General features: G+C 42.4%; 2 protein-coding genes across 3 annotated transcripts; one reads left to right on the top strand and one right to left on the bottom strand.

The window, feature by feature from the left end:
• Nucleotides 1-78,225: 78,225 nt before the first annotated feature.
• On the bottom strand, nucleotides 78,226-278,525 carry GABRB3 (gamma-aminobutyric acid type A receptor subunit beta3; the record flags this gene model as incomplete). Of its 2 annotated transcripts, XM_082495459.1 has the most annotated exons (10): nucleotides 78,226-78,576; nucleotides 93,848-94,092; nucleotides 97,511-97,663; nucleotides 104,071-104,208; nucleotides 105,320-105,402; nucleotides 110,955-111,175; nucleotides 194,172-194,239; nucleotides 194,448-194,539; nucleotides 201,824-201,871; nucleotides 278,425-278,525. In XM_082495459.1, the coding sequence occupies 10 exons, from the start codon at nucleotides 278,523-278,525 to the stop codon at nucleotides 78,226-78,228; spliced, it is 1,500 nt and encodes a 499-aa protein (XP_082351585.1). The 2 variants fall into 2 exon arrangements, with proteins under 2 accessions (XP_082351585.1, XP_082351586.1); XM_082495460.1 differs by lacking the exons at nucleotides 201,824-201,871; nucleotides 278,425-278,525 and adding an exon at nucleotides 194,709-194,788.
• On the top strand, nucleotides 230,376-285,675 carry GABRA5 (gamma-aminobutyric acid type A receptor subunit alpha5; the record flags this gene model as incomplete). Its single annotated transcript, XM_082495477.1, has 9 exons — nucleotides 230,376-230,461; nucleotides 238,739-238,860; nucleotides 240,701-240,768; nucleotides 240,882-241,102; nucleotides 258,740-258,822; nucleotides 276,825-276,968; nucleotides 282,671-282,823; nucleotides 284,218-284,429; nucleotides 285,373-285,675. The coding sequence occupies 9 exons, from the start codon at nucleotides 230,376-230,378 to the stop codon at nucleotides 285,673-285,675; spliced, it is 1,392 nt and encodes a 463-aa protein (XP_082351603.1).
• Nucleotides 285,676-288,358: the final 2,683 nt, after the last annotated feature.

Genomic DNA, 288,358 nt, shown 5'->3' with positions numbered 1-288,358 from the left:
TGGTTACTAAATAATGAAAAATCAGGTACCTTCAGGAAATGCGCCACTTCCTTTATGAATGGGTTTTCATACATGCTGTAACATTAAGTTTTCTAAAAAGAAGGCATGCTGGAAAATAAAGGCATACAGTGAAAATTTTAATTGCATTTAGGTAGTGCCCCAGTCCTAGGTGGATGGCCGGACTAGTCCTGCTGTTGGCACAAACATAAGCTAACATCTTTGCAGGATCCTAGAGAAGCAAGCGTTGTGCTTGCCTTACAAAGTGTATCCCAATATTGTGTTTCAGATTTGACTCTCAGCTTCTTTGCAAATCTATATTTCCTACTTCAGTTACATCAGTGTATTTAAGAGGAGTGGCAGGCTGACCGAGCAACAACTTCCCAGTGTTTGTTGAACCTTAGCTTTTTTCCTTCCTCTTCCCCACACCCTTCTGTAAGGACTGCATAGTCTTCATCAGGAAAGGGAACTTTCATATCAAATCTGTCTTAATGTCTTTATCATAAAAAGAATCTGTACTGTGTTTCATAAGATATATATGAAAATTATGGAAAATCTTATATGTGTTGGGCTCACGAGTCATTACTATACACAAGTATATATACATAGTACCATTGTGCCACTTCAAAATGATGTTGTTCGAGTTGGAAAATGCTCTTGTAAATAGAAAGTCAATTTTAGACAGTTTTTAAAGTAAGCTAGGTTTCAAACTAACAATTAATCCATAAAATGTATCCTAGAGATACAGCAGAAATGTTCTCTTACTATGATAGGGGCCTCTTGGCAGTACAGTACAGCAGTTAGCTGGAAAAAGAGCTCTGCTTCATTTTATTCAACCAAGGGAACTGCAGCAGAACCTCATTTAAGTATCAGGATCAGCCAGAAACCAAGTGCGCTTGATGTTCTTTCCATTCCCATGAACAAAGGCTCAAGCAGCAGCACTGAGATGCAATCAGTCCCAGAAGACCTTCTTCACCTCCACTCAAAACAAAAGCCGCACTTGGAATTTCATCAGCGGGATCAGTTTTCTTTTCCTGGTGTTTGGTTGTAAGAGAGCAAGAAGACGGGTGACTTGTTTATGTATTTGTGATTTTAAGTTTATTTAAATATAAGAATCACACTTGAATAAATAGAATCACTTTCCTCCATCATTAATCATGGTGGAGGAAATGTGTCATTAATCATTATGGAGCTACATACAATATGCTGTTCTCTTATTTAAAAAGTAACAGAGCTGAATTCTCACGTACAATAAGACAGGGACGCAAAGTGGCCTAATACACACGATATGTGTAAGTTCAAAGGATCCAGCGACACATTTTTCTCTACAACTAGAGAAATGTTAAATTTCCAGTATTAAACTAAAGTATTTTTTTTAATTTAAAGTTAAATTTAAATTTCTTTCTCTGCTGGGAAGTAAGAGATTCTTCCCCTGCGCAAAGGAACAATAATCCCTCTTTTGAATTAGCAAAATAGGAAAAAGGGATAATCAATGGGATAACAGCATTTTGGTTTAAAGATTTGGACCTTTTTTTTAAATTACTGGACTGTCTATCTAGAAAGAAGTTCAGCTTATTTGTACACAGATGACGCATATTTACCTCCCTTTTTCTTGTGATGCCATATGGCTCCCTTACGAATACTGACTGCTGACACAGTCTGAGGGACTCAAAAATGGAACAGATGACTACAGGAAAATAGAAGGTATTTGTAACTAATTCTTGAGCTTCTGGTGGTGTTGTGCCACCGTAACATTCCCTCCACCCTCCTCCACCACCTAAAAAAGAATATATCTGAACAGGAACTGTAAGGGAGACAAGTTTACTCTGTTTACAACAGAGCTGCTATATGAAGAGAATACTGTAGAAATAAATTGCTACTGAGAGTGACTCTTGAAGTGCAAAAGGCTAAAAATATGATTTCGTCAAATGGTATACTTTGCATTTCTAGGGTTTGAACCTTTAAAGTTCACTCATAAACATTACTTTTCACAAATGTCATGGGGGCCTGCCAACAATTCTTATTTCTAGACACAGTGAGTGGCTGATGAATTCTGTTGGTAATTGTTATCTTGGATAAGGAAGGCAAGCAGACACATGTAAGAGTAAAAGCACAATCCAGTAGCACTAACCAACCAAGTAAGTAAAAAAGGCAGTTCTCTTGATTAGCAAGAATTGTGTAAAGATATTAAAATCAGCTTGGTCTTTAAACTGGAGCTCTTGGAAAGTGGCGGGAAGAGACAACAACAGGTCGTCACACAGAACTGGTCTTGGAAAGCTCCTAACTGCTCCTGTCCTGCAGGAACAATTAACCCAGGCAATGCAGGGGTAAAGTCACAGGGTAAACTCTAAGCAAGGATATAGGGGCACAACATCCTCTGGGATGCAGCAGAAAGATGCTTTACTCACAGCTTATATGAGAATCATCAGAGAATTGATTTACAGATGTAAAAGGCTTGGTTTTCCCTCATTGGTGGCGGGCTACTTGTCTGCACTTACAATATATGGTGTACGAAATGTTCCCTCAGAATTAATTTTCTAAAACCAGACCATTACTGAATGAGTAAGTTCATGTGGGCAGTTCCAAGGGGACAAGGATTTTGCCACCTCCCCAGAAAGATGCTTGAAATGCAAAGAGTTTCTCATGCTAGATCCTACGGCATTTGTGGACCTTGCCCCTGTTGTAGGCAGATGCAAACTCTTCCAGAGAGTTGCACTGGAAAAGACAGCGTCAGGTAGACGTAGTAGAGCCTGAGGACAGAAAAAAGACAAACTGGAGGAGAGATGGTGGGCAGAACTACCAGTGACACATTGAAATCAATAGCATTGTAAAGGGAAAACACGCATCCAGCCCAGCTTTTAATAGTCCAAAACTACAGATACTCTTACTATCAAGAATAAAGTGTTGTAGGAGAATGATTGTAGCTATAAAAACCTACAATAGGCTTACTACAGTATTTTTGGCTGCTAGTGAATAAAACTATAATAGATTTATCAGGCAAATAAGGAGACCCAAGAAAAGAGCTTTAAAAGATGACCGAGTTCAGTAACAAACACCTGAAAGAGTAACAAACACCCAAAAAATATTCACACTTGACATTGAGACAGCATTATGTAAGTGCTCTTGTTTCCACTGTGGGAAATTAATGCTTGAATTATGCTTGAATTTATTATATTCTATATAGATGCTATTTATAGGGTTTTGCCTCTTTTACTGAGTAGGACTGTGTTCTGGCATGCCCCAAAACATGCAGGGTGTCAGTTCAGTGCTTTCTGGCTTTTTTCCTCCCCTCTTTAGAAAGACTGAGCTTTAAAGTGTATTGTAAGACTTATCATTTTTCCTTGGGTTTGTAAAAATGATGAGATTTTCTTTTCTTTCTCTCCTGAGAGTTTTAAAGTATAGCTTATTTGTATGGTTGTTGCTACTTTTATTTGTGCCATTTCTTTGGTTTGCCCAGAATAATAAATAGGAACCTTTTAAAATAAATATTCATACAGATACAGAATAAATGTATGGCAGCTCTTGCCTCCTTCTCATGGCAAAAAGTCTCCCAAGCCTCTTCTTGGTGGGCTGTCCATCTCTCTTCCCGTTCCCAGTTGGGCTTCGGCCCAACTGTCTCCATCTGCAGTCTCCATCATCCTGGTACCACAGCTCCCCATCTCTGGGGCAGCAGCACTCCATTTTCCTTGCGCTACTGAAGCCTAGAGGTGGATTTGGGAGAGGGACATCAATTGTTTCCCATTCTCCGCCTTTGCCAAAACCTGCAGGGCAGCAGCTAGATGTCTGTTCTTACTGCAAGGATCAGCTTATGATGTTCCCTTCATGATGAACAAAATAAGATTTAAGCCAACAGTGATCTTACAGCTTCAGAACATGTTCAAAGGTGGAAGTCAGAGCGAACTATTACAAGGGAGAGACCGTAAAAGAGAAGCAATGAAACAAAAAGATACCCATTCTGCAGGAGGGTCAGACTGTATGGAGGAGCAGGGAAGGATTCAGATGACATTAGAAAGCCAATTACTGGATCCAGCCTCTGAAACAAGCTGTGTAACTTTAATCAGATGGATCAAGACTGGAAATGGAAGGACATCATGCAGTTAAAAAAAAAAAAAAAGAAAAAATCTATTAAAAAAAAGACTCTAGGAAAAAAATGTATGGTGAAGCAGAATTATAATAGAATTGAGTCACAAAAGACTGAAAATGAAAAGAGCTTCTTTAAAAAGATGTCTTACTTGTTTTTTCCAAGAGGATGACCACAGAGATGATAGAAATGAACTGTACTTAAAAGAACTTCTATACCCACATGGAATATTTTGAAAAATAATTTAGAGGTCTTTGATGTGCTTTATCTTAGAATTTAAAGATTATAAAGTGTGCAGTTTCATAGTAGTAGTGTATTCTTACAGAGTTCAACTCACGGATTACTGCTTATACTCGCCTAAAAGGTTGGTAACCTGAATAGCTGTGAAGTCCTCCTCCCCAATTTCAATGCAATGCATTCACTTGTTTACCTATTACCCCACATGCTCTTCTTCACTTCCAGCAGCAGACTTGCAAGTTGTCTCTATCCCTGGTGTTGCTCCACGATGGAGGTACCAAAGCTGCTTCAGAAGGAGCTGGTGTGCCTACATCATCCATACGCACAGTGCCAGTCAGACACTGGCTGGAAGCAGTGTATTGATGCTGATAGACACTGTCCTGCTTCATTAATTAATCCAGCTTCTCAGCTGGATCAATTCTGCTTTGCAGTAGTGCTGTGGGCTTGGATTCTGAAGCCCACTTGCTTGAGGGGTTGCAAGGTGCCATGCCTACTCATACCAGCAGGCACAGGCGTCTCCCACTCCTCTGAACACTGGTGTCTTCACTTCAGGATGTAAGCATTGGGGAAGAGCCTGAGGTCATCTAACCCAAACAAACAAAATTAATCTGACCAGATTTGAGACATCTAAACTTTAGATGTCTGTTTTGGAATAAGTAACTCTTTCTTATAAGTGGAAAGAAAAAGACACGTGGAGAAAGTGTTCCATCTGGTCTACTTCAGCCACTAAGTATGAGATGAACTGTACTGTGGAGGAGGCCAGCTTCTCTATAGTGACCATAAAAGAAGCACAGGGCAAGCAGGTCAGATGTAGATCAACCTTCAGATGCTTGAATTAGGACAGATGACTCTTCACAACAGCCTATTTCCACAGTCAATGGGGAAAAAAACAGGAACGTTAGAAGGCAATTCACCCCACATCTTAGAAAGGGGGATTTTTTCCTAAATGGAAAAAAAAATGGAGTCCCTAACAGGGACTCCAAACCAGGTCTGAAATGGATGCATACACTTTAGATATAGCTAAAATTAGGTGAAATGACTCCTAGGGAAGGTGGGTACATTCTTTTGTCCCTCTATGCCTTTTATAGTGGGGATCTAAGATTTTTCGTTGGGTTTTTCTCAGGACTTCTGCTATAAAACTTGTGTGTTCAAATTAACAGTTTTATACTTTCTGACCAACATGCGAACTTTACTAAATATGAAGTGATTGTTACTTACTGCAGACGCCTACATGGTTATAAGCATAACGGCATACCATTACTTTCCCTCCTTACTTCATGTCTTCTTATTCACCCACACTTTTAAATGTAATTCTGAAATACTGTGAGCAGTATAACCATAAGTTTCATCATAAATATTGTCTGTGTAAGAAAAGACACTGGAGAGCTCTAACGCTGAAAGATGGAAGGCAATAGTGGGCGGAGATTTACACCCATGTCTCTAATGCAATATGATGGGATAGAAATCCAGCATCATTTTGGAGCTGGGTACTCAGAGGATTGATGAACCAGGAAAGATGCAGCCCTTTCATCTACTGCACCTTGAATTCTTTCTAACCAAATAACAAATTGCCCGAAAGAATGTTGACAAACTGGAGGGGTTTCAGAGAAAAAGGGCTAGAAAGGGTGCGAAGGAGTTAAGTGCAGTGTGGTGAAATGACGGGCAAGACAACAGTGGCAATATAAGGAAGAAAGGAGTTGTAAGCTGTATGATAGATCCATCTGGTCTAGCATTAAGTGTCCTATCAAGCGTGTTTTTCCCTGGGGCATCCCACTCCCGAAAATTAGCATGAACAGGCAATAAAAAGAAATCAACACTCTTTTATAAGTAAGGACAACCCCAATCCCTATCTGGGCTACAAGCTGCTGCTCTGTTGTCTCCTGTCTAATGTGATTTCTTCCTGTCAATGAGGCAGCTGTTTTTATGGCTTTCTTGTTTACTCCAGTGGAATGACTGGGCTTTCTGCCAGGTTTGTCTCTGTACCTATAAGACACACACATCAGCAGCTGGCTAACTCCTTGCTTGCTAGAAAATAAGTGGCACCTCTCCACCTTTTAACATCAGTATGGTTAAAATAATACTCTTGCCCATAGGGCACAAACACAGTCTGTACTATGACGGGCAGGGTGAAGATTTTAGGTGTTTCTTGGAGGCAGACTAAGATGCCAGATTTTCCTCCAGCGAAGACCAGAAGCGTTGAATAACTTGAGGATAAATTGCAAAATGTAGTGAACTGAGGTCAATGCAATGTGTACTGATGGTCTAATCTGAAACCCTTGTTTTTATGGATGGACTAATACAACCAATATTAATTTTGTATTTTTCAGCCTTTTTTTTTCTAGAGTTGAAGAAGCTGGAGTGTCCTCCAGACTTAAAACCTGGGATTGACGACAATTGGGTTGGGTTGGTAAGTGCTAAAAGAAGAGAAGAAAAAAAAGCTCCTCTAACTAAAAGTCAAGTTTCTAAGGACAATCTCTTGCATGTTGCTGCAGAACATAAATATTTCCCCCAAAGGACCAGTACAAAATACTGGAAGGAAGCCAGAAACACAGGCTGCAAATATTTACAAAAATGGATATGCATTTTAGCAATCTGAAGCCATTGACCTTTTTCTCAATACAGGAAACTAAGTGCTATATGAGCATTTGAGACTTAAGTGTCTTGGAAGACATGCCTTGACTTAAATATGATTATTGCTGTAAAGAATTACCGAAGTCATTATAATGCACTAATTTATATAAATGTCACATGTCGCATGGTTTATGGCAAGCTGTGAAACAATGTCACATCAAACATATGACCACAGAATCATTTAAAAAGTATTGCTAATGCAGAACTGATAAACTGCACTGGTAAGAACAAGAAAAAACTTGTTATAGAATGGGCTATCACAGAAACATACGCACATAGTTGCTGATGAATGTAAAGGACCAAGAGAATAGATGCCTGGGATAGGATTATGCTTGCTTAACTTTGGTGGCTAATTTTGAGCTCTCTTAGTTCCTCCTAGTGCTGACAGAGATCTAGTAAACATAAGCAATGGTATATAAAGGATGGTTTACATGGTGACTCTTTTAGACTGCAGTGAGTTGCTCTCTAGACTGCGTTGACTGGTATTGACTGGACAGCTATTGACTAGAGTGGAGCCAAGCCAGTTTCTCATATGTAGGCATTCACGTTGTAGCTAACCAGGTTAAGATGAGATGAATTCAGTCCCTAATTTGAGGCATCTTCTACCTTAGTGTTGAATGAATGCAAAAAAAAGAAAGGGAAAGGCAAAGGCTGATATTGTTAAATTATGAAAATAGGCTGAGAGAATCAAAATATGAAAAAACCCACTTGAAATTAACTATGCTGGTGGAAAATAAATATTACTCTCCATTTGACACCTGTCTGGAGTGCCAACTCCATTTTACCCATCAAGGTTATTTCAATGGAGATGTGATTATATGACTCGCTTAGCCATCAATTTTTTATACAATTTTATATTTATATAATGTACACAATTACATTTTCTATAATTATAATTAGATGCTTTTCTATTTCTTTTTTGTCATTGGCTGTGTTTTATTAAAATTGAAGTAGTACCACAACTTCATAAATCTCAGGAATTGTTCTTCGCTTTGATTTGCTTTTTTTGTATCCCAATGCATTAAAACCTTATGCCTTTTTTTGTAGCTATTCAGAAAGGAAAAAGAATCTTTGATGACTTAATAAAATTAAATCAATCATAATTATACCATTAGGCTGCAGAGTACATGAGTATTATGAAGGTAACTTATCTTCTAAAGATAACGTTTGCTTGGTATGGTTAGAGCTTTCAAAAACCAAATTCAGACCTCCTTAGGTGGCTGGTTGATGACCAAAATTTTTTCTGTGAATTCTAAGGATGGTTAAGGTTAAAAAACTGTTTCTTTTGCAAAAAAAAACCCTCTCTTTTCCAAAAAAGAAAAAAAAAAAAGAAGAAATACATGAAAATATCTTATAATCTGGTCAGTAATTTTGAGGGAACACCTTTTTCTTTGGAAGATATTATGAGGAAGAGTACTGGCAGTGAGTCTGCTCTGTGGGGTTTGTACACAAGGGGTACTCGTATATGCACACACTGACCAGGGTGTTATTTTGCTGATGGAAAGCCCAGCTTAACTGGTTCAAACCCACTTTTTTCATTCCCCAGGAAAGCATGTCAGTCAGAAGCCTTGACAATGAAAAAGAGGTGAGGAGTATTCCCTCTGCCATCCTGGTCAAGCTGCATCTCTGGCAGCAATCAAATTAAGAACTGTCCCTACTATGTAAAATGAAGATGGCTCAACAGTGAGGTGGTGAGGGCTGATCTCTGACAGGAGCTTCACTGGCATTTGACCACCTAAATCCTTTCCATGTTTTTGCCACTGGGGTCAAAAACAAGAAAAAGAAATATCCAGTTCCTGCATGAAGGCTCAGAAAAGAGTTGGCCCTACTCCCAGCTACAATCAAATATACAGACGTGCTCTCATCAATAGTTGAGTATTTTTGACAGCAAGGCTGGGTACTATTGGTACCACAGCTACCACCTTCCAGCTCAGTCTGTAACAAAATCAATAAGATAGTTTTGTTTGAGAAAAGGGGTTTGAACTTTGTGAGACTGAGAGGTCACTGAACCCATGCACATCATTTCCCGAGTCATCTCACCAATCTAGGTTCAGTGTTAGAGAAAAGATCACGTATTTTTGAAAATTATGTTATAGAACTGTATTTCATTTTTGTGCAATCCTCACTGCTGTCAGAGTGAATTGCATGTGTATATCAAACTCGGTACAAGGGATGACTTCAGATGAGGCCAGGTCTGTCTTGTAAAGACCTTGGCACCCATCACCATCACAAGCGGTGTATACACCAGCAAATAATGTGATCCAAAAGGAAACGATTTGTTCAGTGAGATAGGTGGCACGAAGGACCTGATGTCCAGACAATATGTAAGGGTTTTTTAACACTGACTCTAGCCTCAGCTCATGGACTCAGTGACCATTACCAGCTGAAAAGCATTTGGTACATTCTGGGAAGACCTCTCCCAGTTTAGTTCATCTTAAAGGGATCTGCAGCACTCAAGGTACTGTGAGACTGGTCCGTGAAGCACGGTGAGAGGGACATCCAGATCAGCTTCAAACGGGCACTCCTACCTGAAATAAAATCCTAATATAGATATACCCACAGAAGAAGAGTGTTACACCAAGAGGAAACCTGGCCAGCAAACACCTCAGATTCCACAGATGTCAGAGAGGTTAGGTGGGACTTTATAGGCCACAGTTTTAAGGTCAGACATCTACATGGTGTCAGAGTCCATTTTAGGTACCTCAGTACTTCAGCAGAGCAAGGACTCAGCACCTCTGGGGCCTTTTTCCTCAAGTGTAAGGATTTTTCTGTCCAAAGGAAACTGTGAAGATGAGAAAAAAGACCGTGAAGTACTTCAGACCCTATGGTGATGAAAAATAAAGTTAGGCAATCTTTTATAACAGTACAGAAAATGCCTCATTAATAATTTTTAAAAGGCTGTTCAATAAAATGTTCCAGTGGTAATAAACTAGGAAAAAAAGAATGGAAATAAAAGCAGTACAGAAGGAAGAAGAGGAAGGTTCGCAGCGCTGCAGAGCTCAGGGAAGAGCTGTGATCTCCATCAGCAGTGCTGGCAGCACAAGGGAGGAGCTCTGGGCAGTGCAGGCAGGTGAGACCATGTTATTGCTTTGCTTTGACCGCTGTACTCTCGGTAGCCCTGAAAGTCCCACATATACATGTAATAAGATATAAGATAATTCCCCACTGAGACAGACGCGAGGCCATAGTGCAGGAAACTGTTTACTTAGACGTTGCAAGAATGTGTTTTCTTTTGAAAGACTGAAAAAAGTCAGTAAAGTCTAATTTGTGGAAAATAAATTTCAAATTCGCCTTCATCCAAATGGCTGATTAATCTTATACAGAAGTACACCATCTGGCCTTAGCTAACCATTACAACAGTTTAAGCAGCTTAGATAGGAGCTAGTGACCAAGACTCATACCTAGACATTATTTTACAGGTTCTGTGAATAATGAGACATTTAAGAAAGTTTCCTTGCAGCTGATATGTCAACAACAAGTAAGACTTAATTCCTTGAGTTCTCGAAGTTACGTTCACAGTTCTTATAAGTCAAAAACTTAATTCTGCTGGAGTTACTTTCACTGAGATATTTTTAAAAGCAATGTGCCCTTCACTCAGAGATTAAAGCAGACAACCTCTCTGTTAATTTAAATTTACAATACTCATTTGCTAGGCTATCACTTGTTTTCATTTTTCTAGACAAGCAGCTACTGTTCACCAGCCCGTGCACTTGAACTGCAGATTGTATCTGCATGAAACTCATAATTCAAACCACAACAGCATGCAAGAGCCCATTTGGAAAATGATGCCCATCAGGAAGAGATTCATTTCTCTGCATGAATTTTTGGCAACACTCTATTCTTCATAATTTGTACTGCAACTGCTCTCATTTACTGGCAGTACAGGTGTACCTGTGTGTGTTCATTTTTAACTGTAGGTGATTAAGAAAAAAAAAAATTCCCTCAATGATAAGTCATCTATTCTATCTTTGTCAGATTTCCTAGTGCTTGACTTACAGCTTTTTCAGTCTGAGTCAGCTTGACTATGGTATTAATGAGAAAACCAAGCATCATCAACCCTAGATCTTGAAAAGATCATCAGACTGTCATTTGGATGAGGAATGGGTGCTATGATCTACAACTGGATGTGACCAAACCAAGTACCGAATCTTCACAGCACATAATCTATATGAAATAAATGCAAAACCACATACATTTTGCAAGAGTGGGACTTCATTATCCAAAAACTTGTCAGTCCTCCTGGTCTCCTTAAACAGGGTTATTTAAAGATTTTGTGCAGGCTGATTTAGTCACACTTCTTCAGTGCTTTTACTCAGAGGTTCCATATTTAAAAATAATTAACACGTCTGAGAAAGAACTTTTCCTTGTGTTTTACTCAAAAAAAAGAAAAAAAAAAGGAATATGGAACTAAATAAATACTCTTTAAAATTGATTCCTAGTAATTTATTAAAATGGTGTCATGGAGGATCAAAAAGTCAAATTCAACAGGCACACCAACACGTGGGTAATTATCAAGTTATTCACAAGCACTGAGGTTAGGGTGCCCCACTGTTGTGTGTACTTCTAGAGGCTCCAGCAAAGACAGTCTCAGGATGATGAGATGCAGGATGAAAATGCAGGCCACTACCTTCTCTGAAGGTCTTCTAACCGAAATGTAGCAAGTATTTGGACTTCTTTTGATCCAGTTATTGTAAGTGCTTCCAGTGAGGCAGCAAATATCTGTCCGTGTATCCTCATTGCAGAAATGTAGAACCCTTGAGACCTACCAATATGATAAAAAGTGATCATAACTGGGCGTGTACTCGCAAATGTGAATTGGCACCTAAAGTAAATGCTGCACAGCTACATTGACTCGTTATAGTCACCTGAGGAAAAAAAAAAAGTCATATCTTGAAAATAGAATATGTTCCTACCCATCCCTGCTACTTGCTGCTGAAAGTCTTTGTTCACTTATTTCTTTTCTTTCTTTAAAAGGATAGATGATCCAGGTAAGTGCAATTACGCAAGAGAAGGAAGGAAACCAGTACAAAGAAACACAACCTTCAGAGAAATGCAGCACAGGGGCAGAGTAGGGGAAAGATAATTCAGACCTGCATCCAAGACAAGCTTTTTCAAGCTTATTTGGATACTTCATTTAAACCAGATGCTTCATTGAAAGATGTAAATTTTGCATGTTCTCTTTCCATCTCATAAATTTTGTTTTCCTCATGATAGAAAGGAAATGGTAATCTTAAATTACTTTGATGGAAAGAATGCACCGGAATGCACTTTAAAACAGTGATTTTCTAATACCTTACAAGCATGGTAACAGGTTATGTGAGGGAAGATTTGAGGGAAGCATGGGGAAATCCATCTGGATACATGTGGCCTGATGACACCCTGTTAATTGCCTTTGAAGCATAATGGCATGCTAGTGCAGCCACACTGCGTTTGAGACCTGAGCCGGGACCTCTGTGCAGCACTGCGCTATGAATACTCCTTTCCTGGAGAGGTTCAAGAACTTATGAGAAGATGTAGCACCATAGATTTGATATAGCTTTCCGCATGGCCGGAGTTTGATTCTCGATGGAGCTTTGAACATGTTTAGACAACCTGACAGGAACAGAGTGTGAAATTTAGTTACCTACCCGCCGTATCGTGCCTGGCCTCCAGCAGGCCATTTTAGACACCCTGATGTAGCTGTGACATGTGCAGGATTGGCAGATCTAACACAGGAGATGCTTTGCGTCTGGAGCGGCAGCTGGAGATCAAGGGAGTTATCCCATGGCACCTAAGCGGCATTAAAGACCTACGACTGGGCCCTGGAATCCTTCCCAAAGTGTCAGCATGCTTCAGAGCAGTGAGTTGCTTTGAAATATATCTAAGAACTAGCAGGAGAATTGGAGAAATAAAAGCACTATTAGTGTACACTTTTTATCTTGCAATTTTGTACTTCTGTCATTATCATAATTCTGGGAAATGACAACTTTTAAGAACATGTTGTTTTGTCCTTTCAAACTTGTCTTCTTAACTAAAAGACAGGTTTTATTTTAAAATATTGGGGAACGGAAAAACAGCATTAATAAGGACTGTCTTACATTGATTTGTGTTTTCTTTTGCCACCCCTCCCTCATTAATCTTGTACTATTCACTTAATAGTTACAAATAATCTGTGAAAGATTTGAGAAATGTCATTGTATATTTTGGCCTGCAGCCCAGTGGACAGGACATGCTTGAGCAAGCCACTGAACTTGGGTTTTCCACTTCATAATTAATTGCTTGAACTACTTGACTACGGTAAAAATGGGATCTGTAGCCCCTGCCACTGAAAGCAGGATGTCTTGCCTCGTTCTTTAGAAAACTGCTGGTAGCAGAAGCCTGCTTTTAGGAAGAAATTTGGGCTCTGGACTCTACATGAAGAGAGCTTAATAAGCCTTACCTAGGGTCCAAAACGTGAAGTTTTGGGAAACATTTGTGCTTGAAGTCTTTCCATTTGCGTTCCAGTCTCTGGTACCCAGCTCCTCCCACGTACTCAGGCGGGAACGCTCACAGACAGCGCCGTCTGATAACAGGAGCCTGAGCAGTGAAGCTAATGTGCAGTTGTACCTCCCTTTCATATACTTTTCATCTTTACTGGTCTGGCTCCAAATCCTCAGCAAGGGTCAGCCTTGTTCCCATTAAAATGAGTGAAAGTTTTCCCACTGAAATCAATATAATGAGAATCAGAGTCATTCTCATTAAGTACAATTCCCATAGATTTAAGAGGCCATCATTTTATACTGACTGCTTATCAGTCAGTATAAGAAATGGACCTCATTATGGAAAAAAACAGCATTGAGCTTTGCATTTTCAAAGCATGGTTTAAATATGAACTGATTAACTTCAAAGTTTTCACCTGATGCAGTGACAAATCATGATGACAAACACGCTCGCGCTAGTTATGAGTCTCACTAACCCAGTTGCCTTGCAGTTAAGTCTATAAAAAGTTTTAAAAGGACCAAAGTTCTACAGGCATGGTTTATAAGGGAACATGAATCATCTATACAAAGAAAAATAATGAAAGGATTTTACCCAGAAAGGTATTTGCTTTTATGTACCTTGATGTTAAAGCACCAGTAAGTTTATATGCTGCTACGAGAAATGAAGGGAATAGGATGGTTTCTGAGGACATAAAAGAAGTTTTTCTTATTCTCCTACAGCTGCCAGAAATTTTGTGACTGATATTTTGTAAGATAAAAAACAAAGAAGGAATCTACAGTTATCTCCAGATTTTACATTTTTTTCTATTTGATTTTTAAATAATATTTAAAGCCTAAAATGTCTTGTCCACTGCTTTTAAGGTTAAATCTTCAGAAATTTTTTTGTGCATGTCCCCAAAACGTCACCTTCTTTCACGTGGAATGAGCATCCTTGGTCATTCCTTGCTTTTCTCAATGGTTTGGAAGATGAATTAGCAAGAATTAACTTCAGTGAGTTAAGAAAACCAAACTGTAAAAACTAAGAACAGACACTTTTGAAACCAAACCAAACCAAAACACCACCATAAAAAAATGATCCAAGATTATCATTACCTCTTTTCCTAAACTAAATTAAAGCTGGTCACCTATGTGGGAAGATTCCTGATGGCTGGAAAAAGTCAACTGTCACAGTCATTTGCAAGAAGAACATCATCTCAGCCTCACCTCGGTTCCTGGGAAGGTGGTGGAGCAAATCCTCCTGGAAGCCATTTCCAAGCACATGGAAGGCAAGAAGGTGACCCAGAGAACCGTGTCTGACCAAACTGTTTGCCTTCTGAGCCATGGACAATACAAAAGCAGTAGATATCATTTATGTTGACCATGGCAAGGTGTTTGATGTAGTAATTTTACAGCCAAATTGGTGAGACATCATTTGAATCAATGGACTATAAGATATATGGAAGACTGGACCACCGAGCTCAAAGGACTGTGATCAGCAGTAAAAAATCCAACTGATCACTAGCCAACTGATGATCCAACTGATCACTAGTGGTGTCTTTCAGGAACCAGCACTTGCCCAATGCCCTTTTAAGTCTTCATTTGAGATCTGCCCAGTGGGACAGCATGCCCTCCAAGCGTGTTTTTGGACAACACTAAATTGGGTGGAGTGATTGGTACACTGGAGGACAGGGCTGCTATTCGCAGGCACTTTGACATGCTGGAGATATGGGCTGATAGGAAGCTCATAAAGATGCTGAACATTGAGTTTAGCAAAGGAAAATGCAAAGTCTTGCACCTGGAGGTGAATAGTCCCATGCATCAGTATAGGTTTGGAGCAACTGGTCTGAAGGAAGTTTTACAAAAAAGGACTTGAGGGTCATGTTGGGCAAGAAGTTGACCAAAAGTCAGCAGTGTGCAGAGATCATAGAATCATAGAATATCTCGAGTTGGAAGGGAACCATAAAGATCATCGAATCCAACTCCCTGATCTTCGCAGGACTATATAAAACTAAACTATATGAATAAGAGTATTATCCAGATGCTCCTTGACTTCTGACAGGCTTGGTGATGTGACTGCTTACCTGGGAAGCCTGTTTCAGTGACTGACAACCCTCTCAGTGAAGAACCTTTTCCTAATGTCCAATCTGAACTCCCCCAGACCCAGCTTCATATAACTTCCACAAGTCCTACCACTGGTCATCAGTGATAGGAGATCAGCACCTCCTTCTCAGCTGCCGCTCTTGAGGAAGGTGTAGACTGCAACGAGGTCACCCCCTCTTCAAGCTGAACAAACCAAGTGATCTCAGCCACACCTCATAAGTTTTGCCCTCGAGACCTTTCACCATCTTGGTTACCCTTCTCTGGACACCGTCTAATAGTTTGATGTCTTTCTTACATTGAGGAGCCCAAAACTGCACACAGTACTCAAGGTTGGGGCTGCACCAGTTCAGTGTAGAGTGGCACAATCACCTCCCTCGATCAGGTAGCTATGCTGTGCCTGCTAGGTATGCTAGATGAAGGCTAACCACATACTGGGTTGTGTTAACAATACAATTAGCCATCAGGTTGAGGCACCTCTCTTCAGCACTGTAAGACCACATCTGGAGAACTTTGTGCAGTTTGGGGCTCTCCTGTGCAAGAAAGACTTTGGCATACAGGGAAAAATGCGGTGGAGGCCACCGAGATGGTCAGAGGCTGGAGCACCCAACAAATGAGAAGAGGAAGAAACTGTTTTGGGGGGAACTTATTACTGTTTTTACTGACCTACTACAGGGGAAAATTTTAAAGGGAAAGGTAGCTAAAATTTGAAAGAGGTTTTCTACAGAGGTTGTTGAATTTCCACCCCTGGTGACAAACTGCAGCTGGACACAACCCTCAGCAGTATGGTCTGACTGGACCTGCTTTGAGTGGGGTATTAGACTAGATGATCACCAAGTGTTCCCTCCAACATAAATTATTCTGGAATTCTGTGGTGCTATGAAAACTGGTTACAGTGCTTCTGGGCTTCTAACATTATTTTTTTTTCACTTTGCTTTATCTCATTTTCTCTGTGTACATTAATTTTTGCACCTCCGTAAGAACAAATGGGTTTGCCAAGGTGCAGTTTGCAGTTTTAGGCCTCTCTCACCCCACATTATAAAGACCCAAATAAGCTGCAAATGGCAAATGGACCTAACAAAAAAAGGCTTACATATAGCGAGATAAGGTAAATAAGAAGAAATGCAGGTATTATCACAGTGACAAGTTTTGAATGGCACTCACGAAGGCAGGCTGAAAAAACAGAGAGTGTGTTCTTATTCCCTAGAAAAGGAATGATAATTTTGTATTGAAGAGCTGGACAATCTAAAAAAATAAGGTCTCCTTTAATTTTACATTTCAGTATGGCTTAAAAAAAAAGCTACAAAGAAAATCTGGAGCTTTTTTTGTTCCTTAAATTATAGCTTGTAAAGACATTAGCATTAATATCTTAATCTTTCTTAATGATCATTGTCTTCTTAATATTCCTTTGCATAATACACCATCAAAATTGAAATTCAAGAGTAAATTTTTAGCTGTGAACCATTTTCCTACTGAATGTCATGATCTTCAGTCTGCATACACACCATTTTCCTGCTTCTTTCTCTCTTACAGATGTGTAGGTGAACTATAGTAATTCTTACTTCGCAAATAGTGATGTTTTTCTAGTTGCAAAACCTTTTTTTCTCCACTCAGGCTTCCCAAGAAAAGCTGACAACTATTTGTAAATTAATAAAATTTGACTTTGTTCTACAAGGAGCTTCAGATATTTTAGAGCCTGGAGGTGCCACTAGGCTTGCTCTTTCTTGGAGAGAAGGCTGTTATAGCCCACCCCTTTGTCCCCCAGTTGAACACAACAGTCTGTATTTAACTAAACTATTACATCCAAACAGAAAGGACTTGATCTGCTAGTGTGAAAGAGTCCACCATTTCATTGGGTAATTTCATCTCACAATTAAAAGTTTGCACCTGACCTTGTTTATATGTATCTGATATCAGCTTTCAGCTACTAGTACTTATTACTCTCTATTAGATTAAGGAATCTTCGCATATATAACATTTTTCTTCCTGGGGTGGGTCTTAAATATTGCAATCAAGTCACTTTTTGATCTCCTTTATGACACATTTTTTGTCATATGCCGTATTACTGTGCATTTCTTTTTTTCAAATCTCTCCCTAACAGCCTTTTGCTTCAATCTCTTGAAGCATTTTTTGCTCAGCCTTCTCCAGTTCCTCATTGTACTTGACACCAGAAATAGATATTTTGTTTGGTGTTAGTCACATTAGATCTTGAGAAGACTGCTTCCGTATTCTTGTTCATTTCTTCTACTGATATGAAGGCCAAATCAATCCTTCACTCACAACATTACACAATGATATTGCCTGCACTCTCCCCAAAGTCTTCCAAGAATACTTTCTACAGTACCATCTCCCTTTCCCTATATTGATTTATCTTCTTTCTTCCTAAACACACACTCTCAGGCAGTATTCACCTGACCAAAGGTATTGTCCTGATCAAATCTGTATTTACAATGTAGGTGCCCACACCTGAACTACTTTGTGCAAGATAAAGGTACAGACATTTCTCAGGCCCTGCCACTCTTATCCTGAGGAAGGTATTTGAAGTAGGTCAGGTGAAATCATGCCTTAAACGATGTGGTGTCTATGTTGATGATGAAGGCAGCTGAGGTGTCTAGCTCTGATGTAGACAGTTAGCGGGCATCTAAAATGAGGTAAGCTTGCTTGCTTGCACCCATCTCACTAAGGAACCATCTTATGCTATATTACTTCTCTCCCTTCTCGTGCTTAAATATGTATATAATATATATAATAAATATATATAAAATGTTACCCATTTCCTCAACAGTCTACAGCAGCCACAAAATGTGTTGGCAGTGATGTTATACTTGCTATTATACTTGAAGCGTGAAAATTTGAGTATGTGATGTTCAGCAGTAATGTCTGAAGGATCACTGAGTAGCTGGGACTGCCCTCTGTTCCCACCAAATGTCATCAGGTCCTGGCCACAGGAACCAGGTAGCCACCAATCCCTAGTGCAGTAGTGAATTTACCTTTACCCTTCACAAGAAGGTCTGGAAGAGTTACCTTATGTTGTGTGCAATATGTTTTGGACATGAAATGTAATCCTTGTCTTCTAGAAAGTGATATGAACTACTGGCTATATACAATTGTCAGCATCCATCTCCAAATTGAAGTTTCCAATGAAGTCCATGTGATTTCTTTCCCCTCGTTACAAAGGAATGTTCAATCTCATCTCTGATTTATAAACCATCCTTGCTGTGCTCCAGTACACTCAAACTATGAAACAAGAGCCTAGCAATTTACAATCTCCCCATCCCTATTTAGGCAACAAAAGTAACTGGCTCTGTTTTTGAAGGTGGTGACACTTCAAATGTTTAACCTAGTGATTGGTATAAGACACACATCTAAAGGACAGAGATAAAGAAATCTATGGTAGTAAATTTGGTGCTAGGATAACAGACTGCATCTTTCACGGTAAAGCCACCGACAGTTCTGTAACTTATTTGTGTGATATCAAAGGACGGTAGTGGATGGATTAGTCTGAGCATTGCTTACATTCTTCTGGTGTTCAAATCGACCTTGCTCACCTCTAGAGCACCACTGAGACTTTCTTTTTATCTGTTAAATCCTCTGTTCCTTCCTTCCACCATGGCGGTAATTTATGTGAGCCGCAGTGGGTTGACATTGTAGGTTGGAGTCATCTCACCTAACTTTTTAAAGTCTGTGGTGTTGATGTCCACAGTTTTCCCTGGCTCGGTTTAGAGTCACTGGAGATTGGTTCCTCTGACTTATTTTGAACATCCATGTTAAGATGAATTAAATCACACATAGAAAAGCCTGCTTCTCTCTGCTGATGATAAACCCAGGACATGAAAATTTACAGTACAAATCTGGACTTCTGGTCAGGTGAGTCCCATACGGCATGTCTGACTGTAACTGGAGCTGGCTGAAAGGTCAGTCCCCTGCCCTTGGTGGTAATGGGGACAACAGGAAGAAAAACACAGAAGAGGCCGCTTTGCTTTGAAATACTAACTAAAGACAGCAGTGAGTCAAAACAAACCAGTACAAATGCATTCTCCATGGGAAATGAAAACTATTGTAAGTCATAGCAAAAGTCCTCTCAACTACTGAAACCGAAGGTTGTTCAGTTTTCAGATTCAATTTAGAGTTAACATTTTCAGCTACAAGTTTTGATTCAGGTAAAAGTCTGGGCTCATTTTCTGTTCAGAATAAAAAAGTTTTCAACTGATTTGTTTAAATGTTAACATTTAGAATCCAAATGTTCTAACTATGCAAAATGACTTTTATGTATTTACAAAAAAAGTTTCTGAAAAATGAAACTGAAAAAGTGCACAAGGCAAAAACGCAGCTAAAACAGGCTATTCAAGCGTGAATTACTCACTTTACTTCTAGGCAAAAAACATTTGTAAAACAATAGATATCACCGTGAAAAAAAGCACATTGGCAGCATTTACTATTGCACGGTCATTGAAACTTCAAACATTTGTATTGCTCAGGAGGGAAAGATGTTATGCCATCAGGCACAACTGTGGCCCATGATTCCCATGGCAAATGGCCTGGACAACAACAGCAGGTAAGACATAAATGTGACAGTAAATGATGCACGTGTGCACACGTGTGTGTGTGGGTCTAACACCTTAACTGCATGGAGGGCATCGTGCTAAAGAGGAAAATGACTGTCTGTTGGATTAAATGATAACCAGGGTGATGCACAGACACTTTTGAGACAGAGAAGTCAGCTTGAAAATCATAGAATCATAGAATGGTTTAGGTTGGAAGGGACCTTGAAGATCATCGAGTTCCAACCCCCCTGCCATAGGCAGGGACACCTCCCACTACACCAGGTTGCCCAAGGCCACATCCAGCCTGGCCTTGAACTCCTCCAGGGATGGGGCCTCAACAACCTCTCTGGGCAACCTGTTCCAGTGCCTCACCACCCTCAAAGTGAAAAACTTCTTCCTAATGTTCAATCTGAACCTGCCCTCTTCTAGTTTAAAGCCATTCCCCCTCATTCTATCACTACATGCCCTTGTAAAAAGTCCTTCCCCAGCTCTCCTGTAGGCCCCCTTTAGGTACTGGAAGGCTCCTTTAAGGTCTCCCCGGAGCCTTCTCTTCTCCAGGCTGAACAGCCCCAACTCTCTCACCTTCTCCTCATAGGAGAGGTGTTCTAGCCCTTGGATCATCCTCGTGGCTCTCCTCTGGACACGCTCCAGCAAGTATGAGTATAAGAGAATAATAAAATACTTGTATCAGAGGAGAGAGTGCTTGGGGTGGAAACAGAGCATTGGTGAAAGCATTGGTGGCCCTGCGGCTCCACAGCCTCTGCCCAGGATGCAGGGATGCAGGCAGCACCCAGAGGAGGTGCAGTGCAGAGGGACCCACACGTCAGGGTGTGCCTGTGGACCCGCGGGGGCTTCCTCAGCATCACGGAGGTCTGTGGGGTGTTGGGAGCAGCAGCCGCAGCAGCCGCATCTCTCATATGTGTACGTGTGTGAGGTCAGAACTTCCTGGGATCAGCTACAGAAGGGCATTTAGAAATTTGTAGGTGCTTATTAACATTTTGTAACTGTCTAGTTTTGTGGTTTATCTGTTACATTACCAATATTGATTCTGCATATATGGTTCACAGATTGTGAGTCAATGGTCTGTCATTAATAAATCAATAAACTCTTTCAATTCTGATCTAATTAAAACCATGTGAACTGAGCAGTTTTTCCCTGTGGCATCAGAAAGGTCTGTGACTAAACATTTCAGTCTATACTACCATCCCACAGTGTCTTTGTGTGCTGTTTCAAAATAGCGCTCTTAGCTCCACAGTAAATGAAGTCTTTTTATTTAAAAAAAAAAAAAAAAGACACTTTAGATATGCAAACTCGTCAGCCCTGCAGTAGACACTGTCCACAGAGGGACACAGTGGGCTGTAGCTCCAGGAAGTGCAAACAAGCAGGGGCATATTTACGAACGATTGGAGGAGGTTGCTCTAGTCTAACTTTCAGCCTTGTGCTTCTCTATTGGTTTGCCAGGGAGTCACCAGTACAACCCAGCATTCCCCAGATTCCCAAGGGCTCTAGGAAGTATTTCTCCCCAGACACACTTGGTGACACCTTTAATGAGTCCTTCCACCGAGCCTGGACTGCTACCACAGAGCCTTTAGGGTTGCACAAACCGTGGCCTTGTCATCAAAATTATCTGCATAAGCAACCGAAAGTGGCTGACAGCAGCTTTATGGTACATGAGAAGTGCCTGGTTTGGAGGATGCATGTGTATTTGGGATGGGGAGGACCCAGGCACGGAGCATTTCTGGTGCCTCTGTACAGCTGCAGCATCCTCCTGGGTTGAATCAATTACAAGCAATCTCTCTTACTTTTGGTAAAGCACCATTAACAGCCACTGCTTTAACATTATACTTATATTTTTTTATATTATTTCCTTTCTTCATTTCTTTTGTGACTGTAATTGATTTTGAAAGAAAAACATCATGTCAGCAGAACTCACCTTGCCCTCCAGGTAACTCTATAATGGATGTAAGCACACAGGCAGCAGCTAGTCCTGCACCTCACAGCTACATTAACAGGTAACAGACTTCTGGGAAATAGTTACACGATCACTAATGAAAAAAAAATATGCGGAAATACAGGAAAATTACATCAGAGAAGCAACTCGGTCTTTTATAGCTCTGTAATTTACAGAGGGAAAGCCTTGTGTCTTGTCTGGCATTATTCTGGCAGATCTACCCCCCAAGACTATGCAGGAGCTGTTTAAAGAGATTTGCTTTGAGGCAGCCAGTGCAACGGTCTCGCTCGATGACCCTCGTCTCCAAGTGCAGCCCTGACAGAAAACTCCAAACTTTCATAGCGGCGCAGCTGGTGCAGAGTCCCTGCATACACAGTACCTATCAATCAAGCAGCGTAATTAGTAACTGACCCCTGCATCTAGTCGACCAAATATAAGCAGTTGCGTGCTTCTCTGTTCGGATGGTGCTTCTTCATTTTTCTGCCACAAAAGTTTTCATGAAAGTGCTTTTTCGTGAAAGTTTCCTTTCATGCATATAGCTACGCTGTGCCCACCCTCCCCAGTCCTGGGGACTCCCAGGTTCATTTCAAGCACGCTAGATTTCATTATAACACAATGGCAACTACGTTATCTAGGTTTGATTGGTATCATCCAGAGTAAAAATTTATGGGTTTGACTCTGTTCCCAGTGGGAAGAGGAGGCTGCCAGGTCTGGGCAGTACATAGCCTGTACAAGCACAGCAAACCAGCTTCTGTTCAGGTGAAAACCAGCAAATTCAGCTGATACCAGTGGTGCAAACTGATCTGACCAGAAGTACCCTAATATCGGTGTCCAATTTGTAGCAATATTTGCTTTTGTGGCTGCCCGGATTTTCTGTTACAAGTAAATTTTGCAGATGATGAAATCCTGACTTTCAAATCGGAGAGAAGAGAATGACTTTGGGGAAGCTGGTGGAGCTACGTATCTTCACCACGGAGAGCAGGAGAGGGGCGAGGACATGTAAAGTGGAGCGCTGGTGCAAACTGGGGCCCAGCTGCAGCTGGTTTGTGCGTAGCGGGTATCCAAGAGGTGCAGTGTTTAGTATTCAGGTGCTATGTTTCTAAGATGCCAGGCTCATCAGGGGAGATTAAGATGTCAAAAACTGACAACCTAGACAATTAAAAGCTTCCAGCACTGGAGCCCGTGAGGTAAGAGAGAGGTGCAGATAGGGGGAGAAAAGGGAGGAGGAAGATTTAATGATTCCTTCAGGGAAATTAATTTCCATCATCACCTTTTGTATTTTTGCCAATTTCCAGTTGACAAATGCATGCACAGAAAAGCAGGAATTTTAATAGGTGTTTATGACAACGTTCTTTTGAATGAAGTTAATCATATTAACCTCTTGTGGGCCCCCAGTAAATCAATAGCCCTTTGTAAATCTGTAAGGTAAAATAGCTGTGTCTGGAGTGGGAGAAAGAGCGTAATGCCTAATACGCCTGAGGGGAGTCACAGCACTGCCTCGATTATCACAGCGGTTGTCCAACAAATGCTTGCGGAAGGTTTCCCCTCGAGACACATTTGCAAGTTCCTTAAAATGGGGGCTGAGTGCCTACTACAGGTCTTGTGAAATTGAAGTCTGTGCTAATTTTCCTTACTCCCATGAAGCGCCCCCGTGGTCTGACCTGTATTCCAGTGCTGACTTAAATGGAGGCAAGATATTACCAAGATACTTCCTCACAGATTCATAGTGAAAGCTTTTTTCTCTTTATTAGCATGTAGGTTTCTTTTTTTTTTTTCCCCAAACATATGTGGTTTTACTTGTCTAATGTCAGGTTGGTGCTGTGCTCATTTGCCAAACAATTTAATCTGGGGTGTGCTGTTTGATTTGAGGTTGCTTTTCCAATGTCCTCAGAGGTCTGCAGATCCTCTCTGGATGTCTCGTTGACCTCCCAAAAGAGCAGGCTCAACACCATGGTGCAGTTTTCCACAGCATCTTCCTCTCAGCCTCTGTTTGCAGCCTTTCCACTCTGTTCAAAGCACCCGAATGCACCCAGGACCATCTACTTGCACCACGGCAGCCCTCCAGTTGGCTGCTGAGGGCAGCACCGAGGACACAGACCACCTGGGTCTCAGCCTCAGTGCCCCTGAAGAGATACACGTTTTCTGCATAGCTGATGGGCTTCAGCGGATGTGAAGAGCATGTTCCGTCCTATACACCAAGTTGAGGATAAGGCTCTTTTCCTGGGGTGTGAGTTCAGGAGAAAGGAAGATTTGTGCTGGGGAGGCTGAAGACTATCAGCTGAGCTGAAGTTGTTCTCCTGGTTCCGCTTCGTCCTGGTGAATTATTTAACCTTGTGGGCTAATGAAAAATTCATTGCTTTGCTTTGATGTAACTAACAGTAGGGTCTGACTCCTACTTTACACTGACATTGCCAAATTCAAAAGCTGATAGTTTTTTGCACTTAATTTCAGCCCTGCTTTTCTCCACTTCTCATGATTAAGAAAAGAGAAATAATAGAACAAGGTTAAAATACTCATCCAACAATAGTTACATTTCTCTGACAAATTCTGCCATGAAGTAGCTACTGAAATTATCTTTAAATGCAGTGATACCCATTGCAAATATTATGTAGGAAAAAAAGCCCCTTACTGGGGGACTGGAAAAAGATTGTATCCTTTTTAGCTATGTACTTATTTTAAAACCACTACCTCCCAAAAAGCCAAAGTCCATTTTCTGAGACAGGGAATTCTCAAACAGAAGAGAAAAGTAATTAAGGCTTAGGGATTCTACACTGGAAATTAGTAACTTCTCATTAACAGTGCCTAGTGAACCTGCGTGAATCACATTCCTTAGACTACATCCGTAGTGTTATTATTGACACTGTTTCCTGGTCCAGGTTAGGGTCACCTGGCTGGGTGACAGGACAACATCAGGCACATGTACGCCCACTTGCCTCATGATGTTGGTTCGTACAGGGAGGAAAGCCTCGTGTGGAGGCTGAGCAGGTGCAATGGGGTGCTCCAGGAGATCCCTGGGTGGTGGAATCAGCAGGACAGAATCACAGAGTGTTGGAGTGAGCATCAGTAAAGCCAGATACAGTTTTGATGCTAGCCACTACACTTAGAAAATGAGAATTGCTGCTAGAAAGAGCTTACAACCTGGAAGATGAGATGTATCAGCAGGGTGGTGGGATTTGAAGTAGCGTAAAAGTTTATTTGTTGGATATTTATGGAAGAATTCTACAGATGTGGTAAGCCAAATGGTGGCAGGTGGCAGGACAAGCAAGGATTTCATTGAATCACTGCAGTTGAGGGTAAATGATATTCCTAAAGCAAATATTTATAAAATAAAAAAGGAAATTATTAAAAAGAATAGGTTTAAATTCATAATCCCCCTACACACGTAAACTTTGTTGAATGGAGCAGAACATAACTACATACTGTCAACAGTTAAATCCTAGCCATGGAAGAAGTAGGTGACTGCATTTTTAAGTATGGACTCCTTCCCCAAAATGTGAGTGGATTAGCTGATTTAAGAACAAGTATTACCCTTTCATTCAAGTCACAAGCCTGCGAGGGATCTGTGCGCACTTGACTGATGTAGTGTCACTTCCACGTAACTTGCGTGCTTTGACTTTCACTGGCTCTGCTGACGTACAGATGGAAAGTAAGAGCTTGCAAAGTGTCAGACAGTGAGGGAAAGGACATTAGAAGGGAAGATCGAAGTGGAAATGTTGGTGGGTGGCTTACTAGCTTGCTTATAGGACTGCCTCAGCCCTGTAGGAATCTTCATAGCAGTTGTGGAGAAAACAATGGGAGAAAAATTTCAAGTGGCCTGAACGCTCTGCTACTAAGAAAAGAAAAAAGGAAAAAAAAAAAATTAGGGATACAAAATGAGCGGCCAGCTTCTCAGTATCAGCCTGCCAACCTCGACATATAGCGCACATTGCACTGCCTTGGCTGCCTCAGACCACATACCATGCGGAGAAGCAAGGCCACTGGCCAGTGGCACACACATTGTATTTGCCACAAGTTTTGACTTTTTGTCATGGTGTATCTGCAGTTTTTCAAAGAGATCATTTTATAAGAGTTCATTCACTGGACACGTTCATGCAAGAACATGTTTTGCTAATATGTCCCCCTTCCTAAAAGCGTTTCAGTGTCTAAGTAAGGTTTCAGGAGTTCTTCTACACACCTTGTGTGGTCACTGAAGGTGAGCCAGGGAACAGCTGAAGTGGATGAGACTGAACCACCTGCCGGCCTCCTCCCTCCTGGCAGCGTCCCATCATTCCGCTGGAGAAAGTCTTGGCTTAGCCTGTCCTACCCAGGTGAATTCTGAATTCCCACTTTTCTGTGGCGCAACCTTAACAAACAAACTGGATATGGCAGTGGGATCTCAAATCAGATCTTTCCCAAACGGACGTTTTTCTCCAGCCTGGTAGGCTGGGTAAGGTGCTGTACAGCCATTGCACTGCTGAGCTCTGTGTCCAGCATTAAATATGCCCGGTGAAGGAGCTGTTTCTCTCAACACATTGTTTGTGTTTCCCGTCTCAAGGGCCATGTACCTAAGTCACGTGTATATAATTGTATTGCAGCTCTTACTGTGGCACGTAAATCCCTTTTTTAGGGTCAGACCTTAGAAGTGTAAGTGTGAGTGACTTACAAAGGTACTTACAATCTCAATAGCCTATTGAAAGTTTTAAACCAAGACTTAGGAGCCTAAGTTGTTTAGAAGCCCTTGAAAATGTTACCATCAAATGTTTCTGTTGAAGTCAACACAAGTTGTCAAACTGACACAGGTCGAAAATCAGACCAGAAACACAAGCATTCAGTGGATTCTCATTTTATACTGTCTCCCTTGGACTATTTTACATTTTACTTCTCTAAGAAGAAAAATAGCAAAGACATCTTACTTGCGGCAGTTGTTAAACAAGTATAATTTTTTCTTTTTTTTTTTTTTCACACGGCAGTGGCACTCTCTAGATCTTTTTCTGTTCATCAGCTTCTCACAGCTGTACCTGAATGTTGAGTGTGAAGTCAGGCAGTTAAGGTCTCCTCACTTATAGGCAAGTTGATATTGCCAGGCTCAGAAAAAAAATAAAGTTTTCACTGCAAAGAAATATCTTTAGTACAACATCGCTTCACTGTGTCAGCAGTTGCACTTGAAGCGTCAGAGTTAATTTTAACGGGCATCAGGTGCCCTTTAAATTTCCATTTAGAAAAGAAAAGAAAAGAAAACAACAGCAAGAATTCATAGTCAGCCCCCAGAGGGAGTGAAGGAAATCCACAGACCTGGGCTGGCAGTCTGAACCTCTTACATTGCGTCTTGCTGGCCAACCACACTGACTGAACGTTTTTGTCTCCTGAGGAAGAAAGCCTTCTTCACAGCTTCTCTTCAAACGTGCACCCACTGCACCCCTCTCTCCAGACTGGAGCTGTGTGTGTGCAGTTGTCCGTTCCTCCACAGCTCCCAGAAAATGAGGCTTTTTTTCATGATCAGGGACCAGGAGGCAGTAACTGGAAGGAATGCAAAAACCTTTATAAGAAACTGGATTTCCTAAACCCCACATTTCCAAACCTGGCATGCAGTAAAGGCTGTGTGGCCAGAAATGGCTCTGCTGTCAGGTTAAAGCATGCAGATTTTGCTCAGTGTTTTGCATTAATGAACAGGGATTAATTTTACTGAAGAAAGCATTAGTGGTATTTAGAGATCTCGTGGGAGCAGTCATGTACTGTTCTTGGCAGAATTCCTTCGTCATCTAGTTAATAACTTTAGTTTCCTACACTGTTGACCCAGAGATATCTTTGAGGGGAGATGGATGATGAAATTAATTTTTCTTCTAATCTTTGATTCAACACGACAATGACTTACTTGGACTGATACACATATTATAAGATCTGTTTCAAGGGAAGAGGCCACAGGAAAAGATGGAATATCTTTCAGTTGCAAAGCTTTTCTTTATGTGTTCATGGTGAAACAAATCTCTCATTGTGGTAAGTGGTTCCTGCAGGGTCTTACTCAAAACTGGATGTTAACTTCAGGGCCGAGTTTCATCAATAAACTACTTTGTCAAAGAAGTAAATCATGATTAATCCTCATAAGTAGATTTCAGTAGTTTTCTGGAGTTAATACAACCTAGTGTAAGGAACTTCATGAAGTTACATGACAATAGGACTGTTGTCTTCTATGTGAAGTCCCTATTTTGAGATTACGAGGTGCTGAGTTTGAAACTGATGTGAATTCTCCTCGGTCTGAAGCAGAAACAAAAGCAATAGCCACTGGACACAAATTTTTGTTGTGTTCTAAATCTGCAAAATGTCCTTTGGGTGGTAAAAAAGCATTAAGAACTAGGATCGTTTTGCTTCTCTATGTATACCAAAAAATCCGTACACATCTGAAATACTAAGCAGGGCGTTGTGCACAAACACAATAGTAGCAGTCCCATCTGTTCCCAGAGCTTATGCTGAAAATTCATGTGAACTGAAGTGAATGAGTGCAGAGATCCAGATGACTCTGAGCGTGCCTTTGCTGTGTTGGAAGAAGTCACTGAATGCAGAAACCTCTACTTTGGATAGACAGACAGTGTTGGCCTGTCAGACGCACTCATCCAATAAATTTGTCATAAGGAAAAGCTATAAAGGCTCTTCTTGGGGAATTCTTGACCAATTATTATTTTTTATTTTGAAATACTGAATGATATTTGTACCCTTTTTCTTTGCAATATGGAGGAGAACTGAAAGGCTGCTATAAAGTGCGTCCACTAAGTTATAATTTAACAGTTTTCTGATTAGCTTTTGAAGACTCTGCCCTAAAAATATATATTCTGGATCATAGAACTTGTAATGCAGAAAAAAACTGACAGGTTGGAAGTAACATAAATAACCAATAGGATTTTAATAACCCTCCGACATCCTCTCTGCTTAGCATTAAGGTTCGATTACTTTCCATTCAATGCTGATTTGGATCCGTAAGTCAACACTTAAGTGAGCCACCTAAACATTCAGAATCAATTCTTCCCAAATACACAAATCTTTCCAAAGCTAAAATGAAAAAAAAATTACAAAAATTTCCATGATTTCTGAAAGAAGAATGATTAAAAGTCTTTTATTAAGATTGGATTAATAAATTTATTAATCTTTGTAAACTTAAAGAAATGCCTAAAAAAATTAAGTTCCTTTCCAAAAAGATTGTAATAAGTTGCATCAATGTACTTTTAAAATTTTATTTCAGAAGTAAACTTTTTATTTTACTTCACAGCTGTTTTCTCCTGTACTCCTCAACACAATGTTTGCTGTCTGGAAATATTAATATGAATTTTTTTGTTTTATATTACTAGGCCTTTTCAGTGCACTTTCTTACAGATAAGATGAGAACAGAATAAACAATTCATGTCAATTAAAACTAGAGATAAGGATATGCAGAAAAGATAAAACGAGTAGCTGATAATTTCTTAAAACATGTCGCATTTTTGTTTACAAATCATTGGCCAACATATCCTCAAACAGACACAGGGTATTCTTAAAGCTGTCAGAATACTCAGTGTAAGTAAACATTGGTACAGGTGTATATATGATTTATGTCATGTTTCATTTAAATACCATTCAATTCCTTTTAGTTTTTGTAACTGTTGCAGGTTTTTTGAAAGCAAAAAAATGATTAGTGATTGAGAACACAATTTGTTGGATGAACTCTGTATTGACTATAACAGTTTACAATCTAAAAAGGTTTTGGGAACCAAACTGGGACCTGGTGAATATTCAGTAGACGAAGGGCTAAGTGAATGAAGTTAGGCAGCTGCATTTGTGAAAATGTTAAAACTACTTATTTTCATATATAGGATCAGCTCTTACAACAAAACTGGAGTGTAGGAGGCAGCTTGTGAAAAGGAGAAGTATTTCAGGCATAGGGAAAAAATGTGTGCAAATACAGATGCTTTACGCGGTCTCATTCACATGACTGAGCAACCCCTGTCGACGGCAGCTGGTTTCATCCCAGAATTGGCCATTACCCTCAGGCAAGGGCCTGAGCACACCACCATTTTCTGCTGGAGCACCTCTGGGCACATGCTTATCCCCACGACAGCTGGTCTTTCGAGGGAACAACTTTGGTAGTTCCTTTGTTCGTTTTATAACAGTATAGAACATTTGGCCAACACAAAAATCTGCACCACAGCAAAGCAGAGTAAAGGTCTGCTTACCCGTTGTGCCACCTCCACTTCGGGCAGTGTAAAATGCTTGAAATGGAAATAAAACGTGATTCTTTTTCTGTAACTTAGGCCCAGCTTGCAGCGAGAAGCAGTTTAGGGAGGAGATATGCTGCAAGAGCTCCCAAAGTACAATCCATTAGTCAGTCTTTATGCAAGCTTTTCCATAGCTCATAGCATGTCAGCAGAGAAAAAAGAAACCAGAAAGGGGGCAAATTACACTGCTGATCCTTTTTGCAGATGTCATACATTTTCCATAAAGCCCTTTCACTTCCAGTATTTCCTAGAAACTCCTGTTAACTAGAGCAACATTCAGTACTTTTGTTCTTTTGTATGCTGCTCTTCATTTTGCTGAGCAACTCTCACCTTTTCTCAGTGTTTGCATCCTGCTTAAGAGGATGCAGGGCACCTTTGGCCATGGTTTCAAAAGCAATTTGGAAAAGCCTTAGGATATCCACTGAACTGAGCAGGACAGTAGCAACTGTTATGTTTGGTTTATTTCTAATGGAGTACGTTTCATCATATATTTCTATCAAAAAGAGGACAATCATGGCAACAGAGCCTACTTAAGTCTGTTCTGAGTTCGTTTTACAACAGAGACATGGCTGAAAATATTTTTTAAAATTAAGATGAGCCAGAGCATTTAGTTACGTTCAGAACCTTGCTCCAAGAATAAACAGCAACTGGGGAGAAACAGCTTCTGCTCCTGAGACTGTGACAAGGAAACAAATGTTCACTGCAAGAAGTCAGGCCATCGAAATGCACTTTCTGTTTTCTCGCTCTCTTCCTTTCAGTCACGCAGAATTTTGTGACGTCACCTAAATAATGCTACCAACATCAAAGCAAACAAAGGCAATTTCCTTATCTGATAATTGCGGCCTTTCTCATTCCCCTGCTGTGTACGCTTCTTAAATAACCAGTGTCATTGACATCAGCAACTACCAGTACATGTTGTCTCATTTGCACACCACATGAAACAGAGCTGGTAAGAAATGTTCCCAATAACTAGGAGGCTATTCATCATCAATTAACAACATACTTTAGTGGATTTCTTAGCAACATCGTTTACTTTAAGCATACGCCCCTAAGGGTTGTTTTCTGTGTTGTTAGACAAACAGCAAATGAGGGCAGCTATTGATCCCTACCCTGTTGGGTGCTCAATTACAACATACAAGAATAACTATGTCAAAATGACATTTGGACTCAAATTGCTTATAGTGCTAGATGTTTCCATTAAGAATTAAATGTCCCCGCCATTCCCCCAGTGGGATTCACATCTAAAAGTATGATTTAATGAAGGGATTTCAATCAAAAATTGCCAAAAAGTCAGTAAATCTCCGGGCTCAAGGTTATAGAAACATAGTAAAGCTCTAATACTTGCTGGAGAAGAGAGTGGAGACCCAAGTGCTCCCCAAAGCTAGATGAAAGCATTTAGTCAGAGTATTTTTAGGGAAAATACAGACACAAGACCTTGAAAAGCTTTCAAAAGGCCATCCAATTCTAAAAAAAAATCCCTTCTGGAGTATACATAGTTCTAGGACATAACTGTTTGCATGATGACAAAGCTTCTCCTGATGTTTCACATTCTTTTGCATCTAGTATTTGCATTTCATCTGTTTCTTATTCAACCACATGGGCATCCACATTCCCTTATTTTTTTTTGCAGGTATTTCTTATATGTTTGAAGAATATAGGACATGATGAGATGCATCCGCAGATCCTAAGGGAACTGTTGTTAAGTTGCTAAGCCACTATCCATCATATTTGAGAAGTCATGGCAGTCCAGTGAAGTTCCCACTGACTGGAAAACGGGAAACATAATGCCCATTTTTAAAAAGGGAAAAAAAGAAGATGTGAGGAATTACAGGCTAGTCAGTCTCACCTCTGTGCCCAGCAAAATCATGGAGGAGATCCTCCTGGAAACTATGCTAATGCACATGGAAAATAAGGAGGTGATTGATGACAGCCAACATGGCTTCACCAAGGGCTAATCATGCCTGACAAATTTGGTGGCCTTCTATGGCAATGTTACAACATTGGTGGATAAGGGAAGAGCAACTGACATCATCTACCCGGACATGCAGAAACATTTGACACTGTCCTGCATGACATCCTCATCTCAAAATTGGAGAGACATGGATTTGATGGATGGACCATTTGGTGGATAAGGAAGAGGTTGCATGGCTGCACTCAAAGAGTTGTGGTCAATGGCTTGATGCCCAAGTGGAGACCTATAATGAGTGGCGTTATTCAGGGGTGAGTACTGGGACTGGTGCTGTTTAACATCTTTGTTTGCAATATGGACAGTGGGATTGAATGCACCCTCAGCTAGTTTGCTGATGACACCAACCTACGTGGCGCGGTTGGCATGCTGGAGGGAAGGGATGCCATCCAGAGGCACCTGGACAGGCTTCAGAGGTGATCCCATGCAAACCTCATGAAGTTCAACAAGGCCAAGTGCAAGGTCCTGCACCTGGGTCAGGAAAATCCCATGCACAAATACAGGCTGGGCAGAGAATGGATTGAGAGCAGCCCTGAGGAGAGGGACTTGGGGGTGTTGGTTGATGAGAAATTCAACATGAGCCAGCAATGTGCACTCACAGCCCAGAAGGCCAGCTGCATCCTGGGCTGCATCAAAAGCAGCATGGCCAGCAGGTCAAGGGAGGTGATTCTGTCCCTCTACTCCACTCTCGTGAAACTCCACCTGGAATACTGCGTCCAGCTCTGGAGCCCCCAACATAGGAAAGACATGGACCTCTGGGAAAGAGTCCGGAGGAGACTGATGAAAGTGCTGGAGCAACTCTAATATGAGGACAGGCTGAGAGAGTTGGGCTTGTTCAGTCTGTAGAAGGGAAGGCTCCAGGGAGACCTTATAAGAGCCTTCGAGCACCTAAAGGGGGCCTACAGGAGAGCTGGGGAAGGATTCTTTATCAGGGAGTGTAGTGAAAAGACAAGGGGTAACAGTTTTAAACTGAAAAAGGGTAGATTTAGATTAGATATTAGGAAGAAATTCTTTACTGTGAGGGTGGTGAGACACTGAAACAGATTGCCCAGAGAGATTGTGGATGCCCCATCCCTGGAAGTGTTCAAGGCCAGGCTGGATGGGGCTTTGAATAACCGGCTCTAGTGGGACGTGTCCCTGCCCATGGTGGGGAGGTGGAATGAGATGATCTTTAAGGTCCCTTCCAACCCAAACCATTCTAGGAATGGTTTTCTGAACTTAAAAAAAGGCATTCTCACAATCTTTCCTCATGCAGCAATCTAATCACTTTCATTTCTCTACTGAGTATTTTCCCTCCCCTTCATATTTCTTGAAGATGTTGGCCTAATACCTTACTGAGCCTTGACTAGAGTGAAAGCTTTGACTCACTACTGTACCTTAGAGTCAAAAACTCCTGTTAGTGTAATGACTGGGGCTCTGTGTGCACGAGCAGGCTCCGTAACCTCTTCCCCCTCCTCAGGGTCTGGTGGCACGTGCTCAGGCCAGCTCTGCTATGGCTTGGATGAGTAACCTGGGCCCACACTTCTGGGGATGAGCTGAGTCAGAAAGAACTGGGAGAAGTTTCACCAAGGGCTCTCCTTTCCTTGGAGCTGCATTTGATCTCATGCGCTCTCTCCTTGTCCTTGCCTGCACTATTGCTATAGGTATTGCTACACCTGGACATGTACCTTATTGACTCTGACCTAAAGACTTGACTTCCCATCTGGACCTCAGTCCTGCCCTGACATCGTGGCCATGCCAAGCAGTCACATGGCTCTGGGTTTACCCCAGTCGCCATCCCTGGACTTGCTCCCTTGCTGGGATCTATGGGACAGTCCATGGTTGGTAAAGGCACAGCCCTGTCGGCCCCATGGCCACCCTGGGTGCCCTGCCCTTGTTGGGGCAGCTGGCCCTTGCTGTACCCTGGAAGCCGCTCAGGTCCTTATTAACCCACAGGCCCCTTTTAAACACCATCAGTACCTATATATAGATACATACATCCCCTATGTTGTGTGATGTAGTTGGCTGTTCCAGGTGCAATGCTTTACCCACTATTGAACTGTCTAAATTCAAGGTGATCTTTAAGGCCCCTCCCAACTCTAACCATTCTACGATTCTGTGATTCTATATGCTAGCTGATGTTTCTTCCCAGTCTTTAGGACCACTGTAACAGAAGGGAATTAAACAGATTTTCAGAATGTTATTTTAAGGGAAAGTTGTTATCAGCTGTCCAGGCAAGAAATAGTCTTCAGTTAAATACTCATTTTAGCTAGTTCATGTTATTTGTTATATGCTTAATCAGAGTGTGTTACTCATCTCTGACCAGTGATGCTTGCTGTATCTGTCTTGTTTTCTGGGCTCATTCACAGGTGTCAGCAATGTTAAGTCTCATTTCCAATAATTCTTAAAATAGCAGTAGTTGTTTGGGCACTATTTTTGTTAAGTTTCAACTGTCCTTTTGCATGATCACTAAAAGGTAACCATCAAATGGGCAATAAAAATAAGCCCTAATTAGTTTTATGTAAGTTCAAAAACAAGAATCATGAATCCAGTAGGTCTTTTTTTCTTTGAATAGTTATCAGTTTTCTACTTTCTTCTTCTTTCTGAGATCCTAGAACAAGCAGGGGGGTTGGAACTAGATGATCTTTAAGGTCCCTTCCAACTCTAACCAGTCCAGGATTCTATGATTCTATGTCTCTTCCTTCCCTCTACCATAGCCAGAAAAAACCAACAATATAGGTGTCAAAGTCACAGCAAACAGTTTGAGGGACAGAACTGTTCAGGAACCTGATTTCACTGATCATGCATGTGTATCTACCCCATATGTATCCTTCAAAGAGGTTTATGGGTAGACCAGATTGGAAATGCAAAATGAGATCAGTCAGAAAAAAATCTTATGTGGCACTTTCCTCATTGGATAGAATGATAGAATCATAGAATTTTCTAGGTTGGAAGGGACCTTTAAGAACACGAAGAATCTTCTGCTATACTTCTGTGTAGCTAGATCCCACCACTCTTTTAAAGAAATAAGGGCCAAAATAGGAAGAAAGGAAGAAATTACAGTTTGAAGAGGTTTTTTATTCAGAACAAATATAGGATAATGTTTTGAAGGGGCAGACAAACACGATTTACTGTGCCAGCTTCACTTCCCTCATTGACTTGACACACTAGTAAATTCTGAAAATATGTGAACTTTTCATACCATTTATGTTAATGGGATAAATAGCCACCAATTATGCTCAAGCAAATAGTTTTATTCCTTTGACAGCTACTGCATTTTATTTACTCTTGCAGATCTTGAAGATGCAATGAACAATCACAGCCCAGAAGGCCAACTGCATCCTGGGCTGCATCAGAAGAAGCGTGGCCAGTAGGTCGAGGGGGGTGATTCTGCCCCTCTACTCTGCTCTCGTGAAACTCCACTTGGAATACTGCGTCCAGCTCTGGAGTCCCCAATGTAAGAAGGACATGGACCTGTTGGAGCGTGTCCAGAGAAGGGCCACAAGGATGATCCGAGGACTGCAGCATCTCTCCTGTGAGGAGAGGCTGAAAGAGTTTTGGGGCTGTTCAGCTTGGAGAAGAAAAGGCTCCAGGGAAACCTTATTGCAGCTTTTCCATACCTAAAGGGGGCCTACAGGAGAGCTGGGGAAGGACTTTTTACTCGGGCATGTAGTGATAGAATGAGGGGGAATGGCTTTAAACTGGAACAGGGCAGGTTTAGATTAAACATTAGGAAGAAATTTTTCACTTTGAGGGTGGTAAGGCACTGGAACAGGTTTCCCAGAGAAGTTGTTGAGGCCCCATCCCTGGAGGTGTTCAAGGCCAGGTTGGATGTGGCCTTGGGCAACCTGGTCTAGTGGGAGGTGTCCCTGCCTATGGCAGGGGGGTTGGAACTCAATGATCTTCAAGGTTGTTTCCAACTCTAACCATTCTATGATTCTATGATCTGTGATATCATCCCCAGACTGGTACTCAGTAAAGGACCAAGCCAGAAACTCAGTGACAGTTGAGAAACTGAGGACATTTTGTGTGGTAATTGATATTCTCTCCGGTCTATTAATGCAGATCTGACCAGTTTAGCCTTCGTTTCAGTCATTTTTCTTCAGATTGTTGAGAACATATTCAATAGAAACTTTAACTTTGTTCCAGTAAGAGCACTTGGCAGGAAAGGTTTGAAAGTGTGCTCTCACGGGGAACCATGTTATGAATTTATGTGCTTACTTTTCATTTCCTTAAGGACATACCTTTTTGTTCACAAGAATTTTTTGAGAGTTAATAACTGCTGTCCTCCTTCAAGATGAAGAACTCTATGGAAGCACTAAATACTAAGTGTTTCTGATTTTTGCAAACTGTAGTAATCTTATCAAGATTTGAGTAGCCATTTGGGAAAAAGAAAAAAAGGTTTGAGTGTTACTATGGACTGCAGAAATGCCTGTTTGAGTTTTAGTGAAGGTAAACCATTCCACTAAAACAAATAGTTTAAAAGACTCTTTAAAAAAGTTAAGCATTTTAACACCACATAGAAAAGTTATCAGAATATTCTTAAAAAATTGTAGGTTTCTTGTGGCTTAAAATACAAGATGAATCATTGTGTTTTGGCAAAGATTGCACAGTGGAATTGCCCCTTTTTCAGTGGATGCATGTCGGCATTATTTCGAGTGACTCACATGATGTTAGCCAGCATCAGTACATGAAATATTTCACTCCTCAGTTTATTTGATAGTCATTGCTTCAGTCCCTTCCCAATGGCGTTCTCTTTTTTAATCCAGTCCCCCAGTTCTGTTTTTCTGCCAGTTGAGAACGATTATGGAACTTGCCAGAGTTTTTTTTTTTTTTCTTTCCAATTAATGTGAAGAGTCGTGATTTACCCAATTCTGTCACTGTCACCAGGCAATGAAGGGGAAAAAAAGGTAAAAAAATGCACAATTGTTGCATTTTGCTTATGTTCTTTACTCTCTTCTTACAACTCAGCAAATTGTATTTTAACCAAAAAATCTTCTGTAAAACAAAAAGAAAGGTTCTTCTGAACAATATCTTCTACACATTGTCTTTCATGAACCTTCCTCAAGTTATGAACGATATTTTCTATTTATGAAGAGATGGAGTTATCCATCTCCCCACAAGTTCAGTTTACAAAATGGTTCTATTTCCGAAGGAGAGAAAGAAAAAAGCTTTCAACAGTTTGAAGAAAACTGATCATGTTTTTTGAGTTATGAATCATTTCAGAAAGTCATGAGCTTTTGAAATTCTGATTTCTAGCTTTCATTTTGAATTTGTATTGCTTCCAAAGTGAATCTATTTTTCCCATTAATTTAATAATCCAGAAGTCCCTGTATTCTATGCATTTAAAGTTTTAGAGGCTGTAGAGCATAACCCCAAGATACAGAAGTCAGCGTAGCTCTAGGAATGTAATTCAAGCTCTATTGATTTATAGCTATTGAGGATATGCTGGTGAATGAGATAGAAAAAGGAAATATACTCTTTGAAAGACAGAAAATTCCTATTAAGAAACCAGTTGAAGTTGGTACTTATCAACAAAGTCCTTTTCTATTGCATTAATAGATAACAAGTATTTAAAATAGAAAGGAAAACACCACCTGAGGTTATTAGAACCCTTGTCTTACCCTCAAGCTGCCATACATATTTTAAAATATTTTTTAAATGATCCTTTGTGCCATATGCCTGATTAGTATGTTTGTGCCTGATTAGAAACATCTTAAAGGGTTTATTTTCAGAAAGCTAATCTTATAGCTTGTGCCCCCATCATCAAAAAAAAATCAAAAGATGTTCTCAGGGCATCCCTAGATTCAAAATCTGCCTTCAGAAAATCTTGGCCATTCACCTTAAATTACGGACATAGTCATCAAGAAATAGGAGTCTGTTGGCTCTGTTCTCCTGTCATCTTCACCCATCTTGTGCCCCTGAGCTTAAGTATTACAAGGTCACGGGAACAGAATTTGACAGTCTCCCTCTTTGCCACCAAATCTGAAGGGATTTCCTAAGTCCTTTAGACCTTCAGCCTCAGTGGAGAATACACCCCACCAGCTAACTGGGAGAGCCCACGTTCAACGCTGCCTTGCTCGATTCACAGAAGTATTCACAGAAGTTGCTGTATCTGATGAATACGTGTGAGAAAGGAGATTAGCAGTAAAAGTCTGTAAATAAGTGGGGACTCTTCCTCAAGGCCAATCTCCTGCTCCAGGAAACCTCATGAAGGTAGAGAAGGAATGAAAAATGTGTCAATACAAAGGCCTAATAGAGCACATGAAGAGAAAGCATAAGGCATTTCACATATTAAAGATGTTTGAAGAAAGAGAAGTACCAAGGAAGGCAGCACTGAGCCTCCTCTCAGATAAATACATATTTGTTTCATAAGCTGTCCTCGAGACAGGTGAAGAGGTGAAGAGAACGCGACAGAGTGTCCTGGTGATGGGAAAAAAAGAAAGCTCATCTCAGTTGGTGTAAACTGAATTGGGATTGAAGCAGTTTAATTTATGGCGTGTATTTAACTGGTAATCAGTGAGCTATGCATTCAGGATCAATATCAGCACCATAACAAATACAAGCTGTGCTTTATGACCATCAATGCGGTCTGTCATGCACCAGGACAGGTAGAAGAGTGTATGTTGCTGTGCTCATGCCCTGAAATGCAACACCTGTTTGCGAACAGGGAAAACCTCGGGATGCCCTGAAATAAGATCTTGCTCACCAGTATTGTGCTTTGACTTCTTTCCACATGCTGTTCTCTGCTGGGTTTCTCCCGGCTGCCTCACGTGTTTTTCTCAGAAACAAGGAAACAGCATCTGAAAGCTTCTTAGAATGTGGAAGCAGAAGAGACAGCGGTGACAGAGTATGGGGGTGGAGAATGGTTCCCTAAAAGCAGGTGTCCAGCGGCTATTGAAATGTTCAAAGTTATCTGGCTGCCACTGCAGAGTGCCATGTATCTCTTCTAGGACAGATAATCTAGGAAGGCATTGTGTCATATTTGACAGTCCATAAGGATTTCTTTCCCAAATGTCACTGGATTCCTTATGGTTAGGTGACAGCACCAAACCCAATTCAGCACAGGCAGTGGAGTTTGGAGACTCATTCAGCTTGCCCTGAAGTCAATGCTTACACTTAGTGAGTTTGGGCAGAGAACTCCCAGTAACACTAAAGTGAAGAGAATGGGTTTACTCTGGTTTGAAATAACATAAGACAAAAAGTCAAAATAATATAAGACCTAAGATACAGTTAAGTGCCTTATGGTCTTAGAAACATAGCAATATAATTTCATTTGGGATTCAAATTACTCTGGGGAAGAAGGACAAATTAGTAAAACCTATTCAGTAATACTGTAAGTATTGTAGCTTCAAGGGTCCTTTCATTCCCTTCCACACTGTAAAGTAAGGGTTCCCATTTGCTGGTGTTCCCAATATCTAGTCTTAAGAAGGAATTGCTCCTTACCCTGATTTGATAACCCTATTTCATATTAGGATATTTGATTTAAGTGGGCCGAATCCTCAATGATGTAAACTGGCTGAGTTACTGAAAAAGTTAGTGTACCCCAACTTTGGCTGCTAAAGAGCTAAGCTGGACACCTGTAATACCTTTAAAGTTGGTTCAAAGAAAAAAGTGCCTCCAGAAATGACTCATCTTATCTTAAAAAAGTTGTCCAAGACAGATCAAGTGAACCATCTCTGGAGGTGCCCATTTTTCTCTAATAACTGTAAAAGAATCTTGCTGTGACTAGCTCAAGCTTAGCCATCTAACTTTGACCTCTAGGGTAGATGGTCTCTCTGACTTTGTGGCCTCTAATGGTGTCAATGAGGCCATGGTGGGGAAATCAGGTTGCGCAGGAAAAAGAAGTGCCAGGTTTGGATCCCTCGTCTTGGTTATCAGAATCATGAAGAATACCACAGGCCCACAGCCTTTGTTTTGTTGGAGATATTTCTGTTTTGAAAGTTTCAGGTGTTACGCAAAAGTTCCCTTCTAACACTCCAGATTTGCAGCATTGTGAAAGGGGAGGCAATCACTGCTCAGGTTTCGGCGTGGTTTGTTTCTTAGTCCCAGATGGCACACACACCTTATCCACAAGAGAGTATTTATTCTCAGCCTCTTGCTTTGCTACTCCTGAAGAAAAGTAGCTCTTACGCTTCTTTAGCTCTGGGGATTTAGCTCCGCTGTTCCAGCCTTTAAGCAGGCCAGAGAGCAGATCATTCTCAAAAGTAGCATTTCTTAGTTCCCTACTCCCACAAGGTACAGAAGGCTTATTTGACACTTCAGTTTTTCAGTAGAAAAACTGCAAAAGCAGTGGGGAGCTGACTCTACCCTGCGAGCAGTAGACCAGGGAAGTATAGCAGTAGAGACAACTGTGTGGAAAGCCAAGCAGGTGTAAGCAGCTTTTACTTTCCTCAGTTACAATCTGTATTGGTTTTGTCTGTATGAGGTATTCGCATTCCCAGTCTGCTTTGTTTACGAAAACAAACAAGGTTTATAGTAAATAAAAAGCAAGCCGTAGCTTTTTCAGTGAAATGTCTAAATCAATGAAGCATACTAGAAGAAAATACGTCACAGGGTTTGGGCACAATTCCACAGGTTATTATTGCTTTGAAATGACGTAAAAACAGAGACCATCACTGAAGTGACAAAGTCTCGTTCAGTGAGAATCCCATGCCAAATTACAGAGACTCAGCAGAGAGACTGCTGCCACAAAATATTGATTTAACAGTAAATCCACAACTTAGTACCTAGAGGAGCGGGGGTTTTCAAAACAAACATTTGCAGATTCACCTGTCAGGTTTCATTCAGCCTTCAGCTCAGCTGTGCACCCACTGGAAGGAAATCCCTGTGGGACCGAAGAGGCAGGGTGGGGTTGAAGAGGACCTACACATATATCAGGATCTCCAAATCTGCCTTCCCTTTGCAGAGGGTTCTGCTGCTCTGGGAACCCTCCACAGCTGTGCAGAAGGGGCTAGATCCTCTTTGCAACAGCTGCCCCCTCTGGAGAGCACGCAGAGGGAGCAAACACTGCAAGGGTGGACAAAAGGTGAGCATCTGTATCCCCCAGTGAAAGACAGACGCTCTACTACAGAGGGCAGAGTGTAAGGGAAACAAGGAAGACGTGGCTATTTTGTTAGGACTTTCTGTGTTTTGGAGGTGGTGTGATATTAAACAGACCTTCGATTTGTTTAAATTACACCTGCAAGAGTACCCTGGAACTGCTCTTATGGGTATCAAAAGGGAGCTTAGACCTGAGGCAGTTTATATACACATTAGGAAGAAATGCTTAGAGAGTCGTCTCAACAAGGATATATGTATTTTATAACGACACTAAAATATGATTTAAGCTATCCACAAAAGACTTCGAATCAAATGTGGCTCTGCGAGTGACAGCTTGGAAGCTAATTTTTACATTTCCATCTCTTGATTGTTAGGAAGTTAGTGTTAAATGGTAACATTTATAGAGGAGGGCCATGAAGATGATCAGAGGGCTGGAGCACCTCTCCTATGAAGACAGGCTGAGAGAGTTGGACTTGTTCAGCCTGGAGAAGACAAGGCCCTGGGAAGACCTTATAGCGGCCTTCCAGCACCTAAAGGGGGCCTACAAGAAAGATGGGGAGGGACCCTTTATCAGGGAGCGTAGTGAAAGGATGAAGGGTAACAGTTTTAAACTGAAAGAGGATAGATTTAGATTAGATATTAGGAAGAAATTCTTTATTGTGAGGGTGGTGAGACACTGGAACAGAGAGGTTGTGGATGCCCCATCCCTGGAAGTGTTCAAGGCCAGGCTGGATGGGGCTTTGAATAACCTGCTCTAGTGGGAGGTGTCCCTGTCTATGGCGGGGAGGTGGAATGAGATGATCTTTAAGGTCCCTTCCAACCTAAACCATTCTATGATTCTGTGATACTGCAGTCTCCTTCCAGAGCAAGCAAGGCACTGAAGCCATATCTTTACAATCTCTGTGTGGATCTGGGTGAATGGTACCTGTAGGAGCGTGATCTGAGGTCCAACCCAGTGAGCAAGCTTGTGTAGCACATGGGTTGCTCATGTCTCAGAATAAACTGAGTCATTGGCTAGGTACTAAAGGAGGATCAGGACACGCAGAGTCAAACCTAAGAAGAAAGATTATGTATATCTGCAGATCTTCCTTCCAGTAACATATCTCGTGAGTGCGATGTGTGTCAAGACTTCCATCTCTCTGAGGAGCAGGGACAAAAGACGGTAAATAATCCTGTTACCTCTTGCTTGTCAATATTAACTACTGAGGAGGGGATTTGGTCAAATGGCCTTCAATTCTTAACAGTTTGCTGTTGGTGGTGATTGTCCCAGTAACCACCAGTAACAGTGTCACAGAAAGAGACTTTGTCACAGCTCGTTGCTCCTGTCCGTGGATTGATGGATCTTCCCAGCCATGTATTTCTATCTGCTCCTTAGATCATATTCTGGATGTTACGGCTGTCTGCTATTCAGATATTTGTATGCCCAGGCTCCCCTTGTTTTCTTCTCCTTGATGTCTGCTCCCTCTCCTTTCCTACTTACTGACACATTCCCCCAGTCCAGCACTGGCCAGAAAGTCTGCTCCCCACAGCAGAATTTCCTTGGGTGAGCAAGCTGAGACCAGTAATCTGCAGTGACTCTAACCTATGCTGAATTGCTTCTTGCTCTAACTACCCTTCTTCTACCTCCCTTCGTACTACCACAATAGTGCTAGTATGAACTCCATCAGAGGTGCTTACCCTGCTTTCCAAATTCCTTTCGTTTCCATAGTTGTCCTGTTTGCAGTATTTCTGCACAGGGAAGTAAAATCTACCCTTTGCCACACATTAAGATAATTAGATGTCACAGCCTTTTTCTTTGTGAATAAGCTCTAATAGACAATGTCCACATCCTGATAATATCCAAGACACAAAGACATTAAAAAAGAATATGCATATATTTTAACAAAACCCTATCTTTCTTCTGCTGTTGTCTGTTCCACAACACCTGGAATAAACGCCTTTACAGCTTATCTGCTAGTGCCTAGCCAGCCTCTTCCTCTGTGGAAGGTGCCAAGTGACTGCATGTAGCTACCACGTTGTTTGAAGATTCGGGCTTGTATCTGGCAGCTCCAGTCATCAGGTTAAGCTTATTAGAGTCAAAACCAACCTGTGGATCCAAACCTCTGTCCACCATGACAATGCTTCTCTGCCTCATAGTAGGCCACCCCTACTATCCTGCCAGCTCGTCATTCAGCCATAGTGTTTCTATGTTCTAGCTTTTCACATTCTGGCCATGGTTCAATATTGTTTATTTCTTCTGCAAAACCTCCTTTACACACTGTGACTGTCATCGAGGCTTTCGCTATCTTACATCTTTATTACTACAAAACTGTTTTCATCTGCTTTGGCAAATCCCACTCTTTGCATATCCACTCAGACTGCTGCTGCAAAGTGCTGTTCTATGAGTCATTAATTTTGATCATATTACTTTTGTGTTGGAAGATTTTCACTGGCTTTTTTTCTTTCCTATTTTATCAGAAACTGGCCACTTGTAATCTCTTTCAAGGATCTTAATATCTTTGCCTTTCCTTTTCAGCTCTGTTCAGCAAAAGACTTACAACTCTTTTCAGCCCATGGCATCATCCGCGTTTTCCGCCAAGTCCTCTGTAAACCTTTGCAAAGTTACATCAAGATTGACCATCTGTCCCTCCTTTACAGTCTCTTTCTCTGTGAAGATAGCAAAGACCTTGACAACATCTAGCCTCCTGATGCGCTGGAATCAATACTCCCAGTGTTTTGGCAGCACAGCTCTTTCATTTACCTGTTACATTAGCTGGTTTTCTGCATGGAGTGCGCAGACTGTCTGGGGAAAGGATTAGGTGTTTTCTTCTGTGCTTGTATTTCCCAGTCTTGGTAAACTTAGTCCTCTTCCACAACTGGTCTTCCTAACCACTGCGGATTACTGCCAGACGGCTGTGTGGCTTTTTTTAAAGCAACATATAGATATGCTGACACAAGGCCAAATGAGAATACAACTATATTGGTATACTTGCTGGAATGGTATCAGCAATGCTGACATAAGTACTTGGGACAGCTTAAATTGAAGCTTTTATTACAGTTAAATAGACAAAGCTGCAAAATGTCCTTATTTAGAAAACCGGTAGGTCTTTCTGACTCATTTCACTGTCAGACACTGTAATGGTGGAGACGAGAAGGACATTGAGGTGTTGGAGAGTGCCCAGAGAAGGGCTACAAAGCTGGTGAGGGGTCTGGAGGACAAGTCTTATGAGGAACGACTGAGGGAACTGGGGTTGTTTAGCCTGGAGAAGAGGAGGCTGAGGGGAGATCTTATCACCCTCTACAAATACCTGAAAGGAGGTTGTAGAGAAGTGGGGGCTGACCTCCCTGGTGACAAGTGATAGGATGAGAGGAAATGGGTTCAAGTTATGTCAGGGGAGGTTTACACTGGATATTAGGAAACATTTTTTCACTGAAAGGGTTATTAAACATTGGAATAGGCTGCCCAGGGAGGCGGTGGATTTGCCATCCCTGGAGGTGTTTAAAAAAAGGGTAGATGTGGTACTTGGGGACATGGTTTAGAAGTGGTTTTATCAGGGTAGGTTAATGGTTGGACTTGATGATCTTAAAGGTCCCTTCCAACCTCAGCAATTGTATGATTCAGTGAGAACATACTGCTGTGAGGGGCATTAATATTATGACAATGAGGGCTAGAAAATACATACGTAGATATTTAGTATACAAGATTATACAGGCAATACAGATGCCAAATCACCCAGCAGGACTAAGAACATTTTTCAGGGGGACAACAAGACCCTCAATGACAACATCACCATTCATCTGGGTCAGTTGCCATATCTGTGAAATCTTCCTCAGGCTTCCCCAGCACATGCATGGATTGGTGTCTTCAGAGAATTATGTTTATTGCAAAGAAACCTAATATTTAGAGATATGATCTTGTCTTCTATTATATTTTAATATTATTCAGGCTTCTAATAGCTCTTCATGAATTCCCTTGCCCGTTGGACTTTTTTCCAAAGAAGCATTCCCAACACTCATTCCTTAAAGCAATGTTACAGGTGCTCGTGGCTTCTTTGCCATGATAATGAAATGCTAAGGCATTTTTTCTCGCAGTTGCAGTTGGTTTAGGCTACCAGGATCTAATTAAGTGTGTTCGATCACACGCCCATCCCTTAAGTTTAATAAAATGGAATAACCCAATCAGTCAGACCAGTTTAAAGAGCTGGACTAAGAGTTGTAACTGGCATGTAAGCAACAGGAGATATAACATTTTGATCTCTTCTAAATGCCCTAGTTGAAAAGATTGAAGACTTTATGTATCTGAAAATAAATCCCTTCTCCAGATGTCAGTCTAGGGAACTGAACTGATGCAGCAATAAGATTTAGGAAGAACTCAGGTGAGGCTGAACTTGTGAGTCTTTATTTTCACAGGGAGAGGTCCTACCACACATCCCGGCATAGAAATATAGTTGGGGCAATACCCTCTCTAGATTATATAAAGTAATAAAGAAGCTAAGGCCCTAATTGAGCAACTCCTCTGTTCTGCCTAGCACATGTTCAAGTTATAGGCCTCTGTCTTCTCATGTCACGTCCTAATTAGTTACATGTCAAGATATGATATACAGCAGTGGTTAAGGAAGCTGAGAATTAGAGACTGTCATTGGAAATGATTGGTAAAATCTACTGCAGACGTTACTCCTGCCAGCGTAATGGGGGAAAATGATGGGAGCAAAATTCTATTTACAGCAGCAGCTCCAAGCCCTCTAATTACTCCAGCTCTAATAGTGACATGTTTGCTATGAAACTTGGCTAAATCACTGGAGAAAGAATTAAGCCTACAGAGGTGTATCTGGAGCTTAGTTAGACACTAGAATACCATTTTTTCACCATATGCATATGACCTGAGGCAGACTGATCCTGGATCCCAAGCCTTTAGATCAACATATGTTTGGAGAATAGCATCTTTTTTCTTTTTTTCAGCCTAAGTAAGTATTTAGATTTCCTTTCCATGGACAGTTTACAAGAACTTGGGCACAAGGGTTGATGTAGGCCAAGTCACACCTGCAGTGAATCCAGGACATTGCTAAAATGCAAACCTTCATGCAAGAATTCAGGATTTCTCCTGGCCCTGTAGTGTAGCCATCCCTCTGAATGGAGAGTCACAGGCAGAGTGTATCTGCTTGGTCTATCATCTGGGTCAGAGGAGCCATCTCATTCTTGACTGTGGTCTATGAGTGCAAGTGACCCTGTACATCTAGGTTGGGTTCAGTCTTGAACCAGGCTCAGACCAACATACTTAATTCCCTCTTCTTACTAAAAAATAGGAAAAGCATGCCTCTGAATCTAAGAGGGGTGGATGATGTGATAAAAACACATCACTTTCAACATCAGTTTCAGAGAAGCACTTAATCAGATAGGGCTAAGTAGATTGCAAAATCAAGCAATATAAAGGTAGCAGATGCTTTGATTCTAAATAGAAGTATTTGATAGTTAAATAGTGAATGGCAACTGTCCATCCTTCTTTAATGGAGGTAAAAAAGGTTGTTTGACAGCACTACATCATTTGATGCCTTTTCAAAATGCTGTCGTGTAAATGCCGCTTGCATTACAGTCATTCACAAGAAATGTCACTTCAGCCAAGCAAGCTTATGGCTGAGACTCTGTCATTTCCCATCCAGTTTGCACAGTGAATCAGGCACTGTGATAAAGGGGAGCAGAAGGCAGACAAGTGAGGTAAGTGGGGAGACGACATGCTGAGAAAGCTTGGCAAGACAATTTTCTCTCAGCTTTAACCAAACTGACAAATGCTAAGAGAATGCCATTTACATGTAAACCGTGATCAGCTTGCAAATAAAGTTCGGTGATTCACAAGCTGCCTCTGTCCTTCTGAAACAATATTTGTAAGGCTGTAAAATATTGCATTTCCAATATAGTGACATTTAGAATACAGTAACGTGGGGAGCTGTTTGTGTTGAAAAATGCCTGCAATTTGCTCTAGCCCAAGGACACTCAGAAATGGTTTTGTCACCACAGTTGCATCCCTATTTGATGCTGTGACCCCCCCATTCATCTCCTCTTACTCTGTCCACAGCCCTTCCAATGGAACTGGAGCTCCCAGAAATTGCTGCACCATTTTCTGTGAGCCAGAAGTTCTGCTGAATGGGACAGGGATCTGTAGGCACCAGCAAGAAGACTTCAGCCCTGTCTTTGCAGCTACTAATAGCTAGATTGAGCCCGGTTCTGGCCTTATTGGTGAGCCCCACACATAAGAGGGATTAGAGACTGTTCGCAGCTATTCAAAAGTAGTGAGAATTGAATGAAATAAAATGCTGGCTGAGGTCTTTTCCACCCCTCGGTAGCTTAACTGGAGTCTCTGTAAGATATCCGAGAGAAGAGTGTGTGGACAAGTTTAGCTTGTAAGACTCACCAAGCCAGCAGATTGGTTCATCGCTTAGGCTGCCTTCAGTGTCAGGAATTTACTACCCACGTGGGTTGAGCAGACTTTCTGAGGTCATGTCAATCACATGCTACCCAGTCAAGCTTACAGACTTCCCCTGGTTATGTAGGACATTGCTACACTGGTCCTTGCAATACTCTAATTCTATAAATAAACTCTGGCTAGTGAGTGGACTTTGGGGGCAAATCAAGATCCTGCCATTAGTTTTCGCAAGAACAGAAAATAAAATATATGTGACACTAAATCCCTTCTCCCACCCCACCCCTGCCTAGTTGTAACCATCACCCTAAATGCATCGATGTCTACGTGCAGATGGCTGAATCAGACTGTAGGACTGCATCAAGGGGAACAGTGATGTGGGAGCAAAGGCACCAAAAGCCGGGATAACAATGTTCTCGTCCCTGTTTGAATCATCTCTTACATTAATAATTTGGGGGAGGGCAGCATCTGACTTCCAAAAAACTCAAAAGAAAAAGTTAAAACTAGCAAGTTAATTGTGGTTTTTCTTCTAACTAGTAAAAGCTGCTGCAAGAAGTTGTGAGTGGTGAATTAGATGCTGGCTTTGCCATGAGCATTCTCTGGGGAACCCGTACAGTAGCAGCCAAATACATTTTATTCATTACCTGAGCAGAATTTATCCCAAGTGTGAACATGATGGTATTTCACTGAATGCAGCCAGCTTCACTGATCAGAAAATGAGAGCTCGCAGTGCTTAGGAAATAGCCTATGAGAATGAAAATTATGTAGATGCTAATGATGTAGAGATAATAAGGAACATTTGGTTTTTGTAAGGACTGCATATTCTATTTATCACAGTGACTTTTAGCTTGTCCTCTTAGAGGAAAGAAACTTGTTTCACAAGTGGCTTTCATTCCAAAAAGTTTGGTTTATATTTCTGCAGTAACTTTTCCCAACTCAATCTAGCAGTATCTACAAGCTTAATTCAATGAACTCTCCTGACTGTGATATTGCCAGGGTGGATTCAGCCTGTTTGGAACACACCTAACGCAGTCTGACCTTCAAGACATATACATTATTACACAACATCTATCCAAATTAGCAACTCATCCAGAAAAATTTTTTGTGATAAAATCATGCCATTTTAACAAATGCCATTCTCTTAAGCCAACCAACACTAAGTATGGGGTTTATGGCCATGTGGTATAGTTGAATTCTACCTGAAATATTTTAAGAGTAGGCAAAACATATATTTTTATTTCCCAGAGGAAGAGGGTGATTTCATCTGCTTTTGTATTCTCTTTAAATTACCCTTAGTTTATCGTAAACCATGTGTGTCTTTGTTGTGGTTTGGGCTGAACTGGCCACTGAATGAACAACAGACACTCTCTTTAATATCTCTCCCAAGGGAGAGAAGAACGAGGGAGTGATACTTATGGATTGAAAAATAAGCTAAAACTACTTTAATGAAATAATGGTAAAATAATAAGAAGAAAATATAATGATATTAATAAGAAAATAATGAAATACATACAAAATCGTATCAAGTTCCCAGGATGATGATCAGGTCACTGGCAGGCACTGGGAAAGTCCCAGACTGGACTCAGTGGTGGAAGGGAACTCGATTTCAGTTTTTGATTCAGGAATGCATGGATGGGGATCGAAGGCAGACAAACAGACAGGGTCCTCTTTGGACACCGGTCTTTGAAGAAAGACAGCTGACCCTTTGATCCCTCAGCTTTTATACTGAGCATGAGGCAGATGGGATGGAACACCCTGTTGGTCAGTTTGGGGTCACCTGTCCTGTCCGCTCTTCCCCAGAGGTGCAACCCCTCTATGCTTTTCCGCTTCTGAACCTCCAATGGGGCAAATAACAAAGTTAGCTGGTCTTCGGTGTTATAGCAGTAAGTATAAGCAGGAGCCTCTCTCCTTGGTATTCACTGTGCACACCAGACCTTATCTGCTAGAAGCCGACACTGTCTGAAAAATATGCTGTTAATTTCATAGAGTGCAGTTAGTTAGAATAGATTTAACTGGAAAATAAAATTACTGAAAAGAAAATTGGTTCTATTTTACCTCAAACCAGGACAATCCTCAAGCCACGATCCAGCAAAGCTGGTTAATAAACACATTTTGAAAATTTTCCTGGAAGTAGATGACAAAACTATTTCAGCCGTGGGCCATGGGCAAAACAAGTTATGTCAAGAACATCAGGTATTGGATTTAGTTGTACTATTCAGTACGAACAGCACAATTAATCCAGCATGATTATAAAGAAATTTACCACTTATCATCATATGTCTGTAACACTACATCTTCATTGGAACTGCTTCCTGCCCCCACAAAAGAGAAGCATCAATGCTATCTGATGTTTGGACTTCCCTTAACAAAGAGAAACTATCTCATCACTGCAGAAAGAGAGAGAAATTTAACTGGTTAGCCACAGAAATCTGCCTTTGCCCCAGTGTACTGTCTGGACTCCATTTACCACTGCACATCTCAAATTTATTAAGATGTGAGTTGATTGACAAATTTTATTGAGAAACAGAGAGAGACTCGGAACTGTTTTATCAACACAGTGCTCCAGTTTTCCTCCAGGATAACAGGCATGGAGAAGATGAATGTCTGTAAGTAAATCAGTAAGTAAAATCCTGCCTTCTTGTAGGTGACTGAAATGCTGTCACATGATGAAAACCATGTCTCAAAATAAAACTAAAAGCACATTTCATAACCCAGAAACCTATTTCCTTGGGTGGTGCATGGGGAGGGGTCTTCATACTTTGTGTAGGAAGGGTCTTGTTCTGGTGTTGAGTGGAAGGATGATAATGTAAGTTATCAGTGAAAGCAGCTGTTCAGTGCTGGCTTGGGTGTATTTCCACAACGCCTGCTTCCACAGCACCTCTGTGCCCAGCTGTCACGTTTCAGATACTGATTTCTGTGTGGGGAAACCTTGGAGCAGATCACTGCAAAGTCAGGAAAACCGAGTTTCTACTTCCTGCTAAGAGAGGGAAAAAGGGGGCGGGGGGGGGAATGTCTGGACAAAACGGTATCAGCCATCTATCAACAATAGCGCAAGTAGGTCCCTGAGACACACAAGCAGAGTTGGTCCGACCAGTGAGACCACAGGGGGCCAGATATCAGAAAACCACCAGGCTTACTTTGTGACCATAAATACTGCGCATTATCTCACAGCCAGGAGACTCATGAAAAGGACTCTAGGCAAATAAAGTGACCATGCGGCACATCACACTGGCCTGGGAAGATAGCACTCGTCAGTGGAACTAAGGCACAATTGACTTACAAATTAGCCTTCTGGTCCTCAGCCCAACTGAGGCAAAACAAGCTCCTACTTGCACCATAAAATAAAGAGACTGTTTCTGTGCTCTGTAAAGCCATAAATACCATGCTTTGTTTACTCCTGTTTCTCTGTTCTCCCAAACTTCTCAAACACACTTATTTTTATTAAAGTTTCAAATTTATACTCACCAGAGAGTAAGAAAAGCCACAAGAAATCTAGGCTTGTGGAGCTTCTGATAAGTTGTGTGATACTTTCTACAGAAGTGTAGGGGGTTGAGGTAGAATTAAATGTATATATAATAACCTCACAGTTCTTCAGCTATAGGTCTTCTATAAAAGCTCAGGCAACAACAATTAATCATGTACAAACAGATATACAAGACCTTTTTTGGGGAAATAGATATAGAAAACACCTTTGCCTACCTCAGCTCTTTCCTGCAGTCACACATTTATCATAGTACCAATTTGCACGAGTTATAAATAAATCCAAATGTGCAGTGCTTCAGGATGTTCTGATCCTCCAAGTTCAACCTCTTCAAATGTGGTAATAGTTTTAACATGGCCTGAAATAGTCACAAAGACTGTACAGTACACCATGGTATTTCAGTTGTGCTGCAAGCATTTTAAGCACAACCATACTGGAAAAATAAATAGTGGGAAGACTGAACACATCCCTAAACACTTGAAGATTACTTTGATCCCAAAAGCAGCTGGAAAAATTAATGACAGAAAAGTCCTTAAGGTCTGTTACACACACAGGCACCACTTCTTGCTCAGGATGCTCCCACATCTCAGGTTGTCGAAGCTGGGAGACTCTTCTTGGGAGATACCCATCAGCATGTCCTGTTATTCTGCTCTTGACTACCTGTGGAGCAAACATCCTGGGCTTGTTGGACTTCAGTCTGAGCCATGATGGTTCCTAATCCTTCTATATTTATGCTGTGTCTCTGTTGCCAGTGTCTTTGTTGATGCTTGTGAGCAAACCAGTTCCAGTCCCCATGCCATCTCCTCCTCAGGACAGCATGTGCTGCTGTAGGTGGCCATCTATTCTGCACTCCAATTCAGTGGTTTTCTAGGCCAAAACTTTGTCCTCTCCTTCAGTGTCTGCCTAAGTTCCCCCAGCATAAACACAACGCCACAACGGCCACTCGCATTTGCTTTGTTTGGGCAATGTAGTGAGCAGCAAGACAGCACAACTTTTGGCAGATGGCTGGCCAAGCAATTACCATTACAGCCTAAGTGGGCAGCTGCGAGGCTCCGAGGTCTCCCAACCCTGTGTCCTTCGCATAAAATACGTACCCTGCCCCACTGCTTTACGTGCTTACTGAGTGGCTTCAAAGCACAGTTCCGTACTTGGCACGCATACGCACTCGTCAGTTTGTCTCCTGACCACGTACCTCATATGAACATCCCTGCCATATTAGGAGCTGTTCTGGCTTGTAGCGACACTGTGATTGAAACTGGGGGATATCAGGACACCTTCAGTGATGATGTGCGTGCCTGAACTACCGCATACTCTGGCTTCGTTCTACCTTTTTGGTCCTTTTCTCCACCTGTCTGTCCCTGTCAGCCTTCTGTCAGTACAGCCACCTTCATCCTTATCATAGCATGCCATGTTTGGCAGCAATTCATCTGATATAATTCATACAAAATTTTAACAAACCCCTCTCCCTTGCTGCAAGGTGCTTAATAAGTATTTTGATACTAATTCATCACATCAAAGCTGTATTTCTTGAGGGAGGAATTCTTTACCACTGATATTTTTGGTGGGGGGAAAGTTTGCTGGGCTTGAGGTCAGCAGGTCTTTCTTTTTGGACAAGTGTCAGGATCTCTTTGGCTCTGGAAACCCCTCTAAATCTCTCCCCCCTAATTTCTCAGTTAATATTTTGACCCCTTCAGTTACATTTATGGTATACTTATGGGGTCTCAGGCATAGACTAAACTGCAAACCCCTCCCTCCTTCTCCCATGCTCAATGACTAGAACTGCTTGAAGGTTAACTAGTCCCCCAGCAGACCTGCCCATGGGTAATTGCTTGGGTTACCTTCCCCTAAACTTGGCTCTCTTGCTGCCTCTCGGGTTTTTTGTGCCTTCCTGGCTTTTCGGCTTTCCTACAAACAGCATGTTAAAAGCAATGGCAGAAAGTGCACTGAATGCAACTGGACCAAAGGGTCACCTGTCATCTCCTTACCTCTTGTGGTTCCCCACAGGTCAGTGCTCCCAGGCAGCAACAGCAGCTATGAATTCAATACTTAATATTTCATGTTTCAAAAACAATTATGAGCAGTTGACGAGTAAATTCTTTATGTTCAATTCTACTTTATAAGCTGCAGCAAAACCTCTCCCAGGAGCTCAGTTGAGACTTGATGTTAGATCATGGTATATAAGCATTTCTGGCAGGAAGGAGAAACCTATGAAGATATTAAATGTTCAAGGTGCTCCTGCTTTGTGATTACTAATTAAACAATGTGTATCCTCAGTGGACACACAGTTGCAGGCAGCATTTTTGGCAGTTGTCCTAGTGGTGTCTAATTGCCACCTGTCACATCAACAAGTCATGTACTATGCCCTGTGTTCCCTATTGAGAAAGCTTGATTCAGTGAGTTAGAACAAACATGCCAAAGGACATGTTTTTCATTGGGTCACAAGAGGCTTTGTTGCTGTCGCTTTAGGCATTTTGGGGGAGACGGGATAAGAATCTTGCATTACCCAAGAGAACTAGGTGTTTTGCCAAAGGAGGAGAGTAAGGGTAAGAAAATTTATCTTAATGCCAAATACACAGAGAATTCTTTTGGTCATGGGTATGTGACCATGCAAACATGCATACAGAGATGAGGGATTAAATTAAATTAGCATTTTCTGAATCTTTTTGTTTAACTATTAGCTCATTCCCCAACCCTGTTTTGACTTGCACAGACTGGTTGCCTTCAAAATAAGTTTGCTGTAAGGGGACTATAAACCTCCCATTTGATTATGGCACCAGGAGTCAGTCTTTGTCCAGCTATTATCTAGTTTTACAGACATGGCCAGAGTGAGCTGGGCTTTGAGGCTAATTGCTCCACATTTCTGCCAGTAACAAGCTTGGGGGGCTCAAGCTGGTGGAGAGGGCAGAGAAGGAATGGAGGAAGTTGTAGAGACAAAAGCACTGAGAAACAGCACTTCACATTGCACTTATGAGAGCATCTGGCTCTTTGCAGACTATAATGTTACTAGTGAATTGGAACAGGTCATGGAATGAACTTGCCAGCCACAGTGAGAAATGTCAGAAAAGTGTGCTTCATTCCAATGTGGGGAACGGAGCGACCAGGAGACTTTTCACCTTTCACAGAAGTCAGATAGGATGAGAATAAAGTCTCTTTCATGGTAAACACTCCAGAGATTTGGGGAAAAAAAAAAAAAAGAAAGATAAATCTGTTTTCAGATTTCCAAATGTTTCTAAACCGCAGAGGAAACCATGGTTGAACCGGGAGCATAACTGAGCGGATGAGAGGTAAGGATCACAGTTCCCTGATGAAAAAAACACAGGGGGTGAAAACTTGCTTGAAAGGAGCTCTGCAGTGCAAACTGCTGTGTTTAGCATGTCAGTGGTCCTGTGAGCCCTCAGAGAGGCACATCCACAGACTCTGCTGCACCTCCACCTGCTTGTGAAGCTTCATGGTAGCAATGACCATCAGAAGAGTCTGTCCCAGGCGGTCGGCTTCTGCCAGACCTGCCACAGAAACTTCTGTGGCTCTCCATGTGTTCCAGAAACCACACAGATTTATGAAAGATTTTGTTCAGTCCTGACATACTGTGAGGAAACCAGGAGTTAGTATAGATCTATAAACATGCTCAGAGGGAGCAATTACTTCTGGCATGTGAATGATAGGATCAATACGTACACATTTGGAATAGCCTTTGCCCCGCCTGCTCAGTGCATAAGGGAGATTATTTTTGGCAGTGCAAGTTGCCTGCCAAGGTAGATTTTTCTACCTTTGCTAAAGTTACTTTACCCTGGGAAAGGCCAGGGGAGAGACATCTGGTGGAAGAGTACAGATGGAGAGCAAGCTTGCTGCTAAAAGAGAGAAAAAGTTTAGACCAAGCTTGCAAATCCAAAAGCTAGGTTAATTAAAATATTTCATCCTGTCATTCTGATGTTCATGGAAGCAAACCGAAATACTTAATAGTGCCCTTCAGGGTCAGACCGTGCTTTGCTTCACTTCACTTCTAGCTGCCTCTCCCAGCCATTGTTAAGTGCAAGCCTCCAGCTCACAGGGACATCAAGCTTATTAATCAGATTTCAGACGAGACCACGTTATATTGGTCTGGGTCCCAGGATCATCAGGTGTTTTCTGCTGAGGACTGACTCTGATATTTTGTGCATTTCTGGGCATTCGGTGGAAACCCATCCTCTACAAGTATACCAAGTGAGGTACATCAGAAACTGTAAAAGATTAGCTGTATTTCATATTAACAGACAGCATTTTGGGCTAACGTACAAGTGTACTGAATGGTGTAGCATGGAAGAGGAAAGTCTTGAAACAAACTCTTCCGATGTCCACGGGTTACCAGCAGGGAGGCTGCAATATGGAGTTGCATTAGAGTTCTGCTGAGTCTATAGAATTTGAGCATTAATTTCCTCAAAGTCCTTAGAAATCTTAAATTGAATCTCCCTGAAAAGTCATACATCAAACTGACAGAAGTTGAAGACTATGTTTGTTGTGATTCAAACATGAAATCATTACCATGGTCTCAATGACAACAGAAGAGAGCAGAAAAGACGCAAAAAAGAGAAGACTGATTCCCCCTCAAAAACAAACAAACAAACAAAAACCCCCAAAACAAAAGGAAGATCTATCATGTTTGAGGAGAAGGCAAATATTTGAGAGAAAGACAAAAATAATTCCCAAACCACTGTACGTCATAGCCACAGTGACACACTCAAGAGCTCAGGTTGCTCCCTTATGTCTTCCTCCTCAGGTTGTCCAAACAGTTCTGCCATTTCCACACTACCATGGGATGGCTCCTCCTTGGGCCAGAGAGTGCTAGCAGGAGGTGGCATCCCCCAGTATATTTGCTCAGATTTAACATGACCTCCATGCCACTCCTGGTCTGATATTGTTGGTAACAAGGGCAGCATAGCTGGATACTCTTAAATAAGTGATAGCACTGGGCAGTGGGACATAGCCACATTGGTGAGCTGAGGTGGGAATAAAAGCCAGTGTTGCATCATTCCCAATAAAGAACCTCTAGGCAAAATCACTTGAAATGGATATATGCCAGTCAAGGTTTATTTCTCCAGGTTAAGGAGGAGATTATGTTTTTTGTGGAACAATCTGAGAGAGTACGCAGGAAAAATTGCTGACCTCCAACTGGCACAGGTTAAAGAGGTTAAAAACCCAAGGATAGATACCATCTCAAAAGGATAGATATCATTTCCTTTGCTGCCTCTCTCTATTCAGCCTCAGGACTCTTGTCTCACTCATGGAGGTTGACTGTAACCAGATTAGTCCTGAACACATACTCTGTCTGCCCTGAAATTCAAAAACTGTCTGTCCTTATGTCTGAAAGACATTTCTTGCATGTTTCCAAGTTTTTGAGGCAAGCAAAGGAAGCTAGACCCTTTCCTGGCCGCTATCTCTCCCTGGCTCATCAGTTATCACCAAGAGCCGTGATCCCATGGCTCAGGTCTTCTCTGAGCCCCTCATTTACCCGCTTCTTTGCCTTCTCCTACTTCAAATTCCTGTTCTCCTGTGAGTCCCTCTCAACCACCAACAATGACAGAGCAGTACTTCAACAAGTGTACACCACAAGGGCACCAGAACAGATTTTTTTCAAGAAAGAAATGGGAATTTCAAAAACCTTTTCAGTTTGGTCCACAGCTCCTTCTGAAATGACACAAAGTTATTTCCTATTGTTGTCTTCCTAATTTTTTCTTCATTCATCCCTCTCATAAATTAAACGGGAAATGCATTTCTTCTTTAGAAAGTAAATGATAAACAAGCAACAGAACAAGGAGTTATAGCTTCATTTTTTTAAGACTTCATGTGTTCCAAAGGAACGAGAGCCCAGCTCTGCATCACCTGGGCGATTAACTGCTGGAGGCAGAGTAGGCTCCTCTCAGGCTTTGCAAACACCACTAGAAACAAAAAATCAAATGTGAGCCCTTCCTCACATCATACTGAGTCCTCTGCAGTTACCGTATCTCTTCTCTTCTTCTTAAAGCATTTCTTTTCTTCTTCTTCAGACGACTGATTAGACAGTCTCCAAAACTCAGGCCAAGGGTCAGGTGAGGTGTGGGGGAAGGTCGTGTGGTCCTGCCTGCAGGATGATGTAGGTCCTGTAGTCCTGTCTCCTGTGATGGAGGGAGAATTTATTTTCCAAATCACAAAATTCTTCAGCGTGATCTGTTTTACTGAGTATTAGTGTAATACTCAGTATTTTACTGAGTATTAGTGACTTTCAGAGACCTTCAGCAATGTATAGTATTCAATGCTGCCAACCCTCATGAGTTAATCACGTTATTTGTGAGTTGGTTTTCTGAGGAAAAATTATACACCCTGTTTTTGCTACCCTTTCTCCTGCAGAAAGCAGAAGCCTTAGAGCCTTCCGGATGCATATATAAACTCAGTTAAAGTCAGCTGGGGGTATTAAGGAAGCTGATGAGGAAGCTGAGGTCTGAAGCCTGGGAGTGGTCCCCAGAGCTGGGAGGAAGGTCTGGGGCAGAGAAGACCAATGGTCTGGAGCAGGAGACGGTATGTCTCAGGGTGAGGAGGTGGGAAGAGGGATGGGTAGCTCACAGAAATGGAGCATGATTCAGCGATGTGGTTGCTGAATGGACTGTGGCTGCTGTAGGGACAGGGAAGAGGAGGTGGAGATGAAGAGGTTGGTGAGGAGAAAGGAGTCATGAGGTAAAAAAATGTTGATAGTTTGAGGTTTGGGCCTGACATATGGAAGGATATGGAGAATTATACTCCAAAACTCTGAGCTGTGAACATATGTTTGTGTAATGCAACCACAGTGTGTGCTGTACTGGGCCTGGTCGAGGTACCTGCAGGAGAGACACGGCACCCTTGCTGCTGTCAGGGCCTGAGCCAACCCCAGGCAAAACAACTAAAAGTGCTGATTCTGTGGATTACCCCAACCCGTGTTGATAGGGTGGTACCTAAAGAAGCCTTGTATTTCTCTTCTGTTTGTGGGGTTTTTTTTAGAAAACTATGAAGACTTTATGCAAAACTATTGTAGAAAAAAAAATCAAAATCATGCTGTTTGCAGACTTAATGATCTCAAAGGTAAGCAGTGTCAGAAGCAGATGCAAATCAGTCTTTGATGATATATATACTAAATGTTGCCAGTGTCATATGGAAAAGTAGTGTCTGAACATGTAAAGACTCTCTTATAAGGCATACGTAGTAGCGGAGAGGTGCTACATTCAAATTACACAAGCAAATTTTGAGTTTTCCCAGCTCATGAGTGCTTTTTTTGGCAATGATAGTAGTGTTATTTTAGCTTCACGACTTCCATGTAAGCCAGCGCTGAAGTTAACAAGAGGCAGTATACACTGAGCTGCATAATGACATTTATTTTTACTGTAAGATCTTGGAGCATTAATGCCCTTGAAACAGTGTATAGATTTTGCTTTAACTGGGTGTTTATTGCTCAGTCTTTCATATGTTTGAATTTAGCCTCTACAAAGTCTATATAAACAGTTTGTGTGTTTATATACGTAAGCTTACGTAGATAGGTATAACGAAACATTGTTCCATCAGCCTCCTCAAGTGAACTACAAATGGCACCCTACTTACTGGTTTATATAGGTTATACATGAATGGCATATGTGTACCTATGCTAAAAACATGGCTACACAGAGAAAGGGCATAGAAGATTTTCTCAAATACTGCTTTTGCCTTCTGCTGTTTGTATTAGTCCATACCAGCAATGCATGAATATGCTAACATGTTTTGGGGTTTTTTTTTTGTGGCTATGTAGCTCATCTATCTATTTCCACAGCATTTTGACTTCTAGGAACCCTAATTCGTGTTCCATTAGGCACGGTGCGAGCTTCACTTCAGACAAATATAGCAAACTTCCAGTATGCATCATTAATGACTGCATAGCACACAAAATCATTCTCCATGAAGAAAAGACAGATGGCTTCTTTACGTTTTTAATATTGCACACAGTCAAATCTTGCACTTGCTTTTATTCAATAAAATCTTTTGTCTCTTCTGCAGTAAGATGTATTCTAGCCTTTATGGCCTCACAACTTATTAGATAAATAATTACTGAATTTCCATCTATCACTGAAGCCACAGATATGCTATAGATACAGATGGGACTGGAGCGTGTTTATGAAACTGATAGATCATCTTTAATCAGTGGGTTCCTGAAGTGACCTTCAGAGATATAAATAGGTACCTGAGTCTGAAGAAACCCTGTTTTCTTTTTTCTATGAAGAAAACAGAGTAGGTAAGGTATGTCCAGAGGGCAAATAAGAGGAGGAGAGTCACAAAAGTACTCTAAATTCTTCTTTGAGAGGAAGTCTATACCTGCAGATTAGGTACAGTGCCCAGGAAAGCAATGTGAGCACCTAAATAAGGTTAGAGTCCCAGCAAATACCAGTTGAATCTTGGTCTCTTCCGTCCTCTCCTCCAAGGAGAGTAGGAAGTATCAGAGTAGAGACTACCTCGGCGACTACTTTGGTTATAAAAAGTCTTCAGCCCCAAGGGGATCCTGGGCATGTCCTGCCAGCTGTGGTGACTCAGGATCACCCAAGCACACACTCAGCCTCTGTCTTGATCTCAGAGGCATTACATTACCTGCTGATTCTGTGAAATAATTGGAAATCCATTTTTTAAAGGATTGTTGGAAATGTGTTTACAGGGAGCTTCTTGTACCTGAAGGTGAGGCAGAGTTGGGCCATTTTCTGGCTGTTTTCCCACTGTGTGCCAAGCACTGGGACGATGTGAGAAAGGTGAGGTGGTCGTCCCTCCAGCTAGAAGCGTCTCTCCAGCTCTAAGCTATTTACCTAAGTTCCTCTGTGAGTTGATGAAGGCAGAGAAGTGATCCCTTCCCCCCTGCCTCAGACACCGGGACAGTCTCTCCTGGAGGTGCTTGTCACTTCCTCATGATGCTATAGGGTCACAAGTGACCGCCTCCACAGCACATCTACATTTTAGACCTACACCTTTTGGGACTTGATTCGCTTTTGTTTGGGCCTTCCACCTACTGCAGGTATCATACAGGACGAGGTTTGCTTTCTCACAATAGCTTTGTAGAAAAAAATCTGCCTGTCTGGTGAGAGGCAGGACATGTGAACCGAAACTGAGAGGGGCACATTATGTTTCTCAAATCTTGGGTGACCTGTGGCAGTCAAGTAGCCATTCTCCAGACTGTTGAAGGGCAAACCAAAAAAACTTTCCCTCCTGCCAATAAGAGCAATAGCAAGAAAATAAAGGGTGGCGATCATTGGTACCCTAAGAGAGCAAGGAGAAATTGAAGCAAATCGCTGCCCCACTCCACAGAGAGCAGAAGACCTTCATTAGGGAAGTCCCATGCAACCTCTCATTTGGGCACTGGTTTTGCTGTGGAACAACGTTATTTATTCCAGAGGGAAAAATGACTGAAAGCACAAATGTTCTGCATTGATATTTGCTTCATGAATACCCAACCTCAGCCCTAACCAGTGTCTAGAGTCTCCTTGGACATCACTGAGAATGAGGGCATCAAATGCTTGATCTGACTGCTCTCATCCCAAACCAGAATCATTGCTTTCTTTTATAGCAGTGTAACAAAGGTGTAAACCAATGGGCAATTTTTAAAATATTGGAAAAGCGCACAAGGAATTCACACTGCTATTTTTGCAGTGGATTCATTTTTTTTCCTCTGATTTTTTTTAATCCAGATGAAGAGGAAGCTCAGGCCATCTGTACTTTCAGGATAACCTGGACAACAGCTGTTTCTCTTACAACAGTGATGAACATTTTGTTCTCCTCTGTGATTTGTCATCTGTTTTTGTTTGCTGTTTTTATTTTTTATTACTATATTCTTGCTCCACTAGGTCTAATTTTTCTCTTAGTGGTACGGGTGTAAATCAACAGCGAGTCCAATGAAGTCAGTGCTGCTGTGCTGACATGGAGACAGCACTTTCTCAGAGAAGTCTTTGGGCATTGCTTCCTAACGTTGTCACCCACTCTTCTGTAACTGTGCATGAGCAGTGGAAGTTAGTGATTTTCTGAACCAGCAATTTTAATATCTAGTTACAAAATGTAGCCATATGGTCATTTGTCTCTTGGTCCTAAGGGTCTGTATATCTTTGCATGCATCCTCTCCAGTGCCACCACAGATGAAGAGCACTTTGGGGACAGAAAACAACAATAGCAACAACACTCACTTCAGCTGGGTGGGAGCAGATTCGTGCCATTCCCATGGTATTGTTGGGATTTTCCACTTATTGCAGGGTTTATAATTTTCAAGTTATGTAAGATGAGCATGTGAGTGAAAGGGAAAGAGGCATACACAAAAGGGCAACTCTGTGCAATGCTTTTATAAAAAATACATTAACTGGAAATGGCAAAAAATGTCATTTTGCCTCGATGGTATCAAATGTCTTCTCCATCTTCCCCTTGAATTTGGGATTCCAAAGTTTATCCCAATGTGGAGCAGTGACCACCATTTTAAGCAACATCTGTCTCTTTCTGTAAAAAAACTGTTTTCCATTATCCATTCAGTCAATTCAGTCAACCTGTACTTGGGTTGGAAGTCCACTCCCAAATCATTCTCCAGTACAGCCAGGCAGCATCTATCTCCTGACACTGTGTAGATAGGCATGATGACTGCCTGTGACCATGAGGACTACATATATCCACCTTTCTCTTCATGGCACATACCATCTTCCTCATCTTCTTCTTTCAAAATTGATTTCTCTCTAATTATAGGTTGGAGTAGCTCTGGGTGCCAGCAGGTTAAGGCAGGAGATTTGTGACCCTCCTGCTTAAATTTGAATAGTTTGGGCTGTTTATCAAATTGAAGATGAATGTGCCTAAAGAACTTAAAATTCAGGAAGGGAGATTAATCATAGGTTGCTTTCTGTATCGTGCTTCTCAAGTAATGCTGTGTGCACCTATGATGATCTTTATTTGCCTTTCAATCACAAACAAAAGCTCACTACTGTGCTGTTCCTATTCCTCACATCTGCTTAGAAAAAATATCTCTGGACGATGCCTGATGGCTCTTCTCAGATACATAATTGAAGAAAAGAGAACCTCTGAGGGAAAAAAGCACTTAACCATGTTTAACTTCTTGAATTAGATGCACAGGAGCCTTTGACCCTAAGGATGATCTCAAGATATATCCCAAACAATATAAATATTCAGGAAGGCTTTTGAAAGTGGTGTTTTTCTATTCTCCAGCCTTCTTGAATTTCCCTCCTAGCTCAGACTAGTCTGTGTCACATTTCATGCAACTTGTAATCTCCAAGGGGGAAAAAAAGCACTTAACTATGCTGTCAGGCTCTTACTTCAGGCTCTCGACAATCTTCTGCTTCCTCTGAACACTGGTGCATATGTATGAGACTTATAGATATTGTCTGACTAAACAAATCAAACGACCAGCTATCTCATGGGAACTCCTGAGGTGGCTTTACTCTCCTACTTTTCAAAATGTCAGGATGTCTTTTAAATAAGATTGAAAGTCTGCTAGAAATGCTATCCAAGGTGTAGAAGCTTGAAAACAATCAAATGAACGTAGGTAAACAAGTTTGATAACTTTCCCCTAATCAGATATATTTTAGTAGTAAGAAATGTTTATATACACATTTCTGAAATAATATGCATACAAATACATTTTAATATTGCGTATATAGTAAGTATGTACAGGTATAGTATAGCAATGTATTTTAATGGCATACATATTGTTTTCCTATTGCTATGTAAGTCTAATTTCTAGGGACCCTAAGAAATCTGGGAACTCTAAAGGAAGGATGTATGTGTGACCAAGAATATATTAGATCCATTCTGAATAGCTCTTGAAAAAAATACCAGAAAGTTACTGTGTCTGAAAATATTGTTAATCCACTCCTGAAGTCAAACATAATTTGGTGGATGTTCCACGGACAAGCAGAGTATCTGGGAAAATGATCCACAGAAGAACAGGCTGTCTGAAAAAGTATACCTTGATGGATGGTCAAAGAATGGATGGGATATCAAATTTATGAAAACAGGAACCATCTCTGGGAAAACCAATTAACCTTGTATATGGATCACATAAGTAATCACACGAAGAATCATCAAAGTTGACCATAAGTGATATCTTAGGTTGTGTGTGTCAGACTCCATCGCACATGGCTGAGTTGTGCAGACGCTGCTTCTCTTCAGAGTTGGGTGTGCAGAATTGTTCATTCTGATATCCCCTACCATAACACCAGGTATGTCACTATTAGTTTAGTAATATCAAAAGGAAATATGTTTCTATTGCTGGTGTTTGCTCTGATACCCCACCCTTGGGGTGTGTCTGCAATTTGGATGCAACAGAGGGATTTCTTCTGCATTACTTTCACAGTTCTTTCAGACCCTATGGAACCAACACAGGCCTGCAGAAATATAAAGGATTAGTCTAGACCTATTTTTCTTCCCTTCTTTTTTCACTTTCTTTTCTTCCATGCTGAGTTTTCTAGCCATCACTGGGACATAGCTCACGGTTCGTGAGTAAAGCTCGAACAGCCTAACAAATGGCGTGAGAACAAGCTCTTGATGCAGTACTCTTGTACTCGACATCTCTGTGCTGGCAAGTGCTTACAGTTCCCCTTGGGTATCTCTAATTATAATGTATGGTTCATTAAAAATGACAACAGAGTTCATTGAGCCTGCATTCTTGTGATTAATTGCAATGTTCTCCTAATCAGTTGTTGTTATTTATACCTCTGCCTTTATGCAACTGATTATACTGTACATTTGCACCATTCAGATAGTAACAGAAGGGACAAGAAGGGCATGTTTACATGATGCGATGGAGCATGGTGTAGATATGTCTGAACCAGCGGTGACCCAAGCTGTGTGCTGGCACAGCACAGAGCTGTACAGCGCTAGACAGACTCGTCTGGGTCTCCGACTCAGAGCCACAGGGAATCCACACCAAGCTTATAAGCTCTGCCTCTCAGAAGGGTTTGTTAGACTCTACGAAGGACTGTAGAGTCACGGTTTTTCTGCTTTCAGTTCCAGAGCTCATGCTGTCTCCAGTTGGTGAAAAATCACGGGCAGCTCGGTGCAGGTATTTCTCAGGAGCTCCCTTTGGGTGTTCCTGCCTGTATGTGTGTGTATATATCAGATATCAGATTTCAGCAACCAGAAGCTAAATCCTTCTTTAAGCTTCCTAAAAATATCTTTAAAATAGCCTAGATCCACTGACTAAGCACTGCTGCGTATTAAAGAACCCACTGAACAAAACCTTAAAAAATATCTCTGAAAATCAGCTCCCGTCTATCAGGAGGAACAGAAATTTTGAGGGTGCCAAACTCCATGTTAAGTTGCCGCTAACAAGGCTGTACTTTGATCCACCTTGAGTTTATATTTGTGTGCAAATGACTTCTGATTGTTCTTTAATGATCTCAGCTAAGGTAGTAAGCAATTTTGGGAGCCTGTTATTGGATATCCCAACCTGATACAGATACCAGTAATGTGATTTCTGGAGAAACAGCTATCTGAAAATAAGTTAATCCCTCTCGTGTACACTGAATAAGCACACAAAAATTGTGCCAGTGATGCGCTAACTCGTCTGTCAGAGTATTTTCAAGGAGAACCTGCAAACTTCCTGTCTTGTTACAGATCTTTCTTATGTCTCCCTCTTCTTTTAGTTTTCTGCTTGCTACACATCTGCTCTGCAATTCTCCTGTTCCTCAGTTCCAGGCTTTTAGTTGCAATCTAATGCTATTTGCACAGCATTATCGCCTGGAGGCCTAAGTCAACTTTGGCAAGCCTCCTACTGGCATGTTATGTTAATAACTGATTGGCTTTGTTCTCAGCCAGAGCAATTTGTTCCAACAACTGGGATTCATCCCACTTTTTTAGTGAGTACACAGCTACACTCTAGCACAAACATTAAAGGCCAAGATCTTTAAAAATAGGAAGGGAGGGACCACCAGCATCGCTGCATCCAGTCCAACAGCTGCAGGCAGCCATGGAGTAGCTTTCTCGTCCAAACTGCACACCCATTCCCGACCCCACCGTCACAGAGCCTTTCCCAGCTCCTGAAGGCAAGTTTACATTTTGAGACTTCTGACTGAAGTTTTTGAGCATCAGCTTCAAATACTTAGACGTTTCAGCTAGGCAGTTGTTAAAACTTTGGCCCATTCTATGCTGCAGGAAAAATCACGTGGATAAGGACCCACAACTTACTGCATTAATTCATATACAGCAATGGGAATTAAGGTTGCAGAGACCATGCTCATCTGTAATGTATTTGCTCTTCAATTTGTACAAAGTATGTCCCTAATATTACAAGCATTTCTATTTGTCAATGGATGTATCTCCATAGTTTAAGCCAGGTATTTTAACTGCCTGGGAAGTTTTCAAAAAAATATCCCGACAAACAAAAAATGCTACTCGCGAGCAATGAAAAATAGTACGTGAAAATTACTTTGTCATCACATACAATTTGCATTTTTAAAATGTGTCTGTGAAATTTTACAGTCATTTGCATTTCAAGTCAGCAATTAGATTAAAAAAGCCCACAACTGCAGCTGTGACAAGTACTCTGTTATTTGAAAAACCGTAAACAATCCTCTTGTCCTCCAGTAACAGCTCTGATGAGAATGAATTTTAGCGTAGCACTCAACTTTTGCCTCTTCAAGGTTGCTTTCATCCTTGATATAGTATATCTGGAAAACTTAAAAGAATTGGAGTCCAAACAAGATATGTAGTTAATAATACAAATTGCTCTCAGTGTTGCACTTGACCCTTTACAGAGCATCTTTTCAGGCACCAGTAGGATCATCTGTAGAGGAGTCCCAGAGCCACAGGGAGGCTTTTCCTGGCACACAGGGTGAGATGATGACCCACCATCTCCATCACCCTTCAGATGAAGGGTAGATGAAGGTCTCCAGGGATGGACATCCGTCAGCTCCCCTGGAGCTAGGAGCATGTGCCCTGGTAGGAAGGGGAGCTGAGGCCAGACGCTTTTTTCTCCATCTTCCCCACGTGTCTTGTTGACAAAGACAGAGACTCTGAGGTTTTGTTTGGCAAAAAGAGATATTTTTGTATTATTCTATTTTAGCAGGACTGCAAATAAATATCACCTCTTTCCCCCCGCCTCCTCAGCCCTCAGTACCAAAACCGGCACCTTCCTTTACAGAGGTGCCTCCAGCTTGTCCTGCGTATTGGTGCATACAAACCCAGGTGCAGCAGTCAGTCCATGACACCTGTGGGGAGTAACAAATATTCAGCATAAAGAGGACTGACACTGACAATTTAATTTTTCAACTGTTGCTCATGGATCTGGTCTCTGTATTAGATGACCTTTCTCCTTAGCTTTGTCTTCAGCTTCTTTCTGTCCCATCAAACAAATCATCTCCCCACTTCACGCTAGAACCAGCAGGTCACAACTGGCTGTGGGATGACAACTTGCCTTGCGGATTGAATGGGATCTGATTTTTGGCAGGTACATTTTGGCAATCAGGAGTCTGTGCGGCCCTGCAAGTGGAATACCAAAAAAAAATAAAAGGAAGGGGCAGGCAGTTTTAGTCATTTTAGAAAATGTCAGCTAGTATTCAGTGATGGGTCTAAAAACACATTTCTGCACCAGTGACAAAGCTCCTTTGGCTTTCTGAAACACGCCTGCTCTGGTGGGCCGCCGGTGCAGGGCACGATCCATGCCGGGCAGCCAGAGTCACCAACAATTTGTTATAAGCGCAGTGCACCGCTCTGCTCCGTGCTTGGTTGTTGCCGTTGCTGCCATTTTTCCCTGGGTGGTTATTGAGAACACCATTTGTGAGCAGTTTCTGAGCTGAGCTGGTGAGAGTAGGTGCTGTGGTCCACCACAGCCTCGCCCCAAGCACCTTGCTTCTCGCGTGGACGGTGGCTTCAGTTTCAAACCCTGAGAAAGTTCAGTGTTCAAAATGTCTTCACGCCAGTGTTAGTGCTCACACCGTTAACAGGGCTGTGTTAGGCCTGAGCCCCAGCACCCCGCGCAGGAAACACAGCACCTTGGAAAATACCCATCAGCTGTTGACGTCTGGATTTCTCCACGCTTCAAAACCTCTTCTTGCCTTATTTGTCAGCAGAGCCAGGTGAAAGATACAGACAACTTGGGGCTCTATTATTTATCAGTGAGATGGAATGCAAGCTTTCCCTTCACATTTAATTCATAGAATCATAGAATTGCTGAGGTTGGAAGGGACCTATAAGATCATCAAGTCCAACCATTAACCTACCCTGACAAAAAACACTTCTAAACCATGTCCCTAAGTACCACATCTACCCTTTTTTTAAACACCTCCAGGGATGGCGAATACACCCCCTCCCTGGGCAGCCTATTCCGATGTTTAATAACCATTTCAGTGAAAAAATGTTTCCTAATATCCAATCTAAACCTCCCCTGACATAACTTAAACCCATTTCCTGTTGTCCTATCACTTGTCACCAGGGAGAAGAGGTCAGCCCCCACCTCTCTACAATCTCCTTTCAGGTACTTGTAGAGGGTGATAAGATCTCCCCTCAGCCTCCTCTTCTCCAGGCTAAACAACCCCCGTTCCCTCAGTCGTTCCTCATAAGGTTTGTCCTCCAGACCCCTCATCAGCTTTGTAGCCCTTCTCTGGACATGCTCCAACACCTCAATGTCCTTCTTGTAGTGAGGGGCCCAAAACTGAACACAGTACTCGAGGTGCGGCCTCACCAGTGCCGAGTACATGGGGGTGATCACTTCCCTAGTCCTGCTCACCACACCATTCCTGACACAGGCCAGGATGCTGTTGGCCTTGGCCAATTCGGGGCTTCTCCATCCCTGTAACGTGTGTTAACATGAAGTCCTTTGCTTACATCAGAAGGCAAGTGGGTGGCACAGGGAGGAGAGAATTAGAGACACAAAAAAGATTGAAAATAAATCATGAGCAAAGGGCTGGGCAAGGGAAGAGGCTGACAATGGTTATGAGGAGAGTGTGTCCAAACAACACAAGAGAGGATGTGAACCAGAGGAATAAAGACAGTAGGAACAGTATATAATATTTTTATCATTTATGGTCCACAAAAAGGATTTTTTTTAATTTTTTTTTTTCTGCAAGAGGTGAGAGAAGTACCTAGATGGCGGTCAGGGGAGCACGATGTGACTAAAAATAGCTGAACTTGTTTTAGCTCAGCGAAGGGAAGGTTGAGAAAGATGTGATTTCTCTCTAGAAATATATCAAAAGAGTAAATGCCAGATGGGGAAGGGCTATTTGAGCTAAAGCGTGATTTTGGACAAAGAAAAAAAGGAGGGAAAAAAATCATCCATAAATACATTCAGCCCAGAGAGCTTTCCAACCATCTGAGAGGCAAGAGGCTGCAGCATCCTCTCGGCTGGAGCCACCGGCACAATCTCTGGGACTTAAAGGTAGAACCTGACCACTGCACAACAAGGAGTGAGTGACAGGGCTGCCTGGCTTTGACAAGGCAGGGTGCTCCCAATGGTCAGGTCTTGCTCTCAAAAAAGCCGATGAAAATGGAAACGAGCGCAGGATTTGCTGTCTGGCAGCCTTTTTGTCAGCTAGCAGCTATCAACAGGACTGAGAGCACCGAAAATTTCCACATCTGGCTATCAGACCCTCATCCAGTCAGTCCCCTGAAGCTCTTACCTTCATGTTTTACAATCACTTTGCAATGGAAAAAGACATATAACCATGAAGACGGTGCTTCAGCGGTTATCAACAGCTTTTCTTATTACAGCTGAAGCTACTAAATATGCCTTTCAAGATCATTTGACATCCCAGCCAGCACTGAACTCCAAATGGCCAACCTAAATTTTAAACAGAAATTCCCCCCAAATTGCTATGTTATCGGCAGCACGACAGTAGCTGCCCTTGCCTTCCTACCTTTGAGGTTCTTATCCTTCGCAGTTGTTGGGATTTCTCCATCCTCATTTAAACCTGTAGTAACTCACCCTCAGGCTGCTGGGCTGGTGTCAGTGGCCAGGAAGCAGCACAAAAATCAGGTCCTTCTTCTTGCTTTTGTACATTTGTCAGCAGTTTCTGGTCAAAAGTGTGTCATAGCTTTGGCTACAGTAACCTGGTTCTACACAGTCCGCTCTTACGTAAGGTCTCCTTTTCAACAAAGCATGTGATCTGTCTATATTATTATTAAAGAACAATAAAACTATTAGTATTATGATATCAGCATTTGTATTAATAAAAAAGTAATGAGAATACCTGTCTGTTGCAGTAGGACATCAGCCTGCCTCTGGAGGTGGGGAGAGCCACCTGACCTGCCAGATGTTCTCCGCTTCCATTTTTTTGGGGTGGTTTGGAGGTTTTTAATTTGGTTTGGCATTTTGCTGCTAAGGGACAAGTCTGGGTTTTGGGGACATCCATGGACAAATGAAAATGCAGTCCAGTTATTTGTCACCTTACCAGTTGCAATGTACTCGATTAAACTAAAATCGCACACATTTCTATACCCTGAGACCATTGCAATTTCAGGTTTCAGTCCTCTACTGTATTTTGGTCTTTCCCACAGATGCTTGAAGTTCTGGCATTTTTTTGTGTCTTGAATTTTATGTAACCAATTAAGATGTAAATTTTCCATCAGTCTGGCTAATATTAACTTCAGGTGGTACACAATCCTGTTGAAACCTCCGAGAGTTTTCTGTCGACTATAACGGGCTTTGGATCAGGACTCTTAATAGCAGTCATTTGTTTGAATCTATTCTAGTTTAATGAGTGATTAGCAGATGTTTTTTCCACTCTTTACCTAACAGTTGATAAACCAGAATCCATGAGGAGCTGTGTACTAAATAATGGTATGATTTTACAACCCTCAAATTGCTTTAGAAAATAGATTTATAAATCATGCACATAAAAGTAAAGGATATTGACAAATTCTCTGCTATAAAAGAGGAGGCTTGCTGTGCTTTATGTGAGTCTCTCAACAATAAAGTGTTACCTACCATGGGACACTGGGAAAAACTATCAGATCTTTATATAACTTGGTGTCTTGGGTACCTCTCCTTGCTGTTCTCTTTTATTCGAAGTAATTTACATGTCTTTGGTACTCCAGCTCAAATTCCTGCATCTTTTAGGACCAGATTCTTGATTAAACAATGTTTGAATAACTCACGCAGGAAAAGATTTGTGAAATGAAATAAGCCTTTGGGTTTCCAATTACTTGTTATTATTTTTTAAGTCACCTTCCAATCCAAGTAACATTTGTAACACTGAACGATACCAACTATCAGGATTTGTCCTACTCGACCTTTCGTGATATTTAGGCATCTGGCTTTCCAGCTCAAGTAATCAAGTTAATAATTAAACCTACATCTTTGTGAATGTCAAAACTGTCATCTGCATTCAGAATGTAACAGGTCTGCAAGAAATGATGAGCAAGAGAAATTTAATATCAGTGAGGTCATTAAGAAATCATTCTAGCATTGTCTTCACCAAAATCTGCCTTGTCAAAGCAAATGAGATACATGGAAGTATGCTACAGGAACTGCCCATATAGAATACCTAATCAGTGTCATTGTAAACTAAGCATACTTTGCAAATGTAATTATTGACAGTATTTTAGATAATGCCTAAGCAGTAACAGCAGGTTATGGGTATCCTTTAGATTGTTTCACTATCAATACTTTGCACTATGTGTAGTTTTATCTGCTTCCAGCTTAGAGTAAGGCAAAGTCAGGAGTGTTAAATTCACAAAAAAAACCTGTCTTGAAATTGTTCCTGTTTGCAGATGAACTCATGTCACAGTTTTCCAGTCCCAGTTAGCTTCCTAGCAGCCAACATGGTCCTAATTTTCCAGCCAAAGTTGTAAGCCCACACTTTGCTCTCACTGATACCAAAGGGGAGGCGAGTGGGACAAAGCATTGACCATGATATAGACCATTCTACTCGCATCGTAGAATGTCTTCTGTCATCTGCAACTGAAACAGTTTAGTCCAAAACATTATAGATCTCGGCACGTGTAGGAATTATTTCCATTTCTCTGGCCTTATTTCTCTCTTGTGCTCCCTGCGATGTGCAACCTTCAAGCATGGCAACTCCGGTTGCAGAGCGCCATACAGCAGCGCTGCTGTGCCCACGGTTCCCTCTGTTGTCACTCTCAAGTTTCTCTGGAGGCTGGTTTTGCAGCTAGTCGAAGAATTAAAACTAAAAATGCAGGCTTGGAACTCCAGATGTGGGCTTTAAATAGCCCTCAGGATGATAGTATGCATTTCTGTCGGTTATAAATAGGGTCTACAATGACTGAGGGACTAACTGGGTGCCTCAGATAAATGTCCCATGTGAGATGGAATGAATTCAGCCCATGTGTCCTCTGCAGCAGTAGAGGAATTAAGAAAGCTCTGAAGAGCAAATCAGTATGTCCAGTGTGCAATATTCCAGGAGCAGCGATAGGAAATACAGAGTTTAGGGAGAATCCGTGCCTTGAAGGCAGTCACAGACATCTGCTTGCACCCAAGGCTTTTTCAGGACAGGAGGGTCCCCTCCATCTAAGATGCAGCTAGATGTAGTGCTTTCGTCAGCTCTTTACATCAGGGGCAGCTGCCCAGAGCTCTTGCCCGAAGGGTGCTCTGGGTCACGTCCTGGGACTGTTCTCGGCTGAGCTGGGAATTTCCATCAAAACTCTCCGGCTGCTCAGCCAAGAAGAAAGACCTTTGAAAGCGAGAGGAGCACAAGTGCCTGACTCCAGCCTTGCTCTCGGGCTGCCTGCACTGGGAGATTTACTGCCTGCTGGTTCCTGCTCCCGCAATCGTTTGCGCCTTTCACATTAAATATCCCTGGAAGAAAAAAAAAGACAGAAAGACTTCGTCGCTAGCATTTTTAAATACCTTTGCATCTACCTACATTACTGGTGTTTTGGACTGCAAACTCTTAAGAGTAGCCCTAGGCAGTATGAATTTTGTATCAAATTACTTCTGTCCCTGTGGATTAACAGTATAACCTGCAGCAAAATTTGAGCCTGGGTGTACAGAGAGAGGTTCTTAATTGCCTGACAGCCTGCAAATTCCCCTTTTTCTAGCAATTTTCGAGGGATGACAAAATGGGGTCTCTCGTGGCAGTGCTGGCATTTTAGATGGAGGAAGTGTGAAGCAGCAGTTAGTTGTTACACTAATATAGCGTCTGATGTGTGAGACACTTTTTAACAAGCAGAATATCTAATGGTACAGCCAAGCGAGTTATCGCTTGGTAGCACACATCTGCAGGCTCGAGCTCCGGCTAACCTGTCGGAGGGTGGTTAAAGTGGTGGTGCAGGGGTAATGTAAACCCTGACCTGTGACGGGGATGAAGGATGGCGGAAATGCCCAGGGGAGTACTGCTGAATGGGTTTAAAGTCTTTAGAAAGCTCCCCATGCTCTGTCCCAGACTCCCAAGTACATCCGTATAAAAAGCATCAGCACCTGGAGACAAGTGTGCTGACTCCTGAGGGCTAGAGCGTAAACTGAAATATATTTAAACACAGTATTGGAACGAATAACCTACAGATTACCGTGATGTATCATAGCCCCGAGTACACACGCTGTTTGCCGACGTGCCTCCTGCCAGCTAGGATAATAGCTACTTTATCTCCAGGTTTTTGCAGCAGGAGCAATAACATCTGAAAGAAGCCAACCGCTGGTGGTAAACTGGGGGATAATTCAGAGTTTAGCCTGAGGCTCCCTCTGGAGTCAAAGGAGAGAGATCGGTGCCTCCAAAGAGGGATTCAGAGGAGGGACCTGAGTGGCTTTGGGGACCCCCGTGGAGGGCAGACCCAGGGAGATGCTCTCCCCGTGCCTTGCTGAGGTAAGCCAGCGCAGGGGCAAACTTGGCGTGAGAGGCCACTTTCTGGGCTGTCACTTGTTTCCAGGGGAGAACAAAACCTGCTCGTCTAAATTAGGCTGCAATGCAGGGACAAAGGCACACTGCATAGCACATTGCAAAGGTACGGGACACTGTCCAAATAAATATTGTGCTTGCTTAAGCACTACCTACAGTTCAGTTAATTAGGCGATAATTTAAACTCTGGTTGTTTTGGGGGACAGTGGTTGTTCTTTTTGCACTATTACATACATACCCCTTTCATTTTCAAGTATGACAGGTGATGCTGTATGTTGGGTAAGCTGCCAAAGGGTTTGATTTTCAGAAGGTGCATGTGCGAGTCCCCGAGTCAGGCCCTCACAAGCTATGAGAAGCACATAAATTAAACACCCGCAACCTGAAATAATTTTAGAAAAGCTCACACCCTGTATTTGGAGGAGTTTGAAGGCCCTTATGAGAGAGTCTGGTTTTGTTCAAAAAAAGTTCAGGGCAGCCTTGCGATCCCCACTGCTTTTAGTTTAGTTTTCTGCTGTCTGCCATACGTCTGTTAGCAGGCTGTGTTTGCTGCTGTGACGGTCATGACTATAAAAACCAACATCTATGGAAATAGTCTTGACGATACTCAAAGGACCATATTTATTTGGGGAAAACAGCCAATAATTTGTAACAGAACCTGAACTCCTTTAATATAATGAGTAGTACTTAAGCAATTAATTGGTAATGTTTATCCATACATCAGCTCCAAAATACTCAAGATAGATACATCTCTTACCACATATTCCCAATCACAAAACTAAGCGTGGTACATCATTAATTTTTTCTACTTTACAATGCTTGCTGCACTGGAATAAATAGATAATATATGTTACTTATGATCTGGGAAGTGTGGCTAAAAGTGAGCAGAAATGGGCCAAAATCAGAGGGAGCCTTTTTGTTGATTTCAAAGGTCCTGCAATCACATCTATGGTGCTGAATATTTTATCTGCTCCTAAAAGTCATGACATATATCATTAGCTACTATGAGATTTAAGAAAGCATGTGACTGTCATGGTTTAACCCCAGCCAGCAGCTAGAACCACCCAGCCACTTGCTCACTCCCCCCATTTGCGATCAGGGAGAGAATCAGAAGACTAAAAGTGAGGAGAAACTCGTGGGTTGAGATAAAGACAGTTTAAGAGGTAGAGCAAAAGCCACACACGCAAGCAAAGCAAAGCAAGGAATTCATTCCCTGCTTCCCATGGGCAGGCAGGTGCTCAGCCATCTCCAGGAAAGCAGGGCTCCATCATGCCTAATGGTTACTTGGGAAGACAAATGCCATCACTCCGAACGTCCCCACCTTCCTCCTTCTTCCCCCCGCTTTATATACCGAGCATGACATCACATGGTATGGAATATCCCTCTGGTCAGTTGGGGTCAGCTGTCCCAACTGTGTCTCCTCCCAACGTATTGTGCCCCCCGAGCCTGCTCGCTGCGGGGCGGAACGAGGAGCAGAAAAGGCCTTGGCTGCGTAGCAACAACTAAAACCACCAGTGCGCCATCAAAGCTATTTCTCATCCCAAATCCAAAACATAGCCCTACACCAGCTACCAGCAAGTACCCCTTTGCTATTTGTGTGTTGATAAGAATATGCTTTCGTGTGTTTTTTTTTTTCCTGTTAAATTGTGTAAGACTAACCATTACATTATATTTAACACGTAATTAAACATTAAAATTTAGCCAAGCATACAGTCATCATACTTCCCTCCATCCCCAGAAAAAAAGCAAGCAGTTCATCTTTAAATCCTTTTTAATAAATGAATATTCATTCATCAATATTTTCATAAAGCATCTCTTCATCATTCCATTTTACTATTCTTTGTTTTTTTTTTTTTTCACGGCTGAAGAATACCAAAAATACATAGATGTGCCTTAAGCAAAAAAGACTGGGTTTTAGTTTATCTTTACAATGGGATGAAATCAACTTAGAGTTAAACCACCATAATATTTCTACTGTTTACTGACCTTTTGGGCTATAACATAAGATAGTTCCAGTTTTCTTTTTTTTTTTTAATGCTTTTTACAACCAAATGATGTGTAAATGTTATTTATAGTAGTGTTGAGTTAGAAAGGAGTAATTAGCTATGAAATACATTACTCTGGTGCAATTTGGTTGAAACTACCATTTTTAGTCTTAAAGCCATCTATGGTTAAAAATCATACACTGCAGCTCGCATAAAGGGATAAGAGCCAGAAAATGGGAGGTCAAGGCAAACACTGTTCTTAACACGTGGTTGTGTGTATGTATGTAAGAAGTGGTGCTGGGGCCGGAGGAAGGGAATTGGCAAAAAAAGGCACAAAAATGTGTGTTAAAGACGAAGTGTTAACCTTAAGTGAGAATTTCCTGGCTTTTTTCAAGTCAAACCAAGACTGGGATTTGTTCAAAGTTCAAGCTGCTTGTGCCCCACGGAACTCAACTAGACTGACGAACATGAAATCTCGGGAAAAAGCCGAAACGTGCAACTGCCCACTTTTTGCGATGAGAGGCAACGTGGGGAGTACGGTTTCATGAAAGAGGCTGCGGTAACACGCTGCCCGCCAGTTGTGCAAAGGGTAAGAGAGGGACAGTCCTCAGAGACTCGGTTCTTTTGCGCATGCAGGGTCCCCAAAATCCACATTGCTTCGTTGCTCTGGCCAGACAGTAATTTTCCCTCTGCTTGAAGATCCTGGCTGAAGCCACAGGAGGACCGATTTCTGCGGGACTTGGAGTACACATTTCTATCATCACAACTAAAAAGTCTCTTGTTGTTAAGGATCCCTGCCTGACCGCACGACTTCTAGGAGCTGGGGCTTGAAGAAAAGAGAGAACTGTCACTAAATCATGAGGGTGGGACCACTATCTCCTTGAATCCCTTTTTGCAGGGTAGCTGTTTAGGGCACTTCCTGAAAGACTTGCTCAAAGATAATTTCATTAGGGTAATTTTTCAAAAGCAAAGCCTACCATTTTTAAGTTTTATTAAAATTGTATTTTTTTGTTTGCTTGTTTAATTATATTTTGATATTAGGAAAAAACCTGGGAGGCCTTTTCAACAATTCTACTAAGCATGAACTTTGGGAGGGTGTTAATTGTTTAGTTACTTTGATTATAATGATGACAATGTGCTCTCTAATCTCTTCACAGTTGGAAGAGATGTTAGAGAACTCATAAGACACTGCAGTGTACCAATGGGAGCTAATACTGAGGAGCTTTTCAAAACCAACTTTTTCCGCTCCAGCTACAGGGATTCCTTTGAGGATCTTCCCACTCTACAGTCGTCTGCAGGCACGGTGCTTAAAAGCTGCAGTTACAGCCGCTTTGCACCACTGCCAAGGATGCAGCAGGACTGCGGTGCCCATCCTGCGCACGCCAGCAGCCGGGGATACGGCGAACGCCACCAGCCGGGGATCGCATTGCAGCTTTGCCGCAAGGCAACTGCGCCGAGCCCATTCCGGTTCAAGGAGCAGCCCCCGGGGACAGGATGACGACACAGACCGTGCAACCCAGGTTCGCCTATGCTGAATTTCAGCCCAGAGCAATGTTTCACAGTTCAGTTGCAAATAGGCAGGGGTGGGAACAGTAACGGACCGCACACGGCAGCAACACAAGTATCATTGCTCTACTCACAGATAAGTCAAGTACTAGCGAGAACACGGGTCATTACAGAGCCAAGGCAGCCTTTTCAGCTTCATCCCTTTTTGGTGGTTTTTGGTAGATGCGTATCCACACATTTTTCTCCCATAGACACCTCTAACTAGCATCCAAAGCTCTCTATCTGCCAAAAATCCCCATCGATGTCCCGAGGAACTCTACATGCAGAGAACTGGCAGGGCCACGCCTCAATTATTTTTTTTTAGATCTATTTATGCTACTGTATCTGTTGTTATTTGTGAATGTACATGATAGAAACACTGTTTACAAAAAATATATCTTCTTTTCTTTAGAAAGGTTTAGTTCTGATAAATAACAAATTAAGTTTACAGATCTGAAACTGGCATACCTTGACGACTACAATCTACTAGACTGAAAAAAGTTGGAATCTCGGTGGGGGAATGAATACCAAAGTGGTCACATTTGCATAAAGGATATGTTTGAACATAGTTGATGCCGAAACAAAACATACTGTTCGCTGTCTCTTGTGATATGTGACGGCAGCACACTAGCTTGGTAAGTGTATGTGTATATATTTTAAGTATATAAATAAAATATGAAAATGCTCCATTACTGAACCAAAGTATCGGAAGTGCTCTATTTGCTCAATTCTAGAGAATAAAAAGTTGCAACATCACAGAAACAAAAATATGACATAGCATGCGGTCACGATAGCAAGCACAGGGAAGAAAAATATTGAGAAAATATACTTATATGCATATTATGCAAATATATTTTACATTAACATACAATGTTATAAGAATGTTAAATAATGTGAATGCATGTTTAAAAAAGGCTACAGCTAGGTGGTTTCATGTCAAAGTAGCAAATAACCTGAGACATCTTCTATGCTTTCACTGGAATAACAATCTTTACATCTACAGCAGATGTAGAACACATTGACAGTAGTTGAATTCTCAGCTAAATTATACTAAAAATGTGCTGTTCTCTTTCAAAATGACATGGCAGCTGGAACCAGTCCAAGGGAAGGAAAATATGCTGTACATTTACAGTACTTACAAAAGATTCGTTTCACTGTTGATGGACACTTAAAATGCTTGTTTGAAATATTACGAACATGTATATGTCTCCAAAGCCCTAGAGCAACACCCCCATGATCAGTTTGCTTACTGCAGAAGAGAAAGCAAGAGATCATTAAAAACGATGCCCATTCAGGACTGGGAAAAAACGTATTATGACATATACAAACCCAAGAAATTTTAGGAAAGAAAAAGAAATTTGGCTTGATGAAATTGTACTTGATGGATCTGCAATATAAACGCCTTATTTTAAACTTACCGGTGTATCTCTACCACTTCTTGATTAGTGTGTATGGCAGCATTTACAAACAATGTTACTAAATACTGACTTTATACACGATTACAGCTGTTTGAAAATTTCTATGACAATCAAAGTTTTGTAGTGAGAATATACAACACTTACTTTTGCAAGGCTTGCTGTTTTGACGACACCTGCCTTTCAATTTAAAAAGTTCCTCTGAAGTGCATTCTATGTTAAAGTGTCCATAACCTCAGAACGAATGGGTACATGTGTGTGTGCATACATACGCTTTTGCTTTGCAGTGTGTGCTTTTATATACACACAATTCTTTGCTATACGTATTCACACATACATGAGTATGGTCTACATAGTAAAAGTTCATATATATATATATTTATTTATAAATATATATATAAACTCTGCAGGCAAGTAGTACTTCACTTGTTATAATTGAAGTCCTTTAAAAAAGTTCAGTCACTCAGTTAACATAGTACAGCCAGTAAATTAAGTTGAAAAGAGAAAATGTGAATGGAAACACCATTCTTGACCATCTGTCGATGGCATTCACATCTGTTAGATCGGGGATTTTTATTTTCAGTTGCGAAGACCTCCTTCGTAAATGGCCCCTCTTGCTGTGGGAGCCTGTTCTTTCTGACGACCGCCTTCCAAAGCTTTCGCGATGTGAGCTTTGTTTTCTGTACTGGATTCCTGAGTTGTCAAAGGATATCGTTGAATTTCTGGCATCCGTAACGCTGGTGGTGACCTCGTTGCTTGCCACCTCGTTGTGAATTTCAAGTGATGTTAGCAGAATGTTTCCATGGGTGTCCACCTAGGGGGCAAAAATAGAAATATAAATTGTTTCAAAAGACTTGACATCTATCAGCAGATCGTGGGTGTATTTAAACTCCAAACCCACACATATTTTAAGAAAGCATGTATTCATTTAAAGCATGTGATAATCTCAGAAAAAAATGGCAATACTCAGCTGCTTAAAATTAGACAAGTATTTAAATACTTTTACAAACAGGGTTATCGTCATACTACCAACATCCAGTACAAAACCGTATTTGGCAAAACCAATCAATTTCCTCTCCTTCTAAACCAGCCACGTTCTAAAGAATGGTGTAGTTCAGTGAAATCTCTATGTGGCTGGTGGTGGGGGCGGAGGGTAAGGGATGGGTTCTCTCTTTCCTACCTACATGTGAAGTTTGCTAAAACCACAATAATAACTCCGACCTGCTGACTCTGCATTTTGGAATCATGGAGCTTATTTACAACCTCTCTCTTAAACTCTTCCTTCCGAAGTCATTTGCACAGTTTGGCAATCATGGCAATGCTTAAGTGCAGGGCTTTTCCACTTGGATAGGTGATCTTAAAAAGCACTGAACTTGGACACGGAAGAAAGCTGCTGAACTGAGGAAACAGGCGGCGCTTTTCCCTTCCACCTCCATATCCAAGAGGCGGTGAGCACAGTGTTGAGCACAGGTGAGCAACGCAATGCCATTTTCAGTAAATAAGTGGACATTAATAGTCCTTAAATTCTGGTCCAGACTCTCTAGTCCCCCTGAGTACCAATAGAGGAGGACCAGCACAGACTTGGATATGGCTCCTTCAATCCAGAAAAACTTCCAGTTCCCATGAGTGGCGTGGATGGGTAGTCCCAAACGATGCTGTCTTGGTCAGTATTTGGTAGCTTCAGTGGTGCACCACATTCCCCTGTACCCCGTGCCCTGTATGCTGGAGGAGAGGCAGAGAAGACAGCTGACGCAGTGATCAGCTCCAATTTTCCTGCCTGCTTTTGGGAAAGGAAAATAATGTCCACATGTAAAATAAATGCTCTGTACTGGGTATTTTCAACCAGTTAACACATGTTTGACTGTTCAAGTGAACTCGGTTCCCCATGTTGGAAATAGATAGGGAATCATGGCATACAGGATAATTTCCATGTTTAGATACACCATTTATTCATCCACAATTAATCCTGCAATTAATACATTTTTCTAACCTGCCACATGATCTAGTTGTATTAACTGTGCAGCAGTTGAACATCTCATCTTAGAAGCATCTGTTTAAAAGTGGTTGAGAAAACGCACTATTGTCATGGCCTTTTGAAGTTTGTACAGTCATCTGATACCACGTCCTTTGCAAAGTTTGTGTGATGCGTTAAAAGTATGCGTAGCTACGTGTCTGTCCATATGCATTTAGGTTTTTTCAATCCTGTTAAAATTCTGTAAAATGGATATTTCTTTCATCAATTATTGATGCTACAGCTTATCTTTTCTCAGTGAAAACAATTATGATAGTATATCAGTAACGCTTTGCCAAGCTTCTTGCAAATGGAAAAAGAATATAAAATGACATACAGGCAAGTAGAAAAAAAAATCCTAAAATATCCAACAAATCCTGCTGTTGTAGGCAACACTACGTTAGGCCGATGAGTGCCTATAAATAAAAATAAACAACGTGAACCAAAATCATGGGGTGGAGAATCCTCAGTGGTGATTAAGAAGAATTTATTTTCCCCATGGCAGAAACCCATTGGGTACAAATGTACAAACTTGAGGTTTGTAGAAATGAGTTCATGCTGTTGAGCAGTATCTGTAACCGGGGAATACACACAGCCATAAAATACAACCATGGATACCATCACTACTTATGGTGGTCTCTGAAAAGAACTGATTCCATTTTCTCTGGTTTTATTTCACAAAGAGTACAAATTATGATCAGGATTTGTCACAGCATTGTGTAAAATACCTCCGCAATCCACACTTTCCTTATGAAGCTTTAAATTTCTCATCCAGGCCTCCACAGCATCACATGTCATCTCCTTTCCTGTTTCCTCCCAGGCTTTGAGAAATGTCCTTCAGCTTACTAAAAATTCTGCAGCTGAGACCATTTTGCTGGGCTCCACCCTGACAGCACTGCCTTCCCCTTGGAGGTCTCTACTCCCTTTCCTTCCACCACCACAGATGTTAACTGCTCCTCCCCTGAGGGCTTCCTGATCTCTCCAGATTCTGCCTTCCATCTACATATATAGAGACATTAGCCTGTCCGCAAGCACTTTGTCCTTCTACACCAAGCCTGGATTTTTGTAAGTGAGGTGTCAGCTGACAGCTTGTATTCTGGAGGGTACATCTATATGTTCAGGCTTCTCCTGCCCAAGGAAACTTCTAATTTGGTTCCACTTATTTCATCACACAGCATAGCTGGCTTCACCTTATCTGCCAACCTTACATGCCACCCTAACATAGCTTCTGCCTCCGATCCACCGGTGATGCACTTTTCACTTTTCACTGCTTGTCACTGCATCTATAAATCGAACCAGAAAGGTGGCCAAGAAAGTCGCAACATTTGTGTAAATGCTTTGTCTGAACATACCATTATGTCCTATGAGGTTGTACAACAGCATTTATTTTCGAAAAATGTCAAATGAAACATATTTGGAAACATACTTTTGAAATGCATCTCTTTGTTAACAGGGCAACAGACTTGCATGCCAAATAGAAGGAAGGAGCAGATGGAGAGAAGTGGTCTGCAGAAACTGAAATTAGGCTTCTAGTCCAGAGATATTCTTAAGATCTCTTCCCAAAAATTGTATTGATTTCTTCAGAGGTTTTGGATAAACCACCTAAGCTCTCAACAGTTAGAGCAATATCTGCTAATGCTTTCTGACAATCTTAAAGTGATGTTGTGAAGTATGAATACTTAATGCAGGCAACAAGTTAAAAAGTATTTGCACATAAGCATGACTTCTGAATGATTTAAGCAATGATTTAAATGACTTTGACAAATGTACACAAGCTCTTTCAATGAATAGAGAAGCAAACCAATAACGGCAGGATATTGTGTGCAACTTGACTCACGTTTGCCTGAATGTACAGGTAAGGCAAAATCCTCCATGAGTGAATATGAGCACAGACCGGTGGCTGCAGGGAAACTTACTCCAGGTACAGATACAGATTTAGAAACATAGCTTCACATCATGGCTGCACATGATGAACAAGCCCAATGTCTTTGATAAAACCTTAGTTTACTTGCCTTATAATTTCACCATTTGGCTCAGAAATGTCACAGTCTGTGCACTGGAAGTTGTCCCCAAAATGTAAACACTGGGCTTTGCTCTTGAACCTTGTTATAAATTAGGGAGATGGCATTGTGTATTCAGCCAAGTTCCCCTCACCCCTTACCATCATGCTTTAACTTAAAATTTTCCCTTTTCTCCCTGTGCCTCCGTGACTCTTGTAGTCCATTCTCTGCCTGACCACAGCTCCACCTGAAGCCATTCATTCCTGTTTGCCTGCTGTGGTCTCCGCTACCGGTGCTCCCCGACACAAGCCAGGTCTGGTTGTTTCCATGGAGTGTTTCCCAGTGAGCTCATCAAAACAGACGGAAACAGCTGAGTACCAAATCATTAATTAATTTACTGCCGAATCAGCATGGATCCAAATATGCAAAACTGATGCTCATATTTCAGAATAAATTTTAGTCAAATCCCACCTGTCCCCCCTCTAAACAGCTACAGCTCCTGCACCGGGGTCAAGTGATTGAATCTCACATGAATCCATTTGGAGCCCGAGAAGCACGAAATGCTGAGACATTTTATATGCGGAAAAACAGGTTCACTTTTGAAGTTTCACCATTTCTGAAGTATACATGTTACAGTACAAAGAAAAAATCCAAAGACTCTAGCAGACTAACGTCCTCACACAAAAATGACCATAACTTACCTAACTGAAGCCAGAAAGAGCAGAATTAAGATAAGGCTCACTAAGAACCTCTGATCCTTGCTCTTGGAGGAACACCACGTCTCTAATAGGCTCAACTTGGATTGTAGATATGAAACTTCAACACCCTTTTAGACCTGGAAAGTCCTGAATCTACTTCTTAATTCTAGACGAGATACTGGTTCATTGGGATATTGTCTTACATTTTTAAAGAAATGCAAGCCAAGAGCTGCTATTGAATACCTTTCTCCAATCAAGATTCTTGGAAAACTTCAGCTTTAAAGCCAGTTTGGAAACTCTTTACTAGGGTTGGGAAACTACCATAAGGCTTGATTTACTGTTAGGTAGTGTCTGAATTATTTCAGGTTCATTTACTTCTCTGTTTAATATTCCATAAATTTTAAGGAGTACTTTACAATGAAATCTCTTTTTCCTCTTAAGTCTTTCACTCTACTACACAAAAAGAAAGAAAGGAAGCATTTTGCTCAAACCCCATAGGCAAGTTTAGGAGTTCATTAGTCCCAAATTTTTAAATACCATGTAAACACTTTCCATCATATGAAGCAATATAAATGCAAATAGCGGGTTTAAATAACAGCATGAAAAGCTGTCTCTGTAGTTAGTCTTGTATTATTTTACATCAAAATTACTATTTGAGTACATTATCCCACAAAATAGATCTCCCCTTAAAATTATAATAAAATGGTAATTATTTTTGGTGGAAATTGTAATCTAGACTCCAGCTACCTGATTCTCACCTGATATGCCCTGGTGCGAGCATCCATGGTTATGCAAGGGGCAACTATTTGGTAGCAGTTTTCATCTTCTTTACTTACATATAAATGGCTTTCCAATATGTAGAACAGTAAACGATTAGGCCCTAAGTGTTATCTGTGCTTAAAGCAAAATTCATTGACTGCATTATGCCTTGGATATTTTTAAAATAATTTAAAACTGCGAGTAGAATAAAAATGATACTGTTGAGTGTTCTCCTTGTGTCAAAAAGTTGATACTTCTCATACTAACATTGTACTATGCTTATATTAATTAATAAGCACAAAAAAATGAGAGACAATTGTGTCATACCAGCCTAGTAGGTGAACCCAGTCAGCAGAACTCGGAAGGTAGAAAGATCTTGAAAAAAAGGAAAGTATGAAGACTAAAAAAAAATTAGGAAGCTGTATCTTAGTATTACTGTCCACCAAGTAAGAATGGAGTTTAACAATTAACCTTGGTGTATTTGAACTGAGGAAGAAAAGGAAACCAATGTATGGTCCTCCCTTTCCTTGCATTTTACATTGTCTGTGGATTCTTACACTCTCTGGGATGTACTACAGACATGTACAATACTTATTACCATCTCTGGATTTGGACCATTCATACTTGTTTGTGCAAAGTGGCTGTAGAAAAAAATTTGTACGTGCACGAGTCTCCCAGTGCATACTGAATGCCTCCGTCATAAGCACTACAGGACCAGAGTTCTTCCCACAGGAACTGTCCTTGTCACCCTTGACAGATATTTTTCAAAACCTGGCACCTACTCATCACACTCATGTTTCAGAAATATCCCACTGTTCACAACAGCACTGAAAAAAGTATCCAGGAAAGATGAAGATACACAGGAGAACACTGGCAGCTTTGCTATTCTCCTATTTCCCAATTTAAACTGAGTGATAATTCTGCCACAGCAGCCAAGATACTCATTCTCAGAATAAAATCCCACTTGTGTGAAGGGTTGCTACAATTAACAATTCTTTAAAAGCGCTGAGTAGATGTAAGTGGCCTGAGCCTCTATTCTCAGCAATGCCTGGTGGGAAGCTGCCGCCTTGGCCGACAGCGCGGGTTTGAGCCAGGAATCTCCAGAGCTAAAAAAACACGCAGGAACTGCCTGACAAGAAGGGCCTTTTTATAAAGGGTTATGCATTATTTTTGTTCAAAGGAAGCTCTTCCCACATGTCTGACAGCCACGGGGGGTTGAAGCTTGAATAAGTTTGTGTGATAGTTACCCTCCTGATTGATACCCTGGGGCTGAACTTTTGGTCCCACCAAACTGGAAACATAAATTGCCACAGCTTGAACTAAGAAGCAATATTTTTAGCAGGGGACTGTAACAAATCATGACCTCTGTGGATTGGCCCAGAAGGAGCAATGTCCAAAACACATGCCCACCAGCTGATTATGCCAGTAGCCTCTATCACAAGAGTGAACAACAAGTGAGAACAGGGTCGCCTTAGAGCTCTCTCATGCTGATTTAGTTGTAAATTAAGCTGTATCTGAGCCTTATTTAAAAGAAACAATTTATGTAGCAAAACTGCAAGTGCACAGAGAGCTACAAATGAAGCCTGAATCTGCCAACACAAACAGGAGAAACAGAACTGATCCATAACAATGGGGATCAATTTTCAGAGGAAAACATTTTTACAGGCCACCTATTCTTTTCTGACAGTTTTTCCACAAAAAAGGACTTTAATTTAGGCACCGATACCACAGGCAGAAGAAATATTTTATGAAAAATCAAGATTCCCTTCTTCCTTTATCCTAGAGCTTGTCCTTATATAAGAATCAGTGCGACAAGGTTTTCAAGAGAAAGGTCTCAATCTGAAAGTAGTACTTGTACGAATATTGGTTTACACAAAAAAGGAGCATCCTATGTTCGTCTTCAGTAACTATGGTTTACTGGGAAAAGGCTGGAAAGGTTCAGTGCGGAATACTATTTACAGTGCATTATCTGAAATAAAATATGATGCGAAAGCGGTCAAAAGAAGAGACGGCGAAGTGTGAAATTTTCTTTGTAGTCAGCTGCTGAGCCGCAGATGAGTCATTTGTAAAGGCTCGCTCAGGTTTCATCTCATCACCAGCTCTGAATCTTCTGAAACCATTTCAAGAGATTCAGTTTAGTCAGCCGTGCCTCGGTCACCATGCCACCTTCAGCAGTTGCTACACAGGAGAATACATGGCAGAGTTTTCCTCTCCCCACTGCTCTTCTTTGTCACCCCCACAACATGAGGACACCGGCTGTGCCGTTTCCATGCTGCCAGGGCTCTTCTTTCCCTTACGCCTGGAGCTATAGGGCTCGTTGGCTTTAACACACAGGCAGAGCCGGACAGAAAGCCGTAACGGGAGCAATGAAGCCAACAGGCAGCTCAGCGGCAGCAGCTGGTGGAGCCCTCCTCAACACAGCAAGCCTCAGTGGTAGCGTATCAGGAATAAGTCAGAGACAAGTGCCTAAAAGCTTGGCATTGGAGAGGCACGTCCGTAGCAGCAGCATCAACGTGGAGACGGCTGTGCCAGTTTTGGCTTTTCAAACCCGTCCCCTCCGATGCGGGACAAGGCAAATGCAAACGCATTAGGAAGCAGAGTTACTGAGCATGAACAGTGGCTGCTTTGCAAAGCAATTATCAAATGAAACACAAACATGCGCACATCGGTGGATTTTGTGGCCTAGAACATTTTTGTTATGAAAACTCTCCGACTCTACAATCCGGGAAGACTAGGAAAGCATGAAAAGCCCTTTTGCTTCTATAAGAAAGAGGGGTGTTTCTAACCAAGCCTGCTAGCTTGCACTCCAGACTTCAGTCCTCTGATGCGTAACAAATGAACTATAATACCAGTATCCATGCTGGTTCTGCTGGTTTCCACGGGCTAAAACGCTCCTGAGTGAAAATAAAGCAGCATTTTCCCTCATCCTTCTCTTGCTCCCTTTGCCTCAGAGGAAGACACTGGCTCAGCTGCGCTCCCAGTCTCAGGTACCATACGAGCAACGCTGGAACTCGGGGTCTGAACGCCAGCCAGTATGTTCTGCTGCCTCTGCTCGGTAAGTGCTGCCTCCCAACACAAACAAGCGATTTCCACAGCGCCGCAGCCCCTTCTGACTCAGGCTGGACCTGATACAGCACAGAGCTGTTCTGTCACTACACCCACAAGTTACAGCACCTGACGTGGGCAATAAATGGATTAATGTTTATTTATTTATTTGGTTTCATTTGGGTTTTGTTTTGGGTTTGTTTTTTTTTTTTCTAGTGCTCTGAGCTAGGACTCTAAATCAATGACAGCGAGCTGGTGAGTACGGTTCCTACACAAACAAATTCAATTACTAAAACAAAACAGCGACACACATCAACCCAAAATGGTACTCTTAGAGACAAACTTGTTGTGGTTTGAGCAAAACTAAAAATAATGCCTTCCTCCAGTTTTATATTTGAACCCTTTTCAATCTTCTTTCCAGCATGGTGTATATTTTGATAGTCATCAAATAGTGGCAATAGTTGCAAGGGGGGCTGCCTGTTTTTAGGCACTCTCTGTGCCTTTAAAAATTTTGCTTAGCCTCAAATCATGTGAGATTTGAGATATTTCCCAGGATTAGAAACCTTCCCTTTCTGAATGGAAATACACTCCATAGAAGCCTGAAGCCTCACCAAAATGACAAAAAGAATAATTTCACTGAACTCACACAAGGTAGTCTTCATCCATGGCTCTGAGCCTCCCTTAAAGTGAAATATGCCCTCCAGTTTTTGAGCCTCTCCCAAGACATCCAACCCCTAAGACCCAACTCTAAAGCAAGAAGGGGGCAAATGACAAGCAGACATAATTTCCATCAGATTAATGATCTTCAGCAGCTACCAAAGGAGAGGTTGGAAGTTAATGCCTCTTTACTTCCCATGAAGAGGTCAGAGCCAAGGTTGCAGAGTTTTCAGGTACTGTCTTCCACAGCAAGTATGTTAAAAACTCTGGCATGACCATCTGTCCTGCTTTATCCATAGAATCATAGAATAGTTTGGGTTGGAACAGACCTTTAAAGGTGATCTAGTCCACCTCCTCCTGCAACAAGCAGGGACATCTTCAACCAGATCAGGTTGCTCAGAGCCCTGTCCAACCTGGCCTTGAATGTTGCCAGAGATGGGGCATCTACCACCTCTCTGGGCAACCTGTTCCAGTGTTTCACCACCCTCATTGTAAAACATATCTTCCTTATATCTAGTCCTAAATTTACCCTATTTTAGTTTAAAACCATTAATCCTTCTCCTATCGCAACAGGCCCTGCTAAAAAGTTTGTCCTCATTAATGACCTGGATGAGGGGACAGAGTGTATCCTCAGCGAGTTTGCTGATGATACCAAACTGGGTGGGCTGGTTGACACCCCAGAGGGCTGTGCTGCCATCCAGTGTGACCTGGACAGGCTGGAGAGCTGGGCAGAGAAGAACCTAATGAGGTTCAACAAAACCAAGTGCAAGGTCCTGCACCTGGGGAGGAAGAATGCTAGGCACCAGTATAGGTTAGGGGCGGACCTGCTGGGAAGTAGCTTGGAGGAGAAGGATCTGGGGGTTGTGGTAGACAGTAAATTATCCATGGCCCAGCAATGTGCCCTTGTCGCCAAAAAGGCCAATGGAATCCTGGGCTGCATAGGGAAGAGTGTGGCCAGTAGGTCGAGGGAGGTCATTCTCCCCCTCTACTCGGCACTGGTGAGGCCACAACTGGAATACTGTGTCCAGTTTTGGGCTCCCCAGTTCAAGAGTGACAGTGAACTGCTGGAACGAGTCCAGCGAAGGGCAACTAAGATGATTAAGGGCTTGGAGCACCTCCCTTATGAGGAAAGGCTGAGAGAGCTGGGACTCTTTAGCCTGGAGAAGAGAAGGCTGAGGGGAGACCTTATTATGGCGTACAAGTATCTAAAGGGTGGGTTGAAGGAGGATGGAGCCAGGCTCTTTTCATTGGTTCCAAGTGACAGGACGAGGGGCAATGGGCACAAGTTAGAACACAGGAAGTTCTGTTCAAATATACGGAAACAGTTCTTTACGGTGAGGGTGACAGAGCACTGGAACAGGCTGCCCAGGGAGGTTGTGGAGTCCCCTTCCCTGGAGATTTTCAAGACCCGCCTGGATGCAGTCCTGAGTAATGTGCTCTAGGCAATCCTGCTTTAGCAGGGGAGTTGGACTAGATGATCTCTAGAGGTCCCTTCCAACTCTGATAATTCTGTGATTCTGTGATTTTTCTTATAAGCCCCCTTCAGGTACCAAAAGGCTGCAATAAGGTCTCCCTGGAGCCTTCTCTTCTCCAGGCTGAACAAGCCCAACTCTCTCAACCTGTCCTCATGGGAGAGGTGCTCCAGCCCTCTGATCATCTTTGTGTCCCTCCTCTGGACTCGCTCCAAGAGGTCCACGTCTTTGCTGTGCTGAGGGCTCCAGAGCTGGACACAGTACTTCAGGTGGGGTCTCACCAGAGCAGAGTAGAGGGGCAGAATCACCTCCCTTGACCTACTGGCCATGCTTCTTTTGATGCAGCCCAGGATATGGTTGGCCTTCTGGGCTGTGAGCACACATTGCCAGCTCATGTTCAGCTTTTCATCCACCAGCACCCCAAGTCCTTCTTGGCAGGGCTGCTCTCAATCTCTTCATCCTCCAGCCAGTATTCATTCTGGGGGTTGCCCTGACCCAGGTAGAGGACCCTGCACTTGGCCTTGTTGAACTTCATGAGGCTGGCATGGGCCCACCTCTCCAGCCTGTCCATATCCCTCTGGATGGCATCCTGTCCCTCAGGTGTGTCAACTGTACTACTCAGCTTGGTGCTGTTTGCAAACTTGCTGAGGGTGCACTTGATCCCACTGTCTATGTCATTGATGAAGATATCGAACAGTACTGGTCCAAATTTGGACCCCTGAAGGACACCACTTGTCACCAGTCTCCATCTGGACATTGAGCCGTTGACCACTACCCTCTGGATGCGACCATCCAACCAATTCCTCCTCCACTGAACAGTGCACCCATCAAATCCATCTTTCTCCAATTTAGAGAGAAGGATGTTGTGGAGGATTGTGTCAAAGGCCTTACAGAAGTCCAGATAGACTACAACCATTCTTCCCTTGTCCACTGATGTAGCCACTCTGTCATAGAAGGCCCCTAGGTTAGTCAGGCAAGACTTGCCCTTGGTGAAGCCACGCTGGCTGTCTTGAATCAGCTCCCTGTCCTCCATGTGCCTTAGCATAGCTTCTAGGAGGATCTGTTCCATGATCTTCCCAGGCACAGAAGTAAGGGTGACAGGTTGGTAGTTCCTAGGGTCCTCCTTTCTACCCTTTTTAAAAATGGGTGCATTGTTTCCTTTTTTCCAGTCACTAGGGTCTTCCCCTGACTGACATCGCTTTTCAAATATCATGGAGAGTGGCTTGGCAACTACATCAGCCCATTCCCTCAGGACTCTGGGATGCATCTTGTCAGGTCCCATAGAATTCTGTGTGTTCTGGTTCCTCAGGTGGTCACAAACCTGATCTTCTCTTACAGTGGAAGGGACTTTGTTCCCCCAGTTCCTGCCTTGCGGCCCATCCACTCGAGAGGTGTGGGGAGAGGGGTTGCCAGTGAAGTCTGAGGCAAAAAAAGTCATTGATTACCTCAGCCTTCTCCTTGTCCATTTTTACCAATTTGCCAGTCTTGCTCATGCAGGGAGCACGCTTTCATTGACCTTCCTTTTCTGGCTGACATACCTGTAGAAGCCCTTTGTATTATTCTTTGCGTCCCTTGCCAAGTTCAGCTCCAGCCACACCTTGGCCTTCCCGACCCCATCCCTACACAGCTGGGCAGCGTCCCTATACTCTTCCCAGTACACCTGTCCCTGCTTCCACTGCCTGTGCATTTCCTTCTTGCCATTTAGGTTGACCAGCAGGTCTCGACTCAGCCATGCTGATCTCTTGCCTTCCTTTCCTGATTTCTTACTCCTGGGGATGGAGAGCTCTTGCGCTCTAAGGAAAGTGTCCTTAAAGATCTGCCAGCTCTGTTCTGCTCCCTTGTTCCTGAGGGCAGTGTCCCAGGGACACTGTCCCTTGAACAGCTGCTATTTTGCTTTCCTAAATTCAGGGTTCTGACTTTTCTCTTCACCTGACCCATATCCCTCAGGACTGTGAACTCCACCAGCGCATGATGACTGCAGCCCCGGCTGCCTCCAATCTTGACATCACCAATTAGCTCACTTTCACTGGTGACCAACAGGTCCAGTATCGCATCCCCTCTGTTAGAGCTGTCTATTGTCTGCCTTAAGAAGTTATTCTCAATGCATCACAGGAGTCTCCTGGATTGCCTACAGCTCGCCATGCTACTTTTGCAGCAGATGTTGGGGTGGTTGAAGTCCCCCAGCAGGACGAGACCCTGCAAGTGCGATGCGTCCTGTAGCTGGAGTAAGAAGGCTTTGCCAGTAGGCTCCCCTTGATCAGGCAGCCTGTAGTAGACACCAACCACAAGGTTCCCTTTGTTGCCTCGGTCTCTTATTCTTATCCATAGGCTTTCAACCTGCTCATGGCTGTTCTTCAGACAGCTCTTCACACTCTATCCGTTTCTTGATGTAGAGGCCAACGCCTCCGCCCTTCCTTCCTCGCCTGTCCCTTCTGAACAGCCTGCAGCCATTGACAGCCACACTCCAGTCATGGGATTCATCCCAACAAGTTTCAGTAATGGCAACTAGGTGGTAGCTTTCTAGCAGTACAGTGGCTTCCGGCTCCTCCTGTTTGTTTTTCTTGCTGCACGCATTGGTGTAGAGGCACTCCAGCTGGGCTGTCAGCTGTGTCACCTTCTTAGAGGAACAGCCCTTAGTTCCTTTGAGGTATCACAGTATCACAGTATGCTAGGGATTGGAAGGGACCTCAAAAGATCATCTAGTCCAATCCCCCTGTCGGAGCAGGAACACCTAGATGAGGTTGCACAGGAAGGAGTCCAGGCGAGCTTTGAATGTCTCCAGAGAAGGAGACTCCACAACCTCCCTGGGCAGCCTGTTCCAGTGCTCTGTCACCCTCACTGAGAAGAAGTTTATTCTCAAATTTAAGTGGAACCTCTTGTGTTCCAGCTTGAATCCATTACCCCTTGTCCTATCATTGGTTGCTACTGAGAAGAGCCTGGCTCCATCCTCATGACATTCCCCCTTTATATATTTATAAACGCTAATAAGATCACCCCTCAGTCTCCTCTTCTCCAATTTCACTGGTGTTTCCCTCTTGGCTCCTATTACCTCAGAAGCCCCTCGCTCATCTCCGTAAGACTTCAAGTGTGCTGCAGTGTAGCCAGCACGTTTCAGAGCTACAGGCTGAGGGCCCTCACTAGCACCCTGCCCCTCTAACCTCGGTGTGTCATCCCACAGCTTGTCATGGGCAAGCCTGGTGTCATCCCTCTTCCCCTTCAAGCCTAGTTTAAAGTTCTGTCAATGAGCCCTGCTTGCTTGTGAGCAAAGACCCTCTTGCCCCTTTCAGAAAGGTGAATCCCATCTGACGGCAGCAAGCCTGGATGTTGCTACATCCATGGATGTCTGTAAAGTATGGTACACAGTGGGCATGATCCAGAACAACGGAAACCATTTTCCTGTTTCTGGGCTGTCATGTCTGGAAGCCCTAGTAAATTTTGTCCAAAGTAGGTCTAATAGATGGATTTTCCCTGAGCTGCTCATCCTGAAAGCAGAGACCTCTCACCTACCCTGAGCAATCCCCTCTGCTTTGCATTTGCCACTGTTTCTCAAATCAGAAACTCAGATTCAACATCCTAAATCAACCAAATCTGCATTTTCTGTCTATGCTTTGTTTCAAAGGAAGATTTCTGATCGGCTCTACCTAATGTCCCTGTCTTTCCTTGTATGCTGGCACCGCTTCTCTGAAGGCACTGAATCCAGTGACTGCAACAAAGCTCTGTTGACTTCACCAGCTGAGGCCTGGAGACAAAATGTTTTCCACACAGAATGGGACCATACCTCATTATTTATCCTGTGTAATTTGAACAGCAAACACTCACAGTCAGTATGAGCATATGCGTTCCTACAAAGCGTGCAGAGTTCCCTTTTACAGCTGGGACTTACAGCTGGGACTCCAAGGGACAAAGTAACACACTCTTCTTTCAGCTCTGGTGTGCTGAATTTGTATCGTAATTTCATTCATGCATGGTCAATATTAAACCAGCAGAAAAGTCAGAACAGTCCACAATATTTGCTTAGGATGGTCCAGAAAGAAAAGGAAAGGTTGTAAGTCAGAAGTGAGAAAAAGAAGATTGATGTACTGTATGATCAGATATGGGATATAAAAGTTACATGATGAAGACCTCTCATTTTCATTAGTTAAGGTACATATGCTTCTTTTGACAATACAGACCAATTGATCTCAAGATAGAAGAACAGGCAGGCATGGGGTGCTATTGGGCCCATTAACAAGGCTTGTGCTGAATTATGTAAATCATTTAAATGGATGAGATTCACCAGATGGTTTCCTTTGGGAGAACATCTGCATTACCTGCTTGCAGCTAAAATCTTCTCCATTACTTTCAGTTGTGGTACTCTTTTTTTTTCCCATCTGCTTTTTTTATTATTATAACTATTTATTTTTCCAGGAAAGGGGATTAATTCTTCCTGCTAACTAAGTCCTAAGCAGCACTGCCAACTGTGATGAGAATTTGGTTTCATAACATAGTGGACAAAAATGAGTTTACTGGTTCAAAAATTATTTCACAGATATGAGTCTTGATAATTAGGTGTGCATTACATTTACTATAGTGGGAATCATCATTAGGATCAAAAAATACAGTTTGATATTACTTTTATGATGCTGGTATTCAATAAACAGGTACTAGTTTTGCCACCATGAACTCTTCTAATTATAGCTGATACAAAACCAGTCTTACTCAACAGAACAGAATGAAAAAGCCTCACTGGGACCATTTTAGACAAAAAAGATGTTCTATTCAGACTGACATGGCTTGGTGACATCATATAGTGTTGAATACCTTGAATTTTTCTTCCAAAGGGGAAAAAAAAAGGGTATTCATTGGATGAAGTAATATTCCAGGCAAGGAAACAGGCTGGAGTGTAATCAGCACGCACCATGCCAATATTGTGCTTCAGAAACCAATCTTAAAGTTTCTCTTGGAATCGTAATTTTCTGCTGGTGTTAAACAGCAGCAGATGACGATGCCACACATGGCAGTTCAGTTATGCTGGCCAATTAATTAGCATGGCAGAACTAACCCTTATCTGTTCTCTCCCATTCTAAACGTGTCTGCTCTACGTGAAGTGAGAAAAAGTAAGCCCAGATCCCAGATTCCCTTACATAGTACTTAAACAAAATAAAAAATAAATTATATTTGATTTAGACAAATAAATGCCTTTGTAGATCTCGGCCTTTATTTTCTAGCTAGCTGCACTTCTATTGTTTTCTTCTTCTTACAGTTACTTGTCATACAGATCATACTCACTTCCATTTCTGCATATATATTCTTCTGTGTAGGTTCTTGAATAAAAAATGCCAAAGTTTGTCCACAAAAAGGAGATGTTGGTGATGTTTTCATGCAAGCTTTTTTTGTTTGTTTCATACAGTTAGATTTTGTAATAAAAGAAAAGAGAAACTATATATAGATTAAAGAATCCTACCCGGTTGCCTTCAAACTTTGAGCGATCGTTGTTTGACTTTGCTGTTTTTTCTGCAAGTTTCTTCTGCCTTTGAGGGCCTTTTCCAAAGAAAATGTAGTTGACAAAGGCGTATTCAAGTAAGGCCAAGAAGACAAACACAAAGCAGCCCATAAGATACATGTCAATGGCTTTAACATATGGAATTTTAGGCAAAGTCTCTCGCAGATGAGTGTTGATTGTTGTCATAGTCAGCACAGTTGTAATTCCTACACAAAGAAAAAAAAGAGAGCACATATCTTACAACTCTAAGCAGATCATGCTTCAATTTTGTTTTCATTTTTTGGCAAATCTGCCTCGTCAGTGTGAAGAAGCTTAAAAATTTGTGTAAGATCTCTCTCAGGTGACATCACTGCAAAAGAAAGTAAAAGTAATGCTTCACGCATTGTTATTCTGATACAATACTTCCTTCATATGATCGGGGGAACAGCTAACAAGGGGGCCCGGCACCGCTGCCATGAGTTAACGTAGCTTCATGGAAGCCAGTGCAGCTGTACTGAAGATCTCCTCCACAAAGACCAAACCGATGTGCGACAGAAAGGCAAATAGTCTGCCAAGCATTAAAAATTGTGCTCTTCCAGCACGGTGCTACTCAGCACATCGCAGAGAACTTTTTAAAATGTAACAAAAGTAATTGGGGGTCTGGGTAGATAAAACTGTATGCACATAATAAGGCAGAGCATTCACATTGAAGCTGAAAGATTCCTCTCATGCAGTTTTAAATTTCTAAGACTTAAGCAGTTGGTTGAAGTTAGTCCTGTAGGCCCCTGCTGTAGTGAGTGGAGAGACAGGGACCTTTCTAGACCAGTTCATCCCGTCTGTTTTAGACACCTATTTCAGGAAAGGACAGTACAGAAGAGGGATTTGAGATGACTAGTTTAGAGCAATAGTCTAATTTCAACATAGAAAGAAGTGAAGTGAGCAGCGAGAGGCAGACAGGTATGTGCATTTGTGGAAAGAAAAGCCAAGGAGGGAGAGCAGCATTTTTATTGTGATCGACCGGACACTAATAAAGTATCTAGAAAATCTATAAGGTATGTCAAACCTTCATTTATTTACCTAAGGATGGACGTAGCACCTGAAAATATATTACAGAGCACTGTTTTGAAAAGCTGGTAAGAAAAGCAAATTTATTGTCAGTCTGCTTGAATTCACAATAAACTGCAGGGTCTGTATCTCTGCTGGAAATTTTATGGGAATCGCAAATCACAGGTGGCTGAAAACACAGATTTGTGGAATAAGTCTACGTTGGTAAAAGAGGCAAGCCATTCTAATAGGTCCCCTCCATTACTATTTTCTCTGATTCCATAATTATACCATCAGTTTGTAAGTAGTCACTAAAATGCAGGCAGAAAAAAATAAAGAACAAAAGAAAATTGCTGCCATATTATAAAGCACAGCTTCTTTTACCTGAAGAGACAGAAATAAAGACAACATAACTCAAAATCAAGCTGTCGCTGTAAAGTGTCACTCCAGGGAACTGTAGTAGCAGCCTATGAGGTTCTGTAACAGATATTTTGTATATTTAGTAGGTCAGCATCATGCAGTTTTCAGTGCTTTTCCTCTAAACTGTGAAACAAGTGTGTGTCAGATGTTTCATGGCTTGAAATACAGCAGACACACAGCACAAGCTTATTTAAAAATTTTATTGGGTATAATTCACCCAGCTCTGCTGTAAAATAAGGAGTATAGCTGATAACATTATTTTTACCTAGAGAAACTTTGACAAAGTCTCTTGAAAACCTCCATGCGAGTACAAGGAACGGGGGTGAGAAGGGTGGAGGACTGCAGCAAACACTATCATATGTTTGCAGCCCAAGGGATTTCACTTGTCTGAATTAGCTTCTTTCCTTGTAGGATTACCTGCTGCTGCTTCCCATAAGGGATTCAAAGAATCACCTAAAATCCAATTGTTTCATGTATCAGACACGCCACAGATTCCTTTTAACACATCTCACTAGCATCCCACAGATGCTTACCAAAACATAGGTCCACATGGGACTTAGAAGCCTGCCCAGTGAAGGTTATGATGCCCACATTTTTGATGCCCGTTCCCAAGCTGTAATCTAGATTCCAGAGATAAGACCTTAAACACCACATGGGGAGAGTTTGGTGGCTCTCTTGGTGATCCAGAAGATTAAACACACTGAATAGAAAAGTGGCTATCACTAACCAAAAGGAAATACATCCTCTGGGAGATCCTGACACCCTGCAGGCAAAGGCCCTTCTGAAGATCAATAGTTTATTTTAAAGCACAGCTGGAGGAGAAGCAGCTGACACTCACCTATCATATAAAAATAGGATAATCTTGTGACTACAGCCCTTTCCAAGAGTGAGAACTCTTGAGATTATTTTTCTACTCACTCAAAGGACTAAATTTAGGAACTTCTAGGACTAACTAGCAAAACCTCAGTTTTGAACAGAATGATGGTTTTGAATACTTGTCTTGAGATCAGCCCTTATCAGCCTCTACCTGCAGTGTCCATAGCACGTAGTGTCTGGAATGAGCTGGCCTTTGCTCCGTGCCTGGCTTTGTCTGTTGAGGGAACTACTTGTTTCAGTACAGGCTGGACCACAGACAGCACGTGCACTGAGGGATCAGGGACAGAAGCAAAATATGGAAGTGAAGGTTCTTTCAGAGAACACAGCCTTTCTGCAGGGGTAGAGTAAAAGCTTGTCTCCATGTCCCTCAGGACCGCACAGGGAATTCTTTCTCTAACAAATACCTAAGCCAGCAGGCCTTATCCTCCTCTGCACTGCGCGTTTCAGAGCCAGTTACATATGTCCAAAAAAAGCCATATTGCCTTTAAACTTTGATACCATTCACATCAGCTTTAGACTCATAAGAGGTATGTGCTGTTGGGAAGCACGGGGTTGAAGACAGGATTTGGGATGAGATGAGAGGCAGCAGCAGTCATAAAGATTTATGGATCCATTTAATTCTCCTTGTCTATAGCTATCCCTGAGTATGCTGCTAAATAGATGAAATATTTCCTGCGAGATATTTTGAAGCTACCTTAATTATCTAAAGGATACTTTGATCTGAAAAGGCCTTGGACAAGGATCACCAACCTGTGCCAAATCCATGTTTTTTCTGCCATGAAGTAAATGGCGCTTTAAGCTGTCATAAAAATGCCCTTGGCATACCATGCGTTCCGAGGGTTAGGCGGGATGTCGTGGTCTGTAGCTGATGTGCCCCTGTGCTCTGGACTAGCACATGGTTCTTGAGGTCTGTTCCTGCCATTGTCAGTTAAGGCAGCCAGGACCTCAGGTGGAGGCTTGGAGCCACACTTGTCTTCCCACAATGAGCTGGACTAAAAGCCCACGCTCAAGCCCTTGGAGTATGATTCTGGAGCTGGTCCCCTCGCTGAAGCTACTGACAACAACATTAACTTTGATGAGAACAAGGCTAGGACCCGTATGAGCAGCTCATGTCAGAGTTAGTGGCAGCTACATTCTCGCATGCAGGGGAGAACTCATCACTTTTGAGGCAATACTGGATGACATGATTTTGACGTAAATGATTTTGGAATATCAAAACATTGACATCACGTTGCAGTCTTTAACAATCTCCGAAGGCTACATTCGGTCTGACAATTTAATGTCCCACTCGTTCTCAGCACATACCAAGGGCAACTCTTGCTGCTGATGCATCATAATTGATCCAGAATGACACCCATGATAAAATGGTAATCAGTATGGAGGGCATGTAGGTTTGAAGAATAAAGTATCCAATATTTCTCTTCAACCTGAAGCTCAGTGAGAGTCTTGGATAGGCACCTGAGGAAAGGGAGGGGAAAACAGTGTTAATTTATACTGAAGAAAAGACACTTGCAGATACCTGTCTTCAGTTTCCGTAGAAACTAAAGCATGCACTTTTCATGGGGTAGTATGACATCTGCAGAACAGTAGGGAAAACGCCTTCACTATATTACTGGTTGGTATTAAAAGAAACCTTGCAGTGAATATAGTGATATCCAAGCAATTTGTATTTTGGAAGAAAAGAGAGAGTAACTTATTCTAGATTATTGAACAGATGGGTGAGCACCAGTCAGTTTTTAAAAACAGATGCTTAGGTCTCCATGTGAAATGCTTATCCAAATACACAGTTTTATGTATAGTATTTATATTGCGAGAATTAGTAACCTGCATAGTTTTATATTTACGTGGAAGAGTTGTTCATGAGATGGCACTTCTTAATTATATCTGAACTATGAGAAACATGCTACCTGTGGTGTCAAAAATAAATTGTAATGAATCCCAGTGAGGAAAAGCCTTCAGAACAGATTCAAAGACCTCTAACATCAATTTCAGCTAGACAGAATTTTTCTTCCAAAAATACTGCAGGCAAAAAAAAGTAATGTGTCACATATGTCAGTAATGTTCAGTAATGAAATCCTGAACTGAGAAACAGTATAAGAGAGCGAACTTTAGACATTTATCTTGAATGCTTCACCTGTGGCCTACATCCATTACCTCATCACCACCTCCATCTAATGAGATAAGGTAACTACTGAAACTAGTGGGACCTGGCCTTAAAGGTGGACTCTCCAGCCAGATTGTCTCAAGGCCAAAGATGTCAACAGAAAGTTGTTTCAAGCACCAGGTTCTTTGCCCTGAACCTGGAACCCTAAGAACCATACCTAGGGCCAAGGCTGTCAGTGCTGGCTGTCTTCCTGGTCTAGAGTTCAAGTTGGACTGTAACAGAGAGATTCAGTTGTGAATCTGAAGGTGCACTTTTCCTTTTGAGATGTCCTATGATATCTCAGACACCAGCACGCAGCTGGTGGATATGACAAAGCCCTACTCTTTTCAGTCAGCAGCTGGAGACTAAGGCAGCTGCCCTATGCCATCTCAAATAGCAGTTGATTAAGCAACTCATTTTAACTGCATACACATGAGCTAGGTGTCTAAGCTCCAATTACATTCACAGGAGAGTCAGTTCATCTAGTCAGTCTCATAAATGAAACCTAGAGAGCAATGCATCTCCTAAAAGAGTCTCCTATTAGTGGACTGAATTTGTCTCCAGACTCCACAGGCTGTATTGACTAGATTCCCATCAACCAAGACACTTAGTTCATATGTAGACACTGAAATTCTATCCACCTTAAATCAGAGCAAGATGAATCCCAGCCTTGCAAGTCTCAGGGCAGGTTTTGAGGGTCTGTAGCTCCTGGGCAATCTAAACAAAAGTTTTCCTGGCATCACGGCTACTTACTGGAGTTGACACATTGTTCAGTTTCATAGAGATAAACAGAACGTTGTCCTGTTTTGTGGTGATTTTCCAAGCTCAAATTTTATTGGGACGTCTGGATCTCAGGAAATTTCAGAATAATTTGGTCTTTGTATAGTTCATGTTGAAATTGAAACATGAACTGGTAGCCCTGTTTATTCATTCTATGCAACCAGATTTCTCCTTTAGCTAGCTCTCCCAGAGACTACAAAAGTTTGTATTACTTTCACCTGTATTGCTTTTATGCCTTCACAGATGTTCTATTGGCCCTGCCTGCCACCCGCTATAATATCTCACCTCCAGCAAACAGACCACAGGAATCTGGGGGAAAAAAAGAGTTAAAAGAAGGAGCATTCCTTATTTCCCCTATTTATTTTCTCCTCTTTGTCTCAATGGCTAAAGCTCAGTGAAAAGGATGGGTCCTAACCTGCATGGAACAAAGATTGTAAGTCCAGATGTTTATTTATCTAAGAACAAACCATCTTGTGTAATTTATTTAATAAAAATGGATTTCTTAGTGAGCTCAACAATTACATTGTTACTTGGCTGATTATGCTTGGATAATGATTTGTCAATTAAAGCTCAGTACATTTGGAGATTAATTACCAGGAAATTCTAGTTGTTAACATTCCATCAAAATTTGTTTTTGCCTGAAGAACAGCGTTGCTGTTCAGGGACCAGATTTGTTACCCCGTCCATCTCATGTAACATGTTGACGTCTGAGGGCTAATTTAAATAGTACAGGAGTAACAGAATTTGGCTTGAAGTATTTAAATCTAACAGTATTGAGAATTCGGGTATGAAAACAAATACTTAATCAATAACTGAGCTCAAAATATTCCTCTCATATATTTCGGCACTTGGTAAAAAGTAATTACTTGTTTCTGTTTCAATTTCATTAAAAGCTAGCAAGCTGAAACATCTAGCTCCAAGGCTCAATTAGTCTCTTGCTGTTTTATCCAAGTATGAACCAAGATAAAAGAGCTGGTCAGTTACAGAATTCTTATTTTAATCTGTTCTTCTGGGAAGAGTTCTTTGGCTAATTGGAAATGTACTTTACAGACTGATCTTTCAGAATACAGCAAATAATTAATTTTCAGATCTTTTAAGACTACCCTCCTCTTACCAAGAGGTTGCTAATCTGGATCTGACTGCTGTGCATCTTGAAGATTTTAGGTGGTGTTTTACATATCCCCATTCACAGAATCACAGAATCACAGAATGGTCAGGGTTGGAAGGGACCTCTGGAGATCATCTAGTCCACCCCCCCTGCCAGGGCAGGGTCACCTACAGCAGGTTGCACAGGATGGCATCCAGGCGGGTTTTGAGTGTCTCCAGAGTGGGAGACTCCACAACCTCTCTGGGCAGCCTGTTCCAGTGCTCTGCCACCCTCAAAGTAAAGAAGTTCCTCCTCATGTTAAGATGGAACTTTCTTTATTCAAGTTTGTGCTCGTTACCTTTTGTCCTATTACTGAGCACCACTGAAAAAAGACTGTTCCCATCCCCCTGGCACCCTCCCTTTAAGTATTTATAAGCATAATAAGATCCCCCCTCAATCTTCTTTTTTCTAGACTAAAAAGATCCAAGTCCCTCAGTCTTTCCTCACAAGAAAGATGTTCTAATTCCCTAATCGTCTTTGTAGCCCTTTGCTGGACCCTCTCCAGCAGTTCCCTGTCCTTCTTGAACTGGGGAGCCCAGATGTGGCCTCACCAGTGCAGAGCAGAGGGGAAGGATGACCTCCCTTGACCTATTTCTGTTCAGTTTCTCAGCCTTTCTGCATAACAAACGTTTAGGAGGCAGATTCAGCTCACAGGTCTAGGCACTAAATTTCAGGTGTTTGCATGCAGGTATTTACACATGGATGGCGCATAAGCTCTCATTGTAAACCACGGAGATCTAGACATACAGCCAGCTGATTCTAAGGATGTGATTTAATTGCCTGTATAGAGGTGTCTAATGCCATTTGAGATGCATTAAGCCACTGAAGAATGAACTTAATACTAGTTAAGTAATTAATACTGAAGCATTAGTTTGGAATATAGGACACAAGGCTGTAAGATTCTGGAACAGCAGCCTAACCGCTAAGCAGTTACCAACAGCTACAGCACGTCAAGAGGCATAAGATACCTATGTTTAGGCAACTGAATAGTGTCCTAAGAGCTATTAATTTGAGAGAATAGAGGTGTTCAAGAGCTGAATAGCTCCATTGATAGCACTGATTTGATATCATTTGCCTATGGATTTAACTTAGTTACTGACACATAGGCATCCAATGCATTTTAGATGTCTTATGGTAGCCTGTATGGCCTTCAGTTGGTGTTAGAAGGACAGTCAAACCCAATTTTTCTTCTTCAAAGCAATTTAAATACTCCTTTCTCTTCAGCATGGATGAAGAGGACAACCTATTCCCTATGCCTTTGCAGATGCCTTCTAGACACTTGAAGACTTTATTTACCACCAAGTGTTCTCTTTTTTTAAACTACATGATCATATCTGGCTCTCTGTCAACCTCATGTATTCCATCTTCTAGACTTCCTACTTGCTGATTTTCCCTAGACCCTCTTCTGTTGCTCCACAGCTGTCTTGAAGAGTGCTACCCATGACCACAAATACGCAGCTCAGGCCTTAGCAATGCAAGTCAGACTCCTTGTAGGTTGTAGGGTTTGGGATTTTTTTCCCCAAAAGATGCTATTGGCTCCTGTTCAGTCTGAGACCAATAGTAAGCCCTAGATTTCTACACACAGAAATCTGGCCTAACCTGGTATTCCCTCTCCTGAACTTGGACAGGAATAATTAGTTGTACTAGTTCTACTCACTTTTATACTTTTTTCCAGACCCATTTTGCTAATTTGGCAAGATAATTTTTAACTCCAATGCTATACATCAACATGCATGCAGTTCCTCCAGTATTCCTGCAGCCCTGCACAACTTTATGTCACTATCTGTGGGGTTTTTCTCATGCTTACTGTTGCTTCTCAGTAGTAACTATGGGAACAGATTTTTCCGTTTGCATAAGTTACACAAGATTATACAGCACTGTTCCTCATGGACGATAGGAGAAATAACTACTCCAAAAGCTCTTTACGGCAAGACTCTGAAGTCTTCTTTTAGTTTTCTGCAATCAAAGCACACTAGTACTGAAATCTCTGAAATGTTCACTGAGATACTGTGCTCAAAGAACTAATTTTTTCCCTTGAGACTTCAATAACCTAAAAGCCAAAAAAAAAAGCATGCCTGACTTATTTTCCACAAAAATATAGAAACCGATCCTAATTACTAGAACCATAAAAAAGTAGAGTCTTGAAAGAAATTTGAAAGGAGTGTGCTGACTTTATCCATCAGATTCACTGGCATGCTTCAGATTTACAATTAAACATGTGGTTTTGAGAAACAAATGTGACATTTCCCCTGCATGGAAATACTTGCCACAAATTTTCATAATTAATCAAGCATTTTCATAATGTTCTGGACCAAAATAATAGTAAATGCAATATCATGTCTTTATCAGTGACAAAAATTATATGCTTCAGAAAATGGTATAAGAAACACGGAGTAATCTGTTCTCTGTGACTGTCTCATCCTACTCCCTAATGTCAAGCTGTCTTACAACCCTGAAGCGTGAGACTTTTTTACTCCTTCCACAAGTTATTTTGGAAAGAACTGTTATAAATCTGAATATTTGGTCAGTCATATAAATGTCTTTTAGTTTTCATTCTCTCTCATATTTGTCTCACAGCTCTTTGGATTTCTCTTTTTCCTGAATTTAACAAATCTCTCTCATCTCTAAATTATTAAATCATGTCTTTACTTAAATACTTCCTATGGAGCTAAAAGGTGGCTTTGGACTGTCATAAAAACTTCCCAAATAAGTTCTCTGTATTCTCTTTGTTGCTCAAAGAGCCATTCCACAAAAGTATATCCAGTCTTGTGGAGGAGCAGGTAAGCCTTTGCTGCCAAAGGTAACACTGGCTGCAGAACGGAGGGATATAGGATTAGAGTATTGATTTCTCTTTAAAACACCCTTCCGTTCACAACGATAAACAAGAACAGCAGCAGTTGGCAAACCCCCTCATATTAATTTCAATCCCAGCAATATTTACATTTTGTTCTGAAATACAACTTGTGTTTCTGTGTACTTTGAAACAGATGCTGTGTCCAAAGAGTGGGTGAAGTGATGCTTACAAACATAATAGAGCTGTGCTTCATTTGTTCTAGTGTGCTGGGACAGATGGAACAGCACACTCCTGTGGTCTGAAGAGTACTGAAAATCTGGAGGTTCCAAATAGTGGCCCCACACTTACTGATGGCTTTCTGTATTGCTTTGGTCTTTCCATACATGACATTTTCCTATGCTGGTGTCTAACATTAAATATGTAAATCAACATTGTGCTTTGTCACCCAAAGGCATCCAATGCTGTGAGTTACCAGTCCCTTTTATTACATCTTCAAGGAAACAAGGAGAAAACCCAGGGATTTAATTTTAGCATCGTAACAATGATGATAAAAGCATTGGCTATGTATAGAGTATTATATACCCATCAGTGCAAATCAAGATATAAAAGGCATTACATTTACTATACAACAACAAAACAAACACACACTGAAAAGTTGTAGGGAGGTGTTCATAAAAATGGTGGGGTTTTGACCTAGGATGCCAAAACATACTTATGTATGATCAGGAACCCTGTAGGCTACATTTAAACTGATGATTCAGAGGTGAATGACTTCATATTTATTTAGATCATAGATATTTAGGCGCCTGGTTAAGTATTACACACAAGAAAAACAAACAAAAAATGCTATTTCATGGGCTTCTACCTTCAGGCTTTATCAAGTCATTTCTTTAGCCAAACACACAACACAGTGCTAAGACTACATATGATTAAGATTAACAAACCAGTAATTGTTGTACACAAGGAAATTAAACAATAAATGGGCAAATGACAATACTTGCCTGTGGCAAAGACAACATTCTTTGACACCAGTCTATATTCCACGATGGAGAACTGAGGAAGCTCAATCCTCTCCACGCCAGTGACTGCATTATCTCCACCTCTCCAGTAGAACTCTATGTCATCAGTTGTGTAGCCATCTGCAGGGAAAGAAGGAGAGTAAATCAGAAATAACAGCAGACTCAAATGTAGCTTCAAACACACTAGACACAGTTTGTCATTTGAGACAAGGAAAAGAATCAGAACTGCTGGAGTGGTGGAGTGGTGTATGGTATTTTGTTCTGTATGCCTGTGGGAAGGTCTCCCAAAGAACCATTACAGTCTACACTGGAATTTGAGGCAAAACACTCTGTTTTCCTTTTTTTTCTTTTTTTTTGGTATCACTCTCCTAAAATTCACATAAGGACTAATGGCCCCAATGAGACAGAAAATGCTACCCAATAATCTGCAAAATTGCAGCTTAGCATGATTTAAGACATCATACGCATTTAACACTGAAACCAAGTGTATATTTATGCTGATAATCAGCAGGAAGGAAAAGGTGGATTATTCAATGAATGCAGACAAGCAGATCTTTTCCACTCACACTAAAAAGAGCGAATCGCACCATTTCCATTAGCTTCTCTAGTGGAGGACTAGTGGAGGACTACAGACTATACACTACTATTTTCTGTATCTGGCCCACAATCTCCAGCCAGCAGCAGAAATGGAGCAGGAACTCTTGCAGTGCAAATATACACCTGAATATTGCAATCCTAGGTCATGACTAGGTAGCAGAGAGAATCTGGTTCCACGTGGAACAGAATTTCAAATCATAAATGGGGCTGATCTGAAAGCGGAGGAGGGGACCTACGGCAAGACCATCCACGCATAATACAGCACACTGAAAGAAAATGATATCACAGTGTTTGCCCTCTTGAAAATGAATCTGATTAAAATATGAACATTCATTCTCTTGTGTTGAAGATAAGCATCCAGTTACTGCCTCTGCCAAGTCAGGTTGGAGCAATAAATGGCTTCATTCTGTCCTAAACCTGTTTTTCTAGGATGTATCCATCCATCTAGAAATGGATGACCCCTTCTATTTTTTTAAAAAACTCAAATCAACAAACAAAGAAAAAATCCAAAGGGTGGTAATTGCATGATTCACATAGTGTTTATAGATACCACTGTAAATATTACACAGTTCTATAAAAGGAAAACTGCCCGGCATTTGAACTAGGTTTTACATGCATTTACTTATGTACATACAGCTTTCTATTTCCAGAGTACAGTTCTGCTCATCTAATGGGTATCTTCTCAAGTCCATCATACAAGCTGCAGTGGTTGTGATTCTGAAATACAAACACCAAACAGAATTACTGTACAGCAAGTAATCCAGGTTCTGTTGTTGTTGTTGTTTATTTTTCAAAGTGAGGGCTCTCATTGTTTTACACGGAGCAGCAGTTTAATACAACAGCAGTTACACTGACTGCAATGGAACAACTCACTGTGACTTACCCTTATGCAACCAGTCCCTTTGGAGTTCAATGAACCTATCTGCATATGCAAATACTACATAAAAATTTGCTGAGATTAAATACTATGACTTTATATCAGAAAATGTGAAGCGAAAAAAGTCTGCTACAAACGTCAAAATGATCAGAGCTGTGTGAATAACCGATTTCTTGATTCTGTGGCAGCTCTAGAAAAAACTGAAATGTTGAAAAAATGTCTTAAGTCCAGCAAAACGCTTTGTTTCAAAGTTGAGTATACTTCTCGAGTTTTCAAATTTAAGGATTTTGTAATGAAGCACCATATTGAATTTTAACGTTTATACCCAAATAACAATATATTTTTGCTTTTTTATTTCTAATGCAGCAATTTAGCACACTAATGATGAATTTGCAAAACACGTCAGTAATGATGAATCTGCATTTTTCATCCAGCTCTTGTATATCAGGAGCGTCAACAGCACACATGTACAATCAAAACAATGGTACTAACAGCTTCACACAGCATTTGCACTTTATTTTTAAATTAATTTATTTATCTATTTGTACTAACTTTCAGACAGATATAACCATAGGCTGGCAATTAATTTTCAGTGTATTTCAGTGTTTTGCTGAATCATAGCCTTCACCAAGAGTATGTACATTATTATGTATCATTTCTTTATAATGGAGTCATATAAATTTCACATTTAAATTGTCTTCTGGGCCTGACTAGGTCTGCTCCTTAATGATCCTTTTCTGATACAAACAAGACATGGACCTTGTACACATTTAATTCCTAAACGAGTAATATTCTGGTGATATCTTGTGCTTATAATACAAGAGGGGAAATGCCTTAAATGGACCTCTAAAAGCTGGAACCCTCAGTGTTAAGGTTTTGTCCATGTGTTTTCTCAGTTTTGAAGCTTTCTCTTTAATCCCTTAACCTTCAGAAATGACAGTCTTCTAATGTGGTAAACTAGTCTAAAATTCAGGGTGCAATTTCAAGAGGAGAAAAGTAGTTAGGTGCCTTTCTTCAACTCTTTCACACTAAAGAAAAACCTGGTGTTATTATGAATACCTTGTCCAATTCTCCCAGAAAAGGAAGGAAAAATGCTTATCCTTAGCATATAGGTTATTTCAGACACATAACTTCACATAATATCCAAAGGAAGGAATTAAGCCTGTTATAGCTATCTCATAGAACAACAGAAGCCATCTTTCTCTTACTGAGAAAGTGCTTTTGCAAGAAAATATTATAAATTCTTTGCAAAGGGAGAGACAGCTGTATGAACACAAAGGCAATGGATGTGCCAGGAGAGGAAAAAGCTTAAGGATCTGTTACTCAGCATATGTTCTCACTTGGGCTCCTACCAGTAGCCAGTGAGGAAGGCACACACCTGATCTTTGTCCTTCCCAGATATATCTACAGCATGATCATGCCTTTGGCACTGCTGTCCACTCCGTGTGTCCTCTGAATACCCTGATGTTAATCCCACAAGCTTTCAGAGAGATCAAGTATTGTATCACAGGAGGATACTTCAGGTCAACCCTCCTCCAGCTGTCTGCTGGGAGATGCTCTGGTTCCTCTGTTAGCACATGTCCCAGCGGACTGGAATAGTTTACAAATAACAATTCCTCAGCTGCTCTGCACTTTAGGGGGATGTTTTCTTTGCGCTGAATGTCTACAAGTGCCCTTCTTGACTTTCAAGCAAGGTGCTAGTCACATGGCTATTACTTATATCCATGAATGCATCCTCAATATTACGGCTACTAGCTGCTCTAGCTTAGCATATAAAGTTAGTAATAGCCTAGGGTCTTAGAGGAGAAAACTGAGTCTTAAATCTGTGATCATTGATGAACAAGGTCTTAGCAGTGATCAGCTTTAGAAAGCCATACTGATTGTGCAATCAAATGATCTTGTTCCTGAATCAATTGATAACTGTGCTCCAAGTAAAACAAGCGGGCACACTGAGGCGTTGCTGCTACGAGGTTTCTATCCCGTGCTTTAGTCCGTTCCCCGACACTGATCTACAGCTCATTTAAGATCCTGCAGCAGAATCCTCAGGAGCTAAGCTGATACAAGAGGGAGTGTGGTACCAGCATCTTAACTATTATGTTGTATAACTAGCTTTAAATGCCAGCCATACAGAAAACATACTTTTACAAATGATTAATTTGGCAGAATTATTAAAAAATATGCAGCTGGCAAACTTGCATTCAACTTACTAATTCCCTTATGACTTTTTAAGGAATGTATTTTTATTTTGGCCTGTTCACATACTGTAGGGGTTCTGCGTCACAAGTTCCAACACCAGAAACTGCATATTCTTGCTCAAGAAACTTTTTACACTGCAGCAAAACGCATGCTTTTAATTTCATAAATATCCACTAGAAAAGAAGATACAGCTAGATATAGATAGAAACAGATTTACCGCATCTACTAAAAGTTGAGTGCTCAGAGGTCCCTCCTGAATGAACATTCAAGCAACCAAATTTAACTTGCACAAATGCTCACCGAAAGCAAATTTTAATTGCTCAGGCTTGTGCACACTCCCAAGAAGAGCAGGTTTATTTTTTATGGGATGGGATGCTGCCTGACACAGCAGGACAACAAGGTTTCAAGAATTCATCATCACAGCAGTGACAGAGAAACAATTACGAGCCAGACAAAGATAAAGCGGTAAACTGTTATACATACATTTTGGGTGAAAGCAATACACAAAGGAAATATTTTTAATTGTTTAAAACTCCCTACTCCAGTTGTCTGTCCTCTGGGTACAGCTTCTCTTACCTTTCTCTGCTACTTTATTACCAGGCTGATTGTCTTTGGTTATTTTGATATATTGTATAGGAATCCCACCTGTGATGTGGGGATGCAGCCGGGAGGTGCTGCATAAACAACTGACAGGAGGTGATCTTCTGTCCCCCGTAAGTTTGCAATGTAAGTCAGTCTAAGCAATATAAATACTTCTCATATGACTAGGTCACAGTCCTGATGGCTAACTTGATCCTCTTCTCATCTTGATACAGAAATACACTCATCCAGAAAAGAACAGAAATAAGTGTGGTAGCCTTGTCTGACTGATCACAACTAACCTTTTTACCTTGCAAACATCCATCGTGTTTTATATTTGCGTGATAAATATGTGAGTCTGTTCAGACACGACCAATCTGTTCCTTCACTCTATTTAGTTATAACGTTTACCGTTGTACTGCCTGAGAACAAGAGATCTAAATACGGCAACACAAGTAGCCGGAAAGATTCTACTTTTGATCCCCAATCTATAATGTCATTATTTCTTTTTTGGTCTATTATGAAAAAAAAGCTGTTGTATGATCATATGTGTTGTATGTTATTCTGAACAAGGTAGGACAAAGTCAGTATCGTGCCCAAAGAAAAAAATTCCCAAGCAATGTGCTGAGCTTCAAAAAGCTCCTGCCCCATTTGCTCACCCTCACAGACTTCTGCGGCAGTAGCAAACTGCTTTCTCTGAAGTAGCGAGGCACCCTGGATAACTGAAGGTCAAGTCTTTCAAAACTATGATAAATTCTGCATTGCTCAGAAGAGAACACAGAGCCAGTGTGGCCTCGGGATCACTTCCGTTATAAATTTTTGAGGAACTACTTTGCTCCATGGTTATTCTATAATCAGTTGCAACCCTCCAAAATTTCCCCTATTATTCTCAGCGACCCTATGTTTCGTGGCACATAAAATGCCGGGTTCTGGTCTCAGCCCACAGGATGAATCATGGCCTCTAGGCTGCGGCTTGAGGCCAACACCATTGGGATGCTCTGAAGCCACAACACAAGAAGTTTGGCTAGTGGTAGAGCAACACAAAGCTCAAGTTTTAAATCAACAGGGCTAAGGCTCAGATAATTTCTTCCTTCTGATCACAATGTCCTGTATTTTGCCAAGATTTAACTTCACACCATGGCTATCTGAATGTGGATATTGTGTGCTTTCAGAAGAAAGGGAATGGAAATAAGTTTGCCACACATGAGCCACTGGTGAAATCCCTGCCGAGCAAATACTATCAAGTGATAAGCAATCTGCTTGTGGACGCTTATGGTTTGCAGAAGAGGAGGCTAACTTATTCAAATACACTATTTTATGACAGATAATCCTCACCTGAATGACTCCAAATGTTTTTAGTGTGGCAGAAAGACTTCTATACATTATTACGATCACAAGATTTCTAATCTACATCACTTTTTAATTACATTGCTTGTGGGGATGGTTCTTGAGATACCATAAAGGACACAAAAATATCTTGCATAATTTTTTGATATTTAACTACTTGTGGAAAGAATCCTAAACCTGCAGTGTTCCGTATTTGGTCAAAAGCATGCAAGATGAAAGCTTCTTTTTGCTAAAAACAGTTAAGTATAGAGACAACATTTCCTGAACATCCTAAACTTCTTTCAGCTTTCATAATAGACTGAGTTTGTTTTCATTTTTTCTAGAAAGATTCATCCAATTATAGTCCAAGAGCCAAGTCAGGTAAAAAGTTCAACTGTTGATAAAAACCAAAAGCAGGTAAACTAGTCACATAATCCATCTCAACCACTTTTCAGATCTCATTCATTTTTATACTAGGGACTTCTAATCCTGTACTATGTGTGTGCTGCAATCTTGAGTATTATCTATGCGTAAAAATACAATGGTGGATGATGATGGAAATGGAACTTTCACTGGCAAAGACTTGTTTTGCTGGTAGAGTTTAAACCACTGGAGCAAGTGGAATAACCTGTCAAAAGAAAGCAACTTTTTGATACTGCCGAGTCTTCCATTAAGATGTTTGTTAGTGTAATTATGTTTATAAGGGAAGGATTTTTCAGCATTTCTAACCCTAAAAGCTATGACAGAAAACAACGAAAACATAGGTCAAGCCTAAAATACGCAGAAAGTAGGATAACGTAAGGTCACTTTGTACCTCTGGTTTGAAATGTAACACATCGCAGTGCTCATCCCTGTTTGAAGAAATCACTGCAGGTACCCATAGTCACGGTCTTGCCTGTGGCTGACTCCACTCAGCCAGGGCTGCTTGTAGCTTTTTCTTTATAGACTACAGACACATCAAGAGACAACATAAGCACCCACGTTCAATCTTACTGCCTGTATTCTGGACAAAATTTTCAGGTTTACAATTAATGTTTGCCTTTCTGCTTCCTATAGCCACCGGGCTTTCCAGATATGGTGACTCTACAGAAACAGATAAAACCTGACTGAAGGCGCTTCTGGCAAAATTAAGAAACATCGAGTGTGTCATTTGTTTTCTACAGGCATCTTTTGGAGTTACAGGAAAGGTTACATAATACACTACCCAATGTTTGTAATAACCTTGTACCGGAAAGCAAATATCAACAATACATAACAACAGTGATTAAATCTTCATCATGGAAGTACAGACCTGAGGCCGTAAAGCACCGTTCCATCTGGATGAAGGCGAATCATTCGATTCTTCACGGTAACGCCATGCACAAATGATTTCTTGTCATTTAAGAAGTAAGTGTCAGGCACCCAGAGTTGATCCGCCACTCTATTATCAAGCGTGAGGTTGAGAGGTATGCCAGCATAAGCCAGCCTCTTATCTCTCCAGTACTGTTGAAAATACATAGTCAAAGTGTAATCCTGGCGAGGAAAAAAAGAGAAGCACAACAGTCAATCATACTTGGTGTAACTAGCTTATTTTACTGTTGGTTTAATTTTAATTTGAAATATTCATATCACTTCTTAAATAATTCTACTAATTCAAGTATCACTCTAGCCTAAGGCAGTATTTCAAATCTTAAGAAATTCAGCTATTATTGGTACGTTTTGTCCTGCTCCTCCATTTCTTTCATTTAGTCGCCCTGACAACTACCCAAAATTACGATGTTTGTGGAATGATAAACGAAGTAATAGGTAAACACTGCCATCTTCCCCGTTTTTAAAACTGATAGATGACTGGAAAAACATTCACTGTATTTTGAAGTAGTATGCAAACTTGTATCTGAAAAATAAGCTGCAAAGATGTTGTCTATACGTGCGCCTTTGTGTGAGACTGCACCTTTCAGTGACATAAAGATTTTCTCATCAACAGGCTACATCGGTACTTAGTAGAACAGTAAATTGCAGTAAAATCCTACTAATGTCAATGTTTGGTTTTCATACCTTTGTCGGTTAAGGTTCATGGTGTCTGCTAAGAGCTGTGATCACTAACATAGCCGTGGATACAGAAGCCTAATACACCCATTTAAAAATTCTTTATTTCATTTCAGGATTTTCTAATTTTACTTGGTCATGTTGTAATAAGGCTATATTGAAACACTGAAAGTCTTAAACAATAGGCCTCATTCACTAGCTTCATGGTATTATTAAAAAAAAAAAGCGGGAACATTTTCAAGTTAAGTAACAACAACATTGAAAAAAAAAATCACACCTAATATCAAAAATTCCTGTTGGGAAAGAAAAACTTTTGTCTTTTCTTTCCGTCATAACTTTCAAAGTGTGGAAGGACATTTTCGTTTTTAGAAAGCCTGTTTTTATGCATGAGATGAAAAAGGTGAACATCTGAAAATAATACTTTCTTATAGATGGAAATTAATATTTACAATTAAAAAAAACACTGGGTTTAGGTCTGATAACATTGCCGTATTTAACAATGAAAAAAATGAGGCAGTAAGTACAGGCCATTAAAACTCTGATTTTCAAATTACAGAAGTGCTGTAAACAATAAAACTCTTCATGAAACTCTTCACAAACCACTGAGAAATTTATGTGATCTCCAAACACATTTAAATATTTAGCAGCAGGTGTGCAAGCCACAGGATACCTATATTTGCATCTGTTTCTACAAGCTGGTGATGCAAAACCCCTCAGGCTTGCTGCTTGTTTGGGAAAAGGATGCTCAGGCTTTCTAAGTACAGCTGTTGGGAACGGTCCATTCTTGTAATGGGTTTCGTGTGGAGACAACCCAGTTTCAGGCACTGATCTTGCCCTGCTTCCCTCCTGCCCTACAGCCTTTCCTTGAAATCAAATGAAACTTGAGCACGCCCCTCACACTCAGAGCCTTCGCATTTTTTATTCAGTGATTCATCCTCTTTAATGAGGGAGCTGCTATAGCTTTAAGAAATCAATTTTAATTGCTTAGAAAAATAAATCATTATAGATATTAATGACAAGCTGTTCCCATTGTAGCAAACCAATAGGAGACCTTTGAAAACAAAAGTGCCCGGTGATGGGAGAAAGGAGCCCGTGTGGAACTGCCTGGAAGGAAGCTCATTCTTCAAAACTCAAATCCAACACGACTGCTCAGGAGAATGTGCTCCAACCTTTTTGTCAGAAGCTTTCTTCGGTGGGACTAATCGTCCCTGCTCATCGCTGAATGAGCTACCGGCTACACTGGGTGCAGGTGCCTTGCTTCCATTAGCATGTCAAGAAGACCAAAGCTCTCCTCATATTCTCTGCAACCAATTTTTTGGCACTGATGCATTAGAATTAATATCCTCTGCCAGCTCCGTTTCACCTTAATTAAAGCTTGTTTCTATTAATGTCTAAAATTTGTTATGTGTTTGGCTTCTATAACGGTTTGCACATCAGTGTCAAGAAACTGGGGATTATAAAAGCTGTGGGACACATTAGCAGTACACCAAAAGCTCACTATGAACAAATGCACAATATATGTGCAAAATAATACAAAACAGAAATAAAGAGATGGGGTGGCACTGCACAGCATTGAAAGAAGTGAACCAGCCAGCCCTAAAATATGAGAGAAGCAGTACATTGGAGCAGAAGAGAGCTTTAGGCTAGCCTCCTTTTTCCTTTGGCTTGAGATAAAATACATGTTAACAGCTAATGAACAGAGTAATTAACTAGCTAAGTAAAACATATGTAACAACACATGCAGTAATAGTCAGTCATTTTACTTGTTTATTTAGCTATGGCAGGGAACAACAGAGAAAAAAGTTTACAAATTGCATACAGAAACAGCGACATCCAGCAAACCTCAAGAACCTTCAGCGTCTCGACTGAAAGACAAACTTCCAAAATACATCCTCTAAGGTACAAATTTCATTAGTGCTTTCTCAATTAATCTTTACTTCTTATTTCATCTTAACCTTAAATAAAAAACACCTCTCTATACATCTGCTAATGTATATGACTATACTTGCATGTATTGAAAGCAATGATACCGCGAAAAGTTATTTAGAAAAGAAATACACTATTGCATGCGAAATTATCAGCTCATTCCCAGTTCTTTGCCTGGTATCTACTAAGGGAAATGCTCAAGCAGCATCTTCTGCAATGGCAAGATACTATCCAGAGGCACTGACGGATCTCCCCAACCCCCCCCTCTGCACTTGGAACAACAGGCATGGCAGAAATAGAGAGCCCACGAAAGCACGTGTGCTACCACACACCTTGAAGGAGCACTGTACAGTTGCGCTCCGTCAGCCTGACCTGCTCTGAAGACGACAGGATAGAAAGAATGAATATGAACCATGCTGGTTCACCATCACACTTTTTCCGATCACTTCAAAGCAAAAAGCAGCAGCAAGCCCATATTAGAACTGCACGGAAACTACTTGGTTGCGCAAGGAACGATAGAGTGAGCAGGAAAGGCCAGAATCCTTAACACCCATAAGGATATCAGCTCTCATTCTTTGATTATCTAATTTACTAGGCTTCGTACCCACAAAGGAAGTTTTCCCCTTTTCTACACTCCAGAGGAAAATGCAAAAGTGGTTTGAGTGTGGACTGGAAAAATGGACTAGGCATTTGTCAGGTAAAATGAGAAAATGGACTTTTACCCCTAGGTAAGCAGCCTACAAAGTTTATTAAGGGCTACCTTCCTCCAGGGGAGCTTATGGTGACTAGCTCTGATGTAGAGGTCAAAAGTGTAGATGTCTAAAGCTAGAAGAGATTAATCCCACGACTGGTACTGTATTAGGGTGCTATTATATGTCAAAGATGACACAGAGTTGCCAGTTTTAGGAAATTCTAACTGCTGCACAGAGCAGTGGACAATTTTCTCAGCAGCAAAGACCTCCATAAATCATATTTTTTTCCTACACAATACCATGACATAGCCAAGGTCCCCCTTCCCCCTCTTCAGTTCCTCACAGTAATAGATGCTTCAGGTTGAGAATGGCAATAAAATCACTCAAAGCCCTGACAGAAGGACAAACACAGTGCTTCTGAAGCACAGGAGAAATGTCCTCAAAATGGGAAAAGCTTGGCTGCAGAAGCAACACGAGCTTTCTTTTGTGTATTCAAAGACCATGGAACATCCTAAAGCGTAAAGAATGCTGACAAGCATCCTTAACTTTCTAGCACTGCCACAGTGCCACTAATGTAAGGAAAGGCACAAAGTAAGGTGTGCTGGTGTTTTTTCAAGTTTTCCCTGGGCGAAAAAAAAAAAAGAAAAGAAAAAACTCAAACAGTAGATAATACTTGGGCAGGAATTTAGATAGAATGGTATAGAGGCCTCTATTGCAACTTAAACAGAGCATAATATATCTATATGTGTGTATTAGCTGTGATTTCAAAGCATCTGAAGCAAGAATTATAGACTTACAAATATTATAAGATGTTAACCATATACAAAGACATTTTTAAGCATTTTCTACATGACATTTCTCTCTTCACAAACCGAACATACCATGTAGGAAGCACAACTATGACTTAACTACAAAGCCACTTCACACAGGCAGAATGTATTATAGTCTGCTACTCTACAGTACCTAATATACTGACTATAGGACTAATGAACGACAAATACTAATATGCTGTAATACTAAAAGCAAACGATAATTTGTTTTCTATTACAGGGTTTGTTATCTTTAGCTTTTCTCTCCTGCACTCAATAAAAGGGAAAGAAAAATTTAAAAATATTGTTTACTCATCAAAATAAAATTAACAGCATTATAACAGCAATAATGCTCTAAAATTGACTATCGCTGTTTACAGTCTTGGTGTGTTATGTATCAAGGATGCTAAAGTTTTCCATTAGCTGTAAAAACGTTGTGTTTCTTCAAAATGACTACTAGATAGAACACTATAATTAATAATTATGATGGAACACTGTTAATATGGTAGTTAATAAAAAGAAATTATTCATGCAAAACAAATATATTGAAAATTACTTTAACTATTGGAAAAAGTTATACAAAAAAGAACTATTCTGCTGTTTGAGCAGACAGCCTTGTATCTACTTGAAATTTAGATTCCTCTCTTAGATTTGCCTTTGAATCTAAATTCACATCCTGGTTTTCTTGACCAACAGACAAATGTGATTATTACCATTGGCTTTTGGATTATTTATTTTGATGAGTTAATAAAGTAAATACTCATTCAGTGGGTAAACAGATGTGTTGAAAATCCATGCCTTAGTCTCCTTATAACTTCAAGGTTCGTTCCCTCACCTTCCACATAATTTCAAAAATTAGATATGGCTGCTGTAGTGTACGGAGCTATTTCTGAAGCGTTGATGATTGAGTTACATTCTTCCCAATCAACCCAAAGTGAGTTGCAAAGCCAAACTCATGAACCGTATGCTTTGACAACATAGCTGTAAATCTGTCCCCCTGATATACACAGAAGAGACCTGAGAAATAGATTCATGCATACATTAATTCACATAGTTAAACATGAATATAATAAAGACATATTCAGAAAATCAGAATATGTCTTAGGAAGGTATGTCTGACTTAGGAAGTCAGAATTTACCAGCAATACTAGTCAGTTGTGTGAGATGATGATCACTTAAACATTTTTCTCAGCATTCAAAATTTTCTAAAAGCTTCAGCAACCTTCATATTGAATAAAAGTTTATTAAAGATTTATTAAAGAAAAAATTACATTACATTTTACTTGTTGATATTTTGATTTGCCCAATGTCTAAACTACACATTGGTTATTTAATTGGAGAAAATCACCAAACTCCAGTCTTCTGCAAAGTCTTTTATAAGAAAACTCCCTGATTAGAACTTCTCTGGTGTTAGATGTAGTTCATGAGCAGCCTGAGGAAAGGGGATTTTACATGCATACAGACACACACACATCCACCCTACCCCACCAAAGCACCTTCCTCTAACATTTCTTGGTCTACCTGCTGTTATAATCAAGATTCATCTCTCCTATAAGATCCTGATCCAGGCTTCTCTCTTGCACCACTCAAAAACCCTGTAATAATGACCGGTTGAAAACATGGCACATATTGTCCCAAGCATGTGGCTCAAATATTCTTCTGTTAAGAAAATGCAACACTAAAGCAGCTCAATTACACTGATTTCACTGTGACTCTCCATATATCCATGTTGTCTTGGTATCCTTTGTACAAAACTACCATGATTTTTCTCCTCTTCTATTGAAACACACAAGAACATTGTTATAATAAGGAAATATTTAGCCTCCAAGAAACCATTTGATGCTATAAAATAAAGTTTTCCAAATACACGTATGATTGCATGGGTCTTTCCTGCCCTCTCATACCCTTTGGCACAAGAGTTTCCGTCTCCACCACAACCACAGTGCCTTCTCCAAAGAGCCTGTTCCCCACCAAGAATCTTCGAGAGCTCTGAAGAGGGTTGCCATACCAACCAGCGCTTGGCTTTCCGCAGGCAAAGGGAGCACGGTTGACATAGCAACCGGCCAAAGGAGCTTCTCCCCAGCTTTTCGGGGACAGGTGGTGGTCACTGCAACAGAAGAGAAGCTTCTCAACGGGAATGAAAGGAGCAGCCGGGCACCCTCAGTGGGCACTGCACCACACCACCTTCCTGCCATGGCCATGAGAGCTTACTCTTCAAAAGGTGGGTATTGGCTTTTCTCTGTACGTGTTCCTCTGCCCACAACAAACTGATGGGGATGCCTTCCCACTGTTGGGGTGTTCTCTCATTTGAACGTCAGAGGACACCACCTGCCAAGGAAGCAAATGCTTGGGCTGAGCTGTGGTAGGCAAATAAGGAGAGAGACACAAGAAAGTTCCTGCAAACACTTCAGTTCAGGGACATAAGGCAGGACAGTAAGAAGTTAGCCAGGGCTATTTAATCCCTGACAGACAGGGGTAGGGGGAGAATACTTAAATATTCCTTCTCTGATTCAGAGTACCACAGGTATTACACCACCACAGGCTTCTCAGTAATCAGGAGTTTCTATTCCCAAAGGATTTATCAAAGAACAACTTACGTACACCTTTACACACCAACGGTATCATACTCTCTGATCTGGTAGCAGAAAGCTAGCCAGAAGTACGGTCTTTCACTACACCCCTGAAGATCTGTCCAAAGATTACGTGGCAAATTGCAATCAAAATCCACTTGATGATGGACAGATACAACATAAAATTCAACATCTGATGGAGCCCTTCAAAAAAAGAGGAATAGAAATAGATATGTCAAATGTTTAGATGCTATACTTGAAAACTCAAAAGAGATGAAGTCAGGGAAAAAACCACCAAATATCCTTAAGGAAAAAAAAAAAAAGACTTATCAGAAAGAAAAATAATCCTAGGTTCAGTAAGGCATAGAACTTGCTTCATGAAGCACAAATTTATTTATTTTAGAGCTGACAGGACCTCAAGAAAACAGGTACATTTAATTGCACTAATTGAAACCCTGCTAACAACCTACAGGGAAGAAAAAAATCAACCTTTATCAGCTGTCAGCTGGTTCCCACGATTGAGGCAGCTGACCTTAGAGAGATGGGAACTGACAACTAATGGATTATGCCTCCTACACAGTAGCGGGATGTGCCACAAGTAAGTTGGAAAAACGAGCTAGTGCCCTAAAATCTTAAAGCTATGGTCTGCTTTATTTTCAATAATGATATATGAACAGAGACTAAAAATTTGGGATCTACCAGGTACCCATTTTGGAGAATGAAGGATTTCTCACACTTCTACTTTGTTCTTTTTGTAAATACACTTATATCTCTGTTTAGCATTGCTTGAATTATCAATAAAAATCTCAAAGGAAAAACAAAACTCAAAGAAAACCCTGTAAGTTGATATTATTTGTCATATTTGTTCAGGTCTTCCTATTTCTAAGACTATTGTATACACAATTTTTTTAGTGTTTGCAAGGTGCTCCAGGACAGCAGGGGTGGAGGTAGTTAAGAGCCTCCATAGCTGGGCATACACAGATGTGTTTTACACACTGTGATCATAAATATACGGTTCTGTGCCCCTCTTATGTGCTACGATTAAACATGAAAACCCTCCAAAACCATTTTCAGTAAACCCATATATCAGACTGAAAAATCTACAGTCATTTTGTCACCGTAGAATTGTAAAAAAACCTTTCTAAAGGCACTCCAGAACCCGTATGATATTTGTTTAATCACTCCAGAGTTAACAAATGAAACAAAACCATATTTAGAAACAGAGAGCTAATGGAAACATGCCCCTGAATGAAAACTGAAATACATATCTGTTCACAACCACATTTTTTGGTTAAAAAAATGAGCATTTACTCCACTGTGGGAAGAACTTTTTAAATTTTCTCACCTCCAAACCTATTCATTCTCTGACTCTGGGAGCCAGCCAGTCTCACTGGCAGTAGAGCAGCAAGGCTAACGCCCAAATTTCTACTCGCTGTCTGTGACTATCTGAACCACCAGATACTCTTAGAGGAAATCCCATTCAAGACAGACACCACGAACAAAATGCCCTTTTAGAAAAAAAGTGAGAACAGACTGGCCATCACATGCTTTCAAAACACAACTTAAAATACGATCCGTCTGTTTTGCAATATCGTGGCACACGCCATTTGGGTGTGCCAGGTCTAGAGACCCCCAGACCTTGTTGGTCCTGTCAGTCCCCTGGGGCTCCCCCTATCCTGCCCTGGGCCCAGGACCCCATGTCAGTTCCCTCGGGCTCCCCACACACTGCCCAGGGCCCAGGACCCCATGTCAGCCCCCCGGGGCGATCAGCCCCTGCCCAAGCGACGCCACAGCCCTGCCCTGCCCAGCCATGGGCCCCCTGAGCCAGGCCCACCCACGGGCCCACGTCCCAGCCTTGGCCCATCCCCCGGGAGGTGCCCCATGCCCGGGGCTGGGGATTCCCCAGTGACCCCCGGCTGCCCTGTGCCTGTCTGGGTGTGGGACAGGCCCTAGTTGCCCTCCATGGGTAGCCCCCACCACCATGGACACCATGACAGGGTGTCCACAGCAACTGTGGCTCTTTATTTGTAAACGAGCAGTTCACTGGGACCAGGATATTATGTTCATTTTTGAGGAAGGAAATGCACTAGAAGAGATTTCTCTGCAGTGGCAGAGAGTGGGAAAGGTGATCAGTGAGCTGCCCTGCACAGCCTATTCCCTTCCCTCCCAGACACGTTACGTATACTGCTAGCTTCCCCCACTTCGCCCTCTCACTCTTATCAGTAACACTAAACCCAACTTTTCATCTTGCAGTCACAAAACTGGGATGCCTGCTAAGTCAAAAGGAAAACAATGCATTTGCTAAAAACTCATTACTGCGTGTAGGATAAACTCATCACGTGCCACAGCTACGTTCATAAAACTTGGTAAAGTGCAAAATAAATAAATGGGTAAAAAAAAGCCAAACGCTGCATCCAAGAGGAAATATTACAAGCATATGTGATATTCAACCCCCACACAAACCTCTCGCCGTACAGAGATGTGCAAAAGAATTGGAAAAGAGCATGCCACTGTCAGTGCCATTTAAAAAATTAGACTGTGAGTGATTTTAAAGGGAAATGTCTTGCTGAGGGAGCGTCTCCCCTCCTGCACGTGATCCGAACACCCTACAAATATCTGCTAATAGCTTTTGGAACCAGGGAATCAAAATGTGCCACTGCATAAAGAAAAATGAGGAGGGTTTTAAACTGTAACACTGCCTGATCCCTGAAGCTGCGAACAGGATGGTCTAAACAACTGACATGAAACATGTATTTAGTCACAAATCTTCAAAACCTCCAGTTTCAGTAGATGGACTTTTTGAAGTGGAGTTCTCTGATGACAGCAGGCACTCCCAGGGGCTTGTACCTACTTAGGATACTTAGAGCAAAACTGATCCTGTAGTGGATAACGTGTTGGTTACTTTCCCCCTTGTTCAAATCTCATGAAGTTCAACAAGGCCAAGCGCAAGGTCCTGCACCTGGGTCGAGACAATCCCATGCACAAATACAGGCTGGGCAGAGAATGGACTGAGACCAGCCCTGAGGAGAAGGACTTGAGGGTGTTGGTTGATGAGAAGCTCAACAGGAGCCAGCAATGTGTGTTCACAGCCCAGAAAGCCAGCTGTATTCTGAGCTGCATTAAAAGCAGTCTGGCTAGCAGGTCGAGGGAGGTGATTCTGCCCCTCTACTCCATTCTCATGAGACCCCACCTGGAATACTGCATCCAGCTCTGGGGTCCCCAACATAAGAAGGACATGGACCTGTTGGAGTGAGTCCAGAGGAGGGCCATGAAGATGATCAGAGGGCTGGAGCACCTCTCCTGTGAAGACAGGCTGAGAGAGTTGGGCTTGTTCAGCCTGGAGAAGAGAAGGCCCCGGGAAGACCTTACAGCAGCCTTCCAGCACCTAAAGGGGGTCTACAAGAAAGATGGGGAGGGACCCTTTATCAGGGAGTGTAGTGAAAGGACAAGGGGTAACAGTTCTAAACTGAAATAGGATAGATTTAGATTAGATATTAGGAAGAAATTCTTTACTGTGAGGGCGGTGAGGCACTGGAACAGGTTGCCCAGAGAGGTTGTGGATGCCCCATCCCTGGAAGTGTTCAAGGCCAGGCTGGACGTGCCCTTAGGCAACCTGGTCTAGCAGGAGGTGTCCCTGTCTATGGCAGGGAGGCTGGAACTAGATGATCTTTAAGGTCCCTTCCAACACAAACCATTCTGTGATTTATGGTTCTATGATCTACGTACAGTAACAACACTTTCCCCAAGGCTAGTGTAGGCTATTTTCCAAAATCAACACACATGTGCAATACAAGATACCTGCAAAGACGAAAAACTGTGAATGTATTCTGCTGTATGTTTGCTTCAAGTAATTGAATGTAGAAAGGGCTACTTATGTATTGCAACATTCCTCCTAGTCTGGTACCAATTGGAAGGACAGAAGGCAAATATTTTTATTACCTTGGAAATTTGGTGAAAACAATGAGAACTTAAAACTCAGTTTATATACCTCCCTTACACAAAGTGTTTTTCCCTCACTAGACAGTTAGTCTGCTGTATGTAATGCTTGTCCTGCAGTAGAATTACCCGTATAAATCTGTGCTAGGTGGACACACTGATATCAAAGGCACTCCATGAATTCATAAGTAAAGACAGACCAGTTATTTAGAGAACCAGAGTCTTCCCTACCACAGGTACAGCCTATAACCACTGCTCAATTACTTACCTAATTCATCTGCTATTGTCAAATACCTCAGAAGCAGAAAAGTGCATTTAAGAGGCAAGAAATCATTTTCCCCATGAGGCCTGTGGGTGAACAAAATGTGGCTGACTAAAGGAGCATGAGCAAGCTACATTATATACCATTGTTTCAGCCAGAGATTAGTATTCTGCAGAGCACCTCAGTTAGGATAATCAGATGGCCTCCTCAAATACAAAAATTATATCATTGATCATCTACCTCTGCTCTTGCTCCAGCAGTGCTTTTTCATGTTGGCTGGAGAAACAGTCTTTCAGACAACAGCATAGGGATGAAGGGTTTAGATTTGTCAGGAACTGGAAAAACTTTGTACAAAGTCTGCACAGCAAAAATAGGCTTCAGGTAGAACTGCTGGGACTAAAAACCAGGAATGTTACCAGAGAAGGGGATTGAATTAAAGACTATAGGAAAGCCAACAGGTGCAGAAGAAAATCTGGCTTGGGGAATGAATCACAGAGGGGTGAAATCATAAAAGCTTTATATCCTTGAGCAAAAGATTAGACAGAATTGATACAACTCATTTAGGACCCAAATTAAGCTCATTCTGCACCCAAAAGTACCATTTAAAGATAGCGTAGAAAAATAGGCAACCAGATCAAATGCATAGATGCTACTATTGAAATGCTAGAAGTTTTAAAATAAGATGAAGGAACTAGGATACCTAGTTTTAAGTGAGAATATTGACCTAACAGGAGCATCAGGGACGCAATGGAAGGAAATCAGTCAGTGGAAACCTGTAACACAAAGCAAACTACATAGGCAAGAAAAGAAGGATGCAGTTTACACTACAGAAAGCTTTGCATCAGATAGTTAACTGTATTGAATATTACACATCATCTCTATGGATTAAGACGCCAGGCCTACATAAGTATTAGAAATAAGTTGTCACTGCCTAATCAGGATGACAATGGTGTCAGTGAGGTGCCAAGAGAGATTTAAGAGACAGCAAAAAAACAAATTAGTAATCAGAAACTTCAATCACCCCCACACAGACTGGGTAAATGCCAGGTTGTGATGCAAAGACTAAATGACACCACAAATGACTGATTCATGGAGGAGCTTTTGGTGAAAGCTGAAACAAGGCAAGACACTCTTGACTTGGTTTTTGAGCAATGTGCAAGTTGTGGGTCAAAATGCTGTGACGGAACAACTGCTCCATAACCCTGATGGAATTGGCAAATCATCTTTTAAAACCGAGAAAAGTCTAAAATGACATAAAAACAGTACTTAATTTACAAAAAGTAAACTGTATAAAAATGAGGCAGCTAGTTTCCAAGTTGGAGAAGAGATTGTTTCTAGTCATCACAATATGAACTTCTGTATATCAAAAATAACTGTTGAGTAACAAACATACAAAACCCAGAATGTTTAAAATTTCAGGTAAATAATTAGAACTAAAAAGATGTACTTCAAAAATAAGGAGTCACATCTGAAGGCGCAGAAATAACTAAGAAGATAAACATAGAAAAGCAAGCCAAAAACACATAAGCAGTAATTTGCCGAAAACATAAACACTTACTATAAATCATCAAATGGTCTTAAAGAAAGCCTTGTAGAACAGGGAAGTATTTCCTCCCATGGATTAATGACCAGGTAAAAAATAAGAAACAAACAACAGAGCCCAGCAGTCAGATTTCACAACAGCGGGAGTACACTTGCAGACATGAACAGGGATCTGTGCAGGACTCCATTCTGGTCATCACCCTCATAAACAGCATAGACAGAGGACGCACATTAAGGTCCTTATATTTGCTACATTTCCCAGAATAATAAAAATTAAAGATGGGAGTGTGAGGAATGCAGAAGGACAGCAGCATTCTGAACGCCTGAGTGCTAAAACAGATAAAATGCAATGCTGGTGCACAGTAATACATATAGGGAAAAAACAATCCTACCTATGGACCAAATGGTAGGTTCTGAGCTAACTATGACCACTCAAGAAAAAAAAGGTTGCGATATTAACCAGCAGTTTTATGAAGAGATCAGTTCAGTATTCTGTAAAGTCAAAAGAAGAAAACTGAATGTTAAGATAGCTTGGAAAAGAAATAGAAAAAAAAGAAAAATCATTGGACTGCACCATTCTAGTCTACTTACCTATTGAATGCTGCGTGCAGGTCTGGTCCCTGTCTCTAACAGGACAGAGCACAACAAGGTACCAGTAACGGCAGCAAGGGGAATGAAAGGCACAGAACGTCTCCCATATAAAGACAGACTAAACATGCAAGGACTTTTCTGCTCAGAAAAGAAGAAATTAAGAGCTATGTTGCAGATATCTCTAATAACGTTATGGAGGAGGCCAACAGCTATTCACAGCTCCTCACTTGTAAGAAACAGAGAGCAACAAAAGAAATTACCAGATGTCGGCCTCAAAACAAAGGAAAGGATACTCTGTTTTCATGTGTACTTGCATGGATGTGCGTGTTTCAACTGGGCAGTTCTTAGCCACTGCTTGACACCAAAAATATGCAGATGTCCCAGGAAGCCCCTGAGCAGTTTCATAGTTTGATACTGGGAGAATATTAAAGAAATAGCACAATTTAGTCTCATCCTACTTTTTTACTCTTCCTGAGCCTTCACCATTGCCCAGAGTTGGAAACAGTATACTGAGAAAGATGGACTTCTGGTCTAACTTCATAACGCCGTTCTCATGTCCCTGTTTTCTCAGAGTGTGCTATCAAGTAATTTAGGACTCTGTTGCATTGTTCATGAGCTGATGCGCTTGTCCTGTGGTGTTAATAAGCATTGCTGTCGGTCTGACAACTTATCATTCCAGGGGGAAAGGAAATAGAAGTTGTGACCTGGAACACTTAGACAATTCATTTTTGATTCAACTGCATAAGAAGATAATTTTCTACATGAGATTTTTGCAAATAGCATAAATATGCCAATGTAGAATATTTAACTGCCTGTCAAAGTTCAGGATTTATTACAGAATCGCTTCTTTAATGATGTTGAGTGATAGTTATGTTCACTTTAATTTGTCTAGCATCTGCTCCTGGCAAATGTAAGCAGATGCGTCTAATTATTACCTTTCGATACTTATATATATGCATAGCATGAATAAGAACATGAAAAAATTAAATTTTTGTGAAGTAGAGGTAAATTCCTTTGAAGCAAACGACATGGCAATGAATCAGATAGCTAAAATATCTATTTTATAGTTGGGAAGTTAGCAAATAAACACAAGAGATACATTATTCCAAGTGAAAACATTGTTTGAAGACGACAGCTATATTTAGTCTATGTGAAATTTAAATTAGTTTGGTGCTCAAAGTCAGAACTGTGTTCTTTCCAATTTTTGTTAATTGATAGAGGTAATATTCTTGACCTTATTTTCCAACTGCAACGCCATTCACATTTTACTTAAGTGTTCTTTACATGTTGAAAGAGTTTTAAATTGGTTAAAACCTCAGTTAAAGTGTGCATTTACCCTTTTAACACAACACAACAATTACATCCATTTCTGGTCTACGTCAGGAGGCACAAGTTTAACTATAAATCCCTTGCAAGAGCGATCCTCCACTCAGTTACGCCGGTCCCCTCGAATTGGGACCTCCAATCCCACAGCCCCTCGTGCAGCCTCTCCACCGCTCTCACCTACGTCAGCAGCCCTGGATTTCGGGTCAGGCGTTGACAGCGCAGCTCTTGGACTCACTGCTGTGCCCAGGGACAAATTGCTACCACCCAGCGGGCTACCACCATGCAAGCCCACAGGCAGGCACCACCGCTCGCCTGACATGCAGGGTCTGCTGCACAAGGGAGTAGCTGTTGGCTTTACGGCCAGATTTCTGACCGATGGCTGTCTGTCCTGTCCCCGGCGAGGCCGCTGCTCTGCACGGCAGCACGCTGGAGAGTCTCTGGACTCTCTGGGGTTGTAAAATGTATTGCGCAAAGAGGGTGCGGCGGGTTTCTAGGGCAATTTGATCAGGAAAAACTGAACCCTTGACAACTCTTGCAAGAGCAGCAGCGTCTCAAACAAACCAAGAAGCCGCACCATTCGCACCAAGTGCAAAGTCGGTTAGGTTATCACCTCTCATACACCGAGCACAAATCGTGCCAGTAAAGAAGGAAACATTTGACTTTAAACATCTGACTACCTATTCAATCCACAGGCAAATTCTTTTAGCAGTTTAAATTTTAAGGATGTTTGTTTCACTATGAAATGATCTCATTTTATTCACAGAATCTAGACAAAATGGCTCTGCTCACAACCAAATATGGATTTTTTTTTTTTTTACACGGTACAAAAACAACCTGTAAATAGTTCAAATTTTGCTAGATGAGAAAGATGTATCTAAAACCATATTGCATGCCAATATAGATCAGTGGACAAGCTAAAAATAGTTATTCATCCTCCTCAGTGTGCTATAGTGAATTTTGATTCAGTTCCTATTCATGCAAACAGATACTTTCTCTACCCAATTAGCTAGTTCCTGTGACGACTGTAAGAATTTTGCATCTTTTTCTAATTAGAATTGCAATTATCAGCTACTAGCAGAAACAGAATTACCAAATCATTAATTATATAAAACAACAACAAAAAGTAGACCGTGTCTCAAAATCAGAATCAGTCTATAACCTAGTTTTACATTATCTCTTTCACACTTGTCTGGGTTCATCTTACAGAGAATTCATTCCTATATGACCAGCTTTTCTACATGGTCCCAAATCCAGCAGCTCGCTTTCAGAGTAGAAGCTGCTGAATACTGAGCCCATTAAAACATCTGATGCTATACTGGGAAAAAAGCTCTTAGAAATGGGGTGGTAATGATGGAAATGGATGCATTTGAAAGACATGATTGATCGGTTATCTTTTACAATTACCTGTAACAAATGCATTTACACTAATTAAAGAATTGACTTTCTTTGAATTCAGACCCTGTTCCCCAGTGGAGCGATTTATGCTTAGAAAAGGCCTTTGCTAGAATTACCGATGTAAATGTTATTATTAGAATAACATGACATCGTAGAAATATTCCAAATGGATTTATAAAGTGGGTCCGTGATAATACAATAACTAAATACAAATATAAAGGATTTGTCTTTCCTACCAGATATACAGACCATGCACATATTTGTATGTGCAGGCATGCAGGCTTTAAGTCCTCGTGCCATGCTACAGTACATGAGAGAAACATCCAGTGTCTTCATGTCACATTAACTCATATTTCCAGTAACACAGCTACCCCACCCAGGCTTTAAAAAGCTACTGGTTTATGGTTAATGTTACCATTTTAAAAAAGCAATTTGCTGATCATTCCAAGCCATCTGAAATATATGAAAAGTACCCCTTGGAGCTATTGTTTCAAAACCTTTACCTGAGGCTATGAATTATAGAAGGCTAATTTAATTAAAATTTATTTTAAAAATATCAGTAGGTAATATTGCTTTTTTGGAGCACAATAATTTATTTTTACATACTTTGTGTTTTCAGAATTGGTTGACCTTCCTTTGCGGGAAAACTCTTCAAATGACTACGAAATGTAATGTCATTTGAGTGTTTCCAGTAATGACAAATACAAATTATATTGAAGCCTGTAGGAAATTAGCCCCTGCCCTTCATAAGGCTAGACTGTCATATGTTTGGGATACACTGCCGTTACTCCTACTTAGTTAATGTCTCCTTTCAGTCAAAGGGGATGAAGCGGTTTGAAATTGGGGAACACCGAAGTGGAAAGTGATGCGCCTAGGGACCAAGAACGACGGCAGCGGTAGCTGATCAGTAGGTCGGAAGCGTGGAAGATGAAGCTGGGTATTCTGGGTGGTTGCAAGAGTGCTGTGAGTTTTCAGTGAAATGCAGGTGTGAAAGATGCTACTGTGACCCCAGCCTGCACCGAGCGGTGGAAGCAGGGGTGTCGCTGCACAAGTTACAATGTCACCTAAAATACACTGTGAAGTTCTGGACACGTTTCCTCAAAAACTTAAACTGGAAAAGATGTAGAGAAGAGCTAATAAAAGTCCGGTGGAAGACAGAACCTGTCTTCTAAATAAATCACTGGCTTGTTTACCTCAGTGACATGAAAAATGGAGTGACTCTCTCCCTGCACCACACACGCTGATTTCTTTCAAACTGAGTAACAGGAGGCGGAGGGAACGTGTGCGCCTACGTCTTAGCACAACACAGAGTCAGGATGCATCTGCATTGCTTACCTTGGTCCTAGGGAAGGAAACACTCCATGTTCAGGTGCAATCTAAGACAGTTTACAATTGATTGCCTCAAGAACCACCCAGCCACTGTTCATCATTTAGCATTAACCTTTCACAGAAAGTCCTAAAATAAACTCCAATTTATATGAAGAAGTAGGAACGGGTCTTTTTTTCTTTCAAAGGTGCCTAGGTGCTGGTGGGATGTAGGCTTCTAAATTACTTATGATCTTAAACTACTTACCGAAGCTCTCATCAAATAAATTGTTCCATGGGAATTAATCAGAATAAATTAATCAGAATTTTTCTAATTTATTAGAAAAAATATATCAATTATATTTAGAAGCATCAGTTGCCTACTTAATGTTGATCTGATTTGTCGGTCGCCATCATTGATTGTCATTAATGAAAGATTCAAAGTGTTTATTTCAGATGATTTATAGTGTTACAAACAGAAAATCTGAACTAAGCCTGGAGTTGTGGGACCTGTCCAAGCACACTTAGGGGTAAAGCCACAAAGGTATTTACGTATCTCAATCCTACTCAAGTGCGTACTTCACACTGCACACACACATCAGTGTGCATTTGGAAACCGAAACACGGACCTCCAGAGTGTGTGAAACCGTGTGCATGGGGTCTGACGATACTGGAGGGACAACAGTGACAAGCTGCACCTCTGCAGGGTGTGGAGATGCCTGATGCTACCTGCTGATGGGCTGCCTCACCAAAAAAACATGTAAAGGCCCAGGAGTATGGCAAAGGGAGACAAGAGCCCGCTTTGAGGGGGTAGTTTGAGTGGTGTGACGGGTCGGTAAACAGGAGTTGGAGACCTCTGCGCTTCTGTGTTCTGGACTTCGGAGTCTCCCAGGAGCAGACTGATACCCCAGTATCAGGACCCAAGTGTGACTGATGCACAGGGAAGACTGTTCAGGAAGGCTGATGAAGAAAGAAGACATAAAGCAGAGGTAAAGCTCTGCTTTGGCATCCCGACACTTGGCAAAACCAGGGTGTAAGTTACAGCCCAGGCATAAGCAGTTGCTGCTTTCGGGTTGTTTCTACATCATCGTGTCAGCATTATCACAGTTTTAAATAAGCTTATTCTTGCATTCAAGGATTATGTTCAATTTTGACTGAAAGGAAGAATTACAAGGAGAAGGTATTAATGAAAACCTGCAACAACAGTGATAACGTGCAGTTTACATGTAACTACAGTTACCATTGTACTTAGACAGGGTGAGAGCATATGCATAGCTTTAATGCACCAGACCTATGGCATGTCCATGCCTGGATAAACATTCTCCAGAGCAGAGCCATAGTAGAAGAGCTGCACATTTCAAAGTACTTCTGTTGTGTGATTCAGACTCTGGACGGAGCTCAGACAGACACTTTACAAATAATGGTCCAGATTTAGCTACAGTGATGCTATTAGAACTCTACAGGTTCTGATGGGGTTGTACTCCTGTAAAGGAGATGTACATTTCTCCCAGTAAACAATAAAATAATGATTCGTGTAGAATGCTATGATGCAAGACTAAATACAACGCAGAATTAAACATGTATGCTTCCCTCCTTTCAGGGCAAACACTGGCTTTTTCTGTTGGTTTCTGCCTGCTAGATAATGCTTTCTCCTTCTATAAACTGAGTTTGTGCTCAGGCAAATTCCTCATTTATTGATTTTTTTTAGTATTCCACCTACAGTCATCCATTATATGGTCTATGCCACTGGAGCTTTATCCTTTTTGCCATATTTTTGTTTCTGAGTATATCTGATTTGGTCTGTGCTTTTAAATGCATTCCTCCTTCCACAAAAATCATATTTCTTCTCTAAGTGTATTCCCCCATACTTGTTTCTGCCACTACGTGTTTTTTAGATTACACTTGTTGTTACAATATTATCAGACCAGAACAATAGATTCCTCCTTATTTCTCTGCTGTGGATTTACTCTGAATTCACACAGATGTAACAGTGCAGAAACTGAAATAGAACATTTTAAGGTGTGGGAATCAATCTTTTTTCCACAAGCCAGCACTTGTATTTATGTGAATGTGTTTTAATAAGTATTTCTCTTCCTTAAAAAAGTGCTGTGAAGAACAAGCAGTCATGCAATTCTGCAGGGCTGATCTTGGGAACTTTGCTGGTTGCTGTGTGTTGGCTCTTGCCGTACTTCTGTGCATCAATGGTGTTTATACCAGTTTAAACTTCCCTAATCTAAATCTCTCCAAACCCCGTAGGTAGTAACTGTAACTCCCTGCCTTGGAAAAAATACAGATCATTGAAGCCACCTAAAACCTAACAATTTTATCAATAAGCTCAGGTTTTTACATATGATATGAGCCACCCGGGCTGAAATTTACCAGGCCCATAAATGCAACAGACAGAGGGAAGAGGAAAGCTGAAAGACTTCCAAAGTTCAGCCAAAAGCATTCTGCATTTTATTCTAAGATTCACGTGCAGGGAAAAAAAGGTAACTTTGGATACTGGTCCCTCTCTTTCTGGCAGTTTCCACAAGCTGACATTGCTGTGTGTCTTAATGTTACATTACAGAATGAAAGGTATTCACAGGAGAGACACTTCATTCAGATCTAACTCCCTGGATAGTTAGACATACACCATTAAGGAAATGGCACTTAGTCATTTGGAGACTTTGCTTTGATTGATATAGATTTCAAATCAGTTCCTCAAAAGGACCTCACGATACCTGTTGAAAGTAATTAAAATATTGATGAGCAAGGACTGCATCACATTAGATTGCAACCAATCTGATGCAGTCATTGTATTTCCTTCGTCTCCCTCATAAACAATACATATCACAACTTTCCCAGGATGCTCAAGCTTCCTTCAGATGGATTGGCCAAACTATTTCTAAGCAATTTTTAATACTCCCTTCTAAAATTATTTTTTAGAAATTTCTATTCTGAATATTGCATCTTTAGTGATCATTTTATTCTTTTACTCTTTGCAGGCAGGAAAAAAAGTTGATACCCTTTACTCAAAACATGGTCTTTAAACACAATACTTAATAAAACATTCTGGAGTGTACACACTTTCCCTTCGCCGATGACTATAAATGTGAAGTTGTTACCAGAAAATTTTAATCAGAAAATCCTCAGCAATGTTGGTCCAGCAATGTTGTTCTTATTCTTTAAGTTTTTAACTTCCAGAGTTCTTTGCTGTTTTCTGTCTCAGAAGTGAAATGGAGCAGTCATAAAACCATACAACTTCAGCCCTAACATTTGTTTAAACACGCAATGCCGTTGTTAGCAGAGCCTCCACCCATAATGATGAAACCCCATTCATTTTGTGTAGCTATCACGTCACAAGAAGAAACAGCTGCACAGAAAACACCACAACTGAGCTTCACCTTTTTGTACGTGTACGATTTAGTTACAGCGTAGAAATAATTCATGCTGCAGAGATGGAAACAGTTTGGAAATACAAATACTCTGTTGCAATGAAGTCAGAGTGGCTTGAGGGGTTGTGCTCTCCCTCATTTGGCAGTAACAGAAGTAAATATTTTTATTATCTATTACCATCACACCATACAGTGTCACTAGCTGATACATTTAAAACCAGCATAAATAAAAGGAACACAGAACTACACCCATACGCAACAGAGATTGACACTAAAAATATTTATCTGTCATATGCCTTTACTGAAGCCAGGAGGAAAAAAAAACAAACCCTAATGCACTATTCTTAAGTCTGGCCAGCACTTCAGTCCAAAGGAGATGTCATATTTGCACAGGTATGGTTTTACCAAAAACCCAGACTTCCAACGAAAGAATGGAAACACTCACAGACCGGCACCTTACACATGATTCAGCTCAGCAAGAAAAGGTACGTATCATACCGGTATCTGAGGACAGTTTGAAAATGCAGATGCTGGAGATTTAGCTTCATTTCAAAGAGATACATGAAAGGAAGAAAGGAGCAGAGTAAAAATGCACCATCCACGAGAAGAACGCTGCATGTGCAGCCCTGGGAGAAAGCCAAGACCCACAGGGTGGAGGGGGGTAGGGGTTGGACAGAGTGCTTATGGCAATGACCAAGTTATTTCTGAACACGTGGGAGATTCCTCTTTATGCACAGTGTGACGAGGAAAACATGACTTTGCATATACTCTTGACTTTGTGTGCTTCCTTTGTAAATAAACACCACGACCGGACAGAATAACACCAAACTCATTCATTTCCCTTTCTCACCAAAAAGGTAACAAGACCCTGTACGTTATCAAACTGTGCAAATCTCAGCACAGTAATATCCACACATGCTGTTACAGTTTTAACTATTAATTAATTAATATTCACAAAACCAATTTCATTGTTTAGTATTTACAAAATTGATTCTGTCTGGAATACACATTATGAAGCATCGGGTGAATGGAAAAGCTGAAAGAGAAAGAAACATGCTCAAAGGCTGTTTATATACTAATGTATTTTAATATGCCGGAAATAATTTTTATAAAACCTTTATTTTGCACTTCAATTTTTGAAATTTAAGCCACTGTTGAAGTAGAAGTAATTGACACCCTGTGGATGCAGAACAAAGAAAGACAGTGTTACTTTATACTTACAATATAAAAAAGGGGTAAACAAATGAGTTCCCAATTGTCTGTCTATTGAACTCAAGGGCTGAATCAGCTCATTCCTAGAGCTGAGCTACTCTTTCAGTGTTTCCATTTCAGGAAAACATCAGCCCATAACTAACTAGAGCGTGTGGGTAAAATCCAAGTTTTGCTCATTTCTTACTCATACTGGATTTTATTATTATCTTTAGAAACGAAATGAATTTTAAAAAGTCTGCTTAGAGAGAGCAAGCCTCTTCTGCTTAATGGATTTGCTGGGGGTAGCAGGTGAAAACACCTCTTTCTTTCAGAATCAGTGACTGCCATTTCAGGCTGCAAAAAATAGAAAGCAGTAAAATGTCAGCTGACACAATGAATATCTGTAGCAAAGCAATGATACAACTTGGCTAAAGTTAGGGAGATGTATGTGATAGCTGAGGGCAGTAGAGCTGTCAGCCTCCTATGCAGATTTTATTGTATTTCTCGTAAAACACCCAGTAAAAGCAGTTTATATTGTGCACTACAGATACAATAGTTTTGCATGTTAGTGCTCACATTCCTATCAGCATTTTTACTTTGTCACTGACATAAACCTGCAGTATTAGCAGCTACAGAAGAAAGATATGCAACAGGATGTAATGACTTTGTTAACTGGTGTCTGCTTGTCTACTTGTTCATTAATCCAGCTCAATGAAAATATTAAAAAAAAAAACTTTTTCAAAAAGTAACATTATTTATATTAAAAAAATATAAATACATTAATCAAACTAGAGCGTCTACCAAATTTCCATGATGTCAGTTTTAGTGAAGAAGCAACCCAAAAGTCCATGAGCAGCCACTCTGATGCTTCTGAGGATATTTGACGTATGCAAGTGCACGTCGTTTGCATTCCCATAAGCATGAGATAAACACATTTCTTTCTTGCATCTGTCCTCTTTTGGTAGCTTTGGACTATTATGTGATCTCTGTCTACCAATATAATCTGGCTGGCACTAACTCAAAGAGTATGTTCCTGCCAAATAGTTTTCCCTATGACAAAAACGCTTCATATTTTCTCTTCTGTACTCCCACACATATTTGCATCCATCTTTGATAGCCTGTGGACTGTTGGGCCTCAGAAAACACTCAGAAAGTTTGTAGAAAAGAAACTATTTTAGCTGACGAAAAACAATTTCAGAACATTTTGATTGTCTTAGAAAACATTTCAATATTCACGCTGTCCTCAGCACTTGGTTTGCTGATGTTGCTCTCATTGGCAGTACATAAAGCCCGAGAGCTCACCAAAAAGAGGACAAGGATAAAAGAGTACCCAAATGTCAAATAACTTTGCTAAGCTGGGGTCACCAGTAAACGTCATGGTGAAACCAGTATACGTTTCCCCGGTACACCATGCTGATCTGACAATAGACGGTGAATAGTGAGACTCCTAGTAAACGATGTAAACCACTTACTACTGATGCCAGTATAAGCTCGTCATTTGACTTTCATAAAACAAATGATAACATGTATAAAAAGGATAGAAAAGCGGTAGCAATGATTACTAGGAGATTTTATTTCCTTTTTGACTCTTAATGAAGAGACAGCCCAACAAATTACAAATGATAATAAAGAGAAAATTATATCCAACAGACGAGGTTTACTTATAGTCTGTAAAAATTTAACATAATTTCAGCTAGATCTATAATCCTTGCATTGTTGCTTTTATGTTTGTGTACACATCACTTGAAAGAATATATACATAAAAACAAAATAGCTTTTTTCCTGAAATCTAAAAATTACTCACAGAAGCCTACTTGTTCTGAAATACAAATATTACAAATATGAGAAAGCCTGTTAAAGTCTAGGTATGTAAATATTGATTATGAGACAAATTAACTTAGGAAGCGGGTAAGTATTTTTTTTTCTTGTGTGAACAAAAGAAATGGTACTTATTTTACAATGATTTCTCAGGATTTTTCTTCAGCGGCTCTTTACAAAATAATTATAATCCACAATATAGTGTCTTTCAGTGTGTTACTTATAGCTCATTTAGTGCTCAAGGTTTTGTTTTTTCAGAGCTCTCAGAATCTGGCACCCAAACACCAGCTTGTGACCTTGCAATACAAGTAACCCAACTCACATCTTTCAAGAAAAAGAACATTTTCACTCTACTGGATATGTGACACAAGATGACTCATTAACCGAACGCCTGGCAACCAGATGAAAACATCATTTTCTGAACCTTCTAGTAGCTTGCCGAATACTTAATAATAATTCAAATTTTCCCACTTCAAACCAATGCTTTTTTTTGCTTTACACTTGCCTTTCTCCTCTCCCCTCTCCTTCTCCTCCCTTTCCCTAACCCCCCACCTTTTCCTTACTCCACCTCTACCCTTCCCTCTTTATTCTTTTCTTACCAAAAATAACAAAAAGTTCATAATTTGAGCCATTATGCAAGTGAAAGCAATGAAAAGAGACTCAAGTGGGTGTCGGATGACAACAGGAATGGTACCCCATGAGAAGCTCGCTGAGGATACTGTGCTGTATTTCAGTGCTGGTGTATCGCATTATTAATTCTCCAGCCCCGGAGCCCTCCCAAGCACAGACCTGCCATCACTTCTGAGCAGAAAAGTGTGACTGCGTATTTCCGTTACAACTTCCATATTCTTAACACTTGTGATCATTGAAAAACTCCTTCGCAGCCAATAATACCAAATATTGCTGGACATTAGAAGAGGCAAAAGCTTCCAAGGAAAGAAATACTACACGCGATAATAAACATCTGAAACGAAGGCAATCTTCTATTTTGTTGTATGGACAGTGACTCTATATACAGGCTATATGACAACCACACTTTCTTCTTCATGAATGACAGGAAAAAGAAAAAGAAAGCATCTATTACTTCTTCAGAGAGCAGAAGTCCTCAGGCCCAGGCTCATCCCGCTGAATTTTAAGCACCTACATGAGTGAGACGCATAACTGCCCCAGGCCAGTGGAGAAGGCAAGCTACTCCAGAGGGCCATTTAGGTCTTAGGAAGCTGAAGCCTCTGGACGTGCACTTCTCTTTCCATCGATTGCATATGAAACCTAGGACAAATGCACTCATACTTTAGGCACCTCATATGAAGCCCAGTTCAGCTTCCACAGACAAGTTACTCTACTTGGACTAATCAGGGCTGAAACGAAGCCACCTCTGAACTAAACACCTCAGAATCTGAATCAAATGTCTATTGCAAATGCAGTTTTGGTCTTGCTATTTCAATTTTCACCACGTAATTGCAAGCAACTCCTGGCTATTTCAGCCCCTCATTAAATTTCTAGGGCTGAAGAGTTGGTATTTGTTTATACTAGGTTTAGAAAAAGCTTTATATTTCACTGTCCTGCTGCCTACAAATGTTCTGTAAATAGGAAGGATCATCCATTGTCTACTTACCACTCAAGATAGTAAACAGATAACTAACCTGTTCTAGTACACCATATGCCTCTATGAAAATTTCACAACACATTTGCTTGTAGAAATAAAGCAAGAAATAGCACACCTACTTCAGCTGGAATTGGTTCCGGCAGTTACACTTGCCAGACAGACTCACATACTACTGGACAAGCATTGATGCGTTGCGGTCATCTTACAAATGCACTCTAAATTTTCATCCTAAGGTGGTAAATAAATTGTTTGTACACAAAATGATTAGCTTAATTTTTTTTAGACTGTCTAAAGATGTCATTTCATATTTATTAGAAACCTTTTTTTATTTACTGCAGGAAAAAGAGGGTGTACGAACCGTAATAAAATAATTAACATCATAGAACAAATTTAGACTCGCAATCAGACCCTAAGCTGAACCTAGGTTTCTTTTATTTTTATTTCCAGAGAGAAATTAACTCTTTGTTTGACGGACTTAACAATCATAACGTCAAGCAATTATTTCCACACTAGAGGCATAATGTGGGCAAAAAACTGCCTGCCAGGCAATTCATTACAACAGGTGTAAATATAGAGAGGTGAATGGATCTCTGACCCTAAAAATCATTCTCCTGGAGCCTAGTGCATTTCTGCACTCTGGCAGATCTAAGTGTATCTGTCTAGTGTAGCTAGTCCTGTGCTTCACAACCCTTTGTAGTAGTGTCTTCAGCTGGCCCGGAAGCCGATTCACATGTCCCTTTGGTACCTGTGGGCTGGGTTCAGATACCAAGACACACAAACCTACTCCTCTTGGCCACCTAAGATTTCTGCACAAGACTGCAGATAGGATACATGGCCATCAGGTCACCTATTCCCTTCCTGAGACTGTACCTGGAGGTCAGATGGAATACCGGTAGCACCTAAAGGGACGCTAGATAGCTGTAACTGAGCAAGGGACTCCAACCCTCTCTACTACAAAATTAATATAGATTTTATAAAAAAAAAATAAAAAAAAAGACAAGACATGAGCCAAAATTGCAGAGACATTAGACTGAAATAGCCAACTGAGTCACAAGTAGCAGGCAAACGCATAGGCCACAAATTCTGATGTCAAACAAATTTCATGCCTCCTGTGTAACTTCTCCCACTTTCTGTTCTATTTTGCTAACTTAGTCATAGAAGAAGCCCCTGCTGTTCCTCTATCAGGGCTTCATTTTTTTCTTTATAAATGAGTCAAAAGAGAAATGAGATAAAAGATGACAAGAAATGCTTAACTGATTCAATTCCTTTTCAGTCCATGTCTGTGATGTTCATTTCCAACTTGTCCACCCAGACATCCTCAAAATAAGTTACCAGAATGGGAATTTCAACTCCCAAAGCTGTAAACACCTCCAGATAAACAATGCTTGACAATATATACACCGATCAGGTAAACACTCACTTTCCTGAATGGCTTATTGACAAAGTCTTCAGAGTGGGGAGGATTTTACCATGAATTGGTAGACATATCACTTTCTGTTATCTCTATATGTACAGCAAACGACCGGCTAGAAAGAGTATCTTCAAGAAGAATGAATCTTGCTGATGCAGAATTTGTCTTGTAGGATTACATGCCTGGCATCTGTGCTTGTGCAACTATAGTCTTCTGGTTCAAGCACTCCAGCTTTTTCCATGTACGAAGAGGAATCAAAATGTAACTCAATTATACTGGTAATACTGTGCTACCTATTTTATGACCTAAAAAAGATAAAAAGTTGTAAGTTTAAGTATATAAGCATATGCATATCTGAAAAATACTGGAGTGTTTATATCCTATTCATCTCTTGTGTACAGAAGTAATTTTTGAAAACTCACAAGGCAGAGCCAACAAGTACAGCAGGAAAAGATTCAGTCATTCTCATTAATTCTACACTGAATTAATTAAGCAAATTAATTGCAGAAATATATCTGTCAGACATCACCCATTTCACAGTCATTAAAACTTGATGTTGGAAATACTGGATGGATAGCAGAACGGCTGTATGATACAAGCTTTTAAACAGAAGGGCAAACTTATACTCTATGCAAATTGTTGTCTAACTAAGACAACTTTACATAATATTAATTTTTTAACAATAATTATTGAAGACCTGTTGAATGAACTTTTGGGATGTGAAAAGGGCAATACACTGTAGTTCTGGGATAAAGTATGACCAATACTATATAAACTGTGTAAATCCTCATGAAGAAATTCAGGGAGGAGAAAAAAAAAAAGAAGCCCATCCTATGGGTGCAACCTTTAGAAACCGGGAAAAGACATTCCAGTCATTCCTGAGTACGTTTGCTGGAGGAATTTGCTCAAGATAAATGTACTGGAAGGATATGTCTGTGTTACAGAAGACAAGCGTGAAAGCGGCCCTCTGTAGGCAAAGCTGCAGTACAGACCTTGCAAAAGATTCTGCAACAGGCTCACCACTGAGTTGACTTCTGCTGGCGGCTGCCAAGAGATTGAGAGAGGGAAGGCGGGAAGGAACTTCAGTAAGACTCAGGCCATGGTAGCCAAGGAAATCAGAAGCTCCACATTCCAGTGGGAGAGCTTAGAAGTCTGTTAGTAATCCATCTCCTGTAGATGTAGGCTGATTTGGGTGACAAGCTGAAAATAGCGGTGCCTGACTTGGTGCTGTCTCACACTACAGCCACAGTACAGCCGCTGCTGTACAACACTACATACGCTTTACACAGGTGAGGGGAGCTTTCACTGGCTCTCTGGAGAGAAGAAGGGCTGAAAGCAAGTTGCTCCATCTGAAAACAAACTGTGAATGAGTAGGCACAGAATCTATACGTCAGGGTACAGGGCAGTTCTGGACGAGCCCCCAAGGATAAGCTATACATCCCCCTGACGTAGGCTTCTGCCCCCTTGCCCAGGGTTCCCAGGCTGCCTGCAGCGCGCAGAGCGGGCTGGCAGGCAACCGCAGATCTGGAACGTCACTGTAAAACATGCAGACGCACGGGTTGCATCAGAGCACCTAAGGACAGGAACAGCAACTGGCAGGACTCAATCTGAATTTGCACCTTTGTTTCCAAACGCACAAGGAAAGCCAAGACCAGCCTAAATACCAGATGACATTAGGAGCAAGGATGCAATTTTACCTCCCTGGGAAAACAGGTTAACACCAGAAGGGTTGCTGTACTGATGCCAGATGGGTTTTTTCGAGCATCTGTAGATCAAATTGAAGGCTTCAGGCAAATCAGAGACAAATACAGGGCAGTGCTCATCACCCACTCATAAACAGTACCAGGGAAAACCAAACCAACCAAACCAGCAGATGGAAACAAACCTGCAGGCAGGACTTCCTATGTTTTTGGCATTAACTGCGAAGTGTATTGCTGTAATTTATTTGTGGTGAGCTACGCCAGCGGGGACACAAGGCAAAATTAATACAGCTAAGCAGGACTTAGAACAATTTTGATAGAGGAGTGCAAAGTATATGATTAGAAAAAATCTGCTTTTAAGTAAAAACATAAATTTGTTTACATAGGCATGATTTATAGACATGATCAGAAAACTGAAAAATTCCAAGTGAACATTTTTCTGCTTAGATTAGCCATGCTAAATAGGTGATAGATTTGCCCTTTCTCCCTACTTCCTCTTTCTTCCAAACTCGGAAGTTAACACAGAAAAATATTAATATTAATTAATTAATTAATATTAATCCAGAAAAATATTAGAAAACGTAGGTCACTTGTGCAAAAAGAGAACAACAGAATTAACTGGTTTTATTAACAATTCAGCAAGGAAACCAAGAAAAACCAACACTTTGGAAATGCCAAGACAGTACTTCAGAGCCCCACTTTGCCTTTTTCCATGGTCTACGTATAAGGTAGTTATTTCAGGCTCAGGAAACATCCCTACGTATCACCTCCAAGCGAGGAGAACAGTGAGGCTCAGCAGCAAGTGCTCTGCTGCAGACAGCTGCTTCTTGCTGCTCCTCCTGTGCTCCATGAACCAGACACCTGGGAAGGCTGGAACTGAACTTCCATCCACATCCTTCTCCCCACCCAAACTTGAGTGGGAGAGCGAGCGCCACACAGGTCTTGCTCTGGCTCGTTCTCTGTTCCAGTACCAACATGCATGGGAGACTGCCCATGATAGCATCTACGCCAACAAGTTGCATCTCTTTAATCTCCAACCAGCTTTAATCAAATCAGCTATAAACTGACCATTAGAAAGGATGCTAATGAGACAATAGTTAATACCACTATCCATTTCAAACATCTTAAATACAATTAAAGTAACAGAAGTGGAAAACTAGACTCCCAGTACAAGAAAGAAGGAAAGCAAAAAAGGGAAGTGTTACTTTTTTTAACCAGTAGGACATCTAACGGGGATAATAGCTGGCTTTACTTGTAGAGATTTGAATTCAGATCTCTCACACAAGTGTCCCTGCCAAGGGTATTCTGAAGGGTATTTTGAAGTGCCTTTAAGCCACTCCTATCTTTAAGGCTTCTTGTTCTTCCACTAGGTTTATGATACCCAAACACTCGGGGAACCATCAGGAAGCAAACGTGCGTTTAACTCTGTCAGCAGATGGCTAGGACAGTCACCTAGACAATGAGCTCCTCTTCCCGCTCCAGTGAACACCAAAGTGTTACCCACCGAGTACAACACTGTCAAATGGGAGAGTCTTGCAGGAACCAACAGGCAAGTAAACCACGCTCATGGTTACATCTTCCAAATGGTAAATGAGTCAAAACCCATTACAACGAAGAAAGGAATTGATCCTTAGATGTACATGCATAAGAGTGCCACTGAAGGCCTATAAAGTAAAATGAAACCTCTTCTATTTAATTATTCTGACTTAAATACTCTTTTTGTTTCCTTTGGAAACTGCGCGCCCTCTGAATCTCACTTCTTACACACACACACAATATACTTAGAGAAGGAGAAAAATCACCACTCCAAAAGAACCCTACAGAGATCAAACAGAAAATTAGAAAGAAAACTAATCCAACTGGTTTACAAGTCAAAGGATATATTGGCAAGGACCATGATCTTCAATGGCCTTTCTTTCAAATCCCATGAAGTGTAATGTTCCACATCTATTGGAAAATGACGACTCTGAAGAAGGGAAATGGCTGAAAAAGGCTCACTGTGGCATCTTCCTCTTTAACTGGAAGGTCCTCTGAGTTCATCTGTATATTTCCACATACAAGCTCGTAGTAATTCATGGTGTGCATTTGTTTCTTCGTGGTGTTGGGGGAGGGAAGACAATTTCTGCCCAGCCAAACTGAGACCCTCTGCGGAAAGGAAAGTAGCGGGCCAGCTCTCTTACTTGGGGGCTGCTACATCGTTTTGTGTAATCCTAAAAAGCTAAGTCCTCTCCATCTCCCAGCTGCTGCAGTAAAATATAGTATTTCTGGAATCTGAAATAGATTCTCCCAAGGAAAAAGAGGTACCAGCTTCATGCCAGCCATGGACATGCTACTTCACTAGTTGTTTTCCAATGACACAGTCATAGTAAATCCCAAGCATGAGTCTTGCAGAATCCTGCAGCTCATTCTCCCTTGTTTGTGGATTTAATTATAGCTAGATAAGCTACTGCCCAGATAACTTAAGATACGGCAGAAAAAAGAATAACCCAATTTACACAATAATGTAGTTAAATTTCACAGTACAAACGCATGCTGTTTGTTTCATTTGTTTAAAGCACTAATAAATGCTAACCTCCTCTCTAATAGCCATCGACTAGCAACGCGGAAAAGCTGCGAAGGATGTACGGCTATGCCGAGTGCTACCTGGTTGAAACTTTAATTGGCATAGAGGCCCACATGAATCCTCGGTGTACGTTAGGTAAAGCTGTTGTTGAAAGGACACGCAGGGCACAGGGAAAGGGGGTGAACTGAGGTTCCATGGCCTGGGTTAGCTGTTTGTGCTTGGTACTCTGATGTTGCTACAAAGTTGTTATAGCAACGGGCCAGCACCCTCTTGGGGAGAAAAAAAGAAAAAAAAAAAGCAAGCAAACAGAGTTTATGTGACATGTGGGTCACTGTGAACCTGTTTTGATTGAACGGGGACAGGGAACGGGCGCTGCCCCATCACAATACCTCTATACAGGCTTGAATTTCTACATTTGTTTAGCTTGGGACTTTCATCGCCCATTAGGCTCCACAACTAAATGCGTACGTCCTCCTCTAACCTAAATAAAATCCCAGCTGGTCCAGTCAAGTAGAGGAAAACAGGTGGAGTTATGACAGAAAACAGAGAGGGTTATTAACTTTTTCCTGACTGTTTCCCAACAGCTCTGGAATTCTTTAACTTTTCCTCTCCTGCTATTCATGCCTTCACCTTGCTTTCCTGCTTTTCCGACCAACAACAGCAGCCACCTGTAATGTAAGTGGTTTGAAAGGATTAGTGAGGTGAGGGAGTTGATCTGACTTATATTGAGCTTAGAAGCATGGAAACTATTGAACTGCAAACAAGAATGTCAGATTCTTCATCACTGTTTACTGCTACGCTCGTCTGCCTCCTTCTGATTGACTTTTGCTGGATTTCAAAGCACTCACCAAAACCTGACCATTCATAACAATTTTCTCTTTCCCAAGAAGAATAATTAGTGTCTGGAAATGTCAAGCTACCATTTTTCTTTTTATCACTTAATACAAAACACTGATAACTGAGAATTCCTCCTTATAGACCTATTTGTAATATTTAAATGATGTACAATTGTTATCCTTACTCTTTTTTCTAATTTGGTAAGAAAATGGAAAAATAAATTTATTTAGCAATGCACCACAGGAAAAAAACATCAAAACCCTGAATTTTAATAACTTTGGCATCTTGAAAAAAATAAAGATAGAATTAAAAGGAAAATTCAGTAATGCATTCATTCTAACCATTCATTGCAGCATTGGTGTGGGGAAAGTCGCACATCACCTTGATGCAGTATAGAAGATTGGCTTATAAAAAACCAAACCAACCTGGATAAATGGTCAGGTCTTGGTGCATGGCATGCAGCATATGGCAATCTTTGGTTTATACTGTCAAATGTAGATACAGGAAGGGTAACATCAATTTACGACAACTACATTATTCAGATACAGCAAATCTAAGTTTCTAAAGCCTTCAGGGCTCTACAGTATGTCAAACATAGTTACATTCTCGTGTTTAGTGGCCCTTAAACATGTATCCTAATTATGTAAATACCTACGTTTTACATAAAGCTCCCCAAGGACTACTAGCAGGAAAAGGGACACACCTTTTGTATATACAAGCATACTCCAGAAAGTGGGGTCCCCAATCCTCCCGCTCTTTTTAACCCAGGACTAGCAAAGGGCTGGAGGAAGAGATGAACTGCTTGAGCAGCCACGAGCGGAGCAATGACTTTCCACTGATGCTTTTCAACCACTTACCAAATTCAAATAGGACTTAAATGTAACTTCTTGCACTGCCCGGGAAACCAAGATATTTTTGAAAACGTAGCCGGTTCAGCCCAGAAATAAATTAGCGGCTGTACATTCAGCTACATGGGAATGTGCCGAGGATGACTGGCCAGCTGAGGATTATTCATGGCTGCGAAACCTGCTCTCAGCATTCACAGCTGATAAGCATACAGCGCACGGCCTTTTGCCTGTCTATATTTGTACTACTCTGCTTAAAGGGCTTTGCATTCGCTTAGCATTGGTCAGGTCATTACAGCAGGCATCAGCGCTTCCCCGTAAAACAGAACGATCGCCTGAAGCCGTTTTAATCAGTTTGTAACTGGAAATGTTCCATACAGGTCAATGGCTATCAGTTGTTGGAGTGCGCATAATGTAATTAGCATGGGCTACAATTGCTATTTTTGACTTAAATAAAAGCCTTTTTGCTAAAGTCCACAGCTTTAGCTGAAAAGATACGGAACCTTCTCTTTCTTGTAGTAGCAGCACAGTCCACGGAGGCTTCATTCTCCGAACCATGAAATTTGGACTGTTTAAAGAAATCCATTATGCATAAATACTACTGGAGGGGGAGGAGGAGAGGGCTGTTTGGGTTTCTTCAAGTCAATACTCTGCTGCCCTTCCTCTGCAGAATTTATGAGCTATCTTTCTCTTATTAATCAATATAGAACATGTATTGATTAATACATGTTGGAGGGCATGAAAGATGTTACCACTGTTAGCACATACCTTGTAAAGCTCTCCACACACTGCTCCCTATTATGCCACACATTATTCACATGATAGCAATTTTGTCTTCTGAGTCTTTTGGACTCAGTTGTCTCCTTTCAGCAGAATCCTGGAACAGTGGTTTCTTGGCTCCTAGGTGTCTACAGCCCTAAAAGCGCTCATGACTAAAAGCACGCTACCTTTCCTTCAAGCTCCCTCCAAGCTTCAGGAGTTCCTGCAGCTCTCTCCTCCTGTGTTTCTATGTAGTTTGATAATTAAACATACCTGGCTTTGAGAGGCAGGTCATGCAATTATTCTGAGGTAAACAAGACAACTTCTCCAGGCTACTGAGAGCGGCTGTTGCCCTCTCATTGTGTTTTACATATTTAAAGCCTAACTTCCATCACAAGGTAAAATTCGCATTGAAGCAGATAATTTTTTAAAGCATCAGTTCATAATGTTAAACAGAGCAAGCGACACAGACACAGTCTGTGTGTTCCTTGTTTTAAATGGCATTAAGTGGAAAAAAAATCCAGGGAGGTAAAACAGCAGCAAGCAGTAATGGTGAACTGAAACAGTATTTGGTTCTAAAAAGAGTCTTCTTTTATTATTATTAAAAAGCAACATTAAAGCAAGACTTCGATGTATTGGTTTATATTAGGCTGCATTTGGTAGCTACTGTACAGAACAGACAGGAATCCAGTCTTCATTCGGTACAGTTTACGCTCTAAAAGACATACTGAGATGCAAAAGGATGTTTGGGAAGAAATGACAGAATCATAGAATGGTCAGGGTTGGAAGGGACCTCTGGAGATCATCTAGTCCAACCCCCCTGCCAGAGCAGGGTCACCTACAGCAGGTTGCACAGGATGGTGTCCAGGAGGGTTTTGAATGTCTCCAGAGTGGGAGACTCCACAACCTCTCTGGGCAGCCTGTTCCAGTGCTCTGCCACCCTCAAACTAAAGAAGTTCCTTCTCGTGTTTAGGTGGAGCTTCCTATGTTCAAGTTTGTGCCCATTACCTCTTGTCCTATCACTGGGCACCACTGGAAAAAGACTGTTCCCATCCCCCTGGCACCCTCCCTTTAAGTATTTATACATTATACACATTAATAAGATCACCCCTCATCTTTTCTCTAGACTAAAAAGACCCAAGTGCCTCAGCCTTCTTGAACTGGTGAGCTCACAACTGGACACAATACTCCAGATGTGGCCTCACCAGGGCAGAGTAGAGGGGGAGGATAACCTCCCCCAACCTGCTGTCTACACTTGATGCACCTCAGGATGCCATTGGCATTCTTAGCCACCAGGGCACATTGCTGGCTTATGGTCATCCTGTTGTCCATCAGGACTCCCAGGTCCCTTTCCACAGAACTGCTCTCCAGGAGGTCAGCCCCCAACCTGCAGTGATGCATGGCGTTATTCCTCCCCAGGTGCAGTACCCTACACTTGCCCTTCTTGAATTTCATTAGGTTCACAGAATCATGGAGTTTCAGAGTTGGAAGGGACCTCTAGAGATCATCTAGTCCAACTCCCCTGCTAAAGCAGGATTGCCTAGAGCACATTACTCAGGACTGCATCCAGGCGCGTCTTGAAAATCTCCAGAGAAGGGGACTCCACAACCTCCCTGGGCAGCCTGTGCCAGTGCTCTGTCACCCTCACCGTAAAGAAGTTTTTCCATGTATTTGAACAGAACTTCCTATGTTCTAACTTGTGCCCATTGCCCCTCGTCCTGTCACTGGGAACCATTGAAAAGAGCCTGGCTCCATCCTCCTTCAACCCACCCTTTAGATACTTGTAAGTATTAATAAGGTCTCCCCTCAGCCTTCTCTTCTCCAGGCTAAAGAGTCACAGCTCTTTCAGCCTTTCCTGATAAGGGAGATGCTCCAATCCCTTAATCATCTTAGTTGCCCTTCGCTGGACTCGCTCCAGCAGTTCCCTGTCCCTCTTGAACTGGGGAGCCCAAAACTGGACACAGTATTCCAGTTGTGGCCTCACCAGTGCAGAGTAGAGGGGGAGAATGACCTCCCTCGACCTACTGGCCACACTCTTCCCTATGCAGCCCAGGATTCCATTGGCCTTTTTGGCAATAAGGGCACATTGCTGGCTCATGGATAATTTACTGTCCACTAGGACCCCCAGATCCTTCTCCTCAGAACTACTTTCCAGCAGGTCCGACCCTAACTTATACTGGTGCTTTGCATTCTTCCTCCCCAGGGGCAGGACCTTGCACTTGCTTTTGTTGAACTTCATTAGGTTCTTCTCTGCGCATCTCTCCAGCCTGTCCAGGTCACGCTGGATGGCAGCACGGCCCTCTGGGGTGTCAGCCACCCCACCCAGTTTGGTATCATCAGCGAATTTGCTGAGGATACACTCTGTCCCCTCATCCAGGTCATTAATGAATATATTAAACAAGATTGGACCAAGTATTGACCCCTGGGGGACACCACTGGTTACAGGCCTCCAACTAGACTCTGTGCCACTGAGTCTAATGGAACCCTCTGAGTTCTGTCACACAGCCAACTCTCAATCCACCTCGCTGTCGCCTCATCTAGCCCATACTTCCTCAGCTTCCTAATGAGGATGTTACGGGAGACAGTGTCAAAAGCCTTGCTAAAGCCAAGGTAGATGACATCTACTACTCTCGCCTCATCCAGCCAACCAGTTATAACATCATAGAAAGCTATCAGTTTGGTCAAGCATGATTTACCCTTGGTAGATCCATGTTGACCACTTCCAATAACTTCCTGTTCCTCAACGTGTTTGGAGATGACATCCAGAATGAGTCGCTCCATTACCTTCCCAGGGACAGAGGTGAGACTAACCGGTCTGTAGTTCCCTGGGTCCTCCTTCTTGCCTTTTTTGAAGATCAGAATGATGTCAGCCTTCCTCCAGTCCTCAGGCACCTCTCCTGTTCTCCATGACCTTTCAAAGACAATGCAGAGTGGTCTAGCAATAACATCCACCAGCTCTCTCAGCACTCGCAGGTGCATCCCGTCAGGACCCATGGACTTATGAATGTCCAGCTTGGCCAAGTAGTCTCTGACCTGGTCCTCCTCAACTGAGGGAAAATATTCCTCTCTCCAGACCTTCCCCCTTGCCTTCAGAGTATTGGATTCATGAGGGGCAGCTTTAGCAGTGAAGACCGAAGAAAAGAAGGCATTCAGTAACTCTGACTTCTCTGTGTCTTCCACCAATAGGGCACCTGTCTCGTTCACCAGTGGGCCTACATTTTCCCTAGTCTTCCTTTTTCTATTGATATACTCAAAGAATCTCTTCTTATTGTCTTTAACTGCAGTGGGCAAGCTGACTTCTGATTGAGCTTTGGCCCTTCTCATTTTCCCCCTACATAGCTTTGTTATATCTTGATAGTCCTCATAAGTTGCCAACCCCCTTTTCCAGAGAATGTAAACTTTCTTTTTTCTCCTGAGGTCCAGCCAAAGCTCTCTATTTAGCCAGGCTGGTCTTCTTCCCCATCTGCTTGTTTTTCGAGACACGGGGATGGCCTTCTCCTGTGCTTCTAAGAGCACCTGCTTGAAGTATGCCCAGCCTTCCTGGGCACCTTTGCCCTTCAAAACTGCCTCCCAAGGGACACTTTTGACTATGCTCCTAAACAGGCTAAAGTCTGCCCTTCGGAAATTCAACGTGGCAGTTCTGCTGGCTCCCCGCCTTACTTGATCAAGAATTGAAAATTCTGTCATTTCATGATCACTCTGCCCAAGACGACCTCCAGCCTTTACATCCCCAAGACCTTCTCTGTTAACAAACAGTAGGTCCAGTAGGGCACTTCCCCTAGTTGGTTCCTTCACCAGCTGTGTTAGGAAGTTGTCTTCCACACACTCCAGGAACCTCCATGACTGTTCCCTCTCTGCTGTGTAGTATTTCCAGCAGACATCTGGGAAGTTGAAGTCCCCCACAAGAACAAGGGCAGATGATCATGAGACCTCTGCCAGCTGCTTATAGAATACTTCTTTGGTTTCTACATCCTGATTAGGGGGTCTATAACAAACTCCCATCACGATGTCTGCCTTATTGGCCTTCCCCTTAATTCTTATCCATACACATTCAACACTGTCAGTCACATTGTTAAGTTCCAGACATTCAAAACTGCCCCTAACATAGAGGGCCACCCCACCACCTCTCCTTCCTTGCCTATCCCTTCTGAAAAGTTGGTAGCCATCGATTACAGCACTCCACTTGTGTGTGTCCTCCCACCACGTTTCTGTGATGGCAACTATATCATAGTTTCCTTGCTGTACAATGGCCTCCAGCTCCTCCTGTTTATTCCCCATGCTGCGTGCATTAGTGTAGATGCACTTCAGCTGGGCTAATTGCCCTGCCACTTTCTTGGGGGGACAAGCCCTAATTCGCACCTGATCATGCTCGGACACTACTGTAGTTACCAAATTATCACTACCTCTCATGTCTTTGCTGCCACACTCTCTGCCCAACTCTCCAGCCTGTCCAGGTCACACTGAATGGTGGCACAGCCTTCTGGTGTGTCAGCCACTCCTTCCAGTTTTATGCCATACAACCAATTCTACTGTTACACTAACTTCTTTCCATACTAAAATAACAGTCAATTATTCTTGTACCATCATCCTCTCAATGCACTTGAAAACACTAAAAATTAGAAGTCTCTCATTGGCATTCCAGTACAAACAGGTCATGAGCAGCCTGAAACCTTACCCGTGATGGAGAACTGCATCCAAAAAGATGTGGGTATTTTTGTTTGAGCAGCAGAAGGGTGAGGAAGATGAAGATAGCTCCCTTTGTGGAGGGGAAGAGAGCAATCTGATAAAATACAAAAACGAACCAGCCACAAAAGATACAGCTGTTTCCAGAAGATGAAATGCACAAAGCAAATGTGATAGAAGAGGAAGAAGGGGCAGTGGCAGGATGATCAATGTGAGAGTTCCGAATTCAAACTCACTGGCAAAAAAAAAAAAAAAATTGCTTGAGTGTCTGTACCTTAAAAAAAAAAAAGAAAAAATAAAAAGATGTGAGGAAAAACAGAAAGGGAAAGGCAATGTCACTACAGGACACTGAAGTAAGTTTGGATCACACAAGGACATGTTTTAGAAACTTACTGTAGAGATGCATTAGCAATTACAAGCAGAAAGAGAAGAAATAAAATGAGCTGTAACCTTAAGCAAACACAGAATATGAATGGAAAGGCAAGCCTGGGGCTACACATTTATCTAAGCATTGTTCAGTCTTGATCAAGGAAACCCAAACCTTTGGATCCAAATGACACCAAAGATCGAGTAAAAATATATTGACAATAGCTAGTGCTGGTTCAGACCTAGACAAGAGAACTCATGAGAGGGTTTAACTATTACATATGTACACACGGAATTCTTTGGTAATAATTATGGAAAGAAATTAAAGCATGGTCATTTGTCTTAATAATAGCCAATGCTGAAGAAATCTTTCTAATCACACTCAGCACAATTTGAGCTTGGGGGGCGGGGAGGGGCAGGTTTTGTTTATGCTTTGTTTGGGTTTTTTGCTTTTAACTGCTGTGTCTCTGACACAATTATTAATTATTCAATGCAGGGCTCTATTGGAAAGAAACGTCAGTCTGTTTCAGATGACCAACTGCTGGAATCACAGCCCACTGCTAATCATTTCTTCATCCTGCTTATTTGCAGCCTTGAGCTATTCCTTCTCCATGATCTTTGCTGTTCCCATCCTTGTGTTCTTGGCAGAGAGGTGGAGATTTTGAAGGCCAAGCACGAAAGGAAGCAAGAGGAGACTACTTTGAAGGCCCTCTTTCTCCCCGTGCTAAGCTCAGCAGACAGTTTTATGGCTTCTAACATGATTTCTGTACTTACAGCTTGGGGCACCCTCCCCTGTTTCTGGAAGGAGCCATTTGGAACAGGATCTTGTGCCCGTTCTCATTATCTGTTTGTAGACAAGGGCACCCGTGCAGCAAACTTTGGAAATGTTTGCTGTTCACTGGGTCTAATAGGTGGGAGGGGGAAAAAGGAAATCTGAATAGCATTTCAACCCAAACATGTCTACAGATATTTTGAAATGGCTTAAATCTAATTGTAAACTCTAAAAAAAAATCTAAACAAACCAAACTTCACTCCCTCTTCACAGCAGGGAGGCTTCACAGGAGTAATAAGTGTACACTTAGATATTCTTGTTTATAACCAAGACCAAAATGCTAAGCTTCATAGGCAAGTTCTATCATATAAATTAACTTAAATAGTTCAAGCTGCCTTAATCCGTATTGAAAGGATCTCATTAGTATGTACATTCTTCACACAAAAAGAAATCTGTCTACAAGTGCAGGGTGTATTTATGTGTATAATTAGTGTAATTGTAATAGCTGCAAAATGAAAATCTGTAGAAACACTCTAGAAAACATGGAGTAACCAGTAACAATCATCATTCCTATTGATACAATGTGCTAACTGACTGAAGAGCTCCCTTCTAGAGACTTCTAAATGTGTTTAGTTTTACAAAGAGCATGAAAAAACAGACAGCTCAGATCCTTTGCACCACAGGTCATTTCTCTAAATCTAGTGCAGATTACACGAACCAGATAGCCAGTCCCGTACCGAGTGTGGTTCACAGCTTATATGAAATATTTCATTTTCCTTAACAAAGTCTTAAAGAGCACATCACAAACATGGTTAAGGCACCAATGCTGAAAGGTGATGAAGAACTTATTTTTTCTTTATAAGCCTGGCTAAATAAATTCACGCTGCCCAAAACATTTCAGTACGTTCCTAACTTTATGCCTAGGCAGAGGTCACACGGAAGCAAAGGGGACAACATACGCGGTCCAAGTTGAAGGCACACCTAAGTGAGCTGCTGAATAAAACCTAAATTACACCCTTGTGAGGAAGCTCAGCTGGGAGGCCAAAGTCATAGAATAAATTACCACTTTGCCCTCAGACATGCCTTCCTCCAGAATTATATCAGCGGGGGCTGGGGAGAATTTTGCATTGGTGACAAGACAGGTGCGATTTTCTGTCCAACCTAGGGAGAGCGATAATACGGCAACCCCTTCCAATACTCCCGCTGGCTCTCCAGGAGTCCTGGGCTTCTGAAATGAGCTCCTGAGCAGATCTCAGCCTGGCTCTCCGCCTCCTGTGTAATTGTACTGCTTTTCAGGATGCTAATGTCATGGTCTTTAACCAAATTAAAACTTGAAAATCCACAGACAAAATGCTGAATGGTGATTTTATTCCGGATTTGAAGAGTTGTTTGCAGGAACTGGACTAATTTAGGAGGATAAAAACTCTCTCAGAGTAAGGGGTAACTTCTGCTATTAAGATCTTTGGAAAACACATACCATTCAGCCAAGTATCTAAGAGCTAAGGATAAAATTCTCAAGCACAAATGATTGAACTGTACCTTAAGATGGGAGACCCATTCCCTGACTACTCTCTTCAATCTGTCTGTTCGTTATGATCTACTTACTCAAATTATATGGTGATCAAAAAACTAACGGACGTCTTTTTTAAATAAACTGGTTGGGCCATAAAGTCTTTTTGGCTGACAACGTTTTATCACATCAGCAGCTGCAAAAGAATAAGCTAAGGTATTTCCTCAGACAAGCCTCTTGCTTCAGCCTGACGCCCAGCTGAGAAGTGACCGATTCCAGGAGAGGACAGTCCACCAGCAGATGGGTGATGCAGAACCGCTCTCGCGCTGCTGGGGCTCAGCTGGCACCAGCAGGTCGTACCCTTCCCTGCCATGGGGGCGGTGGACTTGGCTTCCAGGAGGAGGATGTTGCTATTCCTAAGAATCGGGCCCCTTCAGCTACCTCCCATCCCGGCACAGGACTGACTGCTGGTACCTGTCCTGCGCATCACAGGAGATCACAGCCCTCAGGGCTACTAATCTGGTTCTGCTTCCTTCACAAGCAATGAAAATTGCATTTTAAAACTATACAGATACACACATGTATATCCAAAAAGATGATGGCTTTTTATGCTACTGATGAGTAGCCCATAGGTCAGCCCGCATCTTTGATATCTAAGATGACAATATTAATATTTCTATTATCTTTGAGAACCAGGGTACAGAGCTACCCCGAGGAGTTTTACATTCTTTTCTGCACACTGTATTACTGGGTTTATATTCTAGTAGAAAGCAAAAGTCATTCTTTTTCTGGCATAGTCCAGCTTGCAAGAGGAGATCAAGCACATCGTGTGAACAAGAATGCAGAGGAAAACCCAAGTCTAGCTGTTTGATATGATAATTAATTTACCAAAACAAATAGAACGAAAAAACATTTGGCAGGTGCTGCTGGACTTAGTGCTGCTGCTAGCAATTTTTAGTTTACTTTCAGTAAGAGTACATCCGCTGCATAGTAACCTTGAGTTCACTTTGCCAAAATCAGTGGAGAAACAGTCTGTCAACTGCAATAGATGTAGCTGGCTATGGGTAGCTGGCCTAGGGTACTCACTTTCGAAGTGGTGAGTTGGCAAGGCTTGTCTTCCATTTGGGGGCACAGAACAGGGCATCACTGTTCATATTTGTCTGTGCCTCTATTCTGTGGGTTGTCCTCTTTTCTTTACGCAGGGCATATAAAGTGCTAAACAGTAATCATCTAATTTTATCCGAGCATTTATGTTTAAGAGGTTGCATTGTTCTTTCCTGTACATCAAAATGTATCATTTGCAAACAGAAAAAAAAAAATCTTACATGGAAAAAAGAAACAGGAAATGGGGGCTGAAGAGGGGAAGGACTACAGAATAAAAATTAAAACGAAAACCACACCAATATGGCTTGACCATCTATAACAATCCCCCAGCTGAGAACTCTTAGGTTCTCTACAAATAGAGTTGCTCCCTTGTACGTATTTTATAAATCATTATTCTGCTGGCAAACAGTATGTAAGCCGTTAAGCTCCTACAGATGTTGTATCTACATCAGAAAAGAATGCTCTATTTTTAGCCACAAACATTTTCTGGTTAAAGAAAAGCAAAGTAAAGCCATGACAATTAAACCTAATAGCTGTGCACAGCAGTCTTGTCAGGCTGCCTCTCTATAGGTGAATGGAAAATGCAGGGGGACTAAAAGCTCTGTAGCTGAAGGAAATTGCACAATTGAGCTGATTCTCTGATGCGGGATTTGTAATATGTTTTTTAGGAGACAGAAGCTATAAATCGGAGATTTCCTTCTAATAATATGGAAAACATTTCAGGGAGATTTGTTCCTTTGATCCTATACCTTATTCCTGTAGAAATACAGTGAGTTTCCATTTCTTAGAGCATGTTCTGCTATAGAAGTGAGGAATGAGAGGAAGATGTAATCATTCACCATTTGGCTCTTTGCTTTCCTTCCAGGGTTCTCAACTCCACCTCTAGTCTTTAGATCCTCAAAAAAAAAAAAAAAAAAACCCAAGCAGACAAAATAAAAACCAAAACCAAAAAACAACAACAAAAAAAGAAAACCCTAACACAACAAAATGCTTGTTTCTTTTTCAGATATTGCAGACGTTTCTCATTAGCAGACCTTTCTTTGGCCCAAATTTGAGAGTGCTTGGTAAAGCCACTTGTAAGATACGAGACTCAGGATAAATAGGTGTTAATTATGTTTTGAAGAATCTCTTAGCACTTTTTGCCATGTTGCATTTCCAGAAATTGTCTGTTCTGGAAACTTCAAATAAACCTCATCTGAAGTGAGATGTAGCTGAAAAGGGCCATTAGAAGAAGCAGGAAGGCATTCTGGGATATTATTTGTTGGTAATTAGGAAAGTAAGAAGAATATTACAAGCTTTGAAAGATTTTTAAAGGATGAGAAATAACAAAATAAGATTTGGAGTCCTAATCCTTATGGTGAACAACAGGTGAATGCAGCTTTGGAGAAAACAATGTCTCTCTTCCACCCAGTTGAGAGACACATTTTCAAGGCAGCTGGCAAGGAAGTTTTATGGCCAGCAGTGCCTTAAAATGACATTTTCAGGATGACACTAGAGCCTGAATTACAGAAGCTTCCTTCAGGTTTGCAGTGGAAAAACACAATCCCACTGAACTGGAAGAGATTCAGCAGGTCAAGGCACGGACCCTATGCTGCATGGGGTATAGCACATCTGACCCTTTGCGTCTTATGCCTAAACAGACGGACGCAAGAGCTCTTCCAGGTGCTGCTACGAAGGCCAGAAAATAATCACGGCGCTTACCAGCCAGGCCCCTGAACAGCACACTGGGGACCAGCGCTCGAGGCACGTCTTGGAGTCTTTTCTCTGAGTATGAGATCTCACAGTGTTTCTGCTCCCAGGCTGTGATAAGGGTCAGCTGTATGTGGAAAAAAATGGCTGATAACTTGAAAGTTTGGGGCACCTGTGCAGGTTTTTCTTTTTTGGGAAAGTATGATCAGCAACAGAAGGCTTCACAACGTACGTTTATAGGGATGCTGGAGCCAGATATTTAAAAAAAGGGGAAAAAAGGATTCCAAACACCAGCGAACATAAATATATCATCTCAAGAATCACACATTAGAGTTCTCTCTTAAAATAAAGGAATAGAACCAAGTTATGATGTCTGAACAAGCCTAGGCTCTCTTGCAGGTCTTTGGGAGTCTTTTCCGTATACAACCACCCTGTTCTTACACTCCAGCCATGGTCAGCTTCATAGAGAGAAGCACCATTTCATATGACACTCTGTCTTAGTCAAACGGTTCACTTCAAGATCACTATCACAAAGATTTCATTTTTCTTTTCTTCAGAGGGCACACGCTCCTACCCACTCAAACCCTGAGACTGAAGTATCTCTCCATCTATAATAAAGGCATATCACAGCAGTGACAGATACAGATGCTGTGTTAATAAACACCGAGGACCACAGCCTTATTTGTTACAGCTTTGTATCTCTGAAGGTCTGCAAGGAGGGAAAGCAGAAATCAATACAGGCAGACGGTGGGAACACTGAGAAACTGCCGAGCTGGACGTAGGCAGCTCTCCAAAGGCTGGGGGAGAGGCAGGGGAAATGGAAAATCATGAAGTAGTATGGAGAACCCACAGACCCATGAAAACTCTTCAAGTATTTTGTCCCAGCGTCTTGTAGAGAAAATATACAGAAAAGAAATTCCTAGTGAAAAAAAATCTTTATTAAGCTAAAACAGTTCAGAACATATTTCAATAACTAAAGGTAATACAAAAGTATTTCGCTTGCAGTGAAATAATCATTAAAAGAGGAGGACATTGAATGTGAAATACAACTAAAACTCACAGATTCAAAAGCACTGAAAAGCGTGTTATCCAAACAGCTCTGGGTCTGTCCAAAAGCTATTCAGGTGGAACAGCAACGCAAAAGCCAACAACAAAGTAAAACCCAGTTCAGTAACCCTGAGATATCCTTTCTCGCCAGAACAAAATGGGTTCATTTTCATCAGCGATACAGCAAAATAGAATTATTTCAGTTTAACTTTTAAATCTTTATACAAATACCATTCTCTGGGATCCACAGAGAGCTCACAACAGAAGCTGTGACTTACACCAGCTTGACTGAGGGCAGAAGATGGAAGTCAACCTTCCACAACGTTTTACTGTGAACCCTTCCATTATGTTACAGAAGCTCAGCGTGTCACACAAAGGCACAGAGGTTACGTGAAATAAGACTTGCCCATATCTATAAAGCAGCAGAGGGAGAAAGAACCTGACCTTAAACTGTTAATTTAACAAAAATACAATTGTGCTCTTCAGCCTGAAGCCAGTGTCTGGGGAAAGTACGCTTACATAAGTACAGTAATAGAGAAAAATGGTTTCCATGCAACATAGCTAGATAATCTATCTGAATAAGAAGCTATTTTTAGTTTTCAAGAAAAATGACTTCTTCAGAAGAAAGCATCGCATCGTTTTCACTATACTCAAAAATGACTTCTCGTCAAACAGTCGTTAAGTCTAATGTGTATATCTATTTACATGTTTTGCGTAGAACTGGTATTTTACCTGATACATTTCTTAGTTGCTACGTTCTATTAAAAAACATATAATTTGTCCTTGATAGCAGAATATTTTATTCTAGTAGGTTCAATTTATTAAAATGAATAAATACAAGATTTTCCTTGAAGACAACAGCATTGTTATGTGCTGTGAATAGAAGTCAGTGATGTTTCTGTGATACTAATTCTAATTTTTAAAGACTGGTGTAATTTCCTCGTAAACCAATTTCTCACAACAGTACTGTACAATAGCCTAATAAAGATTTTTTTTTCCCCAGGTTATCCTTTAAGGACCTCTCTTTGCCCATTTAAAAATTCTTTTGCTATGCTGAATGCATGGCACTTACACACAATGCCCATCACAACAGAATTCAGAAGATGCTATTAATTATGCCGCTGATTTGTATTAAGACAGGATTAATTTAAAACAGGACCCCACATCAGAAGTCTCTAAGCCAGTCCCTAAACCAAAGTACTTACTACATCAAGAAAAGTTAAAGAAAAAAAAACAAGCAGAGAGCAGAGCACAACAGCGACAGAAGTCGTATTAGCGTCACAGAAAGAGAGTGCCATGCTTTCTATATATAGTTAAATAAGGCATGATGACAAAAGAAGTGGGAAGGCAAAAATGGGAGCGGAGAGGGAGCACAACAGGAGAGGGCATGGTAGAAAAGAGTAACATATTAAAAGCAATTGGCTTAGGCTGACAGTTAGTGGATGGACAGATGATCACAGGTAAATAAAGTCCTGCGATTTCAGTTGTAACGCGGCAACTCAGCAGTGATTACCCTCAGCCCAACCCACAAGTGAAGTAAAACCACCTAGGACACCAGGCAAGTGGCTTTAACCAATGAAGTCTACTTCGGGAACAGGAATGCAGGATTGTGAGTACGGCCACCTGATGCTGAGGAACCATCCAGCTTCTCATTTCGTGAGAGCAGCTCCGTGTCCTCAGCGAGAGCAGTTGGTCGGTTGAGCTAAGGGCACCACCACCCCAGGTTTGTTCGTGTACACTTGTGTCTTGCCTTTACCAAGAGCTAGTGATGGCCACCGTGACTGTTCAGATTTAAGTTTTTCCATAATGGTCAGTTCTGCATGTGAGTGTTAGGAAAATCATGGGCTTAGTTCATATATATTCAGAGATAATAATGCAATTCCACACTACCAACTTACTCTCCAGGGAAAAGGAAGAGTTATTTAGTGTAAACACTTTGTTTGCAGCCCAAACTGAAAAATAACTCCGGCCAGTCAGCTGACCTTTGCCCAAAGCATCTTCATGTGACAAAGGAAAACTCCCTCAAACAAGGACAACGACACAATAATGAACAAGCAAATGAGATGTACTGCCCTAATAATACTGTAATTAGGATGGGATTTAAAAATGGAAATACTTTTAAAGGAAAATGCGATGGAAAATTTAAATTCAAAGCAGTGACTATTTCTAGAAGGGAAAGCCAGAAACCAGAACTCCTAAAGATGATGTATTCCCAGTTCGGGGAATATTTCAGGTTTTGTAAAGTCCCCAGATTGCTCTCTCATGCTAACTAAAAATCTCCTAAAACCAAAATTGAAACCGTACTCTCATACACCTATAAAAGCTTGTTTCAGTCTTCTGTGTCTGTATTTCTCTATCATTGCATGCTGTCCCTCAGTTGTGCCAACGCAACCGATACAGAGCTTCTCTGCGAAGCATGTTAGTTGAAAAAATAATTGACGTGGCTGTACAAAGCACCGCACTGCCACGACCATCAGCTCTGCACAGCTATGGAGAAGGAGAGAGAAGCGCGTGGGGCCACAGGAAGGAAAAAAACAGCAAAGTCACCTTTGCTAGTGGAGAAAATACTGACAATTTGGCATCCTCAGTTCCCACAGCAGTGAGTTCACTGTGCCCTGGAACAAGATGTCAATGCATTGTCCTTAATTTTTAAATCTTTTTGTGAATTCTGGTATTGCTTCACTAACACAAAATTCAGAAGGATGGTATATGTTAAGCAATCAGGCTTTGGCTTCTATTGAATGGATTACAAAGATAAATTATTATTTTCAACAGTTTTCATTTCAAACACACAATGGAAGGGGTTTTTTTAATCTTCCTTTATGTTGTTTCATGTGCTTTCATAATAAAAATTCCTACCAAAGAGAGTATCGTTGATACACCAAAGCATCACAACACTTGTAATAGCAATGTAATAAAATTTCCAAGATAGATAAACCTTGAAGAAAAAATAAGAATCAAAATGAAAAAAACCCACCCTCTATTCATGAACCAGTAGAGAAGAAAATAATAAAGCCTAAGGTTTATTTTACAAAATAGTGTTTAGAAGAGTATGTAAGATACAGATGAAATCTGTAGAATACATACATTATCTCATCTGAAAAGTGTTGCCTCCAGGGCCTTATTTTTAGGCATCAGCCTAGGATGAAGGATGAGCTCGACAAAGGATACGTAGCTCTGCAACACCAAAGAGTTTGACTGTCACCTGAAAGAGCAAGAGCCAGAAAACTCTGAATAACCATTTTGTGCACGTGTGGGGAAATCTGGTTTTACGAGTAATGGGGCATTCAGGCAAAACCTTTTAGTGCCCTAACACCCTTGAATGTGCAGCAGGAAAACTAGTAGATGGGTACAGTGCTTGGTTGCCTGGGAACCTGGAAAAAAAATGATGTATCTTTGTGGATCTTTCCCTGCAAGTCTTGCAGAATTCATAGCAAGACACTCCATAAAGAAGTGTGTGTCCTTATGATATACACAAACAAAACTTACATTAGTAGCTGTAAATTCTTTTCTTATTGCTAATATTATTCACCAGGTCTTTATTTAAGGGTTTTTCTGTTTTGCTTATTTCTCTTTTTTTTTGAAGTTCAAACAGTACGTTCCAGCTGTATTTCAGCTGGGGTCAGCCTGAACACTGCTACAGCAATCGCTGGCGCAGTTTTTGACCAAATGTGTTTGGATTGAGACAACTTGGTCATTTAATTTAATTAAATTTCTCTACTCTTCTCCTTTTTCCATCATGTATAATTTAAGGCATGTGTAGAATCTCAGATTAATGCAGCAGTGAGAAAGCAAATCTTCCTACTGGCAATTTCTTTAACAAATCTTGTAGTAGTCTTAATAAAGGGAGTCAGGGACTGAATGAGAACAATCTTATGTTTAATAGTTTTTAAAACATTGTAAATTTAAGGAATACTAAAAAATCTTAATGTTAGAATGTCAGCGGCGTTACTTTAGACTATATACTCTTCAGCTGGCACAGTCCCCAAGCATACTGCTGATAAAGCACAATAGCTGAAATCATTATTCCACTAACACACTTAGGATGTTGGACTAAGCAAGCTGATTGCTATTATTAGCATTTGCCTTTTGATGCAAAATAATAACTCAGAATATAATTCAGTGCTCTAGAAAAAAAAAACAAAACAAAAAAAAAACAAAAACAAAAAAAGAACCAATTTCATCTGTGAATATACACGAGGAAAACTTTGGACCAATTCATCGACTAAATCTGTTACATTACATGTGTTCACTTAAGTAACAATGACTTTATTTTGAAAAGTGCTGAAGCAGCACAAAATAAGCAAAGAATCTGTATGGAGCAGAAACTGCAATTACCTGAGGTGCTCCATGAAGCTCCAAGTCAATCTTCTTCAGCTGTCATAGAGAGATTATCATGCAGAATTTTCTGATATTTTGCTCTTAGTAAAATAACAGCACACAGTGAGGTCTTGTTTTGGGTTGTCTCCCCCCCGCCCCCCCGGTTTTGAAGGCTTGTGTGTTCTAAAACATTATCATTCTGTTGTGCTGTAAAAATCTTGCCTGTTGCTGTTCTGCTATGTTTTTGGTTGCCTATTTCAGTCTTGGAGCAAACGAGTTTTCCTGTAACTACCCAGCCAGACTCCACCTTTCCGTTGAACACTGAGAAAAGTGAGGGCACGTATACACGCTCCTGCATCACAATAATCAAAACAGCAGCCACTTGTGCCCACAACAAATCTTCTAGGGTCAAAGTTGCCTCCTTGCCTCCCATTTTTAAAGGTGGGAGTAATTTGTAAGCAGCATTCTGCATTCTGGCACAATCTAGCTGGAAACCTATTGGCTTCCCCTGCAATCTACGATTCGGTGACAAGAAAGGCAGGCAGCACAGCCAAGGCTGAAAAGCTCTTCGTACAATCCACTTAATTCCCTTGTGCGCACATGTAGCCAATCCCAATCTACCCTTTAAAACTGAAAAAGAAGAAAAGCATTCAACGAATACACACGCACGCTTGTATTAGGAAAATAGAGAATGAATGTTACAACCAGCAGAAACAAATTCCATGAACATCACTGAATGTTTCTTAAAGTGTATAATATTTACTATTCTGTGTGTTAAACAACCAAAAGGATGTTTTAAAAAGAAAAGGAAAATTAAGCACTGTGCAATTTATAGCATTAAACAGCATCAAATGCACTGAGGACATTCCAGCTCCAAAAGGGTGGATGAGCCCCGAACCAAAAAAGAAAAATCTGATCACCCATGATCTGACAGGCCCAGAAAACTTCATAGCAATATACGAAAGTCTGTTGCTTTCAACACAGATTTAGAGGAAATTCTATCTACCAGAATGAACAGAACAATAATTAAACTTATTACTGTGACAGAAGTTTTCTACTTCTCATGCTATTGATTAACTGCTGCCAAAAATTAGTTTACACATCTTGCATTTTTAAGAGTGATCTACGTCTACTGCCCTCTGGACAGTTTGGATCTCTTAAATTACATCTACTGACTAAGAATTTTAATAACTGTTTCAGTGATTGATACTTTCTGGATCATTAGGAGCTGAATACAAAGAAAGCAGCACTGCAGTGTTGACTATCAAAAAAAATGGTTTTAAGTAAACATCCAAAAAAAGAAATAAGTCTTGTTCAGCAGGACTAAAACTATCTGGGCAAAAATGAACTCTTTTTTTTTTTTTTTTTTTTTTTTTTTAAACAAAACAGAAGTTTCCTAATGGGATTTGGTGGGAAAACGCTTCACAGAGAGCGACGCTCAGGGCACTAATTATATTCTGAACAGGAAAACAACCAAAGGCATGGGTGTGAGGGGGAAGGAGCGGGGGCAATCTTTTAATCCAAATTGTTTCACATAAGGATTATATGATATTGCACAAACTTCCTAAGTTACATAAGAAAATTGGAGGGAAGGCTAGCCTCTAGTAATCTTCATTCTGCTACAGTAAGCCTATCAGAAGCCACAAAAGCCCCAAATATAAAAGGACTGATCAGTAAGAGTAGGAATACCAGAATCAGATCCTACACTCTTTCCAAAGTGAAATCTTCTGCTGTTTTTCACTAAAACACAGATTTGAATTCCAAAAAATTGGAAGAAAATTTAAGAAAATCCCAGAAAACTTGTTTTTTGAAAAACACATCCCTGAGCTACTTGCAAATATTGAAGTGTTAGCTAACAATTCTCATAAGTTTTTTGCTTTTGGGTAAATTATTTTTGTGTTAATTTTTGTAAAAAGTCGTGGAAAAGTAATAGAAGCACTGAATTTACTGACTACTGGTCTGATTTCTTGATCCCTAAGAAGGTCGGTGCTTGGTTGTAAAGAAAGCTACAGTAGATAGTTGATATCAGAATAGAAACTAGACCATTTTAACCACAGCGTGCGGAGTCAGGGAAAGTGAAGTAAGAAAAGTCAGAGAAGTTATAATAGAGTCTCCAGTCAATGTCGAGAGGAGATGATGGCAATGGCCACGTCTAATCACACTCCTGCCTACTTAAAACACACACTGGGTGACAGAGAACTGGGATTTCCACAGCATAACAAAGTTTGAGAGAAGAAAAATCTCTCATACAACAGTTTTTCTACCTGGTGTATACATTAGAAGGTCCTCTAGAACTTGAGCCACCATAAATATCAAAATCACAAAGCGTTAACTCTGAGGTAACAGAAACAGCAAAAAGATGGGTTAGAACAATCCATCAACATCACGAGTACTGATCAGCAAGATATCCCACACAAATTCCAACTCCCACGAAGAAACGCAGCCTTGTAAAAACCCGTGCTTCTAATCTGAAAAATCCGTCTTCATTTGTGCAACTGCTGAGCTGGCATTAACCTCACCACTCCAGCTGGAATGGGATGCCTGAATCACAGAAGCCTATGATTTACAGATTTTACCTCTTTGCTGGGTAACCAGAAAAGTTCCCCAGCTACAAGCATGTTCTTGAGGAACGGTGTGCATGGTCAAGGATGCAGCAGCACGCATTGGCTCGCGCACCATGAAATGTTCTGCAAAACCTGTTTATTACACACAAACCTGTACAGGTGTCTCTGCATCTCATCAGCTTGACTCATTTAATGCCACATGGGCACTCTCAACGGCGAGCAGTCATTAAACAAACATCATTGCTTACAGTTCACCCAGTGTTTTTCCATCTGTGGATTGGCTGAGAACAACTAATGGAAGCATCTGCTACTGAAGATTTGTTTCCCAAGTTGTACAGATCAGCCTGATAAGCCAAACAAGCTTAGGTGAATTGTTTCTGGAATAGAAAACAATGATTTGTATCGGAAGAATGCTTTAAAAAACCTGGGGTTTCCTTAAGTGGCACAATATAATGTGTGAGGATAAACAATATACAAACAACTCCAAATAAAGCCTAGTTATTTGAGGAACACATCAAGGCTATAGCTGCAGATATAAGACTGTCTGTCTAGCCTAATTTAGCCTGCTGACATTTTGCTATGAAGATATTTTCAGCATTTCGGAGTTCTGAGTCTCACGAGGGAAGGGAACACTTTTCAAGAGACACAGCAATTAAGCAAGATTAGCAAAAATTCAAGTAATTTCAGCCTGAATGCAACTCTGTGCAGCCCTGGCCCTGAAGGTTAAAATTATTATTTAGCTCCTTACTGACCACATCTCCTAACTTTAATCATGTTGCACACAGGGCATGGTGGAGTCCTTTACTCTGCAAATGGGTGAAACAAATCCACTGCAGATCTACAAGAGCAGGAACAGAGAATGGGAAAGTACCATCAGAGGTACTGAATGCCATCCCTTGCAATGGCAGGATTAGATGGAGTCACAATTCCATTCACTAAGAGAACCAAGAATAAATTAATAACCAGTGGCATTAGAAGAGGAGAAGCAGGCTCTTAGATTAAGGTTCATCAGCAAAAGAACTGGTAAAGACATTGTTTTTCCTACTGTACTACTAATCGTTACGTAAAAGGCATGACTTCCAGTTTGCAAGCTTAATGTTCTTATGCCCAAAGCATTTCTATGGGCAAAACTTAAATTGCTTCAGTGCTTGCAGAAGGCACGCACAGCAGCAGCATAAATACAAGCAATGCCTGCTCAGGTAAACAGTGCAGCGCAGTCAACAGTGCTTTCTCCAAAACCTCAGGAACCTCACTTCTGATCAGCCTGTGAGAGTTATTTTAGATACCGTTTAAAATGCATCTGATATGGGCATGCAAATGGAAAAAAAGCCACTGTCATTTCCAGTATCAAAGGTCTCACATGCAATGCAAACTGCTTGACGTATTTTGTGTAGGCACCTTCTGATGACTTTCAGGACTAAAATGATCACAGATTCATCTCCTGATGGTGTGTCTTTAACATCCAGCAAGACAGTCAGCGAAAGACGACAGGTAAAAACTGGTAAATCAAGATCTGCTTGATTAGTTCATTTTAGTGTCTATATGCAAAGTACCGCATTCCTGTCTATTCAAGTTATCAGCGATGTTTGAGTAGGTCTGCCTCCAAAAGTAATCTGATGGACTGCAAGAGAGAAATTGTTTAGACATGACAGGGTTTTCTGCGTGGTAGGTGACACGCAGGAGGATTCAGGAAATCCAACAAATACACTGTACAAATGAGAACAGAAAGTTACAAGGTCCCACAAACAGCTCTTGTGCCCACGGTGCAGCAGTAGGACCTCATTACGGCACAGCAGCATTAGCTGAGTCCTGAAAACACAACAGCTCTATCAGGACAGTGACACCATCACTCCAATACGCTCAGTCACCGCGTGTTTTGATACGCCCTTGGAAGCACCAGTCCCACTGAGATTAAACTTCATGGACGAATGTAGCCTGCTCCAACCAGTTTTGGACTTGAGGAAGTTCACCATACTGAAGTGGATGGCTGCAAACGTAGCACAAGCTGCTTGCCTCCCAATTTTGTTTTTGAATGTGGGGTATTTGCACGAAAGGGACATTAACGCTGTCCTATCATTGTCTTCTTCAGAACAGAAAAGTCTGAAAACTTCTAGTAGAAAAACACTCTGGCATTTTACCAGTAGTGAGGAAACTGAAAAAAAAAAAAAAAAAAAACAAACCCAAAAAAGCAGAAAAACTGCACTCCAGAAATGTCAGAGAAGTATTCTGGTGAAAGAGAGTGGATGATTGAAAAGGCGGCAGTGGCAAAGAAGATGAAGACAAAGATGAAGAAAAAGGGCAAGAGGCCCTAGGATCATTTTTTTAACCCAATTTTTGCTCATTGCAGCAGAAATAAAGGAGATTTCTCTTGAAACTCATCATCGCTATCTATATTACTACTGCACTGTTCATTTGGAGTCTCATCCTATGGAGCTATGTAGCCATATTTCAGCTGCGGAGGAAATTACTGGACCTTTTTGTAATAACACAAAGTTTAAAAGGGGGTTTGAGATGCCTTGTACTGCGAGCCAGTAACTTGCACGTAGTATTGACAGCCAAGAACTTCCAAATTTTACCACAATTTTTTCATCATTCACTCCGTTTCGGCAAGCATATCACTCCAGCCAACATCTTTCTAAGCCGGATAGAGCTATGCACTTAAATATATTTCTAAGAACACAGGTAAGTGATTGGATGCCCCTCACCTGCAGTATGCAGCAAAGTAAATAAGACCTGTTAATTAAATACTAAAACATTACTAAACATTTCAGGAAGAAAATACTGTGGGATGCGATGCAGCAGGAGAACTTCACCGTCCACTGCCAGACTTCTCGAAAAAAGGCAGCTCAGGCTGAACATTTTTGAAGGCAAACATTCAATACCTAATTACATTTTATAAGGATACAAATGAAGGCACCACATCCCTACATTACTAAAAGGAGTACAAACATTATCAAATCATCTGTACAACTCAAAGCACTCACTCTTTATTTTACACACTCTTTTAGAAAGGCATAGTGGGCAAATAAGACATTTTCATCTTAACTAATTGAAATTCCAGCCTGGCATAGGCAGGGTAAGTCAAACCATTATTTCCACGCAGTCATTCAATAAAAGCCTACTACACATCCCAGTAGGATAATGGAGGGCAGAAGAAGTAGTTCTGTACTTAAGATCCGGGTGAAACATTTGTCATATTTAATCCAACTACAAAATTAAAATAAAATCATAAGTTGTGACAGGTATTGTCATTAGGGAAATTGGAATGAGAAAAATAGTATTTTTAACCGTTCTTGAACTCTGTATGCAGTAGTATACTTTTTGTTCCTTTAACTAAAATATTCACTATCACAAAGTAAATTTATTTTGCAATTGCAGTATATTTCTATAGCAATATTGACTTACATGCATTTGTTTACTCACAGCTTCTCCTCAAGATATTGGTGTTACAGAACATCAGTGTTTCATAGTTATGAGTATGAGTAATTCAGGTTGATGTTCAATAAAGTGGGTTTGTTCACCTCAGCATGTGAAAATCTGAAGTGGAATTTGTGATCCATCCCTTGAAAGTGCACAGTAGCACTGATAGGATCAGTGAAAGTAAAGAAGGTTCATTTTACTTTAAAACCAGAGCATCAGTAATTGAGGTCTATGTTCAAGTTCTCTTCCCGAAACTGCAGAAGCAGCCTTAGTCCTGTACTCTCATCACTGAGAGAAAATTTCAGTTTGATCAGCTTACTACGTGTAAACTCACAAAGTTGAAAATATTTTTTTCTACATTCTCCAAATGTCCCAAACACAATCAGTTGCCTTAATTAAATACGCTAGAATCGATCAGGCTGTGAAGTGATTTGGCAGCAGCTTTCCATATAGACCGAAACCTCTGCAAACACCAGGCACAATCTTTTCCAACAATCCAGCAGCTACCATTCCATCCCTTATTTTTCAAAGAAATGGAGACGGACATTGAATAAATGGTTTGAAGTAGTCCTGCTAAAATTATACTCAGGCTCAAAGGGGCAGACAACCCAGGTCACGTTTATTCTCCCTCCCCTTAAGCTTTCATTATACAGCAAAGTTTTTTCCTAAACTTCCCTTGAAACCCTCATTAAATTTAATGATGCTTTAGCTGTTATCTGAATAACTTAAAATGAGTAATTTTTGTGATTAACAAATGTAGTAAGATTGCAACTTCCAACTCAGTTTCACTGCATATTGTATCATTTCAAATCTGTTCAATAAGTACACAGTTAGTCAGTTAAATGACTAGCAGTTCACCGAGTGGACAAGCACGGAAGAGCTCACTGAAGGCTAAACTGACTCTAAATATGCATGACATAGGCATTTATCGGTTCTTAATCTCCTTTCATTGTCTGAAAACAAAGGGACCCTATTGCACATATGCAAATAAAATTCTCATTTATAACAAAAGATGTCTTCAAACCAAATGATGCCACATTGCAGCCAGGTTTCAGGTAATAATGACACTAAACTACGCCATCTATACTCTTGATAAACACCACGTAGACATTACAACTCCCTATAAAAATATTAAACCGTGGGAGTATTATTTATTGTGTTTTCTCAAAAATATATCAGCGGAGGGATTTCAATGCAACCTGTCTTGTTGACATTCTCTATGAAGTGTCTGAAAATTTAAATAAAATGTCTGAGCTTTAGAACTGTCTAGCCAGAGAGGTCTCACAGAGAGGAGGAATAATGAATCATGGTATCTTTCAGATAATTTGGACTCCTTCCTTCTCCGACTTTTTTAGATATACTTATTGTAGATATACAGCTAGAAATACCTGAGAGCTCTGGGCACATCGCTGGTAAAACAGCTACAAAATCAAGGTCTATCCACTTCTATCATCAAATCTTTCCATGTCCTACCAGAAGGGAAATATTAACTTAGTTTTATATATGTAGGCTTGATGGTAGATTGAAGAAACTTAGCTATGACTTGCTTTACAGAGCCTGTATAATGTGCTTCTTTCAGTTACTTACTACTTATGTTATTCCAAATTCACATCAAGAACTTTGTAGGACCCTGCATAAAGACTTTTTAAAGGTCCAAACCCATGAGAGAAGAATCAAAAATAATGTCTGCTTCACTAAAAATTCAAGGAAAAATAAATCCTATCAAACTCCTGTAATTTTTAACAACCATATTTTTTTTCTTTCTTCTTCTGTGTATGATGAACTGCTAGGGGTTCACCCTTGCAATTTGGCTTCACAGTCCTGAGTACCTCGCTCTGATTTCTTACCCCATCTACCCACTTATGGGCATACAGTCTTATGGACTAGAGAAGATCTGTTCAGAAGTACATACCTTTACACAGAAGCTCAACATAAAAAGGAAAGGTACAGGAAACAAACTCTGGTTTTGAAGTCAGATAAATTACAGAACTCTGTATTTTTTAGAAGTTTCTAGCCCTTACAGTTGCAGAAAAAAAAAACTTAAAAAAGTCAATTCTCGCTGCTCAAAATCCATAAAACAAGAAAATCCCTTACAAATTGTTTTTATATCTGGCAAGCACTAATACGATTCAGCTTTGTAATCAGTTTCAAGATGCGATAGCCATCATTAAGCTTCGCATCTGGCATCTGGCCGTAAAACAGAGCAGTGCCACCCTCCCGCTCTGCGCTGCGCCTCCGCCAGCTGATCCCTGCCCAGCCTGGCCCTCCGCTCCAGCGCTGGCTCTCTCATTTAGCAGCAAATACAGATTTCACGTTGCCCCAGTTCCACGCTACATTCTTGGAGGTTAAGATCATGTCACCAATACGATTTGGAACCCAATTCAAAAGCGTATTGAAGTCAGCCAGCACTGGATCAGTTTCTCAAAGGCAAATATTAGAATTCCCACGCTTCTACATTCTCGGTCATTTGGCAGTGCTAAGGATCACAGTGGCGGTGAAGAAATAAGTTTTACTCAAATTAGATATGTACACCCAAAATTATATTATTCAAACTTAAAAGCTGAGTTTAGAAAACTAAAAGACTTGAATGCTATCCAGTTTCCCCATACACTGGTACTGACGAGCACCTACAAAACCACTGTGGAAATCATCTCCCCCAGGGCTTCTGCTCACCTGTGAGCCTTGACACTCAGACACAGCCCAGGACTGACCACCCTAAAGCTTCGGGTCCCTCCCGAACTTTTTTTTTTAAGGTGTCTGCTGCTGTTCATTTGATTTCATGACGGATTTTAATAAAACAGGTGCAATTCACTGATGGCTTAACCTTGGAGGCAAAGCCAGCCAGCAGAGCAGACCGTGCTCTGCTTCCCCTGCAAACCCCCCCACACAAACCCATCGAAACCCAATGAAGGTGCACAAGTAAAAGAGCACGAGGCACACTATCTTATAAGGGCTGAAAGAAGAAACACCAAATATATAAAATCCTGCTGAACAAAGTGAGAGGGGGTTTTTGTTTATGTACATATTTTAGAGATGGCAAAAGATGCTGACTGATCCTGCTAACCTGGTCACTTAATGATATGAAATTGCTTCTTCCTAAGCGTGTTGGTATGCAGTTTACAAATGGAGACTTCCACTGCTTAATTATCAATCTCCCCCTAACATATCCCACTGACCACCACTCCCTCACATTCATTCTAAATCACCATCATACAGATTATTTGTATGGTATGTGTATATTATGTCACCTCTAATGACTGAATTGCTCTTTATCTTTCCAGTATCTATACCTTACAAATTGAGATTATCTCAGGAATAGGGTGTTAATTTAGAGCGTATCAGGTGGTCAGAGAAACCACACTTGTGCCTGATCCGATGTCGCTTAAACCTTAAGTCAATTTGCCATTCCTTCATTGAGAAGAAAACAATTTCTAATTAATTATTAGCAATTATTTTGACTTTCTTTTCTGATCTTCCTACAGAACATTCATTCTGGTTTTCAAATTTAAAATATAAAAAAAAGATTATATGGCGCAAGCCAAAATGCCAGTTAATATTGTACGTAAGAATGATGTTGCACTTGAACTAGCCAAGCATGAGAACAATGTAAGGGAAAAATAAGGCCTTACTCATAAAGTGTTTTACTCTTTATCTTAAAGTACAAGGTCATTTATCAAATTGTATTTTTAAATGGAACCGGGAATCTTGAAACCGTATCTATCCAACTTCTCCACAAGTAAATCCTTTAAAAAGCTTTTCTTCCCCAGTTACAACACCAAGTCAGAAAAGCCCGTTCATCCACTTTTATTTAGCAAATCATTTAACACCAGCAGTGCCTTTAACTCTGCTGACCACAGTGTGCCTCACAGCGATGCCGAACCAAGACCTTTAAACATCATAGCCAGTGTGAAGAACCCTGGCAAGGCTCTCCCCTTGCTCTCCATCCTTTCTGCATGGCTCTCCCAGAATGCCACCACAAACCAAGTAGAAAGGTCTCTCGTGACAGGGTGACTGGAGTAGCCGGGATGCTGCCATTTCCCAGGCGATTTTCACTAAATGAACCGAAAGGAAACTCCTGCAGCCAGATTACAAACCGTGGGCCTTGGGGCTGCGCTCCTCCAGAGGTTACGCAGGTTTCAGCGGAGCAAGGAACACTGACAATGCTGACCAGGGCCAAACATAATATCTCTTTTAGGTTTTTCCTTCCCCTTCGCAGTTGGCAGTGTCTCTTTAAAGCGGGTACAAGGGGTAAGAGGGGAAAGGCATTAAAAGACCACAGCTGCCGCAGCATCCCACAGCCCGGGGTACGTGGTACTGGTACCCCACTGGCAAATCCTCAGGGAAGGCTCCCGGGAGGGAGCAGTCCTTCATCGCTCACACCACCGGAGAGATCAGCTCCTCCCGTGATTTCTCAAATGCATTAACTGGGAGAGTTAAGTAATCTCAGTTTGATTTAATTTAGTGGCTCTGGGGGGACAGTAAGTATTTCAAGCTCTGTCTAATTTCTGGGGAAAGCGGTAGATTTAAGATTGAAGGAAGAATAATTTCTATTTTTTTTTCCTGACTCTACATTTTCTCTGCTTCTTCATGATATAGAAAATAATAAAAACAGCAAGATAACTTTATCTTTTAAAATAGCTTCTATTCCCAAAAGGTGAAGCTGCATTTGCTCACACTTCCACTCAAGAACGTGATAAAAACACTTAAGCCAAAATGAAGAATTCTAGTCAGAAATCATCCACGCTTTCACCAGATGACGATGAAGGAATTAGGAATGTATGACTATAATCAAGGTAGGTTCCCCACATTAAAGAACTCGTCTTTAATCAACAGAGCAGAAAACCTACACAGAGCCTCCAGAGGCTCTTTGGGTTGCTCTGGGAGTTTGGAAGTCACTCACAGTTTATTTAGCGGCCGCTCCTCTGCATTACAGTACGCACTATGCGCCACTGCAGTAAAGGAACTTGTAACAAACTTCATTGACAATAGCATTAGAAATTTATGATGAGCCCTCCAAGTATAAAAGACCATTTAAAATAACTGACAGAACAGAGAAGGTTAGAATTGCTATTACTTTTATCAGACTCTGCAGTAAAAAACAACGAAAACGTATACCTTAGAGTTTTAACCGCAACATGTTAGTAAGTAAAGTCTACAGCTGGTTTTTAAAACTGAAAATATAATAGTGAAATTGCCTGAATGAAAGGAAGAAGTGATTTGTTTTTCAGTGCCACTTCTTTACACTTTGCTTGCAGCCATCTAATTTATTATTAAAAAATACTCAGCAACTCTGGTAAAAGGAAATACATATGAAAATAAACACTTTTTTCATCTGATAATCTTATCCAAGTAAGTACTTGGAAAAAAATGCTCACAGTGGGAATGGAAGCAGGAGTTAGTTTTACTAGCACCACAGGTCCAAACAAAGGATACTCTTTTAAACAGCATTTTTTAACGCGCAGGAAGAAAAAACACCCTTGAGTGAAAAAATACAACATTTAGTGTTGGTTCATCTTACTTACTCCTCTTTGAGAAAACAGAATTATCCATGATTTTACCTTTCTAAAATGTTAACTGGATTTGCAGAAGACTGAGTGCAGCACAGGACTGTGCCTCGGAGGCAAATGCCTACCTTACGAGGAGAAGCAGTGCAGACACTACAAAAATGCATGTGAACTGTTCAAGCAGAAACACAATCCGAACAAAAAGCAAAATGTCATTTTGAAAAATTCAATGACAACAGGCCAGGACACATCTATGTAAAATGTTCAAAGTCTGTCTTTGTTTATTTCTAAAATTATGAGATATTTTAAAGGAAAATAAAATGAAAACTGGGATGATTAATGTTCTATTAAGCAATCAACAAGTTATAAATAATTACGAGCTTGTCTATACACTATTACTTGAATAATTACATTTATTTTACCCTAACATACACACAGTACCTGCTAGTCTAATGCATTGATTAAGAACCAGGCAAAATTATAAGTAATAATTTTTTACATCGATGTATTTTTAGTAGCCACTACAGAGACACTTTTGAAGTTGGGATTTTTGCCTGCCTACTTTATTGTAGTCCTCTGTGAAATGATTCAAAAATCAACGTTTCTAAAATATTGATCCTAGGATGTATTTTGCAGTCGTCATTCCAGTCAATTTAAACACATTATTTTCCCCATATATTTAACTAATAAAGGTTGAGCGATGCCACTCTGACGCTAAATTATTTCACGTGCAAAGGAAGAAAATGCAACAATTGCCAAAAAGAATAACCTGAACAAAACCTGGGTGTTCTACAGAGGGGTGAGTAATTAGATCCATAACTTTGTTCTACCGTATCAAATCTCAGCTGAACTAGTGAAATGCAGCATAGCAGAATACCGTTTTATTTTCATACAGGAGACCATATACAGCATCTTAAAAAAAAAAAAAAAAGAACAAAAACAACTAATTCCCACTTGATAAAAAATGTCACAGCATCACTCCTTTCATAAGTGAGGTGGCACGGATAGAGGCACACATGTTGGGTCCTGGGATGATTTCAGCGGAGTTTGTCAGCTCCATCAGGTGCACGACAGAGGCAGCGCCTGAGATGCGCCTCGTGTGTTGGCACCAAAAAGAGGAAAAAAAAAACTTTCTGCAGCAATTCAGGAGGTTCTGGCAAGAAGGCAGCTCATTGCTTGCTGCAAGCAGCCTCACTGGAAGACAGCCCTGAAAATGCAGCAACTTCAAGACAGGCTTTTGGTTTCAACTGGAATATTTACTTTCCTCCTCACCATAACTCACTATCGTATATAGCTACATACGTTCCTGAGGATGTGAAATGTATACTTTCTGTGATGGTTAAAGTGTAAAAAAATCTTATCTGTTGCAAAAATAAATGGGCAAATTATGCATCAAGCAGGAGATTCGGTCTCTATTTTAGAGTAATTTCTACAGCTGCCTTGCTGCTCCAGCAGCAATCACTCTAATGCAGTGACATGGTCTGTACAAATGCCACATGGCTGAGTGCACCTGGGGCTGCTATGCTGAGCCTGGACTGTAAGCATGACAGCAGGATCTTGAGGAGCATGAAATTATCCCAGTATGGCCCCAGTAATAAGTCTACCCTGAGAGCCTAGGGCTTTCTGTGATTTTTGTGATACCCGTGGTCTTACCTAGGAATTAATAGCCCAATCTAAGCATGCATCAGTTAATGACTTTTACAACCCCAGCGTAGAAAAACACACTTAGTCAGACTCCGCTTGAGTTCAACCAGCTTACGGTGTGTTTAAGGATAGAATGTTATATCTGTACACACACCGCTGGCTGGTACGACCGGTCCTAACGCTACACCTCTCATCCTAGACTTCATCAGGCAAAAGACATTAACATCCCTTCTCACCTGCCCCTGTTCAGATTGAGAAGGACCAAATACAGACCCACATATTCTTCATATACTCCTTCAGCTAACTTAATAGAGCAAATAATACTCTAAAATCGCTAGACCTTTGTTGAGTGGATGCAACTTTACAAGGGATCGTAAAGGTCTGCCTGATCGGGTATATTCATATAGTCAGTCAGACTTACAGAGATAAGTCAGTCAGAATTGATTCTAATGATAAATCCTCAGAGAAATATTTAATAGGCATGTAATGTTTACCTTCCTGAAAGTATCTGATGCAACTGCATCCCACTGTGAAAGACTGAACTATTCCACAGAAGCCTCTTTGGAAAAAAAAAAGGTTAACAAATAAAGGAACACATAAATAAATAAACAAATAAATGACCAAGCATATCTATGCAATAAATTGATTGCAAGCAGAGATTTGCTGGAGCATGACATCGGATATATTGACAAAGCAAAGGTGTGATCATCATGTGCTAAAACGCTGGTGTTACCTGCGCTGTCTAAAATAACAGTGAAAGTAAGAACTTGAAAGCTCAGGCTTCAATACACTTTTGCACTCCTGGAGTTAGCTCTGCCATTGCTACTACACGGTAGTAAGTAAATAAAGGCTACTCTAAGTCTTTATTTTCCCACTTGTACTAAAGAGATTCAGCAAGCACACAGCTGCCGGTTTTGTTACACATGCACTTCTTTTTGCTAGGGAGCGCTTAGCACCATAATGAGCAGGTTCTAATAGCACTGTAGTTGTTTCCACATTGCTAAAAAGTACTGTGGCATCAAAATTATACTTTGTCTGCCAGAATATATTGATTTTGACAAAATGCCATTTAGAAAAAAAAACTGTTTGAAGAAAATCAATGTTTTGTTGCAGTATTTCAGTAAATATTTCAGTATAATTTCATATTAAATTAGCACTATTTTGAAAAAAAAAAAAATCAGCATTATGATAAAAACCATTTTTACTGCTCCCAAGAAATATTTTTTAAAATATGTTCTATTGAAATTATTTAAATTTTGTTGATTCTAGACCAGAACAAACATGTAAATAATAAAATTACCTTTGAGCGGACAGTTTGATTCCTGCACAGCTCCCTTAATTAATGGTTTGCATCTGGAAGTGACCTCAAGAGAAGACTTCACATCACAGTAAGTCTATTACTTGGTGTTCTCCTGCCCTACACTCCAGACTTCTTTTGGAAGGCTTCTACAGCAGGTCTTTATGCCCTGCAAGAATAAGAGCTCCAATTCCTCAAAAGGCACTTTGTGCCCGTTGTCTGCCTATCTGATCGCAACAGAAATCCACGCTGGAGTCCGACAGCTCCCAGCTATGGTTAAGGAGGGGTGGAGAACATATAGACGCCTGTGATTTCTCTTGCACCATCTGGTCAGCAACTTTTGCCAAAATAGTCTTGAAAGACCTTGAAATAACCCACTAGAGAAGAATTTGAGCATTTCGCAGCATCACAATAGAGGGATAGAATGATTGTGAAGATAAGCTTCTCTCTTTTGTCTCCCCACTCTCCGCTCTCCTCCTGCTCTCTGTCACACCTGAGGCTACAATGATTGACTTCAGACTCTGGAGAACTCTATACCAGTTCCAGGGTCGACAACAGCAAAGAAGATGCTGAGGTGAAGAACACGAGGAAGTACATGCTGAGAAGACCGTGTGCCAGTGAAAGATCTGTGTGTGTAGTGGGAACCATGGACTATGTCTAAACTGAGACAACGGGGAACTCATTGCCAACTCCTGAATTAGGGTTCATGTCTCCAGGTGCCATACCTCAAAAACACCGTGACCACAGGAAAAATATCCTGTTTTCCACCTTTTTATGTTGCAGATAAAAATTATCTTGTCCATTTTAAGAAATGCAATACCTAATCCTGACCTCTAATTGATTTTCTGTCCTAGATGTCATGATGACTTATGTTCTGAAGCTTTGTCTTTTTGGAAAGGGAGGAGTCACAAGCTCTTGAAAGAACACCGCATCTGCTCTCAATTCCTATTCTGCATTAAAAAATACAGATTTTTAACAACTTTCAAAATGTATTACAGTTTCTTTTTTTAAAGTTCATTGAAGTCATCAGAAACTCTCATCTCGGGGATTACACACTCCTATATCCTGCACTGTAGAACTGAGTATTGTAGGCAAAAGGAGCTTGAGGAAAAGTAGTCTCAGACATAGATTAATCCATGACTAAATATCCAAAGACATTCGGATTTTCTCCTCCTGAATTCACAATAACATAATTCACACATTACTTCAGAAAAACTTTCGAGGAGTAGTGCAATTTAAAGCAAACAAACTGCTGCTTTGAGATTTCTAGGCTGGAAAAGTCCAGAAATTTAGGGGAGAATTTACAGTTTTTCCCTTTTACAGTCACAAACACGCAGTGCTTTATGCCATTTGTACATTGAAGTTTCCTGGCATTCAGAGGAAACAGTTGGGGAAAGCAAGCAACTTCCAGACATCTGCATGAGTGCACAGAGGTAGATTGCACTGCAATGTCAGTGATTTACACTGGACACTGGACGAGAGCAACTAACAATGATGATGAAGCGCTTTATAACAATATATTGTAAAAAATACGATCTACAAGGAAAAATGTGGCCAAAACCTATATATAGCGATATCCTTTGTCTAGGAAGACATTAGCTAAATAAGTGCAATCATTTATTTTAATATCCTTTAGCTTAAGCATTAAGAAACCAACTGCAACTACAGATAATCCTGAATTGAAAATCATGAAGGCTGGGAGATTTTTCCAGGGAAGTATCACTTTTTTATGCTATTCATTAAACATCTGACACTAGCCACAGTCAGAGATATGATACGGGGCTAAGAGACATCTGGTATGAGCTGATACAGCAATTCTTACACCTGTTTACCACTGCTTCTTGTAAACGGTGGAGAAATGAGAATAAAGATGAAGCTATCACTTCACAACTAGTTGCTAATTAAGTGATGAATAAATAACACATCAGATGGGGATGTGCTTCAGTGTCCCAAAAGAAATGACAATTCATTCTAAAAATGGGAGTCAGTATGGCTTTGAGTTTTCTGTATTAGCACTGTAGTTCAAACCAGGAACGTGCTTTTGAGGTGAATCTCAACGGCTCTCCCTTACTATACCTCAGCTCACGCTGCAAAGCTGTTTGGGACCATGTCAGCTTTACTCCTCTTGGATGGACCCAAACCAGAGGTGGTCTCCATAAGGATACCTAAAGTTCCATCTATAACTCGTTATGCAGCCCACCGAACCAAACCAGAACTACTTCTACAAAATAAACACCCAGCAGAAGCATTTAACGTGGACATCAGCCACCCAGCTGCATCCTGCAGATCTGCACCTCCTGGGTTGCACAGTACCAGCCTTTGTCACCAAAAACTGGACCAGACCTCATGAAGGCAGGGTCTGTCAATGGTCTGCTGAAGGATGAAGGATGTGCTTCCTCTTGTCTGTTGCCCCACACCGTAAGACTATTTAACTCCTTATGATGGAACTTTGAGACCTATCATCAAGGCAAAGCGATTTCCACAGTTATTTCAAATGCATGGTTAACATGATGTTCTGGTAATCAATTCCCTTAAGGAGGGGTGGAGAACATATAGATGCCTGTGATTTCTCTTGGTTCTCTTCATCGTACCTTGGTTTTGTAAACTATCTATCCCCCACCCACATCCCACTTGTCAGGCTCTTCAGTAGCGAGACGCATTTGGGTAGGATCAGACCCTCTGGACCCCATGAGCAGCTCAAAGGTGAGCCTGCAGAGCACACAGGTAGGTCTGATCAGCTCAGTGAGGAAAAGGCATTCTTAAATGGAAGTCTTACAGATTGCTGCTATAAATGGAGATGTCAGTCGGCTTCATTCTCCACTGACATGTTTCCAAAATAGACAATTTCCCACTTTTGTTAACATAAAGCCTGCAACATAATTCTACATAGCATTAAAAAAAAAAATAGCTGGTTTGATCAGTACACATCAAACAAATTTTTATCTGTGTTAACTTTATTGACATTTTCTCCCTCATCTTTGACACACACTGAATATCAAATATTTCTTTGGAGCGCTACAAGGGAAAACTGAAAGAAAGTTTGCACCACAGAAAGGTTCTAATGGTGCCAAAGAGGAAAAGCACAGGGTGGTGGCACCCCCACGGATGGCCATCGCACCCAACAGGGGCAACCCGCCAGTGCAGCATCAGCTATGGGTCTGAGGCCTGATGAGTCCGGAGTCATGCATTTCCTTCAGAAAAGAATTCTTTGGGAAAAACTGAACTGCAAACATCACTGGAGCCTTTTGTCGCAGAAAACTCTGGGGAATTTTCAACAGCTCTGAATTCCTGCTGAGAATTAACCCTCGTTTGTAAGTCCAACAGGTATGGCTTAGTGAGGATGTTTAATAAAGCTCAATGCAGTACAGCCAGTACATCTGGTACAAAAAAAAAAAAAAAAAAAAAAAAAGCTGAATTTATTAGGCTTACAGGTCAGTATATAAATTTCTGAAAGAGACTCTATGGCTATGTCTCTCCTAGTGAATTAAACATGATGAGAATATTAAACATATGCTCTGGCACTGAGGCCATCTGGCAAGAACATCTCGAGTCCTCACTATTAGACTTTCTCACCCTGCAAAAAGGGGTGTCTGTAGGATAGCCGGGTATCAGAGGCATCTCTGGCCCATGCAGACTCCTGAGCAATGCCTGGGAAGGCTTTGAGGGAGCGCCAACTGGGAGGGGCCAAAACCACCCCAGGAAACACTCCAAGAATTTATTGGTAGGGTTGGTTGGACTTCCAGTATTCGGAACGCTTTCCAAAACTCTTTAGTTTACTAACATGGAGCAGTCTATTGGCAGCGGGGTCTGCACATGTGCCCCCCCTGCCTTTTTTGTGTAAGTCGAGAGAAGGGGCTGAGACAAACACACACACCCAAGTCACAGAATCACAGAATGGTCAGGGTCGGAAGGGACCTCTGGAGATCATCTAGTCCAACCCCCCTGCCAGAGCAGGGTCACCCACAGCAGGTTGCACAGGACGGCGTCCAGGTGGGTTTTGAATGTCTCCAGAGTGGGAGACTCCACCACCCCTCTGGGCAGCCTGTGCCAGTGCTCTGCCACCCTCAAGTCAGGGAAATTCAGTTCCTGGGGATATTTCTTCATGGGCCGGCAGTAACTGTTGAACTGTAAAGCCTTTAGTAATTTCTTTGGGATGTACACTAACTCTAAATGACACTGAGCCTCTGGAGATTATTGAATAATTAATAAAACATTTTTTTCTCTCCTTTTATCAGTGTTTAATGTTCTAGTATGTTCATTCCCATGAAGAGAAACCAAGAAAAAAAATGGTGGTGGACCTGCTGGTAGATAACAGACACTAAGTCAAACAAAACTTTTTATTCAGTTTCTGTATTTTTCACCAGGAGTTTTGCTTTAAGAGTATTAAGAAAATGATGTTTTGAAAATGTAGTGATCGGATCTTCACCAGCTAGAGCTTGCAGTCAGAACAGCTGAAGGGAAAAATAGGAAAAGTTGTCTTAAATCACCTTCTTGTTCCTCTGATTCCAAAGTGGGCAGACCGAGCCAGGTCCCCGCATGAACTGCAGCAGAGCAAGGACTACAGAAATACGATGCTGCCGAGTCATCTAAGCGTCAAGCAGACCCCGTTGCACACAAATTCTGTCCTCTGCTCATCCTGACAAACTTCTCTCCGTATACCACCGGGACGGAACGGGGGTACTAGCTCCAGGGAGGTATTTCCAACAGCGGTTTTCTTCCCTTCTGCCCAAAGCAAATCCTCAGCTTCTTATTTACTCTCTTGCAGTGAGACAAAAACCAACAGCTAGACTCCAGAAAAGGATCCAGCTATTTCCTAGACCTCTGGATTTTAAAAGCCCCTTTTTATCCATAAAACTCACAGTAAAACGCTAGACAATATATCAGCATGAATTATGACTGGCATTACAGCTGGTGGCCACTGAAGAGAACACTTGATTAACAACAACAAAGATAGAAGCCTGAGAGTGATTAATGAAAAAGGGCAAGTTTTGAAACACATCAGCATTTTAGAACTTCAGCCAATATTCTTGCAAAGCTAAAGAGTAAGTAATACCATTCGCGTCTCTATGAAGATGTTGAACTGAATACCAGCAGCAGTTCTGCTACGTGTTTTTCCGCTTTTAGAAACAAGAAAAGGGCAGAACAAGACCTAAAATTTGTACAGATCATGGGACGATCAACAGAAGCAATGTCTGAAAAAAAGTTTTACAAAGAAATGAAGATTTGAAGTATTTTTGGAATTTAGTCTTGTAATTACATATAATTCTCCTGCTGCTTTTAACACACTCTCCAATACCCACAATGCTGTGGTCCTAATTTTCAGGGAATATACATAAAATGGAAGGCTTGGCCACTTCTCCCCCTTCAAAGCAGCTAAAAATTCAGGCTATGATACCTAACCGCTTAAAAAATCCAGTCTTGGCATGAAGATGTGCGTGCCTGTAGTCCTTGTGCCATCCTACGAAGACACAATGGGACAAGGTGATGGTCGGGATATTGGCATTAGTGCTGCATCGCTTTGCTTCTGCCAGTCTGTGCAACAGCTGACAGAAGATGACCCGAAACCTCTTCTCTTTGACACCACTGAAATTGCACCCCTGCATGTAATAGCCAAACTTGATGTTGTATTTTCCCCTGGAAAGGAAAGGAAAACGCGTTCCTCAGAAGCCTGATATGACATAATATGCTAAAATAGTCTCCTCTGGAGTTTTTGCAGTCAATCAATAAAGTGTCGTGCAGGAATATTGAATACATGGGTTTGATCACGTGGAGATCACAGCTCCTTCTGAGTAACTGCCTATTTACCAATGTTTTTTGTGAAAAACAATAAACATACCCTGTCCCTGCTGAGCAATGATACCCGAATAAAACAACTTTCACTCCACTATGATCTTACAGTAATCTAAAAATTGAACAATTCTCCCCCACCTTCCTTCCCTGCGTTCTCTAACTCCATTAGAAACAGTCACAGTTTACAGTATGGCTCACTACTGCAAAAGCAGAGGCAGAAGTAAACGGGAAGATTATTTTGCAAAGGTCTGGTCCCTCAAGCCTTTTAAAGATTTGACCCTTCCTGTATTTATTTATGGCACAAATGTCTGGTATTCAAGTCAATAAACAAATAAGACATAGCATAACAGTATCATTATAAATAAGCACTTTCTGTTTTCAAAGAAACGAGCACGCCTGTACTGACGGCCATGCCACGCTAATAGAAGACACAGAGAAGGCTTTGAAGCTGAGCGTCGAGCGGTGAGGCAGGGTGGCCAGATGTAGGCAAGGACATCTTGAAGAATATGGAAAAGCCCGAGTGGCAGTTGTGTGTGTGTGGTTGTGCTGCAAGAACTGATGATAAAATACCACACTTCTGACAAAAAGATGACCATAGAATAATAGACATGAAGATTCAGCAAGGGACAAGAGGGAGAAAAAGATGGGAATATACTAGCTGCCTCAGCAGAAGCGAGGACAAAATCTGGTTGCAGTGATAGATGACCACAATTCAGTGACAGATTAAAAGTAACCCTGACACTTTCATCCTTTGATTGCCTTCATCAACATTACATCTAGTCAATTCTTCATACCCATTATTTCCATATGTCTGAAGATTTATCACTCATCTTTGAAAGGCGGTATTTCATTATGTGTCCTCTAGAAGCAATTAACTAAATCCGTCTTCTGAATCTTCAGCATTGTTACTGCATTACTGCTGTGTTTTAATCAAATTCCTCAGAATTGATCTGCCATTAAGTATAGATTCATCATAACATTTTATTTCAGGTTTGCTTTGGTTATGTTATGATCAAGGAAGCCACAATAACACATCAACATATAAAGGGCCATACAGGATTCAACAATGCCACACATAGTAAGGTGCAGACGACATTCAAGATTGTTCTGCAAATGTTATAATCAAACAGCATATAGCGTTGCAATGAATTTTAGAACTCATTTATTACCAGGCTATGCAGTAGCAAGCATCAGCTACAGTCAAGCTCAGAAGGACTAGCTAATTGTGTGCCAGAAAAGAGCAAGCTACATTTGTATTTAGCTTAATTCAGCAGTGTTTTCAGGGAGAGAGAGGGATCCTGGTTTTCCACAACAGATTTTTTTTTTTTTTTTTTGTAGACTGCACACCTTAGAAAAAGGACTAGAAAAATAATGATGAGAAAAATGCAGGCTCCTGCTTCAGAGCACAATAGATGTGAATAATCAAGAGTCAAGAGGGAAGAGAAAGAAAAAATACAAAAGATTCATACAGGAGTCTCACAAGATTTGGTCACTTTCTCAAGCTATTAAAAAAAATCATTCAGGGACTTTTAGGGAAAAGTAGTAACAAATGACGACGACTTCTGTCTTAAAGATAGCTGTTCAGTGAGCACCAGCAGTTGAATTAATAGGTATACTTATGTCTGAGTGGAATAATTCTTTTTTCGGTCAAATCACTTTGCACATATAGAAGCCTTTGTACCATCAGGTTACTAAATGACATTATACATGTGTCTTGGTGGGTAAATTAGAGGAATACAAGGCACGACTATAAGTAAGATCCTTTTAGACGTGACTAATGAAAGACAGGAATAACATGACAAGTGTTAGGGCTAGGTTACTTCTTCAGGAAAACTAAGCAAAAGGGATCTTCTTCAGAGGTTGAAATTATATTTATTTTTATGTAAAGATAAAGAAATACTTCACTAACGGTAACAAGATTAGTTTACGCAAACTTCTGGCTTCCCTTTCCAAATTATAGCATCACCATCCAAGTCAAAAGGCAGCTAACACCACATAAATGGGTATGCCGGGAAAGACATACAGAATCAACCTTGATGCAGTACTTTACAATCAGGTTAATAATATATGAGCGTGCAACTAAAGTGAGTCTACTGGAAAGATAAGCTGATCAACTATCTTAAATGCATTTTCTAATTCAGTGCCCATTTTTTTTCCTCCTCTTTTTTTTTTTTTTGCCCATTTAAGGGGGAATGTTTATAAAAAGAATTGTAGGCAGATGATCATTTTTAAAATAGCGAATCTATTCCCAAGCTAGCTCAACCATTTTTTCTGGAAAAAATGGAAGAAATGCCAAAGGAGACACCATTTTTTGATTAAAAGGAAATGACATATTTCCTCCTTAAAATTGATTTCTCTTAATCACCTCTCGTTCATCACACAAACACACAGGTACCGCTAACTACTTCTCCTCACAATCCATAATCCCTTACTGCCAAAGGACAATCTGCTTTCCCTGTCACACAAGGTAAAGGTGAAGTCCAGTCCACCTCATGTAGGTAATTAACTTGCATCCACATTCTAGGTCCCTAATGAAGGCTGCATAGGGGACTCTGGTACTTTTTTTAGTTTGTTTTCATGAAGAGAGCTAAGTACTCTGGAAACCCTCCACAGAAAGACCATTGTCTACCTAAACTGAGGTGAACAACATGTCCATCTGAATTTAAGTTTGTGTTAGCTGCCTAGTGTAGCTGGCTTGGATGCCACCTCAAGCTCCTTCTCTTCATCGGTAGCTGTTGCTCATCGACCAGAGCCTTCTGCTCTGTGATGCAGCTCAACATGCAGCTTTCAAACTGTGTGGGAAGTCACTGTCAACGGGTATGAAGCCAAGCAAGACCAAGAGACAGAGTTCATCCCTAAGAAACAACTTTGCAACAGCCGCTTCCCAATGTGCAGAGAATATTTGTCCACCTATCTTCTCTAGAAAACATAGTCTCCAAGAGAAACAAAGAGCTCTGACAGCAGGGCAGAGTCAAGAGGACACGCAGGTGGCATTCACTTCACCTGTGTCCAGAATCGTAACAGAGGGGCATTTGGCCCAAGTCACGCTCCCTGTACAGAGAATGGAAAGAAACAAGCTCTCCACAATGAGTTACCTTCTAATATAGGTACTGCCAGTCAGATAGCATGTACCACCCTCCGGAGAGTCATAGCTTTCCCACTAGAAAGGGTGACTACATAAGTTCACAGGGGTGCAATACGCTTTTTGGATATATCTAGCCTAGCAAATAAAGTGAGCCAGGGAGTTTTGTGGTCTGAAAGACAAGTGGCATGGCATGGCACAGCTTGTTTCTATCTAGATTAACTTATTTCACAGCACAAGTAGTTGCATTCAAACTATCTACTGGGAATGGACCAGGCATGTGCTAACCTCCAGAAAGTACCCAAGCAACACCGGGGAAAATGCTGGGCCAAATCCATGCTAATGATTAACATACGATGGGTGCACGCCTGAGCTCAGGCACTGTGCTCTCATACAGAAGGCTTGACAGTCTACTGATAATCAGGAGCGTCACAACTCTTACATTGGGCAGAACCATAGCTTATGGTGTCCTTTCAGAAACAGAATTGAGGGTCCTATCTATTCTGCAAGTCCTGCAAACATTTTCCTATGCAAAGTTCCAGTTGGTGTGGGAGATGTTTTGTTATCCAAATAGAAAGCCTATTTTACATGATTGGAAAACGCTTAGAAAGGCCGAGTGTTGTTATCTGAATAGCCTAGGAGGTCAGAAGCTAAAGCACATCACTACTGGTGCAGAAAAACACAGACATGTCATTATGTTATATTACACCAAAAGGTCTAAGTTCATCTTCTGTATCTTTAATGAATACCATCACTTACCACATTACTCAATCCATCCTGAGCTGGGGCATTTTAAAATTCAGAATTCAAATGCATTTTAGTATTGTCTATTATTTTCAACTTCAAAATTTCAGTGCATTTTAAAAGGCACAGTGGCATCAGAAACCACCAAGAAAGATAGCTATCTGCTTACAAAACCACTTTTGATTAATCCACTTGTTTACATTTTAACATTCTAAGCCTGGCAGATTCAATTTCTTACTCTTCCAGACTTATTTGCCCACTGAAGAACGTGAGAGGGGCTCAGCTTCCCTGCTCAGCCAAGCTCAGCTCCTGCAAGGGGAAGCCCTCAGCTCTTTCATTCTGCACCAGCCCAGTCCCAAAGCGCGGCGGGCCCTGCCCAACCGAGCTCACGTGGTGTGCGAACTGCCTCACACCTCAACGTTTGATGTTATAACTACACAATGAGCTCATCCGCTAAGCCACCTAAGCCATCATAATGGATCAGTAGCCACCTGAGTGGAAACAGCCATGTGTGACTCAAGGGAATGAAGCTCTTCCTTTCAAGTAACTTTAGGGTTAACAGACCAGCACAGTACGACAGTGGGGCTATCTTACATCTCAATTAATAGAGCAAGGGATGAGCTATTCTTAATCACATGGATTTGAGCTTGCTTTTAAAGGTCATCTTCTCTGTCCTACGTGTATTTCAATTCAGGACTCACACAAAGTCTACCTGAAAAAACCTCCATAGTTCAAACTCTATACAGAATTTTACATGCATTAACCTGCTGGGTAACATTACTTAGTACTGCTGCAGATCAGCTGTGTATCAGCTCAGCACAGACTTCTACTTACCTTCAAAAAGGCAAGCTAAGGAGGAACTATAGGCAGAATTCAACCCAACGTTAACTAAAAACTGAGCATCTATCCCAGGACAGTCAGCTCCTCTCGTTGTCCTCTCCATCCCATTACCCTTTGAGCACTTCTAGACAGTCATCCTTACTGTCTTAAACACCTGTCTTATAACAAAAAATATTGTCTTACGGAACCGCTTCTCTCTCTTAAAGGGAGCTCTGATGATCAGCTCTGGCTGGATGCTGCTCATACGCTGGATAACCTATTTAAAGCTTGTGGAACAAGTCGTATTGAAGGACCTAACTCCCACTGATACAACCATCCTGTACAAAGCTCTGTACTGATATAACTTCACAGCTCCCAGAAACTGTACTAGCTGCACCAGAGGTACCTCTGGCATCTCTGCAGGGTTCTGTATTGTGCCATGGAGACATACCCATGAACTAATGAAAATTCAACATTCATATTAGTATAAAGAAAAAAAAGTCATTAACTGCAATTGAACTGCCAATTATCCAGCGTAACTGCAGACCTCCCAGCACAGCTGTTTTACCTTCCCTCTCTGCTGTATGCAATATTACATTCATATTGCAGGTTACATTATCACAGCAACCTATAACCGGTTCCTAACTGCTGAGAGAACAAATTATTTTGCCAAAATCATTGGTTCAAGTCCGTAATAGTGAATAATGAATTAGACATGCCTAGACTTGGGGATTTTTTCCTTGCATTATCTGTAGTTATAAGGAACAGAAATTCAATTACAAATATTAAATGAACTCTCCTTTTGAAATTATTCTTCTTCCAGCTATTTTTTATGACTTTGTGCCACAGGGGAGAAAAAAAGAAAGTTTGTCCTGGATAAGCTAAAACCCCTAATGGTAGCTAAATATTAGTCAACCTTTTCCACTGAAAGTTTGTATTATCCTTCAGTGTTGATGGATTACACTTGATACTACCCGAGTTTAAATTCTTTACATAATCAAATCTTTATTAAAATGAAAATAGTGGGGAAAAGTGTATCATTACTAAATGATCTCAATGCTCTGGTGACACCTGAACAAAAAGTATTCTCTCTCAGAGTCTCGAGACTCGGAAAGTCTTAAGTCACAAATCATGGGGGGTTGCAAGAATACACTGGAGAAGTATTAACGCGTGTTTATTTTATTCTTCCCTAAGCACCCACTACCAGCCAGTATCAGAGTCAGGACACTTGGCTGAGTGGAGCTTTAGTCAGACGTGTCATGGACGTTCCTGTGTTAGTATGTTGTCTTCTGCCAAGCATGAGATGGTCTGCTGTGCCTTTATCAAATTGCTAAGCTTTCTGTATGACTACAGACATTAAATTACCTGAATAAGCACTCAATGCATGAATAAAAATCTTCACATAAATATCACTCTTGCATTTCTCTCTTTTCTTCTGTCTTCAAAGGAATGGGAAAAATTGCTAGACATAGAGTAGGTATCAATCCATAAAGTTTCTGTGAATTTTCCGCTCCTGTATAACTTAAAGTAGTGTACTTCATTACTTGGCCATGACAAAAGGTTGTCAACAGAACTACAAATTTACTTATGGTTACATGCACAGACTGACCTTGTACTTTACAACTCTTTTTTTTTTTTTTATGACCAGTATATTTGAAAGGATATACATGTGACACCTATTGCAATCAATGCAAAGAGACTGAGAACACAATGAAGATACATACACAACGTTGGTAACTAATGACATTTCAGATGGTGTGGCACATCCTTATGACACTGGCATACATCACAAACGGCCTATGGGAGACTCCTGATCAGCTGCAGCGCCAGCATGAGACCAGCAGGGGCATCCGAAACCACACCAAGACACACTTGTGTGCACAACTCAGGGGAGCACTGACAAAAATAATTAAATCAGAGCACAGATTCACATAAATATAGCACTGGAAAACATCTTAAAGCATCAGCTAGCCCAGCCACTTCAAGAGCAACACCATTCCAAGAGGTGTTTTTCTAGTCTCTTCTTGAAAACCTGCAACAAAGGAGTTGCTACAACAAACGTAGCTAGCTGAAAACTAATCTGAAATCAATTAATTAATTTCTCCGGATCTTACTTCCATTGGGTCTAAAGAGCAGCTGATCAGCCTCCTCCTACCATCAGCTTCCTACGTATTGGGAAATTTATGTCCTCTCTCCATCCTACTTTTCAGTGCTAAACAAACCCATCTACTTCAGCGTTGCCGCATACGTCCTGCTTTCTAATTATTTTAATTAGAAACATTTGTTTCCCTTCCTTACACCTCCTGTTCATTTCCATCTCCCTGATAGCCAGTGCAAAGACGCTGGACAGAGCATTCTTGCTCAGGCTTCGCTAATGGTGGACAGAGAAAACCCTGCATCTCATGAATGATACTTCTATTTATGTCCCCGAGAGTAAGACGCATCTTTTTTCAATTGTATTGCACTTGTGACTTGGATTAGCTTTTTCACTTGCTTTAGACTCTGGTCCAGTAAAACCTCCGCATCCTTTTCTGTGTTGCTGCTTACCCATTTTTTTCTCATTTTAAATACCAGATTCTTCCTTCCTTACAAAAGGTACCACTTTGTGCTTGCCCCTTCTGCATTTAGGGCCATTCCTCTAGTTTGTAAACATTGTTTTGAATTCCCTTTTCATCCCCTGAAATGTTTGCAATTATTCCAGATGGATGTCATCACAGTTGTATCTATTTCATCATCCGAGTCAGGATGATTCAATGTTGGCAGCTGGAGTTGGCTTTTAAAAAGCTTATTGCCACCTCCCAGCAACATTAACTACCTCGTCTCTGCATAAGCAGGTATTTTTTCCCCTTTACAGACACCGCTTTCCTCTGCGGATAAGCAGAAGCCTGTCATCAATCGCCTTGGCCAAACAGGAGTCATTCTCCTATCGCACCGTCTGCTACAAGCACTTCTCTCTATCAACAGGAATTAGGAAACATGCAGGAGTGGGGAGGCAAGAGTGCGGCAGGCTGGGAGAATCCATGGGTACTGTCCTGAGGAAGAAAAATGGATGGGGCCAAGAGAGGGGATTAGAAGGAAGGATGCTCTTTTTGCCAGCTGGCAACTAGAGGGCAGGTAATCTGCTAAGATAGACTGTCCTCCAGGAGCAGCAGCCATTGCTGCCATCTCCTAGTGGATGGCTGCTGGCTCACCACCAGCACAGTGAGACCACTCTTTGCAGGGCTATGCTGGCCTCAGGAGATGCTTCCCTGCTTGGGCAGTCTTTCTTTCTTCTTCTTTTTGCTTTTCCTAGCTATCAAGAACATACATATATATATACACACACACATACACAACATGATTTATATGGTCTATCTGCCGTATCCATTTAGTATGATCTACTAGCCTCCCTACGTACATTAAATTATAAAATATATAAAAGCAAAAATCAGTATATAAAGTTATATATTCTATTTCATGTTCTTGTGATTTGTGATCAAGTTATAAGCACTGCACACATTGATCTAGCTAGAAAACTTGTGTTTGCAATAAAAATGATTATGTAATCACTCTATTAGTACAACTCATTTAATTTCTGCATCTGAATCTTCAAAGCAAAATATGTCACAACTCAGTTATGAATTCCTGCATGAGGTAACTTTGAGATTCTATTTTCAAAGTATTTATAAAGTAGCTGTTTATGGCAGGAAATCTAAGCTACATTTATGATAGGAAACAGGTTACGTTTCACTGTGCCTAGCTGCAGCCACTTGAAGACTAACCAAGTTGCCTTAGCTCTCTCCATAGCCATTCAGGAAAGATGGACACCTCCCAGAAAGACAAATCCTTCCATCTTAAAAAAACAAAAACAAAAAAAAACAAACAAACAAAAAAAACCACCACACTGATATCTCTTACAAATTAGTGCCTATCTCTTCCTGATTCCAGAGGGAGCCTGGAGGATGATCTTCAGCAGGACACCGAGGGAACAATGCATTTACCTAAGCAAGGGTCTTTAAAGACCTAAACAGTCTTTAAAGCAATGCCCATTGAGGCTACACGAGCTCCCTCAAAGTATTTGAAGTAGTGATTAAGAGGACTGAGTGGACTTCAGATACTCCATATAGTCTTTTTTTTTTGTCCCAGGGCAGGGATATATACAAGTCTTATGAGGAACAACTGAGGGAACTGGGGTTGTCCAGTCTGGAGAAGAGGAGGCTGAGGGGAGACCTTATCATTCTCTACAAATACCTGAAAGGAGGTTGTAGAGAGGTGGGGGCTGACTTCTTCTCCCTGGTGACAAGCGATAGGACGAGAGGAGACGGGTTCAAGTTATGTCAGACGAGGTTTAGATTAGATATTAGGAAACATTTTTTTCACTGAAAGGTTTATTAAACATTGGAATGGGCTGCCCAGGGAGGTGGTGGATTCACCATCCCTGGAGCTGTTTAAAAAAAGGGTAGATGTGGGACATGGTTTAGAAGTGTTTTTTGTCAGGGTAGGTTAATGGTTGGACTTGATGATCTTAAAGGTCCCTTCCAACCTCAGCTATTCTATGATTCTATGATTCTAAGGGTGTCTGATGCCATTTTGGATGTCCTGGACTACACAGGACCCCTGCACAGGCCTGGCAGGTACAACACAGGATCTCTGGGAGTCCCCCACCCTTCTGGAGAGGCAGCTGGAGTCCAAACAGGATACCTTGAGGCACTTAAAATATCTAAGAAGCATGATTAAAATGTCTGTTTTAAGATTAATAGCTCTCTGGACTCCATCACCTATATTAACAAGAATATGACTTGGGTGTCTAAACTTCAGGAGCTGGGGTCATGTCTAACACGTGCACAGAACACACAGGCATGGCAGAGGACTTGCAAGAGATCTGTGCCAACCTGGACTGGAAATTGGGAGGGCAAGTACGATACCATGAAACCAAAATGAGAGTAGACACCTTTGCCTATGAAGCCACGTTCTGTTCTAGATCCCCATTAACTACAGTTGTAGAGCTTAGTAATCCAGCTCACATTTAGACATCTAATTGTATGCAACTCAATTTACACGAACTGAATCCCACCCCATTTTTTAGACATCTGAAGTAAGGTGTTACAAATCTCATCAACGGAAGTTCTGCACCTTCAGTACTTCAGGTGAAGTCTAAATTAATTCACCTAAAAATAATTATTTATGCATCGCCATCTAAGGAAAGTAGACAATATTTGCCCGTGGTAAGAACTTTAGTTGACCTTAGAGCAGCAACTGAAACAGTTTGTCAGAAAGATGTCAAAATTGCTTTGAAAATCAGTAGGCACTGAATTAAGTCCATATGCACACTTGCAGTTTTATAATGGAACATATGTAAAAATAAAAAATTAAAGTGTTAGCATAGAACAGATTAAGACTTTTTCCGAAACAACAACTTGTAAGTTTTATGGTCTGACTTTATGTCAAACTAATTTTCTGAGTACAGTATTCTCAAAACAGCAGGATGAGTATATAGCCAATGATGCCTCCTGGGTTTTGCTGGTTTGAGTTTAATTTTATCAAAATTAGAGCCTTTGGAAAACCCTGGATGAACAGCTCTGAAGTCCCCTCTATCCACAAAGAGAATGCAGACAGCACTTTAGAGAGCAGTAGCACAAGTTTCCTTTCTTACCAGAGATCATACTATTCTCTGCAAAACATTACCTCTAAGGAGAAAGGTTCGGTTTTGCACTGGTCCCCTTGTTTTCTCTATTCACTTTATAGTTTCACCTCCCATAAACTATAAAACACATCCTAAAATGATGGGAAAATGAAAGCACAGCACCTTAGTCTTCCAGCTATAACGACAAGTTTAAGGAGGGGGTTATTTGGAGACTCAATGTATCGATTATTTAACTTCTTAAGGATAAAGTCTACAGGAGTATTTGAGTGCTTGCAAATTATATGCCTGGAACTAATGCATTTTTTTCAGAGACCAAATATTGAACAAGAATCAGACTATACAAATTCACAAATTGTGGATACTGTCTGATCGGAAGTAGGCTGACAAACTAGTAAAAAGCATGAGAACTATTTATTTTTCAATTCGCGTCATCTAAGCAAAACATACCTCTAAAACACAGAAACTAAAGAACACAATCAACCCAAATCATGTAAAAATGATAAATTATGAAGCTAAACTATTGAAATCTGACAACAATAATATTCCATATTATTTGTAAAATGCCTTACAGTATTTCCTCAGTATTACATCTGTTATTATTGATCAGTGTTTTGTTTGGAGAGGTACATTACTGTAAATTTTACAGGCATTTACAGCAGTTTTAAATGCAATTATTGCAGGTATGCACAAAAAATAGGTAGGTGGTTAAGTACCCATTACAGGTACAATTTGTGAAATAGACAAATAATAGTGGGAAAGCATGCACAGGTAAATCAGGGAAATAAAGCACATATGCAGAAATAATATATATGCATATGTATATATATGTGCAGGTCATTAACAGACTACAGCCCTTCCTTGAACAACGCACTTACTACATGCAACTTCATTAATTCATTCTTGCTACCATATACATAACTCAAAGGATAAATATCAAAGCATATTATTTTTACTTCATAAATGGTTAGTATCTTCAGGACGATGTAAATAGTATAGCAGAGTAACAATTTCAACAATGCTCCTCACTATTTTCAAGATGTTATGAGATCAAATAGAAGCTGCTTATTTAGAAGTTTTCAGTAAAACAGTTTGTGCAGTCCTGATACTCGCATCAGTTGTCCTGATCCAGCTTAGTATTTCAACATCAAATGTAAAGAAAAAAGTTAACTGTTCCATGTAATCTGAGGAAGATGCAAATTACTATTCAATAAGTCTATTCTAAAAAATAGCTACAGGTAGCCTGGATATACAGAGGGCAAAGGATTTTTAATAATTTGCAACAGAAACACTAAAAATACACAAATAAATCTTTAAAATGCTGGAAAGCCAAATGAATAACTAGTAACTGAAGATTCACAGAGGAATACATTATACATAAGCCTACAGTTTGATTAAGCATAGAAAAGAGTATGATACGAGCTGTAATTCTTGTTACAAAGAATTGTCATCATATCACTGAAAGTTACATTACAGGCTGCCTAGAAGGCAGTATAATAAAACTTGCTGTAATAACTTTTTATTTATATTCATAAAATTGAAGAATGTTAATTCTCTGGTTATTTTATTTTTAATATAGAGATGAATTTTAACAAGCTAATTTATAAAAGGTTACACCAATGTCTAGATTTAAATCAAAGGAATTAATGCCCATACTACCACAGTTCATAGAGAGAAATTCTTGTAAGACATTTCAATAGTTGATGAGGCTAAAGGTCAATGCTCACAATATCTGCTCGGAATTACATGAAAGAATATGTCAAAGATTAAAAGTTTAGTTGGTAACCAACATGAAGTTCAACAGCTATGCTTCAGGTCTTCAAATTAACTGTGACTTTCCACCCCCCCTCCAAATTATTATCTTAGAATGTATACCTCAGTAATCTTGAAAAGCTCTTTCTATTCATCCTTATTCATCGTTTCTTGATATTTACTCAAGAATATTTGCAGATCAGTATAAAGTTACCTAAAACAAGTGGAAGCAATCAACTCAGGCAATACTTAAGTATAGCTGTACTTAGTCAAAGACGACTTCTTTCACAGGGAGAAGAGACAAGTTCAGCTGAAACTCTGGTTGTTCACCAACCAGAAGCCCTTTCTGCTCATTCTTCCTGAAGTAAATCAATACAGTTTTTATAACAATAGCACTTTAGCAATTCCCTTCAGAAACACGTATTTGTTTCTGTTGCAAGACTTACACTGATATTTTTCAGGCTTTGCATTGCACCATGGAGGGCATGGAAAAAAAAAACTCTTCACTTCTTTAGAGCTCTGGCAACTAATGGCTAACAGTGGGCACTGACCTGCGGGCCAGCTAGAAACTAAAGTAATTGGTATGCTGTCTGGGGGAAAGGGATGGCACCCATCCTCTTGAGGAGCTCATGCCTTATTCAAGATCTAATTACCCAGTCTAGCAGCACAAGCAGTGTAATTACTTACTTTTCCTTATACCCCTGCCACAGTAGGTTGGACAAATTGTTATTTAAACCTAACAGGCTTTCGCACAGCTGGGTAGGGGAAGCTCAAAAAGCACCATATACACTCTCATTTTCTTCCCAGTCTCAACCTGCCTTTCTCTGATATTTATTGCCTATGGGGCACTTCACACACACAAGCTGTTATATATTAATTTAACGCATAATGTAGCGCCTCACTAAGTACGGAGCACAGCCAAAGGTGGGGAAGGTACCAGTGGGGACAGTGAAGTCAGACTTTTGAATTATTCTTCAAAGACTCAGCTTCCTTTTTTTTTTTTTAAGGAGCAATCCTACAGGTACAGAAAAGCCTGTGGAATATACCAGGTGTCTCTGCAGATGCCTGAATTTGCAGGAAGCCTAAAACAAACTCTTACAAATAAGAACTATCTCATTTGTCCCTCCTGAACGAGTAGAAACGCAGACGTTGGTGGCATACCGGTAACTGTATCTCTGTTATAACCATTTTCTAAAAGATTGAAGTAGAGCAAAACCTTTCTATCTCAGAATTTTGGGTAGAGTGGGTGAAAGAAGGGGCAGGATCAATGAAAATACACAGATGTATACAAGTCAAGCTATGTTAGCTTGTAACACTGCAACAGAGCATTGAAGGAGGGGTAGTGCTGGTGTTAGTGGTGTTTACTGAAAGCAAGCTCAGCTTTCAAAAGTGCAGATTATTATTTTTAATGCCATAAATGTAACTACAGCATTGCAAGGTAGGCTGATCCTTTACATCAAGTTTGCAAAAGGAAACATCTGAGATACAGGGGGAACAAGTAATTTGCTCAGAAACACAAAAAAAAATCCACCTCAGAAGGAGGATTAGGACACGAAACGGCGATTCTGCCTTCCAACCCCAAACTAACCAAACTGCACAGACGGGGGGACCGGACCGCAGACAAACACGAAACACCTGCCTCTTCCTCGGCGGAGCTGACACTCCGCGTCCGTCCGTCCGTCCGCCCCCCCCCAACTTCGCCAAGCAAAAATTACAATTCCGCCAAAGCCCACACGCCCGCTCTGGGCGCCCGACAACAATTAACGCACCCGCACACGCCGGGGTTCATCCACGGGCGAGCCGGGGTGGGTGCCGCCGGGTGGGACGCGTGAACCCCGCAAGAAGCGGGAGGAGGATGCCGACAGCCCCGGGCCCTCCGACACCGACGCCCACACCGGGAACCTCCGCCGATCGCCGCCAGCCCGCTCTGCTCCGCATCCCGCCGCAGGTGCCGGTGGCCCGGCGGAGCCCCAGAGAGCCCCCGGGGGAAAACGGGGAGGAAGGAGGAGGGGGATCAGGGGGCCCGGCACCCCCGGGCTCGGCCGGCACACGCACGCCCGCGACAGCGAGAGGGGGAACGGGGGGAGAAGGGGGGACAGCGCGTCTCCGGGGAAATAAAGTTTTCAGGCGGAGAGGGCAGCGCTCGGCGCCCCGCTCGGCTCCTCCGCCGCCGCCGCCCGCCCGCCCGGGCGGCAGCGACTTCGGAAGAAGGGAGGGACGGGGGAAGGGGCGGCAGGCAGCCGGCCGGGTCCGTCGGTGTCGTGTGTCGTCGTCCCCCCCGCCCTCGCTACTCACCATGTTGACCTCTGAAACCATATCGATGCTGGCGATGTCGATGTTCATCCCCACGCAGACGGGCGGACCTGCGGGCCGAGGAGAGGAAGGAGGAAGAGAGACCGTCACCCACCGCCGCTCCGCGACCTGGCGGCCAGAGGGGCCGCGGCAGCCGGGGCCGCGGGAGCCGGCTCCGCCGTGCGGGAGCGGCGGCAGCCCCGGCGACAGAGGGAAGGGGGGGGGGGGGGGGGGGGGGGAGAGGTGTTCGGGTGGGAAGCCCCGAGCAGGGCGACTCACCTCCGAAATCCGGCCGGAGGCGGATGTCGTAGCCCTTCAACAATTTATCCACAGTTTCTTTCACGAAGGACATGTTGCCGGGATCGTTCACACTGTGGGGGCGAGAGAGATGGGGGAATGAAGGGGGGTGTCAGGCGGGGGAGGCAGAGGACGGGGTGCAGGGGGCGACAGCGGGGTTGGGGGGGGAGGAGGGGGGAAGCGCATCAGCTTGTTCCCCTGGCGAAGCGCAACCCGCCGCCGCCGGGGCACGCTGGCTCCTACCTCTGGGCGCAGCAGACCACGGCCACCAGGACGGGAGCGGAGAAGATCCCGAAGATCCTGCCTCCCACAAAGCCCCACATCCCTCCGCTCCGCGCTCCCTCCGCGCAGCAGCCGCCGCCGCCGCCGCGATCCGGCTGCCCCGGCTGCCGCTGAGGAAGAGGCGGAGGCGACAGTCCCCGCCGTCGTCGTCGCCGTCGTCCCCCCCCGCCCTCCCCCCCTCAAAATTAAAACCCCCCAAAAAAAACAAATATCCCCCACCCCCTGCCCCAACACTGCTGCCCGGCCGGCGGAAGCCTCCCGCTCGCCCGCCCGCCCGCCTGCGCCCACCCCGCGGCCGGACGCCGCCGAGCCCCGGAGGAAGCCGCCCTCCGCCGGAGCCCGGCCGCCTGCTTCCCCGCCGCCCGCCGTCCCCACACGCCGCCGCCCGCCCTGCCGCCTTCCCGCCAGCCGGGAGGGGAGGGGAGAGCAGGGGAGGGGAGAAGGGGAGGGCGCTGCCGTCCCTCCCGGCGGAGAGCCCGAGGAGGGGGCGCCGTGGGGAGACGGGGTTCGGCGGGGCCGGTAGCGGGAGGCGGCGGCTACCCGGGCACCGCCTCGGGGCACGCCCGCCCCGCCGGCCACGCCACCGGCCGCCCTGAGGCGGGGGTGCCCCCTTCGCAGCCCCCGCGGGTCTTCTTCTCTTCGGGAAGGCGAAGGGATCCGGGCGGCGGCCCGCCGGGACCCCCCCCGCCCTGCAGCCGGGTGAGGGGGGGGGGGGCTTCCTGATGCCGGGCCGGGCTGAGGGGGCGCGGGCCTGGCCTCAGCCCTTGGGACAGGCCGCCCTCCCCGGCCCCTCAGCCTGCCCCAAGGCCGGTGCCTGCGCCCACCGGCCCCTCGGCCTGTCGCGGGGGCCGTGCCCGGGGGGAGGCCGCTGGGGCGGGAGGGGGAGGTGGGTTTGGGAGCCGGGCCCTGACCCGCACAGGGCCGGAGGGCGTCCCTGGCCAAGGGGTGGGGTGTGGTGAACGTGTACAGGTGCTGGGCCTGAGGCTGCCTTCAGCCGTGGCTGTGAGGATGCCAGTGGCACACATCTAGATCGTCGTGTTTCGCCAGGCAAAACCTCCCCTGGCTTCAAAGCGTGTGTGTAGCCGGGCTCGTTACCCGGGACGGTAACGAAGGGAAACTGCGCTGGTGCCAAAGGTAGGTCGGGTGAGAGCTGTCGGCTCGCTGTTGTGTTGCCTGTGAGCTTCTGGGTGCTCTTAACTGTATAAAGCCTCGGTTGGGGTGGAGACGGCACGGTTGTTATTATTGTTAACCTCCTTCCGGGTTAATTAGTCCTTGCAGCAGGACTAATTGGCATGGAAACAGAAGCACGCTGACTTGGCTGTTTTGCCTTTGGTTCTGGAGCCAGCTCCTTCTCAACGCCAGACCTCTTCACCGGGCTCTACCGACGGTGTAAACACGGCCTGAGCCAACTCCTGGTTCTGGTTACGTTGCAATTGGGGGCCGCTGGTCCCTGACAGAGCACAAATTTCACTAGTCAAGGGAGAAAAGCAATGCTTTTTTCCATACTTTTTCTCTTACCACCTGTTTTTCCTTCTATATATCCTCTTCTCTTAGGGAAACTGCTAGGAAAAAGATGGACACTTGAGGACTGCTGTGGTGGTGTGTACAGGTGAGAAAGCATGGATGGCTTTGTCTCTCCTCAACAAATTCTTGAAAAGAAAGACAAGTGCAATCCATGACATACGTCCTGACCTTGTTGCTATTGCAGTTAATAAAAAGGTCCAATAAAAGAAGGAGCAGGCTCAGTTTTAAAAACAATGTAAAACCCTATAGGCAATGAGAAAAAATGTAGAGAAACTGTTGCCCAATCTTGTGATTTCATACTAAGTCTCACAATATTTGGATTTTTTAATAGTGCCATAATTACTGTGATTATAAAGTAAGTGAAATATTAGCTTTCATTTATAAACCAATGAAAGTTTGAGGATTGTGACATGAAGCATACATGACTTGAGGGCTCAAAAATGAAAAGCCTTATAAGAAAAATATAGAGATGTGTGTGTGTGTGTATATATATATATAAGTGATTTGAGGGCACTGGATCCTGATTTTTTTTTTAATGGCATGGATGGGCAGTATTGAAGACTAGTCCTTTGAAAGATTTCAGCGAAAACGAATTTAGGGAAGGATACGAACTCAGTTCTCTCCCTCTAAGTGCTGAAAAAAAGTATTAACACTGAAGAAAAGAGTTCTTATGAAGAATTTAATGTGGTTTAAAAGCACGTTTAAGCACTAATAACTTTTCTTAAATAGATTGTCAGTTTTATAACAGAAATAAAATATTTTAGAGAACACTTTCTGATTAACGTGCTATCGTTGTACTTCGGAAACACACTGAGGTAGGAATGAATCAACAGTGCTGTAGAGTCTGTCATATTTTATCACCTCATTTAAGTATTTGTCTTCTTGGTCTTTCAGAGAAACCGTTTCCATTTACTTGTGGGTAGTTTAAAGGTAATCCAGGTTGGAGCTGATGGGACAAGGAAGTAGTTAGGGGGCTATGGAGCATTTGCTCCTCGGGACTTTGGATTCAATTAGGCTTAGCAGTAACTGAAAAATGTTAAAAATATAAATGATCAGCAAATTTCATGAAAGGTAAAAATCATCTCTACTTCTCAGTGATATGGCGTATACAGTGAAAATAGCACTTTGGGTTTTGTCTGCAGGAAAGACTTAGAACAAAGCTTCTGTGGCGATGGTCTAGAGGTAAGACCCAGCAAAGCCCTGCGCAATGCAGAGCATTTAAGGAAATAATGGAAGCAAAGACTTTTGGGGAGCTCTTTAATGTGGCCAATAGGAAAAAAATAGGCACAGAAATAGACTCCTTGTCCTGGCCCAAAATTTGCTACCCTGACTTTTCTCCTGGAATTGGGCTCCTTTCAAAAAGCAAACAGGTTATTTCAAGGCATGGCAGGAAGGAGTCTTGGCACTTGTATTCACAAAGCAAAGCCCCTGGGTAGAACCTGCAGGATCTCCATCCAAGAAAATCCGAAGGATGCATCTCCTGAGATCAACCCAGACTACAGGACCTCAGGGTAAGGTTTTCATCTTGGTTGTTTGAAATGTTCCACTTTTCAGCAAACAGTTAAGTAGGGGAGAGAGCAAAAGAGTTAACATGACTCTGTAGCCTAGTGGTTTGTCTCTTATCTATGAAGTATCGTTATTTCATAAATAATCCAGTATTCATGAATTAATTACTGGATAAAATAAATCAACATTCAGTGGTGTAAGGAACGGAATCTGATTCTCTGCTCCCCTTAGGTGCCTTCATCATTGCTCATTCTCACTCGCTCTTTTTCCAACATACAGTCTTTCTGTCCAAGTAAAATTATCCCTGTAAAAGATGAGACTTCAAACGTTGCAGTTCAGGGACTAAAATTCATCACTACTTCTACTGCTTTGGTGAATGTTCCAGCTTCTGGGCCACAGGACAGTTCACATCTATGCTCCCGATCAAATTTAATTCAGTAAGGTAAGCACAGCAATATTCTTTTCTTTGCTAGCATTGCCAACGTTGGTAAAGGCCACTTCAAAAATGGGTAAGTCTAAACTGCAAAGGCAAGCATTCTGTGTGAAGGAGCAAAGGGATTGTCCTTGGGCCAATGCAAATAAATGTGGAAGAATACACCTGCCAAGCCTACATGTGAAAGAAGTCCTTGGGATGAGTGGGGTTACAATGGATTGAGTTGACAAGCTCTGAGGTTGGTCTGTAGAGCAAAACTGCTGTTGCTGAGGACCTGACGTCTGCACCATAGATTTTTTATTTTTTTTTTCTTGGGAAAAGTCCCAATCTGGTCCCATAGAATAGATGTTCATTAGCGGTTCAACCACATTCAATGTGCTGCTGGGGTGCATTTTCCACCTTAGTTTCGTATAAAAGGAATCGAGTTTGTGTGCTCTGAGACTGCTTTGAGATGTGAACCAAAGCACAGTAAGTGGGAATGATCAAATGATTCACTTCACAGGCACAGTCCTGATCTGCACTAAAATGCTATGTAGATGCACCCAGCATCTCCTTTCAGAAGGAGCTGCAACAGAGCACCCTCGGCCTTTGTTAAAGGACAGACATTGTTGAAGGCGGTGGGAGTGGAATGAGGAGCCACTCAAAATTTTGGAACACATTCCAGTTTTCTTCATCATTGTCAGAACTAGTGGAGATACAGAAGAGGAGGCAATGTCAGGAAGGCTAGAATAGAGGAGAGGTCTGCTCACGACTGATGCATTTGCAGTACTACCACTATCAGTCAACCAGACTGTAGGAGAAAGACTGGCTTGAGAATTGGGGAAGAAGTATTTGATCACACCATGCAATACATCACTGAGCTCTTGCACTGGAGAGTGGTACTGAGGGTTTACCTGACAAAATGAACATAACCCAACTAAAACGCTGAGGTCAGAATCACTTGTCAGAATGTTTTCTTTTTCATTTTCCTCTCTGGCTTGTCTGTCATTTAATTGATTTTGACAAAGATCCAGTCTTATCCTGAAACAAACTGCAATCACAGAGATCACAGAGGGTTCAGAGATACAAGAGAGAGAAACCAAAAAAAGGGGGAAGAATTGCTGCTACAGGTGAAGTGGTGTCTTCTGTGGATCACAGGACATTAATCTTACTAGGCTGAGACCTGTGCTGCTGCTTACCTATTTTGCCTTGCAGCAATTTTAATAGACTGCTGGTTTAACCTGCTGAGAAGGTGTAATTAATAAAACTGGCTGGGAAAAAATCCACAAGAAAATTTTCAACTCTTTTTTTTTTTTTTTTTTCCCCCAACCGTGACTTCTTTTTTACTTTGTGAAATTGGAAGTTGAGGACCATTTTTGCCAAAATAAGAAATAAATAAATAAGAAAGCTCAACTTCCTTATTTTCTGTCCTACAGTATCTCAGCAGAAGCAGAGTTTAAGAGTGACAGGAGGATGCTGTAGAGTAGATACATGGCATCAGGGCTTAGGGAATACTCTGCACTTTGACAGTTTCATATGCTGTGTTTTGCCTATTCAGATAATGAGCAGTGGTTGTTGGACATACTATGTGAGGAAAACAATGTTATATTTATCTACTATGTATATTTATCAGAAAGCATATGTAATATTTACTGATGTTGAGTAATACTCAACAGTTTATGCTGAGCTTATAACTGACAATGAGTTGATATTCATTGTCCCCATTTCTGCCAGGGAGATTGCAAACAGCATTGCATGAATCTGCTTTGGTTGCATAATTTGCTGGTTTTCATTTAATTATACGGAAATATTAATATTGTTATGTCAACAGTTCTGATGTGGTGGAGATCTGAATGTTTCAGTGGGCCACATAAAGAATAAGATATTAATCAGTATGATTAATGGGGACAAATTTGCCTTTAATAAGTGGCTTGACCCAAATTGTTTTGAACTGTTGTTTAATTTTCAGATGGTTATTTTTCTTCATATTCAAGAAAATAGAACAAAAATTTGCATTATCTGAATGAATTTTAAAGAGTATTCCTGCAATATTCCATTCCTTATGCAGCAAAACCTCTGGATTATGCACATAATGAGTCAGGCACATCAAAATAAAAATCCATTGACACTTTGGCAGAGGAAGAAATAATCAAGGCTCTTTATAACTCACATTTTTTCATCATAAAGATTAATGATTATGCACTGAAATAACACAAATACATTAGAGAAGCCTGTGGTGCTTTAGAAGTACTATTCTTTAAGTCTCTGTCCTGATGAAAACAGAGTCTGTGTTTGGAAAAACAGACAAGTAACTGAGTTCTGATTTTTTTTTTTTTTTTTTTTTTTTTACTGTAACTGCAGCTGAGGAAGAACTATTTTACATAGGACTTCTTTGTTAAGAGTTTCTACTTGAGTGTTTTCCACTAAATCCCTAAGTCAGGAGCTCATTATTAACAAACAGTATGCAGCAGTTACCTTTTTTTCTTTAAGGTTATATACAAGTAGTAGAATATAGCCCATTTCTTTCTGTTCTCATATTTATCAATTACTTTATGAATCTTATTTGTGATAACTCTTGTTTATACAATTTTTTACTACAGCAGCCAGAGTTCCAAGTCAAGACCCAAGCTTCATTGTGCGGGAGATTATACGGAATGAAGAAGACAAGTGCGAGTTGTTTGAATTGCTTATATTTGATATTATGTATATTTAAAGGAAGATCAAGTCAGGATCCTAACTGATGCGTCTGTATAAGGACTAGCTAAAACACCAAGAGGTGTTGGTTCCTGACATTTTTATCCGAATGTCCCTTTGAATTTTAACAGTGGAAAAGTAGGTAGACAAAGAATAAACACTGGGGGAAAAAAGAAAGCCATTTATACATGCAAACACTCCCACATAAAACAGCATAAGCAATGAGAAGGAAGTGCAGTGAAATGATTTGGCATCAATCCTGACTTGCTAAGATTAGGAAGAATTCTGGAAACGATAATCCAGGGTAACAAAGAAAAAGCGATGGGTAGGATAAAGTGAAAGCCTGATGTATGTCTTCCTTTTATCATTTGAGTAGGTTTTTTACTTATGCTAAGAAGTGCCCTTAACAGGAAGCAGTCCTTGAGGGATGAGGGGAAAAGAAACGCTTCAGCGGGTGGAGGTGTGTTTATACAGAGGCTCTATCCACAGCCGTGCGCTGCCAAGACACAGCGCTCTGCTGGTGGAAGTGCTTCTTAGCCTTTTTAAATGCATCCCCTTTTCCCAAGGCTGTGCCAGCTAGCCCTTCGCTCTCATTCCCCAAACACTGGCATCAGAAGCAGCCACGGTTAAGCTCATAGTACACAGATCAGGATCGTGGGCTGTATTCCTTCTGTAGAATAACATGGAAATTAAGCTGGCTGTGTAACCACGTTTCTTTGTCGCGTGCACTGTATACAAAGGAAAATCACTGTATATAAGAGGGGATCATTATTAGGTAGAGAAGAACGTGTATGATGATCTAAAATAGTTGTCATTGTGCACTTTGTGGCTCAGGAAAAAAAGGATTAGTAAATGTTAATAATAATTTTTAACATTTTAAAGGATGAACATTTCATTTACAGGTAATAATCATATTTTTAAAGTACTTTTTGTTACTCACCTTGTGTCATAAATTGCATAGAGTTTTTTGTTTTCTTCAACTGCATTCCTAAAAAGAGAGAAAGAGAGAATATCATTTGCGTGCCCTGTGTCCATCGCCAAAGCAAAACGTAGTTTAGGGCCTTTAAGATTTTCAGGCCATCATTGTAGAATCAAGGGATGGGAAAAAAAAATCTATAAATTGACTTGTTCAACCCCTGACATGACAAGATTGTAATAATCTTTTGGAAATTGTCTAAGTGAGTTTTTAATTATAGATCCATGATTCTGTTGCCAAGAAAGGAAAAATGAAAAAAATAGTCACTGCTTTTGTGAAAAACACAATGCAACAATATGGTTTCGATAGAGCTATGTGAATAATTTTCAGAAAAGGTTTCTAATTGATCCAGATGAATGTTATCCAATTCAGTTATTTCATTATTTTTTTATAAGCCAGACTAAAAAAATACATTGACGTCTAATGCAATGTATTCACTTTAAAATTAAATACTTTATCTCTGATGTTTTGAATACTTTTATGTGTGTTTAAACATCGAGGTTCATATAAAAAACATTAAAAATCTGAAGCTTAATTCTATATTTTTGAGCTTTTTCAATTGAAATCCATGCGACTTTGCAAAATACATTTTGTGGTTTTTAACTGCAAAAAAGAGATTTTTCCCTGATTATTTTCGTTGAACTGTTTCAGAACGTGTGGTAACAAAGGACTCTTCTGAAATAGTGCTACTGATTTAAGAGAGAGCAAGAGGAGATGTACTCTGAAATGTGTTGGCTTTGCTGGAATCAGCAATAAAATATAAGTTTTAGCTAAGTAGCTTCTGAGAAGGCGTGATGAATGGAAGGGGCTCTCCATAATAAGTATTGATTTGTATCTTACAATCTGATTTATGTCTCTGTGCATTACTTTACCTGTCTGCTTAGAGAAGTTAAAGAGAAGCAACTAAAAGCATGGGGTAAATGATCCTGAGTTTGAATGCATTAAGCTCCACTTACATGGGAAAGGTAGATCCTGGGTTTGGTCCCTGTTCCTGGGGTGGTTATGCATTTTACATTAAATATGCACTGGCTAAAGGATGTTCGCCGCTGAGTATTGTGAATGCCCGACTCCCTTGCGTACTGGGTAGGGAGATGTGGGGCCTCTCTCACGTCTTGGATCCCCTTGAAATAGACAGCTGACTAGAACAGAACTGGTAGGGCTGGGTAGGGCTCAGGTTAGATGCCACCAGCTAGTCCATTTAAGATGCCCTGAATTACTTGAGCCACTGCAGAGAGCTGTCAGTTACAATACAGGACCTATGCGATACCCAATCTCTACTGGAGAGGTAACTGAAGTCCAAGGGGGATACCTTGGAGCATCCCAATGGCTCAGGATGCTTGTGTATGGGAATGCAGGCCAGATTCCACCCAAGAGGAGGAACCCCAGCTTTCTGTACATAGGCTCCATTAACTGAGTTGACTATATCTCTGTTGACATAATGGGAGCACCCAGTTCTCATGTAGACACCTAATCTTCAGATGAATCCAACTCCAAACTTCACAATATCTTATGTTCTTTTGGTAGTCCTAGCCATCAGGATTCACAAGCCACATTGCTCTGGATTTAAAGGTCATAGTATTCCGTGCCCTCAACCACACCTGAGCATGCAATTTTGCGGTTTGATTGATATTCTCAAGTACAGTTTTGTCTAATGTCCACACTTCTTAGTTGTCTGGTCCACCATGACTCAGGATAGACTTGGGGTAAATTCTTGAGCTCAGCAAAGGAGAGAGGAGGGGAGGAAGAGCAGAGAAGGGACATGTGAAGCCTCAACACTGACCCAAATACATCCCCTGACTATAGTCACATATCTCACATTGGTAGTCACACAGTTAGTACTGAGACAAGAGGATGGCTGGGGTCTTTTCTGCTGCAACGTGTAGGAACAAGCACTCTACCTTCGCAGAGGCTGGACAGAGAGAGTCAGGGAACATGCTCAGCCTACGTCTTCCTTCAGGACTACGCTCCCAAACGTAGCCAAAGATACCTGAGAGACAGATGCAGCTCACCCTGTAACCATGGCAACTGGCATGGGACTTATAGCAAATTAGCTATGGGTGGAAGAGGGCACCACTTCTAAATGAACATGTACAATATAGGTGGAACAAGTGTCTGTTTTCAATCCCCTTACCTAACTATACCCATACCTATAAGATAAAAAGAAACTTGCATATACAAACAGTTTCTGTTAATATATTTATCTAAAATTTCAAAAGAATGCAAAACATCTTGTGTGGCCACCTTGTGTTTATAACTTTTGACATCCATCAGCAAAAATGCCAATGGCAGGGTAGAATTCGTGTCTTTTTTTGGAAGAGAGAAGATAACAGCAAAGGGAGATCAGGAAAACAATTAGGCAAATGAAACAGGAAAGAGTCAAATCTCATCTTTTAAATGTTGAAGTTTCACAATAGGCATTTATTCAGACTGATAATGCACTCCATTTTTTTCTTTTCTAACAAAAATGTAGACACATCTCGATGTTGAAATTCTCTTATTCAGCGGAGCGGTGAAATCCTTTGGTCTCTGCATTGAAAAGTGCCTTCTTGTGAATGATGAGTAAATGGAGTTCATCTCTTACAGAAGTCTCCTACTGTTTCTGTCTGCCTGGCACCAAGAGAAGACACGCTTCTGAAAGTATTACAAAAGTAATTCCCCCGTCACAAAAGCAGCACATTAGAAGTACTTATATTAAAAGCACTTTGTTGTATATGAGTATCATTATATAATTGATTATTCCCATTAAAATGCTTTGCATCCTTATCACAACTTTAATAAAAGAACAAAACTGCTTTGAATATTATACATGCGCTTGCCTAGAGCCACTATTAAGCAGAGAGGCTCTGTGTGCAGCCAGGCAGTGGTTGATGGTAAATCAGATGGAGGGCATATGGTTTCAGTATTGCTGCTGGTGGAGTTTTTGTTGCTAGAAAGAGCTAATGTTTTGCATTTAGGATTAGTAAAGTAACATACAAAAATAGTAACTTGTCTCTTCCCCTTTTTGTCCTCCCAGGTCTCTTCAAGTCTCACTCAATATAATACGGGAAAAGATACTATGGGCAACCTATACTGGAATGTTAGGACTTTTCCGAACTGTGAAATAAGAGCTTTGTGTGCTTTTTTTAAAGCCTGCACAATTTCTGGATGGTACCACGACTCAGAACGTCTCTGGCTGGGATTCCTCCTTGCTGATGTAAGCATCGGAAATCAAATATATAAGTCTGAGCCAGTTACCATAAGCTACCTTAATACTGCGGTGGAGAAAGTAAGTCCAAAGACTGAAAGAAACTCCAAAGGCTGAAAAAGGCTAAAATAGGGTGGATGAATCACCCTCCAGAAGTACCTAATAACTAGGAACATAGCCTATACCTAGCCAGACATCTAACTTTTGGGTGTGTAATACTGCATAAGGTAAATCCCATCCATGGTGATTTAATGGGAAGGAAGGCTAGGTCTATTTCAGTACATTGAGCATATTGCCCTCCAAAAGTGTGTCAGACCAAAATGTCTGATATGTCTTTAGACGTGTAGATATGTCTTTAGACATATAGATAGCAGAATCTCTCTGCTAATGGTAAGTGGACAGCCAAGAAACAGGAAAGCTTCTAAGTTAGTGCTGTATTTCTGGAATTGCTGGAGTCTTTTAACTACATGTAGGTTAAATTTTAAACGACTATCCACTTTTTGTCACATCTTTAAATCCTACAAGATCACATAAAAGCAGAAATTAAATTAAATATCATATTCATTTGAAAATAGTCTTTGGGAGAGTGAAATGTGATAGCCCTTTCTGGATTGAGGCCAGGGCACAAAGCAATGCTCGTGAATCACACAATGCTTAACAAGTACTCTGGATGTTTTGTATCCAACAAAATGATTCAGCATGAAAATATACATGCAAAGGCCAATATTTATAGCTTGGAAGATAATGCTAACAATAAGAAAGTGAGATATTTCAGCTTCAGATTCGGAAAGCATCTGAGCATGGAATGACACTATTAAGAAAAAACACTTTCTTTTCCTATTCTGGAAAGAACTCACACAAGCCATTTACAAACAGGAATAAAAACAAGCGTGATGCTAAACTCCTTCTCCACAGGCTTGGAGAATGCGCACCTCGTTATATTTGAGCCTTTTTCGTTTTGAAGTGAAGAAAATACTTCCGTTGATTGACCCCGCATACATGATAAGAGGCCAAATTAGGCCTTCATTGTATATAAATATATATATATTGTATATATAAATAAACCTAGTTGTCTTTGGTGCAATAACTATTGGTTGCAACAGCCGGATGCGAAACCTCAATGTAACTCTTCTTCCCTGGAAGAGCTGCTTCTGGGCTTCTACCTCAAGATTGCTCAACCCACCTTGCAAGCCCTCCCTCCAGAACCTTCAGAAGCAGTGAGGCACCCACACCAATGAGTCAATAAAATTCACTTTCCCTTTTACCAGGAGGTTCAGCCCATGCTAACCAGGTTAGGCATTCAAGGGCATCATTGTCACACCGCATGATAGGCACTAACGAATTATTTTTAGTACCTAAAAGCCTATCAAGAAAAGTAAGAAAGTACAGCGTGAAATGCCAAATGCAAAAATGGGAAATTGTGTTTAAAATTCCCAGGATATTATAGACACAGTTATTGAATTACCATTGTAGATCCGCTGAAACCTCAGTAAGCAGCGGATGATGGAGGTTTCTTCTATAAATATAAGATTCACATAGCTATCTCTTATTTTTTAAAGTATAAATTAAGTGGATGCACGCCAAGTTTTCATAAATAATGCCAAAAATGTTTATGTATGAGAAGCTTAAACTATGTGTCTCTAGCTGAAATAAATGTTTCAGTGAACATGATTTTAAACATGATTTATTCAAATGTTATGTTAAGTAAGCATTCAATATGCTTTTATGTAATGCTGATGCCCAAGTTACATGTAATTATGATGACATTATAGCATCCTTGATCTTTCATAACCTCTCTAGAAATTCATTTTTCCCAGCATCAAGCTCCACAAAGAGTATGGAAGTGACAATGTCACATAGTATAAACAGTTACCAGAACAATACTTTTCAGGTCCAATTCTATGAGGGCTAGCCAGTCTTGACTCCTTTTGACATCAGCCAGAGCTGGGAAGTTAATCAGTGCTCAGAAACATGCCAGTGAATTTGCAAGTCTAAGCCTGGCATTTAAGAGCAAGGTAGGAAGGATGGAGTGAGAATAGGTCAAGACACAGACACCTGTTTACTCACATTTTAAATCACTGATGTTCTTGAAGGTGTCTGGTTCTAGTTCAGATCCAGTAAGTTCTATGCCATTATTTTAGTCCACAGGACTTCTTTTCTTTTTCTTTTTAATGCCTTCAGTTTCCAAATATAAAAAATACACTCCACAATGGTGCATAAATTTGCCATTATGCTTACAGTACAGATCTCCGAGTCACTGCAGATAGTTCAGTGATGGTCCCAGCTCCGTGCTCAGCAGAGGTCAAAAAAAGTAACCAAGTGCTAAGAACCATCAGGGAACTAACAGAACAAAACAGGGTCGGTGCAGTCTTGTAGGAATCTGTGGTCTACCCACATCCTGTAAGCTTCATGCAGGTCTCTTCCATCCCAAAGAGCTTGAGAGCTACATAAAGGTATAGGAAAGATCTCCAGGGATGATTAGAAGTATGAAATGGCATTGGTAGGAAGAAAGAGACTTAGGTTGAGACTTCTAAGTCTGGAAAGCAGATGAGGGAGGAGAGATATGATAGATGTATATGAAGTTGTGGACTGCATAAATGATTATTTGTTATTGCTCGTACTATAAAAACCAAAGGAGCGCTGAGATGATCAGGCAGTCGGTTTAAAGCGAGCAATATGAAGTCCTTTTTCACACAATGCATAATTAAATTGTGGAGCTCCTTGCCAGAGGAAGCTGTGGAGGCCACAGTTATAAATGGGCTCAAAAATCCATTAGACAAATGCATGAAAAGGAGCTCCATCAATGGGTATTAAAATCAGTGTTGTGAATGTACCCTCTGGCTGAGGAAGTCCATAAACCTCAGACTGCTTGAAACTGGAAGGTTATACCTGGGGAAGAATTACTTTACTTTCTGTCTGTCCCGTTTCTTTATTCTCCTTCCAAATTATGTGCCCATTGTCCGAGGCAGCAAACCAGGCAGCAAACCAGATGCAACTTTGGTGCGATTCAGGAGGGGAATTTTCACATTCAATGCAATCAGAAATACATGTTTGTGGTTTACTGTGACCCAGCACTAAAATAATTTTCACAGCTTAAACTGTCCTGTTGTTTTCATTACTATATTCACAGTATCACAGTATCACACAGTATCACAGTATGCTAGGGATTGGAAGGGACCTCAAAAGATCATCTAGTCCAATCCCCCTGTCGGAGCAGGAACACCTAGATGAGGTTGCACAGGAAGGCGTCCAGGCGAGTTTTGAATGTCTCCAGAGAAGGAGACTCCACAACCTCCCTGGGCAGCCTGTTCCAGTGCTCTGTCACCCTCACTGAGAAGAAGTTTCTTCTCAAATTTAAGTGGAACCTCTTGTGTTCCAGCTTGAATCCATTACCCCTTGTCCTATCATTGGTCGCTACTGAGAAGAGCCTGGCTCCATCCTCATGACATTCCCCCTTTATATATTTATAAACGCTAATAAGATCACCCCTCAGTCTCCTCTTCTCCAAACTAAAGAGACCCAGCTCCCTCAGTCTTTCCTCATAAGGGAGATGCTCCACTCCCTTAATCATCTTAGTTGCCCTACGCTGGACTCTCTCCAGCAGCTCTCTGTCCTTCTTGAACTGAGGGGCCCAGAACTGGACACAATATTCCAGATGCGGTCTCACCAGGGCAGAGTAGAGGGGAAGGAGGACCTCTCTCGATCTGCTAACCACCCCCCTTCTAATACAGCCCAGGATGCCATTGGCCTTCTTGGCCACAAGGGCACAGTGCTGGCTCATGGTCATCCTGCTGTCCACCAGGACCCCCAGGTCCCTTTCCTCTACACTGCTCTCTAACAGGTAGCTCCCCATCCTATACTGGAACCTGGGGTTGTTTCTGCCCAGATGTAGGACCCTACACTTTCCCTTGTTGTATTTCATTAAGTTATTCCCTGCCCAAATCTCCAGCCTGTCCAAGTCTCTCTGGATGGCAGCACAGCCCTCTGGCGTGTCAGCCACTCCTCCTAGCTTAGTGTCATTCTCCACAAATAAACCACTGATTTTGCTTCTCTTTCCTTAAGTCAGTGGTTCTTCAGAAAATCATTTGGTTGCATAGTTTTCGTTTCTGTCCTTCCATCCCCTGAGGCACTTGCATACATGCCAGGGTGACACAAAGTTTGCAGCGTCCCTTCTAACCCTCATGAGATATTGGAGTGCTGTTGGAAAACGTGTGCATTTTTCAGAAAGGAAACCTTTCAGGTGCCGTTAATGCTCATAAAATCTTGTAGGAAAAAAAAAAACCAAAAAAACAACTCTTTACGCTTTCACAGACCAGAATATATGTTCGACAAGTGTATCCCTGTTATAAAAGACATAAGATCTACTTCTTGGTGCAAGGGTTGTGCACCTTTAGGGTATATTGGAATTATTTTCAATTTTGGTGGTGGGAGAAATTATGACTTAGGACGAAGCCTACTCTCTCAGCCTCTTCAATTTGTTTTCATTCTTTTAAGTATTCTTTCATTTTCAGAATGAAAGTTAATAGTCTGGGTAAAATAAGAATTAATCCGCGAAGAATAGCTGACACCACTTCTGAAAGGCTCAGGTCTGAAAAGGCTCCTCGCAGAGAGATTTTGGTTTTCCGTGCAAAATTACACAGGAGGCCGAAGGGAGCCCCGAGTTCCCATCCTGGCATCCTAGTGGGCACAGTATATGTTACTCGAAGACCTGTATTACAAAATGCAGAGGTCATCTTGACCCAACATTACGACAGTTTTGAATGAAAGTAGGTGTCACTAACATGCGCTGTGCTGAACTCAGTGCTGTTGCGTAACAGCCGCCCCAATGAGCACATCTATTTGACAGGGCCCATGAGGTACCCCACAGGTACTTTCACTGCAAAAATTTAAGGTGCCTTTGGCCTCCAAAGACGTTAGGGTGTCTCTGCATCATTCCTTGGATTTTGTAGGCACCCACAGAAAACAACAAAATACTTCCCTTTGTTTTGTTTCAAAAATCATATTCTGGAAAAATGAAGAGAGAAGGTATTTCCATGAAATACATCAAGTATTTCAGTTATTTGAAAAAATTTAATGAGGAAGAATAATTTCTTGATCCATTCTAAACCTCATTGGGAGTGTATACATTGTTATAAACAAATACACAAAACAGCATTAGGAATCCCCCTGCCAGACACACCCCCCTGACTGCCTTCTTGTACAGACAAAACTGGTCTCCAAATTGTGCACAGAAGAACAATTTTAAGATGACGAAAACACATATGATCAGATTAAATAATCACCTGGTTATGTACGTGGTAATTCTTTCTCATAGGTTGCTGCTGCTTTGTAAGTACAGATCAAAATAATTATTCTAAGTGATCTTTACCTCTTTTGGTTGTTTAGATAGGAAGCCTTTATAAATTCAAAGGCTGTCAGCCCGCAGTGCGTCAGGAAACTTAAATTTAAGAGCCCAGCCCTAACATTTACATTCCCAGGTTATGTTTCAGAGTCGGTTGTAGATGTTAAGAATATTGCCTTTGGGACCTTTAAGTGCATTATATCATAGCCTCAAGCTGTACTTTCTTTTATCCACAACTCTTCTTTAAACATCAGAAGTTTTGATTTAAAAGAGAAGCAAGCTGGTAAGAGACCGTATGCATTTCTGCATTTTCCCTACTTCACATCAAGTGCGAGGGTGAGGGAGCGGTAAAGTGTAGTCATGGCAGTCTATGAAAAATTGGAAATGTTCTATGAATTGGAGAACATGGAAATGTTCTTTGCTTTAAAAATGAATCAGAAGAACTAAAGCATTTTTATTTTCCAGGTTTTTGAGATGTGAATATGTACACTTCAACTGTCCTGAATATATTGGGACATCCCACCATCTGTTGCAGTAGTGCTTTATTCTAATTCAGTGCTTTTAATAGGGCTTGGTGGAACATTAGCAGCTAAAACTTTCTTTTTTTTTTTAATGCAAAATGAACATCCAGTGACACTGGAATACTCTCAGCTCTCCTCTTGACTTTCCTAAAAAAGAAAATGTTGACTTTTTAAGAATGAAATGGTTTAGATATTTTTATTCAAGTGATGTTTCAAAATTCCCTCCATCTTTATTTTAAAACACTGTGAAGTACTTAACTCTGAAAATAGACTGCTGAAATCCAAAGCACATGTTTCAACACCTCAACTTATCAAGAGTTTTATAAACAGTTTTAGATAAGCCAGAAATGCTTTTCTATTGTCAGTAAAAAAACCAAGCCAAACCAAACCAAACCAAAACAAAACAAATCAACAAAAAATATCTGTTGATGCTCCTTTATTTATTCATTTGGTGTTTATTCATCTACTGGAATCTCCAAATTCCCTGGCTTTGTTCATTAACATCTTTATAAATTGCAAACTGGCTATATAATCTTTTTAAAGCTCTAATATAGTTTTTAACTATATTTGGTGGTTTTCTTTCAAAGTTCTCAAATGTTGTGTATACATATATCAGATAAAGTAAAATTGAGGCATCTGAAACCTCAGAGAAGAGAGTAGTTATTCATCTCCATTTAAAAATCCCACTTGAGGAATATGGGGCAAACACCACAGAATTAAATCATTTATCAATGTCATGCTGTGAGTCCTGGTTGTAAGGTTTCCCTGGCAGATAGGGAAGAGAATGTTAGTCTCCTAATACCCCATACGCTGTTGTTACTTCTAGGAAAAGTAGGTGGTATTTTTCCCTATTGAAAGCAACTCCGCATTCAACGGTGCTTTAGACAAAATAAATCAATTAGACATCCATTTTACAGTATTTCAGACATCCTAATACCCTTCATTTTGGCATGCATAACTCATTTATAGATTTATTATATATGATTAAATATAGATTAACTTTTAACTCTAAACTGCAGATTGCTGGAACTTAGGAGTTACGGAGGAGCTGACTTCCCACTGAACGTTGGGTGCCAGGGAATGCCATTTTGCCCCTCCAGCAAATGAGATACCTCTACCACCAGAAAATTTCTTATTACTCCCAAACTACCCCGTGCATTAGTACAGGTTGGGGGCTGACCTCCTGGAGAGCAGCTCTGTGGAAAGGGACCTGGGAGTCCTGGTGGACAACAGGATGACCATGAGCCAGCAATGTGCCCTGGTGGCCAAGAAGGCAAATGGCATTCTGGGGTGCATCAAGAAGAGTGTGGCCAGCAGGTCGAGGGAGGTCATCCTCCCCCTCTACTCTGCCCTGGTGAGGCCGCATCTGGAGTATTGTGTCCAGTTCTGGGCTCCCAGTTCAAGAAGGACAGGGAACTGCTGGAGAGGGTCCAGCAAAGGGCTACAAAGATGATTAGGGGATTGGAGCATCTCTCTTATGAGGAGAGGCTGAGAGACTTGGGGCTTTTTAGTCTAGACAAAAGAAGATTGAGGGGGGATCTTATCAATGTGTATAAATACTTAAAGGGAGGGTGCCAGGGCGATGGGAACAGTCTTTTTCCAGTGGTGCCCAGTGATAGGACAAGAGGTAACGGGCACAAACTTGAACATAGGAAGTTCCACCTAAACATGAGAAGGAACTTCTTTAGTTTGAGGGTGGCAGAGCACTGGAACAGGCTGCCCAGAGAGGTTGTGGAGTCTCCCACTCTGGAGACATTCAAAACCCTCCTGGACACCATCCTGTGCAACCTGCTGTAGGTGACCCTCCTCTGGCAGGGGGTTTGGACTAGATGATCTCCAGAGGTCCCTTTCAACCCTGACCATTCTGTGATTCTGTGGTTGTTTTCTTTTCCTTTCACCCTCCGCAGCCCCTTAAAATTTTTGAACCCCAGGCAGCAACTGGGGATTCCAAGAGAGACCCAGAGCAGACTGGGACCGCAGCAGGAGGGACTCTGAGGCTGAACCCTCTCGCAGCCTTCCCAGTCCTTCAGAGGGAACTGCCCTCTCCTTTAGCGGCTCTGTAAGCATTTGTCCTCTTCTTACTCACTTTCTGTAAGTTTCTATGGGAAATCGCCGAACAGGATATTTTGGTCTGATCCAGTGTTCCCGTTCTTGTGTGCTTGTAACCGTACAGAGATTTGCCATTTCATTAGGTGTCTGTACATTTAGCAGCAGTTTTAAATCTTAGCAGAATTTCTCAGTAGAAATGTCTGTAATGAAAATAAGCTATAGTTCGCTGAACTTCAGATCCAATTTCCTTTTTACTTTAGAAATCAACGTCATATTATGGTTTACAAATTTCCTTGCTTTTCATGCGATGCATACAATCTAATAACTTTCAGAAAGTTTAAAACCTCATTCTTTAAAGCAGTAGCAAATTGAACAAAACACATACTTCGTCAACCTTTATTCTTTCCTTAATGTGATCCCTTCAGTATTAAATGAAATTGCTACAAGTCCACTGTAATTGATGCTAGGCTGAAAGACGCACCAAAGGAGCTGACAGCTTCTACGTTTCAATGTGGTATGTTCTGGCATCTTTTCCAGTTTGCCTTCCGGAAAGATTAATCTAGCTTTTGTAACATAAATCTTTTTTTTTTTTAGTCATATTTCTTTCTAATCTGTTTTCATACAACGCATACAATCCACTTGGAACAATAATTAAAAAGCAATAATCCTTAGAAAAAGAAAACGTCTTTCTGACTAACAACTTACTCTTTATTTTTCTGCTAAATTAAGGGGCTTATATGAAACTATAGGCCAGATTGTGCCTCACACAAACATACCTACTCTGGAGGTTACGGCAAGCTGCACAGCCCGTTGGGAGCTCTGGAGCTCCATCAGGCAGAGCAGACGTGTCAGATGCTGCACCTTCTCAGGCCTATGACATGTCCTCTTCTGGGGTTTTTGACCGGGGTGGAAGATGGCTGGGGTTTATTTTCCCCATCTTGGAGGATGGTTCGTAGACCGGGAATGGGAGTGCAATGCAGACACAGCCCTCAATAAAATGCAGAGCCCTGCCATGGAGGAGCGCAGGAGCATACACACGGGTATGTGTGTGTCCCCCACCACCACACACATCTCATGTGTTGTAGTCACCCTCTTTTTCCAAGGGCTGGCAAGCATTAGGTCAACCTTTCCTTTAGGAGGTATCTTGTATGGATGCTTACGGATGAATAAAAGCCCTTCAGATTCCCATCAGCTTTAAACTGTGACAAAACCAGGGTGTTTAGGGCTCTGTCCACATGAGGGTCACACCATTTTTAAATTTGATGTGACTTTATCGGTTGATAGTCAAGGAACACCCTAGATTAAGCTGAGAAGTGTCCTTAACACTGTCCCCCTAAACCCAGAGAGCTGTGAGCCTGTGTGTAATGCCATGGGGTGCACTGTTGAATCTGGGGGCATGCCAGGCCCCAAATTTTCTCTTCTTGTTCTCTAAAATGTATTAAATGTCTCTGCTGCATCCAGCCTCTGAGCTGTTGCTCAGCCCTGAACTGCTGCGTAACGCTTCAGTGATTAGAAGGGTGCTTAGGTATGAAGATAGAGAAAACAGCGAGGAGGAAGGGAACTGCCTTGAGCACTCTGGCCATTCCTGCATAGGGAATTCGGAAGAGAGAGAGCAGGGAGCTGGTGATATCCCAAGTGAAAGAGAATTTGGGGCAAGCCTCTGTCTCGTCTGTGCGGCTCAGAAATAGAAGAGGTTAAAAAAATCTGCACAAGTCCAGACTTCAGAAGAGCCAACACGGAGGAGAGTGCAGTGATGGCTTAGCATGGGTACAAGAGCCATTTTTCTAATTAATTCAATGGATGAAGAAACTTACTTTGTTTCCTCTTTGGGAAAAAAAAAAAACCACCACCATACTGTGGTACTGGGTAACAGCATCTACCAACTACTACTAATACCACTACAAGTAGGTTAGCCTGAGCTGCGGGGGACCCCAGTGATCTTTGAAGACTCTGATGTACTATCTGATATGGGAGCTGGGTCATTTTCCTCAGAATTAGATAACAGGAAGACTTTATAACATGGGCAGCATGGGATGTTCTAAGGTTTTTATCTCATATATTCATTAGCAGAAGTCAAAAGATTTTACCAAGAAAAGCATTTAGCTAACATCTGGGAGAATTTCAATTTTGTGCCCTATCAAACCACGCAGCTATCCTTATTAATATTTCCCTCCTATCGCTGAAAAATCTTGACCACATTGCAGGGTACACGGAGGATTAATGCATTTGTTCTTGTAAGGTGCTAATCTATTGCCATGTGTAGATGTGTACAGTTCTACACCTGAGTTTGCTTTTTTCCCTCTCCTACTATTCTCTTTTACTAGCTAGCTATGTACCGGTACTAGTAAAGAACATTTAGTTCACCATAACTGACATTTTCATTAGAAAGGTCTTAAATAGGGAGTGGATAATTCAATTTCCAGCAAAGAAAAAGAATAATAAATAAATAATGCTGAAGTCATCTTCTTGTTCCTCCCTAATGGGAAGTTAATCGTTAATCTTTTAGCCACTGGGGAAATAGATACAAGGAAAGATTGGGAGGAAAATAATAATAATAATAATAAAAAAGACTGAAATGGAATTACTCACATTAGGAAAGTTACCAATATCATGGACCGTCTACATGCAATAGAGAGAACGGCAGGGAAGGCTTTCATTTTTTATCTGAAGGCCTAAGAGCCATGTAGCAGCAACCACATCTGTTTGTTTTGGTTTTTTTTTTTTTTTAAAGATAGGAAATCTTCTGAATGATTCCAGCCCTTTATATAATACGGAGCATTGCTCAGGTATCGCCTTCCAAACACACTCAGCTCTCTCTGTGCATCTCAACAACAGCACTCACACAGCGAAACATACAACATCAGCTCCTTTCCATATTCAATTCTTGTCTTTAAAACATTAACCTGTGTGCAGTCATAGCTGGGTTAAATAAGCCACAATTGTGTAGCTGGTGCTTGCCACCACAGATTTTGTTGAGTTTAGGCATCATTCTTATTGTAATTTTGTTTGCAGTGCTGGCTCACAGCTCTATGTTACAACTGGTCCTGGAGCGGCGGTCGATGGTACATTCTCCCTCCATTCAGGTGTTCCCTGGTCTCGCTGTGACCTTTCCAAAGCACATTCTGTGATATGAAAGATGACAGTGATCTCTTCTTCCCCTTAATCTCTTTCCCTGACACCAAGGAACAGACATCAGTGTTTTCGAATTGGTTTTGATTACAACCATCAGGGTTCTATTCCAGGAAGACGAGTTTTACGTTTAACTCCGAGTACAGCCGGTTTACAATCATTCCCAGATATTCTAGCACTGAATTCTTTATATTCAGCACGGTCCCTGCTGAAATTCTGCTTGTTGCAGTCACGTTCATCTCCTGCCTCTCAACAGTTGCATCGTTTCAGTGGCCATGGTTTTCATGGGAGATGCTGGTTGGAGACTTTTTGCACTGAGCATCATCATTGGTTAGAGAACACAGCTCTTTTCAACTGTCCTCTCTTTCATGGGAGAGCCTACTTGAAAACTCACGTTCGGATAAGCCACGTTCTACTTACTTGGCAATGTTTTCTAATATCTAGGTGTCTCAAAGATGTAGACCTAGCCAATAGGAAACACTAAGCAAAAGACATTAAATGAAATTTAGGCCATCGGGTTCTCTCAGGCAACAATGCAAAGGGTGACGTACTTCTGGCAAACTCTTACCGAGCAGCGAGGCTGCCGTGTTCACAACAAGCTAAAGATTTCTTCACTGAAATCTCTTTTGCAGTCATCCTTTTCATATGCAAACTGTTTTTAAAACTTTTTCAATGTGAGAGAGCAGATGTTTAATTCATAAGTGACTAGAGGTAACAGCCAGCCCTGACAATAATTCCGTGCCTATTGTTTGTATCCTGCTCATAGCTGGTAGCACCGCTTGTAAAGTGAAAAGTAAGAACCTGAAGGACAGAGCGTTGCAAAGGTTTTTCTACTGAGTTAATCACCGCAATAGCTTTGCATGTGTGTTCAGTTGCAATGAATTTGTGTGCCCAGAATGAGTTACGTGTGCAGTTCATAGGATCAGGGCCTATAAAGAGACATTTATGGAAGTAATTTGCTCAAAATATTTGCTCGTGAAGGTTCTCAATATAAGTAGCAAGAAGAAGTGCTTCTAAGACATCATTTTTAAATAGTCTTTGAGGTCATATATTGCTTTGTTTTATGCAGTATATTCTTATTATCTCAAATAGATCTCAGATATCACAGATAAGAATATCAAGCAAATCTCTAGAAATGTGTAGAGTTAGAATAGAATAAAACATGCTCCTTTCTTAGACACATTAAAAGGCTGTAAGTGTTATGCAGTGGATGATTCGCTTTTATGTCAAGACTACTTGACATGAATCGTGATATTTGATATCACGATTCTAATTTGATATGTCCTAAATTTAAATCTAGCATCACCAAATGGGGTGGAGATTAGACCAACAAATCTGTGCGCATTCTGTCCTGGCAGAGCTTAGATCTGCTTAGGGATAGAAAAGTAAACATGACTCCAACTATACTCAAATGAGCCCCGTCGGGGGACTGCTGCACTGACACATCATATACACAAATGCAAAATAGAGAGTGACAATACAGATCTCTGAACAATGTAATCGTAAAGGGACATTTGGCAGCTTGTTTTGTGGGTTGCGCATGCTTTTAACAGATGTGATAGCAATGGTCTAATAAGCAGTTAAATTGCAGGATAAACATGCTCAGTCTCCTCTAATAAAGTTTGAAGCCTTAGCATACCACCACGTACAGTGGTCTTTGTTGTTTTCCTCGCTATTTTCAATAGCAAAAAATCTATTTGTCAGCAGAGGAGCCCTTTGGAGGGATTTTATTTGTATACAAAGAGAGAGACAGTGTGGGAACAAATTGAACAGGTCGCCTACCCTGCAACTAATCTGAGAACCCAGAAAAACACAATATAAGAATGGGAATGTGATGGTGTGATCAGAACGGACATAAGAAAAGAGAGGGCAGATTTGTTTTTCCTGGTTTTCAGACAGCAATAATTGCACGGGAAGAACTGATACATGTGCACAGGCAAAATGATGGTTTTGAGTAAAGCTCTGACGGCACGATGCAAGTTACAGACCTAATCGTGTGCCTGCAGAGGAGACAGTTGCCTTAGAAGAACATTACGACGGTTGCCAAAATCAAGTGCTTTGAAGTTAAACACTAAAACCTAAATGGACAAAAATCCTAATTGTGCTTTCCTGTAAATCAGTATTAAGATTTTTCTTGAAATGTGTCTTTGCCTCTCTTTTTTTTCCCCCAAAGAACCCTTTATCTTTCATTACATAGGATAAGTAGGTACTGATTACACAGTACCTACTGAATAAGCAGCTACTTAGAAAAGTAATCTTCACCAGCCAGTTAGCTGTGCCTTATTTACTGCACACCCAAAGCCTGCAGTAAATACAGAATTATTCATTTTTTCATGGTCTTTGCTGGGCCGCTCATCACTGTAGTATTTGCATGCCTCGAGAACACAGATGAATTTATCGCTGCCGAAAGATAGGAAACCATTATTATTATTCCCATTTTACAGCTGAAGAGATAGGGTCTTGCCTGGAGCTACACGGTGAATTAGTGGCAGAGCAAAGATTAAAATTCATGGCTTGCAACCCTGTGCACAGTACTGGAGACTGCACTGCCTTGCAGTCAGAGGTGCTGAGAGACCACAGCTCTCACCGACTTTGTCTACCACTGCAAGTGCTCTACAAGCCTTGGGCAGCCCAAGTCGGTCATCCATAAAATAAGATACACAGTTAAGAGTCAGCTGCCAGAGTATTGGGTTTATCATCGCATTAAGAAACTGATACTTGAGTCTGGTGTTTACAAAAGGGTCTTGAACCTGGTTCACCCACGCCTGGGTGAATGCTGGAGCTACTGGGGTGCTGGTGGTTCCAGGGTGGGTAATTTACTCTTCTGTGGTGTAGATGCTGGAACTCAAAAAGCTGTGATAAAAGCACCATAATCTGATTTCAACAAAATGGCACTTTACGATGAAACACGTTTAGAGTGGAAAACTAACTGACAGGCCTAAGGTCTCGTCTCTTGAATTATTCACCTGAAACTCATTCCCTCCTGCTGTCTTGAACATACCCAGGATTCTGCCCCAGCGCTCTCCACACAAAAAGCATCTGATCAACATTTGATGGCTGTTGTTTTGTTCTTTTTAGTAAACTGGGAAAACACCAGTAGATCAAACTGCAACCATGCCAGCAGTCATATTTTATTTAAGTCACTTTTTCTCTTTGAAGCTATTCTTTTGATCCTCTTCCGTGCCCCTGAGATGCTATGTTCAGTGACCATTCCTACTCTCTGGCTGCTAAAATTAACACGGGTGTTAGGTCTCAGGATCCGCAAGCGGATCCACAAGACAAGCAGGTGAAGTTTCTTGTATACACTTGACCAGCAGTCTGTCACCCAATACAGCCCCGAAACTACTCCACTAGTTTTCAGTTGCTGAAATTGAAATGCATGATGATAAATCCAGATCATCGCACTTACGCAAGTAATCCTGTTTCTCCAAAATTTGCAGCCAATGGAGTTGCCGTGGACTTTGAAAAAGGACCAAACACAACGAACCTGCAGCCTGGGGACCTGGACAGGGTATGCCACGCTGTCCCTCCAGTCCACGTACCTGTTTGGCTCCTTCAAAAGCCACAGCACAGATAGTCAAGGAAAACACTCAGCATCCAGGATGGAACTTGGATCTGCTACAGCCTGAATGTGCCGCTTGGAGGTAGGGTGCTTTCCTTCCCTCCGGGCAAAGCCTTCCTTGGCAAGGGCTGGCACACCGGGATTCATCTCCACTGAGAGCTGACCTGCCGAACACTCAGGCACTTGTGTAAAACTGGAACAGCTTATGGGGAGAGACCGGGGAAAATACACACAAAGTTCCCAATGTCCAAAAAGATAATGGCTGCCCGTAGCAAAGAGTCAATCTGGGTTTCTCACAGCCAAAGGGAACACCCGAAGCATGGGTTATACAATGATTCCTCACTGCTGTTCTTAACTCTTTCCGCAGCCATATCCTTCTCTTCCATCCTACTGACTTTTCTTTAGAAATTTTAAAACCAAAATGCTCAATATATCTAGTGTTTTACTCTCCTTTTTTTTTCCATTGACTAATACAGACTGCCAAATCCTAGCTCGCTCTGCAGTTGTTTTGTGAGCAAGCCACCTGCATTTTTCATTGAATAAATTATTTACCAAAATGAAAAAACAAAAACAAAAACAAAACCAAACCAAAACCAAAAAGCGCCTCTACTTAATATTTGTGCCAAATCTCATTCTTCAGATTCACTCTCATTGACTGCATCATAATTGCCGGGTCGCACTCGAGGTATAACCTCAGCTGATGTATGGGCGTAGTTTCGCTGCCCTTTACTTACCCAATTTATGCTACATGAAGATCTGGCTTATTGACTGATATACATAATCCATGTTATTATTTTTCTCTTTCTGAATTCTACTGCACTGGGACTGGCAAGATATTTTCACACAAAGCTGTAGGACTGACATCACCTGCATTGGTGTGGTATATTATAATGATATAATGTATGATATAATAGTCAATCATTAATATTTAACATCCTGTAGTGTTATATATAGATTATTTTGAAATCTCCATAAATATATTTTCCAAAACAGGGCATTTTCAGGTTAGTTCCCTTTTCTTTCTTTTTTTTTTTTTAACGGCTCTGTCCAATTTCTGTAAATGTTAATTCTAGATGGAACAATTTTAAAACTCATTTTTCTTGAAATTTTATTAATTACAGCACTTGAATCTATATTACAGAAGCCACATTTAATGGGATTTGGAACTGCCGAGAACATTTATTCCCACCTAACCCTTGCCAATAAATTCAGCCTGGAAAGCAATATATCGCAAATCCTAAAATAAATGTAAGCTGTGTCTACAGCTTTCCAAATGGTATGCATTAATGTTTTTTTTTTTGTAGCAACAGCTAATTATTATAATTAATCATTACAGAGTTACTTGAAAGCATTTGTAAAATTTTACAAAACTGGAAGCAAATATTTGTTGGTATCTTTGACAGCTACCTGGGTTGATCAGAACCAGAAATAATGAGTTCTGTCAATATCACCAGCGTACATGTAAACAACACAGAGAAATGCAGTAAATACGGAAACTATAGCAGCCAAAAAGACCCGAGTTCATCACAACAACTTAAAACATGTTAATTCAATCGTATCTTAGTATTTACAGAGCCAAAACCCAGTTGACAGGTAGACTTGATATGAACATACATGTATCAATAGGCATAAATATTTATAGCTTATAACCTAAATATGAGGGAGAGATATACATGCATATGTACGTATAATAAAATTCAGAGATGTACTGTCAAATAGATTTTAGTACCTCTTGTCTGTAACCAATTTCTAAACTACAAATATGCTGTCCTTAACATCACTAAGTACATAAGGTTACTGTATTCCTATATCGTCTCTAAGTCCACTCACCCTCCATCCATTATGAATATTTGAATATATACTTAATGAAGGATTTATCAACACCGATTCTTCCATCTCAGTTCAATGACTTTCTGTGTTGTTCCTCCTAAGATTTGTTCTCTCCTTCCTGTTGGGAAGGAATTACATGTGCGGTAGCATATGCGTAAACCCTTGAATACTGATGCAGAACTTGTATGCTCTACATGTTTAAGCCTGATTAATCTTTCTTTATGAATCATGTGTATGACACTGAATCATTGTGTTATTCTCCACAAAGTGCTGTCTTACTTAGATGCTTCAGAATAGAGAGTAAGTTGGTTTCTCACTCAACAGCATCAGCAAAGGTGTGCTCGGCCCTCACAAGGAGTGCACCACGCAGTGTCGGACTTACAGACGCACCCAAATCCACCAGACAGGAGGACTGAGGCCTTAAAGACCATAGACAGTGCTACCCTAATGTCCCATTACTTTTCAAATATAGATATTACTGCTACTCAAGCTAGCTAAAACACTAACCAGTAAATCTGGCCATTTTGAAGAAATTAACTAAGGGTATTTTGTATATGATAGGATCATAAAGTTCCAGTCCAGAGATTTTCTGAGTTGATGCTCACTTGTGTGCAATAAAAAAACCCTAAGCTTATGCAGAAAACTGTAATATTTTAGTCGTAAGCATGTAGCGCCAGTGTTTAACATAGAATAATCTACTTGAACACATTAGTTACAAGTATCTTTATGCATTTAGAGAACATTTATTCATCATTTACATTGTGATTTCTTTCTATGTAAAAGTATGGTTTATATAGTTCATGTTTAAAGGTTAGATTCTGGAAGAACTGGAAGATCCACAGGCAATTGCCTGGGAATGTCAGGATGCAATGACTGCCGCCCCTGAGTAAGCACACAGACGGAGAAAACAAAATGTGCTCCTGTTTGCTCCATATATATCTAACTTTGGCTTTTGAATACAGCTGCTTCTCACCAGGCCTGCTAAGAAGCTTAAGTACATTTATTTGCACTGTCGTTCCCATACTATTAGCATAATTTGCATGGCCATAAGACGGGGAACCTGTAGTCGGTCCAGCTCAGAGGTGGGCACAATGTGAACTTCACATCTGTATCCGGAAAGTCCATAGAGGTACATTAAACCAACTTGTTAATTTGGCCCAGGACATCAAACCTAAGAGATCTTTGGGTTGTAAACTTTGATTGGGTGACACCCTCATTTCAAATCTCTTTCTTCTTGCACTGCCAGTCTCACTAGTCCACAACCTTCTCTCTGCTAAAAACACTGTGCCAGCAAGAGAGGAAACCAGGGGTGGATTCAAGGTAGAGATAACAGCAGGCACTTGTTTATGGGATACCACACTCACGGAGGAGCTAACACTTGCTGCAGAGTTCATGGATAACCAGAAAAAAACAACAGCCTGTATTCTCATAAAGCAAAAGGAAAGCAAACCAGAAACTCACTGTTTATACTGCTATGGAAATTTGTGGGCTGTGGGATGCAGGAGGGACTGCTGCTAGGCAGCCTCTTCCGCCTCCTGAATCTAAGACCGTGAACTAGCAGTTCAGGACATGTTGCAAATGCCTTTGGTTTTCATGGTTTGTATCTCAAGGGCAGACTTTGATAGGCTCTGCGGGAACAGGGAGAAGATTTCACATCTGAACCTGGCGAGGATGTGAATAAAACCTTGATTCTTCTACAGGAAAAACATCTGTGAGCAGGTTTGACCCCACGCTCCGACTTCGCGTTGCTGTCTGCTGGTGTAAAGGGAATTGTCTCTTGCCCAGGGCAGAGGAGAAACGGGCTATCTCACTGGCAAGCCGAACTGATCTGGGTGATCTGTCAAAACCCGCCCGTGCGCAACATTTCCCTGCAAAGGCACTGTGAGGGCAGTGCCAGGTCTGAACCCCACCATTGGCCCTGGCCCCATCCTCCTCACCGGCCAGCTCCAGGCTTTCAACAGTTACCCTAACCCACAGAGGTGGAATTCAAACTGTGTAAATCCAGACCCGCTGGGTTAACCTGTAGGGAGGATAGGATCTCAAAGGGAGAAGGGAATTGCAAGAGTCGTGCAGCAAGGTGTGTTTGGGGAAAAAGATGGAGCCCCTTTGTGTGTCTTTAGGCAGAAAGACAGGGATGTCGTCGTAAGTAGCAGACAATGTTTGCCTTAATGCTGTAATCTAAAGATTTACAACCTTACAACGGAATGAAAAATCTTGGAAATGTTCTCCAGTCCTCCAGGTGGGGGCGGTATCTCTAGATATCATTTCCCTGGTCTAATGGGCCAAAGTGTCTAATACAGATCCAAACCCACTTAAATTTCCTGCCAGCCACTTCTGAGAGATAGGGCTGCCAGCACCCGAGGCGCTCATCTCAGAGTAGGGACCTCTGTACGGTGCATAGAGCAGTTTTCAGAAACGCTGAAGCTTAAGGCACGCTATAAATCCATGACAGCACTCTTCAGGCGTACCCTCAACGTTCGCTCAGTTGTTGGTCTAATATGTGGAAATGGGCTGAAGCACGGGTTGCCCGGAAGAGATAGGGTGAAAACCACCAAACAGAAAATGTAGCCGTTCCTTCATTTCTAATCTGAACGTGTGCAGAAAGCAGCCTGCTCAGGATTAGCTTCGCATGAAGGTTTTAGACCTTTGAACCCGCAGATTTGGGAATCGCAACAAATAGCACGCAGAAGCATCAGCGTTGCTCGCTACGGATATCGCTTTTCACAACCAGCTGGAATTTTGCTGTGACAGGGCAGGTGGTCACCTGCCTCTCTCTCCCCTTGGCACCGCATTCTGTGTCACATAACGAGGGACCAACTCTATCTCCGAGCAATCCTTCCCAACATTACTCTCCCCCCAGCTGCTTTTCCCAAAGCTCTGTTAAGTAGCTCTCTATTGCCACCGGGGGGGCACAAAACGAACCACCAAAACACCGGGTCCTAAATGCAGCTCTGCCTGCAACGTGGCCCATCACACAAGTGAAATGCAGGTCACCGGTCATCTTTTATGGGTGTCCATGACATTGTAGAGGGGGTATGCACGTGGGAAAGAAAAGGCTTTTAGTATCCCTCCTTACCATTCAGAAATATACCAAATGCTTCCAAATCTATCAGACTCTAATACTTCTCGCATCACCAAGGTTATTTGTATCATTTCACTACCAGATAGAGTTGTGAAACAGTCTGGGAAAAGTAATAGAGAGTTTCACAGGGTGACGCTGTTTTCATAGCTTAGAGGATCACAGGATGGCTGAGGCTGGAGGGCACCTCCGGAGATCAGCCCCTCCCCCTGCTCAAGCAGAGTCAGCTACAGCAGGTTTCCCAGCATCGTTCCCCTTCAGGTTTTGAGTGTCTCCACAGACAGAGACTTCACAACTTCTCTGGGCAACCTGTTCCTATGTTTAGGAAGTTGAGTTAAAACTTGTTTTCCTGTGTTCAGATGGAATGTCATGTTTTTTAATTTGTGCCCACTGGCCCTTGACCTGTCACTGGGCACCGCTGAGCAGAGCCTGGCTGCCTCTTCTTCATTCCCCCCCCCCCCCCCCCGTTCCTCCCCATCAGCTATTTATACACTGGTGGGATCTCCTCTGAGCCTTCTCTTCTCCACGCTGAGCAGTCCCAGCTCTCTCAGCCTCTCCCCATAGGAGAGATGCTGCAGTGCTTTAATAATCTTCTTGACCCCTTGCTGGACTTTCTCCAGTATGTCCATGGCGCTCTCACGCTGGGGAGCCCAAAGCTGGACCCAGCACTCCAGGTGTGTCCCACCAGGGCTGAGAAGAAGCCTCTTGACTGTCACCTCTACAAATACTGAGATAGGAGGGGGTGGAAACGCGACTTTCACCCTTTGTTCAGATCCAGTCTCTGTGTGAGAGTGGGCAGGTTGGTGTGAGCTGACGGTTGGGGATCCGTGCAATGACTGGTGAATTCAGACTGCTCTCCATTGGAAAAGCATTTGTATCACCAAAATCACTGTCCCAGGCACTACCTTTTGCAGAGTCTTAGCTAGGAGGCCAAAGAGAAGATTTCAAGAAAACAGGCAATCCTCTCCACCTGGATGTGGGAAGTGACATGTTTTGGCAGAAGAGAATGCCTCCAAAGAGCCTACTGCTTGGGTCAGTACCCACAGCATGTTGCACTTCATGAGCTTTCTGCATCTCTCCTGGAAGGAGAAGGAACGGCTTAGGCAATGACAGAGATGTCTTTGGCTGCTGGAGAAATGGGTCATTTTCCGACACAGCATGTCCCAGTGTTAGGACTTGGTGCGCATTTCCCAATGAGCCCCCGAGTGTGGAAGTCCTCATGAGTGCCATGGTAAAAAAATCACAGCCCAACCCTGTACTATTGCTTCAGTCCCGTGCAGAGGATGATCTAGCTCAAATGCATCTATCTCTGCAAATAAGCAACATTACTTAATGATGCGGGAAGGAGAAATGCCAGAGAGGGACCGCGCAAAACTTCTCCCAAATATGAAATGGCTTCTGGAAGGCTGTGTCGGCTTTTGCTGAACACCAGCGCAGAAAATAAACAACCAACCAAAGAAAACATTTCCTTGACCGCAATAAAAAGCAATTGTTTCACATACTCAATTCAACACATCCTTTAAAACCAACCACGGAGGCTAAGAATACAAATAGGGCAAGCGTGAATCACTAGGGAGTGCCTGAAAAAAACACACAGTGGAGGACACGTACGGTGCATTTGCCTTCAAAGCAAAGACCTCTCTATTGCTCGGAATAACTCTGCTGTCACAGGTCAATGCCACCATCCTGCGGGGATCCAGTCCGAAAACCTACGCAATTAATGTCTGACAAGCTCTCAAGAAAGCACCTTTGCCCAGGAGTTAATACCTTGCATTATAAACAACATGCTTCAGACATATTGCGTCATTAGCTATAATTAGCGGGCGAACAGAACCAGATCTGTGTTGCGCTGCTACCGTACAGACAAGGCTAAAGAAAAAAAAAAAAAAAAAAAGAGAGAAAAAACCCAAAACAAACAAAAAACCCAACCAACCAAACAAAACCAGCCCGACGCTGCTGTTCGGAGCCATCAGACCCGCTTCCTTGCCGACGTGAGTCGCCACCGGCGAGTAACCGCTTTGATTTTGGCCGTCCGTAGGGCGCCGCACGGCGGGCGGGGGCTTCCCAGCGGCTTTACCGGCCGCCCTCCGCCGCCACATCGCCCACCGGCTCCCGCCCGCCACAAACACCCCCAACCCCTTCCCATCCCCACCCCCTCCCACCACCGGCCCCGGCGGCCCGCGGGCGCCCCCCGCTCGCCGCGGGGGCGCGCGCTGCCCGCCGCCCGCCTTGCGTGGAGCTGCGCTGCCCCCCGGCGGCGGCGGCGGAGACAGCGGCGGCGCTTTTGCCCGGGGGGTGGGGAGGAAGGGGGTCCCCACCCGTAGCGGGGTGGGGGGGGACGGGGGACGGCGACACCGCGTGGGCGCGGCGTTTGTCACGGCGTTGTGCGCTCCAGCGGCACTGCCCATCCCGCCCTTGCGCCGGGACACCCTCTTCTCCCTCTGATTTTTTTTTTTTTTTTTTAACATTTTCTCGTTATTTCGCTTCCCTCCCTGCGTCTTAAAACCTTCTGGTTTGGTTTGGGTTTTTTTGGGGGGTTTGTTTTTTTTTTTTTTTTTTTGCCAGGAGGCTCGGCAGCACGCGGGCAGGCGGGAGCGGGGCCGGGTGATGCCGGGGCGAACCCCCGAAGCTCTCTCCCCGCTCGGAGAGCCCGGGCCCGCCGCGTTTTTCCCACGGCTTCCTTGGGTAAAATTATTTAAAGCTCCCATAATTTTACAACATCACCTATGCGGAGATATAAATAGTTCATACCGGAAATCAAAGCCCTGTGAAAAATCTGATTTAAACGCTCTTAGGCAAGAACATTATCATGAGAAACTACTGGCGCTTCGTACTTACTTTCCGCAGATATTTTTAAGCGCCGGGAAAGCTATTCTGATAGCAACGTTCATTCACAACTTCGTATTTATTGAAGTCACTGAGGAACAACGTGTGTCATTGGCTCTGCATTTAAGATCATTAATCATTGCTGGGAAACCTGAACGCAGTTAAGCACCGCATATAACCAAAAAAATAAAATAATAATAATAAAAAAAGAAAATCTAAATTCATAAGGACCAATTTTCAATTGGAAGCGTGGGGACCGTGAACCAGGCGCACCTTTCGCAGCACCCTCTGGAGCAATGAGCTACAGCACCAATATCGATTCCAGTGGAGGGATTAATTTCATAGAGCTTTTTTTATGGATATAGGAAAAAGACAAATGCTCCGTTGATCCGCAATGTTGCCTGACGTTACCTCGTTAGAGCTGTTAATTTAATAACCAAGTTTGGAGGGTTATTTCGAAGTGCGGTCAGAGCAGTATTCATTGAAATGGTGTTTGTCACACGTAACGTGTGTGTCACGAAATGCTGTGTGCGGCTCAGGGAACCCACAGGACCCGGGACGACACAACACTCATTTCCCCTTTTGGCTGGTGCGAAATGCACCAATCCTTCCACACCTGCAAGCAGTATTTAAGTGACCTGGACATGCAGCAAGCGTAATATTCCCTATATTGGAGATGTGAAGCAGCGCATCCCTTTTTCTGGACCAACTCCACCACCACACGCAGCCACAAGGAAACCTGGAAGTTATCCTGGGTCTCCTGGAATTTTTGATACCGGTACAAAATGCGGATGTTGTAATCATGAGGACCCTACAAAGAGTTAACGTTGCGGGTACAAATCCCCACTTCAGCATTTAAAAATTATAGTGGTTTCGGATGTGGCCCGTTGGCTACAGAAGAGGAATGTAGATACAGATCTGTGTGTGTGTATATATATATGTACGCTTATACGTGTGTGCGTAAGGAGCCTATACACCGGCCAGCCTCACCCGCCGGTGGGGGCGGTCCTGCCCCACGGTGACACGACCCCTGCACGGCCGGGCTGTGGCAGGGGCTCTCCCCGCGGAGGGTCGGTGGCAGGGCCCCGGGAGCGGGGGGGACACGCCACGGGGGACCGGCGGGGGCTGCCCCCGGGCAGCCGGTGCGGGGAGTCCGGGGACCCGCCGGTCTCCCCGGGGGCTCCGGCGGGGTCGGGCTCGGCCCCCCCGGAGGGTTTTGGGGGACTCCCCGCTGGGGGTCCCGGAGGGGCGGGCGCGCCCCGCGCACCCACCCGCGCTCCCGTCCGCGGGGGCGGCGCGGGCGCGGGCGCGGCGCTGCGGCGGGGCCGCGCCTGCCAGCGGCGGGGAGGCAGCGCCGCCGCTCCCGCTCCGCTCCCGCTGCCGCTCCGCAACTTTCGGGCAAACACCGCCCCCCCCTCCTCGCCCTCGCACCCCCGCCGGCGGCTGGTAAGAGCCGGGATCCCGCTCCCGGACGGGCCGGGACGGCGGAGGGCGGCGGGGAGCCCCTGCCCGCAGCCCTCCCCCTCCTCCCCCCCCATCCCCCCGGGGCGGCCGCCGCTGCGCCCATCGCCGCGCACATGGCCGCGGGAAACTTTGGCGGGAGGGCGGAGGAAGGGGGGGCGGGGGGGGGGGAGGGCAGCCCGAGGGCGCCGCGGGGATGCGAAGGGAAGAAGAGAAGGGAAGAAGGGGCGTCGGAGCGGGCAGGTGCCACCTTCCGCGGTGCGGAGCGGAGCGATGGCGCGGAGCCGCGGTGCGCGATGCGCGGACGGCGGCGGAGGGGAGGGGAGGGGAGCGGAGGGGAGCGGGCGGCGTTGGCCGGGCAGGTGCGGGCGGTGCGGGGTTTGCGCCTGTGCGGGAAGGGAGAAGCGGCCCCCGCAGCCTCTCCGGCGCGGAGCGGGGCGCGGAGAGAGCGGGACCCGCCGCGGGGCAGCGCCGGGCGGGCGGGGGGAGCCCCGGGGAGGGGGCGGCTGTTGGTTTGGGTTTTTTCGCCTTGCGGGCGCCGGTGGGGTGGGGAGAGTAAGTTGCTGAGCGGTGTATTGCAGGAAAGGGGGGGGGGGGCACGGGGTTCAGGTGGAAAATCCAGGCAAGCTTCCCTCGGGGTGTGTTTTCTGGTGGTTGTTTTGGGGGTTTTTGTTGGTTTTGGGTTTTGGGGGGTTTGGTTTGTTTGTTTGGGTTTTGGGGTTTTTTTTTGGTTTGTTTGTTTTTTGGGTTTGTGGTTTTTTTTTTTTTTTTTTTTTTGCTTTTTATTAGGGCACAGAGGAAAACGTTAGTGCACAATGCTGAAATTGGTGATCTGGTCGCAGAGGCAGGTATCCGAAAAGCGGCGGTCGCTGGAGCAGCTACATTACTGTCATTCTTCGTGCTAGCGTGAGGTTTATGTGCCTTTGCCAGGAAGGTCACTTTTTAGCCCCCCCCATCCCACCCTTTACCCCCCCCCCCCCATCTTTTTGCTAAGCCGTGCATCAGCAGCATGAATTCCAAGAAGCAGTAGGTGTTTCTTGGCATTTCAACTGGGATTTTGGAAAAGGAAGATGGGTATTTAATGGGAAAAAAATTGCGATGGAAGGAAAGGATGTGGAGGCTGCACACAGTCCTGGGTTTGCAGGCGTGTGGAAGTTGTGGAAATAGGTAAAGGGTAGAAAGTGGCATTTGGAAAATGGTGACTGTTTAGTTACGTATATGACGGACGAATGTAAGGGAAAACTGGGCCACTAAGAATTTCTCCTGTTTTGCAGATTGCTGTCAGCAAAAGGTAAAACACGTCCTTGAAGATATACAATTTTACATAAACAGCTGATGTTTACATAAGCCTAGATAAGTTTGTGAAAAACACGGATAGCAGAAGATACGGTGTTAGCTGAACTGGGCTATCCTGCTGTTTCTCCGTGTAATAATTTATCTTTTTTTTGTGTGTGTGTATTGTTGCAGCGTAAGAACAAAGTGAGCAGCTGCACCTTTACCAAAGCAACCACCTGCGTTCCTCCTCTCCTCTGGAATGGACAATGGGATGGTCTCTGGCTTTATCATGATTAAAAACTTCTTCCTCTTCTGCGTTTCCATGAGTATAGCCAGCCACTTCGGGTGAGTTGCCAATTGCGTTTGAATTTTTGCTGGGGGTTTGTTTTTTTGTTTTTTTGTTTTTTTTTTAAGGAAATGAAAAACCTTGGCTCTGCGTGGTACGGAGCAGCCGAACAAAACGAGCGGGCTTTGCATTTCATCTTAACGTGCTAGTGTCAGGGGGAAGGGAGCGCTTTGCTTTCCTGCGCGAATCTACTGACTCATATGGGTTCCTCAACGCCCGTGATGCTCTTGCGGGAAGGCTGGAGGGGCACGGGGAGCTCAGAGCTGGCCTGCAGCTGCTGAGGGCTCTGACCTGGGCGTAGGTAGCGCAGGCGGGGGCTGCGGTGCTCCCTGTCCCCGCGGAGGGCTTGCACCTTCCCTCTCCGTCACCTGGCGGGTGCGGGCTATGGGCAGCAGCGCAAGGCGGCAACAGCAGGAGTCGGTGCAAGGCTGCTGGCTGGTACAGGCTTTCCTAGTGAGTAAGCGAAGATCGTGACTGCTCAGAAGGACGGCTGAGTTGGAAACTTGCTAGAATATTTAGACGTTGTGTTTCCCTGGAGCGTATAGCAAGGAATCCTCTTTCCTTGTTTTTGCTTTGGATGCTTTCCTGATGGTGATATTCTGAAAACTGTATTGAAGAAGTACTTCTACTGTAGCTCTTAAGAAAAAAAAAAAAAACACTCAAAACCCACCACAAAACAACAAACCAAACAGCAAACCCCTATTTATATGTTTCTTTCCTAAACCCAGAGATCTTAAGAACTTTCCAAAATTGGGCTATGCAGTGAAGTCTAGAAAAAGCATTTTGCAAGTGCTCTGGAAACGTAGGTTGATTCTTCTTTGTGGAGGAGAACAATTATTTATGATTTCACCAGAAAAAAAATGAATCCTCCCAACGTGCTGATTCACAAGCACACCCATCAGTTCCTTGCTATAAGAAGATACAAAATGGAGATGCAAATCAGTTTCTGATTTCAAGCAAGGTGATTTTTTTTCCAGACTGGAACTAGGAGAAAGACCAAACTTTGAGTGACGACTGCCTATGCTGTAAGCAAAACTGAGCCCTGTGTCCAGCGCGTGTCCTATGTAGGCAGGCGGGAAGCCTGTGACCACAGTGCCGTACGGGAATGGTTGTAGGACTGCACACTGCCAAGGACGCAAAGAGCTGCACACGGATTTATTCCCCTCGGAAAAGCTTGATCCTGCTTTCGCTGTGGTCTAAGGCAAACCTCTCTCTGGGCTTTGCGGTAGAAATGAAGAGGGCTTAGATAGTGTGGGACTGGTTTTAAACTTGCCTTGACGTGGTTGTAATTTGACAAAGTGAGAAAATCTTGAGGACTGTAAGATTATAGTCCTCCCCGATTGTCCATCGTGCCTGCCGAAGGCAGCACATCGCGGTGGTTGAGCGTGGCCTCTTTGGTGTGGGGTCTTCTAACCGTGTTACTGCTCTAACAGAAGAGCAGACAGGCGAGGCTGCAAAAAAAGAGGGTTTAACTCTCCCTTTCGACTCCAAAGCAAATACTGGGGGTAGGAATCGGTGTGACCTGTGACCTGGCAGATAATCGGAACAGGACAGTTAGGGGAAACTAGGACACTTGTTTTCTGCGAGTTACTCGAAAAGCTTCTGCGCACTAAAATGAGATCATCACGTAACCTTCCTCCCCCCCCCCCCCCCGTTCCCCCCTCATTTCTGAACTAGTAATTTTAGTCCGGGCCTGCAGAGATAAGCAGCTCCAATTCGCTGCACCATTCACACGCTGCCTTAGGGCTGAATTTTGACCCTGCTCAAAAGACAGATGATGCTCCAGCGCTTCTGTTTCAGAGGCAGAAGCAGTTTCAGAGTGTAATTTGCTAAGTGCTTTGGGACTGACTGTTCAGGACAGAACGGTACAATTTACATGTAGGCTGGTATATTAACTGCAAGAATCTGATAATACTTGCTGTTGCTACCAGGTTCTTCTTTATTAGCTTCATCCATGTTTGGACCGCACTGTTACATTGCAGTGCCTTTTGCAACGTGCTAGATAGAAGTGATGGGTCAAATGAGCACAAATTAAAAAGCAAAATACAGTAGGACATTACAGATGAAGGCAGAGATTTGTCTACCATTCTCCATAGTCATTCCATATTTATATTAAATCATAAATATAGTTTTTGCTGACATAACCAAAGCCACCTTGGGGGATTTTGATGCACAATGCCTGGTAAAATAAACAGGAATTATGTATCTCAGTCTCCTAGGCTACTTCAGAAATCTCAGCAAAAGTCTGTGATTAATGTTTAACATAAATGTGGAATGACTATTGAGAGTTATCCACATCAATAGGCGATAGAGAAGGACTGTAGGCATAGTTGGTAGAAGTTATTTAAAGAAAAATCACTGAATTAAAATTCAAAGATATAGATGAAATGAGAAGAGGATGCAAAGCCCCCCCCCCCCCCGCTCCCCGTTGTTGGTGTAACAGTTTTATGAGTCTCCTTCTGCTGAAACAGTCCAGCATGAATCAAGGCTTTTTCAAGCTTGTTTGAATTCAGCCTTGGGTTGTGTAATGCTCTAACAAGTTAAGGTATTTTACTGCAGGATTTCAAGGTTCACAATTGTCTGGAAAGTAAACATTAACAATCGAGCTAGAGAATAATTAGAAGTCAAATATAACCATGAAGAGTATTTTCAGGTGAGACAAGAGGCTGATTTCATCCCATTTGTTTCATGCGAAGGATTGCACAGAATTCAGTCCCGGTTGCACGACCCGCAGGGTCAGGCTGACAAAACCAAGCGGAAGGTGGGCGCTCTCCTGGCAGGGGATCGGTGGCAATGCTAAATAATTCGGACCCTGCTCCCTTCAGGCTGATGCCCGCAAGAATGACGCCGTGAGGCTGAGCGCATCAGTCAAGGAAGGAGGTCGGCGTACGCAGGTCCTGTCCCGCCAGACTGCGCGTGGCACTGCCCAGCATCCTGCGCTTTCTGGTCCTCGGGGAGCCCACGCTGTTGCAGCCCTGTGAGGGTGGCGTGATGGGTGACTGCCTGCACCGAGATCTCCCTGGGATGAGGTGGCACGTGGTTGGCCCCGTGGTGCCGGCCAACCTGACTGCATCCTGACTCTTTTTTTTTGGGGGTTTTTTGTTTTTTTTTTTTTTGCAAGCCCCGGGGACATCTCTGGTGACTTGCTGGTGACACGCAGCCCCTGTGCCTTTGCATTTCAGCTGTCCCATTTCAGAAATCTGTCCGAGAGCCCAAACCAACGGGGATGGATGTTGTTGGTGTAACCACAGTTTAGTTGCCATCTGCTAATAATATTTATAATAGTAGAAACACGGAAAACAGAAGATCCCAATTAAGTGTAGCCAACGCAAGACTCCTCTGTACACTGTAAGAATTCAGTCGGTGGTGTGTCTGTAGTTTCACATACTTTTCCGCTAGCTCACAGCCCTTATCGCTAAGACCATAATCCTGCTATTTAGGCTAAACATACCTCTCCTTCAGGCTGTTCTTTCAAGTCAGTCTCTGCAACCCTAAGCAGTTAGTTCTGCTGGGTTATCCCTTTCCAAGTACTTGCAGATGCTGGGGAGCTCTTCCTCATATTTTTAAGACTAATGTTGTAAGAAATATTATATGCTTATCCATTTTTTTTTAATTCTGTTTTTCTTTCCTTCTCCGTGTCTCAAGATAGCTTTTTGAACCCATTAGACAATTTTAATAACTGGAGAGCTAAGTGGCTGCCTAGAACTGCTTGGAGGAGGCAGACGGACATCAGTCAGTCCCTCTGCCGAACAGAAGGCACTGGCTTCAGCATCCCTGTTTGGCTTGGCCTGCCGGCTGGCCAAAGAGCAGGCGCGTACCCGCTGGCCATCCAGCACGTGCTTGGTGCAGCATCAGCCCTGGCACGCGTGGCCTCCCAGCGAAGCTGCAGGGCGGTGGCCTGGGGAGCTGGGGAGTACTGGGAGGTATTTAATGGCTGGGAGAAATTCAGGGTCTGGAAAGAGGAGTTAAGGTGCAAGGGGTGAGGACGGTCAGACGTCGCGAAAAACAGGCTTTCATTGCACTGCACACAAATTGCTCGTTCCCAGAAGGCAGCAAAATACTGCTCCGGCTAAATAAAAGAATGAGGTTATTCTTTAAGGGTGTGCAAAGCCCATCGAAGTTTCATCATTTTAGTCGGCCCTCTCCCCTATCCTGATCCAATGTGAAAGAACCGAATCCTCATTGCACAAATTCCCAAAATATCAGCGTTTTCATATCTCAGGAATCTGTAAGAAAGGGATGGTAAGAGGGTAACTTAGAACAGTCAGTCCTTTGATGTCTGGCAGTATCCAAAAGTGTGTAGGTGCGTTGCTCCACTGTCTTTTCCACAAACTGTTAATTTGTCTGAAGTTCTGCTCCTATTAAAGCAAACTATTGGAAACTACTCTTAAGAGAGAAAAAAATACAACTTTCAATCGCAAAATACTCCTCAGTTATTTTTTCAGTGTAGCTTACTTCTTTTTTTTAAAAGTTTTTGGAAAAACATGACACATCTACCATACGTTTTCCTCTTATTACAACTAAGCTATGAATAGTACCTGTCATGGTTTTGACTAGATGGTAAAAAAGACAGTGATGTTTAAAATGGTAAATGATGAACTCCTCGGAAGAGGCATCTGAGAATCTTTAGAGAGTTATTACATTTTACACTGATGGGCCCTTTCTGTGGCTTCTGATTTTTTCAGTCGCCCTGAAATTGCAATATTAAATAAATGTGATGAGAAGTATTCCTGGTTGGTTTAGTTTATGTTCAGTAATGAGCTTTAAATGTGATTATCTTTGAATTTTCTTAGCATTTTCCTAAGGTTCTTTTCTAGGTTTATTTTTATCCATAACTGAAAATGTCTGCTATAAAACCAGTTTTGGTTGCAGAGAGGCAATAACGTGCTTACCTGCTAATATGTTGATAAAACCTAATCTTTAGCTGCCTGGAAATAATTTAGGATATCACCTGTTTTCTCACTATCCACAGCGCTATGGTATCTAACACGTGTGCTTCACTTTGCAAGTACGGTTTAAAGGTCTCATGTCATAAAATACAACCTCAGCAGGTACTCCAAAACATGAGTTGCTGTTTCACGGGCAGTCTCAAACGTATAAAGTAAACGCTAACCTTTATGCGAAAGGAAAAGTAGCGTTTGCATTAATGGCAAACAGTAATCCATCTACAAACGCAACTTCACACGATACTGACATTTCTCCGAAATTCAGCGTCAGACGCCTTCTTTTTCGGGTGAAGCGATCTGCCAAATCTAAATTGGATTGCAGTTTTGCAGATGAAGTGCAGACTTTTTATGAGCCTTCGCCCTAGTTGTTTCTCCGTCTTTTTCACCTATTAATTACCTTTTCTGGTGGAGATACGAAAGTATTTCAGCATTTGAGGTGCGTATGCTATTCTTGTGAAAGACACGCACGGCTGAGAGAGAAGGAAGCAGCGTCAATTACTCTTGTTAGATTCAGAGGAGCAGTTATGAGAACTAAGTATATTTTGTCCCATCCCCACGAAAATAGTTCAATGGAAATCTTCCCCCTGAGTTCAATTGGCTTTGAATTCAGGCATAAGCACTAAAAATAACAAGCTTTTTCAAGAGCAGAGAAACTAGCGAAGCTTTGTGTCCTGTGCCCCCAGCACCGTACCTTTGCAACAATCCCGGCTCCGCATTTGGCATCCCTTGTTCCCATCTCCCATCGCAGCACCTACATTTTACCTCTGCAGTCCTTTCCTCCCGAGGTCTTTCCTAATCACCCTGCAAGTCTCCTCTGTATCTCTTAATTAGCAGAGAGGAGGTGGGCTGGTTTTGCTGAGGCTGTTTCTGAGCTACATGCATGCTGACTGGCCCAGTCAGCGAGCCAGAGGGAATAGATGACTGCTGACCTCACATTTTTACTTAATGAGGCACTAATTTAGATCGCTCTCCCCTTGTCTAGTCACTGCTTCTCATGAAACTTGTCGGAATGAAATCAAGTTTGATCCCTCTGCTACTTTGTCAGATGCATTGGAGAACGAAAACAGGTTCCTACATTGATACGGCGAAGCAGGCAGACAGCGTGATGCCTATCTCTTTCTTATGAAAAAAAAAAAAAAAAAAAGAAGCTAAAATAAGTGAGAAAAGTTTAAAAGGGTATTCTAGGATTTTACCAAAGCGTTACTTGTGACTGCTGCCTGTGAAGAACCTCTGTAACTTCTGTCTCCTGTTTGTATTTGTTAGGCTGCTGTTTGTAAATATTCACCTTTACGCAGTGAATCCCTCTGATTATGACTGACAAAAAAGTGTGCAGTCTTCTGTCTTGAATGGTCCGGTGTGCAAGGATGTCTCATGTTTCTGTGATCAGTTTGCATCTGCTGGTTTAATGGTCATTCCTTACAGTCAAACATATCCACAACGTTGGCTGCCTCAACTGCTCACTAAGGCTTGTGGTCACAGCATAGAAAACAGAATTAATTTGGTCTTTTGACCACGGAGAGATGGGGTGGCCTGAAAAATGGGCGAGATTTGCTGCTATGCCTCCGCCTGCAGCGAAGGGGAGCTCCTTGGTGGCCTTGGGCTGTCCGGTGTGGAGCTTGTTGAGGGTCACAGCCGTGCCGATGGCACCCGGGCTGCGAGAAGCCTCCTCAGGCAGGTGTTTGCGTGTGCTTCGGCATTCCTGGGAATCGGACCCGTGCTCCCACTGCCCGGCCTCCCTCCCCTTTCCTGAGAGGCTTTGCAATCCTGTCCTTTTCCAGCAGCAGCACACAAGCTGTAAAGGGAACAGGCGCCGGACTGGGGGGTCCCCATGTCTGTGAGGGGCTCCGTGGCCACCAGCAGCTTGTCCTGAGCCGGGTCTCGTGTCGCTAAAACTTCCAGACCCATTAATGGGTGTTGGTGAGGTCCCGTTAGTGTAAACCATGTGCGGGTAAAGGTCTCTCTTTGTCTAAATCCTGTTCTGTTAGCTAAGCCTAACGCAGATATGACATGCATCCTGCAAGGCAAGCTCTTCAGAGGGATGCTTTGAGGTTCTCCGTTTATTTACTGATTTACTTCCCTGAGGACTGCTAGTAAGTAAACACGTATTTATGTCTTTATTTTCTTTTTTTATCTCTGGGGGACCGGCTCACGTCGAGTTCGGGTTATTGGGAGCGTAAGCGATCCCTGCCTGCTGGCAGGGTGCAGGAGGCGGGGTACGGCTCCTAGTGGGGGGATGCGCCCTGTCGCAGCTGGAACATTTGTTGGCCGTTTCAGCAGAGACTGAAAGTTGAAGAAGCACCGCGTGTGAGCAAACTTGCTGTCTTAAGAGATGCTCGTTGTCTGCTGCAGGTGAAGCACGCTTACGGATAAACGTACGTGTCTGTTCTTTAGGTACGCAAAGGCGTTAGTAGGCAGGGGATTCTCCTGAGCATCTTCAAATGAAAATGAGATGTACTTAAAAATGCAAGTTATAGTTGTGCTGTGAGCTGTGAGCAGCTTCCTAGGTCTGAGCCATGGATAAAATGATGAAATAAGAAAGAAGTCAGAATAAAAACAAATCTGGCCCAAAAGATACAGAATGAGGCCCACTACACGTTGCTGTTATTTGCATACTACAAAGGGAGGACTAATTTCTGCAAAAGAGAGAGGAAGAATGAAGAACTATATTTTCTGTACTGCAGTATGTTTTTTCACATACCCCAGTGATCTGGGGTGGGATTTTTGAGTGCAATGGGAGTTTGTGATCCCCACGTAAGGTTAGAGTTCATCCTTTGTTCTGGCAATAAATTACATACACTGTGTAAATTAGAAGCTGTTTGGCACGTAAGGATTAAAGAGTACCTTCAGGCAGACTTGAAGGAGCATCCCCAGGCAAACCCGTGCTGCTCCTCTGCCAGCTGGTGCGGTTCCCAAAGACGGGAGAGCTAACCCGGGGAAAAACCAGTGACAACTTGTGCTGGCCCCACGAGCTGACCTTGCTCCCTGCAGGGGACGGAGCCATGCCAGCGCTGGGGAAGTGGTGGGGCTGAGGTGGGGCCGGGCAGCGCTGGAGGCTGCGTTCTCCCTCTGCGTTACAGCAAGAGGGTCAGCGGGCTCAGGCGTCCCCCGATCCAGCACCCCAGGGCTGTACCTCCCTGACACGGCTCCTTCCTTGGGTCCTCCTTCTCCAGGGAGTGCTTGTAGCAGTGGTGAAATCGCCGCAGCTCCCCGTGCCGCTCAGCTGGAGCGGCAGGAGAAGGCAAGAGGCTCCATCGCAAAGTTCCCTCGAGGCTGAAGCCCCGTGAGGCCGGCACGGCTTTTGACGTGTTTCTTTTCATTTGCATAAAATAGCTTCTCGCAAACGCCAACAGCATCAGGAAAAGAGGACACCAATGATAACATCACCATATTCACCAGGATCTTGGACGGTCTGCTGGACGGCTACGACAACCGACTGCGCCCGGGACTGGGAGGTAGGTAACGTGTTCGCTCTGGCCGGTCCCCCGCTGTGTGGGACCATCGTCTGCGTGATGCCCTCCTGAATGGGTACCTGCTCTCGGCATGGGCCTTGATGAGGGAGTTGTGTTTCCTTAGCTAAATGAAGCCCAGAAAGAAGATTTGTCTCCTGGCAAACAGGGCACAATACAAAGGCCCCCGAAAGTCTTCTTCTTTCAGTCATTGAGGTCATTTGAGGTTGGGTTAGGAGAGCGCATGTGATGCATTTTTTCTGTAATTGAATACAGTTTGGGTTTCTTTTCTTTCCAGTACTCCCTAAGGTGAGCGAGACAGGGTGCTAGCAGGTTGCTGCAAAGTTCCCTCACTGGTCAGCATGTATAAAATTACACTGGTGATGAAAATCTCCGTTGAAAACAGATCCCCGAACCATCCATTTTTAGACAGCTACAGCAAATCTGTATTGATATGTCATTTTGATAACCTCTACAGCAGCTATTTTAAAACCATAACATGTGAATAGTTGCTTGCCATCCTAACCTTGTTGAGCCCTCCTTCAGCTCTCTATCCCCCAGATTTCTCTCATCTTCTCCCCATGTGTAAACCATCTGTTATGTTTCTTCCTGGCCCTTTTATAATCTGGCTACCCCCACCCCTTCCTCTTGTGAGACCAACACATTGCTTTCATCCTTTTCTCTCCTTCTCCTCTCACTTTACACAGAGATGCTTGAAAATAGGGCTCCATGCTCCTATCTTATGTAACAAACTTCTGAAATTTCTGCCCTTAAATTAAATTAGTCCTGGATTTGAAAAGACGCCAGAAGGGCTTAGAGTCTTGAGGGTCGACTTAATTTCACCTAACTTTGGACATCTATAATATAGATGTCTGAAATTGGGCATATCATCTGAGCCAGCGGAGGGGAATAGGTCCTTCCAAGGAACACTTCACCTTATCCTATAGTAGTATCAAATATGTGCTGGCAGTGTGCACTTACAGCCCAGAAAGCCAACTGGGCTGCATCAAAAGCAGCGTGGCCAGCAGGTCGAGGGAGGTGATTCTTCCCCTCTGCTCTGCTCTCATGAGACCCCACCTGGAGTACTGTGTCCAGCTCTGGAGCCCCCAACATAAGGAGAACATGGACCTCTTGGAGTGAGTCCAGAGGAGAGCCACGACGATGATAGAGCGCTGGAGCACCTCTCCTATGAGGAGAGGCTGAAAGAGTTGGGGCTGTTCAGCCTGGAGAAGAGAAGGCTCCAGGGAGACCTTATTGCGGCCTTCCAGTACCTAAAGGGGGCCTACAGGAGAGCTGGGGAGGGACTCTTTATCAGGGTGTGTAGTGATAAGATGAGGGGTAACGGTTTTAAACTGGAAGAGGGTAGATTTAGATTAGATATTAGGAAGAAATTCTTTACTGTGAGAGTGGTGAGGCACTGGAACAGGTTGCCCAGAGAAGCTGTGGATGCCCCATCCCTAGAAGTGTTCAAGGTTGGATGGGGCTTTGAGCAACCCGGTCTAGTGGAAGGTGTCCCTGTCCATGGCAGGGGGGTGGAATGAGATGATCTTTAAGGTCCGTTCCAACCCAAACCATTCCCTGATTCTATGACCTATGATCAAAACCTGTTAGTCAGAGGAATTGCACCCTTGAAGGGCCTGTTTCTTTCCACTAATTATAAGAGAGCCTGAGCTCCCAAAGGTTGACAGCTGCATTTGATCAGGGATGAAATTGCTCCTCAAAACATCTTAATTTCAAGCTTTTGGGGATTTTTCAGTGATTCAGAAATTGTTAATAGAGAAATGCTTCACAAGCCCGTATTTGCATCTTAAAGCAATTACTAATGCAGAGCCTGTATTTGTTCCAGAGAGAATAACTCAGGTGAAAACAGACATCTATGTTACGAGTTTTGGTCCTGTGTCAGACACAGAAATGGTAAGTTTGAGCAGGTGGCTGCCAAGTCCATTGTATTCACTTTGCTAAAGTCATTTTTGGAACCGTCGCTTCTATTCAGATCCCGCAATACCTCGACTGTTTCTTTGTGCCAGGAATACACCATTGATGTTTTTTTCCGACAAAGCTGGAAAGACGAAAGGCTGCGATTCAAAGGACCTATGCAACGCCTCCCTCTTAACAACCTGCTCGCCAGCAAGATTTGGACCCCGGACACTTTTTTCCACAATGGCAAGAAGTCTATTGCTCACAACATGACAACCCCAAACAAACTTCTGCGCCTGGAGGATGACGGCACTCTGCTGTATACCATGAGGTAATAACCGGGATCGATTTCTTCTGATGCCAATTCCCAGCTAGTTCTACAAATACTTGGGGGGAGCGTCACTTCCCCCACTCCTAGTAGAGCCGGGCAACCAGTCTTTCACACGTATTTGTGTGAATATCAAGAAAAATGGAAAACATAATCGCTGCCTACAAGTACCAATTAATTTGTAGCTTCTGAATACTGCTAGTGCTTAAATATTTCCTTTGATTAAATGGAAGGCATATTCTCAACAGATTTGATGATTCAGTCCAGCTTTTTTCTGAAGATCTGTTCTCTCTCACTGTTTGTATTTGCAGCTGCAGTGCTGATTGCAGGAGAACTGTCTCCAAGGCCAGAAACTGAGATCTTGTTCTGGGGCAGTACATCTTGAACCCTTGGAGCTTTTATTGTTCTTTTTTTTTGGATTTCTCTAATAGTGCTAAAAGGCAAATCGTCATAGGGAAACATGAAATAAGCTAGCAGCACTGTGAAGCTGCTTTAGCGAGTACTTTCCTGAAAACAAAGCTGGCACTTTATATTGGCAGAGAAGCGAATTGGGGTGTCAGATCTTCAGGGTCATGCTCCTCATCTGATTAGAGGGTACTGTCAAGCTTCATCAATGCATAACCTAGATATAAGATATAATATCGGTGATGTTAGAGGATCGTCTGAAATTCTTCTCAGGCCAAATGCCACATCAGTGTACGGCAATTTGCTTATTAAAGGTAATTAGCCTGTAGTAATTAAGACCGCCATCTATCTTCGACAGGGTTTTCTCCCAGAGCGTAGTCATATGGACAACGCTCGGCAAAGAGATGAAAGGAGAAACCTACTGAGCAACAAAGTGTTATTCTGAGCTCTTGCGCACGAGCCCGGGGTGGTGCCTGGGACCCAGCAAAGCGCTCGGGAGCCCGAGGTTAGGCGCTGAGACGCCCGGCTTTGCAGCGGGCAGCCCCCAACGAAGGGAAGGGGGGAGCTGGGCTCCCGCCGGCGCCCCGTCCGGCTGCAGGGACGGCTCTGCGGGACATGGCCGGCAGCCGCCCGGTGCCGCACGTTGGGAGGGCGAACCCCCCAGCTCGCTCCAGGGGCCCAGTGGTTAAGACTTGTTGGGGCTCAAGGGGATTACAGTTTTTGTATGCAGGCACCTGGAGCTCCCCCGGTTTTATTTCGGGTGTTTGCGACCTGTTGTATATATTTATTTGTTTTGGCCCTAGCCTTAAGTCCCCACTTCTGAAAGGCAGAGAGATCTAGGAGAAGTAAGGTATCCTTACGTAAGTCGTTACAGCTTTAGAGCATCGCAGTTGTAACTGCACTAGTGCTAAAAAGACTTAGATATGATAGAGATCGTGTTTGAATGAAGGAAAAGACCCTCTCGTTTTCTCTTCTGCTATGCGTATTGGCTGTTCTTACTAGCCCCAAGCTAGTGATCTCCATGATAAGAAGCTCACGAAACAATACGAGGATACACATACTCGCTTAAATGAATGAAAGTCAGAATAACTACGGGAGAAACCTGTATTTCACAAAAATACTGGTAATGCTGGCCTTGAAACCAGTCTCACTGCCGCTAAGACTACACTAGTACCACTCCAGAGACTGCTGCAGAGGCAATTCCCGATTATCCGTGTAAATTACTCGTGTAGGTAAAGCCCAGCCCAGGCTAGCGGTCAGCCTGGAGCAAAACATCACGTGGTGTGGCGGATTCACAGCCGGCGCGTTATTCCTGTGCAAGCACGGGGTTTTGTAGGGTTAAAGAAAATGCAGGGAAGCACCGATTCATGAGGCAACGATGAGCTGAGCCACCCGAGGTAGCGCAGCGAGACCCGGGTGAGCAAGGCCAAGGTGAGCTCGCTGCCGAATCTGAGTTACTCTGTGGAGGTGTCTCTCCTGCGACCATGGCGGTGTTGTCACATTAGGTGCCACGGGCTATAGCTATCTTGAGGCAAAGACAGTGCCCTGCTCAGCATACGCAGCTGGAGAAAAATTTGGGTTTGACACAGGCTTTCTCATCGTCCCACTCAGTCTCTTTTCCCCTGGTTTGGGGATTTTTGTGTTTTTTTTTTTTTTTTGTAGGCTACAGAGAGACACAGAAAGCTTTTGTAACCTAAAAAACATGCAACATAACTTTTTTTTTTGGTAGAGTATTGTGCGTGGGTGTGCATGTGTGTGGAAATGAATTCCCACTAACCATGCTGTATGCGATAAGAAATGGAGCGCAAAACTTTTAAAATAGCTTGCCTTCCACTATTGCAAGTAATGACTTTAAAAATAAAAGAGCGTCTCTGCTATTCTGTTTAACCACAAGTCAGGAGACTGCTTTTCTAAGGCGCACGGAGGTGGGCTACTTTCGGGACAGCAGTTTTTCCTGACGGGCATTCCCGCGGCGCGAGCGAGCCATGCTCTGCCGCGGGGTGGCTCGAGGATCCCGCCCCAACCTGTGCAGAGGTGGCTGTGACAGGCAGCCAGCCCCGTCAGCTGCCTTCACACGTCCCGACAAAGGTAACGGCTCCGCAGCACTACCTGCCATGGCTTAACGTGAGAAGATAAGATAAGGCGGCATTGGGCTTTTTGAGGGGAGAGCTGCTCGTCTCGGTGGCGGTGCGCTGGTTGAAGGTACTGGGTCTTAGCCGGGGCTTGAGCCCCGTCTCCTGTATCTCCCGTCAGGCTTACTCGGTTCTCAGGATCTGCGGATGTGGAGACAACCCTCTGTTAGCTCTGCATTCCCCTCGTTTCCAAGGAGGAATTGCGAGTTTCCCAGACTGTACGTAGGAGTAATGCGTGCGGGGAGGATTGGACCCTCTGTCATTGACAGAGATGCCGGAATTGCTTTTGCAACCTCGCATCTGGCTGCCTGAATGAAGAGGAGGGAAGCAGCCGAGCCGACGCTGACCTTCCATCTTATTTGACTTCCAAATATACCGAGTATGATCAGCTGAGCGAACTTCCAGCTTTAGCACTTGTCAGTACATACGTTCTCACGATACACGTGTTTACTTATAAAGAAAAATGTACTCCTCGCATATTGCGTTTGATGATATGTTGTCTAGGTCGGAAGTTGATGGGATACATGTTGCCAGGGAAATCTAATAAATGGGCTTCTCTATCCGTGCAGTATTGAAACCCTTCTGCATGACTATAGGAACACAACATGCTCTTTGCACAGATTTCAGAGGCAGCAGCGTTCTCTGCAGGGAACAACTTAATAATTCTGATTGGCTTTGGTTTGGTAGGCCTTATTTGTTTAATTTCGCTAATGTGGTTTACAAATGATACACTGCTGAATTGAATGTTGCAAATTCTGTTTCTGCCCCTAGAGGGGAGTATTGTCCGTATCTCCACTTCCAAATGATTTTTTTTTTTTTTTTTAAGTGAAAGCACTGTGGTATAAAAGCACTAGCAAATATACTTCATATTTCCCTAATCTGTATAGAAAATAGCTTCGTGAATGGAGGCAAAAAAGAAAAAAAGAAAGATTCTTTCCCTTTAAAAACTTGAATTTATCTTATCTGATAAATAAATGTTGTAAAAAGCATAAAGCTCGTTTGTTCCATGAAACTGTTCTGAAAAATGGGGACAGTGGTTTAAGCAACATTTTCAGGCTAAGAGAACCAACATGTCTCAGTGAATTGCATTTTTTTACTCAGTGGGATTTGGCTGTAAAGACACAAGTGCTGATAAACTTGGCTGTAGCATGCCAGAAAAAAAAGCTGCGAGTCTGCCTTTTTTTTTTTTTTTTTTTTTTGCTAGAACTTGTATGAAGTAGAGCATGGTCACTAGAGCTAAACCTTTGGACCATAAATGAACTTTTGGCCAGCAGTTCGTAGCGAATTTTTGATGATTTTCCATCAGCTTATACGTAGTGAAAAATCTTTTTGTGTCATCACAAGGGCTCCTTGGAGCCCTGCTCTCACCATCATTTTGAAAGGACCCCAAGCCACTAGGGCTACCAGGCATCTGATATAATTTGGGACTTTAACTATGATGCGGTCATACATCTGAAGAGTGTATGTACAAACAGATGTGCCCCGTGTTATTACGGCAGCTGAAGGTTGCCAGAGATCCTGGGAGTGTTTACAGTCGAATCTGTGCCATTAATCTGCAAATGCATAATGTATCTGCTGGAGACTGCAGACATTTGTCAGCGTGGTGCTAAGAAACTGCACGTTTTTAGTACGGCCCTGAAATACAGTTATCTGTCGCTCCTGGAAGACGTTTAAAATTCAGCAGTGTGTAGGATGGCGATCCACTTGATGGCAGCATAGCCCCGCTGCCTGCTCTTCAGTAGCCACCGCGCTACCGGCTTAGCTAGGCTGAACGGATTGTTTCTTCCATTAGCGCTGAGCGTTAAAATTGCCTGTGCAAGTGTACGCCTGTCCTGGGTGCATGGTAGCGCAAAGCCTGCTCCTCCGTGAGGCACCTCATTAGCAAGCTAATCATCTTCTGCTGTAGATCTATTGACTGTGAAAGCAGTTGACTGGAAGATAGTGCTGCTGCTTTCAAGACTTCCATTGGGAAAGCCAGGTTTTGGTTGCTCGGGTTTGTTGAGGGAAACTTGTTCTGTGAAAAATGTGTGGGTTCTTAAGTGCTGACTTTGCCAGAAGGCAGCCTTTCCCAGGTGCAGGTTTGCTCCTGTGGCCCTGAGCGAGGAGTGACCGGCAAATCTACGCTTTAAAATGAACCCTTAATTTTCAATCAGCCAGCTGTCTAGATGGGAACGCTTCTGTTCAATTTGAATATGTGGTTCATATTTCAAAGGGAAGATTTCGTTTATGCAACCGTTTATATTTACAGAAAGGGATCTGGCAATGCTTTTGGGTATTGTATAAATATTACAAAACTAATTAGGAGCTATCAAGCCGTACAAATACGCATTTTCTTTCCCCGTGTTACACTTGCTGCTTTTTCTTTCATATTCAAGCTTCAAACTGCCTGAAGCTGGAAGAAAAAAATAATTATTTCTTCACATTGGGCTGAGTCTTGCAGAGTGATGAAAAACTGCCGTGGTGGCAAGGACTCTCAGCTGCTTTTCATCAACTCAGATTTTGACAGAGCAAGAGAAAATAGGGATATACAAAGTGAAGGGCCCTTCCCTGAGGATAGCAGCAGGATTCTTGTTTTAACACCAAGCCTATCGGTTCCCGTCTCTCTCCTTTGATTGCACATTGCCCCATTTCTCAAAAGTTGTCCTTCAAGGAACTGAGATTTGTTGTTTTGAAAAATCCATGGCTGAAGTTCCCCCCGGGGAGAGAAAGGCATCAGAGAAGACTGTGGTGTAATACATTCAAAACGGGCAATTATGACCTGCCCAAATATAGTCCCTATGTAGAGTGCATGACAATAGCCTATTCTGCTGATAATAAAAGTGGGCAGAGCCCCGCAGAGATCTCCATCACAGAGACGGGAACTCGCACAGCAAGGGCAGAATTGATTAAAAGACAAAACCCAAACCAGAACCAGCCCGTCCTTGGATGAGGGAGATGCTTGCCTGGACTTGGAGGGGTTACAGAAGGTCCAACTCCAGTTCCAGGTCTGCGCTGAGCACAGAGGCGGACCCAACTTTCCCTTGGAGTCAGCTGGTACAATTTCGGCCAGATTCACTTGTGCTCCCCCCATGTTATAAGGATGAACCAGGAGGGCTGACCTGATGTCCCAGGTGTGCACAGAGGGGATGGGGTGACAGAACAGAAACAGGAGGGAAGCAGTGCCCCGATGGGAACCCCCAAGCACCCCCAGGAAAGCACCGCTGTGTTGGTGACTCTGTCTTTGCCCAAATCTGCAGACGGGTGCCAGCTTCTTCATCTGGGGACTTTGGAAGTACCTGGTAGATGCTGAAGAACCGTTATGGCTACACTATCTTTTTTTTTTTTTTTTTTTATGAGGGGAGGATAACATTAGAGTGCACTCCCTAGTCATTTCACTGAGACCGAAATGAAAATCTTCATCTGCCTAATCGGAAGTACCATCCCCTGAAGCACATTTATGTTTGTGCTGAAACATCAGACTGCCAATGAGTAATCTAAAATACGCTGTGGTAGAGCGCACCAGGCAGGATGGGTGGGATTCACCTCAGCTAATTTTACTCATCTATAATGTTGATGGCTGCAGCTAAGCCTCTTGGCTTAGCATTGCTCCCAGTGCAGGGGAGAGGCTTTCTTAAGGAGTTAGGTGTCTGCATTATTTCAGATGTCTGCTTTAGTATGAAAGGTGCTTATTTCTCTCCACTCATACTTTAGGGGGTTCCTGTTTTTTTCACAGTGGTAGAAAAAGGAGCATAGGGTAACTGCTGTTAGTATTGATGTCTGTGTTTAGTCACGAGTCGCATCCTACTTACTTATTTGCATTGGTGTTTCCAACCCCCCTACTCATGTAGCCTGGAGATGGGTAGCGTGCCAGCCACCTAAAGCTATGGGATGCTCTGCCCAGCAGCTGGTCCTGTAGCTCTGTTTTGGAAGACTTGCACGGTTTCCTCTCCATGCAACATAGAACCCAAGGTTGTGCAAGCACAGCACATGTGGGCACACTTAAATTGGGTTCAGTCCTCCACTTTTGTCTAGGAAGGACAGAATATAGTGCGCCTTAGGAGGTGCTTAAGAAACGTGAAGGAGTTGCAATCCTGCCTTTGCTTGTTTAGATGAAGGAAAGAGCCCACAGAACGTTGGTGAGGAAAGGGGTGTCTAGCGAGGGATGCCAGAGGCCAGCTAGCTGCTGGTGGGTGCCGGGTACCTGTGGCTGAGTCGAGAGTGGAGGATCAGGAAGACACATTGAGGGCTTAGGTGAGAGATGGTTTTGCAAGAAATGGGGGTAGAAGGGTTTTGGAGAGCAGGATACTTGGTACTGATGATAGTCAGTCAGGAATAACTAAAAAGTACTGCAGGTTGGGATACAGATATCTGAAGCATTCAAAAAGTAAAAGTGTGTATGTGAGGAATAAAGGGCTTAGGGAGGCTGGAGAGCAGCTCCAAGCTGCTTCAGAAAAGGAGACGGGAAGGGTCTGATCTAAGATGCTTCAGAAACATCTTATCAGATGAACATATTATGGTGGAGTGAGAAATTAATGCCGGATCGTGTTATACCACAGTTACACTGTAGGAAATTCTTGGTAATTTGCTCTTCTCTGAAGGCTTTATCAAATCAAAATACTAATGTAGCTGAGTAAAGTCATCCAATGGTCATGGGTAGGGATAGTCTTCGTTGTCCCATTCCATTCCTTTCTACTTGGCTTCTTCAGCCTTTCTGCAGGAAAATGTCTTGGTGAGATGGTGCAGATGAAAATATGTGCATGGCTTGCCATTTAATGAGTACTCCCCTGGCAGTGCCTGTTTCTAGTCTTTTGTCTACTCAGTTCTGTAGAAGCCTTAAGACATTGCCTTTGGACATCTCAGTTACTTCCTAAAAGATCTTATTATGTGTTGGTTGGTGAGAAGCTCAACGGGAGGCGGCAATGCGCGATCGCAGCCCAGAAGGCCAACCGTATTCTGGGCTGCATCAAAAGCAGCGTGACCAGAAGGTCAAGGGGAGTGATTCTGCCCCTCTGCTCTGCTCTGGTGAGACCCCATGTGGAGTACTGCGTCCAGCTCTGGAGCCCTCTACATAAGAAGAACATGGACCTGTTGGAGTGAGTACAGAGGAGGACCACAACGATGATCAGAGCGCTGGAGCACCTGTCCTATGAGGAGAGGCTGAGAGAGTTGGGGTTGTTCAGCCTGGAGAAGAGAAGGCTCCGGGGAGACCTTATAGCAGCCTTCCAGTATCTGAAGGGGGACAACAAGAAAGCTGGAGAGGGACTTTTTACAAGGGCATGTAGTAATAGGATGAGGGGTAATGGCTTCAAACTAGAAGATTTAAAATAGATACTAGGAAAAAATGTTTCACTTTGAGGGTAGTAAAGCACTGGAACAAATTGCCCAGAGAAGTTGTGGATGCCCCATCCCTGGAAGTATTCAAAGCCAGACCGGATGGGGCTTTGGGCAACCTGGTCTAGTGGAAGGTGTCCCTGCCCATGGCAGGGGGGTTGGAACTAGATGATCTGTAAGGTCCCTTCCAACCTAAACTATTCTGTGATTCCATGATTATATTGGTGTTCAGCGTGACTTACACCATTTCTTACCCTTAAATTAAAATTTCCTGAAACCACATACACAAATTTATACCTTACAGTCATGTTTATATAATTCAAAAAATTTCAAACTTATTTCTATTTGGTTGCTCTAAATGATGAAGCAAGTCTTTTTCACCAGGCTCTAGCTAAAATCCTGAAGTTGTGTCCATTATATGCACTATATCCAGTATAAAAGCTTAGGAAGAATTTCTGCAAGCAAGGCTGGCTTTCCTTTTGCATACTCCTGTCAAGAATTTCAGCCAGGAAACTTTGGGACCAGAAGGGATGTTAAAACCCTGGATTATTTTAATGGCTCAGTCAGACTCCATAAGGTTGTCTCATTGCTCCACAGTCATCTCTTCAGTGGCAAATGCACTCGTGTGTCCTGTCCGTGTAAAAAAAATACTATGTTTTGACTTGGAGATTCAGCTAAAAGATAAGGAAAATTAGCAAAACCTCCTTAGTCAAAATAATAAATACCTACTATGTTTTTGCTGTTAACTGTGCATCTTAAAAATATCAGTTAGGCAAATTGATTTCAGCACCAATTAAACTCAAACCGCTATCTCTAGTTTTCCTCAGTCCAGTGGTAGAATATGGTAGAATATGTATCTCACCCGTTCTACCTGCTTTTGCTTTTCTGTCTCTTCTGAAGGTGTCACCGAGGTGACCTGATGCGGAGGTGTAGGCACAGCTCCGTCATCTCTGTTTGTGTGCAAGAGCACAGGGGTGCATGTCCTGGGGGAAATAGTACCCCACTGATCTTGATAGGAACACGGAGCTCCCATCCAGCTGCAAAACCGTGTCTTCATCCTGGGGAAATCTGGCTGGAGAGAAGGAGCCGAGTACGTTGTTGAACATGGTTTAGCACGGGGACGGTCAAATGTCAGCCCTTCCTTCTCTCAGGTTGCCCTGTAGCAAAGAGGTGGTTACGCTGTAGCAGATGCTGTGGTGGTGGTATAAATAGCAAACAGATGGTAAATTGAGGCCTGTTTAATGACTGTGTGTGGTGTGAAACAGCTGAGGGATCAGAGGGCTCTTGCCCTGGAGTGGCGAGCACCTGCAGCCTGACCCTTCACCTGGCACTTCACGGCTGTATTGATCAGGAGCATGTGGCTTTTCGGAAGCAAGGCAAAAAAACCCAGATAATAACGTCCTGCTTGGATGGCTGAATAACCTCCTCCATGTACCAGTAGGGGTACATACAAATAGGTGTGTGCACGTTGTCCTGGGAAAGAGCATGTCATCGGATCGCTTGAGGCATGGCCCTTTCACACAGAGGTGTGGAGGAGCATTGAAGTTACACAAAAGGCAGGAGATCTGGATGAGAGGTGACCTAGGAGGTGGACTTAGAAATGTGAGGTGAATAAGAAGAGCCTGGGGTTAAATGCGAGCGGCTGAAAGGAAACTGGTGAGATGTTTTGGACCTCTAGATCGTTCGTCTGAACTGTGGAAAATAACCAAGGATTTCAGCTCTGTATTTAGGGTTGCCAGATCATAATCTCTGCTACCTACCCTCCTGTGTCTGTGCATCCCAGTCTAGATGTGAGAGAGCCCAAATGGGCTGGTACTACCCATCTGGTGCCCCCGTCCCTTATTGCTTTCTAAATCCAGCTCATTTTTCTCTGTAGAAAATACTGTGGGCAGTTTTGAGCCTGCCCATACAAAAATAAAGGCTTTGTGAACTGAAAGGAAGGAATAGGATGGCTGTGCAGCCAGGTAGCCCTCATCCAAGGGGGAATGTGTGCCATACTGACAGGCGGAAATGGAGGAACAAAAGCCCCTTTGGCCCGTCAGAAAACCTGCACTGATCAAATTGTCTAACAGGTGGCATCCAAATTGGAGGATGGGTGGACTGTGCCGTGTCCATCACAGTCCTTAGCCTCCATCACCTAGGGTGCCTGCAGGAGCTTTCTGTGCTGCCTTATCCCTCGCGTGCTTGGGTTTTCCCCCCCTGAAAGCAAGGGTTGGATGACTCCCTGTGTGGCCAGGTGGAACTGGGCACTGCCATCACCAGTGGGTTCTGTCAGTAGCTGGGACTGGCCTCTTGAGAGCCAAGGAGAAGCTCATAGTTCAGTCTTACACAGCACTTCTAGAACAAGTGTGTTTATTGCAGTTGGCACATAGTTGAACATACCACCAAAGGGCCATGTTGATGAGGGGGTCATAGTCAAAACATGTAGCATGTGCAGACTTGGGGAAATGTGTGGCATGGCATAATGAAATGTGGGCCGGTTGGGATGTTGTTTCCCAGTTTACCTGCATCAATAACTGCATCAGCTTCTTAGCATTGCTAGTACTAGTTAGGTTTTGGGGTTATAATTCAAGAATTTAGTAAAAATAGAAGCTACTGCAGAGGAGAGATTTGAAGGCCTTCCTCATGAGGTGTCAAGCAGAGTTCATCATGTATAAGGGACCAGCAAGGAGAGAAAGCTTGAAGAGGTTTTCGGTGAAACTGTCAAGTAGATGGGTGTGATGCTGTGCTATAGCATTTGTAGCTGCATTTGGTCTAAAGTTTCTTTAGGAGAGTAAGGTTTGCAGGCAGAGAACCTAAAGAAGGAGTTGACTGCCAAAAAGCTTGGGTTTTTTTACTACACCAGTAAGCCTGATAAGAAACAGAGTTTCTTCCAGCGAGCTTTATTTTGCTTATGGACTTCATTAGACAGCTTGTATGGCAAGGGTGGATAAGTATAAACTCCACCCATTGGTTTTATGCATATTAAAGAAATACTGGAGAATAAAAGGTATTACATCTATTATAAACATTTACCAGGAGCTAGAAATGTGATTCTTTCTACAACCCCCAAAGATCAGATAATTGAAGTGTCCTATTGGTTAATTTATTGGCTTTCTCCATTTTTCCTGTGTCTAGAGGCTGAACATCCTCCCCCCCGCCCCCATCTAAGAGTGTGCTCTGGGTATGCCAAGGTACTCCATATGCAGGGAGGTCGTTCCTATAGTGGCACAACTTTTGAGATCAATCCTGTCCACCTCAAATCTTCTCAGGATAACCTAGTCTTCAGCACAGTTAATCTAGGCAATTTAAGTCTGGTTTTCTCACTTCAGCATAAGCTATGCTAAGGATTTGGTTTGCTTAAAATGAGAATTTTGCTGTCAAGTACACCATGCATCTGAATTATGTATTCACAGCTCACAAAAACATCAGTAACTGAAGCTCTTAGTCTTCCGTAGTCCCTTCCCTGTGGCATTTTCAAAGCTCATTTCAGTGTCATATAAAGATAACACATCTCCGCATCATAGGGAAGTTGGGAAAGGGTAGTATTCTTGGCAGAGTGGTTATGAAGGAAAAGGGGGCTAAGATAAAAATTTCTGCAGACCACCTCGCTCCAGTTCCTAGCTTTAATTTCTGTTCTGTGTTCACTTTGTGTGGTGGATTCCAAGGAAATGAGCGTACAACCGGTGTTACAAATAAGAAGCAGTGTTGAACTGTCTCCACATCCCATGTAGTGGTGCAGGACAAGGCTCTGAGTCCTTATTTTGGCCTCTTATCCAACATGGTGATGGAGATTCACGAGCAAGGCAGTGTTTCAGTTACTGAGAATAATCACTTCTCTCCCCCTGAGAGAGCCCAGCCAGGAGCGGGTTTCAGGCTGACTCTTACAGCTGTCGATACCATGACTGAACGTGTATCCACATCCTAACACTTCTGTGCTGTGTTTAGGTGACCCACTATCACCACCATCAACAGGGTTTGTTAGGACTGTATGGGAGGTGCTTCAGAACCAAGAAAGGTCTTCACATATATATGTGTGTGTGTGTCTGTGTGTGTATATATATATATATGCTCATTTATACAGTACATTTACTTAAGGAACACAGGGAGACGTCAGTTCCCTTGGATTACACACTTACTGGGCTGGGGCCTGAAAACGCTCTTGCTTTAAAACCCTTTGAAAGGACTAACGGTTTGGTTATAGAAGTGTTCCCAAGTCATCACAGTGGGAGAATGGGTGAATAGTTGTGTCCTGAGTCAAGGCTAAATGAGTAATTTCACAAATCTAACAATGTGTTCACAGTTTGCAAAAAAAAAAAACCAACAACCCAAACCAGCAACCCTCTGTTATTCTGTTATCCACATGAGTGTGCAAGAGCGCATACTGGAGATGCCACAGGGGCTCAAATTGTTCTGCCGAGGTCCTGTCGGAGCAGGTACCCAGGGAAGCTCCTCCTGGAGTTGGTTCCTGAGGAGGGTCTGACCCAACCCTAAAGTCTCCCTTTTGCAGGATGCCAGCCAACCACTTGGCGTGGGGTATGGCTTGGGTAAGCCTGGATCCACCTAACTCTTTTTTGGCATGCTGGGGGCATGTTGAGATAGGTTTGAGATGAGTTTCAAGCCAGCGTTTTGCCTTTTTTTTAAGGAAAATGGTGATGGGTGGCCTCGTGCTGGGGAAGACGCTTTGGCTCTTCTGCATCTGTTCTGGCCCGAGCCCCACAGCGGGTACTGGTTGCCAGCACAGGCAGGGCCAAAGCACAGCATTAAAACCCCTCCCTTTAGTCAGGGACAAGGGCAGCGCACAGAAATAAACAACTAAGAAGACGTAGCTGGTTTGGGGATTAGGGCAAACGGGCAGAAGAATTTCCTGTCTCTCTGGACCCACTACCTCAGAGCCAACGAAACTTTCCTTGTGTCCCCTTCATCAGTAGCTCTTGTTATTCAACGCTTATCTTGAGTTAACTTCTCCCAAAAGCCGCTGATGACTCTGCCTTTCTGCTCCCTTCTCCTTCTAAAGCTCTCTGTTTTAATTTGTCTGCGTACTCAAGCTAGTAGCTGATAAGAAAGCCGTGTTTCTGCGGCTGGCTTTTGGCTCCCAGGGCAGGTGGCTGCCCTCACCTCCTGCCTGGCAGCTGCAGATAATACTCCGGAAAGTGTTTTCTGCACTTCCAGGGTAGCGGAGAGATGATAGCTTTGCTCAGTCTCCCCGCTCTTTTCCCACCGGTAAGAGCAGATGCTCCTTGCCATAAGGGAAATCATGGGAACAGCAGGGCGGTCCCTGCAGCCCCCTAAAACAGGCTCTTGTGGGACAGAGTGCCTTGTGCTCTCCTTGCAGCACACTTGCTGCAGATGTCTGGCTCCCAAACATCTGCCTTTATTTCCTCGTTGCATCCTTGACTTTAACACCTCCTTCTTCCCTCCCCCCCCCCCCCCCCCCCATTAAAAAGCAACGGCCTCTTGAAAGCATCGGCTTAATTCTCCAGTGGGGAACGGTTGAAGGTGACTTTTCTGGAGTGAAGAAGACTTGCTGCTTGAATTGCTGTGCTTTTCTTAGATGGGTATTCACTTACGTGTCTATATTTTCTTGAAACAGAACATCAGTAATCACTTTATGTTCTTAAAGTAAAGGCTATACATAATGAAGCTTTGATGAAACTTTCATGTACAATTATGGATGATAAGTGAAATAATTTGTAGACCTAGCTTCTTTTTTTTTTTCAGACAGTTAAGGTATGCTGTAGCATTTTGTTGGTTGATTAACATTTGGATAGCAGTGTAAGTATTTGGAGCATTATGAAAGTGAAATTTTGTCGTTAATAATAAATCAGCAGCTGTAACCAGGGTTTGTTACATATTTTGGGCGAATACCGGCCCCATTGAAGTCAGGGAGAATTTTACCATTAACTTCAATAAAATCAGGGTTTCATCCTCCCATTGTAAAGGACCTTTAACAGCCACTTATAATCTTGTCAAAAACTCTGTTTGAGTGAAACTAATCCCATAGGGCTTTTATTAAGACGGAATGATGGCGGAGGAGGGGAGCTTTTAAATGCTTCTGTTGGAAGGAACTGCAGTTTGAACAGTGCTTGTGCTGTGACACAAAAATCCCGGTTTGGAGACTGTCTCTAGCTGAGATAACTGTGCTGCAGTGAGCACAGCAAGATCCTTCTGGAGTCACCACGTTAAAAGGATTAGGCAAAGGCTGTTTCATATATGCATGCCAGGGCCTCCGTTCTCTTTTTCCAACAAATGCAAACTGGGAGTAATTTTGTTATAATCAGCTGTGTAAACTAGGGTACGCAAAGGGTACCTAAGCTTTAAGACAATGTTAAAAGCCAAAGTGTGCAAATATCACCCCAGGTGATATTTGAAGGAGCAGACCCAGATATCAATTTCTTTTGTGAATATGTGATGTGAGCTGCGATGTGAATATGTAGTTTGCGCTCTGCACCCAGGAGGGAATCCCCATGCAGTGACCTATGCTTCCAGCCCCCAGAGTGTGAGGCGGCTGCTGTGCTACTTTTTTTTTCCTGCATGCGGTAGAAAATCCAGTCTCTTTGAACCGGGAGTCAATTTAGTGACTCTGTTTTTCAGGCCCTCACCCAGTAATGGAAAACAGCTCCTGTTGAGCACAGAGCGCTCTGCAGAAATTCAGGGTACGGACATGTACGCGGTGTATCAGAACCCACGGCCAAGTCTTCTGTTGCGTTGCCCGTTACGAGACGCTTCGCATGCCTCGGCTAACGCACGCTTTATAAGAGGTAGCTAGGAGAGTATTCACTGAGCATTTTAAGTTTACACAGGAGGCTCAGCTGCGTACTTTTAAGAATAGCATGTAACAAATAGGTATAGCCGGTTCATTCGTTCAAGATGGCCAGACTAGGAGTGGCCCTAGGATGGAGGCACGGGAAAAGGAAAGGAGCATGTAGGTATCATTGATAACGAGCAAAAGGAGCTGCTTCATCCAAAGAATTCATGTTAACAAAAGGAAAGGCTGTACCCAAGCACATCTGCAGCTGCTGAACTCGGTTCTCCCTACCTCTGGGTTAGACCCAGAAGACTGCACCAGGCACCGCCCTTCGAAGGGATGCGCCGCCTTCTGCTAGATGAGGAATTCAGAGGGGACACAGGAGCAGCCGTGGCATCACCGGGGTTGTTGCGGCTTCTGACGCGGGTAGCGGCAGCCAGGTGCCCTCCAGCCTTATGTGCTAGCCTTTCATTTAAGAAAGGCAAAAATAATTTCTGGAGGATCTTAATTAAATTCCACTAGGTCACGGTCTCTCTGCACCTCATCTTCACTTCTCCACATTTACAGCTGAGGAATGTCTACAGTCTTCCTCGTTACACACAAGGGTTATTTCCAGAGATTCAGGCAGCAGGATACAATTCATAGGACAATCAGATGAAACAGAAGGTCTTATTCATAATTCTGCATTAAATCTTCCTTCACTTCCTGATTCCACAGCTGCTCTCTCGGTAAGATGGATGCAGGGATCCCCTCCTTTGGTGTTTGCAGATGACAACTATGTGTATTAAAATGTTGTCAAGCTGCAGCCTTTGAAACAACGTACTTGAACTGTTGGTAGACAAAGAGACAGGAGAATGGACGGCAGTAAAACACGCCAGCTTTCTTATGGCGCTTGGAGCAAGGTTTCTGAATTTATCAGGAAAATTAAATTTGCAGTACTTAGTACGGAAAATATAACGACACATTGAGGGATGGCAGCCTTGCTTTCAAGTGCCCATTAGAATGATTTTTATGAAAAGGATGCAGGTTCTGGGCAGGATGCTACTAGAACCAGCTTGTTAAATTCATCCATGTAGTGCTGTCAGTGACTGTGGCTTTGCTGGGTTTGGTGCCCAAGGGCAGTCTCCACTGCAGACAACTCTGTATTTTAGCGATTTTAAAATTTCTTTTACAAAAATAAACTCCCAAGATCAGTTTTGCCTAAGGGCAGGTATCTCAGGCCTCAGTAATTTCTTTTCTATATTGTAGACTTCCTGTCTGTTCTTACCAAATGATACGTTATCTCTGTTCTAAACTGGACTTTTTTTTTCTTTTACTTTATATGGTGTATTACCTTTACATTTTCTATTACTGTTTGCCCTTTGCCTTTTTCCCTCCCTGCTTCCCAGCTCACCATGATACAATCTCTAGCCAACGATACTATTGCATTTCTCTGTGCTTATTTTGCCATTCCCAGCTATTGGTAAAGCTCCAGATTTCTGTGCGTTGGCAGAGAGAGGAGCTGTTTCCCCCAATTTATTGTCCATGTAGCTGGAGTGCCCCGGCAAGGCATCATTGTGTCGCGTTGAATTGGACTGGCTGAACTCTGTGCCATCTGTACACAGACAGATTGTTACCCTTTACGATCCCTTTGGATAGAAGTTCTTGTAGCAAGAACGCTCACTTTGGCGTGCTGATATGAAGAGGTGAGTATACGTAGCTGGGGAGTATGGCTACGTGCGGCTGTTGTGATAGGAAAGGGTACTTTTGCGTTCCGGTGGCAGGGTGTTGTGGATTTCTTTGCAGATTTTTGCCCCCCCCCCCCCCCCCCGCCCGGCCCGGGCAGCAGTTTGGTGCGGAACCAGGCTGCCCTCCAGCAGAGCCCTGCGCCACCCCGGCACCGGGCAGTCTGTGAGGCTTTGGGTATGTCTGGTCTGACGCCTCTGAGGCAGAAAAGCAGCATAAGACAAGAAAGGCATAAGGGCATTCATAATGTAAAATGAGATTTGCATCCTCACTATCCTGAGCAAACCATCTGTATTATGCAAATATCAAAATGGCCTAATCAAAACCAGATTCTCATTGTGCTATGTGCTGCGTGTACCTAGAAAAGTCAGCTGTGGCTCTCTTGATATATCGGACAGCAATAGAACTGATACTGCACTGCTCAGAAGTTTACCCCAGGCTTTTCTTTGTGTTCAGCTTGATCTGCCAGTCATACAGAATATCCACGGGATATGTCTATTTCCACTATAGCTCAAGAATTTCCACGTAGTGGCAGGGTGGTCCAGGGTAGAATCGCTTCCCCGGGCAGTGCAGTGGGGGAAAATAACCCTATTGTTTTTTCCTGACAAGGTGCCCAGGTAAGTCACGGTATGTTGAACTGAAATAGACTGCCCCGATACCATGTGATTTCCACAGAAACTAACTGTAGTGCTATTTAAAGTCATATGTATATATAGAATCATAGAATCATGGAATGGTTTAGGTTGGAAGGGACCTTGAAGATCATCGAGTTCCAACCCCCCTGCCATAGACAGGGACACCTCCCACTAGACCAGGTTGCACAATATGTCATTGACTTTATATATGACTTCATGTATAGATATAAATGCTTTCATATACATTTATTTATTTAAAATATTTGGTTTTATGTATTTAAATAGTTACATCTATATATAAAGTCAGTGCTTCTTTATGTCTGTAACAGTGCTATACTCAGCGCTCAAATTCCCAGTCCAGTTGCGGAATCTACAGAAGGCATATAAGAATAAGGTGCGCGGCAGAAGCTCCAGCACAGGAGTTCCTTCATGTACTAATTAGAAAGAATGATCTTACTGGAACAGCTTACATAAATAAAATCAGTTCACGTGTCTCAGCGTTACTAGATAAGACCTACAGCATGCACACACAGTGGTCCACCTGGCTTATCTCGTGTTCAGTTTAACTGGGGGTTGCTGTGATTTCGGCAGGAGCGAGGAGCCTTCAGGAAAAGCTTGCTTGTGTCAGCACTCATGTATTGCGGTGAGAGGCCTAAAGGGAAGGCGCCGAAAAAAAATGATGTGTTTTCTTTTTACCCCCTCACAGATTGACCATCTCTGCTGAATGTCCCATGCAGCTTGAAGATTTCCCCATGGATGCACACGCTTGCCCATTAAAATTTGGAAGCTGTAAGTTCTCTTCTGAAATAAGAGCTGGAAAAATCCGTTATTATCGGGCTTTCAGGTTCTGGCCTGTCTTGTATGAATAGTTCGCCCTTTCCCCACCCCTTCCCTCTTAACATCGCTCATTAGCACCCCCAGTCTGCCACCCCTGCTGCTCATTTGCAGTGCTTTTTCTGGACTGCTGCCTTTCGGCTCATGCTTGCATGCTCTGTGATAAATGGTGAGCTGCTGGGTGATATGTCTTATATATCCACATCAAGTGTAACAGCCGCTGTTAGACAGAGTAGTAGATGCAGACAGCTAAGTTGATAACTTGGTTTTACATTTGTAGAAAAATGGAGCTTGTATTGGACAGTATCAGATTGATGCGCTACTGTGGTATTTACACGAATCAGACTGCAGTGCAATATCTCTACATCGCATATATTAAAAGACATCTAGGATATTAGAAGAGGAAATATCTTTCCATTTGGCTTTAATAAATCCAGTCCTATATCTTGTTACATGATGTTGTATACACATGTATTTGTATATATGCACACATTATTCTAAACTGTGTGGTGAACGATGCTTTTTCCTCAATTCCGAGGCTCTAATCCTCCACACTGCTGCCTTGCCAGAAGCTTACTTTAAAAATAACCTCAGGGGATCAGATGGTTATATTTAAATACAAAGCTCTTAATTAAAGTACAGATGAGGCTACTACAGTAGACATTTTTTATTTCGGTAATCAAATCAGAGGTTCCAGGTGCAATCAGTGTCTCTAAAGACTTTTGAAAATTACCAGGCGAGGCATTTTGCTAGTCCCCGAAGCCACCTAACTTCAGCATTTTTCAACGTTTTTTCAGTTGTATCAATTTAGAATCACTAATCCTAGCAAGATTAAGCTTTGCCTTTATCATCTGTATCTGCCCTGGTTTAATACTGGCTATGCATTGTCTTCTAGTGATCATACTAAGAAGTAAAAACACTGTTTACAGTAACGATTTCCAAGTTACAAAACTTAAGATGAACTGGTTTCCCTTCCCTCTTCCAATCCAGATAGACCCAGTTTCATCTGAATAGCCACCAGTATTTTACGAGGTCACTGCCGGTTCAAGTGTGTCTGTTTACTTCAGCCACATTAATTCACAGCAAAGCCAATATAAATCTGAAGGTCTGTACACCTTTACACTCAACTTAAAAAAATTATTTGCATTATATTTCATTCTAAACTTAAAAATGGGAAGACATCTCACAGGAAACCGTCATTGTATATAGGGTTAAACAAAAGCTACTGGAAAGAATTAAGATGAAAAATAAGCTGCCCTTCCTGGTATTACATATTCTTTACTGTATTGATAGATAAAGTTGAAGTCACATCTGTTGGTCTCTAGTGCAGATTATAGAGCTGGGGTGTCGGGTAGTTTTATGAACTCTTGCAAAATATGCAATATAAAATTAAAAGGTACATATTTAAACAAGGAGCCTGATGCAGCAGAGGTCTGACACTCAACCTTAAAGTTAAGTGGGTGCTTCAATGCATTAGTAGATTAGGTGCAGTAAGGTACAGGTTCTAACTCTCCATATACTAAGACAAAAAAACAAACCCCAAACCATGCAAGTGCAGGAGATAACATTACTAGATAAGCTACAAATGCTTAGAAGGAGTACAGTCTTCAACAGCATTGAAAAGAACCCCGCAATCTGTCTGAATGCAATTATATGTTCTGCTTGTGTGAAATATGTTACATATTCATCACCTATTAGCACACAGGTCATTTTAACCAGGGGAAAAAACAACACTGAAAAGTGTTTAGGCACGTGAGGGCTGAATACGGTTTTAGTTCATGCTCCTTGCCACACTCGGTATACATCCAGAGTATATTTTATAAGCTACTACAAGTTGCCTTTAAGTTCTTCCACAATGCATAGACGTGAAGCCATTTGGCCTGTGCTAGTCCACACCTCTGAGTAGTAGCCTCTGCGGAAAGTAAATATATAGAGACAAGCTATAGACAGCCTTTCAGCCTTGGGAATATCTGTATTACTGATCTGACAGCTCATTAGTAATTTATTGGGTTTTAATATGCAGATGTTTGCACAAGTAGCAGCCAATAAGTCAGGGTTTATTGAATTAGCCCAGACGTATTTTAGGAGAATACAATATTTATTCCCTATTTACAGCACTACGGGTTTGCATTAAGTCATCGTCAGGCTCGCAGCGAGACAGAGCCTACAGGGGTATATTATACACAAGCACATGCCCTTTACGCTTTAGCTTTCCTCCCTGTCTTTCCCCAAAGGGCTTCTTTTTAATGGTCTTCTTTCCAAGAAAGATTTCACAAAGCCTCAAGGAATAGCATCAAAGTAAATGTTAAACACGTTATCGGTAGAGCTGGGAGGGTGGAGAGGAGACGAGCGCTAACTGGTCAGAGGGTGGGGGGAGCGGGGCGGCGAAGCGGTGCAGCCGGCACACGGGCAGATCGGCAGCAGAAGAGATGATGCCAAGAAGCGGTCGGTGCCGCAGCAGAGGCAGGAGCAGGTTATTATTTTCCTGGCTGCATGAGCGTTCACCGCACTTGCTATAATTCAGCAAGCAAAAGGGAAAAAAAAAACCCGACACTTCCTTCAGTATTAAAAAGAAGGAAGGTTAATCTTGCTCACAGAAATAAAGGTAAATGTAAAAGGTAAATTCTTCTGTCCCGTTTGAGTGGTTTCTTGCTGTATTAGAATTGTGGGAGATTTTACGGGCCTAGGCAGCGTTATATGTAGAACGATTTTGTAGAAATAATTAAAAGCAAGGTCGAATATGGGAAAAGGGATATAAAGTTACATGCACACACCACCAGCCGAGATACCTGTTGGGCAGTTCAAACGACAGCTACAGAAGTAATACTTCTTAATGCCCTGTGGCACGTCATGAAAGGCTGTGCTGGCGAGAGGACAGAAGTTCAAGCATGGCTTCTAATGAACTGAACAGAGCAGGTTACAGTTGTCCTCCTCTTAAGTACAATGCCCCAGCGCTCAGAGGTGGCAAGATCAGGTGGATCTGCTGCAGGAGGTGCGTGTACGCGGGTACTCTCCCTCCAGGCTTGCACCCCTGCTAGCGATAAGGCCGCCTGCAGAAAGCATCCCACAGAAACCTCATTTAGAGGTACAAGGGAACTGGGCATCAGCGCAGGCTCTTGGGTCTCTGCAACCAGGCCCCGCTGCCTCTGAATCAAGAGCGCGCGGTGGAGATGGCCGTGGCAGTCTGTTCATTACCTCACGGTAGCATGGGAAGGATGCTGGCTTCTTCCATGGCTGAGTTTAAAATAAACTTTCCGTTGCAATTCTAGTGCCGACCCATACTCTAAATAAATTTGCTGGTCAAACAGGATCCGATGAAATTTCCTGATGTCAGCCACAGTTTTGCTAGCAGCTTCTTAGCCTAAGAAATTCCTCCTTACCCCCAAGCTATTTCTGGTGTGGGGAGGAGGAATTAGATAAGACAGCAAGGACATTACAGCTAGGAAGCTTTAAAGTTTCACCTCTTCCACTGATAGGCCTTAGGAGTACATTAAAGTATCATTTAGTACAGTTTCCAAACACCCATGTGTCAGCGGGTAGGTAAGCATCATTATCTCTAGGGCAGCTGAGGCAGAGAAGTTAATTGACTTTCCGTAAGGTCACACAGCAAATCAATGTCAGAAAAAGGATTAGACTCAACTTCTTTGGTTGGAGAGACAGATGTCTAATCCACTAGACCATGAAGGCCTCTGCCCAGGCAACTGACTTAACTCCTAAATCTCATTTTACTCATGCGTTAATTATATCAGTTTTACCTAGCTCACAGGGTTGCCCTGAAGATGAATTAGGTAATTGCTATTAGTGAATGTTAACCAGTGCTTTGACAATGTCAAATACTGTAAGATGGAGTCTATTTATGGCAACTGTCTCTTGAAGGCACTGTGTCTGAGTACATGTAGTTATCAGATCTTGTATTATGGAACAGATAAATGCATGAATCTGCTGCCCACTAGTCACTCGGCTGTGAAAAAAAACTCTACTATTTTTAGAGTAAGTAGAAAGCCTAATGAATATTCTGAAAATAATGAGATCCCCTAGCTCCCGAGCAGGGGAGAAAACAGGCCTGGCGTTTATTCCTGATGAATGTAACTCAGCCATGAAGATGGTGAAGGTTGATCACTGTGGATCAAAAAGGGAGCTTGCCGACTGTTTGTGAGGGAACAGCACTGGGTACGATTTGTAGCATCTGAAGAAAGCAGTTAACGTGGTTTATGTACATCTTCCTTTTTAACAGCTCAAACTGAGTCATGGTGTCTGCTGTGGTCTTTGATAAAGGAAAGTGCCCAGGCTATTTCTGTAGCAGGAGGCACGCTCAAATTATTTTCCTCTAAGGCGGCTGGTGAAGTCAGAGTAATGAGGAGACAGTAACTTCACCAGTACGCCAGGATTTTATTGCAACACTTAACGTTAAGGCACTCACTGTTCACAAACTATCCATGCACCTGCAGCTGCTGCGAAATTTCTCCAAAAAACAGTGTTTTAAGAAGATTCCCCTCATGGTGACTTTTCCCTATAATGGTGAGAATTAGCTGAGATAGCACTGAGCTGAACGCACCTACAGGGGTTTTCTTGATTTTGTGCTTCCCCCCATTAGCACCTGTGAAGCTGCAGGGGAACTGCAGGTGGGGAGGGAGAACTTCAAAACAGAGTCCTTTTAAACAGACTCTAATCTGGTTTAGTAAAATGTGATAAAGAATGTATTCAGCCTCTCAGAACCTGTGGGTAAAAGTCTTGTATAAGAATATAACTAAATGAATAATAAATGAAGACAAATGTTAATTTTAGGAGACTTTGAAAAGGGAAAATGGCTCTTTGGTAGGTTTTCCTGGGTTGCTCCCAGGGAGAGCTGGATCTGCAGTCTCACATGTGGAGGCAGAGCTTTTCTGTTACTCATCTCTATCAGCTGGTCAGAAGAGGCTCCTGAGTCCATTCCTCCGAGTGGAGACAGGCAGTGTGGCTTGTTGACTTTGCTTGGAAGCGTTAGTGCCTTCTTCATGAAAGGGCACATGGAAAGACCAAGGGAGGTTCTCTGTGAAATGCTGAGCGTCCAAGTTCAAGCCTAAGCTGCGATTTTGCAATTTAAGGCAAAAGCCAGTTAATAAAGAAATGATAGGTTTGGTCTTTACACAGGGTATAGAAGTTTAACTTGGAAGTCAAGGGAGGCGTGCTGCTCGCTCATGTAACGTCTTCTCTTACATTTTCCTAAGGTTTATCACAGCTTACGCAGACACTTCCATTGCAATGGACATTGAATGGCTAAGATAGCTAGGTGAATACTAAAATTCAGTGTTTCTTAGATGTTTGATATATTTCTCTGCTCCCTCCTCCTGCCACATGTTACCACCAGTTACCAACCACTACTTTGGTTGGAATTCTACTGCCCTAGTTTTCGGCTGTTCAGAAGCTAGGTCTCCCGACATGTTGAAAGAAGTGCTTGTGGCAGCATCAGGCAGGCAGCCTAGACAACTAGCTTGGACCAGGGTTGTAATTTTACTTAAGTTTAACTGGTAAAGCATAGGCATCTAGCCTGAACTAATTTTCTATACACCCCTTAGCGTGAGTGGAGGAGGTGGAGTCCACCTCATGGTATTGCTGTTATTTGCCTCTAGTTTCCTTGAAATCATGGACACATGATTAGTTGTGGGGCTGCATTGTTTAAAAAAATTCAATCTTTTAGCTCAGAAGTTCTTAATACACAGACTCCTGACTGAAACATACTCAAAAAATCATGGGGATTCACTAGAGCCACAAGGCTCCACTAGACTCCCCCAAATCTGCTGCTGCTCTTACCTATTCTGGGATGTGGAAATGCTCTGCTGCGGAATGAGCACAGTGGTTTGGCCCATATCGAAAGCCTTGCATCTACAATTCGCCCATTACAACACACATTCAAGGACTTTCCAGAAGAGGCTGGAGAAACTGTGCAAGTATCCTCTTTAAGCATTTTCAGTCACTGTCGTTAATTAGCTTTCCAAAGACTTTGTCACATACACACGGCTACTCTTTCCACTGAGATAATTTTAAAAATACATTAGAAACACGGCGTTTGCTACCATCCAGTCATCTGGGTGTGTGATTGCTTCCCTGTGAAACGCTGCCCAGCTCTGGGACTGTCACTTCTTACTTCTGGTCACCCCCCTGTTCAGAAGCCAGTGTGTCTTTGCCTCTTGGGTTCATAACAGAGCATAAAAGGGAGGTATAGGGAAGGAGCACTTTCTGAGGGCGCTGGGGGCAGCTTTTGTGGCCACTGCAGAGAGCCCCTTGAGCGGCCATGGATGGCAGCCTGCACACCACCTGCCCAGGGAGCAGCATCCTCATCAGGAGGTGACCCATGGGCATCAGGCTTTTTGGCAGGGAAAAGCTCGAATGGTAGTGTTCTCGAGCTCAAGGAAAGAGATGTTCAGGCAGGGGAAGGAGTTGGTGTGGAGATACTCAGCGGTAGTGTTTTTTATCTCGCCTGAAAGAGGTCTAGACACGATTGTGGTGAAGCAGCATGGAGATCCAGGTGCTTTGCTGATGGTAGAAACATCAGCATGCGTTTCCCCCTCTGGAGATTTCAGCCTAAATTTAAAGGCTGCGCAACTGCCTGATTACAGGAAAACAGTGATTCAATTTGAGATGTCAGCAGTAGAAAACAACGTGCAGAGGCTCTGTGCTTAATGTGCTTAAGCTTTCAAATGACCCTTGGGTGCAAACCTGCAAAGACGTTGCTGGGCCCGTAATGCCCCAAAAGGCACAGCGAAGGCTTACGGTTGCCAGCCATGGATCACGGATTTATGCCACTGGTAAATGGGATATTATTTGTAAATGGGACAAATGGGCAAATACTGCTCCACTGCTTTACAAGCCAGGTTTTTAATGGCTGTTATTTTCTAAGGTGGCTGTAAGTATTTCTCATAAACATTTCTGAAATCATTCTCATGGTGCTGTTGTGAGGTTGATAGGTCTCTGCCGCCTGCATTTTGCAGGTGGGGATAAAGAAGGCAAAGAGCAATTACAGTCTCTTCTGAGCAAAGATAGAGTGGTTCATTACCTGCTTTTATTGCCTCTGTCATTATGGGTCCCTAGGTTCAATTAGAGCCTCCCAGTGCTACTGCAGTACATTAATGACAAAATGACTTGCCTAGAGTTTGGGTTTTTTTTTTTTTGGGGGGGGGGGGGGAGGAGGGAAAGCTGCAAGACACTGCTGAAACTTGGATTTCAGTTTCCAGTCTGGCGGCTCCTTCATGACACCTCAGTCTCTGGTGGGCCAGGGAGACCTCCCTCCACATTGCCGGGTCCCACGTTGGCCTCCTCCCCTACACAAAGGGCCAAGTTAGCCTGAGATGGGATCTAACGCTGCTGCAGTCTCCGCTCGGCAGGTTTCTTCAAAGGAAACAGCCATTTCGTGTTGTCTTCCATGAAGAAACACGAGGAAAGGAGTAATGGGAAGAAGGAAAGCCTGAAGGGCCTTCCATTTTTTCCCCTCTTCCCACATCATACCCACCGACAGTCTCCTCAGGGCCAGGCTGTGCTAGTGGCTAGACACTTGCTGAAGGCATCCCGGTGGTAAATCTGTCAGCAAAGCTGGGATCCCTCCCTCCTAAATTTATATTTCTGCAGAGTAAATATAGACAGCTGAGCTGATCACTCTCACCCTCTTATAGTCAGGGGAGAGAAGTAGATATTTTTAGGCTCAGGTCAATCTCCTCCTAAAGCAGATGACGAAAATAGGTCAGCTGATGGCTGTAGATAAGGAGATGTTTTACTTGCGAACAGAGAAGATGAGACCATGCACGCCTTTGGGCCTGGGTCTCTGTGACTGGAAGGGGCCAGTTCCCAAAGAGGGGACATGCGTCCGAGTGCTGTGGCAGACAGCAGGAGAAATGGCAGCGCCTCTGGTAAGCAACAGCTTATCTGATGAGGCTCCTTGAACTCATCGCTGAGTCTGGGCAGTTTGAAACGAAAGCCTCGGGAAGTTTTGTCCCCTTCTCTTAAATACAGTGCTGCCCTACGTCCCATGGCAGGAGTCTATAATCTGGCTTCTGAGTTCCAGATGACTGCACCTCTGGCGTAGGGAATAAGTTCTAGTGATTGCAATCTCAGAGCAGTATTAAAGTGTTTGAATAATAATATTTCAGCCTGCTATCTCGACATACCTATCGATTACATATTCGCACAGTGTTATTAGTGTAGCAGTACTTCTGAGATTTGTAAATGTCCTCATTAAGGGACTGGTTTCAGAAACAAAGGTATATATTTCGTTCCGCAAGTAGTCGCATTCACTCTTGGCTGCTTTCAGGTCATACTGATTTATAAGTGAGGATGCTTTGAATGGTAAGCTCAGCAGATAGTCTAACTGTGATGGGTGAGTTCCTGGTGCCACTCAGGTGGGTGGGAAGAACATCTGTTGATGTTCTTGTTGATGATGATGAGGTCACGGTTTCATTCTATGATGTTAGATGTGGCCAAAAATACCATGTTTGTGAAGGCACACTCCCCAGCAAGATCAAACGGAGTGTTTTCTAAAATTCACTCCACATTTCTCAAAATAAACTCTGGTGATACTCCTGGAAAGTTGATCACAATAGCTTTGCTGATATTAAGCGGCAGCTTGCAAAATGAGTGGATCACTGCAGTCAAGATTGCTCAGAAAGTGAGGTGCTATGCAAAGTGAGTAATGGTGTCAGTCACACTTTGGAGCATACTTTTGTTCGCCTTGCAAAAAGTAAATTAAATCTCTAACATCTTCCTCATGACCATGCTGGTTTTTTTAATGAAGCAGTTAATATAGCTGCCTAATATTGTGATTGCAAATTCAAAGTTCATTAAATGTTAGTACAGCACTCAGACTGGCCGACTGATTTGGAATTACCATACACTAGGCCTACAAAGACCAACATAGGGTCAGGAAGGTCCCAGGATAGTTGAAGTTTTTAAACTTTATCCCAGCACATCCTACTGCTCTGTTGCTCTAGTCCTCTAGCAGCAGATATTTATACTGGCCGTAACAGGAAAAAAAAAAAAGCATCAAAGGCTGGAATAACAGATTTTGACCTGTTCCATATGAAAAGCAATTGTGTACCCACCTTTAAATATGGTGTAAAATCAATTCTCAGATTAGTCCAGCTAGCACTAAATCTGAAAACAAAGCAAGAAGCTCTGTTATAAATACTGACTGCAATGAGAGGAAGAAATGGGAAGAGGCAAAAGAAAGAAGGCATCACCTGCTCCCTAAGGTCGGCTCTCAGCTGAGACCAGGGGCTTTGGGAAGATGGCCTGGTGCTGCCTGGTACCTGGGAGCACCTGGGTGCGTAACAGCCCTGCAGCAGACCCTGTTTGGTCACCCCTTTCACTCAGCTCCTGGCAGGCATCCCACAACGACGGGTGGCACGGTTTAGTTGTCTACACCTGCCTGTCTGTTGCTGTTTGAGGTGCTCCAGGCTACCCGATGGGAAAACTTTCTTTGCTGTATTTTTTTTTTTCTCTTTTTCTTAGTGGAGCCTGAGGACCTGTTATCCCAGGACACGCAGCTCAATTCAGTGTGCCGTGCCTGGTTTTTAATCCAGGTGCCTATATTGTCAGATTTCACAGGAAGGAGTAAGTCCCATTCATGGCGTTCCCAGTGCTTGGGGAATAGATGCACCTCTCTGATGTCTCCCCCGTGGCCACTTGGGCGAGCAGGATGGGGCAGGGAAGAGCCGGCGCTGTCATCAGTGATACTGCCTGCGTGGCAGCAAATATGCACACCTCTTTAAGGGGCATCGCTCAAAGTGCCATGCTGTCTCCACAGTCGTCCCTGAGAGACATTGTGTATTACTCTGCACATCTCCTAGCTCAGGGCTCTTTTTAAATGGTGTAATAGCATCCCGTGAAGGTACTGTGTCTGAGTGAATTATCAGGACAACTGTTCATTAGTATTCGCGTTACATTCATCATTGGTATGACTGTGATTTAGTGTACCAGTTTGCAAATAGTCCATTTATTGTATTAAAGCAGCCAGTAGCCTTGCCTATGCTAATCATGAATCACAAAATCATAAGGGGTTGGTTTTTTTTCCCCTTTGCTTTATATTTTTGAGCTCTAGGCTGGGCAACATTTAGAGTTTTGTCCCATGAACTGGAACTTCTAAAATTAAGCAGGACTTCTACCTGTTGCTTGCTTTGAAAAGCCAAAGAAAATGGCTTTTACAAAACTACATGTCTCAAAATGAACTTCACAAGCATCTTCAGTTCTGTGTCTCACCACCTCGTGGGTACAGTCTGTGCTTCCATTTCATTTCCAAGCCATAGACACTTCTATCACATTCCTATTCCCACCTTTTCCTGAGGTGACTTATAAATTACATTCTGAAACAGAGTTATTTTGACCTAACTTAGGGGTTTATTTTTTTTTAGTAATGATCAGTATAGCGTATTAGAGTTGCTTAGTAATGAAGTCTCTCGAGACCTGTCTGGCACATTTTTCAGAACATCCTATTCTATTCCCTGCAGAATGTGACAACGAGATCAAATAAAACTGTGTATCGGGAAAACATATAAAATACTGCCTATGTTATCAAATTATATTTTTATTGTAACTTCAGGAAGGACAGAAATGATTGTTTTAGTAACACTGAACTTCCTACCGCCTGTTTCACAGTCAATGGTGTCCTATTGTCTTTTGCCATCAGTTTTAATACAAGAATTGTTTCAAGTACGTGAACATTTTCATCCTTGGATGCCGTCCATTGTCCCATCTACATGACGCTGTGCCATTCCAAAAAATATTCATTCTGAGCATTTAATTTCTACTCACATCTGGAGCACCGTGTCCCATTCTGAGCTCCCCAAGTACAAGAAAAATACGGACTTTGTGGAGAGAGTCCAGCGCAAGGTGGCAAAGATCATTTGAGGACTGAAACATCTTTCATATGAGGAGAGGCTGAGAGAGCTAGGACCGTTCAGCCTGGAGAAGAGGAGGCTCAGGAGGACCTAATCCATCTGTGTTAATAGCCAATGGGAGGGAATGAACAAGAGGCAGCCAGGCTCTGCTCAGTGGTGCCTGGTGACAGGACAAGAGGGCACAGATTAGACAACATTAAATTCCATCTGAACATGAGAAAGCATGTTTTTACTGTGAGTGTGACCGAGCACTGGAACAGGTTGGCCAGAGAGGTTGTGAAGTCTCCATCCGTGGAGATATTCAAAACCTGGCTGGACATGGTCCTGGGAAGCCTGCTTTTGGTGTCCCTGGTTGAGCAGGGGGTGGGACTGGATGATCTCCAGAGGTGCCTTCCAGCCCCAACCATTTTGTGATTCCGTGTGATAGACATTTGTAATCTCATGTATTTATACACGTTACACTTCTTGTCCATGGCAGATATTTAAAATCTTGCGTGCTGTTTATCCATATGCTGTACGCTCATGCCAGTTTAAACGATCAGTCTTAATTCTGATGATTTCAGGTCCCTGAAGTAATTTCCATGACCCTCAAATTCTCCCAAGAACAGCAGACTTCATCACACTATGGCAAAATCTTCATTTTAGGCTCTTAATCATTGAATATGTGAATACATGTCTTTTAGTATTTAAATTGCTATTTTACTTGCTATATAACTTACTGTTACAAAAAGCTATTTCCCACTAGACCCAGTCCATGCATATTTAGTACCATGTCTTGTAATTTTTATATTTAAAATTACATTTTTACTGGATCTATTTTCCATTAGTTCTTCCTCTAGAGTTATCTCATTTGTGCATCAATTCATTCTTATCAACTCAATTCAATGGGAAATTCCAATTACAGAGCTCAAATCTGGCCTCAGTTGCATAGGTACAACCGTTGACAGATGCTTTGTAATGGGTTAAAAAGTATTCATGCACAAACCAGAAGAAACCCAGCCTGACTCTTAGAATTCAAGCTGGTGCATGATGGCTTAGTAGGAGCACTGGTTTACTGCCTGCAGAATTCTTTGAGAAGTTGTAAATCTGGGTCTCTATTGAGTTGTAAAACAGCCTCTAAGTGAGTCAAATACATTAGTGGATAGATAAGATAGAGAGATAAAGATTTGTATGCGTATTCAGATTGTAATTAGAGCTTCTAAAAAAGCTGACAATTTATGCACATCTTTCATAATCAACAGGCTTTGGTGGGGATTAGCAATACTTCCAAGACTAGGCAGTCTGATGATCCTGTGGCATGTACTAAATATCATGATGATAAAGGCTAAGACTGTAACTGCACAACTGTAATTAATAAAATAGAAAAGCAGCCAAGAGTTATCTTTCTACAGTATCTCTTCAAGTGAATTCAGCCTCCAACTAGCATCATTCTGAAAGGAAAGTTCCAGCCATGGTTTCTGGATCAACAGTTTGTTTAACTGTGGAATGCAACTCAGGCTCGCAGGGTGGGCACCCATACATACAGATCCCACATTTCACAGGTTGCCTTCACTTAATTATGCAGGCACTGCTTTCATGGCTTACTGTGAGGTCTGTCAAAGGATTTGGGGGGTGTTTTGGAGAGGGATTCCTTTTTCCTACATGATTTTATGCCTTGTCTTGCAGACGTGAAAACTTATTGGCAGACATCAGTGTTGATTTTTTTTTCATGGGTTATAGCTTCAAATAACCGAGCCTAGAAATACATCTGGGTCCTGTGAACTCAAAGTTTGGACTCAGCCATCCACATTTAGGTTTATTTGACTTAAGGAACCAAGAAACGCTTCGCCCCCCGCCCTGGGGTTTATTCCAATGTGGAGGAGAAAGAAAGGGGAGAAGGGAGAGTGTCTCTCAGTAGCCACAGATGCCACCACTGCCCTGTTGCGGGGGCAGTGGCAGGAGAAGGCTCTCTGCTTGTGGGCTGCTTGTCGAACGTACAGGAGGACGCCGCACTGCTCACGCTGTTTGGTTCGGAAACGAACACAGGGAAGACAAGGCACCCCTCAGTGCCGAGGCGAATGCCAGGGATCCTCCAGGCCTTATCAACTGCCTGCTCTGCTCTGTCAGACTTTGTCTTAATGTATTTCCTCCCTTGGCCTGTGGTTGTTCCTCTGCCCTCTGTTCACTGGCGTAAGAAAGACCATGTCATGCTTTGCTTGCCAGGCATAGGAGAGCAGGAAGAGGGTGGGAGAAGAGCGAGGGAGATCTTTACCGTTTTTTATATTGAGTGGTGTGTGTTGGACGTTCAAATGAAGAAAAATGGATCTGCTCATCAATAAACAAATAGGAGAAGAAATTACTTATTTTATCATTCTGGTTGGTGATAAGCCTGCAGCCATTTATCAAATGTCTACCAGAAAAAAAAGTCTGTTGTCATTTCCTCACTTTTAATAACATTATACCTCTCTGTAATTTTAGCTGTTCATCTCAACTGCTACCTTTTTTTCTTCTTTTTGAAAGAGGGAGCTTAGAAGAGAATGAATGATTTAACGAGGCTTCCCCCTTTCTTTGGCAAGCCAGCAGAATTATTGTAAAGAACACAGAATTAATTTTTTGGATTCATAAAACCAGAAGAAACCCACTTGCTTAAAGTAGAATAAACACCAGGCAGTCTCACTTGGATTGTCAGTGGCTTTGAATTTGAGTTTGCTTTTACAGCAGCACCAGCATTCTCCCAGCTTGCTAACCCAAAGCCTCTACTACATTTTTTATCACCCTTTGGGAGACTGACTCCTTGTCCCTCCTGTGTGTACCCGCGAGAGGAGGAAAGGGTCTTATTCCCTTGTCAGCAGTAAACCTTTCTTATAACTCTAGAAAGCATGAGCAGAAGTTCTTCAGTCCTTCAGCAAGCATGGCTGGTGGGCAACCTACTGGAAGCGTTACTTAAGTGGAGGAAGGTTTATACACGATTTGGTATAACAGTTAATAATACCATCTTTCCATTAGCACCTGCTCTATCCTGATAGCAAAATAACGTCATTCTAGACAACTCCCACACTTTCAACTTTCAATATGACTGTGCCTAATTATACTGCATGGGTTATCAGCAGCAGAGCTGGAGCTTTTTGGTAGTCAAGTTTGGGCTAATTGGAGTTTGAGGTTTCTGGAAAGATGTGGCAGAAGGTTTGAGGTAGGAAGACAACTACCTGCTACAAGTACACAGGTTTATCTACCTGGAGGTTTATCTAGATGACCAGAAAAGAGATGGTCAGTGGTTCCACCGCCACACCAGGGTGGGTGGAGTGGCCTTTCCTGTCAGAGCTGTAAGCTTCTCTCAAAGGTACTCATGGACTGAGGGGGTGGCTGCATCTTTTTACATTCGCATTCATGCTTTGACATTTTCTCCATTCTTCTCTTTCTCCCAGGGAGGCTTAGATGCTCAGAGCCTGGCCCATAGTGAGGAAAGCAGGCATGAAGCCAAAAATCTTATATGACAGCCTTTTAAAACAGACCATGTTTTCTTACGCCTGAATGGAAAACAGATGAGAATCATAACATATATGTGATCCTGCACAATAGATTAGACTGGGGTAAATTCATATTATTCCTAATGCAACAGACTTCTTTGGAGGTGGAGACATCCCTGCAGGCTGCATCGGTTTGGGGTGAACTCCACAGGGACACATCTGTCACCCTACTGTGTCTTAAAGCCATATGTCTATAACCAGGATGTCTAAGCCAGGATATCTATAACCATCCTGCTCCTGCACCAGACCCTCTTCTACCTGGGCTGTTCTCCTTTAGATACTCTCCTCCTGGCCAAGCAGTGGCACAGCTCTCTGTCTGGTAGCCTCGCAATAGATGTTTTCCCATGAGAGAAGACCTGCAGGCTGGAGTCCTCCTCCCAGGGAGGCACTGGCCTCAAGCTCTGCTCTTGACTGCCTGAGTGCTCTCTCTTCTCACCAGCTGGCCTGGTATGGGCAGCTTCCCTTCCCTGCCATGGTTTGGAAAGAAAGCAGCCTCACAAAGTATTGCTGGGGCATACCTGCGAGATCTGGGTGGAGTTTTGGCACCTTCTGGCCTTTACCTGAATAACAGATTTTTTTACAGGAGGAGTTGCTGGGCTTCACCACAGTAGGAGCCCCTAACGCAGTACCGGTGCATGTATTTAAGTACCTAGCAAAGGCTGCCATTCAAAACCGAAGCACTGATTTATTTTAGGACCCTCAGGGCTAGGGAGAGCAGAGAATTAAAGCATCTGAATACTTGTTAAGCCTTACAGGCCTATGTTCCTGTGTAGTCGCAATTTCAGTGGAATTTGGTTACAGTGTTCTCACCGGGAAGTGTCTAGCCAGGCTGAATTACTGTGTGTCATTGTCAGAAAACAGGATAAACTCAATTATCCCAGTGCCTGGGATTCTTGCAGGAACAGGGAACTGCTGAGATGGGATACATCTGGATCACTGCAGCAAGAAGTCCAATGCTTTTTTTTTGCGTGGGAAGTAACATAAGTAAAAATCAAATTCTCTGACAATCCCAGCTCTGTCTACATAAATCCAGCATTCAGTGGGGATATCAGCACATGAACAACATATACCAGATAAGCATTTAAAAAGGAGGGCTTTCTGCAGCACCTTTTTCAATGGACCCGTCTCCTCCTACTTGCCTTCTCCAGATCTAGCTTTGGAATTATTTACAACATGTTGTGAACTTGTAATCGTCTCTGAGATGAGACCGTACCTCAGCTTTAAAGGGGAGGTGACATTCCATCACTTTTTGTAATGCAAATATTTTTAAATAGGGAAGAAATTCCTTCTCAGCCTTTCGAAGCAGATCATGAGATGTAATTGCAGTAATTTTACTGCCCAGCTACAAATACAAGCACATGGAAGGTGTGTGGGCAGCCCTGCACAGCTAACAAGGGCTGGAGGATTTGTAGATCTTCAACCTCCAAAGCCTGATTCAGCTTCAGCCCTGAATACAGCAGCAACAACTGTCAGATATGTTACAAGAAAGATCTCATCACATCATTTTTTTTTCTAGTGACAGTAGTCCATAATATTTCTCTCAGAAGGTTATCCACTGTTTAATTAACCCCCCAGTTAGGAAATTGTGTCCTGTTCTTCATCTGACTCTGCCTGAAACCATCTTTCAGGCATTGAATTTTTCTTTTCCTTTTGTCTGTAGTACATGAGATGCACCCTGGTTTTACCTATCTTTTCTGTATGCAAGTATCGCAGTGCTTGAGTCATGTCTCAGCTTCTTGTCAGTGAGCTAAGTAAGTTGAGCTCCTTAAGCTTCAACTCATGACTGACTTGTTTTCCAGTCCCTGGAGATACTTGTGACCCTCTTTTGAACTCTCTTCACCTCTTTGTCCTCATTATTTCCATATCTTCTCTGAGGTGCGGACAACAACGTACGAATAGCCATAAACGGTCAGACCAAAGGTGTATCTAGCCAAGTGTCCTGCCTCTGGCAGCACTTCCCACAGGTGCAACAGGAAGATTAAGAACAGTGAAAAGAAGATGCTGCGTTCTTCCCTACTAACCGCTCCATCATCCAAGTGGTCCATTGTGCTATACGCACATATGCTCTTAACCTGAACCAGGATCACTTCCCATTTTCTGCTTGACGTTACTGGTTGTATGGATCCAGGGACCACCTTCGCCTATTTCTTGCCATCGCAGTGCTTCAGCCCACGTTGACCCACTGTGAAAATTTTTAAGTAAGTCCTCCATAGAGCTGAAGCTTTCCAGGACAGCTTGGAAAGACTAGCTCTAGAAAACAAAACTCACGGTCTGATGGAGCCATTGTACACGATCCTGCAAGCTAACCTCTTGCCCTTGATTCTCAAGTCCTTGCCTGGAAAGCCACTGTGTGTTGCCTCCTGCACAGATTGCGCTGGACAAGGATGTGAGTTTTTCCAGAAGGAAACATTCTGCACCCCCAACTTAAAGAGTGCAGAAGGTGAGATATTAGCATTTGACTTCAGAGCGCTTCCAACTCTATCTGCATTTCACCTATTTGGAAAGTAAGCGTTGCCTGCTTTCCAGAGATTTTAGTACAATGGACTCCAGCCTACTGTAACATGCCTGCAGTAATGTTACCTGAAAGCTTTAAGTGATCAGGGTGCCCTAAAAAGTGTGAGATCTGCTTTAGTTAAATAAACATATATTTAAATGTACGGTCAGCACCTGGATTTTTTGAAACTTTATGTGCAGAGAAGGCTTAAAAATAAAACCAACATTGACTGTCTTTCTAAAAGAAAACTGAGATTGCCTCATACTAGCATAATTACTCCAGGTGTTGGGGCATTAAAAATAACAGCACCATTTATAGAGGAAGGAATGAGTTGGCAATACTGCCACCACCCTTACGTCCTCGGAGTTCTAAATGAATGTGAGAGAAATCTTATCACATTTGCATCTCCGGGTGTGCAGGTGTTTCCACACCACCACCTCATCTCTCTGGTACACACACTCCTGCTCTCCTTCCTGCAGGCTCACCCCTGAATCCCGTCTTCACTCCTCAGCATCACAGGCACAGGCACTCCCATCCCGGCTTCCTTTACCTTCAGCCATCCCCTGCACGCAAGACCGACCCCTTCATCCACACGTATGTATCCCAAAGTCAGCACACACACCCCAGACCCCACACTTGCACGCGGCATCACTTGGTAATTTTATCCTGGAGACAGGATGAGACAGACAAAGTCCCTGTTGTTCAGGCACTTGAGGTGCCGGCGTCCTTATGAGGGGGGATATCAGCAAAATGCCTCTTGCAGCTCGCTGGGATTTAGGAGCTGCCAGATAGGTGAGTATGGGTCTGAGATGCTCTTTCCCAAATTGAGTGGTTGCAATGGATTATATTTATACCTGCACTGTTCCAGCCTTTGACAAACCATCCCACACATCTGTTATACTAGAAGGCTTCCATCTAATATTTTTTTGAGCTGGGCATATGGGAACATGATTATATCATCTTTATTTGTTTTTCTCCATTCACTCTCGCTCCTCCATTCTTCCCTCTCCCCACCGTTTATCATTTAAGGATCCACTAAAACATTACACAGTGTTTTTTACTCATCACCGTCTTTTTTTCCCCTCTTGTTGACAGATGCTTACCCCAATTCTGAAGTGATCTATGTGTGGACTAATAGCACCACAACATCTGTAGTGGTGGCTGAAGATGGTTCACGACTTAACCAGTACCACCTGATGGGACAAACTGTAGGAACTGAAAACATCAGTACCAGTACAGGTAGGGAGAATGTTTCCACCCTACGGTTGCTGATAGCTGGAGCGGGAGGGGAGATCCACAGGCTCCGGTTATTTGCAAGGAAGCATCTGTGGGACGTGGGGTGCTAGGGAGATCCCGTGCAGGTTCCTGGCTACTCGGCAGAGGCACTGAAAATGCTGTGAGGGTTATATGTTGGCTCTTAGGTACGCCGCGAGGCTGCTGCTGAAGATGCACCCCAGCCCCGACTATTTAACGGGAGCGCTGGAGGAGCTGCACGCGGCTTCTCGGCGACTGGCTTTGCTGAGGCTGCCCGCGCTTTTGCGGGCTTATTTCCCCATGGGAGGAACCACCCCATGGGAGGCAAACACCACCCACACCTTTGATCCATTTCAATCATCGCTTTAAAACAATTTGCTTGATGAAACCGTGCGGAGGGGAGGGAGAGGGGGGCAGGTGGGGCCGTGGCCGTGGCTGTGGCCATGGCGTGTCTCAGCAGCGTGTCCGGGGGGGTGACACCACGTGGCCGGAGAGGAGGTGCAAACCCCTGAGGATTCCCATTTCCTCCCGGGCTGCAAGCGGAGGCGCCAGATGTGGCAGCATTAGGGAGGCAAAGAAGCTTTAATCGCAGGCCGGGCACCCACGTGAGCAGTGCCCGCCTGCTTCTTAAGGCTCCCACGCAAGGGCAGCCCTGGGCGCGCATTGGCGGGGAGACTCCCCGGAGGGGGGGTCGAGGCCGGGACAGGGCTCACGTGGGCTCAGCAGGACGGGGGCTTAACCAGGTTACACAATGCGGTCGCCTGGAGAGCATTAGTGGCATCCAGCGTGGGGGCTCCTCAGCCTGGGGACGGCATAGCCTGCCGTCAAGGGAAGGGGGATAAGGGGGATTTCCACCGCCGCTGGTTGCGTGGGGCTTGGGGAGGGAAAGTGGGGCAGCCCACAGCAACGCAGCGGGGAGCAATTCCCACTGGCGAAGCGCGACAGTGTCTTCTGGTGAAGCCCCATGTCCCTGGTGGAAAATGACGGGCTCTGAGATGAAGGCAGGGGTTGTAAGGGAGGAGGTATAGATTGAGTTAGGAACCCGTTACTATCTGCAGGAAGTTTAGGAGACATGAAAACAGGTGCGCATACACTCGCACGCAAAGTTAGCTCGACCGAAACACGAAGGTGCATAAAGCTTTCTGCTCAAATGGTCTAAACACGGCAAATAAAGAGGGGGGCGGCTGAGCTTGCCGCCTGCCCTCCAAACAGGAGACAGAGTGAGGGAAAGCACAGGAGAACCACAAAACACAACCACCGTCTCTGTCCTATAGAGCTTCACTCCCTCCCTTGCCCATTTCAGGAGGCACAAAGCTGTTGCTCAAGCAAAGATATCTCAAGTCAAGAGAAGCATATAGACAGAGTCAGAGCAGCCACCGCTGCAGGAAAAGGACAAGTACGCTATCTCCCATTACAGAGCAAAGATGCTTTTTTTCCTTACCAGTTTACCATCATAGCCGCGTTGTTTTCTGCAATGAACGGCAGCTCCCCTCTCGCCTTCATCGCTGCCAAGAAAAAGATCCAGAGGATGTACTGGGGCATCTCCTACGAGCTCGTCCTGCTCCTCAGAGCGAGAAAACCATCCAACCCAGGCAGTGAGTGCTCCAGCGTGTCAGCTCCGGGACACTTCCAGTTTGCAGCTTTGCCTGTGAAAGCTCCTTGTACTCCTCAGCCCAAGGAAGCAGGGGACTCTTCAGAAAAATCCCAAAGTTTCTGCCAGTAACCACCTCCCTCCTGTATCTTAAGATTTAGGCTAATAAATGCTTGCTTTCCAACGTCAAGATTTTATATTAATGTCCCGGGTTACATCTGGGCTGGCTGGATTCTGATTGCAGGGCGGATCACAGAGAGCAGGACACAGATTGTAACCGGGGATTAGCAAAATACAAAAATCCGATTTTGCACAGGGAAAGCATCAGTCAGCGATGGATTTTCTGGACTTCATCAAGCTCGTAGGAGGCCAGTAATCAGGGTTACTTATGAACGGCCGTCTAAGGCATTTCTTCCCTCTATTGAATTGTTGAACGTGAAAGAGAAAAACCAAATAGCTATTGCACAAATCCAAGTGCTTGGATCTTTTGTGGGTTTTTTGACACACAAGTCAAACTATACAGCCCTTGTAGTTGCATAGGCAAAGTGTTTGCGTATGTCATAGAACATTTATGCTCTCCTTTCTAGCAGGCTTTTTTATAAATGGAAATGCTGGACATGCACCAGTCCCTTGGGATTCTGTTGATTTTGTAGGCAAGCCACTAATTTTAGCTATCTTCTCAGAAAAGATGTCCTGGCACTCCTAATACACCAACCAGTCTTGAAATCGGGAACATTTAAGCCATGCCACAGCAAATAGCTCTGACATGTGCCACCTGTTTGTTTTTTTGTGTGTGTGCTAACATCCCCAAATGTCATCCCCAAAAGAGAAGACATTTGACTATTCACAGTGCTTCCAACAGGCCCAACATCTGTTATGTCCTGGTGGTGCAAGTGCTGAAAACAATCAGATAAGGGATTTGGGTCCGAGTGGATCTTGCTGCTTTCCGCAAATGGTTGCCCAGTTCTGTTCCCCATACCCAGAATCTCTCATCGCTAACTTAGGATCTGCAGTGCCATAAAACAAAACAAAAACCCACTCTTTTATCTTCTGCCAGCTGGAGCCTGAGCTCTGAAATATCCAAAGCCTAAATAATAAAAGAAGCATTCAACTCTTCATTTTGCACCAAATAATTCTGATTTTTTCCCTGAAATGAATCTTTCCCCTGCATCACTATAAAAAGGACACAGGCATTTCTCGTGGGCCAAAATATTCTGGATGTCAGTGTGATCAGGGATGTGGCATCACAGACCTAGTGTCAGGATCTCGCTGGAATAACTGTTGATACACCTGAGTCCAGGTATATCAAGTAAACAAACAAGCCTGGGGGCTGGTCCATCCTCATTAAAATACTCTATTGAATCCCAGCATAACTGTGATGGAAGAATGCATGTAAGATCCTGGAAAATTTGTCAGCATGATCTCCAGAACTCTGTCATCTAGATACCAAAAAAATACTGCAGCAGCTTTTAAAGGATAAAAAAACTTCTTAAGACCAGCAGCAGCACAGTAGCACAGCTCTGTGAAGAAATGCGGCCATTCCCGCTCTAGGGCTTTTCATTAGTGCTAAATTTGTTATGAAAATTGTTTTGTGCAGTGATGAGTGGACCCCGTCAGGAACAGGATTCTCTTTTAAGTGCTACATAAACCTATAACAAAAATTAGCTCTTGCTCAAGAAAGCTTATGGTCTAAGGATAAACAGTGGCCTTACAGAAGTAAAAGGGAGCTCTGCCACTCCAACAGAGCCAGGATTTTGTTCTATATAAACAAAAGGCCAACTGGGGCAGCTTTTAGCTTTACTTTAAGCAGTGGTCCCAGGGCATTAAAAACCAAGCTGTGGGGTTTTCTTAAGCCCTAACTCTGCTGGAGGAAGCATCCCTGGCATAGGCATTTTTGAAAGGGACAGCATGGGAAATTCGAGAAGGCACTGGGTGGAAGAAGAGCAAATACAAAATCCAGGTGATATCATTACTTCAGTGGAGACAAGAGCTTTGATAGGCTAAAGAAAATAAGGTAAAAATCAGCTGTGGAGGGCCATCAAAATGTAGGCTTTCATTTTCTGCATTTTAGAAAGGAAAAAAAAGGGGTCCTGTTGCTCTGCTGAAGCTGTGTAGATTTTTTTTATTCTGGCTCCGAAAGCATACTGTCAAAATCAATAATGCATATCATCACTCCTTAGCGAGCAGGGAAACTGTGACTCAAACACAGCCCAGTGCAGTAGCAACTGAGAAACAGATTACAGGCACATAGACCCTGCTGCTGCTGGCATATTTTAGGGGTAATCCACAAACTGAATGCTCCTAAATAAACAGCAAGCGGGGTTCCTCCTGAGACCACAGCATGTTCAGCATCCCTGGTTCAAAATTACACGAAATTGAAGGGAATTAGACGTCGCTTCACAGGGATTTTCTCCCCAGTTTCACAGCATTCCCTGTCCATCTCCACATCCCTCTTCAGAGAACCATTTCACCAGAAAATCAGACTCCAGAAGAAACTCATAAAGATTGAGGCAGGCTGGCAGCTAAGGTATTTCTGTGCTATTCCAGTCTTTCTGTCTAAAATCCTCAGCACGAACCAGGTCTGTAAACTTCATCCAGAATAACGGAGCTCCTCTAGCATAACATAGCAGTGCAGCTATACCTGCAAAAGCCCTTTCACTGTAGACCTGTTCTCCGCTAATTAGCCATATTGTCACTTAGAAATAATCTGCCAAATCGAACTGCTTAGCAATGCTGGCTGCAGCTCAACTCGGGCTATTCACTTAAGGCGGAATCAGTCTGTTATATATTTTCCTTTTGTGGCTGGTCTACAGAGACTAACAGTCAAGTCTTGCAACAGAGATTATAGCTGTATTTGTTTTATTCTTGGAGGACAATATATCTTTCAGAACAGGCATTACTCTGATTCATCGCTACCCTGCTGAATGATGCATGCTTTTAAATTAATTTGATATCAATGTGAGTGGAGATCTGTTAGGGCTTGAAGGGGCTGGTTGTTTTATATTCTTACATTTTGTTTTTACTTTTATTTTTCCTAGGCAAACTAGTCTGGTTTTAGCTAGCAAGATTTTGGCTCTGGGGAGCAGTTACCATCAATAAATAGCCTTCAGTAACAACTATATGGTTTTACAGGAACAGCCTGAAAGAACCAGTTAAGTTTTGATTTTTTCTGAAACATTAGGGAAGGTGACAGCTGGTCTGTCGATTTTGGAGTGCATTTTTTTAGGCTTTTATTGAAATTCAGAGGACCTGACAAAAGCCAGATTAAGGCAATGCTATGAATTTGGCATATAAAAAAGGCATGGAATTCAGCACTGCTGTGGCAGTTTTAGTGAATTCTCCATGCAGGCAGTACAATATTCATTGCACAAGTGAACAAGACTTGGCACAATGTCACTCCAGGAACATTCTCTTTCCGAGGGCTAAAGTGCACCAGATTCTAGGAAAACTGGGTGCACTGGAGGGATTTTGTTTTCTGGAGGAGCAATCTGATGGGTTTAGGTAGTGAGATCAACAAGACCTCCCAGGATCCATGTGCAAAGCAGCATTTTTGGCAGCAAACTTTAGGGACAGGCAGTCCCTAAAGTGCGGTGCAGAGGGATTTCTCATTCTGGAGGACTGATGGCTTGGCACTAACAGTTGCCGTAATGAGGTTAAGTCCTGCTGCTAAATCAGGTTTCTTAGAGTAGATGGCCTTAATCGTTACTCCGGTAAGACAGGTTGTAGGACCGAGTCAAAACCAGGTAGGATTGAGGCAGTGCCGGCAACCTGGATTTTTTAAGCCTGTGAACCTCAAGACGTCCCAGGTGCATAGAAGGGCCACAGCCTTTCAGTGCAGTAGGATCAGTCAGTCGTCGTCTTCTGCTTTTGGGGTCTGAATGTGAAGACCAGCAGGATCTAGCAGCGCCTCTGTCTCAAGTCCTGGTTTTCTACGGCGCAGAAATCCAGACATATTTCATGCAATTAGGAGTGGCTGACTGGTATCCTCAAGCGGGGGAGTTGGGGTGGAGCTGGCCTGCTTAAGTCCCTAAATCAGTAAGTCTCCCTTATTTTACCCACATGCGCATCTATGATTCTATGATTTTTCTCCTTCTAGGCGAATATACTATTATGACAGCCCACTTTCACCTGAAAAGAAAAATTGGTTATTTTGTCATCCAGACGTACCTTCCTTGCATCATGACTGTGATCTTATCACAAGTGTCGTTTTGGCTAAACAGAGAATCTGTCCCTGCTAGGACTGTCTTTGGTGAGTATCCCCCTTTCTCTCAGCACACGGGAAGGAACAATCTGGCTTGTGGAAGTGATTTGCTGTAACAAAACCACAGTGCTCTAATGCTTATTTCTGCTTGACATCTTCTAGATGTTTCCTTTTTCTTTTCCAGTTTAAACTCAAAATCCATTTAAAAACACCGTCTGGGCTTTTTCAGTAAAGTTATGACAGACAGTGCTCAGGAATCAATTGTATGAAGGTTAAGGACAGAAGACGGAAGAATCATATTAGTGTGATTTGCAGTTTTTTTTTCCACGTGGGTAAAATACTGGATGGTTTAGAACAAAAACCCATATATATTATCATATTGAGTGTATAGTCTAGCTAAGCATTTGAAACAGATTTCACTCCAAGACATTTTGTTTACCTCTGTTTGAAGATGTTTATCTGAGAAAACCTTGTAGAGGTTAATTAGTGACAATTATCTCTATTACCATCAAACAAATTAATATGATTTTGCATTAAGAAAACATATATTTACTACAGAAGTTGTCATGGAAAAACCCTTTGGGGTCTCTTAAATTACTCGATTTATCACTAGAAGATTGCAGAAAATAAATACAGTCTTAAGTGAAGGTTGATGAAATACAAAATTTTCACTAGATGAAAAATGAGGGGAGCAGGAAGAGTTTATTATGTAACTTCATTCAGCTATTCTGAAAAGAGTCGTTCTTCCGTACAAACTTACTGAAGTCACTCAGCAAGTTCGATCAAAAAATCAGTTCAGCAAGCTGTATGGAGGGAATACAGGTACCAGCATCACTTTGCTGACCAGTGGTACCCATTCTAGGTTTGCAAAGCTGTAACTGAGAGTTGAATTTTATCCTACTGGGGGCATCCTTCCACAGAGTAAAGTAGTGGCAGGTCTGTCATTTACTGGCCTGTGGGAAAACAGGAGCTACAGTCAAGAAAATCAATAACAGCCAACAGTTTCATACATAGAATCTCCATGTAAGAAAATAAAATCAGTAATCCCACTTTATTCTGACAGCTACTGCTGAACGGGTTGCTCACTGATTTTATAATGTACCACTTAACGAGAGATACTCTGTACATACCATGCATCAGTGTATGGGGAGGATTTGGTTTATATAACAGCTGGGTTTGCATTAGCCCTAAAAAATTTAAATACACTATAACTAGAGATAACCAGAACACCACAGAAGTAAAGACCTGAGGGTGGAGGCTTTTATTTTTTCTTGGAAAGCAAAGTATCTTACTCTTTTGGACCATAATATGCAAACACGACTGAGTTCATCTGGCCTTCTTAGGTATCCTGCTGAACTGGGGCTTGCTCATAACTTGTTCGGGATCTCATAAGGGCTACCAAACTGATCTCTGCCTCTTTTTTTTTTTTCCCTCTTTTACAGGAGTAACAACAGTCCTCACCATGACCACCTTAAGTATCAGTGCCCGTAACTCTTTGCCAAAAGTGGCCTACGCTACTGCAATGGACTGGTTTATAGCTGTCTGCTATGCCTTTGTATTTTCTGCGTTGATTGAATTTGCAACAGTCAACTATTTCACCAAGAGGAGTTGGGCATGGGATGGCAAAAAAGCCCAGGAAGCTGCTAAAATCAAGGTGCTTACCTTACATTTTTAAAATATCTAGAATAAAAAGCAATTACTCAGCATAGTTCAAATAACTGACTGGACAATTTTCAGCATCTTCATGAAAAAGGTATTTTATTAACTCATGACATACTTTCACCTTCCTGTAGAGGAAAATTTGCAAGGAAATATGCCTTCTTCTCTTCACAGAGATAGACTATCAGTCTCCACCATCTGTATGGAGTGGACTGTTTTCAGGAGTATTTAGGGCACTGAGTATAGGTGGCGTGGGATTTCAGTGACCAAACTTCTGATAATCTGATAATAAGTAAACGTGTACTATGAAACATATCTCTGCAGAGCATTCCGTGTGCGCTCTCCCAAATAAATGACAAAGCTCACACTGAGCTCCATGAGTCAGGGTCCCACCAGCATATCTCAAATAAAAAAGTTCAGTTCTGTGAAAGCACAAACTTTTGAGTTTCACACTGAAATGAAAGTTTTGGAATAGGACTCGCTCTTGGCAAATGACCTCTTTGAGAAAGCTCGTACCCACAGGCGTCCTGAAGGAGTGCCACAAAGAGGGGCAGCTAGCAGGAGCAATGAGCCCTTCACCGCGCTCCTTGCTGCAGCCAAGAGGTTGAGGTTGGCATCTTGGCAGCTGCCCATGGGGCAGCAACCTCCGCAGGTGCAGGACTGCATCGCCCTGACAAAAGAAGCTGCTAATGCACACGCCAGGTGGGATCCGGGTCTGGCCGGCCACTCTTAGCTTTCTCTAGCGTCAGGGAAAGTTTAACCTGAGTAAGGGCTATAAAATCAAGGTGGAAACAGCTGTTTGGGAGTCAAAGTCAGAATAGCCAACAGGCATTTGTTAGTATGATTGATTATGGTACTTAGATTTTTGGGTTAATATCTTGAGAACGTGTTCCCACTTTCTGTTCCTGTGGTCTAACATTTTGTTCTTTACACCGCAGAAAAAAGAACGTGAATTGATGGGAAATAAATCAACTAATACTTACAGCACTGGGAAGCTGACCCCCGCACCAAACATGCCAAAGGACTCAGCCCCATCTGTCATCTCAAACACTGCATCTCCTCCAGTGAAGGCTGTAGAAGAAAAGCCCGCTGAAAGCAAAAAGACTTACAACAGCATCAGTAAGATTGACAAAATGTCCCGGATAATTTTTCCAGTACTGTTTGGAACTTTTAACTTAGTTTACTGGGCCACATATTTGAATAGGGAGCCTGTTATTAAAGGTGCCAATTCTCCAAAATAAACTGAAGGACTCTAAAGCCACATGTGAGCCATACTTACAAAGCAGATGCTACCAAGGAAAATTTGAGATCCAGACGACTTTCTACATTTGGGCAATATTCTTCAGGAAGTTTTTGCATGTTTAATAATATGTACAAATAATATTGCCTTGATTGTTTCTACATGTAACCTCAGATGTTTCCGAGACGATTATATTACTTACAGCAACAGATCTTTATAAAAGATCAGAAGACATTGAACATGGCTTCTTTGCTGCTGAGTATCTTGCATTGATAGTTTACAAATAAAATAAGTTATATTTTTTAACTGTTCAAGTGTACTACATATCGTGGTTTTTATACTTCAGATGTACAGTCATACAAATGTAGGCTTAACCTATATTTTACGGAAGAGCTCCACTATTGTCATCTGATAGGTTACTGAGTAACGCCAGTTGTAAATGTGCCAAATTACTAAGTGTAGGGCTATGTTTTTTACTGGTTATAGGTAGCGCATTACTCCACAGGTGAAACTGCTCAGCCCAATTTTCATTAGAAGTTAACACAATGCAGTAAATCCTAATGGGGCTATGCTGATTTTCACTGCTTGAGCCTCTAGCGTGCAGTGAAGTAACATAAGGAGCAGGATGCTACTTGTGTAAATAAAGGTGGTGGAATTTTGCCCTTAGAAGAAAATATGAAGTTTGTTTGGATTTTGCATTCCAAGGAAATTTCTCTAATGATTCTCAGTATTTATTCCAAAAATTAGAGATATATTGCATGAAATTAACATAGATTAGGAACATACTTGTGCAAATAAAACTTTTAACAGCAGTAGACATTTTTATTAGGGTAAAGTAAATGATGTTTGGACATTTTCCCAAGAAGAAGATTGCGTTATATTAGCAGAGATTAACTGTAAGGAATTACAGTAATTCTGAAATAATTATTACTTGTTTCCCACAGTGAAAACCAATCAGCCAACACTAAGAAGTGTGATTCGGAAAAAAAAGATGTGCTTCATGACAGCAAGGTGTTTCAGTGACAATATTGACAGAAAGGTCTTTGTACTGTCCATCTGAAACTTTTCTATAAAACGCCTTGCTGCTGCCAATGTGTTTTGCTTTCACAATGAATGAGAAAATGCAATCTGAGTTTTCAGCTCTTTCCTCCTTGGCATCCTTTCTTTGTTCCAGAAGCTTTTGTAATTTAATCTCAATGTTTAAATAAAAAATGCATTCAACATTTGACTGCAAAATGTCATTCTTATGCTGGTTGTCCTTTCAGAGGGACCAAAAAATCACCACAGGAACTGAAAGAATTAACTGGAAAGCACACGTGCACACACTCGATCACATGTGTGCGCATGACGCATCCTCACTGTTGCCCAGAAAGGTACATACTGAGCAAAGACAGCGAATCGGGATGTTTTCGAATTAGGTGCTTTCTTGCTATGGAGCATCAGCCCCATGTTCTGTTTGGGACAGAGAGCAAGGCCCATGCTTCACTTTGCGGTGAGGGACTGGTCCAGGACTGGGGAGCTGTCTGGGCTTCTTGTGTGTCTTCTCTTCATCCCCTTCATTCCTAGACATTGCCGAGAAAAAATTTCACACATCTATTCCTTTTTGCAGCTTTTTGTTTGATGCTGTGGAATTAGAAATCTGCAATTTCTCAGTGGCCACGGAGAAGCTGTGGGACTGAGTGGGTGACTGGAAGCTGGTGAGGAGGAGTAAGTGAGGGGCATACCCATCTATTAGTTACAGTGCTGTCCTGAGCCAAGGTGAGGGTTTGGATCTCCGTTTTCACCTAGGCGTCCCATATGGCTTTGAGTAGCCACAGACCTCCTTGTTCATAACTCATTTGTTTTTAAAAGTGAGATAATAGCATCTGAATACAATTAATACAGGCCTTTGGGGACCAAAAACAGTGAAAAATTGCAAATCCTATTGGGAGGCAAAACTTCATAAAGTCCCATGGCTATTTCTTTTCTTTCATGCAGGTTATTCCCACAAAAAGGTGGGAGCCAACAAGATGTCCTGTTTTCTCAGTGAAGAGCATGTAGCTTTGCCAAGTCCAACAGGGATGCAGTGCAGTGAAGTGCTGGGACCAGTACTGTTCAATATCTTCATTGATGACAAAGACAGTGGGATCAAGCGTACCCTCAGCAAGTTTGCAGACGACACCAAGCTGAGTGTTGCAGTTGATACGCCTGAGGGGCAGGATGCCATCCAGAGGGACCTGAACAGGCTCAAAAAGTGGGCCTGTGTGAACCTCATGAGGTTCAATAATGCAACGTGCAAAGTCCTGCACCTGGATCAGGGCAACCCCCGGTATCAATACAGGCTGGGGGGTGAAGGGATTGAGAGCAGCCCTGCTGAGAAGGACTTGGAGGTACTGGTGGATGAAAAGCTGGACATGATCTGGCAATGTGTGCTTGCAGCCCAGAAAGCCAATTGTATCCTGGGCTGCACCAAAAGCAGCGTGGTCAGCAGGTCAAGGGGAGAGATTCATCCCCTCTGCTCTGCTCTGGTGAGACCCCGTGTGGAGTACTGCATCCAGCTCTGAAGCCCTCAACATAAGAAGGACATGGACCTCTTGGAGCAGGTCCAGAGGAGGGCCGCAAAAATTATCAGAGGGCTGGAGCACCTCTCCTATGATCACAGGCTGAGAGAGTTAGGGTTATTTAGCCTCAAGAAGAGAAGGCTC

Source organism: Vanellus vanellus (assembly GCF_965231255.1).
Source record: "Vanellus vanellus genome assembly, chromosome: 1".
NCBI lineage: Eukaryota > Metazoa > Chordata > Aves > Charadriiformes > Charadriidae > Vanellus > Vanellus vanellus.
Note: the sequence above shows the minus strand (reverse complement) of the source record. Positions and strands in the feature narration are given on the sequence as shown.